The sequence below is a fragment of the Brienomyrus brachyistius genome, chromosome 10 (genome assembly GCF_023856365.1).
Source record: "Brienomyrus brachyistius isolate T26 chromosome 10, BBRACH_0.4, whole genome shotgun sequence".
NCBI lineage: Eukaryota > Metazoa > Chordata > Actinopteri > Osteoglossiformes > Mormyridae > Brienomyrus > Brienomyrus brachyistius.
Genome location: NC_064542.1, coordinates 18835560 through 19045208, shown reverse-complemented (window position 1 = coordinate 19045208; position 209649 = coordinate 18835560). Strand labels below are relative to the sequence as shown.

Sequence of the window (209649 nt, the reverse complement as noted above, 5' to 3'; positions counted from 1 at the left end):
TAAATGCAGCGAAAAGGACGGAGGAAGGAATTAAGGATAGTTAAAGCAACGGTCAAAATGCAAGGAAGCAGCGGTAAATATGGAAAAGGAAGCCACTCGGAAAAAGACCATTTACCGCTCGGCGCGTGCACGAAGAGCTTCATGCAAAGGTCAGAAGCTGGAAATACAGGCTGGGATCCACGGCATCTGTCCGGAGCTGCCCGAGTGACCCCGATTAGCAAGAAACTCACAGAAATGACGAACAGAGTAGCAGACGTACTAATCGGATGCCATTTACCCTTTTATGTTTTGTTTTACTCCCAACATGTATATATTTGTATTTACCTTTAAATTCCGGAAATTTAATCAGAATATGAATTGTATTGAGCGTTTTTAATGTAATTAATATTGTCGTGTCGACATTTAAGCCCTATAGGGCCCCCTAGTGGTTATGAAAATTCTGCATACATTTAATATCGATTTATGGAAAGTCGGGGCTGTGAAGCCTCCGTTAGTACAGTTGAAGGAAGGAACTGTTCAGCATCTCATTTTACTCATTTTATTCGCAAAGCTTACAACCACCCAGCAATATCCTTGCATTTTTTCAGTTATGCTAACTGCTTATTACTGTAGGCAGGGGCATGCCCAGAAATTCTGCTTCCCCTGGCAAAATGTCACCTTGAGCCAACGTTCAATTTAATGTATAAGTGTATGTATTCAAGGGCCCCTGTGAAGTGCTGGGACCCCTGAATCTGCCAGGGTATCCATGTTGCTCCGCCACCCCTGGCTATGAGAAGTACATCCCAGTGCCGATGGGGGTGTGTGTAACACCTCACCCGCTGCCTACTCCCATTCTAGTAGCATCATAGAAAATTTTGACTTGGGGTGGCCATCGGGAGCCTGTTATAATTTTGGGGGCAGTTGCACCACATTTTCCACTTAGAAAACAAAATGATGCATGTTTTGTTTTAATTATTTTGATGTGGAGTGGTGGTGACTGAAGTGGCCGCGTATGTATCTGCCTGTCCCTTTCATTTCAGTTCATCCAGTCCAACCTAATTTTATTCTAAGGAGCTGCACACTTCTGTTATATGCACAGGGAGAGAGTGCAAAAGCCAAACTCACAGCCTCACACCTTCATGGGTAAGAACTCCATGTGACGGGCAGGGCGCTCACCCACAGTAAACCCAGTTCGTTTGTCCTCAAGACAAAGGCAAGGGGGAATACAATGAGGCTGTTTACTCTGAGCCCAGGACAGTGGTTACCAGGCGAAGCGCCCAGAACTGCTGTGACTTCCTGCTAGGGGGTAGCAAACTGGAGCAAATATCCTGACAGGAAAGCTATTTAGATTGTGAGATTTTACCACATATCCTTTTCTGACCCCTGTGGCTTTACAGGTTTTATTGTGTGAAGATGCGAGGCCGAGTTGACAGCTGGAGTATAGATACACATCCGTCGACATTTATTAGGCTCCTTCTATAGCACGAGGGTTCTGTACTCGTGCTTTGTAATGGGATTAATAAGCACATAAATGTGATCGCAGGTAATCCCGTATGATCTGTGGGTCTGCACTGGTTAATCTGGTCACTTTCCAGTCTGACATGTGCTCTAATTTGTGCTATATTATAATAATGTTGAAATGGTATGAGGAATTTGTTTAAAATATGTCTATGTCTGACATCAGTCCATCCATCTAGTTATGTCGCGTTATTTTTATTGAATGCAGGGTGTAACATTCCTTCAAAACTGGTGTTATTGTTTGGTTAGAATTTCTCTTTAAAGCCAATAAGTTCAGGGACAGATATTCATGTTGTGTCATGGTGGAATATCGTCACCTCCTGTAGTAACATTAAACAGTGAGCAAGATGCTGCCTTCTCTTATACTCAGACTGCCAGACTGTTTCATGCCACTGGATTAGACTGTAGCTCAGCAGAGCAATTAGTCCTGAACCACAGCCAGCCAAATGCAACCAACCGAATTTCTGTACATATCTCAATGGTCTTGAAATTACACAAATATGGGATTTAGAATCTGTATTATTTTCAATCGAAGTAACAGCAAAGTGTTTGCTGAACATCTGTTGAGTCACGTGTTAAAACAGGTAAAGTAAAAGCATACCAACTAATTAATTCGGATGAAGTGGGAACCATTTATATGTTTTTGCTGGGCTTGGTTTCTTAGGGGAATGTATATAGGGACGGACACTCCACTACCAGGCTAAGTAGCTGTCTATTATTTCAAAAGGTAGCAAGTTATTCATTTAGAAACCTATTTAATCATATAATGTTACGCTTGTAAGACCACTGCGTGTCTCTAGTAAATCGATCTACTGAGTTCCAAAAGGTATGTCGTGAAGCTGTTTTTGCCTGTTGTGTGACTTTCTTTTCTTTACCAGGCAAAATATATAATGTCACAAAACGAACGTATGAAGGCGGGCTTATTTGCGGGGGGGAAACCGTAGAAAGACGAATATATGACTAATTAAGCCTAAAACTAGAGTTCACAGATAGATTGGGGAGAAAGAATCAAAGGATCGGACAGACCGAATATGACAGCAAGGAATGGCAGCTGGGATTTGGCTCTGCTGAGAAATGCACACTTTGGACTCCAGGACCCTGAGATGGCAATTGTCAGACGCTCTCTAGTGTCTGGGGAGTGTCTGTATTTTCACTATGGTTGTGACGGACAAGATGATAGGGGCTGGGGCTGCGGCTACCGCACCTTACAGACTCTTTGTTCCTGGCTGTGTGTAAATGGATCACAACGAAGTTATCAGAAACTTGCGCCCAGCCTGCCTGAAATTCAGCAAGCTCTGGCCTCCATGGGGGACAAACCTCCTTCATTTATAGGATCCCGCGAGTGGATTGGAACTTTTGAGGCTGCCCTGGTTCTGGACCACCTCTATGATGTGCCCTGCTGCATCCTGCATGTGCCAGGTGGGGGGTCGGAACTCCACCAACACTTTGAGCAGCTCCACCACCACTTTGAGACCCATGGTTCACCAGTCATGATGGGCGGGGATCGAGACAATTCATCCAAGGGCATCCTGGGTGTGTGTACGGGGGCTCAAGAAATTCATATGCTGGTGCTGGACCCACACTATTATGGCCCCCCACTGGACAGGGCAGCAGTGCAGCATTCGGGGTGGGTCTCCTGGAGGAGTGTGGGCTCCCTGGATCACTGCTCCTTCTACAATCTCTGTCTGCCGCAGACAGCTGGGAAATAACTGCCAGCAGGTGGCACTGTACTCCCAGAAGACTACTGATGTCCCCTGCCCTGCTTTACTGCAATGAGAGTGGAAGGGTGGAGGAAGGAAGGGACAGCGGGAATGGGGGGATGCTTTTAGGAAACAGCTGGTAGGAACCAGCATGTCAGCATTTAGTCTATAAACAGCTGGATTATGATCAAATATAATAAAGTTATATATTAATGAATCAGTGGCATGGCGGTCCTGAGTGCTGCTGCAACTTTTCAGGGCTGGGGGTTCAACTCCCACCCCTGCTCTTTGTGAGAAGTTTATCTTCTGTCTCTGTGGGGTATTGTTTGTGTATTCTGGTCTAAGGACAAGCAGTCTAGGTGAATTGGCATTTCTAAATTGCTTGTAGTATATGAGTGAGTGTGTGTGTGCATTGTGATCGATGGGTATCTCATCCAGGGTGTTCCCTGTGCTGACTGGAACAGGACATGGTTAGTAGGGTTGCCATGGTATGGAGTTAATAATGAAAAAAAAAAAAAAAAAATGCATGAGTATTAGAATAAATTCAGAGAATGATGTCTTAACCTTTCTTAGCCAAGATCGCATCATGTTCTCAAAGCTGTTGACCAGGTGTTTTTCTACATTAGATACATATTTCCTGAGCCATACACTCTTATATGATTCTAACGTAGATTACACCTTCATAACATTATAATCAATTCATAAGGCATTATATACATGGCTATTATCAAAAAGAAACAAAACACATTATAGCCATATTTATTATGCATTGTTTATGCCTTATGAAGCTGTCTTGTGTAATACACTGTAAATACCTTCAGATTGCAGAATAAAGCATCTGAAATTCTTATACTGACCATTATAATGATTATGAAGGTATCCATAATGTGCTATAGATGAGAAGTTAATTGGAGCTCATCCATCCATCCATCCATTTTCCAAACCGCTTATCCTAACTGGGTCGCGGGGGGTCCGGAGCCTATCCCGGAAGCAATGGGCACGAGGTAGGGAACAACCTAGGATGGGGGGCCAGCCCATCGCAGGGCACACTCACACATGCACTCCTACAGGCAATTTAGTAACTCCAATTAGTCTCAGCATGTTTTTGCACTGTGGGGGGAAACCGGAGTACCCGGAGGAAACCCCACGACGACATGGGGAGAACATGCAAACTCCACACACATGTGACCCAGGCAGAGACTCGAACCCGTGTCCCAGAGGTGTGAGGCAACAGTGCTAACCACTGCACCACCATGCCGCCCCTAATTGGAGCTTATGAAGTATTATAATCAGCTTTATGCCTTATGAAGATGTCAGTGGAAGATGCTGTAATGTTTTCTTAATTCTTATACCGACCACTACAATGCATTACGAAAGTATCTATAATCCATTACAGAAGACAGCTTTAAGTAAAGTGTTACCGTAGTGGTTTCCCTTTTCTTCATCTCCATTTCAGCACTGCAGTTTACTACGATGTCACACATCAGTTTCGGAAAACTGCGGTTCACTTTTCAGCTGCTTTTTCCATGGCTGGCCTTCAGCATGCCTGAACTAAAATAAATGTCAGCACTCGATGTGCTAAGTCTCATTGAAATCCCAGCCAGAAATTACCCAGACAAACCCACTGGGTGATTATGGAGCAGGAGCAACGAGCTGCCTTTTTAGACAGGGACCTATAAGCTTCCCTTGCAGTCTGGATCTTTACTAAAGAAAGCTGGCATACCTTTATACTAACTCTACCTTGGCAGGCTCTCCTTTTTACAGCCTTAGTATGACTGGGCACAGGGTGGTTTTCACTGGCATCAGACGAGTCTGAGGACTTTAGTTATGATGGCTGATGGCCTGCGTGGGAGCTTTGTTCTTCTGTACCTGCTGATTCTCACCATGCATTGAGGAACAGCCACGCCAAGGGGGCCACGGCCCCCCTATGCTGGACTTCTGTGGATCTTGGCAAAGTCCAGTGGTGTGATTAGGCTGGAGCATTTGGGGGATGAAGCCCCAAATGATTCTTTAAACTCAGATGTTTTTAAAAACCATGCTCTCAGTCTGAGAGCTGGAGCTAAGCAATAGATGGCTTGAGATTCTAGCACTGCCCCTGCCAAAGCCAGCCTGTCATCTCAGAGTACCCTTAGATGTTCCTGTGTTGGCCCATAATGCCGGAGGCCTTGGTAGCGGCTGGTTCTGACACCTCCGGAGGGGCCGTCGGTTCCTTGGCGGCCGCTTGGGGAAGCTCCCTTCTGGAGCTCTGCTAATTGACCTCTGTGGCGTCCTGCTGGCCAGCTTTCCAGCGTGATCTGTAAGGCTGCCGCACTGCATTTCACGTGTGGCTGATCCAGGTGGCTCCTTTGCATTGAAGAGGTAACTAGTGAACATCCACATTTGTGCTATTGATAGTGCTGTACTTCACGTGCAAGCTTTGCAGTATGTGGATGCTGTGAAAGTCCTGTCCTCATGCAGAGAGGTACATATCAGCATATGTGGTTGAACACTCATCTCATTAGGCTTTACCTAAACCAGATCCTGCTCCTGTACTCATTGCATTGTGTGTCTGCTGATGTTAGCTATAGGGGTGTTTAACTTGTCATTACGCTGTCAGTAGTTTTAGCCTTATGCACAGCTTAGCTTGAGAGTACGTGCTGAGTGAAAAAATGTTAATGCAAATTAGGCACCCTGCCTGCGCAGTTCCTCACTGTCATACTGAGTGTCTACACTGTTCCTCACTGTTATACTGAATGTCTGGGCAGTTCCCCACCATCATACTGAATGTCTGTGCAGTTCCCCACTATCATACTGAATGTCTGTGCAGTTCCCCACTATCATACTGAATGTCTGTGCAGTTCCCCACTATCATACTGAATGTCTGTGCAGTTCCCCACTGTCATACTGAATGTATGTGCAGTTCCCCACTGTCATACTGAATGTCTGTGCAGTTTCCCACTGTCATACTGAATGTCTGTGCAGTTCCCCACTGTCATACTGAATGTCTGTGCAGTTCCCCACTGTCATACTGAATGTCTGTGCAGTTTCCCACTGCCATACCTACCTGCAGTTTCTCACTTAACTGTTATAAGAAATACCTAAGCAGATCATTGCTCTCATCTATCTATCTATATTGCACTTTTGGTCATTGAATAGTCTTGTTAAGTACTTGCTTTGTTCGAAGCCAGCATGTATGTAATGTGCTATTTGCCTCAAACATTGCTTTGCACAAGTCCATCTGCTAAATAATAAATATAAATGTAAATCATTCACAGTAGAGATAAAGCAGTATTTTAAAGCTTGGAAATAACGTTCCAAGCATGACGGAGGCAGGAGCAGGCGTAACACTAAACAGTTAGGGGTTTACAGGGCTAACAGCAGTGGAAAACATTGGGGCGACATCAATGACCGGACTGGGCAGCACTGGACTGGGAAGCACTCTTATACACTATTAACGAGGGAGCAGAAGGAAGGCAGCTGGGGTGATCCACACGAGGGCTATAACGAGGGGGTAAGACCAAAACAAGCAAGGGAGAGAACGAGGGAGCAGGAATAAGTCTATATATGATTTTGCATCACCATTGTGATCTTGTGTATTGAAAATGTTAACCTTCAAACCTGACTGCATAATAAAGAAATAATACTGGGTTTGTGTCCTCTCAGGTGACCCTATGCTCAGCACTGATTATTTATTATTTGGTAGATGGTATTTGTGTATTTCCTAATAAAATTGCAAGATAATAAATTGTTAACCACAACATGAAAGCCCCTGAGATGAAGTTTACAGCTGATGACAAACCCATGGGGTTTCAAACAGTTAGGAAAGATGCACTACAGGGTTACTAAAATGGAAAATAAAAAAGAGACAATCATTAATTTGTTTATTATTTTAATATTTTTTTATTTTCAGAAAACATGGATTCTTGATTGGTATCCACCCGAGTCCTCGTCAGCTTTTCAAAGTGACATTGATTTCGCAGGATTCAGGGGGGCAGATAAGTAAACAAATTCAATACTGAGAGATTAGATGCATGGAACGAAAGTTTAAAAACAAGCCAGAAGACTGCATTGGGTGTGGGCGTTGGGGAGATGGAGGACATCCTCAGGAGATGTAACAGATCTGGAAGTTTCTGTCCAAATTCATCCATCTCTTAAGGAACTTCTCCAAGTTTTCGAGGGGCAGCTTCGTCACCTTGGTGTTAACGGGATCATTGAGTATGTAGGTGCCGCAGGTCGGGAGTTTGTAACGTAAGAAGTTGGGCATATTCTGGTCAGGCTGTACAGTAGTAAGCCGAATTTATAAACTCGGGGATGGCAACGTGGTCCATTTTGTCATGCCGGACGATGTTGCCAGAGGTGGTGACGCCGGTTGCCACCTGGGCATTTCCCTTTCAGCGGTTCTTGAGCCTCTGGGGGATGAGTTCTGAGTGTTTGAACCAGGAGCTTGAAGTTGCGATCCCGAATCTGTGGGACAACGTGGGACGGTGTAGGTGGCAGCTTTGTCCGATGGGTCGTCCTGATGCTCATCTGGGTTGAAGTGGCTCAGCTCGTACCTGTCTGTGTTCACAAAGTCCTGAGCGCTGCCTACACGTCCTTGAAGTTCATGTGCATGTGAGATAGGGAAAGGCTCCATATTGAGTCCCCCCTCCAGGCCAGCTGAGGGAGGGGAGATGGACAGTAGTGGGGGAATGTGACATGTGAGAGCAGGTGATGGAGACACCACATATGAACCAGATAGTACTAGATATGCTCAGTTTGATTCCCGATAGGGATACATTTGCACAACCTATTGCTCTTGCGTTAACATAAAGTGTCTGTTTGTTTAAATTCGTATTCATACTGCGACCCTGCGTTGGATAAGTGGTTGTGGAAAATGGATGGACTGATGAATTAATATAATGGAGAGGTCTGTGAAATACTATTGGTAGATAATCATGCATTAACCCTTTTGGTCTATACTTTTCATTGACATGTTGTTAGTATAAACGCATACTTCCAAGCTATATTGTAACATGCTGACGTAGATAAATAGTGAGTTTGAGTGTTGTTTGATTATGTTAATTGCTTTTTATTCATACCTATTAGGGAAAATTGGCAAACGATGGACTGTGTTTAACAATGTACAGGAGTCCTGTTGGTCTATCATGACTTGTAGAACTCAGCTGGTGCTTTGCAGTGCTCCATGTCACCGAAGTCATTCACTACCCGGGTCCGAACTGCGGGGATGGCGCACAAGCTCAGGAGTGGCATGGTTCTGCCAGTTGTCATCCCGCTGTCTATCTATATTTGGCTTTCTCACCCTGTGACAGTGCAGATCCCCACCTTCCAATTGTGGGACTGGCGTAGTGATATGAGCAGCCTCCACCATTCTTGGCCTATCTGCTTATCTGCTTTATTTATGCAAAGAGCACCAGTGGAAGTGCTGTCTTTGCGGGAAACATGACCTGTACGAGCTGCTCACTGCGCTATGAACAGCATGGTGGCCTCACACCTTCAGGATTAAGATTTCGTTACCACTCTAGGCCCCATATTCTCCCCTTGCTTGCATGAATTTTCTTCTGCAGTCCAAGAAGATTTGATTAGATGAATTGGTTTGCCCAGGTGGCTATGGAGTTGTGGGAAATGGATGGGTACTATGGAGAATGTAGTTTATGAGTGCTCCTGCAGGAAATGGATGGGTACTATGGAGAATGTAGTTTATGAGTGCTCCTGCAGGAAATGGATGGGTACTATGGAGAATGTAGTTTATGAGTGCTCATGCAGGAAATGGATGGGTACTATGGAGAATGTAGTTTATGAGTGCTCCTGCAGGAAATGGATGGGTACTATGGAGAATGTAGTTTATGAGTGCTCCTGCAGGAAATGGATGGGTACTATGGAGAATGTAGTTTATGAGTGCTCATGCAGGAAATGGATGGGTACTATGGAGAATGTAGTTTATGAGTGCTCCTGCAGGAAATGGATGGGTACTATGGAGAATGTAGTTTATGAGTGCTCATGCAGGAAATGGATGGGTACTATGGAGAATGTAGTTTATGAGTGCTCCTGCAGGAAATGGATGGGTACTATGGAGAATGTAGTTTATGAGTGCTCCTGCAGGAAATGGATGGGTACTATGGAGAATGTAGTTTATGAGTGCTCCTGCAGGAAATGGATGGGTACTATGGAGAATGCAGTTTATGAGTTTTCATGCAGGAAATGGATGGGTACTATGGAGAATGTAGTTTATGAGTGCTAATGCAGGAAATAGATGGGTACTATGGAGAATGTAGTTTATGAGTTTTCATGCTGGAAATGGATGGGTACTATGGAGAATGTAGTTTATGAGTGCTCATGCAGGAAATGGATGGGTACTATGGAGAATGTAGTTTATGAGTGCTCCTGCAGGAAATGGATGAATCAAAAGTATCAGTTAGGAGTTGAGCCCATCATGCTGTCTGTACCCATCTTTAAAAATCTCCTTAGAAATGTGAGTCTGCTTATTATGTGTATTGATTGCATTTGTTAAACTAATTATGCATGTTATAGCGAAGCACTTTACTTTCTGAGCTATAATGAGGAAAATCAGGAATGTGTGAAATGGAAATTGTTATTCGTGGTGTTTGCTAATTGGTGCTTGAAGATCCTGACAAGGAATTGGCATGTCGGTTAATGGAGTATAGAAATAACTCATTTTTTAAAAAAATGTGATTTACATTGAAGACATTGTTCTTGGTTGGCCTGAAGCTTTGATTATGGAATGGATATTGACACATGACCCTTTTCTTCCAAATGTCTGGCTACGCGGGACATTAAGATGTGTAAAGGCAAGGTTCCTGGATACTGGATGACTGAATGGGAGGTGTAAGTGGTCTGAGTGACGATCAAGACAGAGGCATGGAGATAAGGGTGAAGACCAGCATGACTCTCAGAAACACTAAGGCTTATAAAGGGGAACACCCATGAAAAATGTTCAGCGAGACACACACACGTTTACTGTGGAAGCCTAGAATGGTCTTGGTATCGATTAAGATAATTATGTCATTACCTTGAGATTACTTCATAAAAATATAATTGCAAGCATGATGGTTCTCTCCTTCTGTAGTGTGTGTGTGGGGGGGTGTCAGATTTTTTGCCCAACCAGGGGTGGGGGAGAGAGGCAAGGGAGGGCAAAGGGGCAAAAAGGGGGACACCCAAAAGCAGTCTGGACAGAGGGCTGGAAAAGCAGACTGTCTGAATGAAATCCGGGGAAGTGGTCAGTCTAATGGAGATAATGGTCACTGTAAAGAAGATAGCCTTTAACCAGACCTGGGTGCACAGTGGTGGGTCTGCCCTTTAGGTCTCAAGTGTTTAGAGGGCCTAGGCGGTCTCCTGGTGATGGGCTGAATCACCTTCACTGCTGCCTGGCCCAGTCAGTGCCTGGAATCTCTGAAATTTGCCTGAGCCTGTGTTTCCATGATCTCCAACCCAAATAGCTAAGCACAGTCTAAAATAAACTGCTAAAAGGTTATTTGTCCCGATGGATGCATTCAGATTTAGTTCATACCCAGTTTACTATCTATTAAAATAGCATATTAAACTTCCTTAACCCTCATTAAGTATAAGATTTAGGTAACCAGCTAGTCCCACAATGACAAAAACGTGAGGAACATAGGATGTGCGAGGCCACCTTCATCTCAACACGCAGCAGGCTAAGAACATCCAGAAGGTCCCATCTACAGCAGTGCCCACTTAACCACAGGGAAGCATGTGCTCCACAGCGGTGCAGAATGTTGAAGTCAAACTAAATTGTTTATGTCCGTACCCTACCTATTAGACTGCAGCTTTGATCTTGTATCAGAGGTCTTACTGTCTGGCAGCCTTGACTGGCACATACACACAAGGACAACAAAGTGTCATGTTAGCTCTGGGACAACAGGCTAATGTGACTTGGCAAGGCGGTGTGACAACATAGCTTAGATGTGACCTAGACTGTAGCCTTCTCTTTTTTTATTTGGTACACTGGTGTTTATTTATCACGTAAATTCATTACGTGTAATTTATTACGTGTTACTCACGTAATGTCTGTGCATGACTTTGTGGCCAAACTCTGGTCAAACACATAATCAAATTTGCCTGATCTGAAATAAGTCAGAGACGGCCTACATGGAAGAGGTGGACACTGGTAATACTAAGGAGATGGTGCCTCTCACTCAACACCTGTGAAACTATGGAGATGGTGGTGGACTTTAGGCTTAAGCATTCTGATGCATACAACCTTCTCGATATCGAAGGGGTTCCAGTTAAGAGGGAGAGCACTTTTAGATATCTGGGAGTCAGTATTTCTCATGATCTCAGTCGAAACATCACGAAGTCAGATATATAAAGTCAAGCATCGAGTGCCACCTCAGACAGCTGAGGAAGCACAGAGGTCACAGCACAGTCAGGTCAGGAGGGCATAGAGAACACAGCACAGTCTGGTCAGGAAAGCACAGAGAACACAGCACAGTCAGGCCAGGAGGGCATAGAGAACACAGCACGGTCTGGTCAGGAAAGCACAGAGAACACAGCACTGTCAGGTCAGGAAAGCACAGAGAACACAACACGGTCTGGTCAGGAAAGCACTGAGAACACAGTACAGTCAGGTCGGGGGAGCACAGAGAACACAGCACGGTCAGGTCAGGAGGGCACAGAGAACACAGCACGGTCAGGTCAGGATAGCACTGAGAACACAGTACAGTCAGGTCGGGAAAGCACTGAGAACACAGCATGGTCAGGTCAGGAAAGCACTGAGAACACAGTACAGTCAGGTCGGGAAAGCACTGAGAACACAGCATGGTCAGGTCAGGAAAGCACTGAGAACACAGTACAGTCAGGTCGGGAAAGCACTGAGAACACAGCACGGTCAGGTCGGGAAAGCACTGAGAACACAGCACGGTCAGGTCAGGAAAGCACTGAGAACACAGCATGGTCAGGTCGGGAAAGCACTGAGAACACAGCATGGTCAGGTTGGGAAAGCACTGAGAACACAGTACAGTCAGGTCGGGAAAGCACTGAGAACACAGCATGGTCAGGTCAGGAAAGCACTGAGAACACAGCATGGTCAGGTCGGGAAAGCACTGAGAACACAGCACGATCATGTCTAATTCAGCACAATCTACGCTGTGGGGGTGTCGGCGGGGGTTGTGGGACACCAGAATGTAAAACATTTGCTCCTTTCACTCCACCACTAAAAGCAGCAGGTTTAATGCTGTTCTGACAGCTACATTACGTATTTACATTAATACGGCAGGAGTGTATGTGCAGCCTTTAATGGCAAAGGAGGCTGCATTTTGATCCATATTACTGGGCTGTCTGCCATCAACAAGACAAGCTACTTCTTTTAAATTTGTGGCTTCCTTGACCATCACATCAATTCTCATTAAATTAAATTGCACACCTCATGTGTAATTTAATTGCAAATGAGTCATGTAGGATTAAATTCCTCAGTACCGATGACAAGCTCCACATCATGTGGTAGACCCAAACAACCATGTCATAATATCACCTTACACATTACGCACATGCTCTGTTCTGGTTCCTGCTCTGTGTGTGTGTGTGTGTGTGTGTGTGGGGTATGATCCTCCATGGACTCCAACTCGAATAGCATATTACATATTTCTGCACTGATACGCTCCAGTACAATAAGATGCGCAAAGTTTTCAAACCTCTAACTTCACTCCACCGGCTTATACAGAACCTATTTTCAGCCTGGGGATATACATGCTGAGAGGCTGTGATTTTGAGGAATTCCATGCATGAGCAAGGTGATTGATTTCTTTCCAGTGGCCTAGTTAGACGTCGCACTGACAAAAATCCTGTGGAGCATGTGCCACTTTATGGGGGGGGGGCTTAGTTTTATTTCTTTTAAATGCTCAGCATGACGTTTTTGTCCAAATCCAAAGCTTTGTTTTATGGTTTTGATCCTTGTTGAGGACTGAACAGCATTTGGAAGAAAACGTACAAAGTGGTTATAATAAAGTAAATGCAGACAAATAGAAAAGTCCCCGGCGTGTTTATCTGGTGTAATCGTCCTCTGCAGAATCCACACTGCCTGTCCCTAGAGAAGTTATTGGCCAACGGCAATTTATCTGGTCAATTTTGACTTGAGTCTGGTAACTCTTTATTTTTAGCGCAATTATTTTTTAACAGCGTGTCTATTCCTGTCTTGTCGAAAATCTCTCCAGTTTTATTAAGCTGGTGAACATTAATGTTAATTTTATTTGTAGTTGATATTCCTCTGGGCTCTTTGTTGTCAAACATAGATATTTGGAGTTGGGCCCTCAGTAAAGTATCGAAAATCACAAGGCAAAGGGAAAGTGGAGAATCAGGAGGACTGTCATGACACATAGCACATTTCTATACTCAAAGCTCAACACCACTACAAACATATAATCTTCTTTGCTAGATTCTGTTGAAGCAGTATCAGAATGTGTTCACTGATGAGACCCATAAGCACTCATGTAAGTCATATTGGCTATTGGCATCTGCCAAATACTGTATAAGTAAATTTAAATGTGAAATTAATGGAAGACTAGAAGGATACTGGGGAAATGATCACAAGCTTTCTCTTACCACACTGTTTTTCTAACTATATTCACACATAGTTTCCTCCGCAGGGTGGCTGGGCTCTCCCACTATTGGGTGAGGAGGTCGGTCATTTGGGAGGGACTCAGAGTAGAGCCGCTGCTCCTCCGCATTGAGAGGAGCCAGATGAGGTGGCTCAGGTTTCTGCTCAGGACGCCTCCTGGACGCCTCCCCGGTGAGGTGTTCCGGGCATGTCCCACTGGGAAGAGGGCCCGGGGAAGACCCATGACATGCTGGAGAGACTATGTCTCCCGGCTGGCCTGGGAATGCCTCGGGATTCCCCCAGAGGAGCTGGATGAAGTGGCCGGGGAGAGGGAAGTCGGGGTTTCCCTGCTGAGACTGCTGCCCCTGCAACCCGACCTCGGATAAGCAGATGATGGATGGGTGGATGGGTGAATGAGCTTTATGATGCGACAAAATAAATTCAGAAAAATAGAAATGCTTTAAGTTCCAGTGTGGTCGCACATCCCAGTGACTTTAAAAGATGCTGATGACAGCTCTGTATCTGATACAAGATAAATGCACAGAATTAATGAATTAGGGTTAAGGTGAGGGTAACACAAACAGGAATTTTAATTTGCTGCCGGAAGTCACAGTGCTTCTTCGTTCATCCTTCCCTAGCTCCTCAGTGCTTCCTTGTTGACTCCTTGATGGGTCAGTCTCCAAGCAGAAGCCTCTGCGTTTTGGAACTCAAAACTGGAGAGAGCAATGTAGATTATATCAGGCAAGATTCAAATTAGATGAGAATGGCTCCATATTTCTCTAGCTAAATTCACACCATACCTGAGGTGTGAACCCAGCCCCCCTTTTTTGGTAAATGATAAGTCAGTTATTGATAGGTTAAACATGAGACTCATTGTGGCTTAGCACCCTCATGGAACTGAATAGCTAAAACTGCTCTAATCTTGGTCTACTCTTGCTTATAATATGACTCTGCAGCTTTATGCAAGGCATTGCAGCCAGGTTCATCGCTGTCAATGCTCCAGTGAGACACTCTACCAGGAGGTCTCCAAAGCCAAGATGTCCAGCCCTGGTTCTGCATGTTGCATTGCATGAATTTCTCTCAGTTGTGCATGCCTTTGCATGAAGTTGAAATTAAAGTTCACTGAAGAGGGATATAATTAGTCCAGCTCAATGCAGAGATGCTATGCTGGGCCTCAGTCCATTATCAGTATTGCCTGCCCCAGGTCAGGATTGGGCAAGAGTAAGAACCAATTTTATGCCCATTTTTTTCTGGGGCATAAAACAAGTTTTCCTCAGGTGAAGGTGGCTCAGTATGTACTCTTTCAGTGAATGGTGTATGTGGTGAATGCCACTCCGTGAATGTTACAATATGGGGAGGCTCAACTGAATCAGGGGCATAGCAGATACATGACTAAAGGTCATAAGGTGAAATCTGTCATGAAGCAGATGGGAAACTTGGGCAAGCAGCATGCAAGCTTACATGATGAAGGCCTCAAGGTCAGATTTTGTGTTTATATGGACAAAAAATGTGTTGAATGGTAAATGTATGGATTGACAGTGTTTTTCTCCTCTGATCAATATCAATAAACATTGATATTGGTACTTGGTTTATACTGATATACAGTGTTATGCAGACCCCGCAGCCGAAATACAAGGCATGATATAGAATCTGAAAGTGTCCTCGTGGTTCACCTTGCTGTAAAGCACTTCCTGCTTAAGTTGCATTGTGGGGGCTGAAGGAGAAGGCCACACCAGCCAGGCCTCAATGAGGGGTGTGGGGGCAGGGAGACAATATTGATGATGTCATCAGATCTCTTTCATTACCTCATGTCAGGGTTGTACACTCAGATCTAACAAATTCAAACTTTGTTGATGAAGCTGGACAGCTGTGTGTTTATTAAAGAGCTGTCATAGAGCTGTGATGGGATTTAGGGGCATAGGCCTGGGGGTGTGAGGTTACATCCATTGCTGAGCCATTGCGCTACCCCTAATATGAGTTATATCAGGCAGTATGCAAACTGGCCCAGAACGGGATTATTCTTCTCTGCCTTCTTCACAGTCATGTGTGGACTGAGCTGAGTGGATTAGGGAGTGGTGGGTCACACCAATGAGTTTGCAAATGTAAGCTTTATATAAGAAAATGTACTGTAAGTAGAGTTCATACACAAAGTGAAGTTTCCGATATTTTCCTTATTGATAAATTGGTCTGAGTGAAGGACTAGATCTTCTGAGAAGCACTTAAGAATGAATTCTAAGGCAGACAAAGGAGGGGATCTTGCGTCCGTTGTTGTGTTTAACTTCACACCTGCCACCATCACTGCATTTTCACGCCAGGGAACAGGCATATGCACTTCAGAAGTGCAACACATATCAAACCACTGTGGCCGAAGTGAAACCACAGAAGACCTTAAAAGGACAAGGCAAGGCAGCAGCTGAATGCTGTACACTGCGTCCTTTTATACTGCCTAAGTGCTCATCCAGTTCTGATTGAGATGGCATCAACCATGAACTTTCACGATATTATGACCCAAATGAGGCTATTTTTATAATAATGTTACTGTGAAGAACGAAAGAACACAGTTATGTCACTTCCTTTCACTAACTGCAGTGTTGCTGACTTTAAGTCTCTGCCCTAAATAGTGAGGATAGCAGGAAGGACCATAGTGGGTCCGAAACTGCACAGGAATCATGTCTTCTGCCACGCAAACAGCATGGTGGCAGACCCCTCCCACCCATATCATGAACTGTTCACCCCCCTGCCGTCTAGAAGAAAATTTCGGAGTTCCCGCGTACTTATATATGGGTGTTTTGGCAGTAAAAAAAAGTATTGAGTCTAGAGTTTCAATTACACTTACACAAGTTATTACATTTGATAGTTAACCTTCAGTGCACTGACTTACCATCTGTTTCTGGACTCATTTTGGATTCTGAAGGTGCGAATAAACAGAGGCCCACACCATTCACACCCCAGCTGACATGTGGTCAAGAGCCAACTGAGCTGCTTTCAGAGTCTGTCCTGCACGTACCTCTCAGAACTCATACATACGAATTAATAGGATTCACACATAACTCTCCTGTGGAAAGTTGTGGTTGCTGGCTCATTCTTACTCACACTCTAATGATCCTCTGGCTTGCAAATTTTCCGTGCTTTACTCTTTGAAATATTACTGTGCTTAGTAATGTTCAGGAATGTATAAGTTTATAATTGGCATTTAATATCTGAGTCAGAGAATACTGTGATCTGTGAGGGACACTCAAGAAAGACCGACTGTTTGGCTCACAAACTGCTCTGTGGCCAGGATACATCCTCAGCCCCTATAGATACTTTAGGTATGGTTCGTCTTTAAGTTACATTTCCTGCATTGAAAATGTTCATTTCATGCCCTCGAATATACACATGAACACACAGCTAACACAGCTGAGGCAAAAGGTAGACATCTATGAGGTAGACATGTGATGTGAGCACGGTAACGCCTGCTGTATCGTTGTGGAAGTCGGCCAAGAGGAGAGGTGCAAATGATGAAGATAAGAGGCCCCACCACCCACACCTTAGCTGAGACATGGTCAAGAGCCAAATGAGCTTGTTGCAAAGACGTCTGCAAGTGCTTCTCAGAACTCACACATGCAAAGAAATTCACACGTGAACTTTTTTTGGAAAGTTGAGGTTGCTGACTCATTGTTATTCACACACTGGAAGCCAAATATCTGACCACTCCAATGAGACTTTGTCTTTCAAATTTTAAGTGCTTTACTCTTTGAAAGGTTACAATACCTAGAAATGTTCATAAATGTTTCATGTTAAAATTAGCATTTAAATCTGCGGCAGAGAATATCGTGATCTGTGAGGGACACTTAAGAAAGACTGAGGGCTTCACGTACAAACTGCTCTGTGGCCAGGATGCAACCTCAGCACCTTTAGCTACAGGACATGCAGTTAAAAGTTTTTGCAGCAGGCCTCATATAAAGAATCCGTTGAATCACAGACATCAGCAGGTAGATTCATTTTTTTTAATGAATCTTGTTAGATATAACTGGTGTCTAGTTAATGAACTAAGGGTAAGTGGGTAAGAAATACGTCACTATCCATTAATCAAAGGAAGTCTAGACTCAATGTGAGAGTCAACTATTCTGGTAGGTTGTAGCAATAAGAGGTTATGTTGTATCTTCCTCAATAACATCCAAGCTTAAGGCTGCATGTCTTTGTGATTCTAAAAGACAGAAGCCCAACAGCAGGATGTAGGCAGGTGTCTGGTACCTTGGAAAGGGATGTGAAAGTGCCAGGGTATTGTACCAGGGTATTGTACCAGGGTATTGTTTGAACCCACACTGATACAGGCCATAGGCCCCCCTGGACTACAGGAAGGTGAACAGCTCCTTGTAAATCAAATTTGGAGAAATGCAGTTCATTCTGGTCTCACTTCTGCCCTGTGGCTCCATCAGCTTCCTACTACTGCTGCTTTCATGTGGTTTTTCATCTCTGTTTGTCAGTTTTCTTCTACTCATATGCTCTGCCATTGGTATATATAAGGAGTTTCATTTCATCTGTACCTTGTTTGCTGTTGCAGGTCTTACCTTCACAGCCTTTAGCTGGCTTTCTTCTGACTCTCAGGTAGGACGCCTTTTTGAGAATGTCTTTCACTGATTTTGTTATTTAAAATGTCTATTGTCATCTTGTTGCTAAGAAACGTATTTCTTGAGTTTAGCTAAACCATTTCAGGGACAGGCATAAATAATAATAATAAAATGATCTTCTTGCAGCTTTAAAATATCATTTTGATGTTCTTTCATTCACAAACCAATAATTTCACTCATCACCGTTTACACAATTTTTACATGAGACCTTACCTGACATATTGTTTTTTTATTCTTTATTTAATTAGAAGCACTGTGGCCTCAGTCCTCTAGGATTATGGACTTTAAGTGGTTTAAGTGACCTGGTCCTCATTTTGCCCACAGTGTGTGATTGTGTGTGATTGTGTGTGCCCTGAGACTGACCTCCTGTGTGTCACCCAGCCATGTCTCTGTACCTCCTCAGACAGGCACTAGGCTCATTGTAACCTTGCATTTTGTCAAACCAAACAACAATATAAAATATATTAGATGTTTCAGAGGATAATAATTTAGCTTTGATGGCTTATTAGTAGGGATGTAATGATACACTCAGCTCACGATTCGATACGATTCATGGTTCAGAGTTCACGATACGATTTTCTCACGAAAATCGTTTTTTACAGAATGAGCTGCAGACAAATTTATTCAAAAATATTCCTTTATTTATCTATCTAAACTGTGCAAAATGTGTCCTCTTCTTAACAGTGCAACTGAAATTGAATAAAATACTGTTTAAAAAAATCCCAAATGAAAATACATTGATCCCCCGCTATATCGCGGTTCAGCTATCGCGCCCCCGCTATATCGCGGATTTTTCCCTGACATGTATCAGTTCTCTGTGTGTCGCGTACCTTGCTTGTGATCCGATTGTTTTCATTTTGTTTTAAGTCCTGCTATGGCTCCCAAGCATCCTGCATGTTCTAAGCCTTCTGGTAGTAGAAGCCTAAGCACCAACGCCATTCAGGAGAAGGTAAAACTCCTGGATATGCTTTGGGAAGGAAAGTGTCATACGGATGTCGCTCATCATTATGGCTTGAATGAATCGACGGGACACTATACCAAGAAGGATGAAAAGAATATATGAGCCATATATGTTTTTATTTGTATATATTCCATTACGTATTCTGAGAGAGATTTGCCCTTTTAATAATCTCCGCTCTGGCGGTAGAGAAAGCTCACTGTGGTGCCAGTGGACATGCTGAAGCATGTGCGTTGTGCTATTTGTGTATGTTATCAGTGTCTTACAGTGTTTGCATGCAGATTTTGTCTTGCTTGTGTATTTCTCTTCATTTTCGTTATCACCGGAAAGCTAAAATGCTGCCACACTGCTGATTTAAGATGGAGTGGTGCGTCCATCCATTTTCTGAAACCGCTTAAACCCAACTAGGGTTGCGGGGGGGGGGGGGGGGGGGGGGAGGGCTGGAGCCTATCACAGAAACAAGGGACGCAGAAGGGAACCATCCCTGGGCAGGCGCCAACTCACCACAAGGTGCACACACTCACAGGGCCAATTTAGACTCACCAATCAACCTATCCTGCATGCTTTTGGACTGTGGGAGGAAACCGGAGCCCCCGGTGAAAACCCACATGAACACGGGAAGAGCGTGTGAACTCCACACAGAAAGGACCCGGGACTGAACCTGCTTCCTGTGAGGCAGCAGTGCTAACCACTACACCACCGTGCCACCTGGCGGTGTGTCCTCAGTGTCAAATTCACTCGCCATCTCATGTTCGGTCAAAACCAAAAACTGACCAAAACCAGAAATCTGGTAAATAATATTACACCAGTTTTTCCGTTAAAGTACCGTGAAGTTCTCCCAAAGTAGCGATTCATTCTCCACATCAGCTGGTTTAAATCGTCATATATTTACATCGTTTTTTCACCGATTCGCGATTCATCATTACATGCCTACTTATTAATTAGCACCATTGCCTCACACCTCATACCTGCGTCAACTGTACCGTTTCTTGACAGTCTGAGATCCTGTTTGCTTGATAGGAGGAACCAATGCATCAAAGAACACACAGTAATGATCTGACAGCGTCATGTCTAGAACATTCAAAGCAGAGATATTAAGAGTCTTACTAATACCCAGGTCCAGCGTATGACCTTGTACGTGACGTGGGGCAGCCGCATGCTGTGAGACTTTGAATGTGTCAAAAACAGCAATAATGTCTTTAGCTGTCTTAGTATTGGTATTGTCAATATGGATATTAAAATCGCCTGCTGTAATATCCATCCATTTTCCAAACCGCTTATCCTATTGGGTCGCGGGGGGTCCGGAGCCTATCCCGGAATCAATGGGCACGAGGCAGGGAACAACCCAGGATGGGGGGCCAGCCCATCGCAGGGCACACTCACACACCATTCACTCACACATGCACACCTACGGGCAATTCAGCAACTCCAATTAGCCTCAGCATGTTTTTGGACCGTGGGGGGAAACCGGAGTACCCGGAGGAAACCCCACGACGACACGGGGAGAACATGCAAACTCCGCACACATGTGACCCAGGCGGAGACTCGAACCCGCGTCCCAGAGGTGTGAGGCGACAGTGCTAACCACTGCACCACCATGCCGCCCCCACCTGCTGTAATAAATGAACTAAAATCAGTGGTAATCATTGATAACATCAGAGAATTCATCAATAAAATTAAAATTTTGAGAAGAAAATGCCCCCATAATATGATTAAAAAAAACCCTGTTATTTTTACCTTAAGAGGTCAATTTTATTAAAATCTGTGACTGCAATCAAATAACTGAAACAACCAAATCCTTGTATTTTGTTTGGTTACTTATGGTTACGGTTAGGACTGGGTAGGGGTTAAGGTTGTCATTGTTGGGATAAGGGTTTTTCCGATGGAAATAAGTGGTGCCCACAATATATAAATTCAAATGTGAGTTTGTGTATGTGTCTGTGTGTCTGTGTATGTGGTTGGAGGGGAGTGTGGAGTTTTCTTTAGGTACCGGATTCCACTTGCAGTCCAAAGACATGTAGTTAAGGTAACCAGCATCACTATGGTGCCCGTAGTGTGTGCATGTGCCCTGTGATTGGCTGACATCCAAGGCTGTACATCGACCTTGTGCCCCATGCTGCTTGGAAAAGTCTCCGGGCTGCCCTGTCACCCTGACCAGTATATGGTGAATGGACAAATATAGGATGAGGCCTCTAAAAGTAGGACAATGCTGATTGCAATGTTAATGGTGTTCAGTGGTTAGTATAAGAGAAATGCTGCAATGATTTTCTGACATAGACAAATCAATTGTGATGGAGGATAATGGCTAGTATTTCAACTCTCCTTCTCAAAGGAAACCCCTCATTTTATATTACAGACACATGCTCACAATCCCCTCATATTAGCAGAGAACGTAAGAAGTTGTGTAACATAGCATTGTGCAATAACTCCACGAAGTGTGAATGAAGACTCCCATTTTTGTTGTTTATTTCATAATGCAGCATATTACTGCATCATCATCATAAAAAGTGCAACTCCTACATTTTGTAAAGACCACTACGATATGTAAAAATTTGTTGCAAAATTTATTACATATTACATTCAAGCTGTCTATTACAAAATGTGGGAGATTATTACAAAATGCAGGTGCTATTACATACAATTTGTTACTTTTTTGTTGCGTTATTACATGATGTGGTGTTATGAATAATGCTTTGTTACAAGACACAATGGATGCAACACATTGGACTTCTAAGTCGAAGCATGGAGTCAAAGCTTTGCCCTGGGCCGATGATTCAATAAAACACGACATCGTTCTCCTTAGACCCTGCCGAACATGCCTTGTAACCAACAGCCACTCCAAAGATTTTAGATTCAAAACCTTGTCCATTTTGATTTCCTCACTCCGTTGCTTGGGTTACAACTAACGTACTATAAAACAAAGAAAATTCTTTCTTTCACATTATGTTGACTACAAGCATCTATCTGTGTACTGAATGTTCATGGGTCATTTTTAACTACATTTTTAAGTTATTATTTCTCTCCAATGGAGACTCTTACAGGGCCTATGGCTTAGTGCTTGTGTAACACCTGCCTAATAAGTGATTTTATGATGCTGATCAGTTACCAAGACAACTGCCCGCTATTGAAATCCAGAACTTGTCAATAGAGCAATCTTACAAGCGAAAAACAAATGCTTCCAACAAACAATTGTCCACAGCAATAATAAAAACCTAAGAATAATGTTTAAAAGTTATCCTTAATATCCAACACATGACATATTGTAACAGTTTTTTCCCACACTTTTCACAGACCATCGTCCCCTTCTCTCTCTTCAGTCATGTGGTGGCTGTTTGTCCTCTGGCTGTGGGGGTGCTGGCTGCCCCCTGGTTTTCCACACTGCACTACAGAGAGAAACCCCCTCCAGTGCCAGAAGGCCCAGATGGTACCTGGGTCGAACCTGGCAGGTGAGGGCTTTGATGTGGTTACCATGGAGCGTAAGGGTGCCTACGTGCTCGACATGGATCACTGGCAGAGGAAGGCAGACAACTCCTGCACGCTGTGCACCAACGCGTACCTGAACAATGAGAAGCAGAAGCTGCCGCTGGCACTAGTGGATTGGCGAGCTGAGTTTGACTGCAAGAAGGAAGTGGCCAGCAGCGTCTATGAATCCAGTGAGCAGTTTGTTGAAAGCGGCCAGAGTGGGGTGGACGCGAGCTGGAAAGTGGGACTCGCCATTCCTCTATCAGGATCTCTCATGGTAGGAGGTACCCACTCAAAACAGGCCAGTAAAGCTATGGAGAAGTCCAAGAAGGACAAGTACAGCTTCATTAAACAGGAGTTTCACTGCAGCTACTACAGGTGAGGGGGGGGGGGGGGGAGTTAGTGCTCAATTGGGTGATAAGACGGAAACATGCAGAGGGCAGGAAATGAATCACAAACTCTTGAGATTCTGATAAGGTTTAATCACTTCTGTTTTTAACCAGGGTATCACAGAAAAATTTGCTACATTGCTCAGATGGGAAATTTATATGGTTTTGGGACTGGTCTGCCACCATTGCTGCAGTAGCTTTGCTTGCTAAGACAATAACTTTAAAGCTGTTTGAGATCTTTTTCAAACTTTGCAGAGGCATTGCATGGGTGACGAACTGGAACTGATAAACTTTGATAAACTTCAACCAAAGTTGAAGTTATGGTGTTTAGTGACCTCAAAGAGAAGGATGAGTTGATAATTGGCTTAACCTTGTGAGCAGGACAACTGTAATTATTATTGTTCCTCTATTTACTCTATTTGATCTTTGATGGATCTTATTAGTGCTTTACAAAAACAATGTTTGGATGCAAATCTACACCTTAAAATCTTCCCGATGATAGACCGACAATCAAGTCAGAATTAGAACTGCATGATGGAGTGCAGGAAAGGGTAAAAACTGAGGCTGCAAACACCATCTTGTAAACACACCCATCTGTCATGTAAACATATTCCGTGGATCGTTTTACAAAGTTCCCTGGAATGATCTGCCCTTCTTGAGATTAGTAAAGTTCAACCAAGGAGACCTTAATAGATAGTTTCGACACGAGTGTTTATTTGTTGAAAAAATCAACCAAGGAGACTTCAACAGATAGTTTCGACATGAGTGTTTATTTGTTGAAACAATTTAAATAAATAGGTTAAAACCATCCAGCAAGATACAGTAATTTGTTCACCAATATTCCATGTTGTTTTGTAGGCAAGGAATTGGTATACTGTCATGATCTGCACCTGGAAGCAGACGAGGGAAGCCGTGGATATGGACTTTATTGTGGGCTGGTACACGAAATAACCACATGTAGCGTTAATGACCGGATTGGGGAAACGTGGACTAAATACATAGAACTAATGTCAGCAACAGGAAACAGCTGGTGAACATGGGGAATCCACACAGGGTGGATGAGGGGGCGTGGAACACAGGAGGATCGGACGAGCGGGGCATGACATATACTCTGAAATGGTAAAAAAAAACTAAGAGTTAAAATACTTTAATTTGTGAATACTGTTCTTGTCGATTGTGACTAATCCCATGTACAGTGGGGCAAAAAAGTATTTGGTCAGCCACCGATTGTGCAAGTTCTCCCACTGAAAATGATGGCAGAGGTCAGTAATTTTCATCATAGGTACACTTCAACTGTGAGAGACAGAATGTGAAAAAAAAATCCATGAATTCACATGGTAGGATTTTTAAAGAATTTATTTGTAAATTAGGGTGGAAAATAAGTATTTGGTCAATAACAAAAATTCAACTCAATACTTTGTAACATAACCTTTGTTGGCAATAACAGAGGTCAAACGATTACTATAGGTCTTTACCAGGTTTGCACACACAGTAGCTGGTATTTTGGACCATTCCTCCATGCAGATCTTCTCGAGAGCAGTGATGTTTTGGGGCTGTCGCCGAGCAACACGGACTTTCAACTCCCTCCACAGATTTTCTATGGGGTTGAGGTCTGGAGACTGGCTAGGCCACTCCAGGACTTTCAAATGCTTCTTACGGAGCCACTCCTTTGTTGCCCGGGCAGTGTGTTTGGGATCATTGTCATGTTGGAAGACCCAGCCACGTTTCAGCTTCAAAGCTCTCACTGATGGAAGGAGGTTTTGGCTCAAGATCTCACGATACATGGCCCCATTCATTCTTTCCTTAACACGGATCAGTCGTCCTGTCCCCTTAGCAGAAAAACAGCCCCAAAGCATGATGTTTCCCCCCCCATGCTTCACAGTAGGTATGGTGTTCTTGGGATGCAACTCAGTATTCTTCTTCCTCCAAACACGACGAGTTGAGTTTAGACCAAAAAGTTCTACTTTGGTTTCATCTGACCACATGACATTCTCCCAATCCTCTGCTGTATCATCCATGTGCTCTCTGGCAAACTTCAGACGGGCCTGGACATGCACTGGCTTCAGCAGCGGAACACGTCTGGCACTGCAGGATTTGATTCCCTGCCGTTGTAGTGTGTTACTGATGGTGACCTTTGTTACTTTGGTCCCAGCTCTCTGCAGGTCATTCACCAGGTCCCCCCGTGTGGTTCTGGGATTTTTGCTCACCGTTCTCATGATCATTTTGACCCCACGGGATGAGATCTTGCGTGGAGCCCCAGATCGAGGGAGAGTATCAGTGGTCTTGTATGTCTTCCATTTTCTGATAATTGCTCCCACAGTTGATTTTTTCACACAAAGCTGCTTGCCTATTGTAGATTCACTCTTCCCAGTCTGGTGCAGGTCTACAATTCTTTTCCTGGTGTCCTTCGAAAGCTCTTTGGTCTTGGCCATAGTGGAGTTTGGAGTCTGACTGTTTGAGGCTGTGGACAGGTGTCTTTTATACAGATAATGAGTTCGAACAGGTGCCATTAAGACAGGTAACGAGTGGAGGACAGAAAAGCTTCTTAAAGAAGACGTTACAGGTCTGTGAGAGCCAGAGATTTTCCTTGTTTGAATTGACCAAATACTTATTTTCCACCCTAATTTACAAATAAATTCTTTAAAAATCCTACCATGTGAATTCATGGATTTTTTTTTCACATTCTGTCTCTCACAGTTGAAGTGTACCTATGATGAAAATTACTGACCTCTGCCATCATTTTCAGTGGGAGAACTTGCACAATCGGTGGCTGACCAAATACTTTTTTGCCCCACTGTATATCAGAATTTACCATTGTGGACCTGAGGAGGTGGGGGGGATGGCCTCCTTAATTTCTTAAAATCGACAGTGGAAACCTTAGTGAGGACTGAAATTTTGACTTATGATGGGGTACGTCTCCAGTTAGCCAGACACAACAACATGGCGAGGAAAAACGGCATTTGGAGCGGCATTTCAAAATGATGCACAAAAGCTAGAAGACCGAGTTCCCTGCTAAAACAGCCATATGCAGCTGAAAAGTGTGAGGACTGAGTCAGTTAGCAACACAGCAGTGAATTTTTACCAAGCCGAACACCAAAAGTAAGGCTGCAACGATAGCTCCCCAGCGCCAGCAGTCCCAGTAAGGCAGAGAAATACATTTATTTACACTTTTTCAATTTGGAGAATTACCTGGATTTGCTGTGTGCTTGTTAAGTATGTCGCAAGGCAATAGCTAGAGTAATAATAGAGTAAAAGAGTAATAGCTATGACTCCCTATTTGAACTGGTAGATCTCGGAACGCTGGACACTAGAAAAATAGATCTTGAGTTAAAAAAGGTTGGGCACCCCTGCTCTATATTATAGGGCTCAGAGATGTTTGTATACTGTGATGCTGTGGGGTTTGATCAGCAGAACTGATTATGCAGTGCCTCACCACACTTATCTGTAAATAATGTAAATTAATATGTATTTCTGTATGTATGTTGTAACAGTAAATGTCATAACCATTTAATGTTTACCATGTAATGTTTGTGTATCTTCATTAGCAAGCAACCATGAGCGTGTGACTGTTGCGTTAATTGTTGGCTTCCATGTCTTTGCTGCTGCTAGTCAGACTAGTGGTGAGTTGTCATTGAAAAAATACGCTGATGAAGATGACCTGATCCGGCAACTTAGGCAGTTCCAAACTTTGATATGGTGCAGGGGAGAAGCATCAGCAGATCTGGAACTGAACATTGTGCCTTCCTGGGCTGATCCAATGGAGGTAGCACACTGCACTGCCAGTGCTGGACAGTGGTGGGAGCCCCAGTTCTGCAACAAAAAACAGTGCGGAATTTGCTGGCAGGACAAAAACTGACATACATTTTCCTTGCTAAAGACGAGAGTGCTGATGCATTGGTGAAAACAGGGAGGGTTGATGCAATCCTGTCTCCACCAGGAACACCACACCACCCACCAGACACACTGCATCACTCGCAACAGTAAAACTTGCGAAACTGCACCTGCAACAGTGAAAGCCCTGAAGCAGTCCTCACCCACAAATGAGCCTTTGTGCCTGTGATCGGAAGGTTGCCAGTTTTAGCTCGGCCTCAGCATATCTGCAGGTCTTTGAGCAAAATCCTCAACCCCCAGCGCCCTGGGTGTTGCTGTGGGTAGCTGCCCTTAGTGCCAAGCTTGCTCTCTTCTACAAAGTTGGGGGTGGCGTAAAGGAGAACTTCCCCACAGGGATCAATGAAAGTATCTAACTATCATTATTATTATTATTATTATTATTATTTCTGTCTTATCAGGTGTGCTGCCTAGGCCATGAGGGGGGCTTCCTTGAACTGCATCGTAGAGGGCACCCACTGTCTAGCCTTGGTGGACATGATCCGACCGGGTGGGAAGCAACTCAAGTTCGACTTTAATTTTTAATCATTTTAATTACACTCTATTGATCCCAGCTGGCAAATTTTCTTTTCACCTACCCCATCTTGCTCTTCCTAAGAGGCAATTAGCTCAGAGTAAGCCTGGCAGTGAAGGGCAGCCACCTGCAGCAGTGCCAAGGAGCTTGGGGTTAAGGTCCTTGCTCAAGGGCCCACAGACATGTGACTATTCTCCTGAAGTCGTGCTTGAACCGGCAACCCTCTGATCACAGGCACAGATGCCTTGCACTGAGTGCATCACCGGTGTGTGAGCAGTAAGGAAGGGAAGGACATGGCTCCACATCTTGCTATTGGGGAAGACCACGTAGTGGGAAGTGTGGCTGCCTAAGATCTGCAACCTGTCATCGGGCTCGACTTGCTGTCTCATCACCAGGGCTATGCTCCACCTCAGCATAGACACAGCAACTACAGATGAAGCCGGTGGACATTTTGGCAGACTGCAGCAACAGCACCCACTACGTCCCCCAACTGTTCAAGCAGTCGCCAACATATAATGAACCCCACCGATGCAGCACAAGGAAGACAGTGTGACAGCAGATTCTTGCCCAGTGACGGCACAGGCAGTTTACTAATTAAGGCAGCAGAGCAGCATGGGCCTGACAGCTGAGCAGCGACAATGGCTGAGGATCCTGCTAGATGGATATATGGACGTCTTTGTGGCCCAAGACAACACATTTAGACTAACCATGCTCATCCAGCACTGGATCAACACCGGAAATCCCCAACCCACCTATTAGCAACCTAACCGGCCAAGTGTCAGGCAGCAGAGCAGATGATCCAGGTGATGGTGGCAGTGCGTGTCATCAGATTTTCAGACAGTCCATGGGCTGCGCTGGCAGTAGGGATGGGTATCGTCTGAATTTTTTCGATTCCGCTTCCAGTTCCGCTTAATCGATTCCGGTTCTTATTGATTCCTTATTTTGATTCCACAAAGGTAAAAAAACCCCCCAAAAAACTAAAAAATGAGGACAAAGGTTTAAATAATAAAACAAACTTTATTCATAATGATTCAAACCAAACAGTCAACCGATTTGTTAACAATAAAGGCAATTTAACAGCTTGTTGAGGAAAATTTGCATATCTGCCTTTTCTGGTAGCATTTGTGATCTTTCTGGGCATACAGTGCCCACAAACGATTGTCTACTTAAACTTATCTACCTACCCAACTAAAAAAACATTAACAATCAATATAAAAGTCACTGCATTTCGTACGGCGGCTGAAGAAGGCAAGCCAACCAGCCCCCATCCTCACCACATTCTACAGGGGAACAACTGAGAGTGTCCTGACCAGCTGTATCATTACTTGTTTTGGGAACTTTAACGCCCCTGAATGCAAGCCTCCTCCATCCAGGACATCTTTCACAAGCAATGCATCTGCAAGGCCTTCAGCATTGTGAAAGATCCCTCTCGTCCACTGCATGGACTCTCTGGCAGGATGTACCGCAGCATCCGGACAAGTTCAGCTAGACTAGTAATAGCTTCGTCCCACAAGCTGCAAGACTCCAGAACGCATCCTGAGTTAAATTTTACAACTGGCTGAGAAAACACTTCACCAGCCACATTATTCTACTTTTCTTTTACTGGCATATTTGTACTTTCTGTTATCCACTGCTACATTACCTGCTGCTAAATAATTTTGCATACTGTATATTATGTTCAAGAAGTTTCTATTCAATATTGCTATGTACATATAGTCCACATACTTCATTTCTTTCACCCAACTCATGTATATAATGTGTGTCTGCCCTCCTATCGTGTCATGTGCACTTTTAAGAGGTGTGTCCCAATACTCTTGTCCATATAGTGTATTTTGTGGCTCACAGCCATGCAAATATGTTGGATGAATGGGATGTACGAGGGATGAATTTAACCACAAAAAAGCTGAATCTTTGCGAGGTTTGAAAATCAGATTGCCTGACGTGTTTTAGATTTGTTTTTTAAGTAGAGCTAAAATGCACATCAAAATAATGTCTGGCTGTTTCGTTTGTCTTCCCATGCAGGTCCACACAACTGTACTCTCCACATTCTCCAGTGTTATGCCCCACGAAAAAAATGTTTATTTTTCTATGATTTAGCCAATTTAGTAAAATTAGATTTCACTTTTCAGTTTGTCTCCTTTTTCATGTTCTGAATCTGTTTAAGGGCAATTCTAAGGGAATTTTAAATAAAAATGGAGCTCTGAAGTAAAGAAATAATGACTTCAGTTATATCGTGATAAATATCAATACTGACTGATATATATATCATGATAAAATATTTAGCAATATCAGCTAGCCCTATCTGGGGGTGTTTCACAAGCTTTATTTAAGCAGAGCTAAAATTCACATCACACTTGGGGGTGTTTTTTTTTTCTTCCCACCCAGGTACCGAGTGGTGGACAGCCCACCCCTCCATAGGGAGTTTGCGCGCAGCTTTAAGCTCCTCCCCCCTCTGTATAACAATATCACCAAGGAAGACTACCGCCACCTATTGGACATCTATGGCACTCACTTCATCAGGAAGGTGCAGCTAGGTGGCCGTGTGAGCAGCACCACCGCATTCCGGTACTGCCAGGCAGCGCTAAATGGCTACACTGAGACTGAGGTGAAAGACTGCCTGGAGGTGGAGGCCTCTGCACGCATAAAGGCTGTTTCTGTTAAAGCCGAGGCTCGCCACTGCAAGCATGCCAAGACCAGCCACAATATCAAGGATAACTTCCACAGCCAGTTCACAGAAAGGATCATCGAGGTAGAGGGCGGCCAGCACACGGTTTCTGACGTGCTGTTTTCAGACAAGCCCGAAGCCATGCAGAAGTGGCTGGACAGCCTGAAGACCATGCCAGGAATCATCACCTACTCACTCCACCCCCTGCATTTTCTGGTGCAGAAGCCAAAGACTAAAAAGGCGGCACTGAAGAAGGCGGTGGAGGACTACATCCTGGAGAAGGCCCTATACAAGCACTGCTCCAAGAAGTGCTCGGGAGGTTCGGCACCCAGCAAACATGACCCCTGTCACTGCGTCTGTGTGGCCAGTGGACAAACTAACTGCAACTGCTGCCCAACTATGCCGGGCCAGGCCCAAGTGACGGTTACGGTGAAGTGGGCCCAGGGCTTGTGGGGAGACTACCTTGATAAGACCGATGGCTTTGTCTATATTGCTCTAGCTGACAAAAATACCCAGACCGGGGTGATCCACAACAACGATAACCCGACTTGGAACAGCGAGTTTTCATTTGGTACCATTCGGCTCTCACAGGACACAAAGATGAGGCTGGAAGTGTGGGATGAAGACAAGATGTGGTACAAATGGTGGAACGACAAGCTGGGAGAGTGCACGATCAATCCCGTTAGAGGCTTCCATGATGAAATCTGTCCACTGAACCATGGCAACCTCTACTACTCCTACAAAGTGGAGTGTGCTCCTGGGCTCACGGGAGAGCGTTGCAGCGACTACGCCCCTTCTCCTATGAACTCTAGACTTGCCGACCTTTACACCTCCCGGAATGCCTTCAACGTCACGCCCGTTCTCCTGGAGCGCCTCAGAAGGGGGCAGGCCATCGAGGATCCCCTGCCGTTTCTGTTATCCCACAGGAGTGATAATAAGACGCTGGGCTCCTCAGGTGGAGATACTCCTCATGCTCCTGTTGAGCCCTAAAGGAGGAAGAGATGCATGCTGCCATGAAGATGCAGTAGCTGCTTTAGCTGTCCCTTTTCTGCCGCTGTCCATGCAGCCAATCCACTCAGCTTATCAAGTTTGTATTCCTGAGAAACATGCATTTCTATTGCAATAAAATCAACTGCAAGTTTTCTAAAGAATTGCTGTGTTGCTGTTTTAATGACCAACATCCATCTCCCTCCTTGGAGAATGGCTTTACTCTTGATTCTTGATTGAGTGGCACAGCCCCCAACATAATATCTGTGCCACTCCATCTTGTACCAGCACGGACTGCTTGTAAAAACGTAAACTCAAGATTTGGCTACTCAGTCTACATGCACACTAATGTGTCAAAAAAATTTATGGGGCTTTCTGAAGAAAAGATCCACATTTCCACTATCCACTGTCGAAAAAATCTTTTGCGTCCAAACTGCACTGTTGTTAATGGTAAATGACACAGATTATGATGCTTATTAGCCTACACTGGGCATGCGCACATACCAACTTTATATTTTATTTGTTTGTTGTAGCTCAAGCATGTGTCATTTGCCTCTTTTTTTGCCCAAACAAAATTTTTTATAATTCTAGAAGTGGCGAAGTATATATTTTGTATTATGTATTTTGACTTTGATTTATAATAAAGTTTTTGACTGTTGATTACTTTCACACTTAACCATGTGTTTGTGTCACAAACACAAAGTTATACTTAAAAGTTACCCATTTAGGTTATCAAAATCACAGCAGCAACACAGTTATCAATAACCTACATCATGGATCCAGATATTTAGTCATTAAATGTCTCATTTTCTTCCCCTCAGTTTCACTGCACTGTTGTCTTACTCAAAATTATCTGCAATAAGCAGTGATCTGTAAATTCTTAGTTTTATTTGCTTGTAAACAGCATACATATACACAAAACACAATTTAGCTGCATACAATTGAGCACAAGGACATCTGCCAGGTACAGTAGCAAAAGCCCTGTACATCCTGCCCTCCATTTTAAAACTAAGGAAAAACATTCTTCGTTCCTGTAAAGAATAGCCAATCTGGAAAAGAGACATTAAAATGAAGAGAGCCAATCAGGAAAGGGTCACAAGCTAAGTACAAACCAATCGGAGCTCACTGTTGTAGATGTAACAAAAATCTTTTGTTTATGAGTGTTCGCACTGATGCATTAACAGTAAGCTTTGGTTGTTGGACAGAATTGAAAATTTTCTCCGCGAAGGCTAAATACAGTAGGCAGTAAACTTGCATTTCTAAATGAAAACATATTTGGGTGGATGTAGTCTTACTCAGACGTGCAAGCAAAGCTCCTACAGACAGATTACACCAGGAGTATCTAAACCAGGGCAGTAATTTACCCCTTTTACACCAGGGTCAGTGCCTTTTCCATGCATAAATTCCTGCCTGGTCATTGCATTCACACCAAACATACATTATATTTCCAAAAGTATTGGGACACCTGCCTTTACACACACACGAACTTTAATGGCATCCCATTCTCAATACATAGGCCTTAATATTTAGCTGCCCCACCCTTTGCAGCTATAACAGCTTCAACTCTTCTGAGAAGGCTGTCCACAAGGTTTAGGAGTGTGTTTATGTGAATTTTTGACCATTCTCCCAGGCGAGCATTTGTGAGGTCAGGCACTGATATACGCAAAGGCCTGGTTTGCAGTCTCTGCTCTAATTCATGCCAAAGGTCTTCTATCGGGTTGAGGTCAGAGCTTGCTTTGTGCATTGGTGTGCAGTCATGTTAGAACAGGAAGGGGCCATCCCCAAACTGTTCCCTCAAAGTTGGGAGCATGAAGTTGTCCAAAATGGCTTAGAACGCTTCAGCATTAAGAGTTCCTTTCACTGGAACTATGGGGTGAAGCCCAACCCCTGAAAAACAACCCCACACCATAATCTCCCCTCCACCAAACTTTACACTTGGCACAATGCAGTCAGGCAGGTACCTTTCTCCTGGCAACTGCCAAACCCAGACTCGTCCATTGGACAGAGAAGCGTGATTCTTCACTACATGTCTGAAGGCCACAGAAAGTTTGAAGGTCTGGTGCTAATGACTCTGCAGACAGTTAGTGAGTTCTGCACACTATGTGCCTCAGCATATGTTGTCCCTGCTCTGTGATTTTATGTGGCCTACCACTCATTCCTGAGCTGTTGTGGTTCCCATTTACTTCCACTTTGTTATAATTCCACTAACAAGGGAACAAGTTGACTGCGGAATATTTAGTAGCGAGGACTTATTGCACAGGTGGCATCCTATCATGGTACCACGCTTGAGTTCACGGAGCTCCTAAGAATGACCCATTCTTTCCTCAATTCAATCTTTTGGAGAGGTGTCCCAATACTTTTGGCAATATAGTGTAACAGCGGGGCGGCATGGTGGTGCAGTGGTTAGCATTGTTGCCTCACACCTCTGGGGCCCAGGTTCAAGTCTCCGTCTGGGTTACATGTGTGCAGAGTTTGCATGTTCTCCCCATGTCGTCGTGGGGTTTCCTCCGGGTACTCCGGTTTCCCCCCACAGTCCAAAAACATGCTGAGGCTAATTGGACTTGCTAAATTGCCCGTAGGTGTGCATGTGTGAGTGAATGGTGTGTGAGTGTGCCCTGCGATGGGCTGGCCCCCCATCCTGGGTTGTTCCCTGCCTCGTGCCCATTGCGATGGGCTGGCCCCCCATCCTGGGTTGTTCCCTGCCTCGTGCCCATTGCTTCCGGGATAGGCTCCGGACCTCCCGCGACCCAGTAGGATAAGCGGTTTGGAAAATGGATGGATGGATGGATGGATAGTGTCATAGCAGTGCAGTGTCAATATATCTAGGCTGGAGCTAATTTTTGCGACCCCAAAAGACTGCCGGGTTAGAGTTAGGACCGCGTTCTGTCAGAAGGCAGGATTAGAGTCGTTAGAGCAGAAAACAAAAGTTTACAAAGCAATGTGGAGTGAATCGGAGAAGGCAGGGGGTGTTTGAATAATGGAGCAAGTTGTGAAGAAGATTAAAAAAAATGAAAATGATCCCAGAAAGTCAAAAGCAGAGCTAAATAAAAGCGGCGCTGGCTGCCCAAAAAGAAAACCAAATATCATGGACTCTATGTTTGGAAATAGACTGTCCACCCAGGGGACTGGAGAATTGAACTTCGCGACCGCTTTGGAGGAGACGGGTAAGCTGTTATTGTTGTGTTTACTTGTAATGTGACTATGAACTTATAATTATATTTGGTGTATGTCAGATGCATTCCAAGGATCCATCAATCAAAATTGCATATCGATAAAATGCTCAGTTGTGTTGTGTGTTGAATGGCACGGTGACGCCTGGTGTATCGTTGTGGAAGCCATGCAAGAGGAGAGGTGCAAATGATGAAGATAAGAGGCCCCCACCACCCACACCTTAGCTGAGACATGGTCAAGCTTGTTGCAAAGACGTCTGCAAGTGCTTCTCAGAACTCACACATCCAAAGGAATTCACACGTGAACTTTTTTGGAAAGTTATTAGTCACACATTGGAACCCATCTATCTAATCACTCTAATCAGCTTTTAGCTTGCAAATTTTCAGCGCTTTACTCTTTGAAAATTTACAAGACTTACTATTGATCAAGAATGTTGAACGTCAAAATTAGCATTTAAATCTGAGGCAGAGAATATTGTGATCTGTGAGGGACACTCAAGAAAGACTGACGGCTTCACTCACAAACTGCTCTGTGGCCAGGATGCAACCTCAGCACCTTTAGCTACAGGACATGCAGAAACGGTTTTTGCAGCAGGCCTCATATAAAAGTCAGTTTGAATCACAGACGTCAGCAGGTAGATTCACTCTATATAGCATCAGGAAGATCAGGCCTTATTCATCAGATTATGCAGTTCAGGTTCTAGTTCAGTCATCTTATGACTAGACTGTTGTAACTCCTTACTGACTGGGATATCAGCTTGTGCTGTCAAACTGCTACAGATAGTTCAAAGTCTGGCAGCATGTCTGGTATTCAGTCGGCCAAAATGCTATAGTGGTATGACTCTCCTTGTCTCTGTTATTCTGTATCAGAGGACTTCTGTTTGAGAAGGTGCTGCTGCCTTTTTGCCTCTTAGGTCCAACTTGTATCTTGTTTATGAATCTTCTTAGATATAACTGGTGTCTAGTTAATGAACTAATCAAGGGTAAGTCCCTAAAATACGTCACTATCCATGAATCAAGGAATATCTAGACTCAAAGAGATTCTGGTAGGTTGTAGCAATAAGAGGTTATGTTGTATCTTCCTCAATAACATCCAGGCTTAAGGCTGCATGTCTTTGTGATTTTAAAAGACAGAAGCCCAACAGCAGGATGTAGGCGGGTGTCTGGTACCTTGGAAAGGGATGTGAAAGTGCCAGGGTATTGTACCAGGGTATTGTACCAGGGTATTGTACCAGGGTATTGTTTGAACCCACACTGATACAGGTCATAGGCCCCCCTGGACTACAGGAAGGTGAACAGCTCCTTGTAAATCAAATTTGGAAAAATGCAGTTCATTCTGGTCTCACTTCTGCCCTATGGCTCCATCAGCTTCCTGCTACTGCTGTTTTTATGATGTGGCTTATCTCAATTTGTCAGTTTGTTTCTTCTACTGATATCCTCTGCCAGTGGTATATATAAGGAGTTTCTCTTCATCTGCCTTCATCTGTAGCTTGTTCGCTGTTGCAGCTCTGACCATCAGAACTTTTAACTGGCTCTCTTCTGAATGTCAGGTAGGATACCTTTTTGAGATTATCTTGATATTGTTGACATCCTGTTTCTAAGCAAGATTAGCTAAACCACTCGAGGGACGGGCAGCTATGAAAATTATTTTCTTATAGGTTCAGGTAAATTTTTAATTTTTCCCATTCACAGCAAATTAATCTGCGCTCATCACCATTTATGCTTTATCTTTACATAACCTCAGTTGTCTTACCTGACATTTTCTCTATTTTATGTTTAAGTAGAACCCCATTTCCCAAAAAAGTTGGGACACTATGTAAAATGTAAATAAAAAAATTGCTTTAAAAATCATATACCGGTAAACCCATATTTAATTGAAAATAAACCAAACACAAATCAGATGTTGAAATTGAGGAATGCTATTTTTTATGTCAAATACGCTCAATCTGAATTTGATGCCAGCAACATATATCAAAAAAGTTGTGACTGGGGCATGTTTAACTCTATCATGTATCAGCGATGAATGGTATGTGAGTGTGCCCTGCGATGGGCTGCGGGCTGGTCCCCCATCCTGGGTTCTTCCCTGCCTCGTGCCCATTGCTTCCGGGATAGGCTCCGGACCCCCAGCGACCCAGTAGGATAAGCGGTTTGGAAAATGGATGGATGGATGGATGGATGGATGTATCAGCGGTGCAGGGCAGGGAAATAGGCATGGGAGTCCACAGCTAGGGGTAAAACTCAGGATTTATCAGAGGGGTGCAGTAAACAACGTCACTTCGGGGATAAAATGGTGGAAAAACCAGTCCTTGAAAATTGCCAGTGTCTCCCAGGCCTTGCGATTGGAAATCCATACTGTATTGCAGGTAGCGAGCTCTTGGCGATATTCCTGAGTGGCCGTGGATTCGCTATTCGGTACACTAACAGCGTCATGAGCTTGAAGCGTTGCCACCCACTATCAATGCTAGCCTATCCTTCGCCGCCTTAGATCCTGACATCATCTTCTCTTCTCATCTTATATAGGTTTTTTTTCTGGCATTTTTTCCAGAAAAGGCCAGTTTCGTCGACATTGAAAATTTGCTGAGGGAGATAACCTATTAGTTCAATTAATTCCTTTAGCGTGACGGCTGCCTCTTTGTTCTGCGCTTGCAGTGTCACCGCTAAATGCAACATTATGCAGGTTTGCACGTTTCTTAAAGCGATGAAACCACCCGTGATTTGCAGTAAAAGTTTAATCTGCAGCACTTTCTCCAGCCTTAGCCTTCAAGTCCTTGAAGATGGACGTAGCCTTTTCCTGAATTAACATGAGGCTAAGCGGAACCCTCCTTTGTCTCTGGTGTTCCAGCCACATCGCGAGACGTTTTTCTATCTCCTCAATTAGCTTCCCCCTTTTCTTGCTAATTATGGTCGATTGCATAGGCCCGGCACTTGTCATGTTCCATAATTGTCTTCTTCGTTTTTGTAGATCGTTCCGATTGTAGAACGATTCATGTTGTAAGAGCGTTGCTACGTTCACAGTTTTTTCTTCATCGTCGAGTCTTTTTCTTATCGCCACCTTCGTTTCCATCGAGATGGTTTGCCGTTTTTTTTTTACCATCGCTACAGCTACCGCTATCATCACCAGCCTTACGCTTTTCACCAACCATGATTGTACGCAAGTACAGTACACAGAACTGGGATGCTGGGAGTACACACACTACACTACGCCGCTGTGCAGTGGGAGTAGCGACCAGAATTTGCACTAGGCGGAATTTGTGCGCAGAACACAATTTGATGTTGTGGACAGGAAACGGGAGCCCAATAAACACAATTTGGACTTACAGTCCTCTTCGTTCGTATGTCTGAAAGTTCATAAGTTGAACGTTCGTACGCAGAGGAGCATCTGTATTTATTAATAATTGCACTGTGTCCATTCACTGTTATACCCAATCATATTACTGACCTCTTGCTAATTAACCTACGTCCAGTCTTTTATTGCCTGTGCCCAAACTTTTTTGAAACATGTTGCTGGAATCAAATTCAAATTGAGCAAATATCTGTTACATAACAGTAAAACTTCTCAGTTTCAACATTTGATATGTTGCCTTTGCTCTGCCTTATGGAAATCCCCTTCTCTCTTTTCAGTCATGTGGTGGCTGTTTGTCCTCTGGCTGTGGGGGTGCTCGCTGCCCCCTGGTCTTCCACTCTGCACTACAGAGAGAAACCCCCGCCAGTGCCAGAAAGCCAAGATGGTAACAGGGTCAAACCTGGCAGGTGAGGGCTTTGATGTGGTCACGATGGAGCGTAAGGGTGCCTACGTCATTGATGTGGAGCAGTGGCAGAGGAAGCCAGATGACTCCTGCACGCTGTGCACCAACCCGTACCTGAACAATGAGAAGCAGAAGCTGCCGTTGGCACTAGTGGATTGGCGAGCTGAGTTTGACTGCAAGAAGAAGGTGGCCAGCAGCGTCTATGAATCCAGCGAGCAGTTTGTTGAAAGCGGCCAGAGTGGGGTGGACGCGAGCTGGAAAGTGGGACTCGCCATTCCTCAATCAGGTTCTCTCATGGTAGGAGGTACCTACTCAAAACAGGCCAGTAAAGCTATGGAGAAGTCCAAGAAGGACAAGTACAGCTTCATTAAACAGGAGTTCCACTGCAGCTACTACAGGTGAGGGGGGGGGGAGTTAGTGCTCAAGAGGGTAATAAGATGGAAAGATGCAGAGGGCAAGAAATGAATCACAAACTTAAAATTCTGATAAGGTTTAATCATTTTTTTTAACAGTGTGTCAGAAAATGATTTATTTAAAAACATTCATTGTGGCTCACAACCACAGAAAAATATATTTAGAGATCAGTGTTGACGCACCACAACACAATGTATCCTCTGCATTTAACCCATATGTGACAGCTAATTCAGCGCCTAGGGGGCAGTGCTTTGGGGGGGGGGGGGGGGGTGATACCTTGCTCAGGGTACCTCAGGGATACTTGCTGGTTAGGGATTCAAACCAGCAATCATTCAATTACAAGGGCACTTCCTTAACCATTTGACCACCACTGCCCAGATGGGTATGAATATGCCAGATGAACAGGATTTACAGGATGAAATTAACCACAATTTAAAAAAAATTAAATGCAACTGCTTATAGTCATAAACACCAGCTATTAGTTTCCGCTTTCAATCTGAAAAATACGGGACAAATTCTGTCCCACAGTAATTTATTTTTGAATGCAGGACCGGTGACACCTGTAGCAGCCACTTCTGACCTCTTCCTTGGCAGTCAGAGAAAAAAACCCATCAACAAACTGTACTGTCCACATTTTCTAGTGTTACACCCCACAAAAAAGATACATTTATTTTAGCCTATTTAGTAAAATTAGGTTTTGCTTTTCAGTTTGTCACCTCTTTCATGGTAGGAATCTGTTTAAGGGCAATTCTAAGGGAATTTTAAGCGAAAATGGAGCATTGAAGTAAAGAAACAATGACTTGGGTTATATCGTGATAAATATCAATACTGACTGATATGAGACCTAAAATTCATATCACACCAGGAGGTTTTGTTTTTCCTCCCACCCAGGTACCGAGTGGTGGACAGCCCACCCCTCCATAGGGAGTTTGTAAGCAGCCTTGAGCGCCTCCCCCCTCTGTATAACAGTGTCACCAAGAGAGACTACCGCCGCCTACTGGACATCTACGGGACTCACTTCATCAGGAAGGTGCAGCTAGGTGGCCGTGTGAGCAGCACCACCGCAGTCCGGTACTGCCAGGCAGCGCTAAATGGCTACACTGACACTGAGGTGAAAGACTGCCTGGAGGTGGAGGCCTCCCTGTCCATAAAGTCTGTTTCTGTCAAAGCTAAGGCTGACTTCTGCGAGCGTAAGAAGAAACAACGCAACATCCCCAGCTTCCACAGCCAGTTCACAGAGAGGATCACCGAGGTAAAGGGAGGTCAGCACACGGTTTCTGACGTGCTGTTTTCAGACAAGCCTGAAGCCATGCAGAAGTGGCTGGACAGCCTGAAGACCATGCCAGGAATCGTCACCTACTCACTCCACCCCCTGCATTTTCTGGTGCAGAAGCCAAAGACTAAAAAGGCGGCACTGAAGAAGGCGGTGGAGGACTACATCCTGGAGAAGGCCCTATACAAGCACTGCTCCAAGAAGTGTTCGGGAGGTTCGATACCCAGCAAACTTGACCCCTGTCACTGCGTCTGTGTGGCCAGTAAACAAACCAACTGCAACTGCTGCCCAACTATGCTGGGCCAGGCCCAAGTGACGGTCACGGTGAAGTGGGCCCAGGGCTTGTGGGGAGACTACTTTTCTAAGACCGATGGCTTTGTCTATATTGCTCTAGCTGACAAAAATACCCAGACCAGGGTGATCCACAACAACGATAACCCGACTTGGAACAGCGAGTTTTCATTTGGTACCATTCGGCTCTCACAGGACACAAAGATGAAACTGCAAGTGTGGGATGAAGACAAGATGTGGTACAAATGGTGGAACGACAAGCTGGGAGAGTGCACGATCAATCCCGTTAGAGGCTTCCATGATAAAATCTGTCCACTGAACCATGGCAACCTCTACTACTCCTACAAGGTGGAGTGTGCTCCTGGGCTCACAGGAAAGCGTTGCGGCAACTACGACCCTTCTCCTATGAACTCTAGACTTGCCGACCTTTACACCTCCCGGAATGCCTTCAACGTCACGCCCGTTCTCCTGGAGCGCCTCAGAAGGGGGCAGGCCATCGAGGATCCCCTGCCGTTTCTGTTATCCCACAGGAGTGATAATAAGACGCTGGGCTCCTCAGGTGGAGATACTCCTCATGCTCCTGCTGAGCCTTAAAGGAGGAAGAGATGCATGAAGATGCAATAGCTGCTTTAGCTGTCCCTTTTCTGCCCCCTAAAATAGGCCTAACCACGCCCATGCACTCAGCTTATCTACCTTGCATTTCTGAGATACATGCATCTTTACTACAATAAAATCAACTGCAATCTTACTAAAGAATTACCGTGTTTCTGTGTTATTGACCAGGATCCCCCTCCCTCCTTGGAACATGGCTGTAATCTTGATTCTTGATTGAGTGGCACAGCCCCCACATGCCATCTCTGCCAATCTATCTTGCACCAGCACGGACTGCTTATAAAAACTTACATTCAAGATTTGGCTATGCTCAAGATTTTGGCAAACAAACCCTTTACAGACAGTTAACATCAGGTTTGTCAAACTCAACAAAAGGGCAATATTAAAAACCCCACCAAGGCTTAGTTTTTTTACATATAAGCCCAATTTTGCTGTTATCTGGTTTAAATCTTCACTATATGTAAAAAACATTTATAAATGTGAACTTTGCACAAAACACTACTCCTGAAAATTCTCTGAACAATGACATACAAAAACCTCTCTGGAGATAGTTACATAGTTAAATGAAATGCATCTACTGAGCTGATGAACTGCATACCTGCGTAGCAGCTATGTGCTTCCCTGTTTCTAAATATACTAAAAATGTTATAAATGATGCAATGGTGCCATTAAAACATATCTAAAGATGGCTGACGCAAACCCACTACCAGTAGCCTACAGTATGTCTGAAATATCGGTATGGGGCGGCTCCTCACTTATCGACCAATTCGCTTAACAATCTAGGAATGGAACTCGGTTGTTAAGTGAGGAATGTCTGTATTATTCATCTGCTTTGATCTTTATTATCCACTGGATCCTTCAATCAAATGAGTTCAAATTTAGTTCCAAGATATCAAAACTGTATTACTATGTTTTCAGACACACAGCACTTCAAGCATTATCGTGTTGCATTCCGCCATCTTTATTATTATTTCTCTTTTCCCTCACCTCATACACCTTGTCCATAAGATGCCATTCTTGACATATCATTACAAAAACAGCCAGATTACAACTAGAATTTTTTGCTGATTTTTATGCTAATTCACTAACTCAGGGGTAGGGAACCTGATCCATGGAGAGCCGGTGTGGTTGCCGGTTTTTGGGATGACCTCTCAGTCAGCCAATAATAAAGCAGCGATTCTCAACTCCAGTCCTTGGAATCTACTGTTATTGGCTGATTGAGAGGCCATCGCAAAAACCCGCACCGGCTCTCCATGGATCAGGTTCCCTACCCCTGCACTAACTAGTTAGTTGGGGGTAGGGCTGTAACAGAACACAAAGGCATCGTGTGCCATTGAGTTACATCATTTTCGGATGGAAGAACACTGAAATAGATGAATACATTTTTGACACTGGCAGAACCTAAATTCACAAATAGATGTTCAACATAGAAAACATTATACTAATTGTTCCTGTGAGTCAGTTACGGCTAAAGCTGGTTACAGTCAGTCACAATCGGCAGTTTGGGAGCATTTTAGTATACCCAAAAATTACATGAGCAGCAGAGAGAGAGAGATTTTGATAAGACTAAGACTGTCTGTTGGCTCTGTTATACTAAACTTGGATATCTTGCTAGAAACGTATCCAACATATTAACTCATATTAACTCATTTGACGCAACATTATCTGATTGTGTGTACAATCACAGCAAGGCAGAAACTGGCTCTCTGGAGTAAGTCAGTCTCACCATAGCATTACAAATATCCAAAGATCTTTAGGCCACTCTGCATATGAACATAATAAAACTAAAATTAAACTTATTTTACAAATAAGAGGAGGCCATTCGGCCCATCAAGCTTGTTTGAGGAGAACTCAATGAATAGCTCAGAGTTATTAAAATCCTATCTAGCTCTGATTTAAAGCAACCTAAGGTTTTAGCTTGCACTATATCAATAGAAAAACTACTCCATACTCTAACTGTGTAAAACATTCCTCTAAGTCCAGGAATCATTCTTGTAGCCCTACACTGAACCCTTTCTAAAGCAGCACTGTCCTTTTAAGGTAAGGTGACCAAACCTAGAGATTGGCCTTTTTAATTGCTTCCCCATACTGGCAAGAGTGGGACATGGAAGCATCAATATACACAAACAGATCTTTCTCATAATCAGTTACCTTTATTTCAGTGGAACCCATAAAATATCTGTACTTTATATTTATGTTCCCTACATGGATTACCTTACATTTATCTATGTTAAATTTCATTCTAATTAAATCAAGATCCCTCAGTAGCCTCTGTACTGCTGGATCAGTATCTGCTACACCACCAACCTTGCTGTCATCTGCAAATTTTACCAGTTTACTGTATATATTCTTGTCAAAATTGTTAATGGAAATTAGGAGTAACAGTGGTCCTAAAACTGAACCCTGCGGTACCCCACTATGAACACAGGCCCACTGTGACATTTTGCCTCTAATAACTACCCGCTGCTTCCTATCTGTTAACCAGTTTTCAATCCAAGCTGCTACAGTTCCTAAAATCCCTGTAGCTTTGAGCTTAAACAGAGCCATTTGTGGGGGACAACATCAAAGGCCTTCTGGAAATCTAAGTAAATCACATCCTAAGCCTTTTTGTGATCAGTTTCTCTTGTAGCTTCCTCAAAAAACTCAAGTAGATTAATTAAACAGGATCTACCTCTCCTGTGGGGTTTCCCCCCACAGTCCAAAGACATGCTGTTGTCATGGGCTGGCCCCCCATCCTGGGTTGTTCCCTGCTTCGTGCTCATAGCTTCCGGGATAGGCTCCGGAGCCCCCGCAACCCAGCTTGGAAAATGGATGGATGGATTACTGGCAATATTACTATCCTGCAGATTACTGATTTCAGGTCCTTCAGAGTTAAAATATTGGATGAATAGCCTCCAGTGAAATCTTCCATTCCACATTCCTCTTAGTGAGTTAAATATTATTTTTTAACTCAACTTGAAGACTTGGATACTATTGCTTGATTATACATTATTAGTTATTTTCCATTTGTGGAACAGAAATTCCCCTGAAGTTGCTGGATGAAGTGGCCGGGGAGAGGTAAGTCTGGGTTTCCCTGCTGACCTTTGTAATAAAAGTTGGAAGAGGGTATCTGTTCTGGTGACTGCTAATAATGTCATGCAATTGTCCAAGAGCCAAGCTAGCATTGGCGTCCGGTGGAATATACACAGCAGTTACCATGACAACCGTGAACTCCAGAGGTAGGTAAAAGGATCCGCGTTTGACAGTCACAAACTCCAGATCCATAGAGCAATGGCTGCTTACAGTCACAGTGTTTTTGCACCAGCTGCGGTTGACATAAACACATAACCCCCCTTCTCTGCTCTTACCCGAGTCTCTCGTTCTGTTATGACGATGTACTTTGTAGCCTGCGAGCTCAACAGCTGTATCCGGAATGGATGAACTGAGTCAGGTGTCTGTGATGAGTAGAATGCAGCTGTCCTTCACGATGTTGTTGGTGGTAACCTGTAGCCTTAGTTCATCCATCTTATTAACAAGTGATCGTGCATCGGTGAGAAAAATACTTGGAAGCGGCGGTTTATGTCCAGTGCACCTGCCCTGCAGCCCCGCTTTTGCCTCCTCTCCCTACGCTGCCTTCGACGCCTCCCAGTGGGGATGGTAATCCACAGAGAGCCGGGGGGTCTGGTGATATCCACCGGAATATTGTGAGAGTGGAGAGTCAACCTAAAGAAGAAAGACACACAAGTATGGTCTGTCCATTTATAGACCCTGTGGAGGAGGGAGCCCCAAGGGTCTTTAGGGACAGAATAAACCCTTTTGCCTTCACAGATGATTATCTATGGGAGAGATATACAGTACTGTAGGTACAGCAGACCCAGCATAGTGTACCTATATGAAATGCTTGAACCACACCTCAGCAAATCCACACGGCAACGCCAGGCGCTGGCCACAGTGCAGTCTGTCTGTATTGCACTGTGGTTCTTTACCAGTGGGACATTCCTTTACAGTGTTGGTGATGCTGAGCATCTGGGTAAAGCAACGGTATGCTGTGAAATAAGGAGGGTAAACCTTGCTCTGACATTCTGACATGTCATTATCTGGACATCTTTGTCACCTTTCCTGGCTATCACCCCATACAGAGGATCAAAGGGGATTTCCATGCAATAGCAGATAAAATACACTTGAATGTAAAGTCGCCTCCAGGCTGTATTGAGTATGGTTATGTCTGTGTTAAGCTAAACCTTCAGGTTTCCCAAATGTTCTGGGTACTATAGGTTGCACCCATATACAGATCCAGGCCCCAGCTGGCCCAATGAAGACAAACTAACAGAACAGGAAAAATGTCCATAGCCTCCATATACAGGCGGGTTTGGAGAAGTTTTATACATTGTCAAGGGGTGGAATTTAGCACTGAATAGGATCGAACATTTTATGCAGAATAATGAATGCTCTGCCAGGCAAAGTGTGCTGTATGCTCCAGGGTTTATACTGGAGGCTGCATGAGCACCATTTAATGCAGTCATCTCCAGCGGTCCAATTTGTGTGAGGTGACACAAATACGTTGCAAATGGCTTAAGGAAAGTACTCTTCCTAAGGAGGGAAGTGGACCTCCAGTCCTACCTATCTTCTGCTGTCTCTCCAATGCTCTTTACCACACAACTTGCTAAATCCCCACAGCAGGGAGAAGCACAAGTTGCCAATGTGTCCTTCACTGCCTCTAAGTGAGGGAAAGCGGAAGAAGCAGGAACAACCTGGAACCAGCCTCACGCGATCCCATGCCATCCGAATCTATGGAAAGTGAGGTAAGACCCGGTCTTACCTATGCCAAAGGAGGCACTTGTCATTGTCCTCCATCCAGGTTCTGTCCTCTCCACTGCCGCAGTCAGCCTGAGGGGAGGACGTTGACTCACTTGGGCAGTGCCCAATCCACCCATCCATCCATCTATCCATCCATCCATCCATCCATCCATCCATCCATCCATCCATCCATCCATCCATCATCTTCCGCTTAATCTGGGGTCGGGTCGCGGGGGCAGCAGTCTCAGCAGGGAGGCCCAGTCTTCCCTCTCCCCGGCCACTTCATCCAGCTCCTCTGGGGGGATCCCGAGGCATTCCCAGGCCAGCTGAGAGACATAGTCTCTCCAGCATGTCCTGGGTCCTCCCAGTGGGACATGCCCGGAACACCTCACTAGGGAGGCATCCAGGAGGCATCCTAATCAGATGCCCGAGCCACCTCATCTGGCTCCTCTCGATGCGGAGGAGCAGCGGCTCTAGTCTGAGTCCCTCCCGAATGACAGAGCTCCTCACCCTATCTCTAAGGGAGAGCCCAGCCACCCTGCGGAGGAAACTCATTTCGGCCACTTGCACCCGCGATCTCGTTCTTTCGGTCACTACCCATAGCTGATGACCGTAGGTGAGGGTAGGAATGTAGATCGACTGGTAAATCGAGAGCTTCGCTTTTTGGCTCAGCTCTCTCTTCAACATGACAGACCAATGCAGTGCCTGCATCACTGCTGACAACGCACCGATCCGCCTGTCGACCTCCCGCTCCATTGTTCCCCCACTCGTGAACAAGACCCCGAAATACTTAAACTCCTCCACTTGGGGGAGGACCCCATCCCCAACCCAGAGAGAGCATTCTACCCTTTTCCGGCTGAGAACTATGGTCTCGGATTTGGAGGTGCTTCACACTCGGCTGCGAACTGTCCCAGTGAGAGTCGAAGGTCACAGTCTGATGAAGCCAACAGAACCACATCATCTTCAAAAAGCAGAGACCTAATCCTGAGGTCACCAAACCGGACACCCTCAACGCCCTTGCTGCACCTAGAAATTCTGTCCATAAAAACTTTGAACATAATCGGTGACAAAGGGCAGCCCTGGCGGAGTCCAACCCTCACCGGAAACGAGTCCGACTTATTGCCTCCTATGCGGACCAGGCTCTGGCACCGGTCATACAGGGACCGAACCGCCCTTAAAAGGAAGCCCGGTATCCCATACTCCCAGAGCACTCCCCACAGGACTCCCCGAGGGACACGGTCGAATGCCTTCTCCAAGTTCACAAAACACATGTAGACTGGTCGGGCAAACTCCCATGAACCCTCCAAAACCCTGCTGAGAGTATAGAGCTGGTCCACTGTTGCCCAATCCAGAGGTGTCTATTGCTGCCCCCGACCCAAAGGTGTCCATAACCGTTGCCAACTTGGGAGAGGCTTGCCCAAATTTCCTGTTCAGTTACTGTTCCCCACCTTCTTTTCACCTAGCTTACCTCTTTTGTTCCCTCTTTTTTTCTTGTGGTCTTTGTTCTAGTCTGTCTGGTTATGTCAGTCCCTGTGTGTCTCTATGCGTTTTTCATTCCCCTACTACCGTCAGGGAGGGACGCTGGCAGTGGCGTTGTTTCTTGCAGCACTTGTGGAACGCCCAAAGAACAACAACAACTGTGGTGGTGGCATGGCTGATGGGGGAACCTGGTTTGATGGTTGGATGGTGGATCTCGTGGCTCCGGTGTCAACAAGGAAGGAAACAGGCCTTCCTGCCACGGTGAGTTCCATGGTTGAATCAGAAAGAGCACACTGGGTTAGGGCGAGGAATTTACCCCCTTTGTTGCCTTCCCCCTCGCACCTCACGCCTGAGTCTCTGTCCATTTCTTGGGGCGTACGCAGTTCCCTGCAGATGTTCTCTTATTCAGGCAATCCTTGCGCCAGTGACCCATTTGTCTGCAGATGTAGCACGACCTGTTATTGCTTGTCATTTGTGCTGCTTGTCATTTGTTCCTTGTTTTCTGTCACCAAAACCTCTACCTCTTGAACTCTGGCTTCAGCCTCTCCATCTTTCTCCTTTGCTGTAGAACTGCAGTTGTGCCATTTCAAGCTGCTGTTTCTGATGCTCGCCGTGTTCATGATATCTGGTCACTGACTTTTGATATATTTAACACTATATTTCCATCTCATTCTCTTCACTATTACTGAACTATAAACAAGGTACAAGGACAGGACAATATTTTACTTTTAAAAGACAAACAATCACCATACCCACGTACTTTACACATTTATCATTTTCTCTTTCTATTCACGGTTCATGCTTTGACTCATAACAGACACACCTGTAGTCACATGTTTATCTGGGACTTAGATCATCAGAAAAATGACAGTCATTGTCACATCCCATGCGGTGCGGAGTGGGGAAGCAGGCACAGGGAATAGGACTGGGGTAAAATAAAGAGTTTTAATAGGAAACGGAGCAAGACAAACATATACCGTATTTTTACGCATATAACGCGCACACGTGTATAACGTGCCCACAAAGGAATTATGTAAAAAAAAATTCTGCATAGCGCGCCTGTCATGCCCGGCTCGTCTGCTCCTCATGTGTGCCACGTCCCCTGATTACCCACGTGTGCTACCCTGATCATCTCCTGCTGTGTCCGATTACTTTGATTAGTCCTGTCCTGTTTTAAGTCCTGGTCTTACCTGTTTGCCCTGTCCGTCATTGTAGTTAGCTGTGGTCCCATGTTTCCCGCTCCCTGTTTAACTAATAAATCCCCAGTATTTCCCATATTTGCCTGTCTGCCTGCTCCTTGACCGCCTGCACGCACGATTGCCGCAAGCATCAACCCTGATTGTGACAGAATGATGGACCTAACAAAGAAGAAGAGGAGACAGAGAGGAAAGAGGATCCCGCTGGAGCCAGAGATCAGCTTGGGAGCCTGCTCGCTCTCCAGGCGCTGGCTCCCTACAGAGGAGGAACCCGTCTTGCTCCCCACCCCAGAAGCGATGCGTATGGGAGCCTGCTCGTTGGCACGGCTTGGGCTAACGAGCGACGACGAGGAGGACGAGCCCTTCCTGTTCCCGAACCTGGAGCCAATCCCCGCGGAACAGCTGCCGCCCCTCGAGCGGTATGATTTCCGGCCCGAGCGGCTGGCAAATTGGGGAGGGATAAGAGCGGTGCGAGACACCATCCCGCGTGTGCCCCGCAAACCTAAAGGGGCCGCGGTCGTCTCACCCGCTCGGGACTTACCAGTCCTGCCTCCTGTGGCCGTCACGCCCGAGGCGCACCCCACGCCTCTGCCAGAGGCCCAGGCTACCCTGGTCACCCAATTCTTCGCCCTCCAGGGGCTCTACTGGGGGGTAATAGAAGAACCGGTGGGACCAGGAAGCCCGGAGAGGGAACAGCTTACCGCGCAGCTCATGAGGGACTTTGACGCCTTCACCCCCCGCTCTACTCGGGAGGACCTCGAACATCTGGCAGAGGATTTGAAGAGGCTCATCGAGCTCCGGAAGGCTGTGGCTCCAGCGTCTGAGTAACCGCCTCTACCCACAGCTCCACCGCCCGTGCAGCCACTTCTGCCCGCGGCTCCAGCGCCTGCGCAGCTGGAGCAGTCGCCTGCGCAGCCGGAGCAGCCGCCCCTGCCTGCAGCTACCGCGCCCACGCCCGAAGCGCCCTCTCTGCCCGCGGCTCCAAAGCCCGAGTCGCCGCCTGTGCCGTCCCTCCTACAGCCTGCAGCCCCGGAGCAGGCGCCCCCTCCGCTGCAGTCTGCAGCTCCCGGGCAGGCGTCCCCCCTGCAGCAGCCTGTAGCTCCCAGGCAGGCGGCGCCCCTTCCGCTGCCTGCCATTGTGACTTTCACCCCAGTGACTCCTCTGCCCTCACCCCGGCGAACTCGACCCTGACCAAGGGTCATAATGTCTGTGTCCCGTAAGGGGCGGGGACACAGACGCAGGGCAGGGGTCCCGCCCGCCCTGCCCCCTGGCTCGCCCTCCCTCACCTGCGCTAGGGCTTGGTTGGCGCCTGCGGGTCCTGGCCCTCCGGGTCGGCTGTCGCCTGCGGGTCCCCCTCCGCGGCCTCGTCGCCCTGCCTCGGTCCCTCCTCCGGCGTCTCGTCGGTCGCCTGCGGGCTCCCCGACGGAGGCTCCTCAGTCGCCTGCTGGTCCTCCCACTCGCCGCCTGCTGCGGCCCCTCCCCTCTCCTTGCCCTTGCCGGGGTCCCCTCCAGCTCCCTTGTCCCCTTCCCTGGTTTCCCCTCTGACTCCCTCCTCGTCCCCTCCGTCGGTCCCTTGCCCTGTCTCCTCTGCCCCTCTGAGGTCCCCTCCTGCTCCGGCCTCCCGGCCGCCTGCGGCCCCTGCGGCTACCTCCCGTCACCCACTGGGGCTCCCTCGGGCTCCCCTTGGTTCCCCTTCCTTGTCTCCCTACGCCCCTGCCTTTGTCCCGCCTGTGTTTGCCCCTCCGTTTTCTGCTCGCCCTTTCGTTCCACCCGTCTCTGTTCCTTGTGCCCTGGTGTACCCGCCTTGCACTCCTGGCCCCTTTGTTCCGCCCGTTCCTTCTGTGTCGCCCTTCCTGGTTAGCCTGTCTGCTTTCCTTCCTTTGTCTTGTCCCTCGCTCTGTTCTGTGCCTCAGTCTTGTTTCCCGTCTTGCGTTGACCTTTCTGTTCTTGTTTTTCAGGTCCAGTTTTACCTTGTCTTGTCCGTCGCCCCTTCCTAGGCGCGCCCGGAGAAGCGCGCCTTTGGGGGGGGGGGGTTCTGTGATGCCCGGCTCGTCTGCTCCTCATGTGTGCCACGCCCCCTGATTACCCACGTGTGCTACCCTGATCGTCTCCTGCTGTGTACGATTACTTTGATTAGTCCTGTCCTGTTTTAAGTCCTGGTCTTACCTGTTTGCCCTGTCCGTCATTGTAGTTAGCTGTGGTCCCATGTTTCCCGCTCCCTGTTTAACTAACAAATCCCCAGTATTTCTCGTATTTGCCTGTCTGCCTGCTCCATGACCGCCTGCACGCACGATCGCCGCAAGCATCAACCCTGATCGTGACAGCGCCCATGCGTATACCACGCATGCTGCCCATTGAACTGAAAACTCCTCCCGCCACCCCCAGACATAGATCATACATAGAAAGACGGAGTAGAGCTAATCAGCATAACAAATCATAATCATGATCAAATCGTTTCATTAGTTTTGTTTCGATAGGACATTTTCATCTCCATTAAAATATTAACAGACAACATCAACCATGTAAAACAAATTTTGCACAACGCGCACAGGGAGATACCGCGCGAGAGGGTTGAACGGTTTATAAGTCAAAGGGAAAAATTAGGTGTTTGGCAGGACCTCCCAAAATGTAGTTATATAAACCTTACAGTTAATTCCATCTGATACTGTAATTATACACTGAGAATATTGATGTATTTTAGATGGAGCATGAGAGCAGAATGGGACAATGGTGAGAATGGGAGCATATGAATGCTGAGGGCTTTCTGTGTGGTGCAAGGCCTAAAGTATATCATTTGTCATAAAGTGCAAGTGTGCAAAAAGTGCAAAAAGAGTGCAACATGAGAGTGCAATAGAGGAAACAGAGGAAAGTTGTTAGCACAGTGAAGCGTGGTGTGTCGTTGTGGAAGCCAACCAAGAGGAGGGGTGGAAATGATGAAGAGACCCCCCCCCCCCACTCAGACCCCAGTGGAGACGCGGTCAATTGCAAATGAGCTCGTTGCAAAGACGTCTGCCCTGCAAGCACCACTCAGAACTCACACGCGAAACTTGTGAACTTTTTTTAGAAAGTTGAAGTTGCTCACTACTTCTTTGTCACACACAGAAACCCAAATAGGCTGTGCTGCCCTTTTGCGTCTTAGTTCTAACATGTATTTTGTTTATGAATCTTGTTAGGTATAACCGGTGTCTAGTTAATGAACTAATCAAGGTGTCTGGTAACTTGTAAAGGGATGTGAAAGTGCCAGGGTGTTGTACCAGGGTATTGTACCAGGGTATTGTACCAGGGTATTGTTTGAACCCACACTGGTACAGGCCATAGGCTCCCCTGGACTACAGGAAGGTGAACAGCTCCTTGTAAATCAAATTTGGAAAAATGCAGTTCATTCTGGTCTTACCTCTGCCCTGTGGCTCCATCAGCTTCCTGCTACCGCTGCTTTCATGTGGCTTATCTGTTTGTCAGTTTTCTTTTTTTATCCATATAAAACCACGTACAGCGCACGCGTTATATGCGTAAAAATACGGTAGACTTCAGCACCATCAATGACTGGACTGAGGAAACAGACTTGAACGCGGACTAAATACAGGACATGACATAAGACTAATGGAAAACAACTGAGCACAATTGGGGAAGCACACATGGTCGATCGGAGGGGGGGGGGCGGTGTTGTGGCACACACGAGGGCTGGACGATCGGGGTAGGACAGTCGTTATCTGGGACTTAGCTCATCAGGTGCACGACCTCAGTACTGACAAAATTGGTGCTTTGACAATCGGACCTGTATATACTTTATGCAGTTTGCATCTTACAAATACGAGGCATACTGTATGCCCTTTATACATCCTTCCTCTCATGGTTCTCACCGCCTGCAAGCAGCGCTCACTTGACTGTGTAGCCTTTTATGGTTTTCCTGTTCTGTCTATCAAGCATGTTATACTGTAAATTTACATTTCTGTGGCCTGCATTTCTGCTTAATCTAATGAGCACAAAATTCAAGCACATGTTTATAATAATGGAGTTAACTGTTAATTCTTTTTAGCTTATTCTTGGGTGTTAGCTGTCTAATACACACAGGTACCACTGCAAATAATATAAAAATATATTCCAAAGCTGTATACAAAAGTATCTCTCTAGTCACTTTTTCTCTCATGGAGCATCAATGGTCTATATTTCACTGGGAGCTCTTTGCAATTGGGTGGTTGGTGCATCACGTCATTATTTAGATTGTCTTCTGTTCACAATTGTGATGGTTCATAAACTATTAGAAGGGCTCCAGAAGTTTCCTTTAGATCATTATCCCATAGGGCTGTACAGCTTGACCATTATCACTGGATCATGGTACAAAATGCCTTAATGCTGATGCTATATCCAGTCAGACATACCGTGTCCTGCTGATGTGCTTTGTCCAACTTTGTCCACAACTTTTGCCACCTGGACTTCTTCAGACACTCCCAAAGTAGATCCACAGACTAAGCTAGCTGAACAGAGTGTCAGTATGGAGTCCACTCATCCTGCTTGCATATCTTCACAACAACTACAAATCTGGTGTACATACAGTACACACCATGGAAATCCACCAAAAGAATGATCCAGATCTGACTGCTGTATTCACTTGGTTGGAAAGGGGTAAAAGTCCTCCCTGTGATGCTTACAGTACATGGCGTTTCCCCATACTTGAGGAAATGTGACCACAGTTCACATGCCTACTGTACATAAAATTGTGAGAATAGCAGCAATTGAAACGTTTACATTAATGTCAATGAGTGCATTCTGGCTGTTGGGGGCTCCGCTCACTTTCCCAACCTTTAGCCTCAGTCACCCATTTGCCAAACGTGCAATATTTGGGAAGCCTCCCATCAAAAGTGTGACAATAGCAGCAGTTCAAATGTTTCTAGAATGGTGGGTGACATAATTGGCTAGAATATGATGGCATAGTTGATAGATATTCTATGTTTATATACTTATATATTTATATATATAGTTTTCTGATTGGATGAAAATTGATCGGTTGCAGGAGAGGACCCTGGATCATGGATGTCCACCGAATTTGGCCTGTAGCTTCAGTCGCACTCCATGACTGCGTGACTCAAGTTTGGTGGTTTTAGCTTAAAAGATGTGAGAGGGGCAGCAGTTTCAAAATCCTGCCTGTATAAGTCAAAGGGAAAAATTAGGTGTTTGGCAGGACCTCCCAAAATGACGGAGGGGGTGAGAGCTTATAAAAGCACAGCCCCAATTTATGGCTATGAGATGAAGAAGTGTGGAACGTTTTATGGCTGCAGGCGGAGAAGTGTTTAGGAAATTGTGGAAGGAGTAAAAATGAAGAACAATATGTTGGGTTTTTCAAGCCAGCATAATAATAATAGATTAGATTTATATAGCGCCTTTCACAACCACAAGGTTGGTTTACAGGGGGAGAGAAAAAAAAGGACAATAGAGAAATGTTCATGGAAGAGAAATGTCTTTATTTTCTCTTTGTTTAGTTATATAGTAATGTTTCGTCCATGTTTTGGTGTAAGGTGGGGTTTTTGGCCTGTGTTTAAGCAAACCCACATACTTGTATCTTGGTTTGGAAAAAAACCTTACAGTTAATTCCATCTGATACTGTAATTATACACTGAGAATATTGATGTATTTTAGATGGAGCATGAGAGCAGAGTGGGACAATGGTGAGAATGGGAGCATATGAATGCTGAGGGCTTTCTGTGTGGTGCAAGGCCTAAAGTATATCGTTTGTCATAAAGTGCAAGTGTGCAAAAAGTGCAAAAAGAGTGCAGCATGAGAGTGCAGCATGAGAGTGCAATAGAGGAAGCAGAGGAAACATGTGATGTTAGCACAGTGAAGCGTGGTGTGTCGTTGTGGAAGCCAGCCAAGCCGAGGGGTGTAAATGATGAAGAGACCCCCCCCCCACTCAGACCCCAGTGGTCAATTGCAAATGAGCTCGTTGCAAAGACGTCTGCCCTGCAAGCACCAATCAGAATTCACACGTGAAACTTGCATGTGAACTTTTTTTAGAAAGTTGAAGTTGCTCACTACTTCTTTGTCACACACAGAAACCCAAATAGGCTGTGCTGCCCTTTTGCGTCTTAGTTCTAACATGTATTTTGTTTATGAATCTTGTTAGGTATAACCGGTGTCTAGTTAATGAACTAATCAAGGTGTCTGGTAACTTGTAAAGGGATGTGAAAGTGCCAGGGTATTGTACCAGGGTATTGTACCAGGGTATTGTTTGAACCCACACTGGTACAGGCCATAGGCTCCCCTGGACTACAGGAAGGTGAACAGCTCCTTGTAAATCAACTTTGGAAAAATGCAGTTCATTCTGGTCTCACTTCTGCCCTGTGACTCCATCAGCTTCCTGCTACTGCTGTTTTTATGATGTGGCTTATCTGTTTGTCAGTTTTCTTTTTTTATCCATATCCTCTGCCAGTGGTATATATAAGGAGTTTCTCTTCATCTGCCTTCATCTGTAGCTTGTTCGCTGTTGCAGCTCTGACCATCAGAACTTTTAACTGGCTCTCTTCTGACTGTCAGGTAGGATACCTTTTTAAGATTATTTTGATTTTGTTGATATCTTGTTCCTAAGCAAGATTAGCTAAACCACTTGAGAGATGGGCAGCTATTAAAATGATCTTCTTGTAGGTTTAAAATACAATTTTAAATTTTTTTCATTCACAACATTTACGCTATTATTACTTGTCACATTAGCTGTCTTACGTGACATTTTTTAATTTTTCATTTTATGTCTAAGTAGAACCCTGTTTCTAAAAATTGGACACTGTAGAATGGGAATAAAAACAATGCAATTATTTACAAATCATATAATCCCATATTGAATTGAAAATAAAATTGAAAGAATGCTGAAACTGAGATATGTCATTCCATTATGTCAAATATATGCTCAATTTGACCTTGAGGCGGTTGGTGGCCTGTGAGAGAAAAAATGACTGGAGAGATTTTTATATACAGCTTTGGAATATATTTTTATATTAATGCAATGAAACCTGTATGTGTTTGACAGCTAACACCCAAGAATAAGATAAAGAGAATTAACAGTTAACTTCAGTATTATAAACAAATGTAACCCTTATTTAATTCTTAGTAACACTCGTACACTGGTTTTCACATCCCTTCGCCTGTAGTGGATAGTCTCTTAATAATGCATTAGTGTTAGTAGTGGGATATTGGCAGATAATTCCTAGGATCCCCCACGAGGAGGATGTCATTTTTTTGCTCTTTCATTTTTTTTTTCCCTACACAAATCGATCCGCCCCCACACAGAGAGGAGACAATAAAGTTAATTTTAGATTTAATTTTAGAACACAATACAACTGCTCAATTCCTTCACTGACGGACAGCGAGGGTGTTCTTTGCGTCTTTCCTGAGAGGTTGTGACTTATTTTGGAGATTTCGAAGAGTTTGACTTTCATGATATCCTGACTGTTTTTTTTTGCCCTCTTTGAGTGCGGCGCCTCGTTGTGGATCCCCAATAGTCGTCACTACCACCTTATCCTCCGCTCTCTAAGGACTGACAGGTTTTTCGGACAAGGGAATGGTAGGATTGGACATTTGTAAAATGTTGTTTTTTATTGGAACACGTAACTTTTTTTCCTACGCAACACACTTTTTGTTGCTCAACATTTCTCATACGATCTTTTGAGATCTCAACTTCTAAGGACTTATACAGTTATACATTTTTTGGGGGAGTTATTGGGTCTATCCTAGGCCTATTTGGTTCATTCACATGACCTTCCTTAATACACTGCTTAAAAAAATTAAAGGAGCACTTTGAAAACACATCAGATATCAATGGGGAAAAAAGCATGCTGGATATCTATACTGATGTAGACTGGGTAATGTGTTAGGAATGAAAGGATGCCGCATCGTTTGCATCCTTAACCTCCAATGCAAATTCCTTTCCAGACTCCTCTTGGCGAGTCTAATGTTATTTATTAACTTGACCTGTAGACTTAGATACTCCTGCCTTATTTTGAAATCTTCAGTTAATTTCCATTTTTGGAAGAGAGCCCTTTTCCTCCAGACTTTATTCTTTTCCTTAGTAAACCACCTTGGTTGTAGTTTCCTAGATTTAGTTTTGCTGGACACAGGTATGAAGTCCTCTTGCACTTGCCACAATGTGCTTTTAAAAAATTTCCATGCCTCTTCAGTGGTCTTGCTAATTGTTGGAATACAGTTTGTATTTAGTGCAACAATACATATGTATGTACATAGTATTGTGAATTGAGTTTAAATGTATACTGAGTCATCTGTAGATGGCCATGTTAATTGTAGTGAAGGCTGCTTAAGTTAAGTGCAATGCCAATATCCTCTTGGTTTAAAACTGATTGCTGTAAAAAGTATTATAGTTATTTATAGTTCAGATATGCTTCTTTCAACTGCATAAATTTAATTCCTATCCCTAACTATCTACACAGTCAACCATGCCCTTGAAGTAGGGGGTCCAGTGAGGGGTTTCTCACCTGTGACCATTTTCAGATGGCAATATATCAAAGAATAAATGGTTATTTAGAATGACTTTGCATCTGCTTACAGTGTCTTCCTCAAATAACAAAAATATAGAAGAATATTGGATGTAGGTGTGGTGGTGACCCCACAGCTTGGGGTCAGAATCCGAAAAAAGTGTCCGGGGTTGAACCAAAAACTGATTTTTGCAGGTCCATAACTTTGAGGTGCTTCCCCTGAGCTTAATTTTTTTGAGATTCAGAAATTTCTGAAAGAGCAAGGAAAAGTAGGCCAGGAGAGCAATTTTTAGCTATCTAGCATGCTTAGAAATGAAGATATGGTCTCCTGAAAACCCTTACAAATTATATGCGCGATTTGCGAGTGCAAAAAAGGGGCGTAGCACCCAAATTTGAAAAGGCCATAACTTTGGACTGCATCAGAATTTTTCAATAAAACTTGGGGAATTTTCAGTGTTCTCTATAAGGATCAAAATACCAAGTTTTCATCAAAATCAGGATGATGCCCATGGAACTTTTCTGGACATTGGTTGATTTGGCTGGGACTGACCCAACCATGTTATGATCACTACCCTGTGATAGTTCTAAAACCTCTAATTTTCCAATCCTATCCTGGTTATTAGAGTAAACAAGATCAAGAAGGGCTTCTCCCCTGGTAGGGGTATTAAACTGAGTAAAAAAACAATCCTGTGCTAATTCCACCATCTCAAGTTAATTTACATAAGAGCCAGAGACTGTGTCCCACTGTATCCCAGATAAATTAAAACCACCCATAAGCACCACATCATTTTTATTACTCATAATGCTGATATCTCCGGTTTCCCCCCACAGTCCAAAAACATGCTGAGGCTAATTGGAGTTGCTAAATTGCCCGTAGGTGTGCATGTGTGAGTGAATGGTGTGTGAGTGTGCCCTGCGATGGGCTGGCCCCCCCATCCTGGGTTGTTCCTTGCCTCATGCCCATTGCTTCCAGGATAGGCTCCGGACCCCCCGCGACCCAGTAGGATAAGCGGTTTGGAAAATGGATGGATGGATGGATGGATAATGCTGATATCATCATATAACATTCTGCTTTCCTCTGCAGCTACATTAGATGCTCTATAACAAACACCGATAATTAGGCCATTTGAGTTTTTAGCATCTAGTTTTATCCATACAGCTTCTGTACTTTTATTTTAATCAATGAGCTCACTTACCTGCAAGTTCTCTTTTACATATACTGCTACACCACCTAGCTTCTTGCCTATCCGGTCTCTACGGAACAACGTGTAACCATCCATATTACATTCTTCCCCATCATTGTCATTGATCCATGTCTCTGTTATTCCTAAAATCTCGTAAGAATCTGATGAAATTAAAAGCTCTAAATCATGAATTTTGTTTCTAATACTCCTAGCGTTTAAGTACAGACCACAAAGGTAGGCCTTTTGCAGTGCCCACTTTTAATATTAATTGGGGCTTTCCGCCTCCCCCCACCTATATTCTTAACTAACCTCCCTGCCCCCCAGTCCCCAGTTTTAACATTCTTCAACTACTCTACACATACGCCTCCCCAATACACTGGTTCCCCTCTGGTTCAGATGCAACCCGTCCAGCTGGAACAGGTCCTGTTCCAGAAGGTCTTCCAGTGCCCCATAAACATAAACCCCTCTTTCCTACACCACCATTTTAGCCACGCATTTAATCCCCTTATCTCAGCTAACTTAGTCTGGCTCGCACGTGGCACGGGAAGTATTCCAGAGAATACCACTGTGGATGTTCTGCTTCTAAGCTTATCCACGACTTCTATAAATTTGTCCTGAAGAACAGCCCTCCTGTCCTTGCCTATGTCATTGGATCCGCCACTCGATCCACTCCGGCTGGGGTCAAAAGCCTGTGCACACGATCCGGAAGGTCCCCTACCTGGGCACCAGGCAGGCAAGACACCGTACGGGACCCTCTATCATGGGTGCACACATAACTGTCTACACCTCCAATAATTGAATCCCCTACTACCACAACCTCCCTCCTCCTGGGGGTTCGTGGCTCCTTGGTGCCTGAGGGCCCACCTGCCTCCCCAGTCTCTTCCGGCTCAAAAGCTGGAAGCACCTGAAAGCAGTTAGTCACAGTCACTTCAGATGATGCTGCCTCTGTAAACTGTGTATGCCCTGTGTACTGTGTACCCCTTGCCACTTCCCTGATCCGTGGATGAGTAGATGTATATGTGGCGTGTGCTATGAGGTGAAATTAAATATACGAGTTATGACTCACTAGCGCACACAATGGTCGGAGCACATTGGCCCTTTGAGTCAAAGCATGGAGTCAAGGCTTTGCCCTGATCCGACTGTTCAGTAGAACACATAATTGTTCTTCTTTGAGCCTGCCGAACGTGCCCTCGTCTCAAGAAAAAGCCACTCATACATTTTTGGATTCAAAAGCCTGTCTGTTTTGATTTCCACCCCTCTGTTGCCTGGGTACAAGTATCTGGAAAACACAGCAAACTTCAAGCATCAGTTTGTGTACTGCATGATCATGGGTCACTTTTACAATTTTAACTAAATTTCTAAGTTAGTATTTCTCTCCGATGGTGACTATTACAGGGCCTAAGGTGGGGAGAGGTGGAGGAGAATTAAGATAAACTACCGGCCACATTCTTAGACAGTATAGTGCTTGTGTTACGTCTGCGTAGTAAGCAATTTTACGTTGCTGATGTTAGTTACCAAGACAGCAGCCTGCCATGGAAATCCAAAGCTTGTTAGCAGAGCAACTTGCCAAGTGAAAAACATAAATGCTGCCATCTAGTGGTCAATAAACAAGTGCACAAGTGTATAAAGTACCCTCAATGTGATTTCACATGAGTATTTCAATGCAAACGTGCTTCTCTTCAGCAATAATATAAACCTAAGAATAATGTTTAAAAGTTATCCTTAATATCCAACACATGACATATTGTAACAGTTTTTTCCCACACTTTTCACAGACCATCGTCCCCTTCTCTCTCTTCAGTCATGTGGTGGCTGTTTGTCCTCTGGCTGTGGGGGTGCTGGCTGCCCCCTGGTTTTCCACACTGCACTACAGAAAGAAACCCCCTCCAGTGCCTGAAGGCTAAGATGGTACCTGGGTCTTACCTGGCAGGTGAGGGCTTTGATGTGGTCACGATGGAGCGTAAGGGTGCCTACGTCATTGATGTGGATCACTGGCAGAGGACTACAGACAACTCCTGCACGCTGTGCACCAACCCGTACCTGAACAATGAGAAGCAGAAGCTGCCGCTGGCACTAGTGGATTGGCGAGCTGAGTTTGACTGCGAGAAGGAAGTGGCCAGCAGCGTCTATGAATCCAGTGAGCAGTTTGTTGAAAGCGGCCAGAGTGGGGTGGACATCAGCTGGAAGGAGGGATTGGATCTCATCAGCCCTCGATCAGGATCTCTTATAGTAGGAGGTACCCACTCAAAACAGGCCAGTAAAGCTATGGAGATATCCAAGAAGGACAAGTACAGCTTCATTAAACAGGAGTTCCACTGCAGCTACTACAGGTGTGTGTGTGTGTGTGGGGGGGGGGGTTTAGTGCTCAATTGGGTGATAAGATGGAAATAAATCACAAATTCGTGAAATGCTGATAAGGTTTAATCATAGCCTTTTTAAACAGTGTGTCACATAATGATTTATTTAAAAACATTTATTGTGGCTGACAGTCATACAAATATATAAGAGGATTATGAAGTACAAAGGATCAATTTAACCACAAGAAAGTTCAATATAATCCAATGCAAGTGCTTACAATCATAAACACTAAATATTATGGTTTCAGGCTGTGTCCTGTATTAATTTAAAATGAAACACAGTAATTTACTTTTCAATACAGGACAGGTGACACCTGTACCAGCAATGCCTGACCTGTTCCTTGGCAGTCAGAGAAAAAAACTTCTTTCAGGTTCTGAATCTGTTTTAAGGGCAATTCTAAGGGGGTCAATTGAAAATGCAGCATTGAAGTAAAGAAATAATGACTTGAGTTATATCATAATAAATATCAATACTGACTTACATGAAAAAAAAATATATCATGACATAATATTTAGCAATATCAGCTAGCCCTACGTGGGGGTGTTTTGCAAGCTTTATTTAAGCAGAGCTAAAATTCACATCATACCTGGAGCTGTTTTGTGTGTCTTCCCACCCAGGTACCGAGTGGTCGACAGCCCACCCCTCCAGAGGAAGTTTGTACGCAGCCTTGAGCTCCTCCCCCCTCTGTATAACAGTGTCACCAAGAGAGACTACCGCCGCCTATTGGACATCTACGGGACTCACTTCATCAGGAAGGTGCAGCTAGGTGGCCGTGTGAGCAGCACCACCGCAGTCCGGTACTGCCAGGCAGCGCAAAATGGCTACAATGAAACTGAGGTGAAAGACTGCCTGGAGGTGGAGGCCTCCCTGTCCATAAAGTCTGTTTCTGTTAAAGCTAAGGCTGACTTCTGCGAGCGTGAGAAGAAACAACGCAACATCCCCAGCTTCCACAGCCAGTTCACAGAAAGGATCACCGAAGTAAAGGGAGGTCAGCACATGGATTCTGACTCACTGCTTTCAGACAAGCCTGAAGCCATGCAGAAGTGGCTGGACAGCCTGAAGACCATGCCAGGAATCATCACCTACTCACTCCACCCCCTGCATTTTCTGGTGCAGAAGCCAAAGACTAAAAAGGCGGCACTGAAGAAGGCGGTGGAGGACTACATCCTGGAGAAGGCCCTATACAAGCACTGCTCCAGGAAGTGCTCGGGAGGTTCGACACCCAGCAAACTTGACCCCTGTCACTGCGTCTGTGTGGCCAGTAAACAAACCAACTGCAACTGCTGCCCAACTATGCTGGGCCTGGCCCAAGTGACGGTCACGGTGAAGTGGGCCCAGGGCTTGTGGGGAGACCAATATGATGAGACTGACGGCTTTGTCTACATTGCTCTGGCCAGCAAAAATACCCAGACAAGGGTGATCCACAACAATAACAATGCGATCTGGAACACTGAGTTCCCATTTGGTACCATTCAGCTCTCACAGAACACAAAGATGAGGCTGGAAGTGTGGGACGAAGACAAGATGTGGTACAAATGGTGGAACGACAAGCTGGGAGAGTGCACGATCAATCCCGTTAGAGGCTTCCATGATAAAATCTGTCCACTGAACCATGGCAACCTCTACTACTCCTACAAGGTGGAGTGTGCTCCTGGGCTCACGGGAGAGCATTGCAGCGACTACGCCCCTTCTCCTATGAACTCTAGACTTGCCGACCTTTACACCTCCCGGAATGCCTTCAATGTCACGCCCGTTCTCCTGGAGCGCCTCAGAACGGGGCAGGTCATCGAGGATCCCCTGCCGTTTCTGTTATCCCACAGGAGTGATAATAAGACGCTGGGCTCCTCAGGTGGAGATACTCCTCATGCTCCTGTTGAGCCCTAAAGGAGGAAGAGATGCATGCTGCCATGAAGATGCAGTAGCTGCTTTAGCTGTCCCTTTTCTGCCGCTGTCCATGCAGCCAATCCACTCAGCTTATCAAGTTTGTATTCCTGAGAAACATGCATTTCTATTGCAATAAAATCAACTGCAACTTTTCTAACGAATAACTTTGTTGCCTTTTTAATGACCATCATCGATCTCCCTAAATGGAGATTAGCTTTATTCTTCATTCTTGATTGAGTAGCACAGGCTCGTGGGAGTATCACTTACGCAAATATGTTCTGATGACAGAACTAAAAATGATTGGTTCGGAGAGATATCCAATCAGATCTTGGTCAGATGTCACACCAACCAATCAGATCTCTTGTTCCAACCTCCTCTAGTTGCTTGGACCTCCTTCTTCTACTATCCGATTGGTTATCTCTCCGAACCAATAATTTTTACAGTAGTTCTGCCCTCAGAACATTTTTGTGCAATTAAAACTCCCACGTGTGTCACACATTTATTGGTAAAAATTTATACACAAGATTTGGTTACTTACTCAGAGGTGTAGGTAAACTTGGGTAAAAGGTTAAACTTCTTTGAAAATACATAAAACCCCTTTAGACTTCAACCACTATTTGAAAATAGCACCAGTGATCGGACCCTCCAAAATAAAATGCTTAAAACACCCAAACAACTTGCACAAACATGCCCACACATGGTCTAGTTTAAATCCTGACAGTCACAAGATGCTAACCAAGCACAAACCAACTTCCAAAACTTACTTACATGGATAAACAAACTTGAATTATAAACTGTCATGCCCTTCTCGTCGGCTCCTCGTGTGTGCCACGCCCCCGGATTACCCACGTGTTCTTTCCCCGATTGTACCCAGCTGTGTCCGATTTATTTTCAATCAGTCCTGTGTATTTCAGTCCGTGTCTTACCTGAGTCCTTGTTCCGTCATTGATGTTGTCAATGCCTGTGTCCCGTCCTGCTGTACTCGCTCCGTTTTCCTCCATTAAACCCCCATTTGCCCCGTATTCTGCCTTCCTGATTCCCCGCTTGCCCGCACGATCGCCGCTCTGCCCGCGATCTCCCGTGACATAAACAAACTCATGCTCACAGACATATTAATGTGGGTCTCCCTCGGCATTATAAGCACTGTGGAGTTGTGCTCCTGCTCACACACATTATTTGGGAAGCTCTACCCGTTGGGAACAATCAGTAGAAATCTTGTCTCCATCATCTCAGACATGATATGCAGGGGCGCTGCTAAGGATTTTGGGCCCCATGAAAAGAATCTTGACAGGGCCCCCAACACAGTTTATTGGGGGCTTCTCTGGGCCCCCTCTCAGTCATGGGCCCCGAGAATCGTCATCGTTTACCCCCCCTTTACAGCGCCCCTGATGATATGTCATCAGCTTTTCCCACGCCACCTCCAGTTCACAGTCCTGAAGACAGCAAATAAAAGTAATAAAAAGTGCCTTACCTGTGTTTGTAATTTTTTCTGCTTAATTCCAATCTTGGCTTCATATATTAGGTTTTAAAAGTCACGTGTCCCCACTGCAACAGTGACCAGGACCATTAAGCTCTTGTGCAGTGTAGCTTTAAAATAAGGTGGGTCTTGTGAAATGTTGTGAACTTTTCTTTTACCCATTTGTTTTTTCCTGTTTCCAGGAGCTGCATGTCATTGGGTGGCCGTGAGATCCATGAAAAGGCAGTGTCTGCAGTTACAGGTGTTACAAGGTGGTTGGCTGGAAATCCTTGCCATTTAGCAAAAACTGAACGCATAGGGGGGCGGCATGGTGGTGCAGTGGTTAGCACTGTTGCTGAGGCTAAATTGCCCATAGGTGTGCATGTGTGAGTGTATGGTGTGTGAATGTGCCCTGCGATGGGCTGGCCCCCCATCCTGGGTTGTTCCCTGCCTCGTGTCCATTGCTTCCGGGATAGGCTCCGGACCCCCTATGACCCAGTAGGATAAGCAGTTTGGGAAATGAATGGATGGATGGATGGATGGATGGATGAACGCATAGGCTTATATGTGGGCTCATTTTGTTCAGTAAGCCGAGGGATACATATTGAACCTATTGTGTATAAGCGAGGTATGTGCTGAAATCCATGGACGAAAACCGATGACGTCATGGATGCCATACAACACAAGATATTAGTACACATTTCTAATACAATGTGGAATCACATTTGTATTTACAAGAATTTCACTCGGAAGCACTACGCGAACTACAACTCAATATGTTTCTACCAAGAAACACTACTTGCATGCAAACACAGCTATCCCAGTGAACGATGGTGATTTGTAACAAATTCTTTTGAACTAGTTCTTTTCTGTGAAACGGTCAAAATGGTTTTCAAAGCTAAGAGAATATTTGTACATCCATGAAAGTCTCAGGTTCTAAAAATCAAAAGGTAGGTGATAAAGGATCATATAAAAACACTCAGCAACCTTTTATAATTCACTTACATTTGCTTTTCGTAGACTGTCAGTAGCCATGTTGCATTCAGTGACCCTCTGCGTACCGTAATCCGTTGTATTTGCACTCTGTGCATGCTCAGTGCTGCATGCTGCATGGTGGTTGTGGCTCGCTACTCACAACTGTCAGCGATTCAGAAGTTAGTGAGTTTGGTATGTTTGGTTGAAGAGATTAATAGGCAATTCTCCTGAGACTCAGAAGCCCCATAGCAAATGTTTGCGATATAATTTATTAATGTATTGTATTATTGTTATTTATCTTTTAAAATGCATACGCTGCCTGGCCAAAAAAATATAGTCATTTGAATTTTTCATTGCACCACCTTTAGCTTTGATTATGGTGCACATTTGTCATGGCATTGTTACCACGAGCTTATGCTACATCTCACCCTTTATTTTCATCCAGATTTGCATTCATTTCTCACAGAGATCTTGTACTGACAAGTGAGCTGAACCACCATAGAGCCTCCTTCAGCACATCCCAAAGACCTTCAGTGAGGGTAAGGTCACAACTCTGTGATGATCGAGTCATGTGTGAAAATGATTCCTCATGCTCCCTGAACCACAATTGACAATTCGAAGCCAATGAATCTTGCCATTCTTGTCCTGGAATATGTCCATGCCAACAGGGAAGGAAAAAACCCATTGATGATGCATGGAGGTGTAACCTGGCCATTCAGTTGACTTTACTTTATTGCTGCATAACGTCGCTGAGCTGTAATAATGATCCAGTCATTGGCTCATAAGTATTTGCTGATAGAAATTCAAATGATGACTTTTTTTTGCAATGTATAATTACATTATTGGTCACTCATATCACTGTTTTATTATTTAATTCATTTTGTTGCCATAAGTGACTAAGTTTTGGAGTTGCATTCCCCTAATCGTATTTTCCCCATTGAATATTTGTATTTTGGTATGTGATTTCAGTGAATGCGAGATTTTTCCAGGAACACATTAGCCGCACTGTAGCAGGACTGCCTGTACTTACATGAGTAGTTTTTCCTGCTTTTGGGCATTTTTGCTTGTTCTTAGACTAAAGGTGGATATCAATCTTTGGACCCTTCCAGAGATGCCAATGCCGAGATCAGCAGCTTTTGTGCAGTGAGTGTTATGCTATTAAACTAACAGGGGGTTGGCCTATGGGAGGGGGGCAGGCTAGTTAATCAAATGCACACCCTGGGTTGATGAACTACTATTATTACTTGCTTTGATCTGTCATTATCCACTGGATCCTTCAATCGAATGAATAATAGGCTGAGTTAAGTCCCAAGAAATCAAAACAACCAAATTACAACTAGAATGTTTTGCTGAATTAACAGGTGCTCAGTAGACAATGGGGTTTATTGCAAAGTCTCAGACGTCACCAGGTCGAAGAGCATGTGTCTAATTGAGCCCGCTCACTTCTCATTGGTTCCATCAACGATGTAGCTGTAATATGCTGGGAGTTGCCTGAGGACTGTGCTTAGTCAATTAGATTTTGGGTCAAAACATGCAGACCTTTGACTCAGTGCTGTTTTCTCCAAAGTTTGCATCTTACCCTTATAAGTGCAGACCTGGACTAAATTGCCATGGGTGGGAGGCATCAGGTAGGTGTCGGTTTACTCATAACCCCCACTTCAGTGCTTGTATGTTGGCGTTCATCCCAGTAAATGAGATGATCACCTCCCTTCATTTTTGATTTGGGAGATGGTCTCCGACTATCGAGGGAATGCATTGATGTCACATCGATGCTGGAACATGCCCCCTCAGATGTACTGAGTAGCAAAACATTCTGCCACATGGCTTCTTATAGTCATGGAAACTGCAAAACAAACGATCATCTGCTTAGATGAAAAGCAGCTGGACTCGACAGGGATCTGTACAACATAGTTTAACAATATCTGGATAACTCTCTAAACTTGTTTTGTAGAGTAGCTTTTACAGCAGCCAATAATGTAAACTTACTATTAATAAAATAACTGCCAATAACGTAATATTTTTTTTCTGTTCTTTATGTAATAAAAATCGATAATGTAATACATGTTTCAGTTGGAAATTTTACTACGGTATCAATAATTTATTACAATATCCGCTTTTATTGCATTAACAATGGAAAAAAATATGCTATTGGCAGTTATTACATTGATGGTAGTTATTATATTATTGGCTGCTACACTTAAGGAAAACTGGGTTTGCCTTGCTAGCTAACAATATCTAATAATCCCCCAATGTTTCCTGAACACAAGGCCAATCATCATGTTTTTAAATAAATTCTGATAAAAACTTTAGAGTTACATAGAATACAAATGAATGATACTAAATATTTAATTGATGAGTAGTCAATACAATACAGCTTTTCCTTTTTTTTTTTTACAAACTTTTAACCTATGAACTTTCAGACATATGAACGAAGAGGACTGTAAGTCCAAATTGTGTTCCTTGCGCTCCCGTTTCCTTCCTTCCTGTCTGCAACATCAAGTTTTTTTTCTGCGCACCAATTCCACCTAACACAACTTCTGGCCGCTACTCCCGCCGCGCAGCAGCATAGCGTGCGTACTCCCAGCGTCCTACTTATTTGTACTTGCGAATATCCGTAAAATGATGTTGAATAATAATTTATAATAATAAGTTAGAATAATAACTAATAACAAACATTTCAAGTTATGAACAGCTGTTTGGAACGTATCTCTTTCGCAAGTAGAGGAGCGTCTGTATATATCTTAAAGAATGATTCTACCAAAAAAATTCCACATAATTGACAAAATGAGACAACTGTAAATCCATGTTTTAGAGTTTTTTTTTGCGGATTGAAATGATTTCTTCTTAAATCGATTTGTACAATCAATCGCACAACAGCTCTTTCTTATTTTAGATGTTGTCACGTCATTCAAGCCGAACATCATTTTGCCACTCAGTGGGCCTAATCGCAGTAACTTCCACCTATTGTGACATCATTGCATACCCTCTATCATCTGTGCTTATGCATCAAACATCAGTTTAGAATATTCGGCCCTCTCTGAGACCTTGGGTGGTTAACAACAGTGAAATATGGAGAAGTGTAATTGAGAAAAACGGCCTATCCAATCTGAACCTGAGCAGTGCTCTGTTATTACACTTCTGAAAGAACACCATGTCTAAGAATAAGAATGTTCATACGTATTATTATCAGATCTACAACCACATGTCTTGGACACTCAGGTGAAGAGAGGAGCTACGCAATCTGTCAGTTGATGATCATGTGATGGGGAAATTGCCAGACAGAGCCTACAGGACCAACTGTATTGAGAAGATGTGCTGGAAGCATCTGGCAGATGCTGTTGGATGTTCCACTCACACCTCTGGACAGAACTTCTCTTGCATTCCAAGGGAGACTGGAGATGTTGAGGCGAAATGGACTATGTTCTGTACTGTACAGGGCTGTGGTCATAAGCTTGTTGGTTCCCCTCGTAGTGGCAACCTCCAAACCTGGTTGTGGACGCCAAAGGTAAAGGGAACCATCTACATGTTGGAGGAGGTCTTCCAAGCTTTGTTAGCCCCTGTTCTTGATGCAGGTGATGGGCATCCACAGGCCGAGTGGAATGTGACTTTAGCAGTTGTGGAAGCAAAAACTGACACGGGGGAGGGGGGAAGAAAGTCTGCCCCAATACCAAGATCAGCAGCGACAACAAGCGCTACTAGGAGGCCATGGGGCAGTAGGATGTGGGCAAGAGGAACAGCAGGGAGAGGTTTTACAGGCCTATGAGCTGCGAGCAGCCTCATCCTTAGTGGAAGAATATTTCTTCTTAAAAGGATTTGCAAGCCAGCTTGAGATATATAGGGCTACTTAAGATGATACAGGACAGGAAAGGAAAAGCAGCAATGAACAACAAGTGTACATGAATGGAGAAAGCCAAGGCCCAGGAGCAGTACACAGAAGCCAAACGGAGGGCGAAGGAGAGTATTAAGACCAACAAGGAATACTATGTAGAGCAGAGTTCGGAAACCATGATCCTGGTATGCTGGTATCCAGCAGGATTTCCATCTCTGAGCAGGTGCTTGATAGTGTGGACAGGGAGACCTGCTGGAAGCTGCTGAGACACTATGGGGTGCCAAACAACATCATCCAAATCTCCTATCTCAGACATCTTCCAAATGTAAACAAGAGCGAAACATGGCTGTTTGCTTTCACGCTTGATGCCCTTTATCTAAATTATTTTTGTTTGTTTGGTTCTCAGCAGAAATGCTTAGTTTGTGTTGTTAAGTGTGACTTTATTAGGCCAATAAGAAGTGATTCTGAGAAGATCTAGACTTTTTTCAACACTTGCCTGAGAAGAATCCTCTGGAACCACTGGCCTGACACCATTAGCAACCAAGAACTGTGGCAGTGAACAAAACAAGAACCTGCAGAGGAAAAGATTCTCCAGCAATGTTGGAGGTGGACAGGCCACACCTTCTGGAAGCTGGCCTCAAGGCAAGTTCTCACATGGAATCCCCAGGGAAAGAGAGAGTGGTTGGCTGAGAAACACCTGGGAGCAGATGGCAAGAGAATGGACCACACTGGGGACAAATGGAGAGACTGGCCCAGAACCAAGATGCCTGAAGAGGACTTGTCAGTGGCTTATGCTTCAGAAGGGGTTATTAGGTGAAAGAAAAAATTTACTGTATTCCCTGGAGAAGCTGACTGGCGAGAGGGAGGTCCACACATCTCTGCTCGGACTGCTACCCCCAATAACAAGACCAGGATTACCGGTGAATAATGGATGGATGGATGGCCCTTGATTATCCCAAGTTTATTTGTACTGTACATGTGTTAATATCAACTTTTAATCTCTTGTTTCTTTTGGCAACAAATTTTGGTTGCATGTTATTGAGTTACAGTAATGCAAATGGGTCAGAACTGTTATTATATCTGAATTTTCAGAAACATTTTCAGTGAAGTTTTAAAATTCCTCTACATTCTGAACGAATGGACTGTGTAAGGGGCTATCCAGCTCAACAGCCAATGAGGAGACGGAATCCATGGCATGGCTATGAATGTCTTTAATGTTCCCCAGATCGGAATCACAGCATACAGTGTGTAATAACTTCTAAATTAAACAGAAATATCATCACCTTATTTATGTTTTTTTTCTTTTTTTTAATTTTTCTTATTCTTTTTAAATTCATTATTAACATTTTTTCTTCATCTCAAGTCTTGGGTTTCTGAATTCAAACAAAGAGAGTAAAAATGTGACAACAGGTGCAAGGCTTTTTGGTGACCTATTTACTTGATGGTTCAAAGTTCAAAGGTCATGCTCCCTGTGCGCGCAGGATCCTTCCATGTCATCACGTTATACTAACCTTCAAACCTGCCCCTTTATCTACGTTGGAATATGAGACTGCCTCTTCCTAGTTAATTACTAAAAATAAAAGACCTTGGTTTGGTAATTGACACACAAATTGCCCAGACTAGCAACTGAATAAGCAGGGAAGAGTAAATCATTCTGTCTTTAAAGCAATAAAGTACACCTTCGTTAAATGAGCTGGTTTCAAAGCATGGATATTGAGTTTTTTTTGGATGTTTGTCATTCATTGTTATTTTAAATAGCAACCTGAAACACTGGTTCCCAAACTCCAGAGCTGTAATCCATTAAGAACCTGACCAGAAAACATACACACATTGCGTCACACTCAGACCTGGCAGACAGATCCTGTCTTGTTTTCATGGGCTTTAAGGTGCTGTTCATGTCACTTGGGAGCGAGGTGGTGGGTGGGGTCAGAAGAGGAGTGGCCTGATCCTCATTGGGGCGGGAACTCCCGACAGGTTCCAGAGCGAGATGATGGACATGTAAAGCTGACGAATCACCAGGCCCCTCTAACCAAACACTGTATGGAGTCATGGCTCCGCTAGGCCAAGGAAACCGGGAGTCATAGACGCACAACACAGCTCCCCTTCTACACCATCCTACTTTCTATTTTTTAGAACTTTACAACTTTATTCCTAATTAGTCATATGTATATCACAAAATAAAAAATACACAGTGGATTCATGATATGACAGCCATTTTAACCTTGAGATATCCCAGAAATTCCGCCTGAAGCGCATAAAGGCCGTCCAGAGCGTACGGCCCGGCCGTCGGCCACAGCGCACCTTGCACCTGCCGTCTTTGTCACAAAGTATTTCAGTCATTCGCTCCAAAACCAAACGAGAAACTTAATATTTACAAATAGGTACTTTTGTCTGGTTGTTATTACACTTAAAAAATGTACAGTCTGTCTTTCATTTCGACTCTCTGTCCATTCCCCACGTCACGCTCCACAGAGGACTTCAGGAAGTCAGGGGAAAAAAAGGGGAAAAGAGGTTGTCACCATCACAAGCCGTCCAACGTGTCAACATCTAAAAAACAACAAGAAAAAGAACGGAAAAGGAGGAAAAAAATCTGTCGCTGCTCGCATTGGGCGGTATCCTTGTGTTTTTGCATGTATGTGTGTATTTTGCTCTCCTACTAATTTTTATGAGTGTATGTAGGACTGTACTCAGGCCACAAAGGTCTGCTGCTGCTGTCACCGATGTCACGGTTACCACGGTTACAGCGTGGGATATGATGACATCCGGGGTGACTTATGATATATGTTTGTCCTTCTTTTTGTGGATCATCAGTTTGTCTCCACAGACAGCCACACAGCGCAGTCTGCCTGTGGTTCTTTCCTGTGTGAGATTGTGCAGCTGATACATACCCCCCCCCCGCTGGGATTAGGCCCCAGGAGCCCCCCCCCCCATTCTTTGTGTTTATGCCCAATTGCTTCATGTGGGGATTGAAGAGGAGTAGGAGAAGAACAGATCATCCAGTTTCTCAGTTGTTCTCTTTGCTGTACCCCACCCACCCAATACACCACCACAGGAAATATAACACTGCTTTTGAAGGTCACCCCCCCCCCCCCCCCATGCCACACACCTTTTCCAAGCCCTGGCCAGCCCTGCCCCCACAATCACAGAACACAGGTGGGGGAGAGCACAGAAAGTGGGTGGGTGGGGGCCATGATAACAGAACATGCAGCCACTCCCAGGTCCCCTGTGAAACACGCCTCTTGGACTCCGAGTCTGTCAGACTGACTCCAGTCATGAGCGGATGAAGCCTGTCATTTACCCAAATGTGCTTGTAACATGTGGCAGTCACTTTGGCGTTGTTAAATTTGCGGTGGGGGAGGGGGGGTTAAGGGTTGGAGAGAGCAGGGTGGACTGAAGGATGAAATTTATACGTGCTCCATTCCATCTGACACTGAGAGACGAATTTCTGAACCTCTTCAGGACCTGAGCTTCTCACTGGCAGAGCAGTTTGCCCAGTTCCCCTCTTTGTAGGGTGTGGGGGGGGGAATGGGGGGATTTTGCCTGAGGAATTGGCTCCACTGGTCTTGACCGTATGCAGGGGGTGGGGGCAGTGTTGGGACGTTAGCTCTGTCTGAGTCCTAATTACCAGTAAGGTTGGTGCACCATCAAAATAGCAAGAGGCTAAGGCCCACACAGGTGGCGGTGGGGGGGGGGGGCATTGCCTCTGACGTGACCGGCCTCAGGTGGGCGAGGGGTCTCACAAACAGGAGGATCGCTTAGCAGCTGGGAGTATGAACCAGACATTGATGAAGAGGATGGGACTGTGATGAAGAGGAGAAGCTGTGGCTTTACTCACAGAAGCTAAGCGGGTGTAGTGTCCTTCAGCAAGGCCCTCTGCCCACTCTGCATATGGGTAAAACTTTAAAGGTACATGAAAAGAGTATATAAATGCATACTAAGCAAAATGAAAATGGAACTCTTCTTGAAATTAAAATGCTTTAAATGACTTTGGCCCAGGCTGCTTTTTGGGTGACTGGGAGAAGCATCTTCATTCTTTTAATTTGCTGGGGAAAAAAAAACCTTCACTTGGTTTTAGAGAAAAAGCCCAAAAAGTCAGGGAAACTGAATAAGCACTTCTGTCATCCGACTTTACTGAATCCAGCACAGGACTCAACCCCCCCCCCCCCCCCCCCATCCTCAAAGGAAAAGGTAGTGACAGGACGGGAGGGGAGCAGTGAAGCACAGAAGTGACAGACCACGACGTTCTTATTGGTACAAGATGAGTGAGACAGGAGCAACAACAGGTATCTCTTAAAGAGACAGGTATCTCTTACAGAGACAGGTATCTCTTACGGATGGATAAAGACCAGGCTCGGCAGTCTCTGAGAGAGGAGGAGGCATGACCGGCTTGGTCCAGTGCGAAGTGGGCAGCAGGTGGAGTTACCGATTTACTATCAATTCATTTATTAGATGCCACAGGCTTCCACAGACGCCCCTTTTCACTGATACCTATGGGAGGGACTTCAGTTACAGGCCAAAGGTCCGGCTGCTTGGTCTTCAAAGGCATGAATGCGCATGAGACAGAAATTTAAAAAAATACAAAAGAACAACAAAATTGTAAAAACAAAATGGCAATTGAATTTTTAAACCTTTCTTGTCTGGTGTGCCGCCTCTGCCCAATCCGGAAAACCTCATGCATAGATCCCCACAGAGCGAACCGTTCATAAATTTTCTTTATATATACGTTTATATAGATTATATATATATATATAATCTATATCTCTATGAATCTATATTTTCAAAACTCTTTCCACAACAAAGAACAGCAACAATCAATCGATACAGAGTATAAAGAAAAATAAAAGGAGGCGAATGTTTGGCACTTTTCTTGCGACCGTTCCTCCCGCGCACAGGCAGGACACAGAGCCTCCATCTCTCTGAGTGCCCCATCTGGATCAGAACAACAGGTCTTGGCACCAAGAATGCTGGTAGAAAGAGGGTTTTGGAATATCGCCCTTCCAAGTCACCTCTTGCACACACGTGGTTTGGGTAGGTGCGCGTGCGCTCACGCTCCTTCCGAGGAACCACAGACGGAGAGGTGCTGAGAAAGGAAGGCTAGGGGAGTGAGATAAAAGAGCGATAACAGTGGGGGTATGAAAGGGCTGACCTTAATACAGAAGATAGAGGGATTAAATAAGGAGAAGCAGGCACAGCGAAGCGGTGGAGGAGAGCAGGGGGAGACCATGAGGAGGTCGGCGGCTGGGGCATGATTTTCATTGGAAAGAAAACCATAGAATTCTTCCCCTCCTTGTGAGAACATGGCTGAGGCACGGCTACAATGGCTGCTGTCCGACCCCAGGGAACCAGATTTTGCCAAAGACGCGGCGGGGAAGAAACAAGGGAGACAAACAAGGGGGAGGGGCAGTGTACGGAGCAGGGGTGGGGCGAGAAGAAGACCCCTCGAAGAGAAAAGCAAAGATCAGCAGTTCTGTTGCGTGTCTCCACAGAGCACCAGCAGGGGGAGATGTTTGCAGCAGGCGGCGGCGCCCGGACTCTCTGAGGGAGTCGTCCTCTGTGAGACTCCACTATACGCGGTAGTAAGGTGAGGGTGGGGCAGGTGTTGTTGTGCCCCACGGGGGCGGGGTAAGTGTTAAAGGCGTGAAGAGGCTGCATGGCGGCGACAGTGCTGGAGATCATGGTGATGGTGTTGGGCGTCATTAGCGCCATATCGTCCGGGGCGCGGCGCAGCGTCAGGGGTGTAGTCGGGCGGGCAGGCCGGCCGCAGGATCTCGGTGGGGTCGTAGCGGCTCCATGTCATGGTGGGCGTCATGCTCCGAGTGCTTCATCTGCATGGACATGATCTCCTCCTCCTGGCTGTGTGCCAGGTCATTGGCGGGCCCGTGTTGTGGAGAGAGCCGCCTGCGCATCTCGTGCCGCTTGTCCCGCTTGTAGTAGAGTGCAGCGAAGGCCAGGATATTGAGGAAGAGGAGGGAGGCGCCAACGGCCACCGTCACGCTCAGCTCCGTGGAGTAGTCCCCGCGTGTCGCCGGGGAAAGGCGAGTAGCGAGGCCTCTCCGAGCCCTCAGGGTCAGGGTCTGGTGGAAAGGTGGGGATGGGGTGCCGGGTGGTACGTGGTCCCAAGCCTTTGCCCCCCCCACCCCGGGGGGGTGCCCGGCGGCTGGCGAGTGGTGGAGGGGTTGATGTAGCTGTCATGGAGACTGTGCAGGTGAGGCACAAGCTCCAACCAGAAGCCACCTTGTTGGCCCGGTAATTATCCCGAACCCGTGGCTTTAGCCCGATGTGCAGGTACTGCTTGTCCTTGGAGTTAAACTTGGTCCAGATGACCTCCTCAAAGCGGTTGGGCTTGGTGTGGAATGAACTTGGTGTCCTGGGGCACTGGCAGGTTGGGATCCCTAGACAGCCAATCAGAAAAGACTTTAGTCACCGAACTTAGGTTTGATGAACTGCAAGTTCCTTTGGGTTTTTTTTAGATATACATGTAAACAAAAAGTACAAGAGTGAATGGTGTTGGTAAGTTAAAGAGAACATGCTCAATGCATCATACACTGACCCTGTCTTGGCAAAGTTGGTCCAGTAGGTCATGACCACGGCGCTGAGCATGATGTCGTTCTTGGAAAAGTTGCAGGGGAAGAGGTCAGTGGCACCCACCATGGGGACGCCAAAGACGTAGGGGATCTCATCCCCATGAGCTGCGTCTGCCCACTCGGGCCGCGTCTCTGTCTGGCAATGGTGGTAGAAAGTGTAAAAGTAGACGGGAGACTGAAACTCGGCATGCAGCTTGGCCGTGGCCACCGCCGGCGCCACCCACTGGTGGTCGGTAAAGAGCGCCAGCAGAGTCTTGCGCCGCATCTCGCCGTTGTCGCGATCTGCCCAGTCCGTGTACATGAACTTGATGGTCTCCCTCAAGATGTCCTTACCTGTGAAGGAAGGCTGGGTGAGAACAGTCTAAGCCCACGGCTCTTCAGCCACATTGACTGACAAGAATGACAATTGCTGACAATGATCCTCCAGGAACGAAACTGAGACCATTTTAAGAGCATTAGGACTGCAACCTGCCTACCCAGTGTTGAGTGGCAGGCTAACTCCTCACCTTCTGGATATCCGTACAGGTTGTCCACAAAATTGGAGATGGTGTAATCGAAGGCAGCAGCAGAAATACCCTCCTCACCCTCAGAGCCCCCATCGTCCACAAACTTAAGCCCCTCTCCCTGGTTCACCCCGATTAGGATGTCATAGTTCAGGAACTCCCCCTGGTGGAGTAGAAAGGAAAGTGCATGTCAAAAGATTTTAATATTTAAAAATTTTTTTTTTTCTTTCACAAAATTGGAATTGGAATTAACCCTGTAACAACAATAATTACTCTGTGTCATAACATATCCTAAATACCGGCACTATTAAAACAGTAATATTCATCTCTAAATGAAAAGCTGACGTTACACGACTGGAGGCTGCTGACACTGCAGAAGAGATGGTTGCAGCTGTAAACAGGGATTGACCTGAACATCCTTCAGTAGAAAAAGAAGGTACAGTCTCTTAAACCATACTATTGTGGGGGGTCACTTTTTCCAAATTTACGTACAATGGTAAGTTAAATGGAAAGTAATAGAGATTGAAGGTCACGATAGTGCCTGAAATACACTGAAATACAGGCCAGAGGAAGTTGATTGTGAGTACAGTATACACAACCATATCCTATGTTAAAGGGTCCTGAATGTGAAAAAGCAGTCAAAGTGAGGAATCAGTTTTTAGAGGGGAATTGTAATAGCATCCTGGGTGGAATAGCCTAACCTCCAGCCCTGAAAGTGAGAGGTGATGGTGCTATCCACAGAGTCACCCCTCTGTGCCCTGTCCTCCCTCGTCACTGGCAAATAAAGATCTCGTTCCCCTTCCCTGACCCACATCATTTGGTTTTGTCCAATCGGGGGCAGCTACACACAGTTTTGACAGCATCAAGGACCGTGGGCAGACGCATGGATCCATTGGTGGGCTAGAATCAAAACACCCTGGGCTTCCCACCTGCTGCATGAGGATCTCCGGGTCATCAGGCACCACATCGCCATCCACTACAGGCCCAAATGCGATGTGATAGCGGGCCGGCTGTATGTCCTGGTCCACCAGCTCGCGGAAGTTCTTGCGGCGCAGGCACTCAACCATGTTGGTGGTCTCTCCAAAGCTGCAGCCCACCTTGCGTGCCAGGATCTTGGTGTACTTCAGGGGCTGGTAGTTGACCGACCAACTGGAGATGGCAGAGCCACTCTGGGCGATGGCCCGCTGAAACAGTCCTGGGGGGCCGAGAAGATGAGGAGGACCATGAGAGGGTCCACCTGCATGGGGAGAGAATGGCGTGCAAAGCCAGCTAGGCCTGGAGCTCCAGAGAGGACCTGAGCGCACAGTAACCCTTCAGACGCTACGCGAAATGCCTTTGTGTCATCAGCATTCCTGCAGTGTATTAATTATTCACTCAGGCTAAGGGCTCTGAATGTCTGTCCATGCCAGTCAGCTCTGTTCAGGCTCAATGGAAAGGAGGAAGATCCCGAATTTTATACCTGGAGCCAATGCTGGAACAAACTGCAGAACAGGCAGGGAATGAAATGGACACGGACTTGATCATGACTGGGAATGAACTGGAAATGAAGTGCACTGTAAAAAACGAGTATAGAAAGTAGGGATGGATATAACCAGGGCATGGGAGAGTAGTGTGATCGGATTCAAACTGGCAGACTGGAGGGTTTGGGAATCTCTACTGGGAATGTCATGGGATAACCCCCCACGGGGTGGGCCATTCGGCAGCTGCTCAGGGTGGTCTCTGCGGAGTGGACGGTCATCTACTTATTACAGACTCTCCGTCCGACAGCTGTTCGCCTTCTCCTTTATTTAATAATAAGGGAGAGGCCCCGCATCCTTTCCCTCTGAAAGCAATTAGGAGTTGTTGTTAACTTGTCCCGCTTCAGCTCGAATGGGAAGAAAGGGGCCGCTCCATCCCTGCCCATTTTTCAACCCCAGCAATAATCTGGGTTTTACCCTAGCTTACCCATGAATACTCCTGCCATCTTACCAGCCCTGCCATCTAGACCTGTCCACTTTGACCCCATGAGGCTACCATTTGTTTTTTGCAAGTGTAATGGCCTTATATCTGTTTTTTGGTGTCAAGTACCAGCTGAAAGCGACAGATGTCAGAAAAGAAACATCCTTGCATACCTTAGGGTCAGCAACCCAGCTGGGGTGGGGAGGGGTGGATTACATGGTCATGGTGACGAGGACAACGGTGACGGCGAAGGTGCTTTTGATGATGTGAGAGCGACCGGGGGGGAAGGGGGGGGGGGGTAAGATGAGATCAGCAGAGAGGACAAGTCAGTGAGTTAGTGGCACAGAGTAAAAACACAGAAGGCGCCGAACAGAAATGCAGATGCCTGGGTCCTGGGGGAAACGGCAGGCTCTCCACGTGCCTGGGGCAGTCTGCACGCCACGGAGCGCAGAGCCTGCAAGAGCGCAGAGCCTGCAAGAGCGCAGAGCCCGCATGAGCCCTGCATCCAAAATGCCTCGTCCAGAAATAAATGTCTAATCGTTTGGATAGTGGAAATGGAGAAAATTATCCATGTTCAGCTTTAGGATGCCAGCATTTTTTGGTCAGATGGTAATTTAATTAAGAAAGTGGTGTTTAGACCAAATGGAAGCCGGTTCCATCCCTGGAAGTGGGGCTGCTGTTTAAACAGCATGTTACTGAACCCAAACCAGCATCTCACTGGACGGCTTGGTGACATTCAAGGCATGTGATTTAAGATCAAAGCAGGAAATTAACTAAAAGCCTGACACTGAGGGGTTAGCGTCTGACTGTGAGTTTTTAATGCAGTAAGGAGCAGTGGGGAGGTTGCATTACGGGGGTGTGGCAGCCTCACCCTCAGAATGGTGGGACAGGATGAGCAGGTTGACGCAGGATGCCCCCGCCCCGGAGCCGAAGATGGTGATCCTCTCTGGGTCACCCCCAAAGTGCCCGATGTTCTCATTCAGCCAGCGCAGAGCCTGGATTTGGTCCAGGAGGCCGTAGTTACCCTTTGCTGACTGGTCCCCTGTGCTCAGGAAGCCTGCAGGTTGGGGAAAGTGAGGGGGGAGGGGCGATGGATAGGGGGAATGGACAGAGACAAGGGGGGGGGGGGGGGGAAGAGTGAATTAGTACCGCTGGCATCCTATGTTGTGATGTCACAGCCCTCAGAGACTATGGCTCTGAGGAGGTGCAGGGTTTTCCTGCGGCCGCATGCTGCTGCACCTCACTGATGTCACCACAGGCTGCCGCCACTTGATGACCTTCCTCAGATAAATGGCAAATGCCGTTTGATCACCGAGAAGTCGAGGAAAATTAGCGAAGCACTGCGACAACTCGTTAAAGCAACAAGCCATTTTCAAAGGACGGGGGGGTGGGGGGGGGGGGTACTGGAGTGAAAAAAGAGCTTGCTGGGAAATTGATAAAGAATAAAATGGTGGGTGTTCTGTGAGCCTGGAATAGCGGAAGATCGTTTCATCTGCCTCCAAGACACGGAGCTCCGGCTGCAGAGCTGGGGAAGACTGATCAAAGCCAACCGACAGCCGAACGAGGACACACACACACGCCATCTCCCTCACACACACACCCCATCTCCCTCACACACACACGCCATCTCCCTCACACACACACCCCATCTCCCTCACACACACACGCCATCTCCCTCACACACACACGCCATCTCCCTCACACACACACGCCATCTCCCTCACACACACACCCCATCTCCCTCACACACACACCCCATCTCCCTCACACACACACGCCATCTCCCTCACACACACACCCCATCTCCCTCACACACACACCCCATCTCCCTCACACACACACACAATATACGCCTGCTCTCCTTCTCTCACACACACACATGCACACACACACTTGCCTGCTCTCCATGATGCACACACACATAGATAGATCTGCTCTCCTTCACACATGCATGCGCCTGCTTTCCCTGACACACATATACATGTCTGCTCTCCCTCTGTCAAACAGACAGACAAACACACACAGAAACCTACACACATCTGCTCTCCCTCGTGCATGCGCATGCCTGATCTCCCTAACACACCTGCTCTCCCTCATGCATGTGCATGCCTGATCTCCCTCACACACGCCTGCTCTCCCTCGTGCCTGCGTATGCCTGATCTCCCTCACACACCTGCTCTCCCTCGTGCATGCGTATGCCTGATCTCCCTCACACACCTGCTCTCCCTCGTGCATGCGTATGCCTGATCTCCCTCACACACCTGCTCTCCCTCGTGCATGCGTATGCCTGATCTCCCTCACACACCTGCTCTCCCTCGTGCATGCGTATGCCCGATCTCCCTCAAACACGCCTGCTCTCCCTCCTGCATGCTTATGCCTGATCTCCCTCAAACACGCCTGCTCTCCCTCGTGCATGTGCATGCCTGATCTCCCTCACAAGACTGCTCTACCTCGTGCATGCGCATACCTGATCTCCCTCACATGCATGCTTTCCCTCGTGCATGCGCATGCCTGATCCCCCCTCACACACGCCTGCTCTCCCTCATGCATGCGCATGCCTGATCTCCCTCACAAGACTGCTCTACCTCGTGCATGCGCAAACCTGATCTCCCTCAAACACGCCTGCTCTCCCTCGTGCATGCGCATGCCTGATCTCCCTCACACACCTGCTCTCCCTCGTGCATGCACATGCCTGATCTCCCTCACACACCTGCTCTCCCTCGTGCATGCGCATACCTGATCTCCCTCAAACACGCCTGCTCTCCCTCGTGCATGCGCATGCCTGATCTCCCTCACACACCTGCTCTCCCTCGTGCATGCGCATACCTGATCCCCCTCACACACGCCTATTAAGCTTTCTCTGGTGGTGCTCCACTGACCTTGGTCCGCTTTTCTTGACCCCCTCACTGCATTTGACAAGGTAGGTAGCTCTGTTTCTCTCTCCGGGGCCAGTCTACTTGCAAGGTCACCATGAACACCCCCCTTCTCCCCCCACCACCCCTGACCAAGGAAAGCTGTTACTGAAAGAGCCCGGATTACACCCCGCTGGTCCGCTTATCAGTTACACAGCACAAAAGCGTCGTTAAATGCACCCGATCTGTAAGAGATAGGGGCCTTCCGCTGCCCTTCCTACTGCCTGGGCTCTCTGTCTCTCCCTCTTTGTGTGTTTGTGTCTGTGAACTACTGACTAAGTGCTTATTTCTGTGTATGTGTGTCTGCTGACTTGTGATTGAGTTTGTGTTTACATTTTACAGACTGAGTGTGTTCGTCTATGGCTCAGTGATTATGTGTGGGAGTTAGTGTTATACTGGTTGAGAGTGATGGTGTGTCTGCATGGTGGTGATTGAGTGTGTGTGCTTTTGTAGAGATTTATGAGTAGCTGTGTGTTACAGACTGAGTATGTGTGCTGCTACCTGTTAATTAATGAGTCTGTGTGTGTGTGTGTGTGTGTGTGTGTGTAGGGGGCATGTTTAAATTACACTGTAGAGACCAAATGTCCCCACAATGCGATAAAAAAAACCTTTTACCTCGTACGGACATTTTTTTCAGTCCTGACAAGTATAATCTTAATTTTATAAAAATCTCTAACTGAAATAAAAAAATACTAAAAATGCCATAAGTCTCGCATTTTGTTAGATTACTTGTGGATAAGGTTAGGGCTGGGTAGGAGGTAAGGTTTTCATTGTTGGGATTAGGGTTTGTTCATCTGCAGCTATTCTCAAAATCTTGCTCCCCAAGTGGATTGTACGTCACGAGTGACAGCCTGCAGCCCAGCTGGTACGATGGCGTTATAGCTTCCCATGGCTGGTCATGTTGCGCATCTCACTGTCCTGCTCCCGGTTGGGCCGGGCTCACGGAGACCCCATGTATCGTGTAACAATATGCTGGAACATGGGGGCAGAGCGGAGGCTTAACAAGACCACGCCCAAGCAAAGACACTATATCGGATGTCCAAAAAGAAGACCACAGAGAGCATAAGCATCATCCATAGGCTAAGTCACCAATGAGAAATAGTTTCTTCCCTTAAACCTCAAAAGGTAGTTTTCTTTCTGGGCTTGTTTTCTGCTTCCCATTTTCAATGGGTTATAATAGTCAATAAAAGCATTAAAAAAAAAACATTCCAATTCCCTGTGTCTGACCACTCTGAGCCAAACTTGGCCCAGCATATAACAATAACTGCATGTCCTCTTACGTTGCCACACCACGGTCTCTCTCCAGCCTCGTCCCGGCCCCCAGCCCCGAGCAGAACGCAGACCAAACAGCACAAGTGTCTGACTCTGCCATTAAGGGTCTTGCGGAAGCTTGGGGACCCACGCTGCACTCGGAGGCCCGCTAATTACCGCACCCTGGACCATGACCCAGCCGCCATCCTCTCTGTTACTCGCCTGTGTAGTCCTGATTGTTCCGGCAGCGTGTACGGTTATAAATTATTCCTATTTCCTTTCTCGACAGCTCCCACCCCCCCACGTTGTGGTCTGCAGCTGCGAGCACGTAAATGAGCCCCCCCCCCCAATCCAGTGGTAAAAGGGGGCACTGTTTACTTTCAGGCAGAAAGTAAACTGTTTAGAGGGCAGTGAGACTGTGGACAGCACGCCCTCCTTCTCTCTCTCGCTTCTGTCTTCCTGCCTTCACACTCCTCTTTCATCTGTTCCTCTCCTCCCGGCCCTCTGTCAGCTCCCCTGTTACTTCGCCCCCCCCCCCCCCCCAACTCATCGCCGCCACTCCTCTCCTCACCCAACCTGTTAATTTCTTCTCTTTCTCCTCTTTGTTTCTGTCCTCTCCCTCTGTCTCTCTCTGTGTTCAGATCAGTTTACTTCAAAGCCCTTGACGCTACATTTTAACATCTCCAAACGTGAAAAAAGAGACAATCAAACAGCATAATAACATCTGTGCTACTGTTCGTACTACTCATATCAGCCGTCGATACAAAGAAACCGCTGACGTACAGCAACCAGCAGTCATTTATATTCTCATTGCCAGCATCTGCCTCCCCTTTCCCCCAATCTGCCCGCAGGCAGGGGGCGCTTACTCTCCAAGCCCATGGCTCCTCCCCAGCACAAAAGCTACAGCTTGCCGGTAGCCTTCCGCCAGCCTCTTCCTCCTGCTTCCCTTTCTGGAGGGGGGGGAGGTGGTGTTCTCACAAGGAAGCTAGAATGCTATTATTTTCCTACACGGGGCTTCATTTGTGCCCCCTTCAGAATGACGTGTGGGGGAGGGGAGGGTGGCAGTGCTGAGAGGTGGCAGAGCGAAGGTAGGAGAGCATGCTGGGAACACAGCCGGTTTGTGTCATGCCGCTGAGGGGGTCTCCCCACCCAAATACAGCAGGTCAGGGGCTCACATCAGATACAGGTGTTATGGTGTCAGGATGTGTGAAAGGTCTGGCTGCTGCTGACATCACGCCGGCACAGCGACTGTGAATCATGTGACCATGGAGACTGCAGAAACAGACTGGTCACATCACCGTTCAATTAATTGACGCAGATTATGGCAAAAATTATTCGTGAACAAAGATTTTTAATTTAGAAAAATTCGATAATAAAACAAAATAAAAATTATGGTGACACTATACTTAAAGCTCTCATCTATACTGCACTACAGATACTTTGATAATGCATTACAATGGTCAGTACAAGAGTTAATAAAGTATAACAGCATCTTCTACTGACAGTCATAAGGCATTATAACGTTGATTATAATACTTCATACATGCCAATGAAGCTCTAATATAATACACTATCCCCTCATAATGCATTATAATGGTCTGTATAAGAATTAAGGATGCTTTGTACTGCATTATAAAGGTATCTATACAGTAAAATCCAGTTATAACGGATTTCAAGGGACCTGGCAAAACAGTCTGTTATATCCAAATTCCGTTATGTCCAGAGTTGCTTCATGCCCAGAACACAACTACAGGACACCATTTACTCATGCCGCACCCCAGCAGACATGTTTGTGGTTTAGATTATTATACTGTACATGTAGTAATTCAACTTTACCTGACCAGATGTGTGACTATTAATAATCCTGACTACAGATCTGAGCTGGATATCACCGGCACGCCACGCGCCTTGTAGGCGGAGCCTGCATGTCCGTTATAGCCGAGCAAAACTACAGCTAAAAGCGGCCCTGGGGACCAAATTGTTTGTCCGTTATAAGCGAAATTCCGTTATATGCGAGTCCGCTATATCCGATGCTTTTTCTGCATGTTCTTAAAGGCGCACGGCTGGGAGCAGCGGGTCTCGTCCGTTATAGACAATATTCCGTTATAAGTAAGTCCACTATAGCGGGATTTTACTGTAGTGCATTATAGATGATAGCTTCATGAAGCATTTCTAATTCATAATAAACTTGGCTTTAATGTGGTATGCATTTTTATGAATACTTATAGCCATGTTTATAATGCTTTATGAATGCATTATAATGTTATGAATGTGTTCATAGATTCTAATAGGCATGCCATTCATAGAAATTGTTACCAAATTAATTTCCGATGCCAACTATGATGAAATGTACTGACACTTTAGGCAAGAAAAAAACAAGTAAAAAATGTTAGGAAGAGATGAATTTGAAACATTAAATCAGAAGTAGTACTTATAGGTTGGTGTTGACTGTAGCTGCACATGATTGGAAAATGTTGATCTAACCAGCTCCACGTATACCATACAGTATGACGTATACCACATATACCATACAGTATGACATATACCACATATACCATACAGTATGACATATACCACATATACCATACAGTATGACGTATACCACGTATACCATCTGTCTCTAAAGTCCATCTGTAAACTCTTTATATCTGTGCTAAACTTGCTTGAATTTTATCGTCAGGGACCCACTCCTAGTTGAGAAAATGTATACAATGTAACGTTTTTAAAATAGATGCATCTGACTGGTTGCATTTCAATTGAGGCACGTAATAAATAGTGATACTGTTCTGTGACGATGTGCTGTTTTCTCTTTTTTTCGCCATCCCATCGAGACCGCTATGTCCGAGACCAAGACAAGACCGAGACCACAAAAAAATTGGTTTCAAGACCGGTCTCAAGACCAAGACTGGTCTCAAGAACTACAGCACTACCTAATGCTATGCTATAATAATTACAGCTGTTTCCTTCAGGAATCTAGAGTGGAATGAGAAAGAGCAATCTGTCTGTTTCTATGTTGTGTGTGCGTGTGTGTGTGGGCCATATATATCTTACCTTGTGGGGACCAAATGTTCCCACAGCATGATGAATACCCCTTTTTCACCTTAAAGGAAACTCATAAGGGAAAACTCAACTTTCTAAAAATCCTTGACTACGATCAAAAAACAAAAATGCAGAAACTCATGTATTTTGGCTTCTTATGGTTATGGTTGGGGCTGTGTAGGGGGTAAGGTTGTCATAGTTTAATTAGCATTAGAATTTTTCCTATAGAAATAACTGAGCGGCCAGCACAAAGATTACAGGTCTGTGTGTGTATATACACAGAAAACTAAATAAAATCTTCAACTAAATGTGAAAATGATATATTAGACTATATGATTATTTTTGTTGACTAAAACTAAAAAAAATTTAGATGACTAAAACTAAATTGTATTTTCATCAAAACACAAAGACTAAAACTAAATCAAAATATGCTGTTAAAATTAGTGGTAACACTACATTAACTGCACTTTCTTTGTCTTTATAATGCATCTGTAGAACATTAACTGTACCTTCATAATGCACTAATTATATGTTCATAGAACATTCATAAGCAGCATGCAAGTATATCATGACATTTTATATCTTAACATCCATCCATCCATTTTCCAAACCGCTTATCCTACTGGGTCGCGGGGGGTCCGGAGCCTATTATCTTAACATTAATAACAAAAATTATACTATACAATTATAACGTTTTTTGTTAATGTGTGTTACAGCTGTCATGATTTGTTCATTGAAAGTATTTTGAATGTATTGCTTAAGGTATGTTAGGATGTTAAGGTATACTTATATGCTGCTTATGAACACTCTATGAACATATCAAAAAAGAATTATGAAGGTGCAATTAATGTAAAACGTTTCCAAATTAACACTGGGTCACATGACCACAGAGGGCTGTCCTCCACACACACATGTACATCAGCATCCTTTCAAACCCTGGCTGACCTATAGCTAGCTGAAGCCTGACCTATGGCTGACCACATATGACTGTAGGAGGACAAGGAACCAGCCACAAACTGAAGGGTGATCCAGGGTTCACCACACACTACCTTCAAATAACCCAAAGATGAGCTCCTCACGTCAAAATCTCCTGTTGCTTAGTAGGGTGTAAGATTTTCTGTTCAAACAATATGTGGAGAGGAGAAAAAGAATGAGGGAGAGAGAGAGACAGAGAGGAGTCTTCCCAAGCAAAGGACATCAATTATTAATGCTGCATCTGCAGCAGATATGATGGGTACATACACCCACATGAACACACAGACGTATCACACATACACCTGCAGACCCAGTGGGAAGGTACAGTCACACACGAACCTGTACGCCATCGCATGGCCTCCACGAGTGAAAAACCACTGACCTACTTTATTGGTCCAGGAGCACTTTGACAGCCTTGGGTAACTAAACATTGATACTGCTTTGAGCACCCAGCATGGGGGAGGGGGGGCAGATCTGGCTAGCAAGGCTGGGGAATAACGAGGGCAGATATGGTGAAATTCTGAGCTGACAATACTACACAGGCTAAAATGCTAAAGGCTGAAGTTAACAGCCCTTACGTTAGCAGAAAAAACACCCCTAAAACTCCCATTTAGGGAGTTCCTGTTGTCCTCTCAGACATGCCCTACATTCTGGACACTTATGGAAAACAAATGTGGGAGTCATTTGCCCCCTAGAATTGCTGGTGTGCAACTATGAAGCTGACGGTCTGTCCATTCGGTGCATCCCAACACACATTATGCCTTCCCAACCAGTCCTTATTTTTTGTCCCATTTCCCCAGTGAAAATAACCCCCCCTTGAGATATGCACTACCACCTGTCACGCCCGGCTCGTCCGCTCCTCCTGTGTGCCACGCCCCCTAATTACCCACGTGTGATTTCCTGATCCTGCCCAGTCGTGTCTTGTTTCCTGCTGCCTTGTTCCGTGTATTTAAGTCCTGGTCTCCCCAGTTTGCTTTGTCTGTCATTAATGTCAGTTGATGTTAGTTGGCGTTCCATGTCTCCTGCTCCCCGTTCCCCGATTAAACCCCCGTTTTCCCGTATCCCGCTTGTCTGCCTGCTCCTTCCGCACGATCGCCGCTCTCTGCTCGCGATCGCTCACCTCGTCCTGTGACACCACCCTGAACTTTTCCAAATATTATCCGGAGGGGCCGTATGTGTAAATGCAAATGTCCGAAGCAGTCGCACCGGACATTAAACATACTTAACCCTGCTACCATCCTAGTACAAATTTCGGGTAATTTTCGACTGACCCCCTTATGGGAATGGAGCAGTAAATTGTCCAGAAAATTCATGGATAGTGAGTGAGTGTGTTTATGACATTTCTATCATGTGACTGCCGCAAAATTTTGTGAGTAAAGAAGTGAACAAATCACTGTGACTTCTGCGACATACGTTTTGCATCATGTCCTGCCTCCTGCATGTAAATTCTTGCATCATGTCCTGCCTCCTGCGTGTGACTTACTGCATCATGTCCTGCCTCCTGCATGTAAATTCTTGCATCATGTCCTGCCTCCTGCGTGTGACTTACTGCATCATGTCCTGCCTCCTGCATGTAAATTCTTGCATCATGTCCTGTCTCCTGCGTGTGACTTACTGCATCATGTCCTGCCTTCTGCAAGTATCACCCCTCATCCCAACCAACCGGAGCAGTTCTCCAAACAATGTCCAAAGTTCATGCATGAAAATGGCTTAAAATGCATCTTGCATAACCACTTATCCACTACAGAGCATCAGTGAGCATGTAGCCTATCCCAGAATGCACAGGGTGTGAGGTGGGGGGCACCCTGAACGCATGCCAGAGCACATACACTCGCACACAGACAATTCCAAGTCACCAGTTCAGCATTAAGAGTTCAGCATTCAGAGTGAGGGCAGTATTTTATCCACATACAATAAAGTGTGTATTTACAACACAGTCACCATGGCACCTTCTCCAAAATGTCATCTTTCCATCTTCCAGCCACTTATCTAGCACATGATCGTAAGAATACTGCAGCTTATCCCAAACTACAAAGATCATATGTCAAGTATATAGCATGGACATCATACCAATCTAGCACAGGACACACACTAAGGCTCTCTGGGTCATTTAAAAACTCCAGTGTCCCTGTATGTTTTGGGACTACAGGAGTAAGCCTGCCAGAACACACACACACACACCACGGAGGTGTGAGGCAACAGTGCTAACTACTGAGCCACCAAGCAGCCCTCACAAAAATGTCATGTCATGAGAAATAAACATTTCATAACTGATAGCCTAACATCGCTAACATGCTATACAATATTCAGCTTGTTTTCAAACATAGTTAATTTTCTTAAAATGCAGTCCACATTTTTTATCTCAATACCATTTTCAAACCACATAAAATATTAAAAGAGACCACCAAACCTATCCACCGCTAACCATACCCACCCCATCCCTTCTCCTACTCCTGCTATCTTGGTTAACTTTGCATTGTTCTTACTGTTCTTTCTTTTATCCAAAATGTACCCGCTGCAGTCTATCCATCCATTGCTTCTAACCGCGCGCCACTCGATGGAGGATATCCCATCCTTGTTTCTGTCCATGCTATCCTTATCGCTATCCTTACGGCTTTCCTTGCTGCTGTCCTTACTGCTACCCTTGCTGCAATCCTTGCTGCTCTCCTTGCTGTTGTCCTTACTGCTATCCTTACCACTATCCTTACTGCTATTCTTACTGCTATCCTTACCACTATCCTTGCTGTTGTCCTTACTGCTACCCTTACCACTATCCTTACTGTTATCCTTGCTGTTGTCCTTAATGCTCTCCTTGCTGCTATCCTTCTCTCCGGCTGACTGTTTACCCACACGGAACGCTGCATAAGTGAAATAAGTTTGCTGAGGCATCTGGGCTGCTCCAGCCAAGGAAAGTAAGGTGTTGCCAAATGTGCTTGTTAACACCCCGCTGTCCCCTGAAAACTAATTAAAATATGCACATGGACGCTGGAAATACTTCCAGCTAGTAATGGCAGTTATTTTGGATGCTTCCATCTCTCGCATGCGTAAACGTGCAAGTGTTTTCGTGAGATAGTCAGCCGAAGTACGCTTCCCGTGACTGACATCCTGGCACCGAGCTGGTGACAACCTGCTAGCTAGATTAATTTACCTCTTAACTATCTCAACTGGTCACGATGCAGAGATGCCAGTCTGGCACGTACTGTTAGTAGGGGGCTTCTCTCACCTGCTATCCTACAGACTGCTTCCAGTGTCTGTTTCTGTAACCCTGCCAAGTGCTGTGACCTTTATGGATGGCCAGTGACTCCACTGGGTTACCTTTGCTAAGGTGACCTGCTAACACTGGTGTTGGTTTATGTAGGAGAAAATAACTCGCCTATGTGTGCGGTTGTTTGTTTTCCTGAAAGTACATGCGTTAGTATTGCCTCTCTCTCCCTTTCTCTTTCTCACAGCACTGAAACAGCGACCGAGTCCATCCCAAAGGCAGGAGGCTGCACAATGTTGCACTGTGACATACTGTAAGATCAGGATGTTATTCTCATTGTTAAATGTAGGGTCTGGCGGCTGATTCAGAAATATCAGAATTACCTGGACTTATATGAATCACCGCCCCCTTCAAAAGAGCATTGGAACATACCACACACTAAGCACATACTGTAGCAAAACCCTTCAATATCATGTGAAACACACAAAAGGCAATTCAAGGCTTTGCCACATTGATACATTTGGTGGTAAGAATAGGGTGGGCGCTTCATTAAGGAAACCATATTTCTATGGCAACATCAGGCCTCTGTGATGTGTGTAACACCTGGGAGCTGTGCTTGAGGTTCCCCTCACACTTTACGCTGTGTGTGTTCATTCAGCAGTCATTGTGTAATACTACACTAAACCGTACTGGACTATATTTCACTGTAGTCAACTATATTGCATAGTACTGAGCTATACATCATCATACTGTCCCGTACTTCACTGCTGGCATTGTAAATAAGGTTAAATGCAGACAGCATGATTCATAACAGCTCCTACTGCTTTGACTTTTATACTAAATTATTAAAATGTGAAATGTTACACTGTTACACTACAAGTATTGACAGACTACACATGTAAACAAAAAGCTGTTTTGATTGAAAACACACACACACACACACACACACACACACACAGACACACACACACACATATATATATATATATATATATATATATATATTTGATGGAACTGGAGGTAATAGCCCTACCTGGCAATCAGCTAGACATCAGATTTGCATACCTAACCCCCACTGCTTGATTGGTGTTAAGACCAGGCTTCCCTAGGAGTTACAAAAATATCACTGGGCCATCAACAAAAGCTGTATGCGTGTCAAAAAAGCAACAACCTTTTTCTAGTCCACTGGATTTCAGGTAAAATTCTCAGAGACGCCCCACAATTCCATATAGCTTCCCAGGGAGCCCAGCGCCAGACACTACATCCTGGAGATGTAGCACTGGGGAACCAGAGAAGGCTGGAGAAGAGCAGAGCTTCCAACTGGAAACAGAAATCAAATACTAAAGAAACACAAAAATAAAGAACTCATTCAATGAGTCAGCTGGAGCAGAGATCAAAAACAGCGTTTCAGAGTAATGACCAAAGGGCGGTCTTGTACAGCGTTGTCCCCTTGGCATTCACAGAATACTTTTATGAAAATCAATGGACTGAAGGTTTGACAGAACTGGCACCCTGTCCAGACTGTCCCCCTGCCTGACTGTCCTGTGCTTCCTGAGACAGTCTCCAGGCCTCCTGCAACCCTGTACTGAATTAGTGGTTGGAAGTTAGACACAAGGATGGAATAACGGCAAGGAATACACAGTAAACATACATACAGATATGTTACGATAAAAGCTGTGGAGCTGGGGACTCAGAACCTTCACAGGTGATTCCAGCTGAGACTATTTACTGATCAAATTTTTTTTGTTCTGCCAAGAATGCCGTTTGGTTGCAGTGGTGCTGCACGTCTGGAAGCTTTCTCAACCAATGGCGTCAAATCCTGGACTGCTGCTGCAGTGATGTGCGGTTGCTTGGCAACTGTCCAAAGCCACTATAAGCGATCCATCTCCCTGAACTGCAGCGTGTGGACCCTGTCAGTGCAGCTAGCTCCATCTTGCTCCACACACTATTCCACTTAGGACAAGATAGCCCCAATCTCACTCTCTCTCCTTTCTACTGCAGAGTGTGACAGGAGACTGTAGCTCTCTGCTGAGTTCGACAAAAAGTGACCCACTCTTGGATGCACTCACAGCAGTATTATCCAAAATCCATTCACGCAGTCATATCTCCGCTGGTGACTCACTTCTCATGTTAGTCCACACTTGTGGAGGAGGAAGAACAGACTGGGAAACAAATTCTCATTTTGAAAGCTGAGACTACTTTGAAGGAAACTGTCATAACATAATGAATTTCCTTTTCTCTTTAATACATTCAGCTTGCTTTATTTTGTTTACATTCATATTCTGAGAGCAAGTAAACAACTATAAACAAGCAACAGCAATACGAAGCCTTTGCACGATATTTAAATTTACAAAATGTTTATTGTATAAATATCTGGTCAACTCAGGGGGCGTCATGGTGGTGCAGTGGTTAGCACTGTTGCCTCACACCTCTGTGTCCCGGGATTGAGTCTCCGCCTGGGTCACATGTGTGCGGAGTTTGCATGTTCTCCCCATGTCGTCGTGGGGTTTCCTCCGGGTACTCCGGTTTCCCCCCACAGTCCAAAAACATGCTGAGGCTAATTGGAGTTGCTAAATTGTCCATAGGTGTGCATGTGTGAGTGAATGGTGTGTGAGTGTGCCCTGCGATGGGCTAGCCCCCCACCCTGGGTTGTTCCCTGCCTCGTGCCCATTGCTTCTGGGATAGGCTCCGGACCCCCCGTGACCCAGTAGGATAAGCGGTTTGGAAAATGGATGGATGGATGGATGGATGGTCAACTCAGAGGATGCTCATTGACAGGCCAGTATAGCTATATATAGTTAGTAAGATACAAATAATGCATAGTCAAAAACAACCGATTGTAAAAATGAAATGTAATGTCATGTCATCTTTATGGTGTCCCCTCTCTGTCCTGTCTTATCATTTGCTGTCTTCTTTTAGTCCTGTCCGTCCATTTTTAGTCCCCTTTCTTTGTCCTGTCATCCTGCTCTGACAATTCAGCTTCTGTCCTGTCTCTCTCTTCCTTCTCTTCTGTCTCTGTCCTTCTTCTTGTCTCTCCAGGCTCATTCTCCTTTCTGCCCACTCTCTGTTCTATCTAGTTTTCTCAGTTTTTTTCTGTTCTCATTCTTTCTTTTTTATGTTCTCTCTGTTCCCTTTCATGTCTCTCTGTCCACTTTCATGTCTCTCTGTCCTCTCTCATATCTCTCTGTATTGTCGCTGTCCCCCTTCATCTGTCTCTGCTCTGTCTCTGTCCTCTCTCATATCTCTCTGTATTGTCGCTGTCCCCCTTCATCTGTCTCTGCTCTGTCTCTCTGTCCTCTCTCATATCTCTCTGTATTGTCGCTGTCCCCCTTCATCTGTCTCTGCTCTGTCTCTCTGTCCTCTCTCATATCTCTCTGTATTGTCGCTGTCCCCCTTCATCTGTCTCTGCTCTGTCTCTCTGTCCTCTCTCATATCTCTCTGTATTGTCGCTGTCCCCCTTCATCTGTCTCTGCTCTGTCTCTCTGTCCTCTCTCATATCTCTCTGTATTGTCGCTGTCCCCCTTCATCTGTCTCTGCTCTGTCTCTCTGTCCTCTCTCATATCTCTCTGTATTGTTGCTGTCCCCCTTCATCTGTCTCTGCTCTGTCTCTCTGTCCTCTCTCATATCTCTCTGTATTGTCGCTGTCCCCCTTCATCTGTCTCTGCTCTGTCTCTCTGTCCTCTCTCATATCTCTCTGTATTGTCGCTGTCCCCCTTCATCTGTCTCTGCTCTGTCTCTCTGTCCTCTCTCATATCTCTCTGTATTGTCGCTGTCCACCTTCACCTGTCTCTGGTCTGTCTCTCTGTCCTCTCTCATATCTCTCTGTATTGTCGCTGTCCCCCTTCATCTGTCTCTGCTCTGTCTCTCTGTCCTCTCTCATATCTCTCTGTATTGTCACTGTCCCCCTTCATCTGTCTCTGCTCTGTCTCTCTGTCCTCTCTCATATCTCTCTGTATTGTCGCTGTCCCCCTTCATCTGTCTCTGCTCTGTCTCTCTGTCCTCTCTCATATCTCTCTGTATTGTCGCTGTCCCCCTTCATCTGTCTCTGCTCTGTCTCTCTGTCCTCTCTCATATCTCTCTGTATTGTCACTGTCCCCCTTCATCTGTCTCTGCTCTGTCTCTCTGTCCTCTCTCATATCTCTCTGTATTGTCGCTGTCCCCCTTCATCTGTCTCTGCTCTGTCTCTCTGTCCTCTCTCATATCTCTCTGTATTGTCGCTGTCCCCCTTCATCTGTCTCTGCTCTGTCTCTCTGTCCTCTCTCACGTCTCCCTGTCCCCTTTCATGTCTCTTTGTCCTATTTCTCTCTCCCTTTTGTAGCCCACGCTTGCATTTATGCTGAAAACTACGGATTGTAAGAAGTGTTATGAATATTCAGCTCCTGCTCTGAGTGACAGGTAGGTGACTGAGAAGCAGCTTAGGAGGCGAAGCCACACGTTGACAGACATGCAGCACAGACACTGTGTGTGTGTGGGGAGGTTAGAGAGGGAAGCCATTAACCTGCTGGCGCAAGAGGCAGCAAGCATGCTCTCCCCCTGGCCGGCAGGCGCTAAGGAGCTGACCCCTGTCTGCTGGCTGGCTGTGATGGATGGCGGACCGCCCGCGTGCTCGGAGAGCTGATGGAGCACTCGAGCAGCTGGGGGAGAGGCCACCTGGACACACGGATGGCTGGCCCTCATCCACCATGCCACTGCCATTACTGTGCAGCCAGGGCTATAGGGGGACAGCATGGGGGACACGTACACACATTTGGGCATGTACGCACATACACAGACAGACAGGTTCACATACACACATGCACAGATAGACAAGCACACCTAAAGATACTGGCACATTGTCATACACAGATATATCTGTTCACTCACACACTGACACACCCTCTGCCATATATAGACATGTAAATGCACGCAAATGCATAGGTGTGCTGGTTTGCATGCACACACATATGACACATACCCCTACCTGAACATAGTATTTAAACCATCTGCTGAAATACACATAAACATACCCATAGTGATAAACACAGCAGCACAAGCACCACATTCCACAGTGAGATATAAAGCACTGCCATTTCTGCTGAATTAATAGCCTTTCCTTTCTTTTCATATTTCAGCTAAATACTCAGCGTTATTACTTTTAATAATTAGTTCTCAGAATCTAATTTTCACAATCATTCCATCAGACTTTGTTTTATAATGGGAAATGGATGATAGGGATGTGAAGCAAAATCTTATTGATTAGTAAATGTCCCAAAGTATATCCTCAGTATCTAATCCACAAAGAGACGGCCAGCGCTGTGAAATCCACTGCATCACCAGTGACCCTCGCTGCAAAAAGAACCCTCATTACAGAAACTGTTATCACCTTCTTGCCGCAGTTTGAGAACAGAGAGCTGAGTGATGGAGACGACCAGCTGGTGATTATTAGGTGTGACTGAGCACAACTGTGACAAGGAGGGAAGAGGGTGTGGCCTCTGGGTGTCTCTAGGGGGGGTCGTTAGGTGAGTATTGATTAGTTCTACCTGTCCCTTGCTCTTGGTGAAATATAGAAATTGGTATGTTTGTCTTTGCCCTGATAATCCAGATAGGAGCTTGACACCTGTTCAAAGACTTGTAGTATTCTCCTGTGAGATATACCTCCCCATTACCCCTGATAAAGCAATGTCAGGTCCGTCTAGGAAGCCAGGCAGTTCCCATTTGTGCTCTTTGCCCCACCTGATCACACCCCTAGCCCTGGTCCTCTTTGTCATCGTGGTTCCCTTCATATTTCTGGACCAGAGAGATTCTCCCATTGCAGTAACATTGTTAGTAAGTGACGCTGCTGCTTAGATGTCATATGTAGGACTAACAGTGTAAAAGAGAGACAGTTCCCATGTTGATTTGCTCTGCTGCTCACAAAGTGGCCACAGAGGTCAGCATTTCTGGGTGGGTCATCTGTTAGGACAGTTGCTCTAGAGACTCCCTATGTTTAGGAAGCGTGACGAACATTTAAATACATGAGACCTGATCCATTTAGGGAGCAAAGAGACCCATGTGATATGGGAATGTGACGTCAAAACAGGGAATTTATTTTGGGGTTTCACAAACTTCAGGGGTGACAACACAAGACAGGCAGGGAGACAGCCTGGGAAGTAGTGTCCTTGGACTTTAAATGACGCCGCGAGACCACATGCTAACTATCACATGGCCATCAGATCCCACCAGTGAGTCTGTGCTGAATGTCGCTTTCAGCACTGAATTCCTGTCTGCCTTCTTCGAGAACCTTCATGAGACGCTAAACTGGCCTGGATAATCTGCTGAATGAATGAATGTCCGGATCTCTCTCAACAACCAACACAAAAAACACAAAAAAAACAAAAAAAGAAACAACCTAGATAACCAGTTAGGGAAGATGGATAATGATATCATCATCATCAACAACAACAACAATAATAATAATAACAATCATAATCATCGTCATCATCACCACCATCATCATCATCATCATCATCAGGACGATCCTCACCACAAGCAGATAAGAAGTAGAAGCAACGAACAAATCTTACAACTGCATGTCTTTTTCGGGGCAGAAGTGAGATTGAAAAGACAAAAGATGGTAGCATGCGATGAGCCTCGATGGTCAACACCGTCCTGCGCTTGTCAGCAGGGCTGCTGCAGGTCACCGCGTGTCACAGCGGACATGGACAGAAGAGGCGTTTCGTAATTGTTTCGCCATTGTGAGAGAACTGCCTCATTGGAGCTCAGTAGAAGAGAACAATGCACTCATTCACTCCTTGAATAAAAATAATAAAAAATGGTTCATTATTTAAGCAAGGGAGGGAGCACATGGAGGAGTGGGGGGGGGAGAGTGCCGATCTCACTGGAAATCTCTCCTTCCTGGCAGTCTGCTGGTGCCGCCACAATGACAGAAGCTGATAATGGACGACAACGCGAATAACCTTCCAATTTTCTGTCACCCCCCCCCCCCCCACAACTCCCTGTGATAATCTTGTTCCCGCTTTCTCCAACCGCCTCCTATCTTGTGATAAGCAAATCTCTAGCACATCTAAACTGCTTAAAACAGGAAAACCTCCGGCCTTGGGAGGAATGGTGTAGATAGTGGCATGGCTAAGCGGGACGGGGTGTGAGATGGGCCAAAACAAGGTGGCCATTGTTAGCGGAAACGTGTATGCAACTGCAGGAGTGCCGATAAGAAAAAATGTCCATTTCATTAACTTCTATATGGAAAGGACAGTCGCAAGCACACAGCAAGGACTAATCAAATTGCCTAATCTGCTTTACCTGTGTGCTTAAGGGAGTTATACGTGAAGTTCTGGATATTATAATGCCGGTCCATAACACTGATGTAACCCAGAGCATCTCAAACTGCAGCACAGGTAAAGATTCCTCGGACTGCTCAGGGGAGACCACACACAGCATAGACTGGGTAAAGGCTCCTCAGGGGAGACCAAACATACACACACACCCAATCACACACACACTCACACACACACATACAGCTTCCATCCATCCATTTTCCAAACCGCTTATCCTACTGGGTCGTGGGTGGTCCGGAGCCTATCTCGGAAGCAATGGGCACAAGGCAGGGAACAACCCAGGATGGGGGGCCAGCCCATCGCAGGGCACACTCACACACCATTCACTCATGCATGCAGACATACGGGCAATTTAGTAACTCCAATTAGCCTCAGCATGTTTTTGGACTGTGGGGGGAAACCGGAGGACCCGGAGGAAACCTCACGACGACATGGGAAGAACATGCAAACTCCGCACACATGTGACCCAGGCGGAGACTCGAACCTGGGTCTCAGAGATGTGAGGCAACAGTGCTAACCACTGCACCACCATGCTGCCCCTCACATACAGCTTTGCCTAGGTAAAGACTCCTCAGGGGAGAACACACACACAGCTTAGACTGGGTAAAGACTCCTCATGGGAGACCACACACAAAAAGCTTAGACTGGGTAAAGACTCCTCAGGGGAGACCACACACACAGCTTAGACTGGGTAAAGGCTCCGCAGGGGAGATCACACACAGCTTTTACTGGGTAAAGACTCCTCACGGGAGACCACACATACAGTTTTGACTGGGTAAAAACTGCCCAGGGGAGACCACACAGAACTCTTACTGGGTAAAGACTCCCCAGGGGAGACCACACACAGCTTAGACTGGGTAAAGAGTCCTCAGAGGAGATGACATACACAGCTTACACTGGGTAAAGACTCCTCAGGGGAGATCACACACAAGCAGCTATGACTGGGTAAAGATGGAAATGCATACATGGTCCTCAGCACAAAAAAGAAACTGTCACCTACAGTGATATGAAACTACAACAGAAACCGCACTGGGTGCTGAGCATAGATTCCTTCATACCATCTGCCTAGATGCATCTACTCCTGGTCTTTTTTCTCCATGTCACCCTTGTGTTCATGTATTCCTCCCATTCTGAGCTGCCCCCAACAAGTCCACATACGTGCTGTCAGGGAAATTCCTGGCACGTCTCACAACACTACAGAGGGGAGATGCTAAAAACATCATCACTATCAGTGGAGCAAAAGGAACAGCCAGCCAAGGTGGCCCAATGTCGCCATGGCTACCAGACCTGGCAGATCCACTTCTCCTTCACAGACACAACTGACCGAGGTCACTGGCTATGAGCTAAGTTAGAATTGCAGCATTAAGCCTAAATACATATTAGGTCTCTGCAATGAGCTGCCGTAATTTGGCCTTGGATGCAGTCTGCTAGCTAGCATGCTCTAATCAGTGTTATTGAGCAGCACAAGCAACAGGTGGTGCTGTGATTAAGAGGCCAGCCCAGTGTTTTACACCTCCAACACCTCTGCTCAAGGAACGTGTCCAGGATCTCCAAAGATGGATGGTGTGTGTCATTGACAAATATGCTACTATGAATACCGCCACTAGCAAGCGGCCACAATCAAGGAATCTGAAAGAACATGCTGAATAATGGGGGTGCCGCTCTCATTATGGGCCCCCCCCCAATAATGTCTGAGAAGTGTCCTGGTAGGGGCCTGAGGCTACCATTGGACGAGGATGCGGCCACACTGCTAAAACGAGAGCGAGTCAAACATTCACCAATAACAGTTTGTGGGGCTTCTGACATTGTTATTTGTATAACCATATTTTTGAACATCCTCTAAACTCTCTATAAATAAATATTTAAACTGTCAAGGTCGATGTAACTGTTACATATTTGATCTTAATTCCCTTCGAAAAAGGGAGAGCAACTGGACAGGACATATTGCCCACATTAAGCTGCTATAGGATGATCAAAATCAAACAGGTAATATTTTACAAACTTTACAATAAGTAAAGTTCAGAAATATGGCATTACTGTGGGGACACATCCATGCATCCATTTTTCATTTTTCATACCCAAAGTCACAGGGGGTCCAAAGCCTATCGCAGAAGATATGGGTACAAGGCAGGGAATAACCCAGTGCGTGTCAGCCCATTGCAGGGCACACTCACAAACCATTCAAACCTTTGGGTAATTTAGCAACTCCGGTTGATGGTAGGATGTTTCTGGACTGTGGAGGGAAACTGGAGAACCGAGATAAACCCCACAATGATTTGGGGAGAACATGCAAACTCAAACCCTGGTCCCAGAGGTGTGATGCATCAGTGCTAATCACTGCATGCAGGGTCACAGCTCTGTCAATTATGCAGTCAGATGTTACAAATATAATAACACTATAACCAGCATCGTCATAGTTAAGATTAAAATCTTGGTCACACAGGTATTTTGACACACACTGGTTTCCCTTGCTGTCTTTAAACCTGCTAGCAGCACAACCCATGGTAACACCTCCCATTGTCACAAGCATCTCATATCCACAGATATCGTGAGTTATTCCTTAGACCTGGGATATCAGCCACCCCCATGTCCTGAATTCTACCCTGCTTCTTTGATACCATGGCGACTGATCTGGGCCGGATTGACGCGATTGAGCACACAATGAGAAACGCAGAAGTCGTCTCCCCTTAACAAAATATCCCGGATTAGCTATATATAAATAATTGCATAAACAGAACAACTATTAACTTACCACCATTAGGTCACATTTAACAAATGAGACCAATGTGTTATAAACATTAATTTGTAAGACAGCATATTCTTATTAATGCACATTGGTTATTCATATTAATGTTTATTGCTGTATTGATTATGTTTTTGGAGAACATTCCATTTACTGTAATGGAAACTGCGGCTTTTCAATATTTCCAGAACTGTTTTGTTTATTATGCATCTAGATTGTGGCTGTTATTTGATCTTAAAATAAAATTTACTTGAATTGAAATGACAATAATAATACAAAATAAAATTGCTTTTTCTGATGATAATTGTTTCTGCACCTAGTAGGTTAGTAAATTCCTCCATGTACTACATAGAATACTACAGTGCTCCGTCTGGACAGAGCTGATTTCCAGACATCCCATGGTAACTGCAGATGTGAACCTTTGACCAGCTTACTACAACGCTGTGTACAACTATTTCGCAGCTTAGCAGAGGGTTTTCTTTTCAAAGGCCACCCAATATCAATGAACCTTGAACTGCCAACCTTCTGGGTACAGCCTCAGTTTCCTGGGTATCATTACATTTATTTATGTAGCAGATACTTTTGTCTTAAGTCACATACAAGCGAGGATCAGAGTCAGACAATGTCCCTGAGGAAGGTGGGGTTAAGGGCCCTGCTTAAGGCCTCAGCAGTGGCATGGTTACTATGCCAACCACGAGACTTGAACCCATGACCTATCAGACATGGGCACAGACCCTAACCTGCTGAGCCCACACTAGCACATCACGTGATTTGTATAATCTCCAGCAGCTGTAACTTTCCAGTTCTGTGACAAGAACAAGCAGCTTTGTTATTACTCCTGTTTCCAAGGCTCATACTGGCTCATACATAATTGGCGAATAGGGTAAAGATGTCTGTACAACGCAGATTTCTTGTTGGCTTATATGAGATTTCATCCTTGACATGTTTATGTGTTGAGTAACACGCCTGAAGGCGCCAGTCTGCCCAAGAATATCAGGGACACTGGAATCTCAATTAGGTCTGTTAGCTCATGTCTTTTGCTTCCAAGGTGCTAATTTTTAGGTGTGTACAAAATTGGAAATCCTGTCCAACTGTCTACAGTACTGCAGCATTGCTTTGAAACTCCAAGTTCATTAACAATAATAATAATGATAATAGTAATAATATTAATAATATTATTGTATAGTAAATACGATAAATGTGGTACTATACTGTACCTCGAGCTGACGAACAAGCTATGCAATGTTTTCAAAAGTGTTACAAAGTAACGTGTACATTTTATATAACCCATATTTTTAATATAGTGGGCTTTGCAGCAGTCCGTTCGTAAGTACGAGTTGTCCGTAAGTCAGGTGTTCTTAACTGGGTGAATGGCTGGGGATTGAGGGACAGATGGACACCCCTACTACTTTTCACGAAATCTACTCAGTTTTATGAATTACGAGTGAACAAGGTTATAAGGAAAGTGTATAAAAAGATTATTGGTGAAATTTTGCTGAAACGTATAAAGAAGGTTATATGTCAATGGGAATACATCCCTATATTAGGAGACGGCTTCTGATTAGCTGATTAGCAAAGATTGAAACACAGTACAAAACTCATTACCCTACCAATAATTATGCCAATTATAGAATGCAAACCTTGAATCATTAACTTCTGTTCCTGGCTTTTGTTCACAAGCAGCTAGTCCATCGTTCTTGAATCTGTAGGGATTCAGTAAGATCCTGCACACGCACATAAATGGCAAAACATTCAGCACTGCGGCCCATGGTAAACAAATTCGAAGGTGCTAATAGCAGGACTAGGCTGTCATTATTATATTACTATTGAGCTCAGATATTCCCACTCTCTGCAGGACAATGGCCTGAATTAAAAAAAAAAAAATTGGGTCCTGTGCTTCTGGAGGCGAAGGCAAGGATCGCCATGGCGACTTGGCTCACTCAACCAACAGTCTCTACTCAACCAAGATTCATAATTAACGAGTGACAGAATGGGGGAAAATGAGATTGAGGGAGGGACACAAAGAGAGACTAACGAGTGACACAGGTCATTCCTAGAGGCAAAGAGCAAACAACGTGTGGTATAAGTGCTTCCTATCAAAGATTTGGATTGATAGGGCATACCCTACGCAAACCACAAACCAACATCACCAGACAGGCTCTCAGATGGAACCCCCAAGGCAAGCAGAAGAGAGGCCGTCCAAGAAACACCTGGAGACGAGACCTCGAGGCAGAAATGACAAGGATGGGCTACACCTGGAGTCAACTAGAAAGAATGGCCCAGGACAGAAACCTCTGGAGATCTACCTTTGGCGGCCCACACCCCGGAAGGGGTGGAGGGCGAAAATGAAAAATGATCAAAGATTTAGGAGCATTTTCGGCTTGTCTCAAAGAGGAGTCAGACCCTCAAACCAGTGTATTAGTTTGTGTAAGACAGTAAGGTCTGGATCGACACATAACTGATACTGACCATTTATACCAGCTTGCAAACACTAATTTGGTCTCCTAATCTCAGTAATGAGTTTTTAATTAGTGAAGGCTCCAAAGACACCAAAACTCCAATTGAAATTAGATGCTCTCACCAGCTGGATTCCAATGGATTGGTAACTGGGTAGACCTAATATCCACTATATAAAATTAGATGTACTGGGTTGGGTTAGAATCAACAGCTGAAATAGTCCAGCAGACCTTCAGCATATCCTATTCTGAAATTTGTACAGGGTTGATTTTTGCTGTACTGATTATTCTGTACTGTGTATGTTGCCAATAATACATTTTCATCTTTGTCCTGTAATTCAATAGCCATGTTAAAAGAAACGCTCCCTTAAGATCTAGCTCTGATGGTTGTTCTCCCGTCAGAGCTCAGTTGCTAATGAGCTAATGGGAGAGTAAGGTCACTCCGGTAGGAGATGGTGCTGAGATCTGCAGAATATTCTGGACCAGATGTGTCTGATGAAAGCTAATTCATTTTTAAACATCCATATGCAAGTTGCTCATTTCCATGACCAAAAATTACCATGAATAACCTCATGCCCTAGAGGAAATTCCAGTATAAATTTTAGGTCTCATTTTCAGACCATTTCAAATGTGCTTTTCAGATAACTGAACTGGTCAGTTATATGGGGTTCCAAAAATATTACTGTACTGTAGCAACACATATCCTAGTAAGTAGATCCATTGCAAGGTAAGAGAGACCAGTTCAAAGGATACTAGTATCAACAGGAATTTGTGGAGATTCTGAGTTACACTGCAGAAACAAAACAATCTCCATGTGGTCTTTACGATGGTGAAATGCATGCTATTTAATTTGAGCAAAGACAAATTTATCCAATGTACGCAGAGGAAAGTACAGCTACGCGCTAAGTTTTTTTTTTACAAATACTGTCAGAAACCTTAGTGAAAAATCAAACAATTTCCATGAAAAGAGTAAGAATACATAAAGCAATATTTTTTACTTGACAGATCCAGTAACAGACACGTTTTATGGTGTTTTCCCAACAGACCAGCCAGAACCAACAGACATATCAACAGTGAGGGGTGTAATCGTCGCAAATTTATGCTTAAATATTTCAAAGGGAAAATGAACTCTACATTTTGTTGCTATATCTGCGGAAGTGTGTAGCTCCAGCAAAGGCTAGACATGGCTAAAATGCAACCACGGTCCGGAAAAACTTTATCGAGAGTCCTGGGCCTTGCCAACCCGCCACGGACATCTCCGGCCCCAGGGAACTCTTCAAGAGGCAATTTGCAGCAAAGCGCTTAAGTCAGACAATGATATGGCTCCCATTTGGAAAGTGATCAATTTGATTCTTTATGGACTCTCCTCTGAGCACTTCAATCTGTTGGCGCACTCCTAAATTGGAGGAGGAGGGGAGGGTTAGCATCACAGCTACACCTGGGCATGAGGAATGAAAGGGGGTTACCCGACTGTTTCAGGTGGCACCTGCAGAAGTTCCAGCAGAGTTGGGCTGGTGCAATGAATTCTGGGAAAAAATAGCACTCTTTCAAAGAGTGTGAATTTCTATGTGCAGTAGGAGCTCGGTGATGGAAGATGAACTGTCAGAGCAATAATGTCTTCATCGAGATAGTGCTGAGCTGAAAAACAAGCTTCCTGTGGAATCAAGGACTCAAGCAAGGGTATTTCTACTTTTTAAACATTGACAAAAGATTTTCTAGCCTGACCTGCCAAGGACTGCTTGACCATTTTTGTCAGATGGGTGGCCCAGAAGTCATCTGGGAGCAGACGGGTGGAATTACCATACACTGCCAGTTTTAAGCTGACCGCAACCAGTGACCGAAGGGTGAATGAAGGCATATGACCTTCCTGCCTGCCGCAGGTTTTCCCGGCTCATTTCCATAGTTCATACTTGTGGATGATGGAATGGAGTCTTGAGACCATCACAGTCTTCCATCTCAAGCATGCAATCAACACCAGTCAGGCGCATATGACTGTTGACATGAAAAAATGTAATAGTTAATTATAGTTAATTATATCTGCGAGGCAACATCTGGTTGGCAAGAAAAAGATAAAAATATACTGTGCGATCTGCTATTTTATAGACGTTGACATATCTCTAGAGGGCGTGTTAAAAAAGGCTCATCATGCTAACAGCCCACGAGCAGCTGGAAGAATCAGCACATCTGACGCAGGGCAACACGTCTCAACCTGTGAGGCTCAGCCTGACGGGAAGAACAGCGAGGAGCCATTGGAGGGGGGCGCCCTGCTGGCATGCAGAGATCCAGCTTCCCGCATGCTGCCACATTCCCGGGTTCCATGGCCATGGCTCTACGTGGAGGCCAACACTGTGCATCTACGAACAGGAGGATGCCTGTCCTTGGGCGATCAAATGTTAGCTACTTGATGAGGAACGCTCCTCCCCCACACATATTACACTGCATAACAGAAACCTGTTGATTCTAAATCTGAATGTGATGGGGGTTGAAGTATCTTCTGTCTCAAGTCTTATTTAAAATGTCACATTCTCTTGAGGCTGGACTGGCTCAGTGCAGAAGTGAGTTTCCTACGTCTCGGGCTTACTGACCGGGTCGGACATCATTACCAACAGTGCAGGGTAGGCCTGCGGTAGCACATAGATAAGCAAAGAAGATGCAGAACGCATGAGGGCTGTGTGAAGGCTGTATGTGCACATCTGTGCATGAGAAAGCACGAAGAAAGCATGAGAAAGCACATGGGAAGCACGCGTGTGTGCAGAGGGTGTGTTAATGTAGCTTGGAGTATGCAAGTATAGCATGAGTGCATTTCTGTACATTTAGTATGCATGCATTGTATATAGGTATACTTTGTATGTGCGGAGATAGTGAATATGATTGTATCTGTATAAAGACAGAGTGGGTGCATGTAGAGTTAAAGAGTGTGTATGTCTGTCGGTGGGTAGTGTGTGTCAGGGTATATCTGTGCATTAGCAGAGAGTGTGTGTGTGCAGGTGTATCTGTGCACTAACAGGGTGTGTTTGTGCAGGCATATCTGTGCAATAGCAGAGTGTTTGTGTGCAGATGTGCCTGTGCACTAACAAGAGTATGTGTGTGGGTGGATTTATCTGTGCACTAACAGAATGTATGGGTTCATCTGTGCACTAACAGAGTGTGTGTGTGTGTGTGGGTTTATCTGTGCACTAACAGAGAGTGTGTGTGTGTGTGTGGGTTTATCTGTGCACTAATAGAGTGTGTGTGTGTGAGTGTGTGTGGGTTTATCTGTGCACTAACAGAGTGTGTGTGTGTGGGTTTATCTGTGTACTAACAGAGAGTGTGTGTGTGTGTGTGGGTTTATCTGTGCACTAACAGATTGTGTGTGTGAGTGTGTGTGGGTTTATCTATGCACTAACAGAGTGTGTGTGTGTGTGGGTGGGTTTATCTGTGCACTAACAGAGTGTGTGTGTGAGTGTGTGTGGGTTTATCTGTGCACTAACAGAGTGTGTGTGTGTGGGAGAGGCCATGTATGCCTGCCCCAGTGCTCGGGAGGCCTACTGAAGAAGCATCTGTCCGTCACATCGCATTAAAGATGATCGCTCAGCAGGACGCACTGAAGGAGGCACTAACCCCGCAGAAGACAAATGTTTACAGGCTGCCGTTAACGAGTGTTAAAACTTATCAGTGTACGAGCAGCTGCTGAGTGTGTTTGATTTCTCCTAAATTTTCCTTCCAGAACATTCTCGTGTGAAACATCCTAAACACATTATCCACCATACAATGTAAAAAATTTACTACTATTAAATCATGCATCAATATTTTGCTTTTGTTTGCATTTTGTAAACAAATGATGGCTTACTGTAAGAAGGCAGGCTACAGAGAACATCGATTAAACAATTCATTATCATTAGAGTTGTCTTGGCAACACTGTCCTTAGGTGTTTGTGGTCTAGGACTGGAGGTGACCTCCAGGAAGTCAGTGAGGAGCCGTGTTGGTCAGGAGGAGTCTGCAGGGTGTACAGGTATCATAGCACCTTGCTGGAGCACCAAGGTGACATCTGAGTTGGGGAGGGGCTCATTTCCTTGGTGTGGCTCCCCTTTGATAATGTAAGGGATGTACTTATCCCACCATGTCACTCTGTCTCCTCCAGTCTGACAAAGCCACGCTTGTGCTGGAGGGGTTACGTACATGGGCCACATGCAGGTGACAGCAAAGCATGTAATCGTGCCCAGCAAGGCCCTGTCACTCAATTGGACCCGTCAGGAAAGGCACTGATAAGGACCGCCTGATGCAACCCGATGACAAGAAGCACAGCGCTGCCTTGCCTCCTGTCCCGGCTGCTAGCTGCTGCTCGTGGGCGGGGCTTTTGCAGCATTACTGTTAGCTCAGCGCAGCATGTCCGAAAGCCGAATTGGCCAGTCATGGCCTTGTGTCAAAAATCAACCAGATTTCACTGGACAGCAGTGGGTGAAAAGACCATATAAGTTTTTGGATGAACTTTTGGGGATGGGGAGAGGATATTTTAACCCTTAAGAAAAGGAGTTCCTAGGACTCCATGAGTTTAGTGCCATGAAAATTCATAATAAGGAGAAGTGGGGAAGAATTAAGAACAGTGATGGGTGTCAAAGGAAAATTGATCGATGGGGAGAGAGCTGTAGATAGACATGGAAAAAAGATAGATGCTGAGGAAATCTAGGCATGACGTCCCAGACGAACTGGAACCCAAACAACAGCAAGAGGAGGCGGGAGGGAGGCAACAGACAGGTGAACTGAGATGGGGGTGGAAAGAAGGATGGGGGGTTGCAACTGGAACAGAGAGATGGCAATTTGTTGTGAGGCCTGCAAATGGGAAACGGACGGACGGCCACACAGGATTGATTGCGGCATGGGGGGGTGGGGGGGAGGTGGATGTGTAACATGCCCAGAGAATGATGAGAATGAAGCGCTTTTCCGCAAGGGTGGTGGGAAGAGGGGAGATGGCTTTAGATAGCTTGTCATAAGAGCTGCGTAGGCATGGAGGTGATGCTGTCTGCTGGGCCCTGTAGCTCAAGCAGCCTCCTGTGCAGTACGGGGGGGGGGGACATCTTCACCACAATGGCATGCAGAAAGCAGCCATTCACAAGCTCCATCCCTCTTCCCTTAAATCCCTAGTAGGTGCTGCTCTTGTACCCTTGAGTTTGCTAAGATAAAATATCGTTTAAATTTAATTCACAAATGCTTTTGACCTAAGTGTGAACCAAAAAGCATGGTCAGAGAGTGTCCCTGCCCCAAACAGGGTTATGTTCTTTGCTCAACACCCAGCTGTGAAAACATTCTACTTGCCATATGGGATTTAAACTGGCAACCCCCTAATGTCAGACACAGAGTCCTGACACGCAGAGCCAAACAGCACCCCAGGATGGTGGTAAGAAGCCTGGAAAATGGTACCAAAAATACAACAAACTAGGTGAAACTAGGGCATGGAGATCAAACTTTGTTATTTGAATAAAATTCAAATTTTAAAAATATTCAATGGCGGTAACACATATTTGAATTTTTGAAGAATTATGCAGACAAGAAGCCATCTAATGCACATTTCCTCATTTTTGTTTTGCCAATTGGCCCTTTTCAATTAACATAGAGCACGGGATCCGCCGCTAGGGACAGAGAGCCGTAAATTAATTAAGCTATTCAAAATGGCTAAAACTAGTCAGCACAGAAACTAGCGAAATAATGTATGAATCAGAAGAAGAATGTGGTAATACAGTAACTCCCACAAACCTGAAAAGCACAATCTGGAAACGCTTCTGCATTTAGCCGGCAGTTTTTACTTTAGAGGCTCCCCTCTGCTTGGTGAACAGAGAGCAGTGCTTTGGAAAATACCATCAAAATAACCAAGTACCGCAGCATTATGTATGGATAGTATGACAAATTAAATACTGCATATGCATAGTGAGATGTAGCCTAAACCAAAGGCAGCATTTAAAGGCCTGATGTTGTTTAAGTTTTAAGCTATTTTATGCATGTAAGCCTATGTCAATCATTTGATAGTATAATTTCATGCCACACTTAACATGACTTTTTGTTGTTGATGCTAGCGTTTCTGTGTGTGGGTAGCTAAATGCATAAAAATGTGTTGTTATATGTTGTATTCTCACTGTTTCCCTCACTTAAGGCAGTAATGGGCAAACGTTGCAGGTTTCACCATCACAGTTAGTCGTACACAACTGGCTCAGGCTACCACGCTATGATGAACTGGGTATTCTTGTAGTATTATTGTAATTAATATTCAAATTTCTACTGTAATATTACTGTTATAAAAATTTGAATTCCTTTTTAATAGGAGTTTCGTAGCACTAAATGAAATGCAGACACTCCTCACTTAACGACTGAGTTCTGTTCCTACGACTAGGTCGTTAAGTGAAGTTGTCGATAAGTGAGGAGCCGCCCCTTACTGATATTTCAGACATACTGTACTGGTAGTGAGTTTGTGTCAACTGTCTTTAGATATTGTTTCAATGTCACCTTTGCACCATTTCTTATATTTTTTGTATATTTGTAATTGTTCGTATTTATTCTCGCCCACATCTTGTACTATGGGATGCACAATAAAGTAGAAATTTATAGACAAAATATATAGTCTTGGACATTGTGAGCGCTAGTGTGGTGAATAGTGACCGACTGCAAGAACGAGACTGAGAAAGGGTGATGGGAGATGAGATCCTTGACACTGAGATGCCACGCTGCCGTTTCCATGACCAAAGTTCTCGTACAGTGTACAATAGCAGCTGGTCAGAGAGCTGGTTGTAAGTCTGGGTGGTCATTAAACAGGTAGGTCGTTAAGTGAGGAGTATCTGTACGCAATAACTGGACAGACTGGTTTTTCATACATCACCCAGAATACTCAATACTTCTGTTACTTAGAGAAGACAGACATTTGGTTAATTAAAAAGAGCAAGACCACCAAGGGCCTGGACCGGTAATCTTTGCACAGGGCAGGGCTGTGAGCTCACCTCTGTGAGTGAATGCTCTCTATGTGATTCCTCTCCATGAGAACTGAGCTTCTTTCCCGAATGAGGTCATTCTGGCAGCGTGAAGAAGTCAATCAGGATTAACACCTGTCCATACCTGTGACACCCTGTTTCTTGTGTTGCAAAAATATTTTAGATTACTTTTAATTTTTAAAAACACGTTTAGCCTATTTTTTTTGTATTTTTGTTTAGTAACGCTTTACATTATCTGCACTTCCATAATGCATTCATTATGCATTCATAGAACATTCATAAGCAGCATGTAAGTACTGTTTGTATTATCATGCAATGTTTGTTATTAATGTATATTAAAGCAGTTAAGGTATGTTAGGATGTTAAGGTATATTTACATAGTGCCTATGAATGTTCTATGAATGCATTATGAAGATGCATCGAAGTTCTACGAATGCATTATAAAAGCATTATGAATGTACAGTTAATGTAAAGCATTACTGTTTATTTTTTTAAAAATGCTTTGTCAAAATGTGTTAGAACAGGGGCAATGTGCCCTCAGCCCCCTACGCCTGAGCCCCACCCCCACCTGCGTGACATGGCACTCCTTCTCATCACGAGACGGCCTGAGTTCTGCTTGGCTGAAATCCGCGCACCTCGCTCAGGTACCTTTCTTTCCCATTTTAGCCCTGTTATGTGTTCTGCCATACTCCACCCCCCCCCACACCCCCCGTACCCTCATTAGCTTACTGCTAATGCCGCTCCTTTAATGGTGAGGCGTGCACCCTAATATGGGGGTCTGAAAGTCCCAGGGGCCCTGAGCGCACTGATCTCACTGTCTCAGCTGTTCGCTTGCCAATTGGCCGTTAATTACCTGTACTGCTTGTGTACTGTTTGTTTGTACCTATGTGTTTACTGGTAATGGCCACGGTAATATATAGTATATGCACTTTATCAAGGATGGGACAGGCTGATCACACTAATGGACGTGTTTAGAGGCCTCGGGGGGCACGCTCCATGCATGACGGCGGTGCCGGGGCTGACCCCACCCCCAACAGGAAACAAAGAGGCAGCCAGGCCAATGAGGATCCCACCGAGGAACGGCAGCGTTCTGTGAGGCGGATCCGCCATCGTGCTGTCCATGTCCGCTGCTTCAGGAGCCACGCGCAGGTGAGATCTCATCGCTCTGAAGCACGACAGCAACCCACACCTAGAAACACTACTGACATCACTGGGCCTTCTGACAATTAGCGACTCGATACCTGTCAGTCCAGACTCACCCACTCCCCAGAATCCGCGTGATCCCACCTGGCTGCAGGCGGGATCCGTGTGGCAGCAGTCTTAGCCATGCTTCATGCAGCCGGATTGCTCACAATCCCTTGTTTGCCGTTTTCATCCTACTCTGACAGCGCAGAGATCAGAGAAGCAGCGGACACACGCACACGCAAACACGCTCCAACTCGTCCACTTCAAAGACGTCATGTCGGGGAGCATTTCGGGGCTCTGTGGTGGGGGGGCCAGGGCAGAGGTGCATTGTGGGAGCTGGGATAATCACAAGGCCGTGGAGTATGGTTTGAGTGTGAGATGAGCACAGCCTGAATGACAAGCAGATAACAGATCAAATAAATTCGCACATAGATTACGAAAGTAATTAGGATGATTTGTCTCTGTGGTCTGTGGGACCTTTAAGCAGTAAAAGCATTTGAGAATGATTGTTTTCCAAGTGTCCCTGTGTCGCAGGTCATGTCCTTTGGCTTCAAACATCTTCGGAAGGCCGTTAGGCCAGGCTGACTGGCAGTGTTCGAGTCTCTCTCAAGTTCATCAGTTAATTAGTTTGAACAGCTGCAAATGGGGATGCTGTGCTGTGCCTCTTTGCGTTTCCTGTGTTCAGTGGGACACGGCGGGTGGGGTTGGGGTTATTCCGAACTGTGACGACGTATCAATGTTTTTTTCTTTTTTATTTTTTTTTCAGGGAAAAGCATCTGAGAGAAAAAGTCTGCCTGGCACAATGGTACTGCAAATGCAAGTACCTCAGGTAATTTCGAGCTCATGGGATCCATTAAGGAGGTTCAAGGATGCTGGGGTCTGCAGTTCTGTAGATACTGGACAGGATTACATGAGGTAGGGTTAAAGCAGCTGCAGTTTTATAGATTATGGGAGTAGGCAGGAAGGGGAGGGTTTACAGGACCTGCGATTCAGTAGATGATGAAAATAGACAGGAAGGGGTGTGGTTAACAAAGTTGCAGCTCTATAGCTGTTGGGAATATACAGGAAGAGGCGGGGTTACAGTAACTGCAGTTCTACAGCTGTTGGGAAAGGACAGGAAGAGGCAGGGTTACTGTAACTGCAGTTCTATAGCTGTTGGGAGTAAACAGGAAGAGGCGGGGTTACAGTAACTGCAGTTCTATAGCTGTTGGGAATGAACAGGAAGAGATGGACAGTAACTGCAGTTCTATATTCTAAACAGGGAGCGGTCTGGTTGGAGGAACCGCAGCTTCGACGATCGCAGTGGGTTTTGGAAAGGCTGGCTGCTTATGTATAAAGCGGCATTATGACCTCAAAGTCACAGCCAGTGGTGCAGGTTTTATTTACGGACTGCTGGGAGCTGCTGCTGCAGATGAACACTCACAATGGAAATGGCATTTTGCTTCTTTTCACATGGATACCTGCTCACACTCCCCCTGTCACTGAAGTGGGCTTGGCGTGCTTCCCCCAGACCCCAAAGGACAGCACCGCACCCCCCCCCACACACACACAACCACAGACACACTGGGAAGCGTGTGAGCAGGACTGTGGTGGCCGAATGCGGCTCTGTGACCATCCAAGGGTCCCTTGGCTTAACGTCCGCTCACCAGGATACCAATTAAAAGGCCTGCGACCTTCCTGCTCCAACTAGAACAGGAGGCGGTGGGGGGGGGGGGGGGGGGGGGGGGGGGAATTAAAAAGAGTGGTAAATCAGGCAGTGTTTCAATACAGATGTGCCCCCCGCCATGGCAGAAAAGTAACATATCCTACAATTAAGAGAGATCAGCAAATGGGAGACACTTAAAGAAATAAAAGAAGTAAATAAAAAAGAGGTCAGAGCTGAGGAGGACGATGGCATTCACCATGGTATTTTACCTCATTTTCTGTTTGTTTTGCCTTTGTTTTCATGTTTCCTGTCTTGACCAATCTGTCGGGCCACACTCTTTCTGTCTCTGCTTCTCACAAGCAAGAGCGCTTATCGGTCCTACCTTGGGTTGCTATGGCAACCATCTGGTCTGGGATTTTTTTTTTTTTTTTTGATGGTCTTCGTTCCCATCCTAATATTTATGGAAACATCGTCAGAAGCGGTTCTGCGGTGACCCCTCGTCAGACGTCGGCGGTGACAGCAGCGGGGCCGGCCGAGCGGCCCCCCTCAGAACAGTCTGGAACGTTCCGGAAAATGGACACCACAGACCTGGGCTCCCTTCGCCCAGGAACGGCTCACGTGCCTGAGCAGAGAAGCTAACCGATCGCGGACGTGGCGTACGCGGGGATTAGGATTGCGGCTGTGTATCTGTGTGCGTGTGCTGTTGTCACATTGCATAACTGGGCTTCTGCTTTTGTTGAATGAATGTGTGCCTCACTGCAGATTTCAGGATCGGCTCTGCAGGTTTTATTTTTAGCCTCACATGCAATGCAGACTCTCTCTCTCTCACTCACTCACTCCCTCCCTCCCTTTCTCTCATCTCTCTCTCTCTCTCCCTGCTGGCCACTTCTATAGGGCAGGATGAGACTGTAATCAGCTTTTAATTTTCTTTCTCATTCCACTCCTGCATCTCGGCTGCTTGGAAATACACCTGCTTCCTACTCTTCCTCTCTCTCGTTCCCGCATACAAAAGAAAACCCCACACACACACTGGCTAAGCAACCTCATCACTGTGTGTGAACACAGGCTCAATTTGCCCCTAGCAGACAGAGATCAGACAGCAAACACTTTGTTAACATTTTTATAACGTAACGAAGCACATCCTTTGCTAAAGCCATTTTCCACCCTTGTTCTTTCATTAATAACGCATGGAGCGCATCACCGGCTGCTGGGAACATTCTGAAGTGATATATATAGGGTCAGTAATCATAAAGACCGAGGGCACATTTCTTTCCAAACATCCTACCTGTCTGCAATGAGGGCAGGGGCTGTTATCGGCCATGATAACGAATACGATGTTGGGTAATGGCAGGCTACAGTGTATATCATGACAGTGGACAGACTGAGGCAAGCCTTTCAGAAACCATGCCGGTAAATCAGCACACAGGAAAGACAGTGGTGGGGGCAGCAGGCTGAGGGAAGACAGGGGCTTGAGGTCAACAGCTTAACCTGCGTTTGACTCCATAGTGAGCAGAGAGAGAAGCTCCAGAAGGTAACAGCAGAATTTGAATGAAAGGAAATGGCAGGTAGATATACTCTGATATAAACCTCTACATGCCAATACTACTATACCATTTATATCTCGTCTGTTATACCTCTCAACTTAGATATAAGCCTCTACATCCCAATACTACTACACCATTTACAGCTCCCTTATTATATCTCTTACCTCTGATATACAGCTTCATATTCCCACACTACTATACCATTTACATCTCACCTGCTATACTCTGACATACCATGCTACATTCCAAATCTACACTCCTGGCCAAAAAAATGGGACAAACCGACATTGCACAATATTAAGCTTTGGCCCATTTTTTTCATGCAGGAGTGGACTATATCAATTGTTGCTCACCTGTTATACACTTTATGGACAAAAGTATTGGGATAAACCTCTTGATCATTGAATTTATGTGTTTCTTTCATATCAATTGCCACGGGTGTATAATATTAAGCGCCTAGCCATGCAGTCAGGTTTACAAACATCTGTGAAAGAATGGGTTGTTCTGAAGAGTTCAGTGAATTTGAAATTTCTTCCTCGCTAGATATTCCATGGTCAACTGCAAGTGGTATTGCAAAGTGGAAGCATTTAGGAACAAACTCAGCCATGAAGTGGCAGACCACAAAAAGTACCGGAGGAGGGTCGCCAAGTGCTAAGGTGCATGTTGCATAAAAGCTGCCAACACTCTGTTGACACAATAACTGCAGAGTTCCAGACTTCTTCTGGCATTAACCCCAGCACAAAAACTCTGTGTTGGGAGCTTCATGGAATGGGCTTCCAATGCTGAGCAGTTGCGTGCAAGCCTCACATCACCAAGCACTGCAATGCCAAGGCAGTAGATTCCAGGAGAATGTTACCTGCCTGACTACATCATGCCTTCTGTAAAGTTTGGTGGAGGTGGGATACGTAATGGTATGGGGTTGTTTTTCAGGGGTTGGGCTAGGGCCATTAGTTCCAATAAAGGGAATTCTTAATGCTTCAGCACTAATTCTTAGTGCTGCAAAGGGGAGACCGACTCTGTATTTACACCTATGGATTTAGAATAGGATGTCATAAAATGTCCTGTAGGTGTAATGGTTAGGTGTTCCAATACTTTTGTGCAATAGTGTACCTCTTAACTCTGATATACCTCATACCTCTATACATTCCAGCCTTACTACAGCACTTACAGCCCATCTGTAATACCTGTCTACTCTGACATATCCCTTTACATCGCAATACTACTACAGCATTTACAGCCAGTCTGTTATACCTCTCTACTCTGACATATCCCTCTACAATCTGTGAATATCCTATCTTACTCCCCTATGAGAAACACATACGCAGAACAGGATGAAGCTTGAGGTAGGAGCACAGGGTCAGATGTTTATCCGGTACCCCTGGAGCAGCTGGGGTAAAGGTCCTTGATTATTCAGTCAACCAAGGGATTCAAAATAGCAAGCTCTAAGGCATAATCACAGCTTCCTAACCCAAAGAGCCACACACAACCCTATTTCATACCATTCGCTCTCTAGAACGTCCACTTTCGAAAACAGTACCCTGCATACTTCATAATGTACTTAACTAACTTATGCAATCTTGTTCTACTACTGATATCTTAAGTGTCATGTGAAAGCACAGACAACCAGAAACACATCAGTGGACCATTTCAAAGACTGCAGATCTGGCCCTCTGACTGGAACCATGGACACAAGCTGTCCCCGCAGGCCAAAATAATAATCCTTTATTTTTTTTTTTCTACTGAACTCAGTTTCCAGTTGATCTGCTCCTTGGTCGAGGATGACACTGTACCGTGCTGCTGTACACTTGGCTGCATCAATAATTCATCAGCTAGGCCGAGTTCCCTCCAAGAGGCCAGGCGCAAGGATGTGGGGAATGAGCGACGGAGGAATGCATATGAGGAGATGGCTTCCCAGTGTCAGACGGAATGGTTTCACTTTTCCATCAAACCAACTTTCATTTCCTATAACGAAGACCCCCCCCCCCCCTCTCTAGCAGTGGCCCGACCACTACTCTACACAACAAAAAGCTAAAGCAGAATGAACTCAGTGGGGGCATCCTGCTAGGTGTATCTCCAGAAACACATAAGAGAGAAGACACACTCACAACCAAGTCAGAAAAGCCTAAAACACAGAGCTATCTGGCATCTTTGAAAAGGGGAATTTTGAGGGCCACAGAGCAGGGCCTGCTGGCAAAATGGAGGGTTCTGCATATCCATCACAAACCAAACTCACAGCACAGCCTGATAGGGGAAACAGCAAATCACTGAGCTTAGGCTGACTCCACAATGCACATTTTTTAAATGTATGCGCACACCTCCTCTTCTTCCTCTCTTTCAACAGAAGAGGAGACATCCAGAAAAAAAAGAGCAAAAATTCAGTTCCTTTCACACATTTGCCCTTTAAAGCTGTCTGTTCAAGGAAGAGCTGTATGAAATTCTGAGCTTTTAAAGGAGGGGGGGGGGAGGGGGAGTCACCGTGATTAACCACATAGCATGAACCACTGAGGTGGAATTAGACAGGAGAGAGAACATATCGCCCAAGCAAGGAGGTCTGGCCCAAATAGATCGACTTGTCTCATACCAAAATTACGAAACATGAGCACACCGTCCTTTCACGTTTCACGCATCAGGCGCGACTGCTGGCGGGAAGGAGGGGAAGCGTAGCGCAGGGGCCGCTGACTCACCTAGCACACCCAGCCGGTAGTTCATGGTGACCACGATGACGTTGCCGTAGGCGGCCAGGACGCTGGCATCGAACATGTTGCCGGTGCCTTCCATGTAGGATCCACCGTGGATGAACAGCATGACGGCCTTCTTCCTGCGGTCTCGGATGTCTTCAGAAATACACACATAGGGGTGGGGGGGGGACACACCACAAAAGCCATGAGTCAGCCACACGGTCCCCTGCGACTTCAAATACCGCAGCTCGCCGCGGAATTCACCTGTGGCCTTTAAATATGCAAATGGTTACCATGAGCGGAAAGCCTGTGTATATAGCTAGCTGGCGCGCCATGAAGGGGCCGGCTGTACTTCTGTGACACCTAGCTGAAAGACCAGCAGGGGGCACTAAGTAGCATGATGTTCAGGGCACTATGACGCACAAATGGGGAACACTGTGGAAGTACTTTTCAAACAGCGAGATGTGCAAACAGGCTATAGTACCGTACAACACAGATAACGCAACAGCAAATGTTCACTGTATTTTCACAACATGCAAAACCAACAAATTTTAGCAAAGCTGAGGGACAGTGGGTCTAGGGGTCAGCCAATCAGGACTTTTGGCCAATAAAAGACCTACTGTGTGCCGGAAATGTTACTTCACCATGCTTTGACCCATCCTACTCGTGCTTGTGTTCTTGCACGTTTCTACACAGGCAGCATTCAGCAGGGCAGTATCCTTGCAACCTCTTGTGAGTATCTCCTTTATATTGTATTCATTTTTTTTTCCCATTTCTGGATAAAATAATAGCAAGAAAAAAGGTGTCCTTGTACTATGATCTTCAGTGTTGCTTGGTTTACAAAGGAAACAAAGATGGACAAGCTTCCCTGAGGTCTCTTTGGTCAGATGTTTGCTGGCTTGGGTTTCAAATGTAAACTGCTTTCCGTTTCTGTTCTAGCGAGAAGTGAGGAGCCAAGAGCCTCCTCAAGGATGGTTAGTTCCACCTGTGTGGGGCAGGCGGTGACTCAGAGGGGCAGACATGGGTGGGGGAGCACGGTGGGGTGGGTGGGCAGAGCAGTCTGTGCCTCTTAGGCTCCTGGACACATCCCGATTAGCCGGTGTGTCTGTGTTGTGCACAGACTGTGGATAATTAATACAACAGTTCACCAGAGCGGAAACTCAAATAACGGACATATCATCTGTTTACCACAATACGCCAGAGAGGAGCTGGGATGCAGGATGGGTGATCTTAACACACATACACAGTCACGTAATTATATCATTTTGGGGACCGTTCATTCATTTCTATGGGAAAAATGTTAACGCTAACTATGAAAACCTTAACCCCCTACCCAGCCCAAACCATAGCCATAAGTAACCAAACAAAATACAAGACTTTTTGCATTTTTAGTTTTTTTTCATTGCAATCGCGAATCTTTACAAAATAGAGTTTTCCATATATGAGGACCAGGAAATTGGTCCGCATAAGGTAAAAAAAAACAAAAACAAAAACAGGTACCGTAAAATCCTGTTACAGTGGACTCGCTTATAACGAAATATCGTCTATAACGGACGAAGTCCGCCGGTCCTGGCCATGCGCCTTTAAGAGCATGCAGAAAAATAATCTGATATAGCGGACTTGTATATAATGGAATTTCGCTTATAACGGACAAACAATTTGGTCCCCAGGGCCGCTTTTGGCTGTAGATGTGTAGGCTCCGCCTACAAGGCGCGTGGTGTGCCGGTGATATCCAGTGCAGATATGTAGTCAGGATTATTAATAGTCACGCATCTGGTCAGGTAAAGTTGAATTACTACATGTACAATATAATAATCTAAACCACAAACATGTCTGCTAGGGTGTGGCATGAGTAAATGGTGTCCTGTAGTTGTGTTCTGGGCATGAAGCAACTCTGGATATAACGGACTCTGGATATAACGGAGTTTGGACTTTTTTGCCAGGTCCCTTGAAGTCTGTTATAAATGGATTTTACTGTATTCATCACGTTGTGGGGACATTTGGTGCCCACAAGGTATGGTATACCTGGACTACACACACACACACACACACACACACACACACACACACGTGCACAAACATAGCACATGCCCCAGTTGTGCAGATGCATTTCCAGCCACGCACACATACACACACGTCTGCACACGCAGGCACACGCAGATGCACAGGCAGCTGCAATGCTGAATCGCCATGGCAACTGCTTCATTTTCATTTTTGCTCTTTCTCTCTCTCCCTCCGTCTCTCCGACAAAGCCACACCAGCCATTCCATCAAATTGACTCAGCCTCGCCGACCGTTGCCATGGAGACACAGTTCACTCACCCATCTCCAACCCCCCCGCCACCCCCACCCCAAAGCGTACATGATCAACACCTCTTGTCTTCAAACGTTACCCAAGCCCATCGATAGCCCGTTTAAATGGATGTCAATAATTATCCACCTCTTCTCCCACGAAATATGCAGTGCCCCCCCGCCCCCCCGCTGTCACCAAATAGGACAACCCCGATGACGCTGCTGTGGTGACTCCCACCCCAATCACCTGACGGCTGTCACGTGCATCGGCATGGCAACAAGATCCCTGAACACTCCGATGCCAGACTGCCGATGTGTCCGCTTCACTGAGTTAAGTAGACGACCAGGGGAACCTGTCGCATGCCGATGCGCGTGTGTCTCTGCTGTGAGTGTAAATAATGATTCACAGCATCCCCCAGTGACCCCCCCTCCTCCTGGCCACCGGGCTCGGTTACAGCTGCACAGGGGCTCTGATAGATAAGAGCCCCCCTGACTAAGGGATCGCAGAGGCATGCACTAGGGCCGCCCGTGCTGGTGATCCCTTCAAGCAGAACACAGACAATGGCTAATTAGTGGGCAACTTTTGTGTTTTGGACTCTGTTGTTTTGCCCCCACGGTAGGAGGTACCTCCTCGAATTCCCCCGGCAACCTGCTTGACTTGCCCTTGCTAATTAATTGCGAATCGATTTGTCATGGGAGCAATGTTAATTCCCCCCCCACTAGCATGGGTGTATCGGATTTATCCCATAGAAACGGCTCGGGGCCACACTGCATGGGCCCCCCCTGTGAGACCTTCATGAACTAAAACAAGGACAAGATGGGAAACTGGAGGACTTTTCTTGCACTAGTCAAGGGGCAGCCTCACACTGCAGTGGGATCCCGCCTCCCAAAGGGGGGGAATCTGTATGTCACACTCACGCCGGACAAGCAGCACGTCACACATGGAGCTCTGTGTCACGGTGCAGCCTCGGGCCCAGCTCCGAGGGCACAGCGGCACTCCCAGAGTTTAACCTCACTTTGCTGTTTCTTGCTCAGGTTCATCGTGGCCCTTAAATCCGCCGGAGCAAGCTCACACTCCCAAAGACATAAAATAATGACTTTAATGAGGGTCTGGTGAATGTGGGATGAAAGGGAGGAGTCAAGTGCCACCCAAATGGAACACCAAATGTTCACTGTATTTTCCTTCCTTAACACCCAAATGGAATGTGTTTTTGGGGGGGTTAACAAAGCCTTTGAAATTATTCTTGCTAGCATCAAGCTGCTGCCATACATTCTTGATGCATATTCTTGTGGCATTAATCTGTTGTCTTCCATTCGCAATCAAGGGAATGCAGAGGGTGACAGATAAAAGAAAGGATGAATGGCCAAGAATGAGCTTCATGGAATAAGTGGAGTAAGGAGCCTGAAAATTAAGTCATCTGAGCTTTGGTGAGTGTGGGTGAAAAATTCAGGGTTACCGGGGGGGGGGGGGGGGGGGGGGGGAGGACCTTAGGTGCGTGTGTTTGTGTGGCAGGACAGAGGTGCTCCATTGCATAAAATTATGTGATATCAAAGCTCAGACCTTGGCTTTGGAATGGAGCATTTTTAAATGCCTCCCTTGTTAGGGATCTAGGGTCCAATCCCAACATCACACAGGCCCTGAATGAGGGTAGATGGGCTGCAGAGTTGTAGGCCACGGGGGCAGGGGGCGTGGGGGGGTGGGGGGTGGGTGTGAGGTGCAAGACCCCATCGGCCCCGAGGAACACTAGTCTCTCTTTTTGAGGCCGCATCTCAGTGGCTGCCATCCAGCGCGTTTGTGTGGTTCGTAATCTTCCACTGACAATATGGGAGCTTTTTTCCCCCAGGATATTCTGTGAGAGGAGGAACGTGGTGGGGTGGGGTGGGGGGGGGGGGGGTCGGGGGCTAGGGGGCAGCACACAGCTCTGTTCCATCAAACAAAGGCCTCACTATCTTGACTGCTTCATAACATCACCGAAAACAAGAGCACTTCTGTTTTTTCTTTAGCCCTCTCCAAATTGACTTTCCCCTCTCCCTCCCCTTGTTTTTTTCCTCTCTCCGTCCATTCCTCCCTCTCTCGGATTTCTCTGTTTGCTTTGCTTTCTCTCACTCTCTCTTCATTCCCCTTCTCCTTCCCTTCCTCCCTCTTCGATTCTGTCCCTGTACGCTCTTCCACCCCTTCTTCTATATTCCACCTTCTCCTTCTCTCTATCTCTTTTCTGCCCTCTTCCTCTCCTCCTCTTCTCCCACCTTCTCTTCTCTTCCACACTCTTTCTTCTTTCCTCTCCTGTCTTCCTTTCTCTTCTACTCTGCTTTCTTTTTTCTCAAACCCTCCCTCTTCCTCTTTTACTTGTCTTTCCATACTTCCCTCTTTCTGTCTCCATCTTTTCAATACCCTCTCCCTTCTTTCTTCTTCTCTCTTCCACCCTGTCCAACGATTTTTATTCTTCTGTATTCTCCCTCCCGCTTTTCTTCCCTGTTCCACCCTCTCTCCCTTTTTCTTCTTCTCTCCTCTACCCACACTCCCTCTGCCTCCATTTCTTTCTTCCTCTCCTCTACCCTCTCCCCCTCCTTCTTCTCTCCTTCACCCTCTCCAATGTCCTCCCCTCTCCTTCATCTTCTCTCCTCTACCCTCTCCCTCTCTCCATCCCCTCTCCTTCGTCTACTCTCTTCTACCCTCTCCCTACTCCCTCTCTCTTTATCTCTCCTCCACCCTCTCCTTTTCCTTATTCTCTTCCACCCCCCTTTTCTTCTTCTCTCCTACACCCTCTTCCTCCCTCTCTCCTCCACTCTCTCCCCCTTTTTCTTCTCTCCTACAACCTCTCCATCCCCTCCCTTTCTCCATCTCTCCTACACCCTCTCCTACTTTTCTTCTTCTCTCCTCCACCCTCTCCCCCTTTTCTTCTTCTCTCCTATACCTTCTCCCTCCCTCTCTTTCTCCTTCTCTTCTCCATCCTCTCCTTTCCCCCCCTATCTTCTTCTCTTCTCTATCCTATCCCCCGTTCTTCTCTCCAGTGGCTGGTGCTCCTTTAAGATTCCATAGGTCACAATTATTTCATCTTCCACTTGGCCTCATTATAATTGCTTCCCCCCCTTTTCCTGTCCTCTCCCTCATCTGATTCCTCCCGCTTCTCTCAGCACTTCAGTCTTCTCCCTTCTTCCTCTCTTTCATCTCCTTGCCGTCGTTACACTCATACAGCCCCCCACCCCCACCGTTTTGGCTTCTCACCGAGCAAAAATAGCACAGTTAGAGCAGATGACTCCATACATTTAAATAGGGGCAATTAAACAGAGTGATGGGCAAGAGACAAGTGCACACTCCATACACACTCAATACACAAACTCACATGAGTGTGCACTCACAAACTGAATACACACACGTGTACATTCACACATTCAATAAACACAAGTTAGCCTTCAATACTCAATATAAATACAAATACACTCACATGCTCAGTACACACACCCCCACAAAAACAGTCCTCAGGCACACATACTCAGGCACCCACAAGTACATGCTCACCCACACACAAAGGAGTACACTCTTGTTTAAAACCAAAGATTCTTCCTCAATTTGAACAAAACTGAAGAAAACAGACAAAAGCCAGTAAACAAAATTCTGTGGCACTTTTTTTTGTTGTTGTTTGTTTACTGGTTCCCTCCGAAATCTCTACTTTTCACCATCTTTCATAAAGTTTTTTTCCCATATATACAAATAAACACCTGCACACGTAGACACACTTACAGGCTGCTTCTCCTCTTTTTAATCGCACCCACTTCTGGTACCAACAATATTTGTGTTGCTGAGGCACCGGCCCACCCTCAGCCCAACACATCTCTTTACCAGTGCCCTCCCAGCAGGACCCTAATTAATTAGGCCTTATGATGAACCTGGCTATAAGATCCTGTACTCCTCACAAGCACAGTAAGTGGTCTGTCTTCCTCGACAAGGACACTTTTTTAAACTTGGGACTTTTATTTTGAAAATGATTCCTTTCCCTTACAGAAAAGGAAGTGGTGGGCTTCCAATGAGTGACAATGCCACCAAGTAAACTGCTAACGAGTATCTTATAAAACCCCCGTCCCTGACTCGACAGGCACTACCCCCCCCCCCCCCCCCCCCCCCCCCCCCAAGAGTCAGTTTCGTGTGAAAGAAGAGTCTTGTCAGCAATCCTGACTGTAAGCATAAACCAACAGCAAATTACACTGACATAATGATTAACTCTCATGAAAAGGTGGATAAATATGTGGAAAAAAAATGTTATGTGTTCTAAAATTAATCAGCAGTGTGCATTGTGTTGTAGTCACAACTGTGAGAAGACGTTTCTTTATTTCTGCATGAATGGTCCCTACAATGATATCTGATCCTCATCTAAGTCATACTTATAAATAAGCACTCTCTAATTTAACAAATAACACACAACAGTTTACCATATCTTTATTGAACAAATGGCCATGGTTTTATTTAGCAATTAGTGGAATCTTCCTTATTGGCAATAACTTCTTCCTGTAGCCGCTGATAAGTCCTGTACAGTGGTTAGCAGGAATTTTAGCCAATTTCTATATGGAAAATGGTTTCCGTTCATGAATATTTTTGGGATGTCTTGCTTGAATGGCCTGCTTCAGATCACCCCAACGAATTTCAAAGGGATTTACATTTATTCATTTAGCAGACACTTTTGTCCAACGTGACGCAGAAGTGAGGATCAGAGAGTAGGGTCAGCCAACATGCAGCACCACTGGAGCAGTTAAGTTTAAGGGTCTTGCTCAAGGGCCCAATGGTGATTTCATTACTCTGAACACGGGCAGAGACCCCTAACCTGCTGAGCTGTAGAATGGTATTAAGTTCTGGACTCATACAGGTCTTGTTCTCAGAAAGTTCAGAATTTCTTTTGTTGGAAACACTTTGTTGTTGATTCCTTTAGATCAGAGAGGTACCTTTGCCTGTAGGAATTCCTTCACCTGCACTCTGAATAACTGCAAGTTGCCCAGGCACTGAGATAGCAAACCAGACCCACACCACTGAAGTCTTTCCACTCTCCTCCAAAGCTAGGATGAGGGTCTGGTACTCTAGCCCTGTGCCAATTCACGAGAAAGTTCCATTTTTATCTCATTTGCCCATGGAACACTGCTCTGGTATTGTTGTGGGGTATCTAGGTGGTCTTTGGTGTTTTTTTCTTACTCACTACCTATCTGCTCGACTGAGGATCGATGGTGACCCAATTCTATAGACATCTTTTTGTAACTCAAGAACTCAATAACCCTTCTTTGGAGATTCTGTTGTGAAGAGCAGGCAAAGAACATTTTCTGTACATTTTTATTTATTTATATATCAAACTCAGGTCAATCCCACACCTGGAACACTTGACTATACTCTGGTCATTATGACTGAAGTTTACATACAATGAAGAGACGGTGCTATGAAATATCTTGTGCATTGTTTGCTAAATAATCCAGTCTTTAGTATTATGACTTTGATGAAGATAAAATCAAATTTTAGGTGCCATCCATGCACAAATGTAACTAGCTGGTTATTATTTAGCTGTTCTGTCCTCTGAATAATGGAGAAAATTATTTCTGGGACCTGAGAAATTTTGTTAGCTCTTACAGTTACATTGTTCATCAGTAGAGCGTTAAAATGTATTTCACTTCAATTGCAAAGTATGATGTGTCAGCTATTTTCTGTAGTCTCTGGAAACGACCATTTAAAGTCTATTTTCCAAAGAATTTCTTCTCAGGCCAGTGGGCTCCTGGATTCATCTATCAAGATGTACAGCCCATAGTAAACAATCTCCTGTACCCTAACATTCAGAGAAATTCATAGCTGCTAGTTTCCCTGGATGGTCTGTTTTTGGACTGGGGGTGAAAACTCTCACAAACACGGAGGAGAAGACAATATCCTCACACACAGAGCAGGGCCGGAATGTAAGCCGGCAGCCCTGGAGATATAACCCCTTGTGAGAAACTGTACTACCCTGTCCACTTTAAGTATTTGCTTCAGTTTGAAACTCTTCTAGAAACTTCTAGAACAGGGTTCATTACTTGCAAACATGAATGCGCGTCTGTCTGTCTGTCTGCGTATCTATCTATCTATCTATCTATCTATCTATCTATCTATCTATCTATCTATCTATCCGCTGTAGTTGTGTTCTACTCAGAGGGAAGGTCTGGTGCTCATCGTCTCGTCCTCGGTGACATTGCTGTAGAAATCACACAGACCATTCCATGACCCAGATTGGCTTTCAGCGACAAGACTGGGTTAGAAAGTTCAGGAAAGTTTGCCAACAGAGTTTGCTGCGTGGACATTTCTGTTTCATATATATATATATATATTTCATTTTGTACCAAAGCTTTGTTCATATTTTTCTTTTTTCCCCCTTCAAATACCTTGTTTTCAGTTCTTTTACTTAGTATTTTATCTCTTTTTTGTTTTGTCTCGGGTTTGAAAAATATGTGTTTTCGGTTTTTCAGTTCAAAGAATATTTGTTTTTGACAATACTTAGTACTGTATCTGTGTTTCTGACTATTTTTCACTTTTTATATTTAGGTCTGTGTGTTTCCTCTGTTTTTGGCTTTTAGGCTTGTTGACTATTCACTTCGGAGAATATTTCTGCTTTCCACTCAGTAGTTGGCTCTGCATCTCTGTTCTCAACTTTTTAGTCACTAGTGCAGCTCTGCTTTTGACTCTTATCGCCATCCTCCAAGTTTCACTGCTCTGCTGGAGAAGCCCCTCAGAGGACAGTGGAGCTGAGAGGAACTGTTACAGAGAGAACGCCAGGGGAGGGGGATTCCCGTTGGGGGAGCAGATGAAAGCTAAATCCTCCGACGTCAGCACGGTCTCATGTCCCCTGGGGGCTTGCAGTGAGGAGCGGCGCTCAATCCGGACGTGCGCTACCCCCGCGATCGGCCCGTGTGCTTGGCTGAGCCGAGAGGCTTCTCAGAGCAGGGAAGATGATGAGTTTGCCTCCGGGGTTTCGGTGCACACTGTTCCTACTCCCCAAGGGCAGAAGGAGAGGGGCAATAGAAGAGGAGGAGCAATCCTCCAATGCTAAGACAGCTCAGAGAAGTGGCACATGTCAGGCCATAACTGTTTTAACGTTACTAATACAGATGAGCCCATTTCACAAAAAGAAAACAAACACGGAAACTACTACAGTATGCAGTGTGGGCAGTAATAACTTGGGATAAATTAACATTTGCTCTGGCTTGCTGATTATGACGCACTGTAATGCTGTATAATTGGTAGGTATGCAATTGAGTGTGTGATGCTACAGACAGGGAGGGAGTCTGTTTATCGAGCTGTCGGGCCAACTATTAACAATCGCAAAGTTGAGCAAGGTTAGAAAAAACAACTGAATTGTTAATTATATTTTAAAATGTGTTTGCTCTTTGCAATTAAAAAGTTTTTAATGTGTTGTAACTACCTTTCTAAATATAAATTAATTTACAAATACAATAAAAATAATTTAGAAGGCAGGGGGTATATTGGTGAATTCTGTCTCTGAAATGCTAATCTAAACTGACTGGTATTCAGCTAGATTAACAAGCAATGACTTGGACCGAAATGGATTAAGTCAGATTGAATGTTAACTGGGATAAATTCATCAGTATTTTTTCAGACTGACTCAGGAGGGGCTGGATTGACTAGTACTTATAGGGACCAAACTGGACCTAGTCAGCTTGCCTGAGGTTTGACTGGGCTGACTGGGAGCACACCAGGCTTACACAAGCCCTGTATAATGGACATCGCAGACCTCCTATTACTGCAGAATCTCACAGGAGTATCCATCCATTCTGTCTGTGCTTGCTCTGATTGCTGACCTTGCCCTTAAAAGCAGTGTCCTTGAGGGGATTTTTATGAGTCTAGGTATTTTTGTCCTTGCTTAAACAAGCAGAATGCTCCACTATTTATTTTTCTATTCTGTGATTCTATTCTGTGGTTATGCTCAAATGAAACTGCGTTTCAGGTGCCAGGTAGGATGGAATTAGTTATGGAGAACCAGGGCATAGTTTTGGAGTAGAACTACATTTACCGTCAGCCATCCCACCTAAGAAGAGTAGGCCTGCTCGTTCACACACAGTGCCCCGGCCAAGAGACGTGGGAAGGGGTGGACGCAATTAATGCTGAGGATTGTGGGAAAAGTAAAAATGAGAGAAAACTCTCACCCACGTCTCTGTAACAGGTTCAACGACGGTATCAGAAAAAAGACCAAAACGTTTTTTTCCTCCTCTTTTCACCAGCAAACACAGGAGTAGCAGTTTAAAAATAAGCACAATATAAACACCCACACTTCTCAAGAAATTAAGCCAAAAAAGGCATAGGAAAGATTATTGAAAATGTACTGAGTAAATATGCTAATGCTAACACAATAAACATGTACATACATGTGTATTTATGTCTGTGTAGTATGTTTTCATTCTGACCTGCAATCGATCTAGGAGCTCAAAAGCGCCCAAAGTCCCTGAACATGCCAGATGCTCCATACTGGGGGGAATCTTAGCAAAGTGACCTCTCAGTCCTTTACATTGTGAAATTTACTACCATCCCTAACATTACGTGCCGTAGCCTCCTGGAAGAGGAGGGCAGATCTGGTCTTTATTGGTTTATCAGATGTTAACAATCCCGCCGCTGACTGCATTACGTTGAGGAAACAAACACATCGCTTCCCCCTCATAGTTGACATGGCCTCAAAATATGTACTGTACGATAAACTAGAAAATTTGATTGGTTAAATATACAGTGGAATTGATAGGTGCATTGGAGAAACAATCGGCATAGTTTGCTCGAGTGTTCATATTATCGACCGTCCTCCAGCGGTCATCCTACAATAACTGGTCGCCTCTTTTCTGTATATTTCTTTACAAAACATCACCATACAGATTCGCCATAATCCAGCCTCATGCGTTTCTGATTTCGAGATATGGCAGGGTCAGTGGGCTGCACCCCCAGTTATCACTAGACATCTTACAGTCAAGAGGCAGGTGAACATCAGGCTGGGAAAGTTCACAAAGTGCTGTGGGGGTGGGTGGAAGGTTGTTATTCACGCTATAATGAGAGTGACCAGGGATTTCCGCGGCTGGCCAGGCACTATTGCATGGTACTAGTTACTCTTCAATGAAATCAGCTACACTCATTTTGTCAACCATTCCTTGAGGTGTGTCGTACGAATTGGAAAAAACGAGAGATTCAAAACAGGTGGTGTTGCCAGGGTGATGAATAAGCACTTAAAACCCTTTCGCTCACGCCGAAGCAATTACAGCAACATGGCACATGCACTGCAGCGATCGAGCAGCATCCTGGCACAGATGGCACTTAGCCGTGCGAGAGTATTTCCAAGTTCCCGCTTCCAGAAAGGTCCGAATAGGTTTCAGAAAGGATTGCCATGGCTATAAGCTATTCCCGCGATTTTTCAAATGATCATAATAAGGGGTTTGAGATTCCGTTCCTGAAGGGCCGTGAGATTGATGCTTCTCATTTGGGCCCATTCCTTAGGCTGAATTGGCCCAATTGATAGTTAATTATCAGTACTATTTATATCACTACATTCCCCCAAAGGAAAAGAAAACACTCAAACAACATAGGTTTCAAATAACAGCTTCAGATGGTTTCTATATCATTTTCTATCATTCATAAAATGAGATTTTAATGCAGTGAAGAAACGAGTGCATCATTTACAAGTAGTAGTTGAGCTAACCACCTAAAAGAAGAGTTTAGTTAAAAAACAACAATAATAATGAAAAAACACTAACAGAAATATAGCCCTCCGGGCCCCTGGACCCCAGTGACTTTAAATGAATGACAGCACGGAGGACCAATCATTCTAGCCATGGGGCAGCAACTGTTAGCTTTTGGGCAGGAAGTGACATAGTGAGAGAGGTCTCTGCAGAGATTGCATAACTGGGCTACTGCCGTTTTTGCAAAAATCCATGAGAAATCCCATCAGGCTGTGTGTGAGAAATAAACAGGTGAATATCTGCAGTGCCTGTATGAAGCCCTACATATTTGCCTCTAATCTGCAAAGACAGCAGAAAGTTTTGGTTTAAAAGGCCTTTGCCCAACTCTGACCAATGGTACTTTACCGTCTGTAGACCACCACTGCCAAAATGCCGGCAGGTCGCCGTATACTGAGTTCCCTTCTTATCCGCTTAACATATGACAGACCGAGTTTGCTCATCTCCCACGGTTTAGCGCTGGGTCAACAGGATGCATGTTGGGGGGGGGGGGGGGGGGCATCGCTGTCAGAAGAACACACTCCTCTGAGACACCCACACCGGGAGGCTGCCTCTCTCAGACACCACAGCTTCATACATGATGGCAAACGGGATACTCAAAGCTACAGTTCATGTTTTTTGAGTACACTTCTGGCCTCACGTCATGAAACATTAGCTACTAAGAAAATCTTGTGGTTGATTTGGGTGCTTCTCTGTGTAATGACAGTCTCCAAATCCATTGGAAATCAAACACTGATATCCATTTTTTTCAAGTTTTGATCATATTACAGGATCTTTGTATGCTGCCTGTTCGTCGGTGTGTCATTGTTCGGGTATGACATTGTTATGGCAGACATTGATCATGTTTATTTCTGTATGCTTGTATGTGTATGAGTCAAATCACGTCTCGTTGTTAGGTGTAATGGAATGCCCCTCCCCTCCAACATAAAAACCCATAAGAAAGCATGTTATTCTGTTTGTGCTCCAAAGAAAAATGTATCTGTGAAGCATTTTTTCAAGAAAAAGGGGATATAAGACTTATTTAAAAGACTAGCTGGCTAATTTTAGCTACTAGGTCTAATTACAGGTAATTACTTGGCATATGCACACACATAGACACATTTATGCATATATACATATATATATATCTATAAAAGCTTGATCAGCATGTTGCTGTATGTTTTATTTTTCTGTTCTTATCCCCAAAAAAAGAATTTTAAAAAAACAAGAAAAAAGGAAAAACATGCAACAAAAATACCTTCATCCCTGGGCCTGTTCATCGAAGACTCATCGTGTTTTTTTGTGAGCGGACCTAGGGGTTAAGAAAAAAAAGGGAGGAAAAAGAGAAAAGAGAAAATTCAAAAAGATTTACTGTGGCAAAAAAAAATCAAAAAAGAAAAGAAGAAGAAGAAAAAAGACATTTCAGCAAGAGGTCATCTCTGTCAGTTAAAAAGAGGACAAAACTCTCAAAAAGAAAACAAAAAAGGCATTTACAGACACAGACGCAGCACAGGAAAAACAGAAAGAAGAAACAGCTTAGCAGGATTAGACCAACAATCTAAGACGTGGCGACTTATTCTCTCTACCCCAAGAAGTCCTAGTCACTTGTAGTCTTTGTGCCTCTTTTAAATGTTTTTTTTTCCCCCGTCTCCAGGGGACAGTGGGAAAAATCACTGAGGAGCTGAAACAAAGTGAAATCTTTCTCCCCCCCACCCCCTCAAAAAAAAAACAAAAAAAAAAACACACACGCCAAAGAAAGACATCCCCATCTACACCATCCCCAGAAATGTGTTTTTCCACACAAACATGTACAACTGAATGTTAAAATCAGACACCTGTAATGACGATAATACAGAACAGCATTAAACATTTAATTGTTGGAGCAGGGTGTGCTTGGTGTACATTTCACCACTGCAGCAGTGAAACAAAACAAAATGACAGTGCTCTCCAAAGCTTTCATACACAGTCTTACCAAGGGCAAGATTTTATTAACGTGTCACCAACTGAAATATTTGGGTCAGGAATCAGATCTTGTGGAATCGAAAAAATAGAATTTCTCCCAGTGTCCAATCTGGTGTGGGAGCTCAAGCCACCATGCAACACTCCCACCCCCCCCACCCTCAACTAATTCGCTGTGGGGGCTAGACTGAAGGTGAAGCCCCAGCAAGACCTCGCCTACTGGAGCACTCTGCAGACAGGGTACACATGAGGAACATTGGGGTGGCTGCACTGACACCCAGAGACTGAGGGACTAGCAGGGTCCACTTAAGAATTAGGATGCCCCCCCCCCACTCCTGTTCACCATATAATCATGTAATTGATGTGACATCCAGAACTGCAGATCACCAGTGCAGATCCCCCCTACTCCAGAGGTTAATCGCCCCCCCTCCCCTCCAGGAGAAAATGTAGCATGAGTCGGCTGTGATGAAGAAGGCATTGGAAACAGCAGCAAAGCTTTCTGAAACAGACCTTCTGATGCACAGGCTCCGTGACAGGCGGACATGGAGAAGTGGGCCCCATGACGGCAAGTGCACTCAGTAAACCAGATCCAGTCCTTTTATGGTGTCAAAAGCTTTGATCATGCTCAATGTTGTTGGGATACGTTCACATGTAGCCCTTGCGGGGCCTTGCCTTTCTTGTGGTACCTGCAGAAGCCGCTTTTCACTGTATGCCCCTTTCGGGACATTGGGTCATTCTCAGCAGTTTCCTGAAGGTGGAGCATTTGGGGTTTCTGTCTAAAGGCCAGTTTTCTGCAGGAAGCCATGGAGGAAGCGGCACCCAGGTGAAAACGGAACGTCGGCCTGGCAAAATGGCAACACCAAACGCAGCTGTTCTGCCAGTCCAGGGCACACGAGACACACACCACGGCAGACATGGCCACCCCTCCCCGCAACATGCCACAGTAACATCGAGACGCCCTTCTGTGCTATTAACATCTGGCCCATCTCGTCCTTCAGGCCCAGAATAACCGTGCTATGACACGGTGTGTCATGAGCTTGCGGATGTTTCTGGGACAGTGGTGACAAAGCCAGTGACAGTGTTTCTGACTGGACAGGTAAAAAAAAAATCGTTTTGGAAATGTATAAAAGCAAATGAAAATAAGTTTTTTGTGATTATAACTGCTCATTTCAAGGATTTGCCCCACCCATATTTGCATGACGACTGTGTGATATTAGCCAAATGTCAAAATGTCCCCACGTGGCTCACGTTCTCATGCCATCGACCTCAAAGGGACACCAGGCTTCGTACTTTTGGAACAAAAGTACAGTACTTCTCGTGGCATGGTATTCCACTGGCGTAAGGACTGGTACTGGCTCTGAATGACATAATTACAATGCGAGGCAGGGTATTTTGCACTGAATTTAAAAAATGCCTATAGTATATCACAAAGTTGGTGAAGTGCGATATTAATATCAACACTGCATGTTATGCACGCGCAATTCTTACATCCGAAGGACCGTGACAGTCAGATGGGCTGAGATCAGGCTTTTTCATAGTGTCCAGACATCATAGAGTGGGGTTACATTTCACTAAAACAGTAAAATCTGTTATAGGAAACAAAACTTGGAAAGCTTGCAATTTTAATGATTAACTCTTCAAGATTCTGTAATATGTGCAAAACAAAAATCAAACACAAAACATTTTTGCATGAACTCTGCATCAACTCCCCAAGCCAATCATAATCATTTTCATCCTTGCTATTTAAATCATTCCTAGATGGGTTTGTGAGAAATGTACTTTTCCCTTTATAAATATCCTAATATTTACTGCAATGAAAATCACATCATGGTATTTGAAAATTTTCCAATAGCCTGCAGGCTAAGTTTGTTACAACAAATACTGTTTTATTTCTTGTCATGCCATCCAGACCTTCTCCGGGTTCTTCTGACCAGACCACAATTAAAGCTTGGGTATCTTCATTTGTCTATGCATTCATTATTATTACTTATTTTTTTACTTCGCTTGTCGTTGTTGTCTGAGATTGTACTGTAGCTGCACTATTTCAGGGTGGAAGATGTTTTTTGTTTTTGCAAGGCAGGTTATTTGCGTAGCCATTTGACAATAAACATGCCCCAAAGTAGCAGCTGGTGTCGGTACTGGTACTGTTGGCATTGTTAACTGACCAGAAATCAGTGGAAAAAGGAAAGTACTGAATTTTTAGTACCAAAAGTGTGGAACCTGGTGCAATGGAAAAGCACCCAAAGTGCACCACCTCACAGAGTGAATGCGAGCAGAGCGTGCACAAGTGAGCCAGAGGGCAAGGGTATGCGAGAGTAAATGGATTCTGCCTGTGTGCATCACAGTGTGCGGGAGAGCAGGTGCGTAAATGCAGGTACGTGGGTGAGTCTTTGTGTGTCAGTGAGTGACAGGATCATTCAGAGGGCAAGGGCGAATGAGCACAGGAGGAAATGACACAGGCCTGCAGTGCAGTTAACAAGGCTGTGATGTGAGAGCGAGTATCATGCATTCGTTTTCTAGCTGATGTGTTAGTCAGTACAGAGCCCGATCGGGGATCTCCGCATTTACGCACTCCCTGCCCTGCTGGTTGAGGAAGAGTGGACGGCCATATTAACTAATCAGTGTGTATTTTACGACCACATCCTGAGGGAAAGTGTGTGACGGAAAACAAAAAACAATTAGAGAGAAGGATGGAAGGCGAGAGGGAGGGGAAGTACTACAGAGAAAAAAAAAAAAAACGTGTTCTTCTGTTGTGGTTGTTATTCAATGCTTCCGGCTTTTGTTTTTACCCTTTGTGTCTGTTTCCATACATCATCGTTTAGTACACTAGAACTGACAGCTGTCCCGTCAATAAAGTTCATTTCGAATTTGATTGGGTAACAGAGGAAGTAATATATCCATCCATCTTCTGACCACTTATTCCAGTCACAGTCCTGGGAGGCCTGGAGCCTACCTCAGACCGCACAGCGTACTAGGCTCCCACGATGGAGTCTTTCATGGGGCACATACATATATATTCAAGTATGATTCAGAGATGGCAATGAGCCTAACTGCTTGTCTTTGGACAATGGGAGAAAATCTACACATACAGTACAGAGGTGGAATCAGAAACAATAACTGACAGGTGTGAGGCGCCAATGCAACCCACTGAGCTTTCCGACCAGAGCAAGACTATGGGAAGGAACACATTAAAGTAGGTGAAGAAAAGACACAAACATATATATCTATAAATGTATAGTTTAGTTTGCAGAGTCCTGTCAAAACATGCAAAGAATGTTCTGAAGTCAATCTATATGAAAATAAATTGCTCTGGCAAACATAAAATTCATCTTGTCAAGGCAACAATAAAGCCTCAGAATCAGAATTTAAATGAAGGAGAGAGTGGTGTTTTGCTGTTATTGCAGTCATTAATTTATTTAGGATTCCATTTCACTTCATTACTTAATTAATTGCAATCAATATGGGGCCAGTTGATGCGTGTTTCCATGATACTGGACTCATTCTGGCGATGCTGTTAATTATAACGGCACCAATGGAGAGTTATTGAACTGAACTGAACATTAAGCGAACCAATATGATGCCTGCGTGCGAGACTGAATGGATCAGGGAGTGAGAGAATGAATGGATCAGGGAGTGAGAGACCGGAGGAGTAATGGGTCGAACTGAATAAATCAGAGTGCGCGGGAGTGAACGTATGGAAAACAGAATTCATGAATGAGAGGAGGAAGTGAGGAAGTGAATGAGGGAGACAGTGAGGGAGAGAAGTGAGCGAAGGAATGTGTGAGGAAGTGAAAAATTGAAAGCAAAAGAATGAGTGAAAGATAAGTGCTATTCGCTTTGGAATACTTGTCTGGCATAGGGCAGACTCACACTTGATCGGTCTGAGCAGAATCACTGCCATTATACTCACACATGGGGCATTTTCTTAGATTTCTGTAACAGGGCGCAATTTAGTCATTAGGAGAAATCCTCTACATCAACAGCACTGAAACTGGAGGAACTATGAATCTAATTGGACGAATGAAGTAGAGCTCTCCATCTCCAGCCTTTGGCTCTATACTTTGTATCTATCACAAAGTGGACTCCATTCTGCTGTTGATATGCTGACAAGCTCCACTGTCAAGGGGAGCGAGAGAGACAGGGGGAGAGTGGGGGGGGGGGGGGGGCTGTGTGATACTACGGGTTGCCTATAATGACAGAGATAGAAATAAAGAGGCAGATTCATCTGATTAGAGGAAAACAAGTAGAGAGGAAAGGTTAGAACAATATTTTTACAACCTTAAACTGGCATTTTTTTCAAACCAGGTTACCATTAACACTGCATTGCTGACAGATGCAGCACCGTGTGCATGCAAATCTAAATGATATCCATCTGCCCCCCCCCCCCCCTTACCCCCCTCCCCCCCCCCCTCCCACCAACGTGATTCCCCTGGTCTTTTATAACAGAAGCAGTGCTAATCTTAGCGGTTTAGCATGTAATCTACCTCATTTTGGGGGACAATATTTTCTCTCAGTCTTACAGAAAGCATCGCTTAATCCTATTAAAAGGCAAAAAATGTGTCTTTTAATCACCTAGATTACGCCTTAAATCTGCGCCTTCCTCGGCGAGCCCAAGATGCTAGAATTTGGAGATATACAAAGCATTTTCCCGGAAGTCGTGCCTAGGCGGCCTGCGAATCTGAGGGGGCATGCCCGCCAGGTTGCTAAGAGTAGGTAACCCTTCACATTCCTCACAATAAGAACAGGATTAGCAGAGAAACCTGGAAATAAAAAGGATGGAGGCCTCATCTCAGGTAGCAAATGATCAATGCTCTTCCTGCCACAGCTTTTTGATGACCTTTGAACCCTGAACTTTGTGCTGTGGGGCACCACTGAGCACTTCTGTGAACTGCAGTACTTACCGTTCTAGGCATGTATGCACAGAGATCAAAGTGACCTTGGTTTAGGCCTCCAATTCGCATTTATTAATCATCCAATCATGACTAGACCTAAAGTCATGCATATTAAGCATGCAGTCAACCTGTGGACACGTAAAGTCAAGCCTCTCTGTGTTCCCGATTCTGCATGAATCTAAGCCCAGAACTACATGTTAATGAGTTTAGATGAATCCAAAGTCAAAACTGCATCTTAACCAGTCAAGATGGATATGTGCTCAGAATGACATGTAAATAACGTTGCGTCTGCCACCGAGCTGAGCCAAGGATTCCGTGGGCTGGGAGAGTCCTGTTTATTTGTCTCACTCCTTTTCCCACCGCAGTGAGAAAGCTGGATGGAGAGCACTGTTCACTGTAGGGTGACAATAAAACAAAACTGAGAATATATCTGCAGTAGTGCTGGATTAATATAGGTAAACAGGAAATGGTAATTATCCCCAGTCCCAAAGTAAACCCTAAATGTGTTTTAGCAGTAATTTGTGTGTGTGTGCGCGTGTGTAATTTATATTTATATTTGTGTATATCTATTGCAGCCTTGAACTGGATAGGCAGTTGGAAGGTAGATAGATGGGTGTAATTATTGAACTGATTTAAATGAAAACTGTGAGCAATGCTAACACTCTATTCAAAACCGACATTAAACGTAGCTTAATGCAAAATCAGTCAAGCGAAAAAAAGCCAACTGTTAAGTATATCTTCAATTAAAACAGGGCGTCTTGCGGCGAGACGTCCCAGTGCCATTGTCAAAGTGTACCGATACGCGACATTACACGAATGCGTGCACGGACGCCAGCTACTCCCATTACTGGCCACATAAAAGTCAAAAAAGCTTGTTATCACGGTTGTCTTCGACAGAGAGTGTAACCAAAAGCGCACGTGCATGTGGATGCTTCAGAGGTATTATTCTGAATCAAGAAGAAAGATCCAGCAGACATGCAGCACATTTGCAGTGTGGGGCACGCTGGACAGGTGTCCGATAAGTTTGATAAAGAGTGCTGTGATCCCTAGACAGTTTTACTGGAAATGGCTTTTCCAGTGGGGATATTTTTTAACTGGCTCAGTAAAATAAAAAAATAAAAATCAAAAGACTGTTTTGCTGAATTAAGCGGCGTCACATCCACAGTCCGTTCAGTGACAGTCTCTGCTGCAACAGCTCCAGATGCTGAGCGGGACGGGAGAAACTTCATGGGTCGCTCTGGTTCACAAACAGCTTTTTAATGACAAAACTGCTTTCAGCTTGCCATGCTACTGCTAAATCAACAACTGTAATGCATTAAAAAGTATGTGTTAAACAAGGAGCTTCACTAGAGAATTATGAAAAGGGGGGCTTTAATAAAGGAACAGATTTTAATGAAAATGAATAAGGACACCCTATTTCAAGTAATTTAGGCCTACTGTACATTTATTTCAGGTGTGGAGGATAAAGAACATTTTAGGGGGCTAAAGCCCCTCTGAGACAAGCCTAGGGGCATCACTATATTACACTATAGTTATTACTATTCCAGGTAGCAGAGGGCACAAAGCTGGAGTACACCCTGACCAGGATGCCCATCAGTCACCTACATGGTCTCACACACACACGCTGTTCACATACTGTGGGCAATTTAGAGACACCAATGAACTTAACCGCATATGTTTTGGAATGTGGGAAGATACTGGAAATAAATACAATATTCAGCTTCCACACACAGAATGGATTCAAACTACCAGCTGTGTAAATGGGAGGCACATTACATCCATTCATCCGTCCATCCATCCACCCATTTTCTGTACAGCTAGTATATTATTATTATATATTACTGGTATAAACCCAGGTACTCCACATTACAGTCTATGTTAATCTAAACCAAGGTACTCTGTATTACCGTCCATGTTAGTGTAAACCGAACCCCTTTTCTATCTAATAGACATACTCTGATATAATCTCACCTACAGGTAAAGATAAACAAATTCCAACAACTTTCCCTGCAGTATTGCAGTTCCTTCACTTGCTTACCTCTCTCTGCCCCCCCCCCCCCCACCCCCCTTCTGATCTCTGGGGTTGCTCAGTGCGGCTGGCCCGGCGGGGGAGCGGGGGGAGAGGAAGGGAGGCCTGATTTGCATTCACAACCACAAGCCGCCTCAGCTACAGGCCGCATTGAAGAGACAGCCTTTTGAGCACGGAGAGAGGGAGAGAAAGTCAGAGAGAGAGAGAGAGAGAGAATGGAAAAAATGAGAGGGAAGGTGTTCCTGAGAGAGAGACACCAGAGAAAGGGGACAAGAGTGAGGGATGATAAAAAGAGAAATGACAAGGAAATTCGGTGTGGAAAGTGGGGTATATAGAAGAAAGAATTAAAAGGAAGGGACCAGTTTATAGTGAGGAAGTGTGTGTGTGTGCGTGTGTGTGTGTGTGTGCGTGTGTGTGTGTGTGGGGGGGGGGTGTGGGGGGGGGGGGGTGCCTCTAACACGAAAATCCCCCCTAGTCGTCTCATATTAAACAATATGGTTTCAACGTTTCTTCGTTTGTCTTCTCACTAAAGCCCAGCAAAAAAGTGCAGAATGTGTTTGTACATGAGCAGAAATGATGGTTTCATTCACCCTTATGCTCTTGTTTGAATCACGACCATAATTATTGCAACAAAGTAAATGAATCTGGGCTGACTAAATGCACTAATTGCTCCCAAAGTGATAAAAGGCGGTGTGTTTCCTATCATTGATGTGCTGCAGTTGGACGATAACGTGGAGGGTCACAAAGCCAAAAGCGCCAACATAAAGGGCCACGAAGACAAAAGTGGCTATGTGGACGGCCATGGAGCCGACAGCACCAACATGGAGGGCCATGGAGCCAACAGTATCAACGTGGAGGGTGACAGAGCTGACAGCACCAGCGTGGAGGGTCATGGAGCTGAAAGGGCCAGCGTGGAGGGTCATGGAGCTGAAAGGGCCAGCGTGGAGGGTCATGGAGCTGAAACTGCCAACGTAGATGTCCAAAGAGACAACCATGCCAACGTGGAGGGCCACAGAGTTGATCTCACCAACGTGGAGGGCCACAGAGTTGATCTCACCAACGTGGAGGCCCACAGAGTTGACCTCACCAACGTGGAGGGCCACAGAGTTGATCTCACCAACGTGGAGGGCCACAGAGTTGACCTCACCAACATGGAGGGCCACAGAGTTGATCTCACCAACGTGGAGGGCCACAGAGTTGATCTCACCAACGTGGAGGGCCACAGAGTTGACCTCACCAACATGGAGGGCCACAGAGTTGACCTCACCAACGTGGAGGGTCAAAAAGCTGACGGCACAAACATGGAGGCCCACAACGCCGATGGAGCCGATGCCATCCAACCTGCTCACATTACTATACCATGAACTTAAAATTTGCCAGAGAAGCTAAAAAAGGGCAGTGAGGCTCATTACACCTGTCATCAAATGGGCTGTGGATCACATGCTGCTTAAACATTGACCAAGAATTTCAAAGAAGCTCAAACCTCAAATGGGGATATAATGTTAGACCCTAGATTGGTACGGAAGTAGAGTGGCTCCCACAGAATGAAACACTCGGCTGTACAAATGGATAAAAATCCATGCTGCCTTGGATAAAAGCCTTAGCTAAGGATCCTTGTAGTAATGATTATAATAATAATGCGGCTTTCAGGAATAAGAATGAGAAAGACCCTCACATGTAGAAAGAGAGGGATGAGAGAGACAAGGAGGCAGGTGGTGCAGCGCGCGCTGAAGGACAGGGGACAGTGTGGCCCAGCAAGCATACGACGCTGGGGAGGCCTCAGGTCCATGTCCCTTGGGCACATGCACACATGCACGCACACGCATGCACACGCACGCACACGCACGCATGCACACAGAAGCTCTGTCAGCTCTGCTATAAATAGACCAGAGCTGAGCCACTGCTAATTCCCTCATTCAGAGTCTGCTGGTGAAGGGTGGGGGTGGAGGGGACTTTGACACTCATGCTGACAGGAACATACAGGAGAAGCTGGAGCGTTGTCAGGGCAACCCAGCCACACACCCCCCCATCCTATGTTAGTCCCCTCCCTCCCCTCTTGATCCACTCGCAGTCACATGCATTGCCATGGCGACAGCCCCCCCCCCCCCCCAACTAGCTCCTTTCGGGGGTGACAACAGTACCTCAATTCTTCCCTTACACTCCTGAATTCCAGTCTCCTCAGCACAGACCTGAGAGACTCTGTAATAATACTACATCCCTTCAGGGGATTCGTGTGATGCCAAGGGTAAGGGGGCTAAACGGACATTGATCTTATTAAATACCCTCCCATCTCATCTGGAGGGGCATCTTCGTCAGCCGAGCCCAGAGAATTGCAGCCAATCAATGGGCTGCCGAGCCCGGGGACACTCTGGCCGGACCGCGGGGCCCTGTGAGTGACGCAGACAGATGCCGCCTTTGTCTTCTACGCATGACAGGCACCACTTCAATGTGACCATGTACCATGATGCTACGGCCAACACTCTTACAGTGTCACCCCAATCCTAGTATCTACCAGACCAAAGATATGACTATTTGGGAGGTTTGCTCTGGTGTCAAAGTCTATCACCTCTTTTTTTCCCTGTAAACGAGAGATAACGGGGTGGCGGGGCTGAGCAAGACTGAGTTATTGAGCCACTTATGAGGTGCATTGGGGGGAGTAAGAGGCAGGAGGCAGTAGGGAAGCCAGCAGCACACTGAGTCAGGCCACAAATCCCATGCTGCACACCCCGCTGTCCTGCCCTGGGATGGGCCATACTCCCCGTGATGCACACCCCGCTGTCCTGCCCTGGGATGGGCCATACGCCCCGTCCTGCATACCCCACTGTCCTGCCCTGGGACGAGCCACATGCCCCGTCCTGCACACCCCGCTGCCCTGCCCTGGGACGGGCCATACGCCCCATGCTGCACACCCCTCTGTCCTGCCCTGGGATGGGCCATACGCCCCGTGATGCAGACCCCGATGTCCTGCCCTGGGACAGGCCATACGCCCCATGCTGCACACCCCGCTGTCCTGCCCTGGGACGGGCCACACGTCCTGTGCTGCACACCCCGCTGTCCTGCCCTGGGACGGGCCACATGCCCCGTCCTGCACACCCCGCTGTCCTGCCCTGGGACGGGCCACACGTCTTATGCTGCACACGCCTCTGTAATGGAGTCACATTCAGCGATACTGGTTAAAAAAACACTCAGCTGAGGAGCAGAAGGACATTTAAAGCCTACGCTGCAGGTGACAGATGAGCCTCCTACTAACATCCTATAAATTTTTTGAGAACATTCCAGAAATGTCCGTGTCGCCCAGAGCGTGACCAAAGTACTCTGAACATCCCCCGCTGGCCAGTTCCTCCAGCAGGACACATCTCCACACCCTCGGCAGGACGGGCGCCAGGATAGGGGCCCAGCTTCTCCAGACATGCCGTTTAATTTAGGATAAGGTGGACTCACATCGGCATGTCCCAGATTCACTTACCGCCCTTAATGCAGCAAAAAGATGGGAGTCTTCTTAAAAGGTGGCAACATTTAAAAAAGGGGGTCATTTAAATAAATTTTATCTGAGAAGACAGGACGAAGAGGATGATCTGAGGACAAAGAGTGGTGGGTAATGTAAGAATTTCAGCGTAGTTAACATGGAGACTTGATTGATTCTCGCGAGGAGGAAGAGCATGAGGAAGGAGGACAGGCCGATGAAGTATTGAGAAACAGCCACGAATCATCCTGGCGAAAAGCGTCCCTACTGGGTGGTGCGAAGTGGGAGCCTGGGGAACTGGAGTGTAACATTAGCCGGGGGCTGGAAGTGGGCTGCCAGTAAGCAGATATGGCCAGACCACCAGGCAACAAAGCGAGAAGAAAAGAGCGTTACGTAAGTATCTCGGCGGAAAATAAAAAACGGTGCATCACTCAGACATCCCTGGGATGAGAACATCATGGAAATGAGACAAAAGAGATGGATCCTCGGCAATTTCCAGTAAAATCCCTCAGTGGCTGTGTGATCGGCCCAGATGGCAGCATCATGGCTGACCTTCTAAGAGCTCCATGCAGCAGGTGTCTGGAAAAACTGGTGGGAGCGCGGTGAGACCGCGGTCATCCAGAGCGTCCTGCCGGATGACAGCGGGGCCAGTTCCGCGGTAGATATGCACAAAAACGCTTTTCTTGCTGCGTGCTACCTGTTACCACGGATGCTTTGCGTGAACATGGCTCCAGCAGCCATGGCAACAGAGACGGGACAAAAACAGGTCAAACGTCATGCCGTATGTTTCCAGAAGGTTCTGCAGTCATCAGCAGGAAATAGAGCGCAGTCTGGCGAAGGCATGTCGAGATACTGGCCCCGGTGCAAGTAGCCCCTTGAAAAGCTACCCGTACAATCACAAATGTCAGAGTTCAAGTCTACATGCACTCTCTGATTAAGTCTCTCAGATTTAATTGGCTTGTGAAACCATTTCTTTACCATAAAAGCCTGATGTGCAATTAGCGAGGGAAGAAAGACAAAGGCCATAAATAGATTATGCGAGACAATCCCGGAGCACACACCTGCATCATCCTGCTGCACAAAAATAGAAAGAAAACAGTAAAGTCACTCTAGTCAGTGATAAAAAAGAGGGGGTTATGGGTAATTTCCAGGCAGTATTCAGTGGTGTTTCAAAGAACAGAACAGATGCAGCGTCCTGCTCCCACCCACCCACTCATGCTATGAGGACAACCTTTTCCTGGTGAAGAACTAAGAACACTAGTGAGGCTTTTAAAGGACCAGACCTTCCTTGAGATGGAGGATCCCAGAACTGTATTAAAAGGCTCTAACACCCCACCTGCTACACATGCCCCTCCCACAATCAGATGCCCCACCTACCACCAGATGCCCCGCCCACCTTCACTCCCCACCCATTGAATAAAGACACATTCCGTCCTTATGCATCACCATCACTGTCTACCCCCTTCCCTCCCCTCCACCCCCCCATACTACTCGTGCAAGACTCACCGTCCTCTGTGGGCACGTAGATATTCAGGTAGAGACAGTCCTCGCTCTGGTTCTGGATGTACCCGGCCACGATGTCCAGGTTGTCAGTGAACCAGACGGGAAGCATGATCTCCGGCAACACGCCATGGATGTTCTGTGGACAGACGGGGGCGAACTGGGTGGCGTTGCGAACATCCTGCCAGGAGCCCGGCGCCTCAGGCGGCTGGAAACGGCGATCACCGATGGGGGGCGTGGCGTACGGCACCCCCAGGTACTGTTCCACCGGGCCCAAAATCTCATTGTTAAGGTCCTTCTTGATACCTCGCAGTTTCCCGTAATTGGTGGTCACCATGGGGTACTTCCCAAGGGCGTCCACCTTCTGGGCTGTGACAAGGGCCAGCCGGAGTGCCAGGCCCAGCACCCAGAGCAGGCAGGGGTTCGAACGCTGGCACCGGCGGCTCCAGGTGCCCCCTGTGGCTCTCCTGCACTCTGATGGAAGTAGAAGAGGCATTTCTACTGCTCCCCTCCGTCCGGTTCCTCCTTTCAGCGAGAGCAGTCGGATGGTACCTCAAGAAAAAGAAAAATGGATCCCGAAAAACAGCAAGCTTGTGAAAGGAGGGGAGCTGCCAAAATGGAGTGAAGAAGGCGAGGGACAGAGGGGGAACGGAGGGGGGAAGGGCAGGTGGGGGGGGGGGACAGGGGGAAGTCAGGCCAAAATAGGTCGCAGGTGCGTGTCGTCCTCCTCAGCGCTGACAGCCAGGCGCTCTGTTACGCTCCATGCCCCTGCACTGTCCACATTGGGCCGCGATCTCCGTCCGCCCCTGACCTGCGGAGATGCAAAGAGAGGGAGGGAGAAGGGTCAGGGGTCAGCAGGAACCACCAGCTCGAGGTTCACAGCCCCAGCCATACTGTGAAAAGCAACAGACAGCAATAAATATCAAAACAGCTCAGCATCAGAATGTCACTGGGTTAAAAAAAAATAACCTCCTCAGGCAGCCCCAAAATTTTAAACAGGATGCACAGACTGAAACTGAGCATCCACATTAAGGGAACGACAGCAGACCCTCTAGAACTGGAACCAGCCTTTTAGTGGAATGTACCAATCACCTGTATCTTGTTTTAAATATTGACTTGTCATCAATCTGTCCATCCACCTTCCTTACCAGTTACCCTGGGTCCTATGCCAGAAACCACAGGGAACATGGTAAGAGAAAGTCTGGATGCCAGTCCATCACAGGGCACACATTTTCACACAAAGGGCAATCTTAGTAATACTCAACCACAAAACTGCATGTCTAGGTATTGTGGGATGAACCTGAATTCCTCAAGAAAGCCTGCACAAAATAACATAAAGGGATCTGAACAGAGTTATCTGAGTGGCTGAGAGTCCACATTATGACAGCCTGTTCCCCACAGAGGTCAGGTGGATGGATGATGTGATGTGATTAGGAGCTGAAGTGCAGGCAAACCTCCAACCACCTTAAGCGGCACAGCTGCCTGGCGAAGCGCATGGCAAACATATGTGTCCAGGCTACACGGAATCCCCACGGAAGAAAACATGTGTTCCGTTAGAAAAATACCAGCGCGCAACGTCTGGGAAATACGGATGACAAAATGCACAACGGTAATTAAAGCACAGGGTTCAGTCCCAGTGTGTGAAATATGACCCGCGCTCATGTGTCCACCTGCCAGCCAAGGCAGAGCAAGAGAGCAAAGCAGACAGATGGAAGGAGAGAGAGCCAGGGAGCGAGAAACAGAGAGAGAAAAAAATATGAGATGTGCCCCACGTTACCATTTAACGGCGCTACATCGCTTACAAGATCAAGTCTTAACAATAGTAATGCTCACCATTACCATTACTGTAGTCCAAACATGCTGGCCTGGTAAATGAGTAAGTCTTGAATGACCATAGTGTATTATGCGAGCCGGTGTGTCTATCCGGAGATGGTCTAGCCTTCTCTCCATGGTGCACTCTGCCTTTCACCCTCTGCTTCCCAAAAACACCCAGGACAAAACAATTAGAATTTAGTGATGAATTATCATTGTCGACACACTATGCAATGAAAGTGTTCTCTGCATTTAACCCATATGCGACATAGCAGGGGGGCAGCTAATTCAGCGCAATACCTCGCTCAGGAAACCTCAGTGGCACCTTACTGCTCAAGGATTTGAATCTACAATCGCACAATTATAAGTGCACATCCCAAACCATTAAGCCACCACTACCCCAACAAGGACAAGGAGTCAGACTGGCAGGCAGTACTAGACATAATTAAAAGCATGTTTTTCTAGTATTTTACATTTAAATATAAAGTATTTTAAAAACAAAAGATATCAAAACAAAAAAATAAACAACAGTATACATTTTTATATTTCTCATTATTTTGAACTTGTAATGCTCATTTTAATTTTTATTTTGTGATATTTTCGTAATATTGAAAATATCACCAGTCAATCTGCTCTTGTCCACTCAGGGTAATATCACTGTAATTGTTTGTGTTTATCCCAGATGGACGGTGCAGACAGACTGTGAGAGAGCAGCTTAACAGGAAGTGACATTAAAAAGCTGGCCGCTGACACGGGCCGACGCGGACCAGCCAGACAGCCCGCAGACAGCAGCCTGCGCCCACGGCGCGTTCTCAGACGCGGGCGGACAGGCACCGAGTCCGGCGCTGCGCAGAAACGCTGCCGCCGCTCGTCGACTGTCACCGCCGCGCGGACAAACAAATAAACGTCAGTTTCGTAACTCGGAAAAAAATCCTCTAATTTTACACAGCGCGCTCTGTCAAATGAAACTCTAAAACTCGCCTGCATTTATTAGCTTACTGTTTTATGTACTTTATTGTTTACACGTTATTTATTTGTCATTTAAGCACCTCCACCCTAACGGTGAGACTTCCGAGTTCAGCACTTCCTGAGGTGCGCCAGCTCCCGACTGGACAGCTCTCGCGCCAGACGAGCAGCCGTCTGTCGGCTATTTCCGACAATCTGACCCGGCGATCTGACTCGGACAGTCCACGTTTGCAAGAGCGCGCCCCCGACGGGACGGACCGCTAACGCCCCCTCACCCTCGGGCGATGAAAGCAAGAAATGGCGATCATCTAAAATGAGAGACAAACAAAATAAATAAAAAAAACAGCATCTGATTATGGGAAAAATCTATTCTGCTGCTGTGCGAAGTAGAATCATACCCACAATTCATACTCGGGCCTCAATTCGCTTTAAAATTACAGTAACAAAACATAAGTGTTGCTTTATAATCTTTTATTTTTTCCACATAATAACAAAACAGTTTTATTATTCGTGTTCTTAAAGCCCACAATGTGACCAACTGAGACAGAGACCTTGGGTTTAAGTGTTATTTTACTGTTTTAAAACATTGTGTTATAAGAACAACGTGCTCCCCAGTTACTGTGTTATGCTTTCATAAGCGACCCCTAATCAAGGCTTTTAATATTTAAGCACTTCACTGCTTTAGCAACACCTTATTTTTTGTTACACCAGTGGGGGACATATCACACTGATTAAGGGGGGGGGCAGGGATGACAGACAAGCTATCCAGAGTGGTGCTGCATTGGTCTGGGGGGGGGGAGGGGGCTTTGAGGAGCTCTGTTGATTTCGGTTGCCATGACTCTGCCCTTTTCGTTTTCACCGTTCATCACACCCTGATAGCCTGGTGGCTGCTTACACGATTTAATCGAAGGACAGTCCCACGAGACCGATGAGCGGGTTTTGGGGGCGCCGGCATTTCATGGCGCCCTCCTAATTAAACCTCAGAGATGAGCCGGCTAACGGTCCTTACACGAAACGAGTCCTCTCATTAAAGTTCTAGGCTGAAAAAATAATGGTGTGTGTGTGTGTGTGAGGGGGGGGACGACAGTAATAATAGAAACTTGCCCCACAGACATGGCAAGAGATAAAAGGGTGGGGTAGAGTCCACACAGAGGGGGGCGTAATTAGTCACACGCCAGCCTGGCTGGGGTGGGTGAGTGGAGAGGTGAGCGTGTGGACAGTGGGAGATGTTTATCACCCTGATTAAAAACCACGGGCAAGCACTGCGGTGCATCACGCCCACTTCTCTGCCAGGACGACCGCCCCGCTCCGACCTGACAGACCCGATGACACGTACAGGTGCTTCTGGGCCACGAGGGAACAGAGGCATGTCACGCGACCGGATCTCCCCACTCGTAGTGGATCAGGGAGATCCAAGCGGGAGGAGGGGGGCAGTAAAGCGTCTCTAAGTTATGGTGCAGTAACAGACTCTTCCCGAGATTAAATGGGTAAGTCACTCTCCCTCCCGTGCCCATAAAGCCACACATCTCTGCAACAATGAATCAACATCATAAAAAGAGCGAGGCCAAGTTCGTGGTGAAACGGCGCAGCAGCCATCCTGCTGTGCTGATGAAACACGAGCCGAATTAATAAGAACTCCACGTCATGCGGCATTCCTGATTTAAGGTCCTCTTTATCTTGAGGGCAGCTGGAAAACTGGAGCCCCCAGCACCTTTCCAGAGATGATTTCCAGGAAGATAACAATACAACATGAGCATGAATCCCTTCTGCGTATTCTCTAGGAAGCAGGAATGTTTGTAATGAGGAAGTAGGAAGAGGCACTCCTATGGCAAAGGCCAGTGAAGAAAGCTGGCCTGGGAGGTCTTCACCTCTTGCCTGAGAGCTGGCAGCTGGGGTCCCCTGACATTTGTTATCCTATTAGTAAATCCCGACTTCAGCCTCTATATTTGTGCCCAAAGTCTACAGAATGATGCCAGTCCCTACTAAAAGGTCCAGCAGCAGTGCACCGATGGAACCGACGCAGGACAACCTTCACATGGAAAAAATTCAGTTACGTCTGTTACCCACTGATACTACCCAAGATGGTCTGCAGCTGTGCTAGACATGCTCATTTGAAGATGTATCTCATACTATGTTGAGTCAAAAAATATCGGGGGCTGGGGGCAAGATATAAATATATATAGATATAGATATAATCCTGGAGGCCCGAAGGGGAGTCCACAATGAGACGAGATGACTGCTCATCAGGTCTGGGGCAAGGTGCCCCCGTCCAGCCCAAGCTGCGAGGCTGCTGCTCAGCATTCTGGGAGGGCAGCACTGACAGGCGTCAAGCAGAGGCTGATAATGCACGCCCATCAGCTGGGTCAAAGCATGCCTGAGGAAGTTCACCGACGAGTCACTGCCGGATCTGAAATGGAGAAGAACCAGCCAGAGGAGGACATGAAGATAGGGGCTGTCCCCTTGAGGGGTGGGGGTGTTCCTTTTCTGAGGCTATGGCAGTGTGAACCCCCCCTCACCCTCTGCCTCACCCTTCCGCGAGAAGCCGGTCAATAAAAACACAAATTAAAATGCATTATTTAGCGTTTCTCATCTGCACTTCCCAGGCAGTCGCAGGAACGACATGGAGTGGGGGGAAGGGAGATGGCACCAGTCAGGCCCTATGGCAAAACCCCGTCATGATGGAAACATCGCCCCCTATTGGCTGGCTATCACCCCCACCCATCACAGTCTGAATGGGAAGGGGCAACTGAGACACCTGGTGGGGTTTGGGTTGGGAACCACTGAAGCACAAAATTGGAAACAATGTAAGGAGAAGAGTTAAAAGCAAATATTTACAGCTCCCTAATTTACAAGGAAGCAAGGCCGTCTGTGCCGGGGGCCGCCAGCGGCAGGGGTGCTGAGCGGAAGGCTGCTCATTAGGCAGCGTGGGCCACATTAATCATGACCTGCCACTGGCTCCGCTGGCCCCCTCGCCCCCCCCGGCATGGGGCGGCGCTGGCAGCAAGAGCTTCAACCAGACCGCTGGTGCTGAGGCTGCGGTGGAGATATAGAGGGTGGGTGGTACAGGGAGGGAGGACTTTATCATGGCTCATGTCTGAAACCTCCCCTCCACCCCCTGGTATAAATCAGCAGGATCCCGTCACTGGGCTTCCGCAGGGTCCCCGGGTGGGTGATGAAGACGGCCGCACACTGGGCTGACGTCACATGCAGGGATCTCAAGAGGATGGGGGGGGGTGGGCGTGACACAGTTCCGCTGCGTATCTGTGTGTTCACAGCAGGCCAGAGCAGCGTGGCAGCACAGCGATTCAAAAGCAATAGATGACATGATCTAACGTGACACTCCATAGAGTCACTGGCCCTTCCTTAAGATCAGTGAAGGTCATTAACAAAGACTTAAACACCCCTGTTGTGTGTAAAGGACCCTGTCACGGGTGCCACTGTTGTGTTAATACATCTTGTTAGTACATGTGAATCACTAACATTATATTAGGAGGGCGCCCCCCCCCAACAGCACCTCCCGCTCCCCCCACTCCGAAGGTCAAGTTAATTTTATTTAATTTTATTTTCTATATAGCGCCAGATCACAACAGAAGTCATTTAAGGTTACCTTTCCTATAGAACAGGTCTATACATTATCCGGTTATTAAACAAACTAAATAGCCTTAAGTTATTTATCTTATTTACACAATAGCTTGTAATTTTTCTCTCTACACGGTCACACGTTTACAATTCAGCTATCACTTTTATTAAAGCCTAACCGTTAATGTATTTGCAGGTCAAGACAAACATCCGCAATAGGCTGCAAGGAGACCATCTTGCAGCCTGCATGCGGATCTCCATAAATGGACCAGATGTTTCTGACTCCCCATATCAAGAGGATCTAGAAATGTTCTTCCAGAAGCGCAGAAAGATACACTGCAGCGACAAGAGCTGCACACTTTGTGGATTATTATTGTCATAAAAGGAAATGTTATGATGTTCAGTTCAGTTGTTATATTGACTGCTGTCATGCAATGCCTCAATGTCCCGGAAAACTTTTCACCTATAAGATTAACTGCTGATAAAACTGCAAGGTAACTAGACAGATGATCTGAATGACTGTAACATCATGAAAGCTGACAGGTGAGGTCATGTGACAATGCTGTATCAGGTTGGTGTCAATCACACTCCAAGCTACGCTTCTCCATAGCAACACGCTGCTGAAACCCCACCCCCAAGCGTGCTGTGTCATGCTGCCCTGCCCCGTCGTGTCCTCCTCTCTGCCTCAATGGGAGTCGTGCAGCTCGCTGAAGCCTGCAGACTGGGGGAACGTGTGAGATGCCGGCCCACGCATTCAGCCTCAGCAGCTGCGATTTCCAGTGCCAGCTCAGTTACCAAAGGGAAAGGCAGACTCACTCTGCGCTCAGGAACACAGGAGACAGCCTGCACACTTATTCGGGGGGGGGGGGGGGATTCTCGCAGTATTTATCCACAGATATTCAGACACTGTACAAGTAAACAGCTGGCCTATAGAAATCCCTGGTCCCTGAACATCGCCTGCCATTTATGTGGGCAGTGTTCAGTAACCATGCCTGGGCATGGATGGAATTTTGGTCCACCTCACAATTCCCCCCCCCCAACCCCTGAACACATTTGTGGGCTGCAAAATCACCTCCTTACACAGTCACATCATTTGCTGTCTAACTTATGTGGGAACGAAGTGGGGTGGGGGGGGTCACAGTTCCAATGTGTTATTTATAACGTGACGATATGATCACACCAAAAATAAGTGTCTGTGTTTGATTTGGATCCCCGTCATCTCTTCTGCTGACACTCTGTTCATCAGCTGCAGGTCTGACGAAGGCTCCTGGCAGACTTCTGTGAAAGGTGGGCTGACCACGGTGAGTGGAAGGGAAGGTAGACCATCCCAAGTTGGGTGAGAAAAAGGTGAGACATCCCAAGGTTGGTGGAGCAAAAGCATGCATGTGATCTCAGTGATCTCACCCTTATCATTAGCGCTCACTAAGGGCACAAAGGTACTGACAGTGAAATCACCAGTCACCGTGGTGGTCAGATTTATGTCTTGTAATGTACTTTTTCCTTACTCGTTGGTTCAATCGAAGAGCTTTTTGTTATGTTCTTTTTTTTCTCCAGGTCTCTGCTAAATCCAAAGTAATGGTCAGGTGACCAAGGCACCCAGATTGATGCCTCTGAATGGAGCCCTATGGAGACCACGCCCAGCCCCCTTTTAGCCAATCACTAAACATCCCCGGCACTGAAGCCCACTATCCTCTTAAACGTTTTCAGTTTCACAGCTAAACGCATCGTGGAGCCAGGTTCATGGTGCCAGATGTTGTTTATTTATTTACACTCTTTCGTTGGACTGTTCAGGCATTTTGGATGTAGCCTTACTCTGAGCTATGAAAGGCAAATACAGATGTGAGTTTTAATCACATACCAATTAGACAGCCTTCCCCTTAAATATCCAGACTGCAAGTCAGTTTTGTGACGCATGATAGAGGTGATAACGGACAGGCAGGCAACCAATCACAGAGCTTCACTTGTGCAGAGCCCTGAAGGGCGGAGCCAACCTCTGCACTGGAACTATTTAATAAGTACTAACTTTATCTGAAAGACAGATTGAACGTGTGATTTAGAGCTCACCCGTCCCAGTGTAGTCAGTTAAGGTAACACATACTCCAGCTGCCGCACTGGCTTAGCTGCAACCCCCCCACCAGTGTGAATTTTGCACATTTGCCCCAGTAAGTAGAACGGATAACTGGATAAAGGACTGGAAATGTACGTATGACTTGTTCGTCATGTCTGCTTTTTCAACTTTTACAGTTTAACTGTGACAAAAAGCTGAAACTACACATCCACATACTCTGTGGCATTTTGAATTAATTATAATAATCATAATTAAAGTGGCTTTCTTCTTAAATCTAACCCCCACCAGCATTCGGCAGTTACCTGCTGCCTACAGCGGCCATCTTGTGCTGATTAGATGATTACAACTCTTTCCCTGGATACCTGGAGGCCCCAGCTGACCCGCACAGGTGTGGAACAGCGGGTCTGCGTAAACCCATTCGCGCCGCTCTTGGCCGGTGTCCTTGGAGAAGACCCCTGGGAGCCACCACTAGGGGCGCTGCTCATGGAGGCCTCCCGCTGCCTGCTCAGCAGATTATAGCGCATTTATTACTGCTGTACTTGTTGTAAATTGCACACTTACATGTATTTTGGGTTATGCTGATGATGTACGTACCTATCGGCCTCAGACATACTGACAAATGGATCCTCCATTATGGCTCCAGCCCATCTTTCTCTATTCAAGCTCTATATAGGTTTAATTTTTTTTTTAACAGAAACTGGAAGTGGGTCAGCGACATATGAATCCATTTCCGTTTATACGCCACGGCGGGTACAGAAAATGGAAAGAGAGAGCGACAGATTCTCAAATTCTCACTTAACCTTGCTGATCTTGTGAATATCGTGAGATGCATTCTTCCACCAAAGGCGGTAAACTGGCCAGACCTGCCCCATCGCAGCACACACCGGAATATGCATCTCCCACAGCCTGTCAGCAAACCGCAGACCCCCTCCCCTCCCCCCCCAGTTCTTCCTTTAAGCTTCACAGAGATGAGGGATTGGATCAGTGGCATAAGATTCGTATAATGGACCACAGTGCCAGTTTTTTTTTTTTTTTTTTTTTTTTTGGGGGGGGGGGGGGGTCCCTCCTCACTTCTAATGGTTAAACGTTACAGATGTATCATGCACCTTTGTGAAATATCCTTCTGTGGTAGACAACATGAACTTTTACAGCCTTGTTCAAAGAAAAGGTAAAAATTGGACACTGAGCAAAACAGATTTCCCAGGCAGGTAAAGGTTTTATATTGTACATAATGCAGTGTGGCATCCTTTGGTAATTTTTTTAGCTAATTAGTCAACAGCCTCCTGATCCTCTGCGCGAAGGGGGCCATCGACCCTCAGTGAGGCCCCTGATTCTGTGGGTTCCAGTGTAGCTAGGCCAGCTGCACCGCCTATAGTTCCACCAGTACTTCCATTGCTCTAAATGTCCTTGTGATGTACTGCTGTTGCACACTATTATTGAACAACTGCTCTCTTAAGTTTTCAATGTTTCCATGCAAACATTTTGAATCCAATGACTATTATGCTTCCATCCATCCATTTTCCATACAGAGTTGTCCTATTCGGGGTTGCTGGGGGTCCAGAGCCTATCCTGGAGGCTGTGGGTGCAAGGCAGGAAATCAGCCAGGATGGGGCGCCAACCCACCATTGCAAGGCTATTATTGTTATTGTTGTTTTTGCTATTATTTGTATTAACTTACGACTTTCATTCTAACAAAAGCACCGAATATGACATTAAAGAAGAATTCAATCTTAAGTTAAAAAGAAAACATTACACAAAATCTCAGTACAATTTTTATAGAAAAATTCATGGTGTGACCCGATTTTGTGTATTGAACTGAAATTTCAGTAAATCCAGCAGCATAATCCCCGGACAAAAGTGCCAGCTGCATACATTTATGCTGCCCCTTTAGATCTTAACATCCAGTCCTAATCATTGGCAGCTATCCTCACTGAAATTGTTCCTCCATATGAGATCAGGAGACGATGACTGGTTGCATCTGCAGTGACGAATGTCACAGAGGGACACTCTAAAACAGGGGTGGGCAATCTTATCCGCAAAGGGCCAGTGTGTGTGCAGGTTTTTGGGATAACCTGTAGGTCAGCTATTCAAACTCAGGTGTGAGGACTCTTCAGCCAATCAGTCCTCTAATTAGTAATCTAATTAGAGAGTTTCAGCGAAATCCCGCATACACACCGGCCCTTTGCGGATAACATTGCCCAAGCTTGTTCTAAAAGCTCTGTTTTCTGGACAGTTTTATTATGACGCATGTAACAGAAAAATGGTTACATGCCGTCATGCACCCATATATTCGGTGGGGAGAATTTTAAAATGTCCTGGTTTCTCTATGGCTCCTTCCTCCACAATGACTCTCATCTTTCTTTCTCTATGACTCCTTCCTCCACGATGACTCTCATCTTTCTTTCTCTATGCCTCCCTTCTCCATGATGACTCTCATCCTGCTTTCTTCTTCTTTAGGACTTGAGTTGTATTACCCTTTGAATCCCCCCCCCCGCAAAAAAAAGTGAGATGTACATGCACCTTAATTAAAAGCTCACTGGACACAATCTGCAATGTGGCTTTTTGAGAGAAACGCTATCCTTCAATCTCTCAGAGAGTCACATCCTGACCAAATTAGCGCATAAATAATGAAATAAGCGTTAATTGCGAGGCCTTAATTAATGTGGCTGCGTGGTTATTGCCGGCGGTTACAGAGGCCCCGCGCACAAAGGCAGTGGGGTGCAGAGAGGTGACAGCGCGGCCGCTCCCGGCTGGCGAGCTAATCACCGTGGCACCGCGGGCACCGGTGCCGGGCCACCCCTTTATAATTAACTCCTCTGACCCTCGCCGCTCTCTGATTGGGCAGCTTGTCAACTCTGCCAGTGTCATGCATCAGGTGTCTGTGTCGGTGTGTGTGAGTGCGAGCACAGCTGTGTGGGTGCGAGGAAGGGGGGGGGGGGTCTACGGTGTCAGAAGCACGCACATCCACGCACACATGCGGGCATATGGTGCGGAACGTGGCTGTTTGTTAACACCTCTGACATCCCTGACAAATTGACTCCTTTATCCAAGTAGAAGTCTCTGCGGACGAGTGACAATAGGAGATAGAGTGCAGATGGAGCGTTTCAGTGAGCCTCTGGGGGGGGGGGGGGGGGGGGGGGCAGACAGGTACCTGTGTGCTTCAGGCCTTGAGGTATGGCCTGAGGTATGACTGACACACAGGGCTACAGCTCCTGTAATCAACTGCATGTGTCCCCCCCCCCCCCCGTGTGGGGCATCGTGCTAATTAACCAGAAGGTATAGTGCTGCCCCCACCCACATATTCAGCCTGACGCCACAGGGTGGAGCTGATCTGTCGCTCAGAGCCCACGTCGAACAGAACAGAACAGGCCAGGTCGGACCTCACAAAGGAGGGCACCACGTGGACCATCTCCTGTCTGCTCCTCCTCCAGGGCGCTGGCCGTGTGGCAGGGTGCCAGAGGACCTCCTACTGGCTATCACAGAATATTACTGCCATTTATTAATCAATGGCTGACGGATGCTATTACTCATAGTGACTTATAATATGACACAAGATATGTCATTAATATGGCAGGATGACACTGCCCAGAATATCTGCTAATAACATGGGCCCCTCTCCTGGGACATGAGCCACATCTCCAACCAGACTTCTTGAGGTGCTCTCCAGGTACTCTGGACCCATGGACCACATGGGAGGGGTAGCTGGTGAGTTCAGCCAGGCACCCTTCTTGGGCGTGACTCAACGTGCCTCAATCAGCCAGGTGTGACCCCAAGGGCACTGCCCCCCTTCTCCGTGATGCACCAACAGTGTGCACAGGCACACGCGCAGCTGACTCAATCCACTGTTATTGCCTGATAAAAATGAGAAACTGTCCTCCATTCCTGGACACAAAACCCGTGACAAAAATAGCCTTGGATAATGAAAACACCTTCTTTGTTCATTTTGGAGGCTTGTAATCTTGCATGTCTATTTTTTTCCAATAAAGAGCTGCACAAATGTGAAAAATATGAGGGGTGTGGGTTTCATTTTGATGCAATTTTCACCTATAAAAATAAAACGGGCTGTACCTACAGGAGTAGTAATGTTTTAGAGCATGAATTATATTATTCTGGAAGCAAGATATTCATTAATAACATTAATCTTTTGACATGCACATTGTTGAAAGCTAGATAACAAGGTAATAGGACAGAGCAATATACAGTAATAGCTTAAACGATATTCCCATAAGAGTTTTTCACAGGGAAAAAAAAACAAAATGAATCAAGAGAGAACTCTGATGTTCAATTTAGAGTGCAATAAAAAGGACTGAACAGACACAGACAACGTATCAGTAAATGCGTGACCCCATCCTTTAAAATGAAAGTTAATCATGCTTTCACCATTCGACCTAAAGAGTTTGAACAAGGGTACGCGCCGGCAAGAACTTGGATTGGATTCAGGCTGAAACCACATATTATGTTTCTAATAGCAAATCATGCATTTCATGGTTTAGCTAGTTCTGCATCCTCATGAATATTGATGACTGGCACACAGTTTCAGAGGCTTTGGAAGAGTGACCTTGCTTGTGGTCTGATCACCACACAGCAGCAGCCCTGGCAGTGGGTTTGAAAGAAGCGTCGATACTCAGGGCACAGAACTTCAATGCTAAGTGTGGAAAAAGTTGGAAAAGGCTTTGGGCTCAGCCCTGGACGTTCTGCAATAGCAGATAGGGTGGCTCATTCATCTTGTACAGGTGACCAAAGCAAATAAGATTATGCAAATTTAAAAATTCATAAGACTGTATGGATTACAAAGAGGGTTGAGGACCAAAACGAAAATAAATGATAAAGAGATCTGAGCACTATGCATCAAAACAGATACTGAACCTCTGTTTATGAAATCCATAATGAATCAATCAAATCCATAATACACAATCATCCATCCATAAATATGTGTCAGTGTATTTTTAAACAGCTTCTACCGACTAAACAGCTTCAGACCCTGAGTAGTACACATGTGCTTTTGGGTTTACTGCGTGCCGACTGATGAATATTCATGTACAGGGCGGGTGGGTAGGAATGCGTGTCAGGAACCCACACGTGTCGTGAGGAGCTGGGGGACTCTGCAGACGCAGGACGGAGATCCCGCTGCGGTTACATAACCGCGACGAACGCGCCACCCAGCTTGGCGGTACGCTTCCAATGCGGCGGCTGCTGCAGCGAGCGCGGCTTCTCACAAAGCCACGCATATGGTGCGGCAATGTTCCTGGCAGTCGCCGAGATGAGGGGCTTTTTCCCGCCAGGACGCGGGGAACGGCGCACGCCAAACGAGCTGAACAGTTGGCGAACGCGTCCTGTCTTCCATTACATCCGCGAGATCTTCTTGCATTCGCGGCGTCCGCCTGGGACCACGGCAGTGGAAAACGCCCCCCGACCGAGCCCATCTATGTACCGTTTCTACCAGTTTTCACGGAGTAATCCGCTGGCCACGTACCAAACAATGTTCCCGCTTGCGTTGTTGTGTCTGCCTACCCATCTTTGTTTTCGAGTTAAACTAAAGCGTAGTTCTCATCATAAGATATAGAGAAAGTATAGTAAATATGACAGAATCGGTAGTAGTAAACAGTACGGTAAACAATATAGTATAGCAGTATAGTGGATTCCATTGATTTCATGCACAAATCACAGAAGTATGCTGAAACAGTAATTCCATAACATATTATAAATAGCATTTAAATACCACATGTAGTTGAAGCCCATTCTTTCCTTGCACCTTCTTCAGACTGGTCTTCCCTGAAGATTCTTGTCCTGAAGTCATACTACCTGTAATCTGCTGGGCTTTTTTTTCCTTCTTTTTTTTACTGTACTTATTGTAGATTGCCGGTCATTTATTCTACCTACTTCCAGTTCTATTATCACATTTCTGAAAAAAGTGCTGTATTTTGTGAGGAATTCAGTGTGCATGCTCTGCTGAACACTGCTGATTGTAACACTTGCCACGGACGTGCATGTGCAGCTGTATCGGAGTTGCTCTACACCGTGCTCCGGCATCATGCACATCGTGTCTCCCACAGCACACGTTCCCTGTCCCACCCCCAGCCACCCCTAGCAGGCGATGCACTGCACAGCCTTCCAGTGGAGGATCAGGGGTATTAGTGTATGGGGCACCTGAAATGATGATCCTGACCGGCTGCTGACCGTTAGGTGTCAGGCTATCCCAGCCAAATCGGCCCAGCGTGGCCGTGGTTAACTTCTCGCCCTTAATCCCCAGGCCAACGGAGGCGGCCTGCCTGCTGCAAGTGCCTCCCTGCTGGCTTCGCCCGGTGGAACACGGCTACGGCGGATTTGCATGCGTGTCCAGCTGCTGCAAGGTTAGCGTGACCCTTTCCAAGCTAACAGCAGGCACAAGCAGCGCAAACGCGGCTACGGGTGTGGGGGAGAGGGAGTGACAGGCACTCTGCGCAAGCGTGAGAATGACAGGGCCTCCGCAGTGACTCCCCTGTAATCGCCAGCACCTTCTGGCTGCTGGGAAATCGATACCCATTTAATTGTGGTTAACTGCAGACACAGGTGAGGCTCCTGTCTCGGGTCCGCCAGACGTGCATGTCCCCTCTCCGTGCTCCGGCATCGATTGCAGCCCCGAGGACAGCCAGCGGTATGGGGCATGGTAAATAATTTGTAGATTTGCCAGGGTGCATCATGGGGGGGGTTTACTGTGACACGGAGCCTGAGGATGGAACCCCAGAGAACAGTGCTACATCACCTCAATGGCTGCGCTGCATTACTGACAGATAAGCCATATGAACAACCTCTGGCATCAACGGTTCGCCACCATTACTTCTCCAAAAGGGACCACTGTGGGGCCTCATCAGGGATTCAAACCCATGACCCTGCCCTCACAATCCTCCTCGTGCCCTACTCACCCCACGGCTACGATTCCCTCTGCCACCCATCCATCATCCTGCCTGTTTTAAAGTCAGATCCATTCCATGTCCCTGTCGAGACCGAGACGTGGCTGCTGGGGGGAGGGTGTGGCGAGACAGCTCACAAAGAACACCGGGCAGGCGACTTCCCGACATGCCGGAAATCTCCGAGGCTAATTGTGCCGTCCTAGTTTCCCTCACCGAAGCGGCCTGCGGACCGTCTCTGGTGGGCTGGTTCTGTAAACCGACAGCAATGCCCCGGGGAGATTAAACTGGCCCCCGACGGCGCCGTCTTTCAGCTCTGGGTCGCAACTCCACTGTTTGAAGGCGAATAAAGAAACATGTCTTACAGCCGCTCGTTTGCTAGCTAATTCCTACATATTAAAACGCGGTCAGCGGTCAGTGGCAGCTCTGCCGCTATAGGACCTTAATTAATGCAAGCCCCGCTCAAGTAGGAGCCCTGCAAAGGGAGCGAAGCAGCTATTTTAATTTGCGGGGAGGGGGTGAAAGTCGCAGTGGACTTGGGAGCATCTTACATGTGATTCCGGATAGCTGGGGGGCGTGTGAAACGACTGATCTGGGAGGCCGATTCACCCTCCCGCCATCTGTCATGCAGGCCCTCCTAGAGCAGGAGCAGCTCAGTGGAGAAGGTGGGGGGGATCTGAAACCCCCCCGATCTGAGGAGGATGGGGGGGTGTTTGTTTGTGGCGCCGATGGAGCTCCCCCGCTGCAAGGGGGGAGCCACGTGAGCCGGCAGCAGATGCTGTACAGGTTGATAAGATGGGATGGACAGGGGGGGCAAGCAGAGTGTATTTAAGCCCTCGCCCCTGCCCCAAATGCTCACTCCCCAGTTCTAAATAATTCAGTGTTGCAAAGTTATTTTTAGAAAATCAGCTCCGACAAGATGTTTAAAAATATGCATGTGCGTGTCACAGGGAGACAGTGCAGAGAAACACCTGACAGTATAATGCACTGCCGCTTTTATGTATATATGTCAAGGGGGAAATTATCCATTGAATCATTGCCACCAAAATAAAAGAATAAAAGTAAAAAAAATGTAGTCCATCCATCCATCCATCCATCCATCCTTCCTTTCTTCACCCACATATCCAGTACAAGATCACAACGAGTCTTGATGCTAAACTAGGCAGTTGAGAACAGGAACGCGGGACACTCCAGACAGGACTCCAGTCCATGACAGGATCTACGCATAGAGACCACGACAAACACAATATGAGGAGAGGCCTCTCCGTGATGGAGGGACTGCATGCACAGTAAGGGCTGCGCCTGGTTCTCTGAAGGGCCCCCCACAGGACTGGGAAGGAAGCCCATAATCACAGCCAGTTTTACTCGCTCCACTTCCCGCACGTCTCAAACTAGGGCGGAGCGATATGACCTCAAATCAATATCACGATTAATTGAACATTTTCCCGTGATTTCGATTAATGAGCAATTATTTTTGTTTTTTTTGCCCTCATATTTCATTGACAAGATTTGTACTGTAAATGTGCTCAACTATTAAAGCTGGGATATTTATCTAACGAAAGACTGGATATCTTTATGATTTTAAGATAATTGAAGGAATCAGATTAACCACGTACGGTTATTTATTGAATATTCCAAACTGAAATCAAAGCACAAGTTCCTTGAAATGAAAATATCTTATAAAAAGGTCACATTTCAGTTCTAATGTAAAAAGAAATTCCTTAAAAAGGGAGAAAATAATTAGTTTACATTTCTCGCAAAAAAACGTTTAGTGATCGCATCTGTCTGAACTTGATCATTATAAGCTATAAGCGGATGATCATTACAATATTATAACCGATTTTTTTCTTTAATCTCAGATTACCCTAATTTACATTCTTATATTTATTACAAGTATGAGGTAAACAGAAAGCATTGCTATTTATTCAATTTTACTGACTTTTGAAATACATTACAGCTGTTTTCATATTACTGTAGTGTACAAACTAAATTACTAAACTGTGTATAATTCAAATACACTATAATACAGTACAATATTATAGGCTACATAAAATATAGCATAGTGTCTCTGCTGCATCTCATTGGCTCGTTTTTTTTAAGTTTATAAACTTTTATAAACATGACTTTCATTTTCCAGTCATGTTTTCTGTGCATGCAGCATTAGCCTCAGGTATCTAACCAGAAGCAGGCAGGTGACCGCAAGGCAAAGTAGGCAAGTAAATAAAAGAATTGCTGTAATTTTATTTCTTTTCCATAATATGTATAAAAAGACCCAAAATGAACACTGCAAGTGGACTACTTGATTACTATAAGCCAAATCAATGAATTAGCTAGCCCTACCTCAAACACAGACAACTGCATGTTTTCTCATTCCTTTGCTCACCACTTAGTTTCTCCCTAACAGCAAGGTCTTAATTTGTGGTCTGTCTTTGATACGAAACCACACAATTTTTTGTGTTAATCCAAGGCATGGAAGGGGTCCTGTAAATCAGATGATCGTTATTGTTTTACTGAAAATGCTTTTTCCCCCCAAATAATTTTAGCTTTTATAAGCAATAAAATGCAAAGAACATAAATTTGTTGAGTTCTAGAGTGTGAGTGAGCTCTCCAAGACTAATATCAGAAAAAGTATTCGGCAAAGACACACGTGAAGGGGAGACATACTACTCCCTGGCTTCGATTTTTATTTTGTCTCGCAGGAATGGCAGGTGTTCAAGCGATGTTAAAAGAAGAAGAGCCCTTGAACTGATAGATATATGACACACTGGGTGAGGTGATCTGGACTCCCCCCCCCCCCAAAAGAAAACACATTAAATGCAGCACAGGATGCTGGGAGGATTTCCCACCCGAATCCAGTGCACTCTGTTAACGGGCCAGTGGTTATCCACCACGCCTCCAGCCCTAGCATTAGCGTCATGCACGGCTCCCATGGCGTACAAACCGAAACAAAATAGCTCAGCTAAACATAGACCTACCAACACATAGGTACACATGCAATATGATACATAGCCAGAGGCTGGGATGGTTCATTTATCCTGGTTTGGATCATTTACCACGCCTCATCTCCAGGGAGGATGGCACCTATGGATTTCACCAGCTCAGTCCATTTGTCATCGCAATCAAGGTCCAGCAGTGTCCCAGGCTCCCAACTCACGAGTGTCGTTTCACATTTTCTCGAGGTCAGGATCTACACCCCCAGGCTGGAAGGCAACTATCAGGAAGCTCCTTTCCTAAGCACTGGGGGTGTGTGCAGTCTATGCTCCAGTCTCATCATCCACTGATCCTCAGTTGACAACGCTGCATACAAGAATAACTACAAGGGGGGAGGGCAAGGAGAGAGCTGGTGCCTTCACTCATAGACCAGCCTCACAGCCATCAGGATCATGGATCTGAGAATAAGCCCAGTTCAGTCCATATTCATCCCACTGTAAGGTATCCCACTTAGTTCCCATCGGTATGAGTTACAGGAGCTACAGCCCCATAGGGAGACAACATCATCTCTTGGTGGCCAAGAAGAGAAACTGCCCCAACTCCATTCCTAGACACGTGATGCAAAATATGTATGTGCAGGTGCCTCAGGGATGGACGGACAGAGGCAGAGGAAATAAGTGGAGGAACGATGAAGAGGGGAATGCAGGAGGTGAAGAATGGGCAGGGAGTTTCTGATATACCACATGGCATGTTAGAGAAGGAAAAAAATAGTATTTATTATTTTTTAAATCCTGTAAAACTGAAAGTATTTTAAATGTGGACCCCTGAAGCACAATTGAAAGAGCTCTGCCACCCTCAGAGAAGAACATTTCTGATTTAAGCCCGAGTCCAGGGCAACCCACACCAGGTCAATACATCTCCAGGAATAATTACGGCCTGACGTTTTCAATCTGAGAATAGTGGGTGTTGCTTCGGGAGTTCTCTGGCTATATAAATCACGTCCAATCATTGAAAAAGAATGGGGGGTGTGGGCTTGGCATTCTGGGAATCTGGTGCCTCAACGGTAGCAGAGGTGAAGAAGTGGATGTGTGTGGAGGGTGTAATAGCCCGATGAAACAGGGGGCGCCCCTGCCCCCAAGGGCGCAAAGCGTGAGCCATCTCACAGTACTTTCAACTTGATAAACATGTTACCCAGACAGATTCTTCGAACACTGAATGAAAGAGGTGAAACCAGTGAGCTTGAGGCAGTGGTCAGAGATACATGGCAGAATGCTGAGAAACACCAGAGAATTCTGGGAGCTGGAATCCTGCCCTGAAACTCCAATATCGGTACGCATTACGTTAAAGAAGATGCTGGAGAGGTGACGGATCAGGAATGGAGTGAACATGATCCTGTGTGATTCTGAGAAGCTGAGGGGATCAAACAGAGAGGGAAGGGATTAGCAAAAGTGTTACCCCTCACAGGGCAGATGGGGTGCGCCAAGTCCGCCCCTCGGCTTACATCACTGACATCTCCTGCCCAGTTTCATCTTATTGCTGAATTACCAAAACACCATGGAAAAACAGAAGACAGCCTCGCAGAACAGAGCTTGTAAATGCCTGCCATATAGGGCTTTACAATGCCAGCTGGCCTTTAAACATTTTATATGAGAAATTAATTAGAATTACCACAATAATGGCCTAAAAAAGAATACCTTCCACTTTGTGGAATGTATGTCATATTTACTTATGAATGAATGCAGCGTATAACCAAAGAAGACAGTAGCTATTAGCTACGTAGTTAGCACAAAAATGTAAATGTGTACACACAGCTGGGAAGCTGAACCGCCAGCCATTTATCCAGTACAAAGTCACAGGTACCCTGGAACCTATCCCAGTTATCACAGGCTACAAGGCAGGGGACACCCTAAACATTAAAAAAATGCAACACACTGAACCCTGAAGATCAGTTACTGCTGAGTCACGGTTATAGTACTTATCTGGGTTTGACTTAAAATATAATACATTCAGGGTTACACAAGTTTAGTGTACAGCCCCACATACATCACCACCACAGAAATGACCCATGAATGAAGAGCTTGATCAGTGCCCTCATTGTGCAAATGGTTGAAGGCACAAAGTTCAGATCTAGTGGTAAAGAATGGCACAGGATTTCCATTGGAATTAGGTGAGCTTTCGCGTTTGGCAAAGTTTTAGCAATACAGTCGAGTGCCAATTACGATAATGCTAATAATCCTAATGAAGTAAACCATCAGCAGGTTTGGGGTTAGGCTTGGAACTGGTGTAAACAAAAGTCTTTGTACAAGGTAACTCAAGGTCTTCCACCCATTGTGTCTGCTAAACTTCACCCATTTCACCTTCTCACTTTAGCTGTAAAAAGAGTGCAGCTGTATCCTCAAAGCTCCAGCCCAGTAGAGCACACTTCAAGCACAGTGGAGCTCAGGCTACAGAGTGCCAAGAAATCCCCTGGCCGAAGACCACCAACGGCAGAATCATGTACTTAAAAACTTACAACACCTAACAGCACCAGCCAACAGCTACTGCTTCCTTCCACTATATACTGAAAAGGGTTTTGGTAATGGTCTTCTGACTGTCAGAATTTAACGTGGTCTGTCTGTACTCAGATATCTTCTTGCCATTCTCCCGTGGAAATTTCCCAGGAAACCTTGTGACAAAAGACAGCTTCTGGAATGTGACGGCTCAGACTTACATCAGGCAAGTCATTCCCCTTACCCTGACAGAAGTGGAGGCTAACGTTCTTCAATACCCAGCTATCCTCAGCAGTCATCCACATCCCATGATGCAGCATCTTATTCCTGCTATTCCTTCCAGAGGAACAAGCAGTCTGCCCATCTCGTTTTTGCCAGTCCATTTGACAGATTTGGGGTTAACTGCTCTTCCAGGGTGCGTTCATGGTAACCGAACTACGACAGCCTTTCAAATATCTCTCAAACTGGCACGTGCTGGAGGAATGCCAGGTTTAGAATGACGCTCCAGGTTCCCCTATACCAGACTGAACATCATTTACGGAGTTTACGTCTTTGGTCGATTGCTTGTGCATAAAAATTACATATGCTAATGATCCCAGACAAGCGGTATAAGAACAATAAATTTAACCAGTGCTGCCTCACACTGCCATGATTCAAATTCTGTCCTCACTTTGTCTGCATGGAGTTTGCATGTTCTCCCCGTGATGTACAGGTTTCCTCAGGGTGCTCCAGTTTAGTCGCTTCGTCTAAGGACATGGAATTAAGTGAACTGGTTTCTCTAAAGTACCCATCATGTTTGATGGGGGACTGGCATCTCAGGCAGGGTGTCCCATGCCTTGTGCCCTGCTCTACCTGGAATAATCCTATCCTTCCCCCACGTTGTGCTGGATAAGTGACTGGAAGAAGTACGGATGGCTTTTGGAATGGGTTAAATACAACACATAGATTCCATTCGATCAAAATCTCCCTCCTTCCAGGTCTTCTGATCTAGTTCCAAGGTCAAATCTGACTCCTGAGGCTAAGAAACAGTGTGGTCGGGGAACAAACATGATTGGAGTCTTTGAAGCAACCATTTTGCCACGAAATTGGCCCACGGAGACGGTGCGACCACAGTGTGGGGTTCTAGAAGAGTCCAGCAGGCCCGCTGCTCTCTCTCTCACATATACTTCTGCATGCCTCCCATCAGGTAATCCTCTCACCTTTACACAGATGACTCCAATATAGCTCCCAGGAAGCAATATTACTAAAATTAGATAGTGGATTTTGAAACAAAAATAACTTAACATATGCTCTGCCCTACTGCCACTCACTCCTGGATTCCGAACTCTTGGATAACCAGGAAATCTTTGAAGGGGGCAACTATTCCCAAGAGATCTGTCCTCAGTAACCATGTTGCTGAGGACGTGTGTGTATATGCATACATGTGCCATGCATGTGTCTGCATAATGTCGTTCTCACTGATTAAAAGCCCTGGCTCTCAAGGCTCCTTTTATTTCTCTTCTTCTTCTTCTCCTTCCTTTCATTTGCATTTCCATCTGGGGGTGGGGGTCCTGTAGCAGGGGGGGGGGGGGTGCTTATCCTTTGAAGGATATGCTGATGCTGGACACAGAGGAGGGAGGCAGTTGGGGCAGAGTCCCACCATCCCCCCATTACCAAGAGCGAAAGGATGCCATCGGAACCAGCCTATCTGACCATGCTAAGCTCTCCTCCAGCCAGTTCAGGGAGGTCCTTTTAACCTTCTACCTGGGGAACATGCAGAGTAATTCCACCTGATTTACAACTCTACTGCATGTAACAAAAAGGTATTTAAGTATTCCAATAGCCTGATATCATGTGAAAGACAGAGTATATTTCAATTAAAATTTCGTACAGCAACTGGATGAGATGAGGAATGGACGGGCAGTACATTCAAGGTAGAATGAAACATACAGCACAATAGCTGTATGCGAATCTACTGAATGTTCCATTACTCATCGTACTGCTAGAACTCGCTGGAACACCGGCTAGCATATCCACAGTTATACAACCTTGATTTTGTTCACTCAAACCCCTATGTGCCCTCCGGGGGGGGGGGGGGGGGGCTTTCTATGGGCTTCACATAAAGGAAACAACAAGACAAACAACCAGGATATAATTTCAAAAGTCAGGTGCCAGAGCCCCTGTTGGGAATGATTCCTCAGAGATGGATCTTCCTGGAATGACAGCACCAGCGGCGCGATGGACGCCAGCATTTGCACACCACTACATTCCATGGGGGACAGCCACACGCCTCTAACATCTGCGCTCAGATCACCCTCGTCGTTGGCCAAGCCCAGCAGTTACACATTAACGACTCTGTTCCATTTAGATGGTAGGCATGCTCCATCAGGACTAGGTGGGGTCCCATTGAGATGGCAGGGAGGGCAGAGGTGCATGGTGAGTCAGCAAAAGGGTCCGGGAAGCATGAACAGGCACATAGTGCATTTCTGGACTTGAAATTGGGCCCCGACAATCCGGAAAACAGCCCGGCAAGAAAGCAGAAGGATGCGCAGGCGGTGGGTCGGGCCCTGATACGAGGCAATTTTGTCCACAGTGCCTGTGCCCCCCACTACCTCCATCGGGTTCAGTAGGTCAGAGATGCGAGAGTTACCACATCATGGGAAAAGATGTAATATGGGAAATCAAACCTTATGAAGAAGCAAGACACCCCCCAATCAATGGGTTAATTAAGCAGGAAGAAAACAGACCCCCCTCCGCAAACCACACAGGGATGTGAAGTGCATGACAGTGCCTCATGACAACCTACACACACAACCTTCCCCCCCCCAACAATTCTCTGAGGTCTGGTTTAACATGTCAAACCATCACCATGACTACAGTCTCCCCCAGGGACCCTTAAGGAAGACCAACCCACACCCTCCCTGCATGATCCACCCTCAGACATGGCCCTCCTTGGACAGACAGACCCCCAGCCCACCCCCCATGTCACTGGCCACAGCATCAACATGATGGCCTCCCCCTTCTAGGCTGTCACCTCATTGACAGACTGCTGAGCGGCAAAATCTCAGTTACCATTCAACAGAACATGTGCATGACTCGGAACAGTCATCCAGTAAATTCATTTCTGTAAAGTCAGGGGCAGCAGCCCCCCCAAACGATACTTGTCAGCTGCTTTCTGACCTTGGACGCCGTCTCACCTGCACAAAGCAGCAGCTGATGACCCACCCTGACAGTCGCACTTCCCCCCCTTTCTTTCTTACTCTCTCCCATCAATTTCAGTTCACCTGGTTAAAAAAAAGCCCTTTATTTACCCCCCATCCACCCCCGCAGTCATGGCTCTGAATGCTTTCCAGCAAAAGCGATCATGCCTTTCTCCCCCCAGATGGGCTTTATTTCTCGTCAGAAGAGTAAGGAATCTGCTGACTACTCAAGCTGATATTTTCCCCTTCTCTCTTCTTCCCTCTTTCTTATGTTCCCTGGAGTTTGGATCCAAGTCGAAGAGGCCGTTTCATCTCAAGGTGCAGGCAATGCATGAGCCCCCATCAGGCCATCATCTCCGTAGCCATCGCAGGGCATGGATCAGAACTGCCTACTGCCAGTTTTCTGAACAAAGAGATTGGGGGGTGCAGGGGCAGGAATCTATCACACAAGTGCTCGCTCTCCAAATGCCAATCACGGTCCAAAGCTGGTGGGTCGGCATTCCACCAGTGGTCCAATCGCACGGCAAGAGCCGAGAATGGAGGGAGGGACAGCAGCACATGATTGGCTGAGAGCCCATGAAACCTGAGGCGCACACTGCCAGACCCTGGCTTATCTGATACATCTGAGAGGCTCCCTCGCCCATAGGCAAACATCTGCCCCTTGACTTCAGCGATGGTAACTGCCATCCATGCAAAGTGAGAGCTTAATTCCCATAATAACAATAAAAATGATAAAATAATGTATCACTTACCAGCACTTGTACTGGGCTCACTGTTATGGATACTCAATAATGCAAAAGGCCTTTCTTTGAGGATATGGTAGCCCTACCTAGAGTCACTGGTTTTAGATTAATTTCTTCTTATTACACCCCATTAAGACTATCCCCCCGCCCCAGTTAGCCTTGTTTAAAATGATACCAGCAGTTGAAATTACAAGATTCAAGCAATGAATGACACAGACTCATAAACTGTGTGTTTTAGGGAATGAGTGGTCTCACTAGCAGTCTGAAGCACGCCCAGCCAGTCACGGTCATGTTGCATTCTGGGACCCTTGCTGGTTGACCCCCATGCTCCATGTACCTTCACTCTCCTTCCTGCTTGCTCCCACTACAAGCATACCTGCATCAAGGCAACACGGAAGTTACGTAGTGGCGGATCTAGCTCTCGAAACACAGCCAAAGAGCTGTAGGTTTGGGATGCTATGTCTTGGCACCCCAAAGGCCATTAGATCAGCAAGATGACGTATTAACCATCCGTTTCATAAGTCTTCGGCTAGTTCACCAGCCACAATTACGTCCTTCATAAAAACAACGTTATTGGACTAACAAATTATTTCTGTGTAATTAATGACCGCTCATTGCGAAAGCTGCAATAAAACCATCCTCTGTTTTATCAAATTCTGTCTTGAACTGACTGGAAAATAAAACATTTCTGCAGCACAGAGATTGCTGCTATTTTTATTTATTAAAAAAATATGTCGTCTACGACTACAGACTACATGTTCTCCCAGCAAACAAATGTGGAGTAGAAATGCATCGTCTCTGCTGTACTTCAGAATACCCCGGAGTCAGTGACAGAAAAACGCGACCCCATCTCCTGGCTCCTTCCCTTCGCTTTCCAAAGCTCGTTCCCACAGATGTCAGCAAAGCCCACACTTGTTCAAAATGTACACAGGTGCCCTCCGATTCTGTTGCCTGTGCTCTCATTAATCTCCTCTGGCATGGAGTCAAATCAAACTTCGACCCACCTCCGAATCGAGAGCTGCCAGGCCCACTGCTGACATTGGCTTAATCGGCCCACCAGAGAGGTTTTGGATGAAGCACAGAGTTGGCCCCATGGAGCCTGCATACAGCAGACAGCGAGCACCAGAAAGCCTCCATTAAACCAACAATTCACATTATGTTTTATCTACTTTTTTTTTTTGCCTGGTTCTTGATGGATGATCCAGCCGATGACGTTGACCTTATGGTGAAGATCGCAAGACACCCAGGGAGGCAGAGGGATGGGACTGGGAAGGACGGCACGAACAAGACACGAGCACGTCTCCCCCACCCCACCAGCCATTTCGTAAACGCATGTGAGGTCACGACTGCCAGCGACGGAGAGCTCTGAAGAAGTCTGAGAAGGACTACAGACGGCTGAACCGAGACAGCAGGAGTCCCAGAGACACCTAAGCCTGACACCGTCTTCTTCTGACAAGTGGTACCTGCCAAAAGCAGCATCCCAGTAAAGCTACCTTCCAGGTACGCCCCCCCCTCCCCCCACATTCAATAAACTCACCAAACTTCAACAAAAAAGGCTATTCAGACTGGAACTTGAACTTTGTCTCTTGTACTGTATCACACTGCAGCACCTGCACCCTTGAACACCACCATTTCATTTTACTGACTGCCTCAATTGCTCATGATCTGTTGTGCACACGCTGTGTGGATATAACATATAAATATATTTACACAGTTTTTTTCTCCCTATTAAATTTCATATTTTATATTGGTACTATGCTATTTGGGAGATGCTTCTCTGTTTCTTGATCTTAAATCAAGAATCTTGAATAAAGATTCAATGACTCCCAGAAAAAAAAATAATGGCAGAGAAAAGCAACAGCTTCTGCTTCTCTCGCTACCACTCACACCCCAAAGACATACTGAAAATATACAACAGCACATTAACAGGCATAAATATAGGACACCTAAAATGAATACAGATGCACACATGGAGGCCCCATTCGGCATATTAGTGTGTTTAGGAGCTCCTTAATGCACTTCCCATGTATTAACTGTGACAAGCAGAACAGTACAGCACACATCTGTGCTCGGGCTAGGCTGGGGATCAGAGTACTGCTCCAGTCCCTCAGCTGGGGACAGAGGTCTTCTTGTCTGTGCCGGGGAGTCTGAAAGGCCCCCAGCCTGTCGGGCACACAAAGGTGCCCCCGGCCCCCGTGCAGGCACCAGCTAGGATGGCCACACCTGTGCAGGGTAGAAGCGGGCCGAAGGCGCAGAGATGATCGAGACACGGCATGTGCGTGAAGAAGGGTATGTGCTGGTATAAGGCTGTGACAGTTATGTGGGATTACAACAGATTGCAATGTGCGTAAGTGTGTGTGTGTGTCAGTGCGTCTGTGTGTATTTGTGGGCAGCCGATGGACTCAATTTGCAACTCAACATGTATCCCCCCTCACGGTGTTGAGGTAAACCATAAATAGTAGAAATCAACCTAAAATCATTGCGAGATTACGGATTGATAGTGTGACACGGATTATAATACAGCCCTATAGCGAGGAGAACGGCGCATTCAAGAGCACTACTGTTAGCTGTCAAGTGATGCGGGGGTAATTATTAAATAACGCGACAGCGACTGCCAAAATTAAACTGCATTTCCCAATCGGTACACCTTACAAGGCGAGTACAAAAACAAGCCAGCTGCAAAACATGTACTGATTAGGTCTTAATTACAGAAATATCCTCCTCTGTCAATAAAATCTTGAGATTTATTTTTCTGCACAGCCTTCTCCGTGAGGAACAACACGGTGGCGACAAACGAATCCCCGGTTTCTTTCTTAACACCATATCCAAGACAAAATGGATCACTGTCGGACTACTGCACCTGCCAATTAAGGAGAGATACATCACAGCGGCGTAGGTCCACAAGACACTGATATTTCGGCGGTCTTACGCGCAGATAAACAGGCGTTATTGCGAAATACGTGCCCGCAACCGTAACGTAACACAACTGAGCTTGCAATATAAGCGATATGCAAAAATGGGAGATTATTCTTACCCGTAAAGTCACTGGTTTCCACCAAGGCTTGAGATTTTTCAAAGATATCCTTTGCTTTCGCCGCTTTTCAGGACCGCGCTCGTTTCTACACCATCCCCTTCCGTCGCAAAGAGCAGTACTCTGTGCAAACGCGTCTTATGCATTCACATCAAATCATGTTCTTCCCGCGACCCTTTTTTAAAGAGCTTATTCACTAGGACCTCTTTCCTTCCCCCCTTTTTTTCCGACAACACCCGTCTCTCTCTATCCCGGCCGTAAGACCGTGATCTCACCACATTTTACAACAGGCTGCAGGAGCAAGGAGAGAAATAAAATGACGGCAGATGAAAGTGTGTACGGCGCATTAAAAATAAAGTCAATACATGTAACGGGGCTTTCACGGAACCGTCCTCCGCTTTTCAGTTCAATTAATTCACAAAAATAGCGCGTCGGTTGCGGATTTTATTTCGTCCGATCGGTCTCCCCCAGCTCTTTATCTTTCCCTTTTCCCGTCTTGTCGGGTTATCGCTGTCCGAGGCTCTTCAGGCAAATATCAGATCGCTGCCGGCTATAGATCCATCATCGCCTCATTTTGCGGCTCCATCGGCGTGTGAATCGGGAACCCGCGTCGATCGCACTCAAAGCTCTGCTGTGAAGCTTCGCTCCTCTCCTGGCTCCCTGCTCCGGAAAGATGCTGTGTCTCTCTCTCTCTCCCTCAACCACCCCTCCACCGCCTTTCCCCGCGCTAACGGGAACGCGCGTGTGCGCGCACAAGTCCCTGATAGCAACTGCTTTTCACTAAACGATCCATTAAAAAGCAACCCATCTAACCTGTTGTTGCATTTTTACCATTTTTACTTAATAAAAATAAAAAATAATACACGCAACCTGGCTCACTCTTATGATCGCGTCAATTAACCGTTCCCCGCTCTCATTTTACACCTGATAAGGATGATCATAACCCTCTTGTGTGGAAATTGGGTACCACTGGCTCCCCGGCTTCAATATAGCGAAAAAACGTACCGTTTTCCACCTCCTATACCCCCCACCGCCCCCCATGAAGTCTTTCTCAGCTGGCAGATCTGCATCAGGCTGACGTCAGAGGGTGTTAAAGCGATACAAACCGGTTTTTATCCATCTTATGACGATGCTGCTACCTTCTGACCTACGGGACATTGGCGGCGTTCCAGTTTTTCTTGCTTACAGTTTTTTTTTTAAGATCTGAACGATCTGAAAGATCTCGCAGGCCAAAAATAAAACAGCACGTAAAATGACCCTCATGCTGACTTGCAATGCACCTGTTGTATTGGTTATGAGGTTTTGGTCTATCAACAATATGGTATAGTTGAAAATATTCCGATGTGGGCGCATATTTCACAGGCATATAGATTTGGGGGGGCAGCTCTGTGCTTCATCCAAAATTTTCACCCCGCCCCCTCCATATGCAATGCAAAATAGCACTCCTTTTCCAAGGCCAAGGATTTTGCAGACTGTGTCTGCATTGCACTGTAAGGAGAACAGGGCATCTGACATCTAACAGATGCAGAGGAGCAGGCGTGTCTTTCCTGCAGCACCCAGCAGGTTGGGGTGATGAGGTTTCCTTTTATGTGCCGCTTTCATTTAAATACACACTCCGCTAGTTCTGATCAGCATGTGAATTATAATAGTTGTTGTTCACTAGTCTTTAAGAGCACATAGTCTGACAATCAATTATAAACCGGAGAAGGTTTTTATGACTCTATGATTCATTGACACCACGATGATGTATGACCCAAGGGGCCAGTGGGAAACTGCTTACTTAATAGTCATTTTACGTCCTGGTACAAACAGAAGGAATGTAAATCATATGTAATATTATATAACTTGACCTATATTTAGCATGAACACATATACATGTTCCAATTTACAGGAAATGACAATAGATGACGTTAACACCCATGCGTACCCTTTGCATACGAACCATGGCACTAGCATTGACTACGCTGTCCTTGTGTGACAGCCCTCTGGCCTGTCCAGTGTACGCTGCTGCTGAGCGTGTAGTTGCGGGTGATTACAGCATTAGTTTTTGACGTGAATCACCCAGGTTCCCCATTGCCTTGAGCCCCCCCCCCCCCCCCCCATCCTGGGTTATGAAGATGCCCCAGTTGTGGCAGCGGGGGCAGCTCACCATCACTGACTGCTGCCGCCCCCATTTGTGCTGTCAGACTAAAAATAAAGGCACCGGCTCCTGAACCCTGCCCGTCGCTTCTCTTCTTTTTGTTGCTGCCTCTTCAGCAACCCCATGACACACTGTATATTCTCACATCATCTATCTTTCATGCCACAGAACAAGGTGGCTGACTGGTTAAGGCGATGGTCTGCTAATCCATTGCGCTCGACTCAGCAAGTTAGGACTTTGTACCCACAATCAGAATGTCAAGAGCTTGAATCCTAGAACTAGCCTACTGATGCCACTGTTGGGCCCTTGAGCGAGGCCCTTAACCCCCCAATTGCTCGTGAGGTGCTGCACACTGGATGACCCTGCACTGTGACTCCCCCAAGCTTGTTCTCATCTCTATATATGTCTGTGTATCACCTAGGGCGCAAGACAGGGTAGGTGAAAGGCAATTTCTCCAGCGGGACCAACAAAGACTATTGCCGGGCACAAATTGTCAAACAGTAAGGCTAATATAGCAATATAAATTCATTTGAATCTTGTGAGTCAGGAATAGGAGGAAGACCATAAAAACATAATTGTGATGTACAAACATGAACTGAGAGGTGATGGGGTCCAAACCCACCAGCCTGGAGTCCAAAGTGCTACCCAGTAAGTTACCCACGTTCTTAAAATAATATTCGCATGATTTGATATTTAATTTCTTTTCGAGTACTGTGCACGCATGATGGCTTCTTGCACGTGCCTGTGAGTGGTGGTGAAGATGTTGGGTGCTCTCTGACAGAAGCCTTTGGCAGCATCAAGCTCTGCAAAGAGCTGGAGTGTTTCTATTAGTACGGGTTTGTTTGATCTTGTGATACTCCAGAAAGCGATCAGTTAAAGGGCTTCCGGAGCACCTCAAAGGTTCCTGCCACGCGAAATCCACCCATAAAGCTTCCTCACAGAGCGGCCAATCGTGTGACTGCAAAGGCACGGATTCGCACTCCTAGAAAGATTCACACACACAGACATGGAAACACACAGGCGGGGGCAACGGACACATGAGCACAGAACTTGGTACGTCGTCAGGAATCTCTATGGAGGATGCCCCTTAGGAGAGATCAAGAATTTGGGGCACCAGAGGAACATTTATGCTAATGATAGGACTCCACACCAACACCTAAACACTCACACGTAGATATATCAACCCGGTCATTGCTGTGCTGAGTTGCACCAACATTTCCCCCCTGAAAAAAAGATATAAAGTAGTGAGCTAAGTAGGGTTAGTTGCTGTCTTGAGACATGGTGAGGCCTGAGAGCTCTGTTTTAATCATTCTGGCTTTTATTATTTTTTTTTTTGCATGGTCGAACGCTTATCTGAATGTTTGCACAGTGCACTTTTCTCCAGTTTGATAGCTGTTGGGGAACAAAGCGTATTACCATACTATCACACTGGAGAACGATGGGATTTGCTTGATGAGGTCCTTTTCCCCTTGGGCCACTTTGGGGACATAACTGTTCCATCCCTATTGTTCCTGTGAGTGGAGTAAATCGTTCTCCAGAGCCCATGTGAATGCAGGTGTTCCCTTAGTTCTTGTGATAGAGTGTGTATTCATTCCCCTGTGTATGTGTGCATATAGATACTCTTCATAGGCAGGTGTCCATACTCTGGGTCTGTGTGAGCATGTCTGTTCACTGCTGTATCTACCCCTGCCCTCATGGTTGTGTGCAGGTATCAGTCTCCAGGGTCCGTGTATGCACCGGTGTCTGTGCTCAAGGCCTGGGTAAGTGAAGGTGTCTGTCCTCAGGGCTTGTGCATGTTCCATGTCTGTTCCCAAGACCAGTGCATGTGCTGGTGTATTTCTCCAGGGTCTGTACATGTGGTGGAATCAGTCCCCAAAGTTTGCGCATTTGCAGGTGTCCATCTCCAGGCCCCATGCATGTGCAGACGTCGATCCCCAGGGCAGGGCCCGTGCATGTACTGTTGTACATCCCCAGGGCCTGTATATGTACTGGTGTACATCCCTAGGGCCCATGCATCTGCAGTTTTCTATCCCTTGGGCCTATGCATGTGCTGCTACCTGTCCTCAGGGCCTATGCATGTGCCGCTGTCCGTCCCCAGGGCCTATGCATGTGCCGGTGTCCATCCCCAGGGCCTATGCATGTGCCGCTGTCCGTCCCCAGGGCCTATGCATGTGCCGCTGTCCGTCCCCAGGGCCTATGCATGTGCCGCTGTCCGTCCCCAGGGCCTATGCATGTGCCGCTGTCCGTCCCCAGGGCCTATGCATGTGCCGCTGTCCGTCCCCAGGGCCTATGCATGTGCCGCTGTCCGTCCCCAGGGCCTATGCATGTGCTGCTGTCCGTCCCCAGGGCCTATGCATGTGCCGCTGTCTGTCCCCAGGGCCTATGCATGTACCGCTATCCGTCCCCAGGGCCTATGCATGTGCCGGTGTCTGTCCCCAAGGAGTGCTCTCCTGCTGGGTTCCTCATCTTCAGACCCCCTCTTAGGAGCAGATGTCTACGCATGGCAGCGCGTGCGGGCGGGCTGGTGGACCACATGGAACGCAGACAGACAGCTGCCTCCGGTTACAGCGGGTGCAACGAGAGGCAGATTTAACACTCCGCCTTCACGGAGGCAACGTGGCGGGAATCCGCACATGCCGCTCTCGCGCTCCTGTGGCATCTGCTTCTAATTGTGCCGATGAACATTCTGGCACCAGACACGTCTTACACTGGGCCAGTGGCTAATTACCGCACGTCCTCGGTGTGCCGATGCTGACAGAGCCACGGCAAACCAGACACCGATATTTAATCGGATCGTTTGCCTTGCATCCTAATTACCTAATTACTCATTTAAATATATATGTTTTGGTTGCTCTTGCAGCATCCCCAGGATGGGGGGAGGGTGAGTATTATGTTTTATTCAGGAGTGGGAGATCTTGAAAATATGACATTTTGACATTTTCTTGAAGGGTGCCCTCTATAACAGAAGCTGGAACACCAATGAATGAAATGTACACGCAGATCACCAGTCAGCATTAAGCAAATATCACTAGATCTGAAATGGACAATAACTGCTTATCCTTAATATATTTTTCATTTAGTTTCATTTGCACATTCTGCTATCTGTGAATCCCCAATAATGTTTAATTGTGAGTGGTTGCCCTGTGATGGACTGGGAAGCCATCCTGCCTTTTCTCCTGTGTCCCATGATTCCATGGATCGGCTCCAGGCCCTCATGACCCGCACTGAACAGCCGGATATGCAGCATTCTCATCTTTTTCTCACTGAATATGACCATCTTTTTGTGTCGCTTTGAATGATCTCTGACGGTATATGAGATGGGATTTTAGTTTTGTTTCCAATGTGAATAATGACAACGGCACAGTTTCCGAAGTTATTAGCAACATGATTATGACAAAGCTGCTAATCCTGCTAATTATTTTGCTATTATGTTTCATTTATTTAGACACTAACATGGTTAACCTGAGACATTTTCATCATTTTCCTGTTTAGCAGATGCCTTCATCCAGGATTAGTTGCAACAGCTAACATGATGCATTATTACAGCTGGTCCATTTGCAGACTTGATTCGGGCACAGGCAGAAGACTGCGATGCTGGCGATCTGTGGTCCTCCGGCTACACGTCCCTGTTTTAGCCATTATGATGACTGTTGAATCTATTGTCAATGAGGTGACAGTAAAATGAGGAAACCTTTGAGAATGCTACACCAGTAAGATCTCATGTCCAGCTCCCAAATCAGGAAGAAAGCTGCCAACTGTCCGAACACCCAGGAGTGACAGTCGGACTTAGTCAGCTCATCGTCCAATGCCTCAAGCTGATCTGAGTGTCCTAATACAACTCTAAAACATATTTACCGTATCATAGTCATCTATGTTACCATATACACATACAGACAGTCTCATCCTGGTGTACATCTCCTTAAAAACACATGACCTTTACTCAAGTCATTGCTGCTGTTAGACGTCTCCTATGTACAACTCTGAAATTGACCGACACTCCACTAAAGGCAGCTTAGTGATACAGATATATTTCTAACAACAGTTTTGAGAGCTACCAGATGACTGGGGAACTCATATCTGTATCTTAGAAATCTACAGAGAGATGGAAGAGATTCAAACCATAACTCAGATCTACACGCTTATTGGAAAAGTCCTAGCTACGTTTCAGAGATCTACAGAGGGATTGGAAAACACTTAACTATACTCCAGAAGTATGAAGGCTGGTTGGAAATTTAAAAACTGAAGATTAAGCTATATGACACAAGAAAACTACAATCCCGAGAAACACAATTCATGTAGCCTTTTTGAATTTACAGTTGGCACTCAGTCACACTTCGGCTGCATCAAGAGATTTTGTCTAATTCCGCAAACTCATTCGTATCAGATTTTTAAAGAGCGTGTTGAGCTGGATTAAAGCCCAGTATATCTTGAGCGGGACAGAGTTGTGGTGACAACTGGTGATCACTGAAAGATAGTGACTTTTTTTAAAATAATGTTTACACAGCCTGTCGCCATGGTGACTGTGGGCCACACATGCTTTTAATTGAACCCGGTGGCAAAATCTCAAACTACATCGATCCCCATTTGAAGGGAAATGCAAATGAGCTTAATGAGGTTACTAATTACAAAGAGGCCCCGTCGCCTTTCCCACTATGACCACGAAGCATGCGGAGGCGATGACACTGGGCTTGGACGAGAGCAGAGACTGACATTTTTGAAGGCGCGAGGCCTTATTTCCAGTGGACCCCGAGCCTTCTTCCGGGACGCCCCATCACAATGGATGGAGGACGTGAATCGGGTGAAATTATGAAATTCCTGCTTGCAGAAAATAAAAACAAGCAATGATGAAACAGTCAGAAACTTGCAAAACACACACACACACACACACACACACTCCTGAAGTGCATGCTTTGGGGGCAGGCCATTTGCTCCCCTGTTGCTTAATCCCATGGAAGACATGCTGACTCTGTCTACTTAAACACGGCACGATGGGCTGGCCCAGTGCACTGGGAGGACTATGATGTATTATTGAGGATGCACTGTAGTACAAGGCAGTGTTGAGGTGGGCCGTCCATACAGGAATCCCCACAGAACTCGGAGAAAGGCTCTCACGCAAATTCTCCCCACTTACAATGTACATGGCTAAACAGGGGCTCTATCCATAAATAACCACTTAAAACTGAATTAAACATCACCTGGAATATTCCATTACGAACTTTAAAAGAGAGTAGCAGTCATTCAAACAGTTCATTGCAATATTTTACTGGAGAATGATCAAAATCTATATCGACGGTCTACAACATGAGCTGCAATATATCCATTACTACACACACCAGAATAGAAATGTTCAGCTATCAAAGTGAAGGAAGACAGCTCAATATCGGGCTGCCTGACATACGGATGGGCAGCCCTCGCCTTTGAGGGTAGTGTTTAAGGACATGGGATTACAACATGCAGGTCAGTGGCTCAGATCAAAGAAGGAGCCAACTGCCACACTGTTTGATCAGGTACTGACCCTAAATTGATCTTCTGAAAAATCCAGCAGTGCAAATGGGATAAAACTAGATAGAGAAACAAAAGCACGCCTGCTTCTTTAGGTAAAACGGGCGTTTAATCTTCACAGAAGGAGGTGTCTTTATTAAAAGCATTAGTGATGGGCGGCGGAATGAAGCTTTGAAACCCACGTTTGTGGAATTACTGAGAACTCCTGATCGCTGCTTTATTTTTAACCTGAAGGGACACGAGGAGGTAACTAACGCGGACGGGATTATGCGGCTATAAGTGACGGTGCACAGTAATCTCGCCCAGCACCGGCCGCAAGCGTCCTGTCACTCGTTCATCTGGTTATTTCTTACCCTTATATTAGACTCGCATTTCCCATCCTCCCATTAACGCGTGAATCACTTGTCTCCTTTCACACACAATTTATCTTCTCAAATAATAATAATAAATTAACGTGTTTCACACTGAGAGTATTCGGCGTTTGTTTTCTAAAGAGCCAAATTATATGGGAAAACGCTGGAGGCAAACAATCTGATGTGAACTGCTGTCGATCAACATGTATCACATTGTGGGAAGCGGCTGTCAGACGCGGGGATCGCGAGGCGGCAACGGGGAACATGTGGCTTCAAACGATCTGCTGCTTACCTATTAAAAGCAAACATCAAACACGTGTCGTCATCTGTTTCATCTCTTCTGCTTAAAAATATATCACGTGTGGGCCAATTTCTTAAAATAATTTAAAAGAATAATAACGAAGGTGCTTTATTTGCTGCGTGATGCAAGTAAGGTAATGCGGACAAAAACTCGTTAGGGGTGACATTCCTATGCACAGCTTGTACACATGGAGAGCGGAATTCCAGCTGTCACCGGGACAGTGGAGCAGGCCTACTAAGAGGCAGTGATCATATGCGTCCACTTGCAGCAGGACCTCCCCAACATTACTCCCAGGTAGACTAAAATTACTCACACACTCTAGGTTTTGGTTGGTGTTTCTAGCTATAAAACCCGCATATCAAGATGAACTGCGGATATCAGGAGAAAATAATGCTTTCTGTATCTTCAGGATACTCCGTGTGTGCATACGTGTGTCTGTGCACATTAGGACTGGATGGTCCTGGGCTCAGGATTTACTTTGCCGTAACTGCCTCTTGCGCATCTCCAGGGTACGTTCTCCAGATGTAGATGGAATACCCCAGGCTTTTAACTGGCTGTAATTAAAATGTGCTAATTACAAAAATAAATTAATTGGATTTAAACCATGGTAATGCTTTTTTTTCTTTTTTTTAATCAAAGACTAATGTGAAAGCGTGTTTGTTTATTCTTGCTACGACGTCCTCTGCTCTGGAGGGCATCACTGCAGCTAACTGCATGTCAAATTAATTGTGAAACACAAACAGTGAAATAGCGCCACCTCCTGTATGTTCTTGGGAGGAATTTATTAACTTTAAATTGCCATAGGGGTGAGCAGCGAAATTGGCTTAAATTGCGAGAATCCATAAAAATAACAGTTTCAGGTAATTAAGTTGTGATTAAGTTCATTAAAATTAATTAATTCATTAACATGTTACTTTTATGTTACAATTCCCTTCAGAAATTATGTAAAAATACATGCTAATTAAGTTTTTAATTTGTTTCGGCCGCAACGACCATCTATATAGCGCTAATGAAAATATTCATAAAAATGAAAATGACTGTAAAGTGAAAATGTTGGACTATAAATATTCAATATGATTCCGCTGCTATTATTTATACGTCATGTGAATTATAGATATGAGATTAAGCAGGCGATTCGCGAAGCGTGGAAAGTGAGAATGAAACATACCGCGGCATGACCCCCGGAGGAGTGTTTGAAATTCACGTAAAGTCTACGCCCTTCTTTGAAGAGTCACCATATTTTTCAGCATCGCTGAAATGCGCAACGCCAAAGCCGTAATCTGATTGGGTAAAGAAATGAGCGCAGCAGGGAAGTGACGCTCAGCTTAACGTCAACGCGACACTTTAAATTACCAGGAAGCTGACTCCAGCGAGTTTAGTTATGCGTCGTTAGTGCCACATGTGACTTTGAATAACGATCGAATTTGGTTTCAGTAGGTCCGATTTAGTTGCGATACAGTGAAAGGTAATATTTTCTTTTAAATCAGCAGTGACAAGCAAAGGGATGATATATCTCTGACATTGTGCGATCGCCGCACTTGCTCCGCGGTGTCCTCCGACGGTCCCGGTCATGTCCCCTAGCAGTACATGTCCAATGACCTCGTTTTCGCCTTCTCGTCCGCAGCCCCCTTCAGGAGGATGTCGGCGACGGTGATCGTGCAGAAAATAGCCGGAGTGTCGGGGTCATTTGCCGTGTGTTTGGGAGCGTATGGAGCGCATGGTAGGGATATTTCGGCTCTGCTTTAGTGCTTAGGGTCTACGTCACCAGAGCGTGACGGCTTCATAAATTGCTTTGCCACCTAATCCCCATCCGCAGTGTGCAGCGCAACGTAATAACTCCCAGAATGTGGAAGTAAAAAGTGAAAGAGCATGCAATCTTATTGTTAAATCTGTGCGTTTGTGTGTGTGTTCACAGTTTGCATTGTGAACTTTTCCTCCAAGTCCTGCCCATGTGTTCCCTGTTTGGAAGAACATCTAGCAAATAATCCAAATTAAGCGAATCCACAGAAATCAGGGTCAGCGTATATCTCGGCAAATTACAGATGTGTGTCCATGTCTGGAAGCACATGGGTTCAAATCCTCTGGCTGGCAGAGTGATCATATCACAATCTGGCCCTTGACCAATGCCCTTAAACCCAGCTACCCAGGGGCTTGAGCTGATTCTGCTGGCTGCCACCAAAGTTTCCTTGGTTCTGTATCACTCTGAACAATAGTGTCAGCTAGATAAGTACATTTAAAGAAACTCAACAAAATGGTGGAGCTTTTTTTGAACTGTGTCTTTATGTTCTTCTCTTCCGGTAGGATTCAGACGCAGTGATAGAGATGAGTATTTGAAAGAGGTAAATACAGTACAGTGCACCACATTTTAAATAATTCTATTTGAATTCTGGCCACCCAGATTTGATAAATATCATGAGAAAGGTGAATTGCATAAAGAGTCTGGCTCTGGGTAGGAATTCATTAAATAGTAACTGGAAAAAAATATTAATGATTAATTCTGAAATGTACAGTAATGCCAATAGTGATGCCCAGCATAGTTATTTAGAGTACATAAAAGATCACATGATTACAGGTGCAATGCCTGTAGCCTTTTTATGTAAATCAGACGTATGTGATTTAATTATAAAATGTCCTTTGCTTTACAAAACAAGTGAGTCATTGTGCCATGTGTGTTGTCCGCAGTTGTACGCGACGGCCAATAATTATCACCTTCTCCACAGTCTGGCTCTGCTGGGGGCGGCTCAGTGCAGAAAACCCTTCCTGGTAGGTGGGGTGTTCCAGGATCCAATAATGCTGAATCCGTGAATCATACGCTTTATTCATAACACCGCTGTGTTTCCGGGTTTGTGTGCTGCTGGGATCAGTGGGATGCCCTTGTGAAGGATTAGCTTTGGATGTGATATTACCTGCTTTTAGTTTGGTGTATATTGTATTTGTGCTCTTAAAGGAGCTTCTGCTTAAGTTTTGCTTATGCCTATAAACTAAACCCAGTAATGCAATTAGGAGCTTCAGAAAGTGTGAATTACCTGATGACCGCCCTTCTGTACACTGTAACTTTAACTTGTGTTCTGTTGAGCACTTGTATGGGGTCCATTTGACCCTGTTTTCACTGTTATTTTTGCAGGCTGGGGCCCTCCTAACTGCCGGGATGGGGCTCTTCTGTGGGGCCCTGTATCACCAGGCTCTAACGGGTGACCCTCGCCTGAGGAAACTGGCCCCCATCGGAGGCACACTTCTAATCGCAGGCTGGGCAGCCATCGCACTGTGAACGCTGACCTCCAAGCTCACAAGCACCGGCCTGCCTCTCTTTCTCGCTCTCTCTCTCACTCCCTCTCTTTCGTTCCCCCCCCCCCCTTCTCTCTCTGTTACCTGGGAAGGTCAGGCTTCTCCGGAGGAGCCCGTGGTCTCTGGAGGAACAGTAACTGCTTGTTGTAAAAGCAAAGTTACAGCAGCCTCCTCTCGCAGGTGCCGGGCAGAGATAAGGCCTGGGTGTCTCCTATCCTTTACACTCTTCTGTTCGTTGCCAGCAGAGTTTCTCTTTTTCCCATGTGTGAGTGTATTTCCTGTAAAATAATGTTGTCTCGGAGCAAAATGCCAGCTTGGCCTTTTTCAGTTATCGCTCTGGATGTGGTGCTCGGAGCCGCTGCATTGACCTGTCTTTCACCCTCCTTTGGCATTTCATCTGCCAGGAATTGAGTACCTAAAAAAGGGGGGTGTGGGGCTCATCACTTGTGTCCATCTCTGCTGTCTGACTCTATTTCATCTTAAAACCAGCATGGAGTCAGTAGAAGCAGTGATTATTCTTGGTTTTGGGCTATTCACAGTGCTCCAAATGTCACATTCAAAAGCGTGTATGTTCTTTCTGTCATGTGACAGGCTGACTAAGGGTGTGGTCTTTGTCAGGCTGGCAGTGACAGAGGTGGGACTCTCCTGAAGCCCAGTTCTATGACATGCCACAATGTCTGCTTATAATATGATGCGATTCATTACTGTGATTCCCAGCATTTTTTTAAACTTCTGTTTTGCTCCGTGTAACTGCACTCATGGTGACCAGGCCATTGTTACTCCATCCCAGATGGCAGCCTATCAAGACGGACGGCTTATAAGGCAAGGCAGGGCAGTAAGTGGGAAGGGCGGTGTGAGGGGATGTGGAGGGAGGATGGAGGACAGGAGGAGGTGCTGGAGAAGCTGCAGTCTTAGCTGAATGGGAAACACCAGTTCGTATCGAATAAATAAAATGCCTAAACTTTAAGTATTGTGTCTTCTCATTGCTGCCTGCAGAAAAACTCGCCAGCAAATTTTTGGAAAAACAGTGAAGTCGAGCAATGAGAATTATTTATTTTTATTTTTTTTTTGAAACATAAAATGGTTTGCTTGGGTAGTGTTGTGGCCTTTCTTTGCAGGGGTGTGAGTTTGAATTCCTCTCTATCAAGTGGATTTTTTTCTGGATACAAAGGTTTCTTTCTGTAATCCGAAAGGTGGTCAGGTGAATTGGTGCTTAAGTTGCTTATAGCATGTGTGCATGCTGGCACCCCATGTGGGGTGGAGCCTGTCTTATGAGCAGACCTCCTGGGATTGGCTGCCATCCTGTACTGGATAAGCGGTGATGAGCAATGCAGGCGGTGTTGCCTGATTGACAGTGAAAACACACGTATACAGTAAAGGTAGCTGTACACTTGACGGGCAGACACAAGAAAATCGAACACGTTGGCGAGAACAGTCTGTTGCATACTTTGATGCTGCTGCTGTGTTTGTTTTGTGTTACACCACAACCCAAGAGGGCGCAGAATGTTTTTGATGCAGCAAACCCACATACAGAGTGCAAATGAATATATTGTGGTGAGTGCGTCAGTCATGTAAATGGGGGAGATGACAGCTCTTTTAAAATGGAAGTTATTCTTTTTATTAACAGTCACTATTGATTTAATAGTAGCTCTTGCGCAGACAGAGAAGCCAACAGTTTACACGAGTTACACGCTAACAAAACGCACGCATTCCATAGTGAACATTACACAGTTACGGCATTTACTGTTAACGTAAATGCATGAATACACTTTAATTTACATTATTTACAGATATGCACAGTATGGTGCAAAGCCTGCCAGTAACTGCATAATTAGCCCTGCTGGCCTACCCCACGGCGTCACATTTATGTCAGCCAATCATGGACAAGGGGTGGAATCAGGACAAACAAAAAAGTTAGCCTCAGGGATCCCGGACAGGCAGTGCGCTGAAGCGGTGATCACCACTCATGCAACATCATGTTGCTAACTCGACGTCAGGATTCCATCTGTCTTCTCTGAAGTGTACGGCTTGATTTATTTCCTTTTAAGGCTTTTACAGTCCAAAGTGCATCATTGAGCTGAATTCTTATCTCTGATCCCCAAAGATCTGCGTGGAGGCTTGGCCGTTGGCCTCGTGCCAGACACATTGTTGGATATAAGAAGAATCTCCTTCGTACAACCAAATGGAGGCAGTTAGTTGCGCATACCGCCCTCTGGTGGAAGCTGTAAGTCTGTTTTTCTCGGTTGTTATGTTTTGCTCCTAATACCATGCCCGTGGTGGTTGTGGACCCGTACCTGTCCCCTGCGTCCTGTCAGAGCAGGCATGAAAGTGTGTATCCCATAATATGAGCCCTTCTCTGGCCTGCCCAAGCCCACCGAATGACGAGCAGACGGTCCTAATGGGCCATTTCTGGTTGTGTGGTGCTGAATCCGGCTGAGGAGAGAGAGAAGGAGAGGTTTCAGATTAATTACGTCTCAGTAGAATTGGCCTTCCATAGTCTTTCCTCATTTATTTCAAGCCCCCCACCCCCCCAGTCCCCACTGACGGAATATGTTTATTTCACACAAGCAGACGGCCTATAAATATTTCAGGTCATGATTTTTTCGGAGGGCCGTGTGCTGACTAAGCACCAGCCATGTCAGGTTTTCCAGTTTGATTGCACGTGTGATGTAACCCTTCCCAAAGACAGGGATTGAGATGCCTTAACAACACTTGAGTTATGCATGGGAATCGAGCGCCCCTTCGTGGTGAGGGAATAAAACACGACGACATGCCCTCGGGAGCGTGAAATGAAACCCGTTTCTACATGTATAATGTGCTGTCGAGTTGGGGGGGTTTATCCTTCAGGACACTGGGATTTAGTAACCGAATGCTAAGAGTGAGGGGTTTGTGGGGGGTGGAGGGAAGGAGACACTCGGGTGAATATAGTTGTCTTTGTTTACTTTCAGTTGTTCCTGTGGGATGTATTGCAAAGCGATATTTGCATACCTAGAGTTAACTCAATAGGGCCAGATAACTAACTCTAATTGCTGCTATCAGACTATAATGGTGGGGATCAACTCGTTACATTTATTAATCAGTCTGTGCACATTCACAGTGTCATTACTGCAAAGTAAGACCTGTCCTTCGATAGGCAGGCAATGGCCCTCTGCTCTAAAACTTTAAAGTCAGTTCCTCCACCCCCAGCGGATTTCATCCACCCCTGACATGGGCACCAAATATTGGTATTGGAATAAAAGTTTGATATATGCAGACCTAGGATTAACCCTGGTTGGAGCATTTTAGGTGCGCAGCATTTATTACAGTGGGAGGGGAGTAATCAGCATGTCCACATTCTTTTTTCAATAAACATATTACTTATGCAGCTATTCACACTGCCCCCCACCCCGCTAGAACCGTCCCTATTGTTATACAACTTCTGGAGAAGCCTGTGGATTACTGGGAGACCGTAATGTGATCAAAATTGAAGTTTTTCGCAACAGTATAAGGAGCCATATTTGGAAGGGTACCGAGTTTGCATATGACCCCCCAAAATACCATATGGACAATTCCATACCATTATCACATCCAAATTATCGAAGAGAACATGAGTGGAGCCACGTATTGAGAAATTGCCATCCAGCAGGACAATGAGAATGAGGCACCAATGGGCTTTCTAGCAGGACAACGATCCAAAACATACCGCAAAGGAGACTCTGTTGGCTTCAGAGGAAGAAAAGATATTTGAAATCAGCAGAATTAAACCCAATAGAACATTTGTGTAAGAAACTGGAAATAAAGATTCACCTACAGGCACCCCAGAATGTTCCAGATTTAAAGACTGTTTGTGTAGAATAATGAGTCAAAATCCCAGCTGGACCCTGTAAGAGATGAGCTTCTTCCTACAGGAAGTTGCTTGAAGCTGCCATTGTAAACAGTGGTTTCTCCACCAGTTATTAAATAAAGTTAGCGTGTTCAATATTTTCTCACTTTACACTTTATTGCACACGACGTTTTCTTATAGATTGGAATGTTACAATTTCTTTACCTGTGTCGATCTATTGAGTTAACCCAGTGTTTGGTCTAAATCTCATCAGAATATCTGCATTCGAGATGTGTTCAATGAAAAATATGTTGACGTGCTGAATCCTGAATTTCCCCCACTGTACCATGGCAATATAACAGTGACCTACTCAAAATTAAGCCTAAAGAAACTTTGTTAAGCCAGTAAACTTGCTTCGCATTACACCCCTCTGGTGTAGATATAACTTGGCCTAAATTGATTTGTCTTTGCGACAGTAGCTCTGATCAAAGTTCCAATTCCAGACCCAGATTCTTAGCAACAGTGCCACAATTGCATCTTTCTTCCCAGTCAGCAAAATGCTCCCCTATTTCTCGATGCATTAATCTCATCCTGGTCTCTGTCCCCATTTGCAGTGAGAGAAGAGGAGGCTCCCCTCCCCTCGGAAACATGCCCTTCGCTGATCTTAAGGGTCACATGTACCTGCCTGCTCTCCCAGGGATTCCCTCCTCACCAAAGCAGTAATCTCAGATGCAGCTAATTGCATGTGTAAAGAAACACATTTCGCAGCCATGCATGCAGGTATGTCCTTATGGCTTTTTTTCTTTAACACCGTCACCTCAGTCACACGCACAGCCATTGTCCCATTCCCCCATTCCAGACTCTCCCTTCTCTCACACTGCATTCTCTTGTTTGTGCATGACTGTAGGTAACCTGGACAAACCTGTCTTCCTTCGGGAATGCCAACTCACCGTCCTGTGTGGTCCCATGATGCTGTTCCAGACTCGATTATTATTCCCACCTAGCCAATTATTTCAAAAATAGCAAATGGCTTAGAGGTATTTTGGTCACCTATGCAGAATTAATGTATTATGTATTTCACATTCATATTTGGCTTTTTTTTTGCTACATTTCTCTCTAATAATATGATTCAGGTGAACTAGTGACTCTGCCTTGCCCCTGGTATGCAAGTCCTTTGTGATGAGTTGGCGCCCCTTACAGGGCAAACCTGGAATAACAGGCTGTGCTCCTTGGTAAAACCCCTAAGCTGCTGTGACCCAGATGTTGGCCACAGCATGGCAGAGGTCACAGCTCCGGGCTGAATCCAGCCATGTGGAAGCTTCTGTGCAGGTGGCTTGGCTTTTCCTAAAAAAACAATGGCTCAGTGACTCCAAATTGCACAGAGTCTAAGGATAAGACCATGTGGGTCCCCATTCAAACTGAGGTTTCTGGATATTATGCTTCCTGCTGTGGGCTCAGCATAACTGTGTCCTTCAATGAATAAATAATTACTGAACCTTCGTCAGTCCACTGTCCTCTACAGAAAAAGGCTTGAATTTTCAGCCAGTGATAATAACACAAAAGCTACATGTAGGCTAGTAAACTGATCTATATACACTTACAGTAGCAATCAAAGATTTGCATGCAATTGCAGAAGAGATTTTTTTAAAATTTAACATCATATTTTCTGTAAATAGATATTTTTACATTACAATATGCAAAAATCTGAACTTTTTATGCTTTTGTGGCTATGACAATAGTGTCACGTAACAATGAAGCTGACTCTGAATCAGTGTTTACTTTCATAACAGCTTCAGAAATATAAGGCACACAGTTAACCAGCTTCAGCAGGAAGTCACCTGGGAAACTGCTGCACCGTTTCGCAGAAGTATAAGTGTTTGAGGGATCCTTCGCTTTGACTCTCCTGTTCACTTTGCCCCATATGAGTTCTGTGGGACTGAGATTCTGGGACGAGGCAAGTCAGTTTATGACTGCGGCTGGGAAATTTATAGGGTTAATGCATTGCATTCATTTTAATGTCACACCGAGTTATTTCTTTAATCACATTAACGCATGCAGTATTTTGAAACCCAAATAGAATGAGCAAAGATTTTGAGTTGAGCCTTATATTCTTTCCTGGTTGTAAATAATGTGAGAGTTTATGTTATGATGTTCTACAGAATCAAAGCATTCAAAGGTAACATTAGCATCTCATGGTGAAATGTTACCTGGGGCCTGTATTACGAAGCAGGATTTCTTGCTTACATAACTTGTCGGATTTTAGGTAGCTTGAGCTAAACACAAGTGAACGAAAATAAAATCCATTTAACCCAGACTATCTTAAATCCAACAAGTTATGCAGCTAAGCAAGAAATCCGGCTTTGTGATGTAGGTCCCTGGTTTATTTCATTTTTAAAAATGCCATATGGAGGCATACATAAGATAAAAATAACATAATCTGCATGAATGACATTTAATATTTGATGATGAATCACAATTAATAACAGAAAACTGTGCAATTAATTAGTGTTTTTAATGGGTTCACAGCCATAGCTATCACTTTGAGGTTTACTAACCATTTCTGGTAGTTCTACTAGTTCTACTAGTATTACCTCTGACTGTGCAGAATGGCCTGCTTTTGAAGCAGTGGCGATTGGTGACAAAAAAATCTGAGGCAGTAAGAAGATAATACATTTTACAATATTACAATTCTGAATTTTTCCAAACAATTGAAAAATAATTCAAATAAAATTCAAATAAAATCTTACAATTCAAATTGATTTTTCCAATTTAATCTCAAAACCAGATGAGGTACTTCCTCCTCTAGCTCTATGGACCAGATGCCACTGCTTTGAAGTATGCTGTGACAGCCATGCTGCTTGACATTTCTAAGGGATTCAAGGTCACCAGCAATGCAGCAGACTGAAGCAGTGCCGCCCGCCTCCATGCTTGACAGCAGGAGGCCCACATGCAGGACTGCTGTGCTCATCCTCTCCGCATCGACAAATAGGTAGCGGATTGACCCAAATATTTCCAAATTCTGATTCATTAGTCTACAGTGATCCTGTTATGGACAAGCTTAGAGCATGTGTGTGCATTTATTAATCCACAATCCCTGTCCCTCCGTCCCATGGTATTCTGTCAAGATCTGAGGCTTCTCTGGTTAATTTCATACCATAACCACTTACAAAAATTAAGAAGACAGAAAGAAAACTGAAAAGGCACAACCAGGGGTGTCAGAGGGGTATGGATACCCTGGCGGATTCAGGGGGCTCAGCACTTGACAGGTGACCTTTGAATGTGTAATAGTATATGGAAAATTGAGTTGGGTGGCACAAAGTGATATTTTGTCAGGGGCCCCAGAATTTCTACGTAAGCTCCTGGGCAAAACCAGTCTCTCGAACCAGGATACTGCACAGCTCTGCTCCCATTAGTTGAGGCCACGCTTTTCTCTCTCTCTCTCTCTCTCTCTCTCTCTATCTATCTATCTATCTATCTATCTGTCTGTCTGTCTATCTGTCTGTCTATCTGCTACCTGCAGTGTGTAAAGGTGCTTTATCTGTAAGGGAAAATAAAAAAAAAGACAAAATCTCTTCTGAGCTCTGGAAGATATGTGCTATCATTTGCATAAATAAAACTGGCGAGTACAACCGAAGTTATGCTCTTTTGTGTAATTCACATGCCAAATTTAATATAATCAAAAATGCTGACACAAAAATTGAAAAGTGGAATGACGTGGGCCCGGTTTCTCAAGACTTTCTTAGTGCTATGTCCTTCGTGAGCTTAAGTTGTCTCTTAACGCTCCAACATGTTTCTCGAAATGTTCTTAGTACATCTTCTGTAAGATATTCTTTTGCAAGGTAGGTCTGAGCCTCTCTTATCTGTCTCTTATCGCTGTTGTCGGCTCATACTGCTCATTTCAAGCAAGATTATCATCATTAAAGGTACAGTTTCATAACCAAACATCAGTTAACTTAAAAATAACTGGCTCGTATGATAAAATGATTTTGTCTGATACATGACTTCATCAATAGGTTTCATCCTTGCGCTCTGAATGTGCAGCGAATTGGCCTCAGTAATGCATGGATTCATAATGACATTTAAGGTTCGTGCTGTTGATTATGGTATTTATTTATTAATTGGGAAGGAAGGGGGGTGGGTTCTGTTGAAACTGGGATGGAGGCGTTCCCCCAATTTCCGACGCCGCTGGGATGCACACACCTCCGTAAATTTGCCAAAGTCGCAGTATATCAAAACTTTGCTTCATGAGCTTGATACGAGTCGATGCTGCAGGTACATTTACCTGTAAGTCTAATACAGTATGTGTTTCCCAAAGAGGCACCCGGGCATATTTCTTAGTAATCAATACTGAAGCACATTTGACATTCTCTTATGATTAGAAAGTAACACAACTTTTCTTTTGGCTATTGTGCCGTTGCTCTTCCCGATATCAACGATATGCACACATATTAGTGCATGGAGGTGTTTTGTAGAACATATAAAAATATAATGGTAATAGGCCTGCTACAATCTAGGGAAGTGAGTCTGTGCACCTGATCAGCAAAAATCATATATACGACTAGATGATTCAACTTGGTAATTTTGTATTTTATTTTCGGATCCTCCCCAGTTCTGATTAATGTAATATTTTGAAGCACTCATGCACTATTATATTTATAAAGAACGCCATTTTCTCTCATGTGGCAGTCAAGCAATTGCTGCATGGAGAGAATAATAAATTCTCGGGACATTTATGTCAACTAATCAGGTGTTCCGGTGCATATTAAGGTCGCACTTAATAAACTCTCCCTTGAGCAATCTTGTAACATATATCTTTAGAGTCTTTGTAAGACGGCAAGAGTGACTTATCAAGAAACTGGGTCCTAGCCCTCAACTACAACTCCTTCAGGGCCACTACATGCTAGCTGATGCTGTGCACTGACCCCGATTCCTACTCTCACTTGTACATACATGTGCGTCTGTGTTTCTCGTAGGGAACAACATGGGGTAACGACAACTACGTGCTTTAAAGTATAAAGCGACAGGTCCTTGTAGTTCATGCGCGTCATACTACATCTCCCAAGATGCTCAGCAGGCGCACTAGATTTCCGGGGTCGCTGTTGCCAGGGGAAGGTGTGCGCCTAAGGACCTGTTGGAAATGACGGGGGGAAGAAATCGGACTTGTGCACAAAAATCAAAACAAATCCTAGAAGATTAGAGCCATTGACAACCTGCGAATAAAGGGTGTGTGTTTCATAACACAGACGTACATATTTTAGTGTAACCAAATAATAGTTGAATTTACAACTATTAGTGGGCGATATACTTTTAATTCCCACCTGGTGCACAGTGTAGCTAACGAAAGACGGCTAATTTGTTAAAGGAATTGATACGCCAAGATAACCGGGAAATCAAACGATTATGAAAACGTGCAGAGCTAAAATAATTAGCTTTCTATGTAGGTAACGCGACGGCGTCTTATGTCTATCGGATAAGATGGTGGGCTGACAATGATATTTTTGTAGGCTAGCAAGCTAACCGTACGCGACCCCCTCATATTTGTGCCTTGATTGCTCTGACTAACTGTTTAAAATATCACGAATCTTAAATGCAATATTCTTTCACTTGACTATACGTTGTAAATTGGCATCCAGCCTACCTGAATGTTTCGCTGGATATACGCGATGCTTGGTTTGCTAAATTAGCCTTATTCGACTTAAAAGGCACCTGTGTCTGTCAGTTCATTAAGTATCCACGTTTAAATGTGGGTTCCCATTTAGCTGCCCTAATTATCGCTATAATACGTTGTGTTGCTTTTGAAACGTTGAGTCAGTGAAAGTAAAAATAACGGGCCAGACATCAACACCAGCCATTTTTTTTAAAAAAGGCAAGTGATATGTATTTTTAACATATTCATTTAAAATAATTTGTATATTTATATATATATATATACACACACACTAGTTAACGACGTGCAATGCATAGAATGTGGTTTTTAATGCATATCTACAATGTGGTCTGATTAAATGCCGTTTAATGGTACTTTACAGTATTTACGTTTAATTTTTTTGTTCAACTTATATTAGATACTTCACTGCTGTGGATTGTATAACACATCTGCAGCTCCCAGTTTTATTGTAATTGATTTTAAATGAATTGGATGTTCTCAGAAGGTAAAAAAACGTTTAGCTGCATTAAAGGGATGCTTGTCCACTCTCCCCTACCTACAGAGGGAGGTGCAATTGGTTCCCAGGCCCCCCATAATGGAGAGCCTGATCAGCGCCGTGACCCCCCGGCCCCCGGCCCTTGCCAAACGCACGGCGGAGGTGGACTTCCGCTCAGGGGCGGTACTGGAGCAGCTGTCTGCCCAGGTCCTGGAGTTGGTGCAGCTGGAGCAGGCTGAGTTCGGAGACCAGACTGCGCTAGAAGTACACACTGCCAAAGACTTCATCTTCAACATGCTGGGTAAGATTTTTATTCCCTGATTTTCCAGGAAAATAACAATAAGAAATACATCTGTCAGTGCATCAGCACTTATCTTGTGCACGATCTGGGAATCCTATAATTCCGGTTTGGATGTGAACAAAATGCCCGGACTGTCTTGTGTTTTCTGAATTAATCTTGGCTGTCCAGTAGGTGGCGCAGTCCCCTCTGTTTTTTCTCTTTCTCCTCACCTCCCCTCATTTGGTGCCCTGCTGCTGTAGTGACCGTAGCACAATGTTTCTTCTTTCTTCTAGTACATAGTTTCTCTGTCTTCCTCATGCTGGCTTCACCTGGGGGAGGTGGGCATGAGCGCAGTGTGTGCTGGCATTTCGGCTCCTGTTACTTGCGCTCCCCCCTCCCCATCTGAATAGAAGCCATTCTTGGCTGAGGGTATTGTTTGCCCTAAAAAATATCGCAATGGCCGATTCCCGTAATCCCCTCAAATATTGGATTATAGTTGAAAGCCTGTCCTGCAGTGTCCCCTGCCTCCCATTCTCCCTTCACTCTCTGTCTCCTCCTCCTCCTCCTCTATCTCTCCTCCTCTCTCCCGGATGGCAGTCGGAAGCCTCTCTAAGACATTTATCCCTCTGCAGTGCGTCTTCAGAGAGCGACGGAGAAGCAGGGCGAGGGGAGGAATAGAGGCAGGATTTATGAAGATCCTTCATTCGTTTCCCCATCCTCATTAATAGCTCCCCCCACTCGCACATCAGTGCTTTTTAAGTTTAATATTTTAATGTATATAATTAGCAGCCTGCAGAAGTACAATTAAACGGATGGAGAATAAGGGTGTGTTTTGGGGGCCTTGGCCAGGCCTGGCAGATTCGCTGGGGGACACTTCTGGCTGTATTTCAGAGGCGTGTCTTATTGCGACTTGCAGTCACCCTCTTGCAAGTGCCGTCTCCCCCCAGCCGGGCCACGAGAAGTGAATTGTGTGCAGAAGCAGTGCAGATGATTCCTGTTTGATGGTAGAATTTGTCTCATCCGCGGACATATTTTGTTCACTTTGCTGTATTTTTGACATGTTCTTATTTATTTTTCTACAGGAAAAGTGTCAGTGAACGAGTAAATGTCAGAAATGTTGTCTTGAAACATGACGTCTTGAACATGAAAGTCTTTGATTGGCTTTCCCTAAAGACAGCCATAGACCTTAAGCAACTATGTAACCAAGACGTACGGCGTTGTATTAGCTTTATTATGGTGCTTTGTCTCACATGTTTGACCAAGGTGCGTATACCTTGCAGTTTGGTGCTGATGGGGTAAGCAGTTGCTGAGGGCTACAGCTGTTCAGGTCCTCTCTGGACAGCGACCTGTCACCTTCTTCCTGTCTGTCTCGGTATCTGCCTGCGTATGTAGATGCAGGCTTGCGAATGACCTGTTGTGGAGGTTGGCATGTAGCATGCCTGTGCTATATTGCTATACTGTAGCCATTATCCATGGTCTTCTCTATTTCCTTCATTTCTGGCGACGAACTGTGTTTGAGGCTGGACCTTCCTGTTCTGTGCTGTCAGAGGACTGTGTTTGGGGTTGGACCTTCCTGTTCTGTGCTGTCAGAGGACTGTGTTTGAGGCTGGACCTTCCTGTTCTGTGCTGTCAGAGGACTGTGTTTGAGGCTGGACCTTCCTGTTCTGTGCTGTCAGAGGACTGTGTTTGAGGCTGGACCTTCCTGTTCTGTCCTGTCAGAGGACTGTGTTTGGGGCTGGACCTTCCTGTTCTGTGCTGTCAGAGGACTGTGTTTGAGGCTGGACCTTCCTGTTCTGTGCTGTCAGAGGACTGTGTTTGGGGCTGGACCTGTAGTGTTCTAATGAAGTCCCATGCATGACTTCCTGGATCAGACAGTTCTCAACACTGGGACAGGACGTCCGCATTGATGGGGAAATGTTTAGCCTGGCTACTTATCTCACACCTGGTCGCAGACAGGCTGCTGTACCTGGTAGGCTGTTTTGAGTTGTTCTGGGGTGATATTGTAAAATAGCTGCAGCATAAAGTTTACATATTTCCAACTGCCTGATTTTTTTTCAGTGTCCTCCAAAGACAACAGCGAGGAAAAAGAAGTAACTTAAAGCCCACGGTCCCCTGTCCCTCCCCTCTCAAACATTTACATTGCTTTTTTAATCCTGCCTTTGAAATGGGGCCATGGTTGTCCCCCAGAGGAACCAATTAAGCCCTTTGCGTTTTTATGGATTTATTTTATTTTTAATTTGCGCGCGAGGACAGGCACTCCAGCAGGTCTCGGCAGAGCACTGGCTTGCTGGATGGCTGTGGGGCTTCCCTCGAGTTGACAAACAGGCTGAGCGCTCTCCTGAGAAGGCCAGGTAGCAGCAGCGGCAGCCGTCTACTGGAAAAAAAACTGTGTTTCTTTCTTGTTAAAATTCAGTTTTTATTTAACAGACTCTGTCCTGGGCTGGCTCGGCACACGAGTGGGCTGTGTTTTGCTTGTGACCTTTTGGTCTTAAATCAATTTTCTAGACCACTAGACTGGAATTTGCTGTGATTTGAACCGTGATCTGGCTCTATTTGTAAATGCATACTGAAGAGTTATACTCTGTTTTTTCTACAGATTTTTGTTTTATGCTGTGATGTTAAAATAGATTTGGTAACATTTAGTATTTAGGATTGTACCTAATTTGTACATCATTAATGTTTGCGTGTTCCAATGATCCCAGGAGCTAAGTTGCCCGCGGCTTTATGCCCTTCGTAGGGTCTCCCCTTATGATGAGAAATAACATGGATACACGTTTTCCTTCGCCTGGACGCGGGTCACCGGGCCGGGCCTGCACCCATGGGGCGTGATCGGGTAGAACCCGAAGAAGGCATATGGGTTCCACCCTCCAATGGGCTCACCACCTGTAGGAGGGGCCAAAGAGGTCGGGTGCGATGTGAGTTGGGCAGTCGGGCTCACCTCGATGCATGGCTTGGGCTCTGGAACCAGTCTACTGGAGGGGGGTTGGACCTTCTTCCACTCTGGAGTTACTCGTGGGGAGCGGCACCGAGCAGGGGTGGGCATACTTATTGCCCCCCCGTGCTGGGCACCTGTGCGTTGGGGTTTACCGCAGTGGACGAGAGGGTAGCCTCTCTTCGCTTTGGGGTAGGGGGATGGGTCCTGACTCTTGCATGCACTTATGTGTCAGAAATTTCTCGTAGAAGTATAAACTGCCAGTAAAAAGCTTTTGCACACCACAGTTTCCATTAATTTCATAAACTGCAGAATTTGTATTCTTGTCAGCATTGGAAAGTTGATTGAACAACTATAAATGAAAATAAAGCAAAAAAAAAGCAAGTTAAAATGTGGAAAGAATATGTAAGAGTGCATGTCTGACATCCTCTTTACTGGTTGTGGTGATGGCACAGTCAAATTATAGGCTGTCCATTAACTTTAAATGCGCTAGGTAATTGTCCCATGAAACAGGGCAGTATTTAATGTCCCTTGTGGACAAAATGCCTCAAATTTTCTCTGCTGGTATAACTGCTAGAGGAGGCAACTTTGAATTTAAGATGTGCTATTTTTTTACTAGTAATGAGGAATGTACTGTAAATGTATTTGTTAGCAAAGAAAATTGAGGGTTTTTTTTAGTTCATGTTAAGTGCGTAAAATGCGAATGTGGAAAGTCTGGTGTGGTGCAACCTTTGACTGGGAGCGTAAACTGGGAGCTCAGAAAGCGAGAACGACCTGTACATTTGAACAGTGGAAACTTGTCAAGCTGCGAGTTAAAATGAAATAGCATCTTTCTTTCCTATCTTGTTTCGTAAAAATTTCCTGATGTTAGTGAACGCGGTTTATTAAGAAGCCCGTATTAATGGATGCCTGCAGCCTGTAATTCAGAGCGAATGCGAGGACCTTGCATATGGTTTAACAGAGCTCCTCGGCTCTTTTTCTCACTGTGATAAGGGCAGTGACCAGTTCTGCCTATTTATGTTGCCCGTACGTTGATGGGTGATGTGACGGCACACAGGCCCGCGGTTGCCCTAGACGCTCCTCTTCCTGCTGTCTGTGGATGTGGCCTTTGCACTGACAGGAGAAAGATCTGGGAGGTCGGTTTTCTGAAGGTTAGAGTCCAGTCAGATCAGCAAGTTAAATGTCTGTGTCACTCAGACCACCGCTCCCACCCCCCCCTGCACCCTCACCCTCTCCTGCAGCTGTATAATCTCACTAAACATGCTGATGTCTCACCTGTTTGGCTTAAGGCCCTGTGTGCCCCCAGCTCAGTGTACAGCATCCTGCTTACGTGTCTCTGGCTTAGAGGAGGTTTTATTTTTTATTTTTTTTGGGGGGGGGGGGAGTTCAGCTGGAGGGCACACAGAATTGGTTAGGCTTTCCAGGCAGAGGCAATACTTAATGGATAAAAATGAAACAAAATCCCCCTGTCTTCTCATTAAATTAGCAGCTTGTATACCAACCTTAAACAGCAGTTGTTAGTTTGCACTCAATGAGGCTTGGTGTTAGTCTGTGTGCCTCTGCTCTAGGTCCCGCTCACCTCAAACCACATGCCACACTGGGCTCCCTATCGGGCTGTAGCACCATTTAACGCTCCAAGATGAAATTGGGTGGAAAAGAAAAGGTTTCCCATAAGTTAGCCCCTTTCCCTGCTTTTTTCTGGGTCAGTGCCTATCATGTAAGTACTCTTGTCTCCCAGCCACATTCCTCCATGCAGACATAACGGTGTGACACCAAGCCTTCCTGCTTTATCTGCCTATAATTGCATAAGGAAAATCATATGTAAAGATTTAGACCTCAGCAGTGTCTCATATAATCATTAGTCTCAGGCGCCTAGGGCTCTTCCATAGGCTTCCAGCTCTTGGCCGCACCCCTCTCCCGCCTCCCATTTTCCTGACCACACCCACTCCTGCCTCTGATCCTGACCACACCCCTCTCCCACCTCCCATTTTCCTGACCACACCCACTCCTGCCTCTGATCCTGACCACACCCCTCTCCCACCTCCCATTTTCCTGACCACACCCACTCCTGCCTCTGATCCTGACCACACCCCTCTCCCGCCTCCCATTTTCCTGACCATACCCACTCCTGCCTCTGATCCTGACCACACCCCTCTCCCACCTCCCATTTTCCTGACCACACCCACTCCTGCCTCTGATCCTGACCACACCCTTCTCCCGCCTCCCATTTTCCTGACCATACCCACTCCTGCCTCTGATCCTGACCACACCCCTCTCCCGCCTCCCATTTTCCTGACCATACCCACTCCTGCCTCTGATCCTGACCACACCCTTCTCCCACCTCCCATTTTCCTGACCACACCCACTCCTGCCTCTGATCCTGACCACACCCCTCTCCCGCCTCCCATTTTCCTGACCATACCCACTCCTGCCTCTGATCCTGACCACACCCCTCTCCTGCCTCCCATTTTCCTGACCACACCCACTCCTGCCTCTGATCCTGACCACACCCTCTCCTGCCTCCCATTTTCCTGACCACACCCCTCTCCTGCCTCCCATTTTCCTGACCACACCCACTCCTGCCTCTGATCCTGACCACACCCCTCTCCCGCCTCCCATCCTCACCACACCTCTCCCGCATCACAAATCACTAATTAATCGTACATGGCATATAGCTGTAATGGATTTCGCTTCTCTGTGTTTTTAGTAGAATGTGTAGTCATTAACTTGCTCTGTAAATTTTAGAATAAGTATAGCGTGTCAGAGTAAATACAGAAACCCTTCCTATCACTTCCATTCTCTCCCTCTTTGCTTGCAGGTCTGGTGCAGAAGGTGGACCAGAGGCTTCCGGTGGCCAATGAGTATCTGCTGCTTTCTGGTGGGGCCAGGGAGGGCGTGCTGGACCTGAACCCGGAAGATCTGGGCGACTACGCCAAAGGGGCCGACTTCGACATGGACTTCACCCTGCTGGTACCGGCACTGAAGCTGCATGACCGTAACCAGCCCGTCACGCTGGACATGCGCCAGTCAGGGCCCTGCCACTCCTGGCTGAGCTTACGCCTCTGTGATCCCGTCACCCTGGCCCGCTGGCGCTTCTGCTGCCAGGAGGAGCATGAAGCAGGGCTAGAGGAGGATGGGGCGGAGCCTGATGCCCATGCCGAGCCCGGCCGTGCCACCATTCCCTCCCTTCAGTCCCCCCAGGTCCTGGACGGCTGTTACTTCTCTCCAACGCTCGTAGCCGACTGGTTCTGGGATGTGGTGGGGATGGCTGTGGAAGAGCTGCGCAAGAACCCCCAACGTGGGACTCCCGTTCCGGAGAGGGTGGAGCGCAACGGGCCCCTGACCACACTGGTCCTCACGGCCGGCACCAGCCGGGTCCTTTACGATCTGCTGCCCGTGGTGTCGTTCCGTGGCTGGCCGGCTGTGGCCCAAGGTTGGCTGACGGCCAACCACTTCTGGGACGGCAAGATAACCGAGGAGGAAGCCATCAGTGGCTTCTACCTGCTGCCCTGCTGCTCGCCCGCCGGAGGACGCCCCGACCGCGAGTGGAGGCTGGCCTTCTCGAGGAGCGAAGTCCAGCTGAAGAAGTGCATCCCTAGCCCTATGGCCCAGGCTTTCCAGGCGGCCAAGGCGCTCATATCCCGCCTGCTCTCTCGGCCCCGTTCTGGCCTCAGCCCCTACCATCTGCGCACCATGTTGTTTTGGGCATGCGATCGCCTGCCCCCAGCCTACCTGAGCTCCCAGGATCCGGAGATCCCCGCTCGCCTCCTCCTGGGTCTCTTGGACGACCTGGCGCACTGCATCCTGGGAAAGAGCTGCCCTAACTACTTCTTGCCTCAGTACAACATGCTAGATCACCTGTCTGACAGCGCCGCCCTGCTATTGGCTCGCAAGCTGGCCCACCTGCGCTCCGATCCCGCCGAGCACCTCCGTGCTGCCCTCGATCAGGCCCGGCAAGTCTCCCAGCTCAAAAGGGAAGCGGCGGGCAGCAACGGGCACCCGCTCTCCCCTAGGCATGGCTCGGGTACCGGCCACGTCCCGCAGGACGACCGGCTGGCTCAGCGGCTACAGCAGCTGGTCACGGAGAATCCGGGGAAGTCCATCTCGGTCTTCCTCAACCCCGATGACGTCACGCGACCTCACTTCCGCATTGATGACAAGTTCTACTGATAACCCCCCCCACCTTTTGATGATTTCCTGAGCCTGGTGCTAGCTAGGCGTTAATGATTTTCAGATGTATAAGAAAACTTTGAGAAGGCACTAGACAATCGGTGGGGGGGGGGAGATAACCCCTCACCGTATAACACTACTGTATCTATGGTACTGTCAGTCAAGTGATATCGTCAAGGGATCGAGCTTCTGCTGCTGAAATTGAGACTATTGTGTGCTGAGATGCGCCTCCTGGTGCCCCAAAGAAGAATTACAAGTAGAAAAGCTGAAACCAAAACGGGGCTTCGCGGCTTTGAACTGTCACGTCCCACGAGAGGCCTGCAGGGGGCCTGCAGAGACCCTGCGTGGCTGGCGGCTCACACACTGCCGTCTCGGGGGATGAGAAGCGGCACGATTTAATGAAAGAGCTTATTCTTAGCTTAGAAAGAAAGGGGGGGATTCCAAAGGCCTGCACTGCGAATTATCTGGACTTCTGGGTAATTTATCCTGGCTAATTCCTAAGAGAACATGAGAATGAAGGTACTACCGTTGTAATTGAATGTAATCGCAAGAGGAAGCCCTGCATCTCTCCCTTTCAGTCTCTCTCACTCAGGGTGCCGTATGCATTCCAGCTTCTTTTCTTTCTTCCTGCTTAGAGTGGGTCAAAGTCAGGACAGGTCTGTCGTCGCAGTTCTCGCTTGGAGGCGATGTCATGGTGCTGATCAGCCTGCTGTGGCAGGTTGCTGCGCATGGGGTGCCTGCTCGTCCTCCCCCGCCACGGTCTCAGTCATGATCGTACGCATTCCTTATCTCCAAGGGAGTGTCGCCTGCCATCAAGTCTTCTATAAGGGCTCTGCTTCCAGTATTCACTTTACACTACGAGTATTTTTTAAAGGGGATTTAATATTGCTTCGTTTTCTAATTTCCAGTCAGCTTTCAAAGCTTTGTTGTCCTTTGAACTTTTCTGCTGGCTGCACGGTGGGCAGACGTTTGGGAGAAAGGACAGTCTCTCCTTCGCGCCGCTTTCAGCAGGTTTCTCCACCCGCTCTGCATTGCAGGAGAATGAGAAGGACAGAGACCGGACAGTGTCACCCCCTTTGTTAGGGGATTAGATGCGGGGTGGTAACTTTGGGGGGGTGTTCCTATGCCTTCGTCCCCCGCAGTGCTCACATCCACAGTAGAATCACAGAATGCCACCTCGCTACCTGTGAGCCTTCCGAATGCCATGGCTACTCCTGCGCGGCGCTACGTCATCCTTTTGCTGGAAGTACGCAACGTTAGCGTCGTTTGTTTTTGCCAAACTGGCATTTGGGTAGTACACTAAGTACTAGGACCTACTGAGGGTGCTTCTAGGCTGCCTGGATTAGGGGTGGTCTCTGGAGCGGATACCAAGCGTAGAGGGTTGGAGACCAGCCCTCAGTGGACTGTCTGAACTTAAGCCTTCGCCTGCTCTTTGTTGAAGGAGCTGGGACTGATCACACCCAAGGCGATTTTTCACTTGTAAAATCCTTTGTAAAAGCATTAATATTCTCACAGCCATCTATAAATATTATAGTACATAAAATAACGCAACATCAGCCTCAACTGCATGCAGTCCATTTGCTTTAGAGAAGTATACAGCATTCCGGTGTGAAACGTGTCGGCGTTTTGCTTGGCATTAAGCCCCGCCTCTTCCTCTTCCCATCTCCTGTGGCATTTCACAGATGAGCACGGAACCGATGTTCTCGTGGCTGTTGCTGTTGTTATGGTTTCAGGGAAAGGTTTTGAGAACGGAGTGAGTATTGATTGGTAGAGGTTGGAGGTGCCAGTTAAATCAGTCTATATTTACAGGAAATCATTAGAATGGAATGTATAATGAGAAATGAATGTAACTGAATTTGCCTCTAATAGTGCTTGAACAGGAGTCAGGTTAATTTGGGGGCAACATTGTAACATTGTAACACTTTGCAGTTGATCTCGTCAAGAACTGGGGGTCTTTCGGCTTACTATTCCTTTGTTGCTTAATGACTTGGTCATCTTGATTGTTTCTGCAAAACATAAACTACACCAGGCTTGTTCTTTTGCCTAATTTATTTTCCAGATTGTGTTGAATGCTTGACTGACATCACTGCGGCATGAAATAAACTTCTAATTCACAAGCATATGGCTTCTGTTGTGTTTTCTATGGCGACAGTGAGGGTGCCTTCACCCCCCCCCCATGTCATGTAGTGCACACTTGGACCAGCAGGGGGCACTGGCTGATAATTTTTCCTTGTCTGCCTCCCAATCCTGCAGTATCTCTGTTTGAGTTAGATAGTCACACTAAATATAAGCGTGTCAAATAAAGAGTGGAATTCCATAGCCATAATCACTGCTGGTCCCAAACCTCCTACCAGTTCATTTAAATCCAGCCCAATTCCCAAGTGTAGCCATCAGAGAAGAAGGCCTGGTTATTGTTTTTTTTTTTTCTTTTGCAAGGGGGGGGGGGGGGGGTTTCTGCGGGAGGCATCATTTTTGGCAGAGCTGGAGGGGACCGGCTGTTTCGAGAGTTTGGCCGGGTGTGCACCGAAGAGGCTGCCTTATCTCAGTGCTGTTCTGCCCTCTGGGGGTCGGATGATGTTATTGCGTTGGATGAATGTGATGACCCTCCCTGCTTTTTGGGGTGGCGTGTTAGCAGTGCCCACCTAGGGCTGCACCCTGCCTCTATCTTCAGCTGCGTAGCTGCTGTCATTGCGATCATAACCTTCGACAAAACGGTCTGTCATCCATGAGTGTTATCTGCATTGCTGATGAGATGTTTTCTGGGAGTTTTGAACATTGACAGATCTGACATCCGGTGGGGGATGGGGGGGGGCACTGCCAGGTGGTTTAAGAGCACCACAGCCCCGTGGCGTTTTCTGGAACGCTGCCTGCTAGTGCCCAGCTGGTCCTGCATGTCTGTCATGGGGATGGGTCGGCCCTGACCTCTCGGCTCGGCTCCACCGGCGTGGCCTGAGGCGCAGTTCGCTGCACTCTGGGTCTTCTTCTCGAGGTAAGAGATCTTTTTAACGCTCTGAGACTGTGGAGGAGCTGAACCTTGAAGCAGAATCTGTGGGAACCTCGAAGTCCAGCCTATTTGGGTGCTTCTCCTATATGCCGCTGTAGGAGGCCGGCTTCCCAAACCCTGCCTCTCCCTCGCTTATCCTAAAACTGTGATAAGTGGCGGATTGGCGCTGGCTTTAAGATGGCTGCTGGTGTGAGCACCACAAAGAGGCCGCGCTTTCATGGAAGCACGGGAGGGCGCCGGTGCCAGAATGAGGGTACCACAGTGCTCCAGGGAAGGTCTCCCATGGAATAAATGGTCTGCTTGCTGTCTTTCTGAAGTTTATTTATGGTAGTGTTTTTCACCTGTAGGGTCACTGTCTGCCTTCTCCTCTCTGCCGTCCGCTCTCCTCATCCCGTGTGCTGCTGTTTCCCCTTCTCCCCTCCCTCCCTTCCTGGCTGCCTCCTTCACTGAGGAAGGCCTTTGTTTGTCAGTGAACATTAATCTCCATTAGAAACGCACCATTATTAATAGTTTGTAGGGCGAAACAGAGTAGATATACTGTTGCATAGTGTACTTGTTTAGGATGAAAGAGTCAGTCCTGTGTTTCTGGACCCTTTTCCCTAATATAACTTCCCTTTCATTCCCTCTTTCTGTCCATCCATCCATCCACGCTTGCTTTGTCTCCAGGGTGTCATCATATTTGAGATTGGAGGTTTGACCCAACACCCAGTTCCTGCTGATGAATCATGTCCCTCGCTCACGGTTCCTGCTGTGGAACACTGTGTCATCATTATGCTTCTGTGTGGTTATCTGCTTTCTTTTCTTGCTGCCGTTGCAGCTGTAGCCAGTACTAATGGTTGTCTCCTTGACAGGACCATCTGAGAGATGATCAGGTAGCTCGAGATTCTTGATAGATCAGCTATAAGCCAAAGTACCTAAACGGCTTGGTGGATCATTCTTGCTATTTATGTGTAATTAGTGACTTTGGCTCCCATTACTGTTTGCCGTCTTTAATCTAGATATATATGGAAAAGGATTTCTGTAGTGCTGCCCCAGGCTTCTTTAGTCACCTCCTGGTGAGGATAGACACAAATCTAATTTCCAAGCCTAGAAAAATCAAATGACAAACACTCTTGTCTCCCTATTACAAACATGGCTCGTTTCTGGCAAGTTAGTGCCGCGCAAATGCTGGAGGGAGTTCAAAGTGTGTTTTTCCTCATTATTTAAATAAATGTTTAATTACAGTCCTTCAGAAGGAAATCTGAGTCAGGCTGTAACTGGTCATGCTTAGGAATCCTTAAAGAGGAACCCCTCAGGCGGGTTTTGCCCGGCGCTGTCGAATGCTCTCTTTCCGTTCAGCAGGCTTATGTTCAGCTTCCACCCAGCTTCTTCCCTCAGTGCCCATTGTCATCTTATGTGTATCTTAGCGACGTAGGTTAATATTAATTATTAGGATGCGGGGGGCAGCTTGACAGATCCACTCTGATATTATTGATAGTATGAAACTGGCTCCTGTTTTGCCCCAGAACGCACTGACCCAGGCTTTGATTGCTGATTCTACGCCCACTGTAGCCCTCGCTAAGACCCAACAACCTGTTCCTTTTTTTATCGTTATTATTATTTTGCGTTAAAACCTAAATGGTTGTGTTAAAACCACATGGCCTTACAGTACTGTGCTGCTTCCTGTAAATCTGTGTGTTCTTGCCTAGTCAATGCAATTAAGCATTCCACTCAAAGTCATGTGACCTAGGTCACGTGGTCTGTGAGTACCTGAGTGACTACCTGGCTATGGAGTCCCTCTTTAGCCCCAAGAGGCCAATTTGCTAGTGATTATTGAATGGTTCTTTACCTCATTGTTATCAGCTGCTCTCATGCAGTGCTTCAGACGTCATAGGAGGGGATCAGTGGGGAGCAGTCTGGACCATACACATATTTGTGTAATTTCCTGGAAATTCGTTTCAAACAAATCAGTTTCAGCAGATGTCGTCGAATCAGATGGAGAGTCGAGTCCTCTCCAGCTTTGAAGGATGATATTCCTCTCCTCCACATTCACCTTCTTGCTCCTTCCTAGTACCATTCCCGCATTCATTCATCTAAATTGGTACGTCCAGTCTCCGGAAAAGCAGCATGAATAATTCCAAACAAGACCTGTCTGCACTTAGTGTAATGGGAATATGCTTTGGGGTGGGGGTGGGGGGGCTTGCAGTCAGCGCCTCGTCACGTCATGGATGACGCAGGCGGAGTCAGGAGGCATCACTCATCTGGCATGCACTTAGGCACCAAAATCCCTCTTCAATTTCCCCCCAAGTAGAATAAAGATTGTACTTAATTTCTTTAAAGAAGGACAGAATTGGGCAGACTGGCTCCGTCGCACAGAGACTGCCAAGATGGCTGTGGTGACATTGAGCATGACGATAGCGTGCTGCAGCTCCTCCCCCTTCCCGAAGGTGTTACCCTCAACGGAAGATTTTGTTCGCTTTCTGCTTGTTCTTTTCTCACGTGTCTCTCGGTGCCAGGCAGCCCCGAGGGACCCCAGGTTCTTTGGTTCACTGTTCGCGGCCCATTTGGGAGAAAGAAAGCGAAAGCCAGTGATGAAGCATCATGTAATACCTCCCGAATGCCGACCAGAGCAATAAGCTACCAATAATTAAAAAGAGGATGAGGTCATCAATTAATGCCTTAGTACTGGCCAGGATGGGGGGAGGGAGGAGGAGACCTCATTCTAAGTGAGGTTCCTTTGCCGCTGCAGCACGTATTAGACGTGGCGAGAGAGCATTGTGCCAGCAGACTGACCACACGCACACTGGGGCAGTGATCACAGCAGATGTGTGGGAATGTACTGATGGCTCATCAGGTCATTTTCCCAAGGTGCTGCCACTGACACGCTGGAGGAGGATGGGGATTGGCTGAAGACTGCTAGATGTTCTCGCGGTGCCTTTTTCTGTTAATTCTGAGCCACGATGGAAAAAATATTTACCAGTTTATTAGAGGATGTTGGGAAAAATTCATGAGATTCATGCCCCGGGCAGCTCAAAATTGAATTGATTCAGTTTGATTGAAATGTCAATGAAAGTGAACCGTCAGGTGTGAGATTGCAGTTGCGGCAGGCGTGTGAAAGCGGGGATTACAGAACCATGGGCTTATATTAAGACGACGGAAGGGCTTGGAACAGAACACAGATTGTATATTATGCACACGCTCCAATTGTTCTTCTGTGCAAGAATGAGGCTGAACCGAACCAGATGTAGCAAGATAGAATTATGGGTTGCTGGTGTAGTCTAGTTAAATTCCTTTGATGTAGAAATACCTTTGGAAAAGGAATACATTTTACAAAGGCAAAGAACAATAATACAAAAAAATACTTAGAATAAAAGTAGTCTAACTAACCCGTTCCTTATGCTTACATCCACTGAAAAGAATCACATTTGTAATTTACAGCATAAGCTATGCTACTTATTCTGGTATGTGATATTAAGGCCTTGGAAGAAGTATTTTTTATTTTGGACTGACAAATCTAGGCCATACTGGAGAAATCTTCCGCTAAACAAAGATAAATGGTTGAACTTGATGTACTTAATGTGCTGTTATTTCTCTTTTTCAATATTTACTTAACTTTGCAGTTCCACTGAGGACCGTGTGTGACAGTGTCCTGAAGAGCATCCTAGCAGATCCTGTGGTTCCTGTTGGACGGCAGGGTCCACACTCCTGTCTTGTGATGTATCTTTTGGCATTGTGGTCCGGCTATGGAGACACAGGTGTATGAATGTGCCAGAAAGTGGAAGCAGGTGGATAGAGCAGAGATTACACATGGGATTGGCGCAGGAATGAAAGTGTTAGGGAATCTAACATAAGCGTCAGGAAGCTGTAGCCGGAATCTGACACGGGCTTCTATACACTGGTTTGACATTCGTTGTTGAAGCAAACAAGCTGTGTGGAACATGTTTGCTAGGAAGCAGGGGGAGAGAGGGCAGAGAGGTTGGGGACAAGGTGGGGAAGGACGACATTTGAGGGCACACTGCAGGCGTGTGCATGCAGCCAAGGGCATGCTTGCAGTGTGATTATGTAATGAGTGGTTGGACCATGACTGTTTAGTGGAATATCTGTGCTGCTGCCCTGTGACCTCTAGTTTCCACAATGTCAAGCCTTCCGTCTTTCCCAAACCTGTGATGACATCGTAACAGAAATTATGCTGAAGAACAGTGATGGGATTCACGAAATCGATCTGACTCCTCTTACTCTTGGTTTTCAAAGAAACATCTTTAAATGCCTACAGAACTGTGTAATTTCCATTATTTTCTCATTTTACCCTGTGATGTTTCCCCCCCACAATCTGCTGCACAAAAGTACGACTGATTTAAATAGTTCAATAAATCTTACGGTTTGCGCTCCCAGTGGAATTGTGATGCGGAAATGCGACATGGCCCCGAGGTTACCCGGTGTGGCAGCACGTGAACTCTGTGTGTTATTGGTTGCCTTGCATTGAGCGATTGTGTGTACACACACACACACACACACAGACACACACACACACACACACACGCACACACACACACGCACACACACACACGCACACACACGCTCCCTGGCCTACTCTGTTCAGATGTAAGAGGTCGCTGCTACCTGCCTGATTTGCACATCGGCGACAGCCTTCCGGAAGCACCACCCCCCCGCCCTCATCTTGGTGAGACTCATCTCCCTTCTGGGAAACGGCTTACGAAGTGAAGTTGCTCACTCCCCAGTAGGGGAATCTCTTTCCGTCTCCTGGGGGAGACCACCAAGCGTGCAATTTTTTTTGATCTAGGGAGATACCAACATATGGGGAGTTACAAAGGAGGATCACTGTTACGGATTAAAAGCGCGAGTGTAAGCACTGGCTGAAGATGCATTCCTTCTCCCTTCACCTCTCTTAGATGTGAAGATAAATATTCGCTTCCCTCAGCATTTGTTTTTTGTATTTGATGTGAAGTAAATGGAGACACGTATCAGCTTGCTTTTCTCATTCCATCAGAATATCCTCATGGTTTGAAAACGATGGGTTCCCATGGGTGGAATTTGGAGAACACCCCCCCCCCCCCGCAAACCCCTACCAGCAACAGCAGCTCTGTGAAGCTTTGATACTGATTCCCTGTGATTTAAGGGCCTTTACTGCCTCCTTTTGGAAGGTGAGGAAGGGGCATGTGTGTGAGAAGTAGCCCCTTACCTGACCCATGCCTTGGGAACATAGAGCCATCTACTGAAGACAAGATACTCTCAGAGGAGAATATACCCAAATTCAGCCAGGTTACATGCTGTTCTGTTTACTGTGAGGGCAATGTACACCTAGTATGGCCTACATATTCTGCTTTTATTAGTAATAAAACAAGGCTCCTTGTTGCTGTCTTCCTGAAAGGAGCAGTGCTACAATTCCCAAGGAGCATTTGTCATTTGTCATGTACAGTAAAGGACACTTTTCATAACATCAAGGAATCATGGGAATCTGAGACTGAGAAACTAGATAATTATGAAAGGGGTCTTGTGGGGCTGGGGAGGGGGGTCTTCTTTTAACCTGGACATTGCAATAACTCACAGCACATCCGCTGACATGAGGTCAGAGGCATTGTCCTGAGTAGTAGAGTGCACACCCATTTTAATATCCAGAGATTTGCTGTGCAAATCAGAAAACAAATCCTTACTGGTGACAGGAGTATGTGAGGTGACTGTGGAAAACTCTGGAAGCTTGAGCTCCACCTGAGGTGAAGCTTCTGCTGTTTTCCTCTCATCTGTTTTCTTCTAAATCACCTGCTGATGGCAAAAACAAATGATAGATGGGTAAGTGAGTACATTAATAGTGCATTTAAATGTATGTTCTGTTCCTGAAGGATGGTTTTCATAATTGAATATTCGTTAATTGTTTGGTAATGTTTTACACTAATTTCATATTGCATTATAATGCATTCCTAGAAAATTCTATGCACCTTTATAATGCATTCATATAACATTCATAAGCAGTATACCTTAGCAGGGGATTGGCAGTATACCTTAGCAGCTTTAATGTACATTAATAACAATCATTATATGATAATAAAATTATAATTGTACTATTATGTAATATTTATTTAATATATATTAAACCTGATAATGTATGATAGTATAATTAGGTATACTTACATGCTGCTTATGAATGTTCAATGAATGCATTATGAAGGTGCAGTTGATGTAAAGCATTACCAATTATTTTAAGAGTTTTTATACAGTGCAGATGCTACAAGATGTTCATGGAAACCAGAAAGCTGTGCTTTCAGTTACTGGACATTACTGGTTGTTACAGCATGAAGCTCTCTGTATGATAGTAGATGCGGTTCAGCTGGCGTGTCATTTCCTGTTGGCTGAAGCAGTGTCCCCATGAAACAGAGCAACGCAGCACGTGTTTGCTGCTGTCCATTGTGGCTGTAGTTGGAGTTGAGGTCAGTGCCGACAGTGACCCAAGCGTGTTTGTGGTGCTAGAGCGAAACAGGGGCAGCATGAAGAAGTGGCAGCGGGAAATGTGTTAAAATCAGTAATTATAAGCCGAGCGGCCATTGTATATATGGTGAGGTAAATTGTTAATGTGTGAGTGTTTCTCCGTAATGGAGGAAGTGGGAATACGTTGTGATCACAGAAGAACAGTGTAATACGGAAAGTGCAGCATCATAACTGTACTACAGTGTACACGTTTTACACTAAGGATGGAACCATACATAAAGAACACAATAGTACAGCATTATAGGCAATAGATAAGTTTTGGGTGGCATTACTGGGTAATGCAGTCTCATACTTACAGTACATTGTAAGTACCTTAATTTCCCATTTGGGGAATGGTACAATAGTACAGAATTATACAATAAGCATACTGTAGTACAGTATCACAAATATTTTATGATCACAATAGTACAATATTGTGTAGTATAGACATAACAGTATCACAGATGAGAATATATTACAGTATTATAGTATGATCACATTAAAGATGTGTTATGTAATAATTACACTGTGGTCACATGAATATAGTATCCTACTTAGACAGTACATGTCTAAGTAGGATACTTAGACATTCACAGCTCATGACAGGAAACTCCACACAGCTTGTTTGCTTCAACATTGAATGTCAAACCAGTGTAATAATCACAATTGTAGCATCCTACACTAATAATCACAATAGTGTTGTGTCACAGTGAGCACAGTATAATCACACTCGTGCAGTATACTATATGTCACTGTATTTTTTCACTGCAATAAGTATGATCTAATCAGAACAGTAGTGTTAATCGGGCAGTATATTATGCTTAGCAAATACAGTAAATCACAGTAATGCACTAAGCATGCTACAATCGCAGTAAATGCACCATGAACACGACACCAAGCATCGTCAACCTGTCCATACACAGACAAGCATGCCCAGAGCAAGACTTGTACGTGTGTGTGGCAAACAAAAAAAATATACAGTAGGGGTCTGTGACAAAATCAGCATATTGACTAAGAAAATGGGGAATTTCTATGAAATTGTTGATAGGGAACATTATTTAATATCATACACAAGCCTATCGCATCACAGAAGTGAACACGATTCCAAAGTCTTTCAACCTACACCCAACAAACACACAGCAAGGTAAGAACGATCCTGTTTTAGTGATATCATGGTAGAAGCTCTCACTCAGAGGAAACTTCAACAGCCACAGCATCTTTTAAACATGTATTGTGGATAAACAAGGTAAAAAATACGGTGATACTTTCTGCAGTTTAAAGTCCGACGCGCAATAGACTGTCACTGCATAGTATAAAATCTGCTGATAACTTATGCCCAATAAACTGCAAATACTGCAAACTTATTTCAGCAATTGAAGCATTGCCATTCAGTAGAACATACAGAACGCAAGTGCTGGCAGTCACAAACACCAGCAATTAGGGTTTCCACTTTCAATCTGAATAAATGCAGGGACAAATCACGTAATGTAGTATTTAATTTTTCACTATGGGATGTTTGACAACTCTACCACCAATGTAAAACCTGTTCCCTTGAGCAGGCAGTGAGGCAGTCAAAGAATAAAACCAAGCAACATATCGTACTGTCTGCATTCTGCAGTATTGCATCCTGCAACAAAAATTAGATTTTTGTAGAATTTAAGTCCACTTACAGTAGTAAAATTAGACTTCAGTTTGCGGTCTGTTCCTTTTGTCACGTTTCTTGTGTTTTAAATCTTTTTTACGGGGTATTCTAAGGGAACTGTAAGCAAAATTGGAACCTTGAAATAACTTTAATTATATTAATTATTATAATAATTATCGATATTTAATGATAAGAAAAAATATATTGTGATAAAGTATTTTGCCGTATCTTCCAGGCCTTGCTATGCTACAGTTTTAAATACCATGTTCGTATTAATCATTGTATTTTGATCAAAATGTCTGTCAGAATTCATTGTGTTGATGCCCCCTGCACTACACTACATTATACAGTAAGTCATAAAGTAAATATAAAATGTTCACCTTTCTTTCCAGACTGTCAGCAGGCTGTGTGAGCTTACTGTGAGTGGGGGGGGGGGCAGTGTGTATATGTGTTATGTGTATACTGTATATGCACCCCCACACCCCCTAAAGGTATCCGAAGTAAGAACAATGACAGCAATGAATTTGACAGTTGGATACTCTAGCGTTGGTGACCAACCAGCAAAACCAGCGGGGGTGTGCTTTCAAACGTCAGACAAAAAATGCCCTGTGCCTTTCCTGGTGAGCTCACCTGGCTGGACCGGAATGGGGAAGGGTTGGGGCAGACCCTGCCTTTGCAGACCATGGCCACAAAGCTTGGCTGCCAGTCTGGGGCAAGACCTGTGGCAGCCTCCCCAAGATGCAGCATATCTCTGCTCAGGTGCGAACGAGGCCGGCGCCCGCTGACACAAAGGCGGCTGCGGGGCAGATGGGCGGCGCGCGCTCCGGGTACGGGAGCGAGCCTGGCACCTCA

The 209649-nt window shown here is 45.8% G+C and overlaps 5 protein-coding genes across 14 annotated transcripts; 4 read left to right on the top strand and 1 right to left on the bottom strand.

Moving 5' to 3' along the window:
* Positions 1-2164: 2164 nt before the first annotated feature.
* On the top strand, positions 2165-6844 carry ufsp1 (UFM1-specific peptidase 1 (non-functional)). The gene has a single exon (XM_049029799.1). The coding sequence runs from the start codon at positions 2529-2531 to the stop codon at positions 3204-3206; it is 678 nt and encodes a 225-aa protein (XP_048885756.1). The 5' UTR covers positions 2165-2528; the 3' UTR covers positions 3207-6844.
* Positions 6845-18201: 11357 nt separating this feature from the next.
* On the top strand, positions 18202-62240 carry LOC125751030 (perforin-1-like). 6 transcript variants are annotated; one of them, XM_049029464.1, is made up of 4 exons: positions 18202-18333; positions 22606-23154; positions 29953-30551; positions 61406-62240. In XM_049029464.1, exons 2-4 carry the CDS (start codon positions 22634-22636, stop codon positions 62074-62076), a joined length of 1791 nt encoding a protein of 596 aa, XP_048885421.1. In that variant the 5' UTR covers positions 18202-18333; positions 22606-22633; the 3' UTR covers positions 62077-62240. The 6 variants fall into 6 exon arrangements, with proteins under 6 accessions (XP_048885421.1, XP_048885426.1, XP_048885424.1 ...); XM_049029469.1 differs by lacking the exons at positions 29953-30551; positions 61406-62240 and adding exons at positions 38440-38533; positions 39441-40850 and having other exon boundaries at positions 22606-23060; XM_049029467.1 differs by lacking the exon at positions 61406-62240 and adding an exon at positions 40037-40850.
* Positions 62241-73794: 11554 nt separating this feature from the next.
* On the bottom strand, positions 73795-169618 carry nlgn2a (neuroligin 2a). The gene is given in 16 exon segments (XM_049027649.1): positions 73795-73931; positions 73934-74069; positions 74071-74118; positions 74120-74350; positions 74352-74469; positions 74471-74567; positions 74570-74687; positions 74689-74728; positions 74887-75253; positions 75427-75586; positions 76353-76618; positions 78233-78418; positions 115264-115413; positions 128515-128568; positions 141106-141910; positions 168788-169618. Coding segments are annotated over 15 exon segments (2598 nt in total). The 5' UTR covers positions 141596-141910; positions 168788-169618.
* Positions 169619-178408: 8790 nt separating this feature from the next.
* On the top strand, positions 178409-181332 carry tmem256 (transmembrane protein 256). The gene is made up of 5 exons (XM_049029085.1): positions 178409-178545; positions 178705-178800; positions 179382-179419; positions 179763-179843; positions 180205-181332. Exons 2-5 carry the CDS (start codon positions 178719-178721, stop codon positions 180346-180348), a joined length of 345 nt encoding a protein of 114 aa, XP_048885042.1. The 5' UTR covers positions 178409-178545; positions 178705-178718; the 3' UTR covers positions 180349-181332.
* Positions 181333-189255: 7923 nt separating this feature from the next.
* tmem102 (transmembrane protein 102) lies at positions 189256-199812 on the top strand. Of its 5 annotated transcripts, none has more exons than XM_049029316.1 (3): positions 189256-189390; positions 190377-190611; positions 196341-199812. In XM_049029316.1, the coding sequence occupies exons 2-3, from the start codon at positions 190410-190412 to the stop codon at positions 197690-197692; spliced, it is 1554 nt and encodes a 517-aa protein (XP_048885273.1). In that variant the 5' UTR covers positions 189256-189390; positions 190377-190409; the 3' UTR covers positions 197693-199812. The 5 variants fall into 5 exon arrangements, with proteins under 5 accessions (XP_048885273.1, XP_048885274.1, XP_048885277.1 ...); XM_049029317.1 differs by having other exon boundaries at positions 189280-190033; XM_049029320.1 differs by lacking the exons at positions 189256-189390; positions 190377-190611 and adding exons at positions 190622-192152; positions 192282-192559.
* Positions 199813-209649: the final 9837 nt, after the last annotated feature.

Bases quoted from the DNA above. Each gene is read 5' to 3' on its own strand.
- ufsp1 (XM_049029799.1), top strand. From the start codon at position 2,529: ATGACAGCAAGGAATGGCAGCTGGGATTTGGCTCTGCTGAGAAATGCA.
- LOC125751030 (XM_049029462.1), top strand. The intron at 38,534-39,440 runs GTGAGGGGGGGG...CCTCCCACCCAG, and splicing joins TTCCACTGCAGCTACTACAG to GTACCGAGTGGTGGACAGCC.
- tmem256 (XM_049029085.1), top strand. From the start codon at position 178,719: ATGTCGGCGACGGTGATCGTGCAGAAAATAGCCGGAGTGTCGGGGTCA. The intron at 178,801-179,381 runs GTAGGGATATTT...CTCTTCCGGTAG, and splicing joins GGGAGCGTATGGAGCGCATG to GATTCAGACGCAGTGATAGA. The intron at 179,420-179,762 runs GTAAATACAGTA...TGTTGTCCGCAG, and splicing joins GAGATGAGTATTTGAAAGAG to TTGTACGCGACGGCCAATAA.
- tmem102 (XM_049029316.1), top strand. From the start codon at position 190,410: ATGGAGAGCCTGATCAGCGCCGTGACCCCCCGGCCCCCGGCCCTTGCC. The intron at 190,612-196,340 runs GTAAGATTTTTA...CTTTGCTTGCAG, and splicing joins CTTCATCTTCAACATGCTGG to GTCTGGTGCAGAAGGTGGAC.